General features: G+C 55.6%; 11 protein-coding genes and 1 long non-coding RNA gene across 23 annotated transcripts; 6 read left to right on the forward strand and 6 right to left on the reverse strand.

Moving 5' to 3' along the window:
- Nucleotides 1–1269: 1269 nt before the first annotated feature.
- TJAP1 (tight junction associated protein 1) lies at nt 1270–25931 on the forward strand. Of its 6 annotated transcripts, none has more exons than XM_029047474.2 (12): nt 1270–1406; nt 8782–8902; nt 18059–18173; nt 18432–18466; nt 18751–18918; nt 19731–19759; nt 21379–21540; nt 21649–21715; nt 22002–22031; nt 22767–22874; nt 23401–23484; nt 24064–25931. In XM_029047474.2, exons 5-12 carry the CDS (start codon nt 18796–18798, stop codon nt 25162–25164), a joined length of 1704 nt encoding a protein of 567 aa, XP_028903307.1. In that variant the 5' UTR covers nt 1270–1406; nt 8782–8902; nt 18059–18173; nt 18432–18466; nt 18751–18795; the 3' UTR covers nt 25165–25931. The 6 variants fall into 6 exon arrangements, with proteins under 6 accessions (XP_028903307.1, XP_028903312.1, XP_028903309.1 ...); XM_029047475.2 differs by lacking the exon at nt 1270–1406 and adding an exon at nt 8653–8693; XM_029047479.2 differs by lacking the exon at nt 22002–22031.
- On the reverse strand, nt 25898–30132 carry LRRC73 (leucine rich repeat containing 73). Of its 3 annotated transcripts, XM_029047486.1 has the most exons (6): nt 29722–30110; nt 29236–29396; nt 28723–28845; nt 27819–27919; nt 27054–27252; nt 26588–26753 (listed from the first exon to the last, which is right to left on the reverse strand). In XM_029047486.1, the coding sequence occupies exons 1-6, from the start codon at nt 29991–29993 to the stop codon at nt 26683–26685; spliced, it is 927 nt and encodes a 308-aa protein (XP_028903319.1). In that variant the 5' UTR covers nt 29994–30110; the 3' UTR covers nt 26588–26682. The 3 variants fall into 3 exon arrangements, with proteins under 3 accessions (XP_028903317.1, XP_028903319.1, XP_028903318.1); XM_029047484.1 differs by lacking the exon at nt 27819–27919 and having other exon boundaries at nt 25898–26753; nt 29722–30116; XM_029047485.2 differs by lacking the exons at nt 26588–26753; nt 27054–27252; nt 27819–27919 and adding an exon at nt 27996–28413 and having other exon boundaries at nt 29722–30132.
- A 1608-nt stretch (nt 30133–31740) lies between these two features.
- YIPF3 (Yip1 domain family member 3) lies at nt 31741–38016 on the reverse strand. Its single transcript, XM_029047487.2, has 9 exons — nt 37849–38016; nt 35878–36075; nt 35625–35731; nt 34945–34990; nt 34525–34617; nt 34204–34335; nt 33850–33963; nt 33421–33544; nt 31741–33027 (listed from the first exon to the last, which is right to left on the reverse strand). The coding sequence occupies exons 1-9, from the start codon at nt 37912–37914 to the stop codon at nt 32894–32896; spliced, it is 1014 nt and encodes a 337-aa protein (XP_028903320.1). The 5' UTR covers nt 37915–38016; the 3' UTR covers nt 31741–32893.
- Nucleotides 38017–38026: 10 nt separating this feature from the next.
- On the forward strand, nt 38027–44809 carry POLR1C (RNA polymerase I and III subunit C). Its single transcript, XM_029047481.1, has 9 exons — nt 38027–38128; nt 38204–38275; nt 40221–40328; nt 40956–41088; nt 42038–42157; nt 42494–42646; nt 42995–43144; nt 43599–43715; nt 44590–44809. Exons 1-9 carry the CDS (start codon nt 38060–38062, stop codon nt 44706–44708), a joined length of 1041 nt encoding a protein of 346 aa, XP_028903314.1. The 5' UTR covers nt 38027–38059; the 3' UTR covers nt 44709–44809.
- Nucleotides 44296–82014, reverse strand: XPO5 (exportin 5). The gene is made up of 32 exons (XM_029047459.1): nt 81765–82014; nt 79284–79405; nt 77938–78010; nt 76352–76489; nt 75578–75760; nt 73170–73196; nt 72561–72746; nt 72071–72147; nt 71027–71126; nt 68820–68903; nt 68401–68526; nt 67914–68004; nt 66948–67076; nt 65359–65474; nt 63757–63912; nt 62884–62925; nt 61807–61896; nt 60505–60704; nt 59641–59740; nt 57806–57987; nt 53101–53201; nt 52729–52825; nt 52017–52153; nt 50883–50980; nt 50270–50316; nt 49478–49575; nt 48358–48417; nt 47715–47797; nt 47149–47256; nt 46918–47055; nt 46402–46566; nt 44296–46180 (listed from the first exon to the last, which is right to left on the reverse strand). Exons 1-32 carry the CDS (start codon nt 81867–81869, stop codon nt 46043–46045), a joined length of 3597 nt encoding a protein of 1198 aa, XP_028903292.1. The 5' UTR covers nt 81870–82014; the 3' UTR covers nt 44296–46042.
- A 1527-nt stretch (nt 82015–83541) lies between these two features.
- Nucleotides 83542–110042, forward strand: POLH (DNA polymerase eta). Of its 3 annotated transcripts, none has more exons than XM_029047467.2 (11): nt 83542–83639; nt 88345–88485; nt 89558–89692; nt 91234–91451; nt 95107–95276; nt 96497–96600; nt 97454–97573; nt 98530–98653; nt 99621–99686; nt 102176–102345; nt 104636–106607. In XM_029047467.2, exons 2-11 carry the CDS (start codon nt 88349–88351, stop codon nt 105579–105581), a joined length of 2190 nt encoding a protein of 729 aa, XP_028903300.1. In that variant the 5' UTR covers nt 83542–83639; nt 88345–88348; the 3' UTR covers nt 105582–106607. The 3 variants fall into 3 exon arrangements, with proteins under 3 accessions (XP_028903300.1, XP_028903301.1, XP_028903302.1); XM_029047468.2 differs by lacking the exon at nt 104636–106607 and adding an exon at nt 109848–110042 and having other exon boundaries at nt 83543–83639; XM_029047469.2 differs by having other exon boundaries at nt 83543–83639; nt 106061–106607.
- GTPBP2 (GTP binding protein 2) lies at nt 109899–120739 on the reverse strand. 2 transcript variants are annotated; one of them, XM_029047472.2, is made up of 12 exons: nt 120484–120739; nt 114649–114675; nt 114267–114451; nt 113911–114019; nt 113483–113680; nt 113037–113211; nt 112712–112931; nt 112187–112322; nt 112006–112064; nt 111439–111610; nt 111157–111321; nt 109899–110927 (listed from the first exon to the last, which is right to left on the reverse strand). In XM_029047472.2, exons 1-12 carry the CDS (start codon nt 120526–120528, stop codon nt 110751–110753), a joined length of 1668 nt encoding a protein of 555 aa, XP_028903305.1. In that variant the 5' UTR covers nt 120529–120739; the 3' UTR covers nt 109899–110750. The 2 variants fall into 2 exon arrangements, with proteins under 2 accessions (XP_028903305.1, XP_028903304.1); XM_029047471.2 differs by lacking the exon at nt 120484–120739 and adding an exon at nt 117834–118118.
- A 2555-nt stretch (nt 120740–123294) lies between these two features.
- Nucleotides 123295–126707, forward strand: LOC100083827 (MAD2L1 binding protein). The gene is made up of 3 exons (XM_029047491.1): nt 123295–123317; nt 124607–124869; nt 125782–126707. The coding sequence occupies exons 1-3, from the start codon at nt 123299–123301 to the stop codon at nt 126292–126294; spliced, it is 795 nt and encodes a 264-aa protein (XP_028903324.1). The 5' UTR covers nt 123295–123298; the 3' UTR covers nt 126295–126707.
- Nucleotides 126708–131063: 4356 nt separating this feature from the next.
- LOC114805702 lies at nt 131064–133705 on the reverse strand. Its single transcript, XR_003753724.1, has 2 exons — nt 133534–133705; nt 131064–131367 (listed from the first exon to the last, which is right to left on the reverse strand). It is a non-coding gene; the product is annotated as an uncharacterized LOC114805702 (long non-coding RNA).
- A 45-nt stretch (nt 133706–133750) lies between these two features.
- Nucleotides 133751–141665, forward strand: RSPH9 (radial spoke head component 9). Its single transcript, XM_001506494.5, has 5 exons — nt 133751–134020; nt 135966–136131; nt 136925–137054; nt 137957–138103; nt 141428–141665. Exons 1-5 carry the CDS (start codon nt 133794–133796, stop codon nt 141586–141588), a joined length of 831 nt encoding a protein of 276 aa, XP_001506544.3. The 5' UTR covers nt 133751–133793; the 3' UTR covers nt 141589–141665.
- Nucleotides 141666–143027: 1362 nt separating this feature from the next.
- On the reverse strand, nt 143028–155814 carry MRPS18A (mitochondrial ribosomal protein S18A). 2 transcript variants are annotated; one of them, XM_029047498.1, is made up of 7 exons: nt 155697–155814; nt 153473–153644; nt 149125–149156; nt 148098–148205; nt 146383–146506; nt 146108–146177; nt 143028–143393 (listed from the first exon to the last, which is right to left on the reverse strand). In XM_029047498.1, coding segments are annotated over exons 2-7 (480 nt in total). In that variant the 5' UTR covers nt 153474–153644; nt 155697–155814; the 3' UTR covers nt 143028–143248. The 2 variants fall into 2 exon arrangements, with proteins under 2 accessions (XP_028903331.1, XP_028903330.1); XM_029047497.1 differs by lacking the exon at nt 153473–153644.
- Nucleotides 155815–223939: 68125 nt separating this feature from the next.
- On the forward strand, nt 223940–242013 carry VEGFA (vascular endothelial growth factor A; the record flags this gene model as incomplete). The annotated part of the gene is made up of 8 exons (XM_029047662.1): nt 223940–224326; nt 227897–227948; nt 232374–232570; nt 234117–234193; nt 234511–234543; nt 237702–237773; nt 239535–239666; nt 241553–242013. Coding segments are annotated over 8 exons (972 nt in total), but the record flags the coding sequence as incomplete, so codon positions are not given.
- Nucleotides 242014–276718: the final 34705 nt, after the last annotated feature.

Raw genomic sequence — 276718 nt, forward strand, 5'->3', positions numbered from 1 at the left:
TATTTTATTGGGAAGCATGAGAAGCAACGTGGCTTAGTGGAAAGAGCCCGGGCTTGAGAGTCAGAGGGCATGGGTTCGAATCCCGGCTCTGCCACTTGTCAGCTGTGGGACTGTAGGCAAGACACTTCACTTCTCTGGGCCTCAGTGACCTCATCTGTAAAATGGAGATTAACCCTGAGCCTCACGTGGAACAACCTGATGACCCTGTTTCTACCCCAGCGCTTAGAACAGAGCTCTGCACACGGTAAGTGCTTAACCAACTCCAACATTATTATTCTCTGTGCCTCAGTGACCTCCTCTGTAAAATGGGGATGAAAACCGTGAGCCCCACGTGGGACAACCTGCTTTGCACCTAGTAAGCGCTTAACAAACACCATCATTATTATTATCATTGTACTCTCCCAAGTGCTTAGTAATAATAATGTTGGTATTAAGTGCTTACTATGTGCAGAGCACTGTTCTAAGCGCTGGGGTAGATCCAGGGTCATCAGGTGGTCCCACGGGAGGCTCACAGTTAATCCCCATTTTCCAGATGAGGCCCAGTGAAGCGACTTGCCCACAGTCACCCAGCTGGGATCGAACCCATGCCCTCTGACTCCCAAGCCCGGGCTCTTTCCACTGAGCCACGCTGCTTCTCTAGTGCAGTATGAAGCAGCGTGGCTCAGTGAAAAGAGGCCGGGCTTGGGAGTCCGAGATCATGAGTTCGAATCCCAGCTCTGCCACTGGTCATCTGGGTGACTGTGGGCAAGTCACTTCCCTTCTCTGGGCCTCAGTTCCCTCATCTGGAAAATGGGGATAATAATAATGTTAATAATGTTGGTATTTGTTAAGCGCTTACTATGTGCCGAGCACTGTTCTAAGCGCTGGGGTAGACACAGGGGAATCAGGTTGTCCCACGTCTTAATCCCCATTTTACAGATGAGGGAACTGAGGCCCAGAGAAGTTAAGTGACTTGCCCACAGTCACACAGCTGACAAGTGGCAGAGCTGGGATTAACCGTGAGCCTCACGTGGGACGACCTGATGACCCTGGATCTCCCCCAGCGCTGGGGCTGTGCACATAGTAAGCGCTTAAGAAATACCACCAGTATTATTGGGCATAGAGTAGGCGCTTCATGAATGGGAATGAATGAATGAACTTTACCTCAGGGAGGCCCCCCGCCCCGCAGCGCCCCCTCCCGGAGGCGCCGCCTCCCCGCGGGGACGTGGCACGTCGCGTGCGTGGCGTGCGTGGCGTGCGTGGGGATTCCGGCGGCGGTGGCAGGATTACCCGACCCTCCCCGCGGCAAGATGGCGGCCTGACAGGACCGGCCCGGGACCCCAAAGTTTGTGTCGGGGGGGCGAGAAGAGTCGGAGCCGAGGACGGGGGCGGCCAGGGCAGGCGGGGAGCAGCGCCGGGGAGCCGGGGTAGGAGCGGGCTTCGGCGGGGGGAGGAGGCGGGGCGGCCCGGAAGGCCCCGAGGGGCCTGAGGCCGCAGAGCACATCCGGGGCCTTTGGCCGCCGGAGGACACACCCACGCCCAAAGTTTGGGGCAGCGGCCTGGACAAACTGGCCGCTTCCCAGCGTCTTACAGAGGTCGTACATAATGTTGGGACTTCTTCTTACCTCATTACCACCTTATCGTTACTAAGCGCTTGGGAGCGTACGATGGTAATGATGGTGGTGGTGGTGAAGCGCCTGCTAGGTGCGAAGCACAAGGTCGTCAGGTTGCCCCACGTGGGGCTCACGGTCTTCTGCCCCATTTTACAGAGGAGGTAATGATAATAAGTGGCCCCAAGACTTGTCAGTGGGGGCGAGTCACTTCTCTGGGCCTCAGTTTCCTCATCTGTAAATGTACAACTTGCCAGTTCTCCTCCCCCACTTCTCAGCTCTGCGACTTTGGGCCAAGTCCCTTCACTTCGAGAAGCAGCGGGGGCTCCCCCTGTATCCCCCCCCTCACAGCGCCTAGAACAGTGCTTTGCACCTAGTAAGCGTTTAACAAATGCCACCTTTATTATAAAGAGCAAGGGCTTAGGAGTCAGAGGTCACGGGTTCTAATCCCAGCGTAGACTTTGGGCAAGTCACTTCTCGGTGCCTCAGTGGCCTCAACTATAAAATGGGGATGAAGACTGTGAGCCCCACGTGGGACCACCTGATTCCCTTGTGTCTACCCCAGGGCTTAGAACAGTGCTCTGCACATAGTAAGCGCTTAACTAATACATTATTAGTATTAGTATTAGAGAAGCAGCGTGGCTCAGTGGAAAGAGCCCGGGCTTGGGAGTCCGAGGTCATGGGTTCTAATCCCGGCTCCACCACTTGTCAGCTGTGTAACTTTGGGTGAGTCACCTCTCTGGGCCTCAGTTCCCTCATCTGTGAAATGGAGATCAAGACTGTGAGCCCCACTTGGGACAGCCTGATTACCTTGTATCCCCCCAGCGCTTAGAACAGTGCTTTGCACTTAGTAAGCACTTCACAAATGCTATTATTATTCTCTGGGCCTCAGTTCCCTCTGTCAAATGGGGATAAAGACACTGAGCCCCACGGGGGACAACCCGATTACCCTGTATCTACCCCAGCGCTTAGAACAGTGCTTTGCACATAAGTAAGTGCTTAACAAATGCCATTATTATTATTATTCTCTGGGCCTCAGTTCCCTCCTCTGTCAAAAGGGGATGAAGACTTTGAGCCCCACGGGGGACACCCCGATTACCCTATATCTACCCCAGCGCTTAGAACAGTGCTTGGCACATAGTAAGCACTTAACAAGTACCAACATTATTATTATTATTATTATCAAGTTGGGGTGGAAAGCCTGGGGGGGAAAGGAAGACCCTCTAAAGAGTGTGTGTGTTTGAGGGGAAGACCCTGAACCACAGACTGTGTCAACCCCGAGGGGGGTCAGAGTTTTAAGAAAGTTCTAAGTGGAGTGCTCTGCACATAGTAAGCGTCCAATAAATACAACGGAATTAATGGAGTGAGGCCAGGAGGGATCCTTAAACAGGAGCTGGGTGGGGAGGAGCAAGGAATTAAAAGTGATGGGTAAAATGGAGAAGAAGAAGAAGAATGATGTTGGTGTTTGTTAAATGCTTACTACGTGCCGAGCACTGTCCCGAGAGCTGGAGTAGATAGAGGGTAATCAGGTTGTCCCATGTGGGGCTCGCACTTTTAATCCCCATTTTAATAATAAAAATGTTGGTATTTGTTAAGCGCTTACTATGTGCCAAACACTGTTCTAAGCTCTGGGGTAGATACAGTGTCATCAGGTTGGCCCATGTAGGGCTCACAGTCTTCATTCCCATTTTACAGATGAGGTAACTGCGGCACTGAGAATTGAAGTGACTTGCCCAAAGTCACCCAGCTGACAGGTGGCGGAGCTGGGCTTAGAACCCACGACCTCTGACTCCTAAGCCCGGGCTTTTCCCACTGAGCCACGCTGCTTCTCTGGTGGGGTATCTTGAAGCTGATGGGAAGGAGTTGTTGTCGGATGAAGGTTTTGCAGGAGAGGGGAAATGTGCCGAGGGGGATGTTTCAGAGAGATGATCTGGGCAGCGGTGTAGAAGGGAGAGGCTGGCGGCAGGGAGACCGGCAAGGAGGCCGGTACGCCCTGGAACTGGGATGTGAGGAGTGCCGGAATCACCTGGTGCCAGTTTGGGGTGGAGAGAAAGGGGTGGGTCTGTGAAACGTGTTGGGGGAGGAATTGGCTGGATTAAGCAGTGATTGGATGGAAGAGCTGAATGACAGTAAAGAGTTGTTGTTATTTTCTTAATGGTACTTGTTAAGTGCTTACTAAGGGCCAGGGATTATATTAAACACTGGGTAAAATGCAAGGTAATGAGTTTGGACACAGCCCATGTCCCCCATGGGGTTCACAGTCTTAATCCCCATTTTTCCAGATGAGATAACTGAGGCACAGTGCAGTGACTTGCTCGAGGTCACACAGAAGACAAGTGGGGGAGCTGCGATTAGAACCCAGGTCCTCTGACTCCAAAGCCCGTGCTTTTCCCACCAGGCCAAGCTTGCGGATGACAGTGAGGTGGCTGGCTTCGGTTACAGAGAGGAAGGTGGTGTCAGTCGGGGTGGGAAAGTGGGGAAAAGGAGAGGGTTTAGTAGGGAATCTGAGAAGTACAGTTTTGGGCATGTTGAGTTTGGGGTGCTGGGAGGGTGGGGAGGCAGACAAACCGAGATTCTCGAGTGGACTGTGGTGGAGAGGCCAGGGCTATAGATTTGGGAGGCTGCCACATAGACGGTAGCCGAAGCCACACCGAGCAAATGGTCTCTGTAATAGAATGAGAGAGAGGGTGGCGGTGACGGAGCAGCCGGTGGCCTGTTGGCATCTCTCTGCCCAGTCAGCCCCCTCACAAGCGGGGCTTCCTCCTGCCAGCACTCAATTGTCGTGGGCTCTGTGTTTCGCGGGCATTGAGGAGTTCCTGAATTGATTCATTGACTGATTGACCCCGTTGCAAGTCGCCAAAAAGCCTTTTGGACAATTCCCTCTGCTCAACTGGACCCTCGCCCGAGGGAGGCTGAGGGCCGGAATCCAGATCGGCTGGACTTAACGCCTCAGCGGGAGCAGGAGGCATTAGTGATAAGAAGGTCCCGGAGAGTTTGGGAGGGAGAGATGCTCAAACCCGACGATGCAAGTCAATTTGGGGTATTTGTGGGTTGAAATGATCCAGACCTTATCCTGGCCCTCTAAGGAACCGAAGATGCTGTGACTTTCCTGCTCATTCAGGCAGATGGAGGGTTTGACTGAAGGTTGTCTCCCGGGATCCTGCTGACAGAGCTAAGGGGACTTTGTGGGGTGGGCTTTTTTGGTTTTCTTTTACCCCCCTCTGGAATCGTGGGCTGATTAGACCAGATAAACTTTCTGACTGACCCTCTAGACTGTAAGCGCATCTCTAGGCCCTAAACTTGTGGGCAGGGAAAATGTCCGTTATATTTTTATATGGTATTCTGCACATAGTAAGTGCTCAATAAATACGAGGCCTCAGTCTCCCCAATGGGCCTGGTGGGTGGGGCTCTCAGGGGCACTGGTGCCAGCCTTAACCATTTACCTCCCCTGAGCCGGATCAGATGGGGGTCCTGAGGCCTGATCTGAATGGGCTCGGCCATAGGAAGCCAGAGAGGGACCTTCTCCTCCCCGGTCGCCGGCTGACCAGCGCAGCGTCCTTGTCCCAGCCCCTCGGCGGAACTCTCTGCCCGGGCACCGTCGGCAGCCTCGAGCTTCACCTCTGCGAAGCTTGGGACCGGAAGCATTTTGGCCCTGGATCCGGTCATCTAAGATGAAAGCCTGCCTCGTTGAAGTTTGAGGGGCGACGGGAATAATAATGTAATAATCATGGTACTCGTTAAGCTCTTAGTATGTGCCCAGCACTGTTCCGTGTGCTGGGGTAGGTGCAAGGTAATCACATTGGACTTAGTCTCTGTCCCGTATTGGGTTCACATGCTTAATCCCCGTTTTTACAGATGAGGTCACTGAGGCCCAGAGAAGTGAAGTGACTTGCCCAAGGTGGCACAGCAGACAAGTGGCAGAGCTGGGATTAGAACCCATGACCTGACTCCTGTCCCTTGCTCCCTCCATTAGGCCGTGCTGCTTCCCACAGCATGGGAAACGACTCCACGGGCCCGGTCAGCCCCTAAAGGTTTTATTTTGGGCGGCAGAGCGGGTATAACATCCTGGGATGGGGCGGAGTGGTTTGTCAGCGTGGTTCGCCGGTCCCGCTGTGGGGTGGTAACCAGCTTCCACAGAGCGCCTGAGACCGGCTTGGTCGCCCGGGGTTGGTGGCGGGGCCCTCGGGTGAATTTCTCCATCCTGCATCCCTGTGCCTTCCCTCCCGTGCACCCTCGGGGCTCTCGCCTGTGCTTGGGGCAAGGGAGAAGGTGTGCGGCACCACACCCAGAGGAGCGGCCGGGATTTGGTGCGCTGGCATTCCTCTAGCCCGGGTCTGGGGCGGGCCCGCCCCCACCCCCACCCCCTCCTTCTGAGTCATAGTCCAACTTTAACTCTCCCTCTGGTCCTCTCTGGGGCTCCCGTGAACACCGGCTCGCTGTGTGTCCCGGGCTTCGGGCCGGGAGGCCATTAGACCTCACCCGTGATCCAGGGACCCTTCCCTTTTCCTGTTATTGGGATGCCCTTCTCCCTCCCCCAGTGGCTCTCCGAGGCCTTATGTGGGAACCACGGGTGACCGGGGTGACGCCCAGGCACAGCGGGCGAACTGAGCTTCTCCCCACGTGGGGCTCTCAGAAATCACAGTGCAGCCCCCTCGCAAAGGTGCGCATTTGGTGGCCAGTGGCTCAACTCACCAGCCTTCTTCTGGGCTAGCGACTGGGGTCTCTTCCACCTCTAGACTGTAAGCGTGGGAATGTGTCAACTAATGCCGTTATATCGTACTCTCCCAAGCTCTTATTATGGTGCTCTGCAAATAGTAAGCACTCAATAAATCCTATTGATTGAGTGATTCCCCCAACATCCCTAGGTTCCTCTTCCTCTCCTCACCTCCCAGACATCCTTGGCCCCTTGACCGTTGTTGCCGTTCGCTCCCTCCCGCTCCCAGAACCTCCTTTCAGAGTTGGGGGCTTCTGCGGGAAGCGCGGCCGGCCCCGGCCGGAGCGTTAGGGGAAATGCGGCCTCGTCCCGAGAGACCTCTGTGTTTGTAACTGATTTCCAGGCCAGCGACAGGAGATGTTCACAATCGGGACATTGTCCTTGTGGCAAAGAGGACGGGGCTGGCAGTTCTGAGCCGTGGGATCCTTTGTTGGCCTTGATTAGCTTGTTCGGCAGCGGGGAGCAGCAGCTTAATAATAATAACCACAGCAGTAGTTGAGCGGTTGAGATATTTGTTAAGCACTTATGTGTCAGGTATTGTATTAAGCCCTGGATACAAGCAAATTGGGTTGGACACATTTGCCTGTCCCACCTGGGGCTCACAGACTTAGCCCCCCATTTTATAGATGACAGTCTCAGAGAAGTGAAATGACTTGCCTAGGGTCACCCAGCAGACAAGAGGTAGAACTGGGATTAGATCCCAGGTCCTTCTGACTCCCAGGCCTGCTCTCTATCCAGCAGGCCACTCTGCTTCTCCAAGATGGGCCTTCCCCAACCTTGTTAGAAGCCCAGGGCTTAAGGACTAAAAGTGAGGGCAGATGACCATCAGAATCTCCTCCTCCCCACCCTGTCTGACCAGTCCTTCTTCTCGACACCTTACCCGGGGAACAATTTAGAATGTTTCTGGCCTCCTGGGCGTGCCCCCGTAGGCCTGCGGTAGTCTAGCCCCTGACCCCCTCAATCCATCCTTCCATCCATTCAACCATCCACCCATCGGTGGTATTGATCGAGGACCTACTCCGTGCAGAGCACCGAACTCAGCTCTTGGGAGAGTGCAAGAGTTAGGAGGCCTCATCCCCTCCCTCAGGGAGCTTTCAGTCTAGCGGGAAAGCTGCCAGACAATCTCATGATTCCCGGTTCCTTTTCTGGCCAGGGCAGAGCGCCACAACCTGAAGAGTTTAGAGCGTTTTCCAGCAGGTGAGCACCCCTGCCCTTCTGGAGTTTCCCAAGTGCTCAACGCCAACCCTTCCCCCCAGTGCCCCCTGCTCCCTCCTTCCATCCTGAAACACTGCTAACCTCGGGCCAGTGGCGGCGTCCCCCACACTCTCCCCAGCTGGATCTATGCAGAATATGGTCGCAGAGAAGATCCCGGGCCGCTCATCTTGCGGCTCATGGGAAGATTTCCACTCTTGGGCCTGGTTCTGCCACTAGCCTCCTCTTCCCGCAGGGTGGGTCAACCTGAAATTAAGGGTTCGAAGCCCACCTCCTTTGTCTCCAGGCTCCCCGAAGGAGGCCTGGGGGGCAGAAGGGCCTGGGTTCTTGGCTCCGCCGCATGTCCGCTCTGTGTCCTTGGGCAAGTCACTTCACTTCTCTGGGCCTCACTTGCCTCATCTGTAAAATGGGGATTAAGACTCTGAGCTCCATGTGGGATATGGACTGTGGCCAACCTGATTATCTTATATCTACGCCTGGCACATAGAAGAGAAGCAGCCTAGTGTAGTGGTTAGAACACTGGCCTGGGAGTCAGAAGGTCATGGGTTCTATTCCTGGCTCTGCCACTTGTCTGTTGTGTGGCCTTGGGCAAGTCTGTGCCTCAGAGTCTGTGCTTTGATGTGCCTCAGTTCCCTCATCTGTAAAACGGGGATTGAGACTGTGACCCCCATGCGGGACAGGGGTTGTGTCCAACCCAATTTAGTTGTTTCCACCCCTGCACTTAGTACAGTGCCTGGCCCCCAGTAAGTACATAACAAATACTGCAATTATTATTACAGTTATTAGTAAGCGCTTAACAAATACCATAAAAAAGCCGACCAGCAGGCTGCACTCTGCTCAGATACCCGCCCATTGTACTGGTTTTCTGACGCCATTGCTCCAGCCTCAGAAAACACAGGCTGGAGCCGTCCCCGGCCTACTCTCGCAGCTGGCACACACGGAGATGCTGAGCATTTCGGTGTAGCGCCAAGCAGGCAGGAGAGAACAGCCCAACTGTCTGCAAGGGAGCAGGGTGTCATCCGGCTGCGCCCACCCTCCCACCCAACTCCCCACAGAGCCTGCTATCCGGATTCCTCTAGCAGAATTCTCTGTCCACCGTTTCGGGGATTGCCTCCTGGGCACCGCTGCTTTTCCTTTCATGCTTTTCCTGGGTGGCAGAGCGAGACCGGGTGGAAAGAGTACGTAGTAAGCCCTCCTTCTCGATCGTGGAGCCTGGGGAGAAAAGGCTGGGGCGGCCCTTAGCTTGGCATCCTTCTCTCTTTGCAGCTCCCGAGTTTGGCTGCTCGTAAATCCAGCTGTCTGTTTGTATGGAGAACCGGGAAGGTGTCTGCCATGAGCTTGCTGCTAACACCAAGAACTGGCTGGCTTGGGAGACGACACTAACCTCGTGAGTCTAGACCCCCACCCGCCCTCGCTCCCGATCCCGTAACACACATTCCCTCCGTCGCCCTCCCGAGAGCCCCCCCGCAGTCTGCTTGCCTCCCTCTGCCAGCCGCTGATCCAGGAGTCCCTCTGCTGCGTGGCGGTCCTCCCACACCCCCGGGTGAGACACGTGGCCCTGGTTGAAGACGGGGGCTGGCACCTGCTCTTTCATTCCTCCCCTTTCCCAGCCCCCTGGCAGCCTAGCCCTGGACACCCCCCCACAACCCTGGCTCCCCCACTCAGCCCCGCAGACCACCCCCACAAAGGATGAGCTGAGAAATTCCCTAAGCTCCTTCGTAGCCCTCAGATGCTCCTGATAATCTCCTGTCCATCCCGGTGCTTAGTACAGTGCTTGCCACACAGTAAAAACCCAACAAAAACAGCCATATTTTCTCCACCGTTTTCTAAGTGACCGCAGGGGATGATTTAAGTCTCCCAGGCTTAAGTCTCTGAGGAGCTAAACCTGAGCCCTCGTGGGTTCCTCTGTCCAGTAACTGTGGGCTTTGGGGTGGTTTCTGAAGGGGGAAACTCAACCTGAGCGGCACCTTCCCTCTGCCAAGGGGACTCCAGGAAGAGGGATGGAGTTTGATCCTTCCGCACCCAGGGGTTGTGGTGAACTTTACCCCCCGAGTGAGGCCAGAGCCAGTTTAGGAGCCTCAGCTGTCCCTGGGCCGAAAGAGGGGACGGGGTCTTCCAGCTGAGCCTGCTCAGATTCCCTGGCCGGTCGGCGGGCGGGCAGCCGGGCGGGCAGGAAGGCGGCCGGCTGGCGCTGGTAGGTAAGCGGAGCCCCAGCCTGGGCCCACCGGGGCCGTCTTCTCCACCCCTCCCTCTTCCCTGCCCCGATTTAGCCGGGCGAGGGGGCCCGAAGAGGGGGAGCAGGAGCTGAAGCTCTAGGGTCACCAGCTTTCTCCTCGGCGGGGGAGGACCAAGGAGGGGCTTTGTATCTCGTGGCGACTCTGAGCACCTCGGGAGGTCTGGGAGGACGGCCCGGGTGGACTCGGCTCGGTCTGGGGAGAAGCCGGCAGGCAGCCCGTCCCCATTAGCGGGGCCCCACGGCCTTGCGAGCCCGGGAAGCTGGGGGAGGGCCTGATAAGCCTGGGGCCCCAGGCCTGGCTCTCACATACGGGTCACGGGTTGGTGCTGGCATGTGTGTGTGTCCGAGAGAGGTTCTTGACCCCCAGTTTTTTTAGCGTGGGTATAAACTCTGGGATAAGTACAGGCTATTTCCACTCATAAGTGTCCCTACCCGACAAGGAGGCTCACAGTGGAGGAAGAGGGACCAAAATTGTTTGCCTGCAGAAATCCCTGAGACAAGCGGACCTAGCTGGACGTGTATGTGAGAAGGGGGGTCTTCAGTCAGCAGCCCTCGGTCATGGGCCGACACTGCCTCCCCAGGGTAGGCCTTGGGCCCGGGGTGACCCAGCAGAGTAGCCTGTGGCAGGCTCTGTGGACGTCAGAGCTCCCAGTTTCAGGGGAGTCCGTGGTGTCTGTTGAGCACCCACTGAATGTCAGGTGCCGTAAGAAGTGCTTGAGGGAGTGGGGCATCTGGCTACCCCACAGACTGCAGGGCTCCCGGTCGTGGAGAGGCCCTGGGCCTCGGGCCCTATGGGACTCTGCTGTGGGATACACGTTGGGTCTCAACATTGTCTGTTTAGGAGCCTGCCTGATTTAGCCTTAGCGTAATCTGTTTGGGCAGGATTACAGTCCCAGTTTAGACAATTCCCAGAAACCAGTTTGAGGAGGTGCGAGGAGGGTGGGGGTGGGCGTTGGTGACCCCACCACGAGCTGAGAGCCCGGATTCCTCCCCCGGCTCCAGAGGGACGTTCCCATTGGGGCAGGGAAGGGGATAATAATAATGTTGGTATTTGTTAAGCGCTTACTATGTGCAGAGCACTGTTCTAAGCGCTGGGGGAGACACGGGGGAATCAGGTTGTCCCACATGGGGCTCACAATCTTAATCCCCATTTTACAGATGAGGTAACTGAGGCCCAGAGAAGTTGTGACTTGCCCACAGTCACACAGCTGACAAGTGGCAGAGCTGGGATTCGAACTCATGACCTCTGACTCCAAAGCCCATGCTCTTTCCACTGAGCCACGCTGCTTCCGTTGGAGTTTAGGAGCCTCCAGCCTAGTGATGGCCCCCCTGGGGAGGGAACTTGGTTCTGCCGATGTGAGGATGATGATGACGATGATGATAGAAGTCGTTTCATCTGTTCTTGAAGATCGGCTTCTTCATGGTAATGGTAGAGAAACAGTGTGACTTAGTGGATAGAGCGCGGGCTTGGGAGTCAGAAGGATCTGGGATCTAATCCCGGCCTCACTACTTGTCTGCTATGTGACCTTGGGCAAGTCACTTCACTTCTCGGTGCCTCAGTCCCCATGTCCGTAAAATGGGGGTTAGGACTGTGAGCTCCATGTGGGACAGGGACTGTGTTCAACCTTACAACCTTGAATCTGCCCCAGTGCTCAGTACGGTGCCTGGCACGTAGTAAGCACTTAGCAAATACCAAAAAAAAAATTAAATAGCAGCAATTGATCCTGGCACAGAGTCCTTTCCAGCCCCAGCAGCCCACGCTAGTCCACCACACACACCCCGGTTTATTTTTCAGGCCTCTGGCCTCTGTTCTGTGACCCCTCCTGCTCCTTCCCTCGCTCCCCAGCCTCTGGCCAGCGACAGCGACCCTTCAGCCCTGCCCCGGTGCTCCTTGAAGGAGCGATGTCTCAGGGGCCTCAAGTTTGGAGCTTCTGGCCCAGAGCCTGAAGGGATTTTAGTTTTCTGGCCCTTGTCCTGCTTGAGTAAGAAGGGGAGGAGAGGCTGATCTCTGGCCATTGGGTGAGACCCTTTCAGCCTCCTGATCTGGGGCACCTGGTGCACCCAGGTGAGGGAGACTTGAGGGGAAGTTGGCGCTGGTGGCCAGGCCGGGGTCCATTAGGGTGGGACCATCTGTCTCGCCTCGCCGCCCCAGGGCCCGGCGGATGGCTCCGAACCCAAGGCTGAGCCTCGGGCCGGGCCCCGCCTCCCCCGCGTGCAGCCGGCCTCCCGCCTGCCACGCGCCCGGCATTGCTGAGGGCTTGCTCACGCGTCCCCAGGAACAGCTGCACGCCGAGACCGGCCCCTCACCGCCGCTGCCCCAAGGCCGGCGGGGGTGGAGGGGAAGGACGGACGGAAGGAAGGAGGGAAGGGAGGGAGGTTGGGAGGCACTCCAGAAGGGCTCAGGGCTCCAGGCCCCGATGAGATCTGATCGGGACCGCTGACCTCAGGGATTGGGGCCGAGGAAAGTGGCCAATTGCCAAATTAGGGGAAGAAGTTGCCCTTTGGCGAGGCCCTGGAAGGTGCACCACTCTCAGCCCCAAATAAACTTTTGCCTTTGCCCTTCCAGGATCTGTGTGCTGCTCTATCTGGCTGGGGGTGGGCTGGGCCGGGGAAGGGAGGGCTGCCTTCCCCTGATGAACGGACTCCATCGTGTTGCTAACTATTGTGGGGTGTGTTCATTCCTTGCTAAGTGTCCAGATAGATTGAGGATAGTCAGATCCAGCCACAGGCCCCAGGTCCAGGTTCACATTGAATGGGGAGAGAGACCCCGTTTTGCCCCTGTTTCCTGGTGAGGGGCAGGGTGGGCTGGTGAGCCCTTATTCTCAACTCTGCAGCCTGTGTGGTACGACGAGACCCTCTGGGCCCTTTCCCCATTAGGGGTATCCCAGAGGAGGAGTTGGGGCGGGGAGGGGTGAAAGGGGAGTCTCTGTGTGGCCTAGTAGATGGAGCACGGGCCTGGGAGTCAAAACGACCTGGGTTCTAGTCCCAGCTTCCCCCCTTGTCTGCTGTGTGACCCTGGGCAAGTCACCTCACTTCTCTGTACCTCAATTTCCTCATCTGTGAAATAGGAATTAAGACTGTGAGCCCCATGTGGGATATAAACTGATCAACTTGTTTCTACTGCAGGGCTTAGCACAGTGTCTGGCACATAGTAAGCACTTAACAAGTACCATTTAAAAGAAAAAAAAAGAGGAAAGAAGGGTCATCATCCTCCAGCTTCAGCAGGGTCAGGACGAGACTCCTCTGCTTCTCCGGTGGCTGTGCCGACAGTTTCCCTGGCCTTCTTGCCCAGGTGGATTGAGGCAGAAGTGTGGGAGAGGGGCTGGGATGCTGTAATAGTCTCCCCTGGAACCCCAGACCTTCCCCGGCCCCATCTGGGCTGCGGGTGATGGGCAGAGTTGCGGCTCGTCGGGGAAAGCCGTTTTGCTGCGAGGAACTTCAGGCTGTCTTGGGGATCTTGGGAGCAGCCAACTCTGAGAGTGATCCACATAATAGTAATGGGGGTGGTGTAAACACTGGTAGTTTATTGATTGAGCGCCTACTGGTTGCTAAGCACCGTACTAAGTGCTTGGGAAAGTACTGAAACACGAGCCTCATTCCCTGCCCACAAGGAGCTTACCTGCTACCAGGAAAGACAGGCCTAAAATGTTTGCAGAAAATATTTCACGAGCGGTGGAAACAGAACAAGAAATTCATGATAGATCTTCAAGTGCTAAATACACAGATATCACAGTCGGCACAAACACCAGACAAAAGAAAAGAAGAGCCACTGCTCTAAGGTCTCTAAGGCAAGGATTTCTTGCCTGCTGTGTAACCTCGGCCAAGTCATTTAACTTCTGTGCCTCCATTTTCTCAACCGTAAAGTGGGGATTAAATCCTGCCCCCCCTACTTAGACTATGAGCCCCAGTGAGCTTGGCACAGAGTGGGTGCTTAATAAATACTATTATCATTGTTATTATATAGCCCCCATCTGGAGACTGAAGCAGACCCCAGGGACTGGCCTACCCAGTCCAAAGCCTAGCGAGCCTCAGTGGATCTGATTGTGCCTCCAAGGGTGGCTCACAGAGAGAGGTGTTTCCCCCTCTGGCCAGAGGAGATGTGAAATAGGGGAGGGGGCCGCTCCACTCGTGACCCTTGTCGGCTGAGGATCTAGGTTCCTGACATCAAGTTCTTGCTAGCTAGCTGCCTGTCAGTCTCTTCTGTCGCTTTCTCAGGAATCAACCCCAGAGTCCCTTTTTGACTTCAGCCCCAAGCGATTGCGTGGGCCAGGACCACAGCGTAGTTGGTGGGCATGGACAATCCTTAAAGTCACTGTGTTCCTAAAATGATCTGGTATTCAGCTTGGGCAGTTAATTCCCAAAGAGGGTAGAGGCTCAGGAGCCCCGGGAATGGTGTGAGTCAGATTCCGCAGGGACATGGACAAGGTGGACCCCTCAGAACCCCTTCCAGCCCCAGGAGTTTGAGAAGTCTCTCACCTTCAGGAGGTAGGGGCCACCCCCACCGTGCTTGACGGGCGGGGAGCAAGCACGGGAGCCTCCGAGAATTGGGCTGGGGAGTCACTGGATCCTTCTCAGATTTAGGGAGCCAAAATGGGCCCTAATGGAGTAAGCGGAAGGGTGGGTTGAAGCGGTCTTCTGGGCGAGTCCGGGATCTGACCCTCCCGACCAGGGGGAGGGTTGGAAAGGGAGGAAGGTTGAGAATGTCTAGTAGCCGGAAGCTCATAGCAGCCCTCTCTGGTTTGCTTTCCTCATGGTCTCTGTCACTGGGCCCCGCCGCTTGGGACGGTGATCCCTTCCGACTCCCGGAGGAGCCCCCCCCCCCCCCCCCAGCCCCATCCCCATCAGTGAGGGGTCTGGGCTTTGTCGGGAAGAGTCGGATAGGAACGTGAGCCCGGCCGAGAGCTCAGGATAGTTCTGCGGGGCCGCAGAGCCACCATCCGGGGAATTACAGTCCTGCCGGGAGACTCCCGGCTCTCATCGGGACGAGCCAGGCCGGCACCTTGGCCCCAAGATCCTCCGCTTAAAGCCCTTCTGCCTTCTCTGTGGCTTTGGAGGGCAGTAGAAAGGCCTCCTCGGCTTTGAGAGTGGGCCCGCTGCCGAGAGGTCCGGGACTGGTGGCGGCTGGAGCGCGGCGGTCCCCGATTCTGGGAAGGGAGCCTGAATACTCCTGTTCCCACCCCCACCTTTCTTGGGAGGGTGGCGATTCCTTGTGGAGGGGTTGGAGAGGGGGCACACAGGCAGGTGGAAGTGAGTTTGGTGGGTTTTTTCTTCCTTTCCGTCTACCCCCAGTCTGTGCTCCCTGCCCGGGCGTTCGGCAGATTTGCAGTGCATGTCTGGTCCCATTTCTGCTGAAAGTCGACTTTGTTCTCCCAGCCCGCTAATCGTGCCCCATGGGGCTGTAATCAGAGAGAAGGTATTTAATAGAGGGCAGGCGCGAACAGGCGGCCTGTCCTCGCTGGCAGATTGCAACATGGCAATTAGCAAAGGCCCCTCTCCCTGCCACCCCCCGCCCCCAGCCACCACCTGGAAACTAGCAGACCCAGGGCCAAGGCCCCGCTCTGAACTGATGGTCCCGCAAAGGAAGAATGAATGCTATGTGGGTTGGGGCAAAGATGAGGGCAGAGCCAGGAACGTTAGGCTCCTCCTCCTCCCCATCCCTCTTCCTGAGCCTAGAAAGAGGCCTGGAAAGCGATTGCTGTAGGCTCTGCAGGTGGGGAGGGGCGAGGAGGGACTGCAGACCCCTGGCCTGAAGGGTGCCTGCCCACAGCGTCCCTTCCTGCTGTTTGCGGGACGCGGACCACCCCCCACAACCCCGGCACCTCTCTAGCTGACTGGACTGGACCCAGGTCTGGCCAGTCCGCTCTCCCCTAGTTCTTCTGGAACCCCTGCCCCCACAATCCCTGCGAGCAGCCCCGGGGCCACTCTGGACCCAAGTTGGCCACTGACCTCCTCGGCCTCCCCATCGCCCCTCCCCCTACCCGCTCAGGCTGGATCTGACCAAGACGACTTCCGGAAGACCCAGCCACGAAACCCTGTAGGAACAGGAGCCCGGCCCGAGCCAGCTCCTGAGGGAGGGGGAGCAGGGTTGGCAGATACCTGAGAACCCCGCCTGCTCCCTGCTGGGCGTCTCAGGCCGCCTTGGGTGCCCAGGCGGCGGGCGGGCCGGGGAGCAGAGGGCCCGGAGCCCAGGAGAGGAGGAGGGATGGGGCGAGGGGGGCGTGAAGAGGCCTGCTGGGAGGAAGTCATTCGGTCGCCCCCTGAGGAGGGGTTGGGGGAAGAGGCAGGGAGCTGTCGTATCCTGCCGGGAGGAGAGGAAGCAGAGGCGGGTTGGCTGAGCGCCTTCAGTCTCGGGAGACTCCTGATGAGTCTGGCTGCCCACCGGGGACACCCCCTTGACTCTCTGGCAGCGCTGGACGCGCCCGGCCTGACCGTGACCCGGCTTCTCGGCTAAGGGCTTGCGGGAAACCGGTCTCCTGGACCCCTTGGCCTCGGGTTGACCCCGCCCCTGGCAGCCTCCGCCCCGGAGCGGGGCCGGAGGGCGCTCGGGGGCAGATGTGGGGCAGAGGGAGGCCGGCGGGCGGTTGCTGTGAGAGCCAGCCGAGGCTGCTGGTTATTGTTTGCCATCCGCCCCCCCAGGAATGCACCGTGTCCTCCCCGGCCCCGGCCCTGGCTCCCACCCAGCATTCCTGCGCAACAAGTCAGCGCGGCGGGCGGCGGGCGGCCCGGGCCTCCGGGGGACACGTTCCCCGCCCCGCCGCCAAAGGGGGCCGACGAGCGGCGGCTCGGGCCTGCCCGGCCCCTCCTGCCATCCCTCTCTCCCCGCAACCTGCAGATAGGGCTGGGCCTGTGCCCGGCGGCCTGGGGACACAGTGCCGCTTCCCCGCCTGGCCGCACGACAGGCCCGGCCCCCGGCACGTTCCCTCACTTGGCTCGGCCCCCGGCACGCTCCCTTCTCCTGGCCCGGCCCCCGGCACGCTCCCTTCTCCTGGCCCGGCCCCTGGCACGCTCCCTCCCCGGGCCCAACCCTCGGCACGTTCCTTCCCCTGGCCCGGCCCCCCGGCCCTCTCCCTCCGAGGCCCGGCCCCCGGCCCGCTCCCTCCCCTGGCCCGGCCCCCGGCACGCGCCCCGCTCTCGGCCCGCTCCTTCCCCTGGCCCGGCCCCCGGCCCGCTCCCTCCCCGGGGCCCGGCTGGAACGGGTCGGGAACAGAGTCACGGCCGGGACACGTCCCGGCGGCGGTAGCCAGAAGGAGCCGGCGCCCAGCCCGCGCTGCTCTCTCAATCACTCCCCGGGGGGTGGGGTGGGGTGGGAGTGGGAGGAGGGCAGAAGGAGGGCACAAAGAGGGCAGAGGCATGGAGCTGCGGGAAGGGGGCAGGCCACCCGAGGTAAGCGCCGGCTGCCCTCGGGCGGCAGTGGTGCTCATTGCAACCGGCAGCGTACCCTTCTGACAGCCGAGGGAAGCCGAGCCGGGGCTTTCGGGCCCTCCCGCCCTCTCCACGTTGGGTGAGGGAGAGAGACAGGCAGAGAGAGCGAGATTGGGGTGAGACGTCTGACACGTGTGGCGGGGGGCCTGCCCCTGTCTCGGGAGGGCCCGGCTTCAGACTCGGCCTCCCCTTGGCACTCACGGTGCCCTCCCGGTTGCGTGCCCTCTGGGCCCCGCCTCCGCCCACTTCCCATCTCCGACTGCCCCTTGCTGGGCGGCCTTTCACACCAGCCCCCGCCGCGGAGCCCCAGGGGGTCGTGCGAGAAGGAAGGGCCACGCAGCGTCGGACTGGGAACCTTGGGTGTGATAGGGATGGGGGCTGCGTCCGGCCTGACACTTTCGTAGCCACCCCAGCGCTTAGTACGGAGATTGGTCCGTAATAAATGCTGAACAAACCTCCAGGGTTATTATTGCCATTCTCGGCCCAAACAGCGGAACGTATTGAGTTCCTGCCGTGCGCTGAGGATTGGACGGGGCACTTGGGAGCGTACCCGCTAACTAGAAGATGGAGTAGCCCTGAATCACCAGTTAGGGTCAGGTGGTGGACCCAGCTCTCCCTTGTGGGGCTAAGTAGGCCCAGCAGGTGGAATTCCTCAGCCCTTCTCCCTCTCTCTCTGCCCCGTGAGGCTGACTGCTTAATAATAATTGTGGTATCTGTTAAGCCCTTACCATGTGCCAAGCGCTGTTCTAAGCGCTAGGGTAGATACAAGGTAATCAGGTCGGACACAGTCTTACTTCCCGGTTCTTTCCGGCAGCCGAGGGCAGGGTCCGGCGGTGCCGACGGACAGGCCACTGATGCCCGGCTTCCCTTTCTTTTCCATCTCAGGTTTCGGGAGCCGTCGGCCAGGCGAGGTGGGGAGACCGCAGGATGCGGAGAAGCGAAGGCTGACTGCGGGTCGGTGGGGAAGGGGAGGCCACCGCCTTCGGACGACCCGGCCCGGGTATGGCTTGGTCCAGGCCCCGCTTTCAGGAAGACGGGAGCTGGGCGGGGGCGTAGATGAAGGTGGGGAGCAGAGCGGGCTCCCCTTGCGGGAGGAGGTGCCGCTCCTCCCGGGGGAGGGAGCAGGGAGGGCACGTAAACTCCGCTGACCTGAGCCTAGCCGAGAGCCGGTGACAGCCGGTCCCTCAGCTGGCGGAGGAAGCTGGGAAGGGACGGCCCCCTGGGGATGACTCCCGGCTCCTCTCATTCTTCCCCGCAGGATGCCCGACTGAGCCCCCTCGGGGAGTCCTGCAGGTGAGTGCACGGGCCCCCCGGACGGTCGACCCATTGTCTCCCAAGGCTGCTCCCTGCCCCTGCTCCATTCACAGCCTTCCAAACAGATGAGAGGGAGGGAAGGAGGGACAGAGGGAGGGGATGGCCCAGTGGGAAGGGGGTGACTGGGCCGGGGGGAAGGTCTGTCCCTGTCTCCCTGGCATAGGGTGGGGCCGGGTCTCATTCACGCTCCCGCTCTCACTACCAGCCTAGGAGCTGCCGACCAGGCCTCTGTTCCAGCCTGCTTCTCTCTCTGCCCCCGACAGGTGAAGCAGCTGCCCCCCGCCTCCTGCCATCACCCCTGCCCCAGGATGGCCAGCACAACCCCAGCCAAGAAGCCGTATCGCAAGGCCCCCCCACAGCACCGAGAGCTGAGGCCCGAGGTGCCGGGGCTGCGGGCCGAGCAGGACGGCGTCAGGGCTGAGCCGTGCCAGGTAACGGGGCCCACCTCAGTGAACCCCTCTCCGCCCGCCCACGGGGCATCGAGCAGACAGGACCACCCCCGACTCAAGCCTCTGCCACTCTCCGTTTCACCTTCTCCCCTCCTCTCTCGGTCTTGGGAATCGGGGTTAGAGCCAAGGCCCCCGGGGGAAGTCTGGCAGGACCCGCTGGCTCTGCCGCATCTGGAGTCACGGAGCCAACCTCCGGGGACCGAGGATGCCCACTTGCACCCCAGAAAGCCCCACGAGGCCTGGAACCCTTCCAGACAAATGCCCTGTGGCTGTTGACCCCGGCCGGGACTCCCCATGCTTGTCACCGCTCAAGGGCATCCAGCCCTGGCACCGTCGGGGCCTCCAGAGACCTGGCTGGCTGGTTAGCTGGGGAGGACCAGCCCTGACCAGGGGAGGAAGGGGAAGAGCCAAAGAGAAGCCCCAGGGCAGAGACCATTTGGTTTTCCTGGCCTCCCACGCTTCTCCGACCCACTCCGCCCGCAGTGTTCTGCTCTGTGCCCAGCTGGCACAGGGACCTCAGCTGTTGAGCTGCCTCAGTCTCTCCCAATCTGGGCCCTGCCTCGCTCCCCCCCGCAGTGGTCTGTGTGGCTCTCAGGTTGGGGTCACAAAGGAGCTTTTGGGCTGGTGGGGTTCGCTGGCTCTGGGATCTGGCGGAGAGGGTGTGTGACCTCTGGACTCCCCAGCCCACTTGGAGGGTTTTGTGGGTGAGGAGTCTCTGTCCAGCTGCTGGGCAGGTGGGGGACGCAGAAGAATCGTTCAGAGTGGACTCCTAAGGCCTCTCTCCTCTTTCCCAGGAGCCCCTGACGGATGCAGAGAGGATGAAGTGAGTGCCTATCTTCGTCACCCCCCTGCCCCCCTGCCACTTGTCGATGCTTCTTCACTGGCTTCTTGTTTGAGCGTTTTTGGATTTTTTTTCCTACTAATATAGAGTATGGTATTTGTTAAGCACTTACTATGTGCCAGGGACTGTACTAAGCTCTGGGTTGGGTTCAAGCAAATCGGGTTGGACACAGATCAACTAATAATAATAACAATTATGGTACTTAAGTGCTTTATGTGTGCCAAGTACTGTTCTAAGCGCTGGGGCAGATACAAGTTAATCAATCAGGTTGGACATTGTTCCTGTCCCTCATGAGGCTCCCACTCTTAATCCCCATTTTTTTTACAGATGAGGGAACTGACCCTCAGAGAAGTGAAGTGACTTGCCCAAAGTCACACAGCAGACAAGTGGAAGAGCCGGGATTAGAACTCAGGTCCTTCTGACTCGCAGGCCTGTCCATGCCTCCCTCCTCCCACCCCTCACTTGCCCAGCCCTCTGAACTCCATTTTCAAGAGATGAATAATGGACAAGGCTCTTCGTGGAGCCGAGAAACCAGAGCTCCAGGTCCCGGTTGCCAGGTAGCCGAGCTGGAAACTAGAGATGGGAGGACAGGGGATGGGGGGCCCGGCCTCCCAAGTAGGTCCCCGCTCTCTACCAGCAGCTCCCAACCCTCTGAATAAGGGAAGCTGTGGTATTTGTGAAGCACCTCCGAGCCCGGTAATAAACAGTGCGGTAGATAGAATGCAATCAGAAATAGTCCTCTAGACGGTATGCCCTTTGTGGGCAGGGAACGTGTCTGTAATGTTGTTCCGTTCTACTCTCCCAAGCGCTTAATACAGTGCTCGGCACAGAGTAAGTGCTCAATAAATACGATTGCCTGCCCGACTGCCTGCCTGGGGCTCAGTCTCTGCGAGGAGGAGACGTTTTTGCAGAGGAGACTGAAGCAAATAAAGCTAAATAGCTCGCCCAGGTTGTTCACGCCAGACAAGTGGCGGGGCGGGATTAGAACCCTGGTCTTCTGATTCCCAGTTCGGTGCTCTGACCACTGGACATCCTGCTCCGGCAGCGTGGATCTTCCGAACCCCTCAATGGTTGAGCGAACTCCTTGTGCTCCCCGGCCCGGAGCCGAGCTCTTACTTGCCGCTTCTGTATTATAATAATAATGTTGGTATTTGTTAAGCGCTTCCATACTGTCCCCTGCTCTGCCGGAGGCCTCTGACCGGCTGACCGGTCTAGCCCAGTTGTTCTCCCAGTCCATCTCTGGCTCTCTCTTCCCCAGAGGAAGCAGCGTGGCCTGGTGGAAATAGAACAGGTCTGGGAGTTAGAGGACCCGGGTTCTAATCCCAGCCCCACCCCTTGCCTGCTGCGTGACCTCAGGCGAGTCACTTAACTATTTTGTGCCTCAGTTCCCTCATCTGTAAAATGGAGATTATGACTGTTAACCCATGTGGGGAATGGACTGTGTCCAACCCGATTAGTTTGTACCTACCCCGGCGCTCAGTACAGTGCCTGGCAAATAGTAAGCGCTTAAAGAATAGCATTTAAAGAAAAAGAAAGGGAGAGACCACCACAGTGCCGTTCCTCCCTCCCCTCCTCTCCGACCTCTCCCCCTCCGGCCCCAGACTCCTACAGCTGGAGAACGAGGAGCTGCGGCGGAGGCTGGCCGCTGCCACCACCCGGATGGAAGCGCTGGAACAGGAGCTGGAGAGCGGCCAGGACTTCCTGGAGTCGGAGCTGGGCCAGAGCCGGGAGGAGCTGGACAATTTCAAGGACAAGTTCCGCCGGTGAGGCCGGACTGGGTGGGGCGGGGGGTGAAGCCGTCCGAGCTTGGGGACCTTCTGGGATGAGAAGGTAACATCCGGTCGTCCGTCTTCCCCCCCCGTCCCCCAAAGGCTACAGAACAGCTACTCGGCCTCCCAGAGGAGCAACGAGGAACTGGAAGAGAAGCTGCACACGCTGGTAAAGGGCCGGGAGAGAGTCGCGGCGGACACGCTGCCCGGAGCCGGGCGGGAGACCCGCTGGCCAGGGAGGGGCTCAGCGGGGTCGTGGCGGCGAAGAACCCCCCCGACCCGGCTCAGGGGACGGCAGGGAGGAAGGGAAGGCGGGCACTTGGCCGGGGTCGGACGGGGGGGCCCGGAGGGCGTGGTGTGTTGGCTGCTCTGGGCCTGCCTGTCTCATGGCTGTTTCTCTGTTTCCTCCTCGTTGCTCCCCTATGCTGTCGCTGCCAACGCTCTTCTTCTCTCAGGCCTCTCTCAGCCAGAGCTGGATTTTGGCAGTTGCGTCTGAGTTTGTGTGTTTTCTCCTCTGCCCCTCTTGCTTCTCTGCATCCCCCATTCTCGGGCCCTCCCTCCCGGCCACCTCCCAACCCCGCCAGTCGCTCCCCGCACGTGGCCCGGGCCCCGGGTTCTGACCCGAGAGGCTACCTCTGTGACCGAGGCGGTCCCGACCCGGTGACTCCACCGGAGGCTTTGTGTCGGAGGCCCCCGGGTGCCCCCGGGCTGATTCTGCTTTGTGCCATCCTGGGGCCGGGAAGGCCTGGACCTTTCCTTGTCGCGGGTCATGGTTCAGAATCGGCCCCAGGGACTCCCTCGAGCCGGTCTTCCCCGCGGAGCCCAACCCACCTCACCTACTCCCGGGCCCAGCCGAGTACGACGTGGCTCACTGTGGCCAAAGGATACGGTTGCCCCCTCCTCTGCCTGGCGGAATCTGAGCCGTTTCAAGTTGCAGCAGAGGGTGGGCTTCCCAGGGAAGCCTCTGCTCCGTGCTTGTCCGACCACCTCACGTCATGCCACGCCACACACTCTCCAGATTAAATCCGCGACTGTGTGTTGCCCGAGACGGGACCGGAGAGCAGGGAAGGCCTCGCCTGCGGCTCCCTGCTCCGTCCGCTTGCCCGCTTGCCCACCCATCTTGCCTGCCTTGGCGCCTGTGTTTTTCCGGGTGGGGCTTGGGGGCGCGGCGGGAGGGGACCCAGCCTTGGGCCTCGTTCACGCCGAGCCTTGTGCCTCAGATCAAGAAGGCCGAGACGGACCGCAAAACTCTGGACTGGGAGATCGTGGAGTTGACCAACAAGCTGCTGGATGCCAAGACCACCATCAACAAGCTGGAAGAACTCAATGTAAGGGCCTGGGCCAGACCCGCCCCAGCTTCTCCTCGAGCCTCACTCGGGGCGCGGGGCCTGGGGAGATGGGGTGGGGATCCAGGGTCAGACTAGGGGAACCGGAGAGCCTAGTCCCCTTCCCTCACAACCCTTCTTTTCCAGTTAAGGGCAGTGGCCCCCGAGCGGAAATCGGGGAGTGCCTGTCGTAACCCCCTAATCCCTCCTGTCGTCCATCCGCCAGTGTCTGGCTGATTCTCCTCAGGGCTGGTCAACGGAGAGGCGGCTGTTGGGCCCAGCGTGGTCGATCAAGCCAGGCCTCTGACTTCTCAGCCTGTGCTGGGCTCTCCCTCGGGGCCCACGGGGTCACCACGCTTCCCTCTCTCCCGATTGCCTGCCGGGGGCGGGGGGGAAGAGGGAGGGATGGCCATCGGTCCCCCAACGCTTAGAACAGTGCTCGGCACATAGTAAGCGCTTAACAAATACCAACATTATTATTATCGGTCACGGCGGGGAGCGAAGTGACGATCCCACGTTCTGCCCGCAGGAACGGTACCGGCAGGACTGCAACCTGGCTGTGCAGCTGCTCAAATGCAACAAGTCCCATTTCCGCAACCATAAGTTTGCCGACGTGAGTACCGCCTGCTGCCCCGCCCCCACTCACTCTCTTTCCGTGTCTGCCCATTCTCTCCCGGCTCCGCCCGCCTTGGCCGAGTCCCTCGGGCTCTTTCCACCCCGTCTCCGGTGGGCCGGTTCAGCCGCCTGGTGCCCACGGATCCCTTGGCGGGATCGTGCTGCCTCGCCGGCGTCCGGCGTGGGGGGGTTGCAGCCAGTCCAGGTCTGGAGAAGCTTTGCGCTGGCCACCGGGGTTGGGGGTGGGAACTGGGGCAGGAAGCCCCTGGCGGACTGTTTCCACCAATCATTGTCCTCCAGTGGCTTCTCAGGCCGGGTAGGGATCAGGGTTAGGGGCATCAGGGTCAAGTAGGGGCCAAGTTATCATCAAGGCCCAGTTCTCCCAGGTAGTGAGTTCCTTGGTGGTGGGGCTGAGAGCCACCCTCCTGCCTTTCTCCGGAAGGGCAGCAACTACCCTGGAGGTGAATTCGGAGAGGGTGGAGGGTCATGCTGGGGGGCCGGGAAGAGGGGAGGGTCCAGAGGGGTCTGTGTCTGTGCCCCAATTGGGAGAGACCATGACGCGGTTCCTCCCCGCCAGCTCCCTTCTGAGCTCCAGGACATGGTCAACAAGCACCTGCACGGCGGCCCGCAGGCCGACGGCCCCAGCTCGGGCCCGGGCCCCGGCGACGTGGTGCCCGCCGCCGTCATTGCCCGGGTCCTGGAGAAGCCCGAGTCCCTCCTGCTCAACTCGGCCCAGTCGGGCAGCCCCGGCCGGCCCGTGGCCGAGGACGTCTTCGTGCACGTGGACATGAGCGGGGCCCCGGGCGAGGCCCGGCCCCCGGCCCAACCCAATGGCCAGTGTCGCCCGCCGGGCGTCCCGGCGGCCTCCGCCGAGGAGCCCCCCCTCCCCTCGTTTGAGAAGCTGAGTCCCTACCCCACCCCGTCGCCCCCGCACCCCCTGTACCCCGGCCGCCGGGTGATCGAGTTCTCAGAAGACAAGGTGCGCGTCCCCAAGAACAGTCCCCTCCCCAACTGTACCTATGCCACCCGCCAAGCCATCTCCCTGAGCCTGGTGGTGGAGGAGGAGGCGGGGGCGGCGGCACCCTCCCGCTCAGGAGGCCCGGCCCCTGCCCCGGGCGGCCCGCCGCCCCCGCCCCCGGGGGCCCTCGCCGGCTCGACCACCTGTGAAGAGGACCCGCCGGCCGGCTGGCGCCAAGTGGTACCCGCGGAGCGGCCGGCCCCCGGTCCGCTGGCCCGCCCCGCCACCACGTTCAGATGCCGTTCGAGCGCCTCACCGCTGGGGCGGGGCCGGGGAGCCTCAGGCTCCTCCGACGGGGAGGACCCGGCCCCCCCAGGATGGGCCGCGGATCCCCAGAGCCCCGGCCCCCGGCCTCTCCCGCTCAGCCCCCCGGCCCGGGGCCGCTGGCCGGACCCCGACCCCGAGGACGAAGAGGAGTTGAACCTGCCCGTGACTGTGGCCGAAGAGCAGCAGCGCCTCCTCTCCGGGCACGGGAGCGAGGAAGAAGAGGAGGAGGAGGAAGAGGAAGAGGAAGAGGAGGACGACGGGCCGCCTTCCCCTACCAGGGCCGGACCGGGCTCCAGTCGTCCCCACCGCAGCCCTAAGCGAATGGGCGTTCATCACCTGCACCGCAAGGACAGCCTGACCCAGGCCCAGGAGCAAGGCAACCTGCTCAACTAGGGGCTCCTCCATGCCTTGGGGGACCCCCCCGCAGCGGGTCCCCGGCCTCCCCCTCCCCGGCCTCTGGCCTGCTCCGCATCCTGACTCACCCTCTGCCCCCAGCCGGGGCCAGGGACCAGCAGCGCCTTTCGTTTGGGGTTTGCCTGGCCTTGAGTCCTAAGGAGGAGGCCCCAGAGTTTGGGTCGGGGGCAGCTCGCTCCCAGCACCTCCCCCCGAGGGGCTCCCCGAGGGTTGATTTAGGCTTGGGTTGCCTCTTCCCTCCTCTGCCCACTCCTTCTCCCCTTCCAGCGCCCCTGGGTGCCCCAGGGGCCGGGCGGGAGCTGCCAATGCCAGAGACCAGTATCTGGGTCCCCGGGCCCACCTCCTCTCCCCTGGGCTGGTCTGCTCATGGGTGGGGGTCTTCTTCAGTGTTTGCCCCCCGGCACCCACTCCCCAATTTCAGGGGGCCAGGAGCATTTGGGGATTCGTTTTCAAGTTTAAACTGCGGGGGGAGAGGGGCAGGTCTCGGCGGCCCCTTGCCCTTCTTCCCCTCAGTACTGCATCTTGTGCAGGGGAGCCCTTGGAGGTCGTTCGGGCCCGGGCTCAATTGCTACTGCCTCCTTAGGGCCTGGGAGGAAGAGGGAAGGTGGGGAGGGGGTCTTCACCCACCCCTCACCCTTCCCGTTTTCCCCCATCACCCCTGGCACCAGACTGTTGCCCTCAGGTTTGGGACGCTTTCACATTGATGAGTCTATTTTAAAATAAGAAATAAACTATTTTATCGTTAACAGGTTTGCTCACTTCACGCCTTCTTCCTCAACCCGCTTCGACTCCCCCGGCTGCCCGCCCCACGCCCTCCGCTGCTCTGGCCCCCGAGTCCTCGTGTCCAGCGGGGCCACGAGGGCATCGCCCCTTCCCGCCGCCATTACCGCCTCCGTGCCGCCACGTTCGTCAGGGCGGGAACGCGGGCGGCCGGGCTGAGGCTCGGGCTGGGTCGTGACGGGCATCGCGGCCCTCGGGTAGGGACGGGACCGTAACGGGGTGACCCCGGGCCCACCCCAGCCCTGGATGCTGGGTCGCCCTACTCGGCCAGGGGGCGGGAGGGCGATTTGGAGGCACGGGGCAGCCGTAGGCCCGTTCGGGGCACTGGGAGCCAGCTGGGGTCACGGGCTCTCAGGTCCCCACTGCCCTCGTCCCCCAGTGACCAACAGCCGCCCGGCTGCTTGTGGACTTTTTAAATAGAACGAGTCAAAGAGCACAACTATGCTCCGGCTCCCCTCCCCTCCCCACCCCCCCCAGAATAAATACCACCTCACAACCCTCCTGGTCCACCCTTTCCCTCCCCCCCGAGCCAGGAGATCAGTGCTCCAAGTGGGACTCCTCCCCGCACGAAGGGCGACCCCCCACTCCCCCATCCCACGCAGGATGGGCCCGGTGGCGTGTGCAAGGGCAGCAGGGGGAGGAGGTAGACCCACGTACAGACATGCCCAGGTTGTGGGGGTCGGGGGGCTGGCGGAGAGGGGTCCAGGGATGAGAGAGTCACATCTCCGTCTCTGCCAGCAGGCTGTCCCCCAAGCCCGACGTCATCAGCACCATCTGGGAGCCGGGGGCTGCGGAGGAGAGAAGGTTGGGGCTCAGCTGACGTTTGGGGGTTCTGAGCGAGCGTCAGGACCCTCGTTACTGCATGATCGGCAGTTGAGGGGACGAGGGCAGTGGGGACCTTCAATTCCCCTTTCCGTTTTCCCATTCACGGTATCACAGAAACGTCCTCTCCCCCGGGCCCGCGCTCAGGAAATCCGTGCTGGGTGGGGTCTGGGGGGGGGGGAGCGGATGCTATCGGGGGAAGGGAGGGGGGCCCTGAGTCAGAGTGGGAGGGGCAGGGACTCCCGCCCAGCCCGGCCGGCCCTTACTGTTGGGGCCAATCCAGGGGCGGCCCCGCTGGTGGCCGGCGGTCTCCGGCTCTCGCTCGGGCCCCTCGGGCTCCTCCTCCTCCTCGCCCTCGGACAGCAGGTCGCAGATCTGCTGCTGCAGTTCGGGGCTGATGCTGTTCTCGGCCAGGACCAGACTCCGCAGGGCCGTGGGATAGTTCTCCACCATGTCCAGCAGCGTCTGAGTGACCGCGGGTGGCGGCCAGGCGGGAGGGGAGATCGAGGGGAGGGAAACGGAGATGGGAGGAGAGAGGCCATGGAGGAGAGACAGGAGAGAGGAGATGGAGGAGAATTGAGACAGAGGGGAGAGGAGAGGGAAGCGGCAGAATTGGGAGGGTAGGGAGGACAAGATGGGGGAATGAGGAGACATAAGCAGTCGAGTACAAGGGTCTCCTGGCCCAATTCCTTGTTTTCCCCCTTCCTCCTCCTTCCCCTATGGATCGCCCTGAGAGCTCTCTGCTCCGCACCCACTTTGTTCCCCCAATCTTCTTCCCCCATCCTCTCACTTCCTCCTCTTGCTCCCTTCCCCTCTGCGTTCTTTTCCAATGCTCCCAAACCCTAAAACCCCTACTATTGGACCTGGTCCCCGCCCTGGGTGGGGCACGTGTGTAGGGGCAGGTGGTAGGGAAGGAGGAGGAGCGGGGCAGGGCGGAGGGTGGAGAGGCAGCGCCAGCAGTAGCAGGAGCAGCACTGACCGCCAACCTCTGTGCGGGGCTTGCCCGGGGCCAGGATCCCCCAGCCTCTCACCTGGGCAGACTGGTTAGTGAGCCCCGTCCCCTCCAAGTCCAGGACCTCCAGGGTGCGGCTGGAGGCCACGGCCACGGCCAGCATCCCCGCCACGTGGTCACCTGGAGTGGGAGACCCGGGTCCAGACCACTGCCCACCCCAGAGCTCCGGGCCCAACGCCCCCACCGGCCTCCCCCAGCCGCCCCCGCCACCAGGCCACCCAACTCCCTATCCTATCCCGGATCCCCTTGAGCTGCGACTCGGAGGGCCGCTGCCGGAGGGCGGTTAGGACCGGTTGGTGACTGTACGAGGGCAGCCGGGATTGGCCGGTGGCTATAAGAGGGATCAGAGGGTGGCTGCAGGAGGGCAGCCGGGATCGGCGGGAGGTCGTGGGAGGGCAGCAGGAATCGGCGGGTGGTCGTGGGAGGGCAGCAGGAATCGGCAGGTGGCTGGAAGAGGGCAGCTGGGATGGGCAGGTGGTTGCAGCAGGGCAGTTGGGATTGGCGGGTGGTTGTAGGACGACAACCAGCATTGGCGGGCGGCCGGAGGAGGGCAGCTGGGATTGGCGGGCGGCTGGACGAAAACTGGGGCGGAGGGCGGCTTGTGCTCCCAGTAGCTGGAAGGAAAGCACGTGGCGGCACCCTCCAGCCCCCCGCCTCACCCATCTTGGGGATTTTCTTCCACTTCCTCTGGGTCCCCCTAAGGTCCAAGGCCACTCCTCCTCCAGGACGTTTGAGGCCGAAGGGCGAGAGTGGCCTTTCCTCAAACGGAAGAGGCCCCTCGGCCCCTCCCCGCCGCCCCCGTCCTCCGACCCCCTTCCGGGCGCCAAGGGAAGCCAGACTCTACCGCCTTGAGGGTGAGTGGCCGAGAGGCCTGAGCCGGGGGGTCGGGGCGGGGGGACGGGCCGTGACCTCGGAAGCCTCACCGAGGGGGTTGTAGTCCAGGTTGAGCACTCGGACCTGGGAGCTGTGGGCCACGGCGATGGCCAGACGCCCCCAGCCCTTAGGGGTGACGCCCGGGTTGGCGCTCAGAGTTAACTCCTTCAGGCCTGGATGGGCACACACAGAAAGAGGGATATCGCGGGTGAGGAACAGAGTTGGGGGCCGGGGGGCTCGTGGGGTGGGTTACGGCGGAGCCTCTGGTAGAAACAGAGACCTCACCAAAGTCCGGGAGAGGGGCTGAGGAAAATGGGATCCGGGGTGTGGAAGCCTCCCCCCCCCCCCCCCCCGCAAGATTCCCATTTGGGGGATGGAGCTGATGCTTGTTTCCTGAAAGCACGGTGGGTGGGGGGGTGTCTGCAGTGTTTCTCCCTCCCCCCCCGGGGCTCGTGGGGACCTCGTCTCCCGCCCCTGATGCCTTGGGGGAGGTGGCACGATTGGGGGCGAGGAGGGGCGTGGGCCACCCTCGGGGGGCGGGGGAGGGGGCTCCGTCGGCCTACCGGACTTGGCTCCGTCGGGGGGCAGGAGGCCGCAGATGAGGTTGATGCCCTCGTCGCCCAGCATGCAGTCCCCCAGGTCCAGGGCCACCAAGGACGGGTGCAGGGCCAGGGCCGGGTTCAGCAGGGCCAGGCCCGCGTCCGTGAGGGGGCTCCCGTGGAGGCTGCGGGGGCGAGGGGGCCGGGAGGTCAGCGGGAGCCGGGGAGGGGGGGCTTCTGCCTTCCGACCCTCCCTCGTTTCCCGCACGGGCGCTCGCTGTGTGTCCCCCCGAGGTCGAGCCGGTCCTTTCTGCACCTAGAGGCCCAGCTCCGAGCTCCTCGCACCAGGGAGCAGCCGGGTCAGGCCGGCGAGGGTCCGGGGGGGATGAGCAGATGAGCAGGGGGGAGGGCCCCTCGAGAGCAGGGGCTCCATCCCGAGGAGACGGGGGAGGGGGCTTCGGCTGGCCCGGGCGGGGAAGGGGGAGCCGGGGGTGGGTGCGCGGCACTCACAAGAGGGACTGGACGGAGCGGTTGGCCCCCAGGGCCTCGGCCAGCTGCTTGACGCGGGCCGGGCTGGACACGACGCCCAGGTTGAGGTTGAGCTGCGCCAGGGCGGTGGCTCCGGCCAGGGCCCGGCAGATGCGTCCGAAGTCGCGGTCGCAGAGGCGGCAGCCGCGGAGGGACAGCAGGCGCACCGCGTTGTCCCGCAGGCCCCGGCAGATGTCCCGCACCTCGGCGCCCGACAGCGGCTCCCCGGAGATCTGGATGGAGCCGGGCAGCATGGTGCCGGAGCTACAGGAGGGGGCGGGGGCTCATGGCCGTGCGGGACGCTGTGCGGGGCGCACGGCCCGGAGGGGCGCGGGCGGCCGCCGCAGCGCCGGCTCGGGCTCCGTGCGGCGCCGGTTCCTATGGCAACGTCCGCATCCCCGCCCCCCCGTGCGTGCTGTCGTCACCGAGAGCCCGCCCCCTCCCCCCCTTGGGTGGGGGGCGGTCCCTGAGGCGAGGCCATAACCCCCGTCGAGCGTTGAAGCGGATGGGCAGGGCAAGGACAGCGCATTAATAACGTTGGTATCTGTTAAGCGCTTACTATGTGCAGAGCCCTGTTCTAAGCGCTGGGGGTGGACACGGGGGAATCAGGTTGTGTCCCACGTGGGGCTCACAGTCTTCGTCCCCTTACAGATGAGGGAACTGAGGCCCAGAGAAGGGAAGTGACTCGCCCCCAGTCACCCAGCTGACAAGTGGCAGAGCTGGGATTCGAACTCATGACCTCGGACTCCAAAGCCCGTGCTCTTTCCACTGAGCCACGCTGCTTCTCTCACCACGGTGGTGCGGCCGGCCATCCTCCGGCCCGTTTGGCCCTCCTCACAGCACCCCCCTGCACAAACCCCCTGGCAGGCCTCCCCCCAAGAGGCTCCTTGCGGGCAGAGATCCTGCCTACCTCACCGTACACCCTCTCAGGCGCTCACTGTAACACTCTGTACACAGGAGTGCTGGAGAAATACCCCCAGTGGGTCGACTGAGTGACCTTTGTGGGGGAAGGAGATAGGGGACGGGAGCAATCCACTCTTGCCACCCTGCATCCCTAGTGACGGGCCAGTTTGGAGTGATGATGATGGTATTTGTTTAGTGTTTACTGTTCTAAGAGCCGGGGGGAATACAAGGCCATCAGGTTGTCCCACGTGGGGCTCACAGTCTTCATCCCCATTGTATGGACAACGGAAGCGAGGCACAGAGAAGTGACTCGCCCAAGTCACACAGCTGACAGAAGGCTGGGCCGGGATTAGAACCCACGACCTCCGGCTCCCCAGCCCGGGCCCTTTCCACTGAGCCACACTGCTTCTCGGAGGGGTGTTGGTCGACTGAGGTGGCCCGTTCGGGGGCCCGGGACCGCCGTTCAAGGACGAGGGCTCTCTTGTCTTCACTCCTGTTCAGAGCCAACTCTGCTCAGTGTGAATCCGCAGTAAATGATGTCGGTGACGGTGAGCCGGAGAAATCCCTTATTCAGGTCACCACAGAAACTCCCAGAAATGGCCCAGTTTGGCCCCTGCACAAGGGAATGGTGACTTCCTAATGTCCTCCCCACCCATTGCAGTCTTCAAGCTCCTTGAAGGGAGGGATCTGGTCCACTGACTCTCTTATATGCTCCAAAGTACACAGCTAGTGCTCAACAAGTCCTATCGATTGATTTCAGGTAGTTGGACGGGGCTGTCTAAAGCAGAACATTCTTAGGTAAGGGCCCTGGGGAGAACTGCGGTCCTAAAAATGTTTTCACCCCTGTGTGAGATGCAAGCCGTCCCCCTCTGGACCTCAGATGTGACAGGTATTGGAGGAGGGATAGGGCCTAAGGTATAGCACAGAGCAGCTCAGGTCAAGGATAAGGGTGGGCAGACATTTAACTCCAACTGGGGAGGCTCAGGGGCAGACAGGGAGCTGGGCCCGAGGCGACTGTGGAAGTGAAAGTGGGAGAAAGTGGTAGGGGCAGAATGAACACCAAAACCACCCCTATGAACTCAGGCGGTGACTTCCAGCTCTTGGCCATAATAATAATAATATTAATAATAATAATAATTGTGAACTTTGTTAAGCACTGTGGGCCAAGCCCTGGGACGGTTACAATCTAGTCAGATCGGACACAGTCCCTGTCCCCCATGGGGCTCACAGTCTAAGGGAGAGGGAGAACAGGTACCGAGTCCCCATGTTACAGACGAGGAAATTGAGGCACAGAGAAACGATGTGGCTCGCCCCGTGTCCCAGAGCAGGCAAATGGTGGAGCTGGGACTAGAGGTCGGGTGTCCTGAGTCCTAGAGCTGTGTTCTTTCCACTGGCCCCGCTGCTTCTCTGGCCAGGTAAGGGTGGGGAACCCAAGGCAGCAGGAAAAGCACAGAGGTCAGCCAGTCTGCGCCTGCTTCCCAGCTCTCAAACACTACTGCTCAGATTACAAAGCACCGGTAGCCCCCAGGGGTGTGTGGGTGTGTTTGTGTGTTGGGCACGGTGGGGTGTGTAGGGCAGAGGAGAGGGGAGTTTGTGAGTCCTTGCATCAAACTCAACTGGGTTCAGAGAAGGCCCTCGCAGGTTCGCCTTCCCCTCATAGGTGCAAGACCTAGAATGGGGCTGGACTTCCGGCTCTAATTCTTGGGTCCATGGGATGTGGAAAGATGGGGTTGGGGGCGGAAGGGGTAGAGAGGGAAGGGGCTCCAGCTGGGGCAGAAGAGACCGGGGAGCTTAACCCAAGACAGCTGTCTGGGGGATGAAGCCCTGCACAGCGTGCACGCTCTCCCTCTTTCCCTGCTCCACCCTGCCACTCTAAAGGAGTGCGGAGCTGGGTTAGGGGGACCAGGGAGCATCAGTGCTCGCTGGGTGGGAACCGTGGCCTTGCCCTGGATGTGCCTCCCGTGGGCACGTGTGGTTTGGGGCCTGACCCCGGGGGTCCCTGCCTTCTGTGGCAGAGGGAGGGGAAGCGGGTCCCAGGTTGAGACTGGGGCTGCAGGATCCAGGGGCGGGACAGGGCCGGGGGTGGGAGGAGGGAGGCAGGGGCAGGAGTCCCGGGAGTGGGGTGGAAGGAGGGTGGCATGCAGAAAGCCCGGCCTCTAGCGACCACGCCCAGGTGCCCAGCATGGTCCTTTAATCATTCCCTCGGGCGGACGGGGCAGCGTCCGGGAGGGCGGCCCAGAATGCCTGAGGGTCAGCGGGGTCGCAGGGTCAGCAGCAGGGCCTTCACGGTGTCGTTGAGCACGGCCACGGCGGGCCCGGCCGGGACGTCCCGGGCCACTCGCTGGAAGGGGGGCACGTTGGGGCCCTCCAGGGTGTCCAGGAGTCCTGCGGGGGGAGGGGACGGGCAGTCAGGAGTGGCCAGAGATGGGCACGGAGCTGTCTCGTGGGCAAGGAGGCCCGCGTGGGCCCTGGCAATGCGGAGAGCTGCGGCTTTTAAAGCCCAAAGCCTGCGGCTGCTGGGGCCTTAGCCAAAGTGGCTTCCGTTCCTTTGCTCCCCAGGGAACGAGTCGGGGTAGAAGTGGGGAGTGCAGGGGGAGGAGAAGGAGGAGGCAGCTGGGCCAGCTGGCGGCCGGGTGGACAATGCTGCTGCAGATTCCCCTCTGACCTGCTTTCCCGCCGGCCCAGCCCAGGACCTGGGCCTGGGGCCAACAGACAGAGCCCCACCCCCCAAACCAAGCCCCCCGGGCCGCCTCCCCCTGCCCCCCCCCGGCTGCTTACCTTCCACCACCTTGTGGTAGGCAAAGTGCAAGTAGAGCAGGAAGAGCATGTGGAGAGAGGCCAGGGTCCCGCACAGGAGCAGCCGCTGGGTAGGGCCCACCGTCCGCGATAGCAACACCGCCACCTGAGCTCACGCCGGGCCGTGGGGGGCGGGGACACGGACACGGGGGCACACGGACACAGCCACCAGGCGTTGGTGCATGCCCGTGCCCGAACTACGCCCCAGTAGGGAGACAGCCCCCGCCAGCGGCCCAACCTGGTTTGCCCCACCACAACCGCGGCTTTCTCTTCCCTCTGCCCCCACCCTCGAAATCCCCCTCCCCTCTGCTCCCCCCCAACCCTGGGCTTGCCCTCCCCTCTGACCACCCCCCACCCGTAGCTCGCACCCCCGCAGCTTCCACCCGGTCTCCCTGCCCCCACCCAGCTCACCATGCGTAAGGTGGACAGCCCGCCCAGCAGCAGCCAGAACAGGTAGAAGAGGGCGTGGAGGTGGACGTTGTAGGTGACAAATAAGACCACGCAGTGTCCGAACAGCCCGTAGCCCTGGAACAAGGTGGGAGAGGGGAGAAGGGAGGCGGTGTCCTCTAAAGCCTACGGGCCCGAGGCTGGTGCCGGGTTCCAGGGGCACGCGCTCTGAAAATCCCCCCTTCCCGCCCCACCCCGCCCGCCGAGCTCCGCTAGCTCTCCCGATCCGGGGCAGCCACGGCCGGGCTTGGCACTCCGCCCGAGTTGGGGAAGGGTCCGGAGGTCTCCCCAACCCCGGGGCCCGACACCCAGCCCCACCAGCAGGGCCAGCATCTGCAGCATGGTGATCTGGGCGTTGCACAGGTAGGCCAGGAAGTAGATGAAGGAGGAGACGCCCAGCCAGTAGCCGAAGCAGGTGCCGATGGCGGTGCCCATCAAGGTGCCCTCTCGCTGGGGGACAGAGGGCAGGGCTCGGTCAACCTTCGGCCTCCCCACCACACTCACCCTCGCTTGGGCCCGACAGCAAAACGGACGCAAATGTCCTCTTGCGGCCGGCCCGTCCCCCGGTCCTCGGCCCCGCCCCCGGTCCTGGCACCCACCCACCCCACTCCCCCGCCACATTCCCGTCCCGCTCCTTACAATGATGGTGTCAGACGTCTTCATGCCGTGCAGGAGGATGGCCACCAGAGTGAAGACCAGCATGAGGGGTCCGTACAGCTCACCTGCGATCTTCTGCAGACGGAATGTAGGAGGGCAGGGACGAGGTGCAAGGGGAGGGGGCCCCTGCTCTCCCAGCGGCACAGTGCCTCAGCGCCCTGCTGAACCCGCCGACACCCCTCAGCTGGGCTTAACCCCGTCTCCTGCCCCTGCAGGCTGACCGAGAGGGAGGAGGGAGCAGGGGGGACGGTGGCAGGGGGCTTCATCCCTCTCCCACGGTCATGAGCACCACACTGTGCACAGCCCTTCCTCTCCCAGGGGGTGGGATTGGCGGGAGTGTGCCTGGGGCTGATCTCTGACCAACATCCTCCTCAGCAGCTGGATCCCGCTGCCCGCTCTTACCTGGGGGAAATTGACCATTTTGACGGGGATCAAGGATTCCAGAAGCCTGGCAGGGGAGAGGACAGCAGGAGGGGAGAAAGGGGAATCAGAACAGGGCTTCCCTTTGTGGGCCTTCCCTCCCTCCCTGGGCAGGGGGAAGCTGCTCCTGGATGGGGCCCGGGGGAAGACCAACTCGGGGGGTTGCCGAGGAATCCTATGATCCCCGCCCCGCAACCACTGGTTGTTGCCCGGAAGAGATCAACGGGCTGGGGAGTTCTTGGGGAGGTTCCCACGGCAGGACCAATGGGGGGAAATTGCGCAGGGGGATGGCTGAGTTTGGGGGTGTAGAGGATTTACTGAAAGCACTTAATCAACATCATCATCACCACCTTCCTTGGTAGTAACAGAAGCAGCAGTATTTATTAAAGGCCCATTCAGTGCCCAGTCCCCGGGGCCAGCTGCCCAGTGTTCAGAAAAAAAAACCATTCCAAATCCAGGGGACGGGAGGGGACCAGAGACATTCCAGATGACCTCAGGGTACCCGAGGGGACGAGAAGCAGGGGCGGGAGCAGAGCCCCGCGTGCCCACAGTTCACCTGACCAAACTGGTGGGTGACCGCGGGATCTCGCCGTGTTTCTGGGGGAAGGAGGCAGGGCTTAGAGAGCTTAGGGGTGGGAGGAGGGAAGGACCCGACTCCTCACCTGCTGCGCACCTGGGCGGGCTCCACGTCAAAGTAGGGCCGGAGGATGTCGATGTTGGCGTACAGGCTGAAGGCCTTGGTGGCCTGCCTCTTTCCGGCCTGCCACATCTGGGAAGGGGCAGGAGGGGCCGACGGTGAGGAAGACCGCCTCCCTCGGCCTCCTTTTTCCCTCCCTGGGCTTCCGGGAGCCTGGACGGGCCTTCCTGATTCCCGGGGAGTGGTGGCCGTGGATGGGGGGGCGTTGCTCCACTCACCTGGTCGGCCACCTGGCGGCTCAACTGTCCCTTGAAGCCCTTCATCCCCAGGAACTCGCCATCTTCTTCGTCAGCGGCGGCGGCCTCGGCGTCCACCTCCTCCTCCCGGAGGCGCTGGTGCAGCTCCCCCATGTCCTCAAAGCTGGAGCCCGATGTGTCGTCCATGTTCTCCATGTCGATGACGGCCGAGCCCCCGCCCTGGGTTGGGCCGACACACCTCATCACCTGACCCGCCCGCCACTCTCAGCCTGGCGGGAGCTTGGGGGCCGGGGGGACACCTTGCCTTGTGCCTCTATGAACAGGTAGGGAGTTGTTAACTTATCTAAACCTTTCCTCATCCATAGAATGAGGTTGAAATACTTGTTCTCCCTCCCCCTTAAACTGTGAGCCCCACGTGGCTTGATTATCTGGTATGTACCTGAACGCTAACAAATACCTTACTATTAATTTATTATTATTACCTGAAGAAAATATATCCATAGAGTCATTATGAACCGGAAATGACTCGATGGCACTTGATAATATTATTACTACTATTGTAGATCTGCCTAGCTACAAGGAAAGCTGTAGAGCCCTTGAGAGGGTTTTGGGGGAAGTCCAAGGGAGATTTGGAAGGGTGAAACTGGGGATCAGGCACCCGCTGTTGTCCTTCTGCTGAAAACAGGTTGTGAGAAAATGGGCTGGGAGTAAAATTCATTCAATTCAATCGTATTTATGATAATGATAACAATAATTAGGCCATTTGTTAAGCGCTTACTTTGTGCCTGGCACTGTATTGTGTTGAGGTGGATACGAGCAAATCAGGTTGGACTGTGTCCCTGCCCCACTTGGAGCTCACACTCAATACGTAGCTCAGTGGAAAGAGCCCGGGCTTGGGAGTCAGAGGTCATGGGTTCTAATCCTGGCTCCGCTGCTTGTCAACTGTGTGGCTGTGGGCAAGTCACTTCACTTCTCTGTGCCTCAGTTCCCTCATCTGTCAAATGGGGACTAATACTGTGAGCCTCACGTGGGACAACCTGATGACCCTGTATCTCCCCCAGCGCTTAGCACATAGTAAGCGCTTAACAGATACCAACATTATTATTGTATCCCCCCCCACCACGCTTAGAACAGTGCTCTGCACATAGTAAGCGCTTACCAAATACCAACATTATGGTATCCCCCCACCGCGCTTAGAACAGTACTCTGTAAATACTAAGCGCTTAACAAATACTAACATTATTATTGTATCCCCCACCGCGCTTAGAACAGTGCTCTGCACATAGTAAGCGCTTAACAAATACCAACATTATTATTGCATCCCCCCCACCGCGCTTAGAACATTGCTTTGCACATAGTAAGTGCTGAACAAATACCAACATTATTATTGTACCCCCCCACCGCGCTTAGAACAGTGCTTTGCACATAGTAAGCGTTTAACAAATACCATCATCATCCTTTCCTGCAGGTCACTGAGGCACAGGGAGGTGAAACGACTTGCCCAAGGCCAAGCGGCGGGCAAGCGGCAGACATCGATTAGACTGTGCGCCCGTCAAAGGGCAGGGACTGTCTCTGTTGCCGACTTGTCCATTCCAAGCGCTTAGTACAGGGCTCTGCACGTCGTAAGCGCTCAGTAAATACTATTGAATGAATGAAGGCGGGACCTTCTCATCCCAGGCCCTATCCACTAGGCCGGGCTGCCTCCCTGCACTGAGCGCTTACTGTGTGCAGCACCCTGCACTGAGTGCTTACTGTGTGCAGCACCCTGCACTGAGCGCTGACTGTGTGCAGCACCCTGCACTAAGCGTTTGGGCGAGGTGGCAGGAAGGGAAGAGCTCCCTGGCAGCAAAGGATGCCAGGTGGGCCAAGAGGGATGGCCTCGGTCCTCCCTTCTCGCTCTGTTTCCGGAGAGCCCTCGCTGCCCGGAGGCCGGGGCATGGATAAGAAGACCTTTGGAGGATACCGCTCGGCCTCCCCGGACGGGGCTGTTACCTGGACATTTTCTTCGAAGGCCGCCCAGTCGGGGGCGGCTCCGCTGGGGGCGGCAGGACCGGCCATGCCCCCTCTCCAAGGGGGCGGTGGAGAAGGTGAAAAAGGACCCGGATGTTGGTCCCTCTGGAGCCCTGGGCCGGAGGGAGCGGCGAGATCTCGCGAGCGCGGGGGGGGGGGGCGGTGCCAACCCACCGCGCCTGCGCCAACCAAGATGGCGGCGGCGGAGGCGGTGAGGGAGATGAGGAGCCGCGTGGTGCTCGGGGAGTTCGGCGTCCGGAATGTGAGTTTCAGGGAGCCCCGGAGGGGACAGATGGGGGGCGTCACGGTCGTCGCTGCCGCCTCTCTTCCGCCGTAGGTTCACACCACCGACTTCCCGGGGAACTACGCCGGCTTCGACGACGCCTGGGACCAGAGCCGCTTCGAGCAGGTGAGGACCGGCCGGGCGCGTGGCAGCGGCGCCTAGTGGCCAGCTTCCGCATCACACCCGCCCCCCCCCCCCCACGTGACCTCCGACCCTGGCCTAGTCAGCGTGGCGAGAGCCCCGGACCTGGGAGGCGCAGGTCGTGGGTTCCAATCCCGCCGGCTTCGTCCCCCGCCCGTCGTCAGCGCCCAATTCGGACTATTGCATGAGCCACTTCGCCTCAGTGACCCCCTCGGGCAAACGGGGTGGTTAAGACCGACAGCCCCACGTGGGGACCACCTCATTAGAGAGGCAGCGGGGCTCGGTGGAAAGAGCCCCGGCTGGGGAGTCAGAGGTCATGGGTTCGAATCCCGGCTCTGCCGCTTCGCCGCTGTGTGACTGTGGGCAAGTCACTTCGCTTCTCTGTGCCTCAGTTCCCTCATCTGTAAAATGGGGGTGAAGACTGAGCCTCACGTGGGACAACCCGATGACCCTGTGTCTCCCCCAGCGCTTAGAACAGTGCTCTGCACATAATAAGCGCTTAACAAGTACCAACATTATTATTATTATTACCCCAGCACGTAGAACAGTGTTGTGGCACCTAGTAAGTACTTAACAAATACCAACAGTATTATTATTATTGCCTTGTATCTCCCCCAGCGCCTAGAACAGTGCTTGGCGCATAGCACTTAACAAATACCATCATCATTATTATTATTTATCTGGGCCTCAGCCACCTCATCTGTAAAATGGGGTTATTAAAACCGTGGGCCCCACGTGGAACAACTTGATGACCTTGTATCTCCCCCAGTGCTTAGAACAGTTCTTGGCACATACTGCTTAATGAAGACCATCATTATTATTATTATTACTTATTTGGGCCTCAACAACCTCATCTGTAAAATGGGGTTATTAAAACCGTGAGCCCTACGTGGAACACCTGGATGACCTTGTATCTCCCCCAGCGCTTAGAACAGTGCTTGGCACATAGTCAGCACTTAAAAAATACCATTATTATTACTTCTGTGGGCCTCAGTGCCCTCATCTGTAAAATGGTGTCATTAAGACTGTGAGCCCCATGTGGGACAACTTGATGATCTTGTATCTCCCCCAGCGTTTAGAACAGTACTTGGCACATAGTAAGCACTTAACAAATGCCATCATTAGTATTATTATTAGTAGTTCTCTTCTCTGGGCCTCAGTAACCTCCTCTTTAAAATGGGCATAAAGACTGAGCTCTCTGGGACAGGGACTGTGTCAGGGACTGTGTCCAACCTGGTTCGCTTGGATAATCATAATGATAATAACGGGTGTGTTTGTGCAGCCCTCACTACATGCCAACCACTGTTTTAAGCACTGGAGAAGGTAGAACATTATCAGGTTGTCCCCGGTGGGGCTCACCGTCTTAATCCCGATTTTATAGAGGAGGGAACTGAGGCTCAGAGAATAATAATAATAATAATGGTATTTATTAAGCTCTTACTGTGTAACAAGCACTGTTCTAAGCGCTAGGGAAGATACAAGGTCGTCAGATTCTCCCACGTGAGGCTCACAGTCTTAAGCCCCATTTTACAGAGGAGGGAACTGAGGCCTAGAGAAGTGAAGTGACTTGCCCAGAGTCACACAGCTGATAAGTGGCAGAGCCAGGATTAGAACCCGAGACCTCTGATTCCCAGGTCCGTGCTCTTTCCACTAAACCACGCTGCTTCTAGCTCAGCACTTAGAACAGTGCCTGATACATAGTAAGTGCTTAACAGGTACCATAATAAAAAGGGGGAAAGGGGTTGAAGGCTTCAGGAAACAAGGGCAGGGGAAACGAAGGCATCCGCAGATTGTGTGGTTCTTACAGTCCTCCAGACTGTAAACTCAATATGGGTAGGGGACGCGCCTGCTGATTCTGTTGTCTCGTTCTCACGTCTCCCTGCACTTAGTAAGCGCTCAATAAATAGCATTGCTTGGTCACGCTCGGCAGGGTTTCCGTGTGGACGTGGTGCAGATGGAGGAGGACTCCTTGGAGTTCGACATGGTGGGAATCGACGCGGCCATTGCCAACGCTTTCCGGCGTATCCTGCTGGCCGAGGTTTGGATCGCCTTTCTCGTCGTCGCCTGTGGGTCGGGTGCTAAATCCCCCCACCCCTCCCGACATACCCCGAGTGTGAGCTCTCACGTCCGAAGCATCCGGCGGAAAGAGTTCGGCCCTGGGGGCCGGAGGACCTTGGTTCTCATCCCGGCTCCGCCGCTTGTCTGTTGTGTGACCTTGGACGAGTCACTTCACTTCTCTGGGCTTCAGTTCCCTCATCAGCACCATGGGAACTCAGTGACTCAGTACCCGTTCTCCTTGTATTAAAACTGCCAGCCCCGGGTGGTACCTGCGTATCTTGTATCTGTCCCAGCACTTAATTCAGTGCTTATCACATAGTAAGAACTTAACAAATACGTCAGTTGCTATCTGCTTTTCTTCCATGGCAATGGGCTCCCTTCCTCCAAGCCCCCTCCCTTCTACACTTCTTGTGCTTGTGCTTTCTTCTCTCCCCGCTGTATACAGGCCCCACCTGGGTGGAGCGTGTCTATTATATTGTCATAGTGTACTCTCCCAAGCGCTTAGTACCGTGCTCTGCACGCAGTAAGCGCTCAATAAATATAGATTGATTGGAGTGGGGTCGGGGCAGGGCCTGGGGCCTTTCAGCGTCAGTGTCTCTCCACCCAGGTGCCCACCATGGCTGTAGAGAAGGTCTTTGTGTACAACAACACATCGATCATGCAGGATGAGGTCCTGGCCCATCGCTTGGGGCTCATCCCAATCACTGCTGACCCCCGCCTCTTCGAGTACCGCAATCAAGGTGAGTGGTTGCCGAGGGGGCAGGAAGGAAGCTCAGGGGCCCGGTGGGATTTACAGAGCTGGGTGCAGGACATTGTACTAACTGCTGGGGAAAGTACAGCCGAAGCATGAGCTCTGTCTGTGGCCCGGTGGAAAGAGCACCGGCCTGGGAACCCTCGGACTCCCTGGGCTCTGTCACTCACCGGCTGTATGACCTTAGACGAGTCACTTAACTCCTCTCTGCCTCAGCTCTCTCATCTGCAAAATGGGGGTCTCAGTACCTCATCCTTGGGTTGTGAGGCTGATTATCTTGCGTCTACTTCAGCATTACCATGTTCCAAATACTGTACTAAGCGCTTAACAGACGCCACAGTTATTATGTATTTCCTGCCCAGAAGGAGTGTACGCTCTAATGGTGATGAAAGTCAAAGGTTGAAAAGAGAGGAAAAGAGATTGAGACTCATGTAATCTGATGGAGCCATCCCGTTGTGGATGGTCTTACCCGCCCGAGGGTCTTGTGTGCTGCTGCACTTAAAATTGTCCTTGGACCCCTCAGTGACTGGCCCATCCAGTGACTCCCTGTAGCTGGTACAAGATTGGGACCTTCCCAACTCTCCCCTCGTGGTCCAGCTTGTCTCCCCGAAGCCCGAGTCCCCTGCCAAGTCTGCGATGCTGTTTCTTGCCTCCGCAACGGAACTGCCTCTCCGCTCCCGTTCCTGTCCATTTTATCCCTCCGCTCCGTCCGATCTCAGCCGGAGACACTTGCTCTGAGCACCCTGTGGCTCCCTCCTTTCTTTAAGACTCTCTTACCCCTCTCCGTAGGTTGTGGGATGGGCGGAAGAGGGGGTTGTACTTGTCTAGACCCTCCAGCAGGCTGGCGGTCTCTAATGGGGATCGCAGGGCCCTAGTACCCCGTGCCCATAACCAAGGCATTGGGATGATGACCCCGGATCACTCTGCTCTGTGCACAGGGGATGAGGAGGGCACAGAGATAGACACGCTACAGTTTCAGTTGAAGGTCAAGTGTACTTGGAATCCCAGTGCGGCCAAGGACTCCTCTGATCCCAACCAACTCTACCTTAATCACAAAGGTGAGTGGGGGTCAGGTGTCGGGGAGGGCTCTCCTTAGGGACCGGCATTTTAGATGGGCTTTGAGGCTGGGCGAAGGCATAGGCTGGTGGGCTTTCGGCGGACGGGGATGTAGGTTCCAGACCTGAGCGAAGGGCAGTTAGGAGGTGAGCTGGGGAGTATCGGGATAAGAGAGCCCTTTTGCAAAGGTGGTGATCCTCGAAGCCAAACCGAGGCATCTCTGCTCCATGAGGAGGGAGTTGGGGAGTCCTTGGAGGTGCTGGGGGATTGGGGCGCCGGGGGTGGGGCAGGGGTCAGTCTTTTGGGGCTCGACTCGATTCTTTCCACCTCCTCTGCAGTGTACACAAAGCACATGACCTGGGTGCCCCTGGGAAACCAGGCAGACCTCTTCCCCGAAGGCGCCATCCGCCCCGTGCACGACGACATCCTCATCACCCAGCTGCGCCCCGGCCAGGAGCTGGATCTGCTCATGCACTACGTCAAGGGCGTTGGTGAGGGCCCCGGCTCCCGGCAGAAGGTGGCAAGGGAGGAGGAGCGGGAACGAGAGCAGATGGAGTCGGGGTGGGAGAAGGGTGGTGGGACACCTCCCTGGCATTTGTAGAAGGACGTGGGCGTGTGCTTCGGGAGCCACCTGAGCTCCAGGCGTGCCGGTTGAGAACTTGGACCAGAGTTTGAAACCATCCGTGCACGCAAGAGAAACCACCGGGGGAAGAATGAAGAGGCCCACAGGGTGACTGGGGCCGAGGAGCCGGGAGGCAGAGACTCTGGGCTTGGGCCTGGGGCTGGACGAGGCCTGACCCGGTGCTCTGCGTGTCAGCGCCGCCCTTCTCCCCTCCCAGGCAAAGATCATGCTAAATTCTCCCCCGTGGACACCGTCAGCTACCGGCTACTTCCCGACATCACCTTGCTGCAGCCGGTGGAGGGGGAGATGGCTGAAAAGCTGAAGGACTGCTTTTCGCCTGGGGTCATCCAAATCCAGGAGATCAAAGGTAGGTGGTGTTGGGCCGCTCCCTCGTCCCCCAGAGCTGGGAGCCAGAGGTCCCGGGGCATTCGTTGAGTGCTATTTAGTGAGCGCTTCCTAGGTGCACGGCGCTGCCCTACTAAGTGCTTGGGAGAGTATAGGGTCACCTGACAGCAGCACAGGGCGGGACCACAAGCAAATGTGGGCCCGTCGGGGTCCTGCGGGACTGTCCCGTGAGGGTCCGGGGGGCAGGGTGCTGAGGCTGGGGTCCCATCAGTGGGCCACTGGAGATCTGCCGCAGCGACGGGCTGCCCGCCAAACCGTTGCCCCGCCTCGCCATCCCCTCTCAAAAGCCGAGCGGGGGGGAATGGGCGAGGGGAGCCCGTGGCCGTCAATTGGCCCCGGGTCAGGAGCCCCGAGGAGGCGGAACTGGCCCGGTGTGAACCACGGGGCCTGACCTTGTCAATTTTGCCTCCCGTCAGGGAAGAAGGTGGCGGTGGTGGCCAACCCCAGGCTGGAAACCTTTAGCCGGGAGGTCTTCAGGCACGACGAACTGAAGAAACTGGTGCGGCTGGCTCGAGTGAGAGACCACTACATCTGTGAGTGCCCCCGCCCCAGTCTGACCCGTCAGCTGTAGGCTTAGATCCTTCGGGAACCAGATACCAGGTTTCAGAGGCCAAGCGTGACCCCGCCGAGGAGAAGGGGCCCATACGGGCTGTTGGGGACAACAGCTGACCGCGACAGCGTTTTCCTTACCTTGAGGGCTTTCTTTGTGAGACAGCAACCCTCATCTCACACTAAGGTCTTTTAGTAATAATGTTGGTATTGGTTAAGCACTTACTATGTGCAGAGCGCTGTTCTAAGCACTGGGGTAGATACAGGGTCATCAGGTCGTCTCACGTATGGCTCACACTCTTAAACCCCATTTTACAGATGGGGTCACCGAGGCTCCGAGAAGTGGTGACTTGTCCAAAGCCCCAAAGTGACCCAAGTGGATTCAGTGTAGGAAGAAAGTTGGGTGGGCGGACAGGGAGGCAAGCCATGGGGTGATGCTTTGCTGCCCTGCAGCACTGTGTGTAACATGGGCAGAGAATTAGTGACAAGTTGCTTTTCAGGTGAATTTACCAGACTGAAAGGGGGAGAGCTCTGACCCATCCAACTCCTTGCTTGGAAAAGCGCTTGGTTACTATAATTTTATTTTTCTCATAACATGAGGTTCTTCAGAAAGTCATCTAACACAAAAGGACAGGCCGGATAGCCCCTTCTGAGAACCCGGGGCCGGGCCATGGCTTTAGGTTTCACGGAGGGGCGTGTAGGGGAAGGAGCAGGAGTTGAAGAGGCAGAGAACCCAGGTTCCGGTCTCAGTCCTGCCCCTGTCTCGCGTGACCCCGAGCCCCTTTCCTCATCTCTACCACGGAGACGCGCGGGAGACGAGAGCGTCCTAATGCCGACTTCCGTCTGCTTTGGCCTCAGTCTCCGTGGAGTCGACGGGAGTCCTGCCCCCTGACGTGCTGGTGAGCGAAGCCATTAAAATCCTGATGGGAAAGTGCCGACGCTTCTTGGATGAGTTGGATACGATTCAGATGGACTAGGAGGGCAGCTCCGGACTGGACCGTTGGAACAGCAGCAGGCCCCTGGCCGGCACCCCCCACATTGGGGGAAAAATAAACGAATCTCTTTCTGGACCCTCACATCCCAACTTGTCTCTCTCCCCTTCAGAAGGTGCCACGTGGACACTGGCGGTTGCTTTCCAGGCAGAGAAGGTTCTTGGGCTGAGGAAAACGGGCCCCGTCCCCACCTCTTCGGCCGTTGCCGAAATGTCCCGTTCTGCTTCCCAAGGCCGGGAGTGAGTGGATGGGGGGGTGGGGTCGAGGCAGCAGCAGTAAAGGGAAGCGCTGGGCCCTCTGTCTGAAAACTGAGTTTTTACTGACATGCAGAGGTGTACCATGGCCTTGGGGTTTACATTCCTACAAAAGAGGCTCTAAAAACAATAAAAAATTTCTAGTGTGAAGTCACAGGATATTAAAAAAATATCACAACACAATAAATACAACCATCCTCTCCAGCAGCCCGACCCATGGATTGGGAGTATAAAGTACAAGTTCCTTAGGCAGCAGTTAAAGGCGGCTGGGGCTAGACGCGCCCCGGTGCTGCTTTTGTGAAGGAGGGGCCCGGTCCCTGGGGAGAACCTGAGCCCATTTCCATCAATTCAGCTCAGCCCCTCGAATACCCACTCTTCCACCTGGAGCAGATGGGTTAGAGAAGAGATTGGCTGGATTAAGGTGAGTTGGGGTCCCTGTCCCGCCCTTGGACCCGACTCCCTCCTCAGAATGCATTTCCTCTCAGGGATGCACAGGACCTGAGGCTGGAGGGGAGGTTTTTTTCAGAGGGGGGCCGGGAAACGGTAGCTGGACTGAGTTACGTCGTCCTTGGCTGGTTGGGGAGGTGAGGTGATCGGGTGGGGGAAGAAAAGGAGATGTTTCCAGTACTCCTGAAGAAGCTCCCTGCTCCCGTCCTGCTTTTTGGGCAGCTGGGATGAGGCCCGGGCCGCCGGCTTAATGGCAACCGACGCTTGCTGCCCTTGACTGGCTTCTAAGGATCACAGCTACGGTGGACGCCCTACATCTCTCAACCCAGGGGCAGTTCTCCCCGCCCCGCGGGAAGGCCCTCTCCTGCCCCGGCACCTGACGGGGGGGGGGGGGGAGGGGGGGAGAGGAGCTGCCTTCTGCTGCTCCCTTTGGCCGCCAAGCAGAGGAAGAAGCTAGCGTCCTCTCAAGACCCTGCTGCGGGGCACTTCCTTCTACGGATGGGCCCCTGGGGCAGGGGAGTGAGGGTGGTGGAGAGGGCCCGAGGGGTTAGAGCTACAAGGGGACAGAGAGAAGAGATGACAATGGAGGCTTTGGAGGGAGGAGTCCGCACGTTTGGTTCAGGGTTCCAAGAGGGCGGTCAGGATCCCGTCCTCGCTCTCCAACACTTCCGTCTCCAGCATGGGCTTGGTCGTCTTGAAGAGGGACGGAAGGTTCTTGATGTGAACCTCTTTGCGGAATTTCTCGCCCAAAGGTTTCTGGAAGAAAGACGGTAACCGATGACACCAGCCGCCCCGAGAGTAAGCCTCGGCACCCCGCCTCCCCTCTCTCGTCCTCCCTCAGATCCTCTCTTCTGCCAGGACGATTACGAGCGGGAGGGGCCGCGGCCTCCGATCCCCACCTCCCCGGAGGATCGACCTTCCGTCGCTCTTCGGGCCCTCCCCGCCCCCACGGAGGGCCCGAGGGGGTCGTGCCCTACCCCGATGCAGCCGGCGATGAGGCGTTTGAAGTGGTCCTTCCTGCGTTTGTCGGCTACCTTCTGCAGCGTGGGGTTCAGCAGCTTGCTGTCGAACTGCTCCAGGGCCTCCTTCTGTATTTCTGGGATCTGCTCCATCACCGCCCTCACTTCCATGTACCGGGGACGCTGGGAGACGGGAAGACGGCCGTTCAGGAAGGGGGGCTTCTCCAGGCCCAGGACAACTTGCTTGGGACCCCGGCTTCCCCTTCCAGCCGCTTGGGAGGCCAGGACACCGGAGCAGAGCTCGGCGCCCAATTCGGCGAGACGAAGTCAAGCCTTGAGGGTAGGTGCTTTCCGTAAGGAGCCGAGGAGGTGTGTGGCCACGGGCGTGAGGCAGGCAGGACGCCACTGGTGAGTGCGGCTCTACCGCCGCCTCCTGTGGGACGGGCTGAGCCCGGGGGGATCGGGAAGGAGCCACAGAGGACGAAAGGGGGGTGGCTCGGGACACCCCACCCCCACCCCCGGCGCTGTCCTCACCAGGGCCTCGTAGATCTGGAAGGCCAGGTGGACGAGGACGGCCAGGCAGCCGTCGTGCTGTCCGTGTATCTGCAGCCCCTTCAGCACGCTCGTGAAGAACCACGTGACCGCATCGGGAAGCAGCGTGCCAGAGAGCACCTGGGGAGGGGACGACGGCAGTCAGAGCCGGGGGGCAACTCCCTGGGTCCCCCTCCTCCCTTCCCTCCGGGACCCGAGGGGGTGAGAGCCTACCTGTTTGAGCAGAGGCCAGCAGAGCTGGGAGGTGGTCCTCTGGCAGGTCAGGGTGTCCTTCCAGGATAGGGAGTTGAAGGCAGTGACCAGCATGGCTGTACACACGTCCTGAGGGGGGAAGAAAAGGAAAACAAAAACGGAGTGGCAGACGAATGAGAGATGAAGCCCCGTTCTGGTTCCAAAGGAATTCCCCGGGCTTGGGGAGTCGCCGGCTGGATGGGTGAGAAGGCGTAAAGGATCTGGTCGGTGGGAAAATGTTGAAATCATGAACTCACTATCCGACAGCTTGAGTGTCCAAGACCAGGTGGCACCTGAGGTGAGATGTCGGGACGGCACTTGTTGGCGGGATTGACCCGGGTAAGTCAAAAAGCTCGCCCGGGCAGGTGTGCTGCTGCCGTGGACCAACCGACAAGTTTCAAGAGTTCTAAATTCACCCCCGGGGGAAGAGGAGCCCACCCACTTTCTACCTTTTTCCGAGGCGACAGAAAAAGATTTCCTCAGTGCCCGTGTGGAGGTGGAGTCCTGGGTGGGGGAGCCCCAGGCCGCCCCTTAACTCGCTCACTCACCTCATGCTTCATCAGACATTTGCCGAGGTCGGTGAGCTCTGCCGAGGAGGGAGGGGTTACTTCTGTGGCCATCATTTCGTCGTCTACGAGCAGAGGAAAGAATCGTTAGCCCAACCCCCGTGCCGGGGACGCCCCGGCCTGGTGTGTCTCCGGGTGCCAGCCCACGGCCCTTGCTCTGCCCCTGGCGACTCGCCCCGAGGAGCCAAGGTTTCTCAGAGGGGCTGTCTCGGGGATCATTTGGGTGGAGGAGGCTCTGCAAGACAAAATGCTGCTTCGGAGGGAGTGGGGAGTGGAAGGGCCTAAGGAGCCTCTTCAAATCGCGACTGACCTTCGTCTCTCAAGGGTGAGACCCTGGTTCATGGCAATCTGTTTGACATGAGGTTCTTCCCTGGGGCCAAAGGGCCAGATCCAGGCCTTGCCCAAGATGACAGAGGAAAAGCTGGAAAGGCCAGGAGACCAGGACCAGGAGTCCTTCTAGACTGTGAGCTCACTGGGGGCGGAGAATGCGTCCGTTTGTTGTCGTACCGTACTCTCCCCGGCGCTCGATACAGTGCTCTGCACAGTGGGCGCTAGATAAATGTGATTCAGTGAACGAATGAAGGGCCAGGAGAAGGGGACAAGGGATGGTGGCTGTAACACTCACCATCTCCATCAGTGGTGGTACTGTTGTGTTCCACTCCTTTCTTGGACACACAGCAAGCAGCTGTAGAGAGAAAGCTGGGTCACTGTGGGAAGCAGGGGTTGAATAACCACAGCCCCAACATCGTGCGGGTGAGACCACCACCCTCAAACTCGACAGCTGAGGCCCGCACCTCTCACCCCCACACCACTACAGGCTGGCACTGGGATGTGATAGTGCGAGGCACAGCCTAGGCTGTAGACACCCGAGACACGGTGTATGGCACCTCGGGAAATACGACGGCTGGCTATACAAATTCCACGTAACACGAGGCAAATGGCTTTTTTTTTTTTTTAAGGGACCTGCTTAGTGTCCAATCACCTCATGTTTGTCCTTATATCTTTGTGAAGTAGGAAGGAGCTGAGATTACTCTCCCTATTTCACAGATGAGAAGACAGAAAGATTAAATGGTTAAAAAAAAAATTCGCAAGTGGTGTTGAGGCTAAAACCCAGGTCTCTAGCTTTTTTTCCACTGAGACCTGCCTCAATAAGTATACATTCATTTAAATGGATCTCCTTGTAGTTCTGGGTTTTATCTGCCCTTCTAAAAAGATTGGGACGGGGCATCATTCTGTTCCTTCCCATTGGGGGTCTAGGGGGGGCATGGTGTTTTGGGCCTTGGGCACTTACTTAGCTTTGAGGGGGAAACGGAGGGAAGAGCAAGCAACATTTTGGGGCTGGTGAATTTTTAAAAATCACCTACAAGGTTATCACCTTGTAACCTACACCCCATCGAGCCCCCCCATCTGTTGGGCACTTGGAGAATCACGGGATCTTTAGGCTGGAAGGGACCCTGGAAAGGTGTCTTCGCCAACCAGGCCTGAACCGTAGCCATGCGGGAAGGCAGTGGCCCTGTCTGCTGCAAACATTTTCAAAAAGATGCCAACTTCACCACCTTTCTTGGGAACAATTCCAATGCTTCAGGGTGCTTTTGCTCAAGAAATTCTTCCCGATTCTTAATCTTAATCACGCTTACTGTAATTTAATCCAGTTTCCTTTGTTCTAACTGGAGGGGGTCGGGGGGTATCGCCATCCAGGCGGGATCCCCTCGGACACTTTCCCCTCCCCACCAGGTCCCACTCACTGATCAGATCGATGACTTCCCGGGTCAGCAGCCTCACCAGCTGCTCCTCCAGCATTTCCTGAGATTCTGGATTTTCATCCGCTGTCTCTTCCTCACCACTGGAAAACAGCAGGTTGTTAGGCCTCCTCAGCGGTAGAGGAATCGTACCTCCAATATAGAACCCCTTGTTCTATAACCTCTAATTCTGTCCTGCATTTTTTGTCCTTCTTCCCCGCCAGTGGTACTTGTTAAACGCTTACGCTATATGCTGGGCACTATTTTAAGCACTGGGGTAGATACAAGCTAATCAGGCTGGCAGCTTGAACACAGTCCGTGTTCCACAAGGGGCTGAGAGTCTTAATCCCCATTTTATAGAGGGAAGTGAAGCGATCTGCCCAGGACCACCCAGCCGACAAGTAGCAGAGCTGGGATTAGAACCCAGGTCCTGACCCATGCCCGGGCTCTATCCACAAGGCCACGCTGCTTCTCATGATACTTTGGGGGTGGGTGGAACAGATTTTATTCCAGTTTCCCAGGTCTGAGGCTATGTGTTCCGCAAGGGAGAAGAGTCAAACCCCAAAGGATAAAGTGGTACTTGACAGTGAGTTAGAAGGTTGTCCCTGCAGAAGTCAAGAGGCCTGCAGTCAGGCCCACAGAGATGGGGTGCTCGATCACCCCACTTGCGAGGAGATGGTACTGGGAAAGGGAAAACGAGCCGAGAGGGCCGGAGGGGCTGACCCATCCATCGGCTGGCACCCCCGTTCGCAAGTCCCCCTTCAGAGAGTCAGAGAGTCAGGAAGGCTGGCTTCTTACCACAGCATACTCCTCTGATTGATGATCTGCCATTTCTGGTACAGCCTCTGGAAAACACGGAGGGAAGGAGAAAGGTTCCAAAACTTTCTCTCCCTTTAATCTTATCCAAGGCCCCCAGAAACCCTGGACAAATTCGCCCATCTGAGTAACTCTTCTCATTCTGCCCTCTCTTGGACTTAAATTATGTTCTGGAAGAGGGAATAACTGTTCACTCGTTAGAGCCTCAGCCTCCCATCGCCACCTTGGGATTTACCTCGGCCTGGGGTGACCTGAAGCTTTTTTTCTCTGGGCCATAGGGTTTCCCCTCCTTTTCCCTCTCCCGATCTTTTTTAACTTTCACAGACACAGAAACCAAAGGGGGGAAAAAACACAAATAAAATCAAACAATGGAATTGGAATTCTGATCTCCCAGTCCTTTGTTCAGATCCCCAAATCTCACTTTCTTTCACGGACCATCAGGAAATTCACTGAAACCAGGGCACCTCAAGTAACCCAATGCTTAGACAGAGGGGCGTCCGGCTCCTGTGGCAATTTGACTTAGTCCGTGGTCCCGGGGAACGTCGGGCTGTTCCTGAAGAAGCATACGAAGCTTCCTTTCCAGCTGGCTCCTTACCATGTGTAAGTAAGTGAAGAGAGGCCCCAGAATGGGGGACATGAGTGTTTCGTAGTGCTCCGGGGGACAGAACAGCACCAGAGGCTTGACGAAAACCCGTGCTCGGCTGGTTAAGGAACTGCAAGAACCCATACGTGGCACAGATAGCAAAAAGCCTGCACCTTCCTCTTGGCAGGCTGGAGATATCCCTGACGGCAGACCGGGGGATCCTTACGGAGGGCTCAAGGGGGCCACTGACAGGAGGGAAGGCAGACAGATCTGTTGCTTCCGGGCTGCTTCCACAGCCAAAAATGGGCAAGGCCATCCTTCCGCCTGCCCCTCTTCCCGTCTCTCTAACCTCACAGCTCTGGGGGACAGAGCAGAGTCAAGAGTCTGCACGACTCAAACTTGAAGTCGCTTGTCTCAAATGAGACACACGTGAGCATTTTTGCCCCAGTCACGGAATTAGCTAAAGGGTCCCACTGGAGCCCGTTTTCTTAGAGTTAGACGAAAACGGGTCCTAAATACATGAAGATCTGGGACTTTTGCATTGTCCTGTTATAAATCAGTTTCCTTTATATTAAAAAAAAAAGTAATATCAGCAGGGCTTTATTTTCTGTGGAAGATTCTGCCCGGGGCCCATGTCCCTCTCCCCATTCAAGATGTGTGTCCTTTCCTTTCCCTGGATTTCTATTAGCGGGGAGGCACCGAGCCCAATAGCTAACAGGAGAGCAAAGAGTAGCTTGAGTGGAGGAAGGACGGTTTCTTCAAAGCACTGCCTTGGCTCTAACTACCAAAACTCTCATTCTGATCTCCCCAACTTAGGTCACCTCAAACAACCCTTGTGAGGAATTTTACATCCACCCCACTGCTCAATTTTCAGAGTTGGGCTAGGTTCCAATGAAAGCATTCCTAGAAAATAAACCATAGCTCTTGTGCACCACGATGAATAAATCCACTCAACTCTCTGCCACCAGCTCCTTTACTACTCTTCACCTCTCCGCTTCTGATTTTTTTCCTCCCCTCTGACAGTGTCCATTTTCTCCCAGGTGTTGCTTCCTGCTTAGAATCCCTGCCCTACCCCGTGCCCGCCCGGGACCTGCCCCAGCCCAGGCTGGATTTACTCCACCAGCCGGAGGCCTGCCGGAAGGATATGGAGCAGGGTTCGGAGACGGTAGTCAGGAATGTTGTTCAGGTTGGTGAAGACGGAACCGAGGAGCTGGGTGGCGAGATCTTTAACTGTGTAGAAGTCCTGCTGCATGGATGGGCCTGCGTTTCCCAGGATGTGGAAACTGCAAGAGAAAGTTATTCCAAGACCATGAAGAAGGAGTACGGACTAGTGTGGGCCAAATCCTAGCCTGACAGTCTCCAGAGAGCTTGGAGCCTGGCCCATCGAATATGAGAGGCCCAAGAGCGTGGCATAACAGATTTCCTAAGGGGACTATGGCCCCGCAAAACAAGTGATAACGGGACAACGCCCACATGTCAGTATTGGGCACAGGCTAGTTTAGCAGCCAGAAGAGTAGACTGGGGGTTCGATGCCCGTACTGTGCTGGGAGGACTACGAAACCCGCTTCACGATGAGTCTGGGTCCACTGGCACTGAGGTTTTAGACCATTTTGAAAATAGGCAGAGTCAGTCTTCGGTGGGATTTAGGAAGATTGGAGAGCACTAGGGGGCATTCCCTAGCTTACCGGGAAGACCGCTTGCTCCGAAAGGAGCTTTGACGTGGAAGTGCGCCAGGATTACCAACCGCATCCTCAGCTTTCTTCCGCGGTACGTCGGCATAGGGATCAAGCGCTCGGCGCTGACACCGCGAGGGATGGGTTAAGGAAAGGAACCCAGAAGGAGAGGACCCCTCTCTTACCAGTTATCGTAAAGAGTACAGAAGAAGGTCTGCATCCTTTCTAAGACTGTTTTGTACACAGGGGAATCATAGAGCTCTAGAAGAGGCTGAGGCAAACCTGGAAAGAGAGGACCACTCGGTTACTTTGACGACAGCTTCTAAAGCCTGCTATTAACTGTCTGCCATGAATATTACCTCAGTGCTGAATACAATGCTTGGCCATATAGTAAGCACTTAATACCATTATTATTATTGTATTTCTCCCTGCCCAGAGCTAGATACAAGGTAATAATAGCACAGCCCATGGCAATATACAGAGACCGGACCCTCTGAGTCCTTGCAGTTGAGCAGGTCATCCCTGGCAAACAGTCACAATCTAGAAAGATCCATTACCTAAGAGGGCATTTTTCTCCATTTCAAGGATGTCCAGTGCTCTTGAGAAAGGTTCTCCTAGTTTAGCCACTATCTCTGGTGTGTACAAATTGTTATAAGTCCTGCGGGGGAAGAAAAGGAAAAAAATTAGGTGTACACAACTCAGGTGGTCTGTTTTGTTAAGGACTGTAGACTGTACACTCCTTGAGAGCTGGGATTGCCTCTACTAACTCTGTTGTACTGTACTTTCGGGTCCCCCAAGGAGCTTCCAGTCTAGAGGAGGAGCTCCCCACACACAAATACGCCTGACTTCAGCCTTCCCCAGCTCCTAAAATTCCACTGCCCCCGACCTCCACCGATGGCTTCCTCCAATTCATGATTCCAAAAGTTGTATAGACCCAACACTCATCCACATATATTCTCTTAAACATTCAGTTGCTTATTCTTATTTCCTCTATTTCATTCATTCAATAGTATTTGAGTGCTTACTATGTGCAGAGCACAGTACTAAGTGCTTGGAATGTACAATTTGGCAACAGATAGACAATCCCTGCCCATTGACGGGCTTACAGTCTAATCGGGGGAGACAGACAGACAGACAAAAACAATAGCAATAGAATCAAGGGGATGTACATCTCATTAACAAAATAAATACAGTAATAAAAATATATGCAAATGAGAACAGTGCTGAAGGAAGGGGAAGGGAGAGGGGGAGGAGCAGAGGGAAAAGGGGGAAAGGAGGCTTAGCTGAGGGGAGGTGAATGGGGGGCAGAGAGGGAGCAGAGGGAAAAGGGGAAGCTCAGTCTGGGAAGGCCTCTTGGAGGAGGTGAGCTCTCAGTAGGGCTTTGAAGAGGGGAAGAGAGTTAGTTTGGCGGAGGTGAGGGAGGGCATTCCAGGACTGCGGGAGGACGTGGCCCAGGGGTCGAAGGTGGGATAGGCGAGAATGGGGGACGGTGAGGAGGTGGGCGGCAGAGGAGCGGAGCCTACGGGGTGGGTGGTAGAAAGAGAGAAGGGAGGGGAGGTAGGAGGGGGCAAGGTGATGGAGAGCCTTGAATCCTAGAGTGAAGTTTTTGTTTTGTGCGGAGGTTGATAGGCAACCACTGGAGGTTTTTAAGAAGGGGAGTCACATGCCCAGAACGTTTCTGCAGGAAGATGAGCCGAGCAGCGGAATGAAGAATAGACTGGAGTGGGGAGAGACAGGAGGAAGGGAGATCAGAGAGAAGGCTGATACAGTAGTCTAGCCGGGATATTACGAGAGCCTGTATCAGTAAGATAGCCGTTTGGGTGGAGAGGAAAGGGCGGATCTTGGCGATATTGTAAAGGTGAGACCGGCAGGCCTTGGTGACGGATCGGATGTGTGGAGTGAGAGAGCCGAGTCAGGGATGACACCGAGGTTGCAGGCCTGAGAGACGGGAAGGATGGTCGTACCATCCACAGTGATAGGGAAGTCAGGAAGAGGACAGGGCTTGGGAGGGAAGATGAGGAGTTCAGTTTTGGACATGGTGAGTTTTAGGTGGCGGGCAGACATCCAGGTAGAGACGTCCTGGGGGCAGGAGGAGATTCGAGCCTGAAGGGAGGGGGAGAGAAGAGGGGAGGAGATGTAGATCTGTATGTCATCTGCATAGAGATGATAGTTGAGGCTGTGGGAGCAAATGAGTTCACCAAGGGAGTGAGTGTAGATGGAGAACAGGAGAGGGCCAAGAACCGACCCTTGAGGAACCCCTACAGTTAGAGGATGGGAGGGGGAGGAGGAGCCAGCGAAGGAGACCGAGAACGAACGGCCAGAAAGATAAGAGGAGAACCGGGAGAGGACGGAGTCCGCGAAGCCAAGGTGAGATAAGGTGTGGAGGAGAAGGGGATGGTCGACAGTGTCAAAGGCAGCTGAGGGGTCAAGGAGGATTAGGATAGAGTAGGAGCCATTGGATTTGGCAAGAAGGAGGTCACGGGTGACTTTCGAGAGAGCAGTCTCGGAAGAGTGGAGGGGACGGAAGCCAGATTGGAGGGGGTCCAGGAGAGAATGGGAGTTAAGGAATTCTAGGCAGCGAGTGTAGACGACTCCTTCTAGGAGCTTGGAAAGGAAGGGTAGTAGGGTGATAGGGCGATAACTGGAAGGGGAAGTGGGGTGGAGAGAGGGTTTTTTTAGGATTGGGGAGACATGGGCATGTTTGAAGGCAGAGGGGAAGAAGCCATTGGAGAGTGAGCGGTTAAAGATAGACGTTAAGGAGGGGAGGAGGGAAGGGGCGATGGATTTTATAAGGTGAGCGGGAATGGGGTCCGAGGCACTTGCGGGGAGGGAGGAGATCTCCTCTGAGGATACTGCAGGGAAGGATGGGAAATAGGGGAGAGGGTTGTGGGGGGGGAGGCAGAAGGGGGAGGGGTGACTGTGGGGGAGCTCAGACCTGATTGTGTTAATTTTTGTGATGAAGTAAGGTGGCCAGATAGTTGGGGGTGAGGGATGGGGGAGGGGGAGGAACAGGGGGCCTGAGGAGAGAATTAAAGGTCCGGAACAATGGGCGGGGGTGACGGGCATGGGCATCAATGAGGGAAGAAAAGCAGTTTTGTTTGTTTTCCTTAAACAGAGTTGAGGTTACTCTCTAGCACCTTCTGTAGCCCACAGAGTGGGAGGCAATGGGATTGAAACCTCAATCTTGCAGGAACCCCTAAATATACACAAATACTTAAGTTAAAAAAACAACAAATCCACAAATTACCCATATGGAAGATCTGCAATGATTCCGCCGGCATCTATCAATCAATGGCCCTTGTCCCCTAGACACCAATTCTTGCATTTAAGTGGATACAGGAACTAAGAGAGGGACTTAAGGTCCACACTGGCCTTGTCAGTGACAAATGGACACACGGACAGTAATTCATCAGTGGTGGCCTCTTCTAATTCAAACCCTCCTTTTCTCTCTCTCCCATATGACTAGGCTAAGAGAATACAAACAGCCTATCCAAATCTTCCTCACATCCAAATTCCTATTAGGCCAAACCAAATGGCATTAGGAGAGCCAGAATTTATTATTTTGCATTCGGTGGTCTAAGTGACCTGAGCCTGGTAAGATAAATAACTACTTGAAACTGAAGTGAAATTCAATCCCTGTCGAGAGCTGTCCGTACCAGAGCCACGAGGCCTTTGTGTCAGGCCAAGGAATTCTACAGAGACCTGAGTCTCCTCCACTTCTGTTTGTTCATCTGACCCTCAGTTCTGAAGGACCACTAAATCCACACAGTTCCAAGTTCTTGAAAGCGAGCTCAATTACAACCCCCACCCACTTCAGTCAAGACCTGAGGCCGGTTTCTCAGAAGCCATAGCAATTTAAATCAAAAAAGGCTTTGTGATTTCCAGATAGTGACTCACAGCATCACCTTCCTCATACTTTTATTAGGTCACAGGGAATCTGGAGAAGAGGAAAGGAAGGTTTGCTCCATCTCCATTAGACATCTGCGTGGGTGGAACTCTGTTCAGAGTGTCTTTGTGCTTTGAAAGCTGACACTCCTCAGTCATAAAACCCCGTTAGATGGCAATGACATTTCCTTTGCCTAAATACCATTACCCCAAAGGCCTGGGAGTCCCACTTTATTCTGTACTTCTCAATTCTGCCCTTCCTTTTAAAAAACAAAAAAAAAGTAGGAGTTGGTATTTACTTCCACTTCTGTTTGTTCATCTGACCCTGAATTCTGGAGGACTACTCAATCCACACAGTAAATCCACATCCATGATGGTGGATCAATCATGAATGAATCCACACAGTAGTCCTAACTCTAACGAGCCACCCCAGTCCTTAGGCTGGGGAGTCCCTGGTGACAAAAGAGCCAACATCACTCAAATCAAGTCCCTAATACCAGGTGGAGAGCACAGGGAGAAATCCAAATGCAGCTTTACTTTTCGGTGAGTTTTCCCCAGAAGCTAACATTGTACCTCTCCCCTCCCATTTGGTCTGGAAAAGGCCGATACTCCCTTGTTGAGGGTCCACCCACCAGATGCTTGACCCGGGTTGATTTAATGTGCTTTTCTACGGAATCAGCAAAACCGCAGGCCAAGAGGTGGCCACAGCGAGTATCCTGGATTCCAGATTCAGAGGGGCACGTTTCAATGCAGACTGCCTTAGAGGATCGATGGGACTGATATACATCAGATACACTTTAGTGGGAAGAAAGGAGAGATGAGAGTGGGAGGACGACAAAAGCAACCACCCTAGCAGAAGCTCCTCTGGGCTTCAATGGATTGTCAGGTGGAGGAAGAAAGAGTTCCTTCCTCCCTCCGGAATCCCTAAATGTCACTGCCCAGGCTTCTGTTTCAATTTTGACGGGAAGCCAAGTCCAGCACAGATACTGACGTGGGGACCAATTCCATGAGGGAGACGGGTAATTGCCCTCACGGGACTGACCCCAAGCCGGGGGAAACCTGGCTCCGTAGACAGGGTGGAAAGCTGGAGCAGTAAACTGCCCTAATCTCGGCAGAAACCTAAGTCTGGGGGTAAGAAGGGGCGTTGAGTGTGTCCCTTTGGCCCTGGGGACAGAGGATCAAGCCACACCCTAGAGGGCCTGAAAAATGGTAGTGCAGGAGGTTAAGAATCCTCTCCTTTCTTTTCCTTCCCAGCCTTTCCCCTCCCCTTACCCTCTGCCCCTTCAAAGCCTCGTCCCCTGACATTCATACAGACACAGACGCTCCACCTCAAGAGGATGATACAACTGGCATCACGTCACGCTAAACTCGACTCACCTTATGAGCGTGAGCAAGTTGTCGAGAAGCTTCAGAACCTGCTCCGTGCAGGGGTTCCGGAAGATTGGATTGCCGCTGGGGGTATAACCAATCACAAACCCCCCAGCCTTAGCCTCTTCCAGGTCTGTGGGCCAGCGGGCCCGCTTCACGATTCCCAGGATGGTGTGCACACAGAAGCTTAACTACGGCAAGGAAAAAAACGACAGAAAAACACAAACACCACACTGGGTTAGATGAAAACAGAGAGAGAGATCGGAAAAACTTCTTTTCTCTTTTTAAAAGCACAGGCTCGGTCAGGGCTTGGGCAAAAAAGCGGTTCGAGGCCGGCGAGAAGGTGAAGTCGCTTCCTCCACCCGCTCACCGGACCCCGCTCCCGTCATGCCGGCAAAAGCCCAAAGGGGAGTCCTCCAGCCGCCCCTCTTCGGGCCGACGGCAGCCTCTGGAAACCTGCCGTTTCTAAGCTTCCCCACCACGAGGATACCTTCCGGGGCCTGCCAACGACCCTTCCACGGGCGTTTACGACTGGAAGATGTCTCGGTGCCAGTCGGGCTGAGTCGAGTGTCCGCGGGACATATGCTCTAAAAGGAAGCGTTTAGGTCACCGCTATTTCGTCGCCCTGCAGCGCAGTGCTCCGAGGACTGACCGTGAGAGGACTGACCGGGAAAACCTCGCTCCTGGAAGAGGTCTGAAAGCGGATTAGCAACCGTGCGCTCTCCGGGATATCCCGGGTTGACACACACAAAACCATCACGAGAGGTTCGGTTCGGGTTCGTCTAAGGCCGGGACCCCAATGGCTTAACTCTTCTTTGCCGGCATTCCCTCTGCATAATCGTGCCACCAGACTGCTGGGAGTCGGCCCGAGGGTCAGAGGACCTGGGGGTTCGTTCTCATTCTGGATCTGCAACTCGCTTGCTGGGTGTGACCCCGGGCAGGTCACTTCACTTCTCTGTTCCCTCAACTATAAAATGGGGGTTAAATACCGATTCTCCCTCTTACTTAGATTGTAAGCCCAGATGGGACAGGGACCGTGTCTTATACGATTAACTTCTATCCCAGAGCTTGACCTGTTAAGGGCTTAACAAATACTATAACTCAAGCCCCCTGAACAGGCTGTTGTTTTACAACGGTCCAAAGGGACAAGACTGATGGAAATCAGTTCTAACATGGGCTAGGGGCTAACGGGAAATGTCTGTTCAACAGTCATATTTTACATAACACCAAGAGATTGCTTGGCGGGGGGAGGGGGGAAGGGAGAGAAGAGGGAGAAGAAAGAGGGAAAGATATCCTGTCCCAGCTCTCAATTACTTTCCAGATACCAGTGGCCCAGGAGAGCCATCTGCATTTCTTTAGAAGGGAAATAACGTGGAGTAGTGGAAAGTGCCCGGGGCCGGGAACCAGAGGGCTGGGGTTCTAATCCCGTTTTGGCAATTTGCCTGCCGTGTGAACTTGGGCAAGTGGCTTAACTTCCCTGAGTCCCCTCATCTGAAAATGTGGATTCAATGCCTGTTCTCCCCCCTTCTTGGACTGTGAGCTCTGCGAGGGATAGGGACTGGGTCCGACCTGATTTTCTGGAATCCACCTGAGCTCTTAGTCCAGTGTCTGCAACAGAGTAAGCGCATACAGGTGTCATTATTAGGTAAATTAGACACCCCTTATTTGCAAAGTGAAAATAGTTGAGCGACTCCCATGACCGCCCATGACCAAGGAAGCAAGGAATGATCAAGGCAACTTGCAGGTTCAACCCAGCTCGCAGAGCCGGAGGGAAGAAGAGCAGGCTGGGACCTGAGCCCCAGACACAGACCACCTCTAGCTCTTGCCAGAATAGGCTCACTTACTCGGGAACGATTCAGGCCGCTGGAATCCTCCAACATCGGGTCGCTGACTTTGGAATCAGCACCTACATAGCAGATGAACGCTTCGGCGTCCGAGAGCACTCTAGGGTCCAAGAGGGGTTGGGGGGTGGGCAGAGAGAAGACAGAAAACAAAACCAAAAATTACACAGTGCCTCCCCAATCTCGGCTCCTGGTGAAAAGAGAAGAAAAATTAAGAACTCCAGTCTCCACCTTGTCCCACAGGCTCAGAGGCTTGTCCCAGAAAATTAGTGCGGCATCGACAGGCAGTTTTGTTTTTCCTTCTTCTTGACAGTTAGGTGCTCCGATTTTGACTATGGCACAAATGTGTGTCACCCAGGGGTAAATACTGGTCAGACTGGACAGTCTACCCCACATGGGGCTCCTGGTTTAAATAGGAAGGATTAGGACTTAATCCCCATTTTACAGCTGGGGTAACTGAGACACAGAGAAGGTCACAGCGGCCATATGACTGAGCCGGGATGATAACTCAGGTCCTCTGACTCCCAGGACCGTGCTCTTTCCACTAGGCCACACTGCTTCTCTTTAAGTTTCTAAAGTGCTTCGGTAGAGAGCACACTTTTTTTCTCTACCCAGGGAGCTTTGTTTACCTGAGGCAAGCCTACGGGGTGAGTCTGAAGGCGTGTTTGGGATGGATCCGGTTTGCCCCACCCACGCTTCTCCAACATCCCTTGAAGAAATGCGTCCCCACCCATGGTTGATGGTTCCAATTTGTTAGCAACTACAGTCCGCGCCCTCTGATCAAGCTTGGCAAGAGAGGGCTGTTTCCTTGTGGTTTCCACCACCTAGGAAGGTGCCGGGGGAGAGAAGTTAAAGGCTCTGCCATACCTTTGCATCTCCTCAGAAAGCCAGAGGTTGGCAACAGGTGACACCAGCTCCTCCAGGAAAGCTTTCTGCCGCTCGTAATTCTTGAACTGGTTGCTGATGAGGACCAGGGCCTCCATCAGGGCGCACTTCTCCAACTGCGTCAGGAGCAGCTCGTTGGAGAGCAGCTGTTTCACGTGGTTGTACAGCATCTCAAAATTGGGCTGCGGAGCACACGGAGAGAAGAGCTTGAGGGCGGGGAGTGTGGCAGTGAGTGCTCCGGGGGAATGCCTCGGGAGAGCCGGCACGAGGGAGGTGAGCCCGGCTCTCGGGGACTGATTTCAAACAAAATCTAGTTTTGGAAAGAAATGCGACAAGAGCTCTACGAGGCCACCTCTCAACAGCCACGACGGCCGAAGACAAAAACCCACTGCTTCAGTTATCAGGGTGTTTTGGCAGCAGAAGAGGGGTTGTGAATAGAATCACCTGTTAGCCCCTTGCGGGACAGGGACTGGGTGTGTCTGACCTGAGTGTTTTGTGGTGGAAAGATGTGTAGCAGAATCAGGTCTGCATTGGGTGTTTTTTCTTGCCTCCATTTTGCTGGAAACTGTTCCAGATCGGGCTTTAAGTGAGCAGGTGAAGGGAGAAGAACCATTGCTGGGCCTTCAATCGGCCAATCAATGGTATTTACTGAGCCCTTACTGTGTGCACAGCACTGTACTAAGCACTTGGCAGAGGACGATACAACAGTTAGTGGACAGGTTCCCTGCCCGCAGAGAGGTTCCAGTCTAGAGGGGAGAAAGACATTACTATAAAGAACTGATCTGTGTAACGGCTGCGGGGCTGAAGCTGGGGTGAAAACCACGTGAACCTGGGTTCCACTCCCGCTCTGCCATTTGTCTGCTGTGAAATCTTGGGCAAGTCATTTCACCACTCTGTGCCTGGAATTAAAGCTGTGAGCCCCCTGTGAGGAAACTGATTTTGTGCAGCCCGATTATCTTGTATCTACACTTAGTGGAGTGCCCAGCATATAGGAAGCCCCTCTATACCATAAAGAACTCCCCCAAACAAAAAATGGAAATAAGATAGGCAAGGTCACGATGGGACTCTCAGAAGTAATAAAGAGGGCCACAACAATTCATTTGGAAAAACAGTTTTGAATTTTTAACTCTGTGGACGTTGAGGCAGGGGGAGAAGCACGATCTGCACACAACCTATGAGATCATCACTTAAATCAAAATCCGACGAGGTACTTCACTTTTTGGGCAGGCGTATAATGGGGACAGGCTTTTCTCACTGATTCGTTGGCCTCTTCCGGCTGCTTACCAGCACGAGCTGGGAATAGTCTCTGCACATCTTGATGATGGCTGAACACGCGTGCCTCCTCACATTTTTCACAGCCCGAGTTCTGGGGGCCTGAAGCAAAAAATTCCAACTCAAGACCACCTGTGCACAAACCCACACACCCATACGTGCAAACCACAATCGCCTCGGGGGCAAGCCGGCATTCACAGTTCCCTGGAGCCACACAACTGGCCCCTTCCAAGGGGGCACCGGAACCTTCCGTGACCCTCAGGTCCTGTAGGGTCCCCCGGAGAGAATTCTCCTTTCAGGGACTCTCCTGGGAATCCCAAGGTCCCAGCCCTGGGGATGACCTGCACAGAAAACTGAATCCAGCTCCTGGGAGCTGGACTAGGAATGGCAAAGGAGGGAAGGAGAGACCCAATTTTCTGCCTATAGGGGTTTCAATCCTGGGCAAGTCAGAGGGCCACTCTACTAGCCAACTGGCAGGATGCCTGGGGCCTGCACTCCCAGCTTAGGGATTTGGAGGTCCAGGGGGCTCTCGGGAAGGCATCGGGTCTTTGCTTCTCCTCCCCACCCCCCCACCCCGACCCCAATCCGAATCCAGTGGCTGGGGGAAATGGAATCTGGACAGGACAACCTCATGGCATTTGGGGAAGGCGGAAGTGTCCCAATGGGATTCAGTGGGGAACCGGCCCTGGCAAAAAAATAATGCTTTTGGGAGCTTCTGGAACTGGGGGATAATGAAATGTAAAATCTTTCTAGCTAGGAGCAGGACTGCTTGACCAAGAAGGGGGACCACAGAGAGATGGTTGTGATGTGAAGGTCATAACGAGCACGTAAGACTCTTGGTCTTGGTTGCCTGTCATTAAAACGGGAAAGACAAGGGGACAGGAAGCAAGCACAACATTAAAAAAGGACTCCTAATCAGGCAGGCACTGGACGTAATAAAGAGAATTAGATTTATTCCAACTCTTCCCTGCTAACTGGGATGAGAGAGGGAGAAATGGCACTATAGTGGAGATCTGAGGCACCAATACACTCAGCAACCACCCACCTGAGGAACTGGAATCGAAGAGTGAATCAAATCATTCACCTTACCTTACTTTCTTCAATGACTACAAAAGTGACAGCTGTAAACAGCTAAGAGGAGAGAAGAGAAAAATTTAGCATCAGTTAATGAAAAGTTCTCGGGTACCTTTACATCAGAAAAAGCCCAGTGAGTTCAAGGGAACTATAAAAATTCATGGCAGACTTTTAAGAAGTGGGCTCCGCTTGTGTTCTCCAACCACCTGAGGATTGGTTTGTACAAAGACCATTCAAGCACGCTTGAAATGGATAAACTCATTTCGAGATAGCCTCCAATCTGGTAACTCCATGAGGTGGATCTCTGGCAGCTTCCTGTCAGAAGCTATTCTGAAAGTTCTCATTTTATGAACAGCGGGGGGTCTCTATTTTGGTTTACCACCTCATCCTTTTGGGTTCTTGTCTTTCTCCTCCTTGTGAAGGGGAGCCAGTAGCTAAACTGTGAGCATGATTTTCTGCGTTTCCCTGCATATCTGGGTGTGTTCGTGCCCGTGCCGCGTTTCTCGGTTTCACTGCTGAATTGAGTCTCCCCTATCTGATCCTTCCGCCAGGCTCAGAGAAAGCCGCCCCATTTGAGTGGGCCCGGAGAGGGAGTGGCCGAGCTCTGCCAGGCTAGGAGGACCACAACGGTTGGGTGAGACCTTGGGGGCCTCTCCTGCCTCCCCATGCCAGCTCGGAGGGCTGAGGGCCTGATGATGGTCTTCAGAGTGGTTGGCACGTTCTCACTAGCCAGCAGTGAAGCTTTTTAATGCCAGGTCGTTTCAAGATGATGTGTAATCTATGCTTGTTGAGCACAGACTACAAAATGATCGGACCCCAAACTCGGCAATACTGGAGGAGAGGGGTGGTGGAGGGAGAGGAAAGAGAGAAGAGATTGGAACCGCTTACCTTGGAGAGGACCTGGGGCAGGTACTCTGGTCTATATGTGATAAACGGGAAGAGTGCCGAGATGTTGGTGAGGACACAAGACAGGATAAGGGGATCCTTAGTATTAAAGGTCAAAATATGCTGCAACACCTCTATGCCATCATTCACTGGGATTTCCTAAAATATTAAAATCTCCATGAGTGGGGGACGGCAATTTCTGAAGCTCCTCCCAAGTGAAGTTTCATGCTCAAACCAAAAAACGCTAGACATGCAAAGTGATCCTTCAGACAACCGTAATTAAGGAAAAGCCTCCAATTAGCAGTTCAGGCTATACCAGAAATTGTTAGGCACAATGACTCCTTGAGAGTCTGTCTTATCTTGCCCTTTGTGGTTGAGAGCCAAAAGTAGGGAGAAAGAGAGATTATACGAAGGGGAGTTCCGGTCCTGAGACAGGGGTACAAATACAGGGGATGACAAGCCCTTAGAACCTACACTCTTCATGATCAAATCACAGTTAAACCTTAGGGAACCTTTGGAGAACAGACCACTAGACTGTAGTCCTCTAGATTGTAAACTCACTGTGGGCAGGGAACATGTCCACCAGCTCTGTTTCACTGTACTCTCTCAAGTGCTAGGTACAGTGCTCGGCACACAGTAAGCTCTCAAAAAGTGTGACTGATTGATTTTGGGCTATTTTCCCACTTTAAGAAAAATGATGTCTTTTTCCCTGTCACTACCAGACCCAGAAGCCTGGGCTTGAATGGATCACCCATCAGATCTAGTAAAGCCTGTCATGTTTATGACTGAAGTACAGCTGGCCACCCACCAATAAACATTCCTATAGTTAGCAAATCTGTTGTCTCAGAGTAAATTCTTAGCTCCATGTAAATGGCTTTCTTGTCCTACCACAGTTATTCAGTGAGAAATTCCTGACCTCTAAAGCTTTTTTTTTTTTAAAGTTATAACTGGGTTTAATAAGTGCAAATGACATCATGACTTCTGTGCGCGCTTTATGTTGGTCAGGGGTTTTCTTTCTCTAGAAAGATTGAATATCCACCTAAAGAAAAATTTCTATAAGTAGCTGATTCCAAATAGGACATTAAAACACAGCTTGCCACAGGCAGAGAAGAGTAAGCAAGATGGAGGGACGACAATTCCAAGAAAGTACAGAATAATAGGGGCGGAGTTGTTCTGGAAGGGAGGTGAACCCAGGCAGGAAAACAGTCAGGTAAAATGACACTTGGGCCCTGCAACTTTGGAATAACAAGACAGGAGTTGGCTTCGGGGTTGAGTTTCCTGGAATCTCTCCAGATCTGTCCCAAAGCAAGCCAAATTTCTGAGAAATTTCCAGAACAACTTGGCCTCCCTGGTGTTTCCTGGAGGGGAGAGGACCCAGGTCTGGGCTAGCCCCGCCAAGATCTCTGGGACTGTTGGACCTCACTGTCCCCTCCCATGTCTCCACTGAGCTGGCCATTGGCTCACAGACGAAAGAGGAGTGTCTCAATCAACTAAAGCTTCTGCGTATTCACTGGAAATGATCTGTAAAGCTGAAAAACAGACCCCTCCCTCTACCTGAGAACCCCTGGAGAACAAAAACCATGCAAGAGGAAAAAAAATACGTACTTCTTTATCCAGAGTTCGAAACATCTGGCTAATTACACTCTCTGAAAAAACGGTCATGGCGTCCCACTGCACGAAGGAGGGAGAGAAGATGGAGCAGAGGCCTTCCCCCGTCTTAGCTGTGTGTGGAGAACAGGACATTGGAGCAGACACTTTGACACAAGCCAACTTCCCTCTACTTTCTCCTTCAATCTACTAGTCAGTGGATGAACAGATATTTTAGCCTTAAAAGGTCTTCTTGGCTCTAAGGTTGCCACTGCACTAAAATCCTCTAGGTCAGTAAGGATTTACTGAGCAACTACAGGGTGCAGAGCATTGCATTAAGCGCTGTGTCCTCTCGTGAAATTTAAATGAGCGGTGGACTGCTCAGCTGGCCAATTCGTTATAGATTACGAACGAGGGTGTAAAAAAAAACAAAAACAAAAAACCCCCCAAAAAAGCACATCAAGAAATGGCTCATCTACAATCTAGGAAGCACGCAACAGACCTAGGGAAGATATAAAGAGGCGCAACCAAAACCATCAGGGCATACAGCAGCATGCTCGGAAAAAGACTGAAACGGTTAGGACTCAAGTCCCAAAGACAGAAGGCTGAGACCCACGTTTACAAATCATGAAACAAATCAGCGGGCGGGACAATTGCTGTTGATCACATTCCATCTCAACAGGACTAGGCCGGGGATGCCCCGCCGAAGCCTGAAGATGGTAGGTTCCAAACTACAGATGCGCTCCCTTGCTCCAGTGGGCTGGAATTAGAAAATGGGCCGGAAAAAATATGGATGGCTTCAAGGTTAGATTTCTCCCTGACTAGAAGGAAGACATTAGATGGTGCATTCCCCACCTGAAGTCTGGATATCGGGGAGGGCTATCTTACTTTCCCCACCATTCCTCTTACTCCTGATGTAGTCAGAGAGGAAATAAAAGGCCGGATGGGCCATTGTTCTAAGACTCATTTTGCCCATGAAGAGCTATATGCCTCCTGCCGAGTGATATCTGAAAAGTTCTGCCATGCTACTGCCTGGTCAATTTAGCCAGAACGTCGCCGAGTGTGACAGTAACCCAGGGAAGAGTCGAACATCAACAACGAACGGGATGAAATGATTTTAAAACCGAGGAAAATTGAGATTGAGCCTTTTCATTTTGAAAAGATGAGATTCTCGTGGTAAGCCACCTGCGCTCCTCTTAGAGACGTGAGGGCAGAGTTGTAATGCCTAGGGTTGCCCAACAGCCAGCAATGGCTCGGGCTGGAGGAAAATCATCCACCCTGCAGAATTATAATGGCAAGGAGGCAAGTATAGAGTCAGATCTCTGAACTAACCGAGACTTGCCTGATAACCCAGGATTCGTGCTTGGCCCAGAGGTGTGCCAGGTTCTGTTCAGACATCTGAACTGTGGGCCTGCCTCCTTGGTTTCTCGTGGTCAAGGAGTTCACAAGCAAAAAACTCGTTCGCTCAGGTGGGAGGCCCCGATATGGTCGATATTTGTCAGGTTGCTTCATGCCTGTTGCGGGCAGCGGTCTGAAATCATTTAGGAAGCGGAATCTTCCGGTGGGACAGAGAAAGGAGCCTCAGTGAATAAATAAGCCAAACTTACAATTCGTGGGTCCGATTTCGACGGGGGCCGTGAGTTGGTATTTTAACCACTCCCCCGCCAACTGGAAACTCGTCTTCGGATCGAGGCGGCAGGCCAACCTTATAACCTCTCCCAGCTGGGCCCGGAATGCTGTTGAGACAGAGGAAATCTGTTCTGGATTCCTAGAAGATGGTACCCCGAGTTCTTTTGCTCGAGGGTCTCGACTCATCTTAAAATTATATTTATAGCGGCATTTGTAAAATGCCTATTATATGCCAAGCACTGTACTAAGGACTGGGGGAACAAAAAAACAGATCAGACATAGATCCTGATCCACATGGGGTTCAGAGTCAGATAAAACAGCGGTATTTATCGAGCGCTTACAGAGCACTGTATTAAGTGTTTGGAGGAGTATAATAAAGAATTAGCAAATGTATTCCCTACCCATAATGAGCTTACAGGCTAGAGGGGTGTGAACCCCCATTTTCCAGATGAAGAAACTGAGGCACAAAGACGTGACTTGCCTAAGGTCACACACAGCAGGCAAGTGGCAGAGCCAGGATGCAAACCCGTGCTCATTCCGCTAGATCACGCCGCTTACTAAAAGGCTCTCAATGAGGAGACAATATACTCCTGGAGCGCCATGTTCTTTAAGTACTTGATTGACACCAGTCTTCCAATTCTGTTCATGTTTCGGAGCTCACCCACTCGGAACTTCGAGCTTCTAACCCTAAGTAACCTCTTAGGTGGCTGATACAGGTGTTGGTGGGGGGGAAGGGGAGCTTTAGCATAAAAAAAAACCCACAAAAAATTGAGTCCTAACTTAAGAACAACCTTTAAACCCATAGGGGGCATATTTTTATGAGGATGCTGATTAGCCATCCATGTTTCTTGAGAACCAAGCAGGCTCAATGGAAGTGAAAGAGATTCTGGTAGGCTACTGGGGTGAATGCTCACAGAAGAAGTGTGTGCTGGGCAATCACTTACAGTTGAAGAAGGCATTGAAGTCCTCATCGCTGTCGAAATCAAAGCGAGAATACTCACAGCTGGGGCTGTCTGATTTGGAGGGAAAGCCAACCTAGAGAGAAAGAGAAAAGCCCCGACCCTCAGGATGAAAATGGCCAAAGAGCCAAAGAAGTTTCTATCTCTGCGGCTAGACTGTCAACAAAGGGGTAGGAGAAATGGCTAAGAATATAGGCTCTGCAAATGTAAATTTTTTTATGGTACTTGTTAAGTGCTTAGTACTGCCTCAAACAGTGTTCTGCACAAGTAAACCAGGTTGGAGGAGGTTCCTGTCCCCTTCACAATCTGTTAAATGACTGGCAACTGGTACTCAATGGATGAGGAACTGCTTAAGGAAGGACTTTGTGGACATGGGGGGGGGGGGACAGACTTTGACTGTGGCCGGTGACAGCTCGGCACTAGCACCTCTTTGCCCCCCAAGGTTCGTTTTACTTGGGGTGCCATCACGTACCTTCACCAGGTTAGTCATCGATGTTCGGAGATATTTGGGGATCATTCCTAACAGCAGGGGGTCCCGGGACAGGATTTCATGCCTGAAGAGGGCTCCCCAAGTGATCTGAGTGGATGAGCGTAGAAACTGAAAAACAAAACCAAACAAAGCAGCAAGGTTTACTGTGGAATAGGATATTTTAACAGGAATTTCAGCGGATTAAAAACCCATTATATTCTAGGCTTTCCCCCCAAATGGATCGCGACGGCCAGAGGCTTCTAGCCAAAGGTGGATCATGTCCGATCATATCTCGGAAAGAGAGATGGGAATGCCAAGGCTCCAGGGCCCCGACTTCAGGGCTACCCATCGAACCAAAAATGAAATGGTGGGTGCCAGAGTCCTCTGTCCTTAGCGGGTGAGGGACCTGACATTCTACTCACTTGGCTGGGATGAGTTGTAAAGGCAAGAAATGATTCAAGGAATTTCCCTAAGTTAGCAGGTGTTTCCACTTCAGAATCTGAGCCCTGTTGGAAAAAGTTTAGTGTTAATGGTAACCAAAAAAACCTATCACACTTTCTCTCTCACCTTGCCGCCCTTCCTGTCACTCAGCCTTTTTTTGCTCATTGACGGCTGGCTGTGTTGTCAATTGTTCAAGAAGGGAAGCCAACACTGCAAAGGCTGAAAACTGGCAGATGAACCGAAATTCTGTCTATTCCCGAGTGCTAGGGGGAAAATAAATATTTTCCCCAAATTCCAGTTTTCCATTAGGAATTCTCAGCTTCTAAAAGTTGGAGAAAAGGGAGTACCTTACCCCATCTTTAGGTCTTGCCCCTCCGTATGTAGAGTACTAGCGGAATTCAGCCTCACTGTTGGGTCAATGGAAGGAGCACGGCTTTGGGAATCAGGAGACTTAGGTCTGTTGAGACCTTGCTATCAGTGATGAAGGTCTGTGACATTCTGATATCCTAAAGCATTTGGTGCCCAAGCAGAAATCCTGAAAAATGGCTGGCCAATCTGAAGCACCAAGACCACAGTTGCTCCCAAGGCAGCTGTCCTCTGGGTCTCAGCATCAGCAATTTTTTGTAGTCACTTCAGCCAGAAATGGGCTAAGTATTACTAATACCTACTAATAATAATTAGTGGTATTTAAGCACTTACTTTGTGCCAGGCACTGAATCAAGTGCTGGGGTGGATACAAGCAAATCGATTTGCCCAACATGGGGCTCAGTCTCAATCCCCCTTTTACAGGTGAGGTACCTGAGGCCCAGAGAAGTGAAACGACTTGCCCAAGGTCACATAGCACACAAGAGGCAGAGCCGGGATTAGAACCCAAGATCTTCTGACTCCCAGGCCCATGATATATCCACTAAACCGTGCTGCTTCTCTGCTACTATACCCATCTCCTCCAAACCCCATCACTTTCTAGCCACGATGCTGGGTGCTGTTGGAAGAATGTTCCCTAATTCTCAAGTACCTCAAGAAGCAGTGTGGCCTAGTAGACAGAGCAGGAGCCTGGGAGTCAGAAAGGACCTGGGTTCTAATCCCTGCTCCGCCACTTGTCTGCTATGGGACCCTGGGCAAATCACTTCCTTCCCTGGGCCTCGGTTACCTCATATGTAAAATGGGGATTAAGAATGTGAGCTCCTTGTGGGTCAGGGACTGTGTCCTCCCTGGGGAGCTATATTTGCCCCAGGGCATGACACACAGTAAGCATTTAAATACCATAAAAAACATTTTTCTATCCAAAATGAAATAGCTGGGTGCACTTCCATATACTCCCCCACTGCTTGAGAAAATACCAAATTTGTCAGGGTGGGCAAGTGGAAAGAGTGCGGGGTCTGGGAGTCAGGGGACCTTATGTGTGACCTTGGCCAAGTCCCTTAACTTCTCTGCAACTCAGAAAATGGGGACTGAATAAATCTCTGTTTTCTCATTTACACAGACCGGGAGCACCATGTGAGCCAGGGATTGGATCTGACCTGATTACCTTGTATCCAACCCAGTCCTTAGTACAGTGCCTGGCACAGAGTAAGCACTGAACAGATATGATTACTATTAAAAGTTCCACTGGCTTAACAAAAACAACTCAAGAAAACAAAGAAAAATCCATCCTCCAAATCCTACTATGAACGAAAGTCTGGACTTTTGGGGTCCACACTTGCCGCTGTGTGATCACGAGCAAGTCGCTTAACTTCTCTGGGCCTCAGTTTCCTCATCTGTAGAAAAGGCATTAGATACCCGTTCTCCTTCCTAATTAGATTGAGCACCATAGGAGACAGAAGGTGAATGTGACTTATCTCCTACCAACCCTGGTGCATAGTAAGACAAGTACCATAATTACCTTACCGTTTAGTTCTATTGTATTCAGTAAACTCAAGAAACACTATCACTTTTCCCACAGCGGCTTATTTTGATGGTAAAGCCCACTTCAGGGGAAGGGTCTTCAACAGCAGCTTCCCCCTCTAGACCATAAACTTGTTGTGGACAGGGAATATATCTGCCAACCCTGTTGTACTGTACTTGGTTGGGAATGTGTCTGTTTATTGTTATACTGTTCCCCTCCAAGCACTTAGTAGAGTGCTCTGCACATAGTAAGCGCTTAACAAGTACCATAATGACAGTCGTTTAGTTCTCGGTGAGTACTTACCAGCAGTGCACACAGCTGGCTGCCTAGAGCGCATAAAACCTGGCAGAGTCTCTTCAAGAAAACGTAGTGTTTTTCTACCAGACCGCCTCCATCGGCGATCCTACAAGGAGAGGGAAATAATTCGAACCCTAGTTAGGTTGGGTCCCAGTGATGGAGTAAGAAAAAGGTCCCAACAGTAAATTAGATCCAAGAGATCATCTGACCACCCTTTGCTCTGAGATCTCTCGCCTCATCCTGCTGGAACTTCCTCTCCTTTCAAATCTGCCACAGTTCTCTCCACTTTCAGCCCTCCTGAAATCCCACCTCTTCTGGGAGACTTTCCCCGACAAATTTTCTTCTCCCGAGTCATATCCTCCTAACTCCTCCAGGGAAGCGGGGTGGCTTAGTGGATAAAGCATGCCTGTGGAAGCCAGAGGACCTGGGTTCTAATCTCAGCTCTGACACTTGTCAGCCAAGTGTCCTCCTGCTTAGAATGTGAGTCACAGGTGGGACAGGGATTGTATTCACCCTGATTAATCTGCATCTACCTCAGCACTTAGAACAGTGCTTGACACACAGTAAGTGCTTAAATGCTATTAAAAAACCCACAATTTTACCACTTAAGGAGTCCCAGCCATCCATACCACTTTTGAGCCTGTCAAATTATGTACTACACTATTTAACAAATAAATTTTTCTATTCTCTTTTTTTTCCAACCGGTATGTGTCCCTTGTCAGACTGTAAATCCCTTGAGGGTAGGGACTGTGTCTTTTCTATCTCTTGTTCTCTCCCAAGAGCTTAGCACACAATGAGTGGTCAATAAATGCCCAAGTTAACAGAAGAATGGTTGTTGATAAAATCTGAAACTGCAAGTATCTAGACTGTCTATAAACAAAGGACTCCCCATCACAAAACTACACACTTCACTCATTTTAGGTCCTGGTTACTTTGAGCCAAATGGAAAAGGCCCGGGGCTGGAAGGGGACAAGGTTAAAATAATCAATATGGTAACTGTAGATACGGTTAGGGTATTGTGCCATATTCAGAGAGTTAGAAGCGACTTACTGTGCAGCAGAGAGTACATAATGCATGGCGACATCTCCAAACAACATCATTAGGGGTTTCCGGTCTTCTAACTTGCCCTAAAAAAACAAACAAAAAAACAAAGGAAGGGTCACCACAGTCGACCTACGCTGCACCTTCCAATCCTTATTGCAAAAGTTCACGGATGGATACATTATCAAGCAGCTGCTCCTGTGCTTTGGGCTTCTGTTAGACTGGAAGCTCCCTCTATGTGATCAGCAGCTTATTCGTTACTCTGTATTACTATTATGCTATTACATAAGCCATTACTTCTAACATCCAATTCCCAAAAGGACCCTGGCATACACACGACTGACAACTCTTCGCCATCTCGGATGTGATGGCCCAGGTTGGCTTCGATGAGGAAAAGTACGAACCCGACTCACGAAGGCTGAAATCGGCTGTATAAACAGAGGCCAGGCTACCAGAGCGGACAGCCAGGGTGACCGACGAGTTGGAAGGGCTGACTCACTTTTCGGCTGACGGCGATGAGGAGACACTCGGCTGCTCCCACTTGGAGCTCGGGCTCGTTGAGGAGGAGGCACAGCATCTCCAGGAGTTTGCAGTTATCAGCTGTGATGTGGCTCAGGGCCACCCAGTCGATGTAACCCGCTAGCGTGTTGAGTGCTGCCATCCCTACTCGGCAATTGGCTTGGGCCTGGGAGAATACAGGAGTGGTCAAAATAACTCCCCCATTACCCCCGAAGAGACCGTTTTCCACCTCTAAGTCTGTAACAGCCTCAAAAGAGTGATGTTTCTTCCAAAGCTACAACCACGTTCCAATTGTTTTTTTGCCCCTCGAATTTTAGTCCAGTGACAGATATGGCCATTTTGTCTCCTCAAAAACTTAAATACTTTCCCTCAGACTGCAAATGATGGGGTGGGGATGATTGAAATGAAGTGAAATGAAGTGCATTTTACTTATTTGGCATATTGCGTGTTCCTCCACCTCAGTGCACAAGATTCTGAGGGCATCATGAAAACGGCCTGGGTCACCCTAAGCGCTCAGCAAGTGATGTAATACGGATACAGGACACTCTCTCAATCATGTACACTCCAGTCACCCCCCGTGTGTACTCACCTTTGTTTCCTGAGATGTGTCTGTTTTCTGAAAGAGAAAAAACAATAAGGACTCAATGTTGTCTTCGAGCCAGGACTTCGGGAACTTCTACCATCTTCCAAAGGCAACATTCCTCCTTAAGGGGCATTAGTTGCATTTTTTTTTTTTGCCTCAGTGAGGTTTGAAATATTATCCCTAGAACAACTTCAGTGTCCGATAACGTGACCAAAAGGGGCAGCAGAATATCCTCCAATACACATGATCCATCTATCCATCATTTCATCCTATTTTCTTCCAAGAAAATGCCTCGTGGATTACATAACTTCAAGGAGGGATTGGGGAAAGTAAACCATGTGGGTTTGAAATCCTTTGTAATACACATAGCACTCCATTCCCGGAAAGCAAAAAACCATATTTAAAGCACAGGAACCACATTGAGGGAAGGACCACCGAGGGGCGGTGGGGGGGTGGGGGTGTAGGGGTGTGTGTGTGTGTGTGTGTGTATTTTCCCCCAGGGATGGGGGAAGAGTGGAAGAGTCAGGGGACTGCCAACAAATCTCTTCCCTGTAGCCCTTATAAGAAGCAGTGTGCCCTGGGAGTCCGAGGACTTGAGTTCTAATCCCTACTCCGCTATCTGCCTATATGTGACCTTAGGCAAATTTTCTGTGCCTGAATTACCCCAACATGTATCATGTGTCCAACCTTATCAGCTTCTATCTAGCCCAGAGTTTAGCACTGTGCCTAGCACACAGCAAGCACTAACAAAATGCTAAGGATAAAATGCCGCCCTCGCTCTCTCCTGTCGCTCAACTTCTCTTCCCATTTGGAATTCAGGCAGGGATGGTAATGGCAGGGAAGTGAGGCTAAATCTGCTTCTACTCCCTGACTACTGCTTTACCTTTTCCTTCTGGGAGGTAGACACCTTGGAAATAGGAAAAAGGGGCGAGGTGGGTTCTTTCAGTTACTATTGCCTAGCATGCAAGAAATAACCTCGTTCAAGTGGCAGAATCAATCTTCGTATTTACTGAGCACTTACGGGGTGCAGAATACTAAAGTAAGCACTTGGGAAAGGTAGAATACAACACCATTGTATTCTCTGAACTGAAGCATAGGGATCTGACCAGTCCTATTACTATTTCTTGCCATTACCATCCATAACCCTCTCCCTAATATGCAAACATGGCACCACTTAGGGTACAAAGACAGCCTTGATCAGAGACGTGCACGGATACGAACTGCACAGGGGCCAGCCTCCCTCCTTCTTCCCCGCAACTCTGCTGTGGGCAGCTGCACGTCAGGCAGGGTAAATGGCTACCCTCTCCCCGCAGGTTAAAAAGGGCAGTCGCTCAGGCACTTTCCCCCCACGCCTTGTGCTGGTACACTGGCAGCTGTCTAGCCCACCCAGCCATCCTGCCTTTGGGGCAGAGTGAGAGGTGGGTAGAGGGCTGAAAAAGAAGAGAGGGGCAGGGCAGTCTCCCCCAGAGAAGGCTGCTCCTCTTTAAGTGTCCTTGCCTTGACCCACAAGAACCTAGTCAGTTTCCTGACACACGTGATCTGACCACTGTTTGAAGGCACCTGTGGATCCAGTTAAGTGTGGGCATGCAGGTCTCTATGCTAGATACCTAATTACGCCCCTAGAAATGTCCATTGTGTGCTAGAACCTGGGCTACACACTCTCAAAACTTCTACCAGCTACAAAATGGCCAACATCACTTCCCATCAAGGCTTTTCTTTGAAGACTCCGAGATGCCCGGAGTTAAAATGCTACTAGTTTTATGATATCTAAAGGGCCACTCTGATCGACCGAGTTCTTCCAAGAACATGCTTCTTCCCTGTGCCTTTAGCCTGGGATAGCAGGCTCCCAGGAATTCTCAGATCCCTCAGTCCATCTTATGCAGAAAGCTCAGAGGCTGCTAATCTGCAGAGCTGAAACAGCTCCATTTTCTTGTGGCACCCCAGCTTTCGGGAAGCAGTGTGGCCCAGTGAAAAGAGCACGGGCCTAGGAGGCAGGGGACCTAGGGGCTCCGCCACGTACTTGCCGTGTGACCTTTGGCAAGTCACTTCATATCTCCGCTCCTCAGTTCCCTCATCTGCAAAATGGGGATTCAAATGCTGCTCTCCCTCCTATTTAAATTGTGAGCCCGATGTGGCACAGAGACTGTGTCCGGCCTGCCTATCACAGTACAGTGCTTGGCACATAACAAGAGCTTAACAAATACTATTATTATGACTGTCAAACATCTAAATTCCAAACCTCCACAGAAGGAAAAATCTCCGACTGCTTCGCTTTCACCCCTCTGTCAGCCTCTAGCTGTCCTCTCGCCACCATCACAATAGCTTCCTTAAGGGTAATGCTGACCCTCACCGAAATGCCCATCCAAATCGAGCTCTTCTGCATGCTCTCACTAGAGAAGGGTCTCTACCCTTACCATTCGTCGATACTTGTTCACATTCTGCTGAAGCGTGTTGAGCAGAAAGCTGAAGATATTTTCCATGTTCTGAGTTAGTGTTTGTTGGATGTCCCTTCTCCTCTGAGTGGGCAGGTTCTGAAAGGTCACCACGTCCTCTGCCAGGCGTAAAAGGATGAACATCACTAGCTCAGTCTGAGTTTCCTAAAACCAACGGAAACCAAAACGAGTGAGGTGGAGTGACAAGCATTTTACACCCTTTGGGGGACCTAGAGGATAAAGCCAAGGCCCGGGAGTCAGAAGGACCCACGTACTAATCCCAGCTTTGCTGCTGTCTCTGTGAGATCCTGGGCAAGTCACTTCACTTCTCTGGGCCTCAGTTTCCTCATTTTAAAAATGGAGATTAAGACTGTGAATGCCTTGTGGAACAGGGTACCCTGACCTGTTTGTATCATTAGCTTGTATCATCTATCCCAGGGCTTAGTACAGTTCCTGTCACATAGTAAGCGCTTAAATAACAAAAAAACACAGCCTGATACCAAAAGACAACCTGTGCAAAAAAAAAAAACAAATAACAAAAAAGCGGTAGCCTGGAACTCAACTGCCCTGAAGTTCCAGGAAAATGCTTTATCTATATTGATGTCAGTCAAAGATTACAAGATGCATTGTACGATGACTCCTATCGCTGACTGATCCTTGCCACAGATTCAATGTCGATTGTTTCCTTAGACGGAAGAATGAAGCCTTTCAGATTCGAGAGAACTGCACGGACAAGGGCGTGATGTGTTTTCATACCCCTTGTTTGGAGAGTGCGTCCAGTTCCTTCAGCATGTCAGGCCAATGTTGAGGCCATTCCCGCTTGATCATTTCCACCATGATGCGGGATAAAACATCTTTAATGTGGTTCTCCTCTTCCAAGATATTCTGCGTACCCTGGAGGAGAAATAATCAAAAACACCCTGTAAGAGACAGGTGACATCCAAGCTAAGTCCATATTGACTGGCGTGGCTTTTAGCTGATAGAACGCCCAAATCTAACTTGATGGCTTGCCGAATTGATTTTCCTTGCCGCAGCCCTGCATCCGGGGTGTGCTTCAAGTTTTAATCGGGCAGAACAGTTAAATTCACTCAATCATTCATTCAGTCGTATTTACCGACTGCTTACCATGTGCAGAGCACTGTATTAAGTGCTTGGGAGAGTACAACACCAGAGTGAGAGAAACTGTCTCCTATTAGGAATGACCTTTGCCTTTAAGGGGTGGGAAATAGAAGTCAGGGCACTTATTACAGTGCCTGAGTGCTTAATACAGTGCTCTGAACCCAGTAAACGTTCAATAAATACCGCCAATTGATTGAGGGGATCAAGGAGGAATAGGTTTGGAGGCTTATGGGGTTTCGATCTGCAACCTGAACACAATCACTGACATTTTTTCATTTGCGGGCTTATTCTCTGAAACTTGACACATTAATACTGAAGGCAGATTTACATTAAACCAGTAATATTCCCACCTGCAAATAAAGGAACTTTCTGGCCACCCATCTTCACTAGAAGAGGGTATATATATGGGAGTTTCTACCTAAAACGATATTTGACAGGAGCAATCTAGGGATTGAAGAAGTCCCTGGAGCTCTTCAAAACTGAGTGTAGACCTAAATTCAGTTGGAAATCTTAATTCCTCCAGGTACGTTTTCACTGTCTGTCCTCCAGTTTAGATGCTGCAAGCCTCGGATCAGCCCTCAGCTAATTCCTCTAAAGCACAATGGGCGTTATTACTGATTGACTCCGTGGCTTAGTGGAAAGAGCCTGGGCTTGGGAGTCAGAGGACATGGGTTCAGATCCCGGCTCTGCCGCTTGTCTGCTGTATGAACTTGGGCAAGCTCCTTAACTTATCCATGCCTCAGTTACCGCGTCTGTAAAGTGGGGAGTAAGACTGTGAGCCCCACGTGGGCCAACCTGATGACCTCGTATCTACCCCAGTGCTTAGAAGAGTGCTTGGCACACAGTAAGCGCTTAACAAATACCATCGTTATTATTATTACCCCTAAATCCTTCTCAGATTGAAATCCCTACTAAAATCCCACTCACCCCACCCTCAGCTCCTCAGCACTTACATACAGATCCGTAATTTATTAAAATGCCCATTTCTCCCTCTAGACTGTAAGCTCCTTGTGGGAGGTAACTCTACCGTCTTGCACTCTCCGAAGAGCTTAGTACAGTGCTCTGCACATAGTAAGTGCTCAATAAATACCCTGATTGATTAAATACCATCACTCAAATTGCACGGACTCCTCCCATTGCTATAACCTCACATCATCTCTATAGTACTACAGCAATATTTACATTCCAGGTTTAAGTCACACCTTAAATCTTCAATTACTTACATTTGATATTAGTCCCATGACATTGTTCTTCAGATAAACCTTTTCTAAGCGAGGCATAGTGTTCCACTGAAACCTGGCCAAAAAAAAGCAAACATCCAACTGATTTAAATGGGAAAAAAATTTCTTGAGGTCTTCTCTCTTAATATGCATCCGTTCTTCCCAAGGTGGGTTCCCAGGGTGCTTACCGTTATCTTGTTTTTGATAATAGCTTCCTAGAAAGCCCATTTTTGTTACCCATTTCGGACCCATTACCCATTGTGACAGAAGAATGGGCAAGGGGTGGGGGAGGAGGGGTCCTTGTGACAATGGGCATCTGTCTAGAGAGATGGACAGGGCAGCTCGATGTTGGGAGAAATGATTGTGCCTAAGTTAGCAGCATCGGTCACTGCCCAAGGACCATAATGTAAGTTTTCCTTCATGCAAGGTTTACCAAGAACCAACACCCCTCGCCCCCCGAAACAAGAAAACCAAATGTAAGATTTTTTTCTGGAGAACACACTGAACGGGCTACTAAAATATATGCCAATAGCAGCACAATCCCGGGAACAGGTTTATCGCCTGCACAGCCAACAATGGGAGTCTACAATAGGGATTGTTATCCCCAAATCAGCTATTTGTTTTTCCACTACTTCACTATGGCTGGGTCAAAGTAATTGTGAATGTCTGGCAGAGTTACAACCAGGGATTGCTACTGCCCAGGGGTGCTGGCCAGCAGAACAAGGGGCTGACGGAATAAGATGACCGGCAACAGGCACTGAATGGATTCTTGTCCATTGCCTTGGTTTTGGCTACTGGGATGGAACTTTGGCCTATGAGACCTGAGCACAGGTTTCAGATGTTTAGGGAGGATTTTTTTTTCCTCATCCTTTAAGTGCTTACTTTGTGCCAAGCACTGTACTAAGTGCTGGGTATCTACCAGATAATCTAATCAGGTTGGACAAAATCCCTTTCCTACATGGGGCTCTCAGTTTAAGTAGGAGGGAGTAGCACTGAATCCCCATTTGACAGATGAGGCAATTAAGGCAAAAAGAAGTTAATTGACTTGCCCAAGTTCAAGGCGTACAGCCAGGATTAGAACCCAGGTCCTCTGACTCCCAGGCCTGGGCCACAGTGCTTCCATAAAAAGAAAAAAAGAAAGAAGGCCAATTTACAACTAAAAGCTCCTGAAATTTCCTAGAAAGATGAGTCAGGGTTGATGCTCCTTCACTTGTTAGAAAACGGTTTAAGGACAAGGGTGATCAAAAAAGTAAAGCTGGGAATTTGTAGTAATGGACCCGAGTCAAAAAATTACAACTTGTCTTAGGCGCCACTGATTTCAGACAGAGAAGAGAAGAGGACTCTCTTACTTGACAACATGTTCCAGGATCTGAAGACCAAAGTGTCTGACGATAGCAGTTTGGGTTTTCTCAGCCAACTTCAATCCACAAGGGACACAAATGGGACATTTCTCTTTAAACTCTTCACAAAACTGAGGGGAGAAAAAAAGGCAAGTTTTCTATAGAAAATTCAGGGTCCCCGAAATACTTCAGGGACTTGAGCTCTATCTTTAAAGGAGAACCTCCTGCTCCTATGCTTTGTGTTTTCAGGGGCAAAAGCCAAACCAGCTTTCATATAAATAGGGGCCCAATACTACTACTGAACACTGGCATTCTTCCCAAATAAAGCTGATTAAGTAGGGACCATCAGTTTGACATTTCTCAAACCTAAGATCTTGCTGGAGTCAGGCCTAAAAACAGAGCTCAAATACTTTTCATGTTAGGTCTTGGAGCCAGTCCATACTTTTTCCTGAAAATGCCCATTATTGGAGAGAAACCTCATTAGCAAGTACAGTAGTTTCTTTTAATCATTACTCACACTGCCTAGTTCCAGGTTTAGTGGGGAGTCCATACCTATTTTCCAGTTTGACAAACTGAGGTGGTCACTACATGACTAAATGGGTTGAGTCAGTAGAAGCAAAACACCAAACCCAGGATTCCTGACTCCTTTTAAAGTGTCCCTCTCTGTAAAAGTGCTAATAACAACAGAAGAATGGTTCCTAATTACTTAAAACAATGTACTGGGGGAGGATCCAAAAGGAGAGAGTGGGGTGGCGAATTACGTAGTCCAAAGGACCTTAAAAACCTCAGTTCCTGAAAAGGGAGGGGGAGAATGTTAAAGGATCACTAGCTCTGCAGAATCTGCACACAGTAATAGGTGCTCATTCATTCACTCGTATTTACTGAGTGCTTACTGTGTGCAGAGCGCTGTACTAACTGCTTGGAAGGTACAATTCAACAGTAAAGACAGACGATCCCTGCCCACGCCGGGTTTACAGTCTAGAAGGAGGGGAGAGAGACATCAAGTCAAGTATACAAACAGTTTAATACCTAATAAATACTGTTAATTGACTGATGTAAGGGAGGGACTGACAGAGATTGCAAAACCGTCTAGGTTTGGGGAGGACAGGTGGATGAAATGTGGCCCTGGGTCAGAGGTAGATGTCTACAAATGAGGAGTGAAAAGTCTTGGGTGGAGGGGGGGAAGATGAGAACGTGAGCTTGGGCAGGTTGGAGAAAAAAAGGAATGGAGGAGGGAGGTCTTAGAGGGAAATTGGGGTTGAAGAGGGGGGTTAAATTGGGGTTAAATAAAGAGGGGACTGTGAAGGGCAGAAAAAGGAGGAGGGTGGGGAGGGGGTATGGAAAGAAAAAGGGGAAGAAGAAGGGGGACAACGGGCAAGGAGGGGGGAGAGAAGGGGGGAAAAGAAGGGGATGATGACCGGGCGAGTTAGGGGGGAAAGAGGGAGAACCACCGGGCCTCTTGAGGGAAAGAGGAGGGACGACCGGGAGAGTTGGGGGGAAAGAGGGGGGCGAGCGGGCGACTTAGGGGGAAAAGAGAGGGGCGACTGGGCAAATTAGGGGGGGAAGAGGGGGGATGACCGGGAAAGTGAGGGGGGGCGACCGGGCAAGTTGGGGGGGAACGACCAGGCAAGTTGGGAAAAGAGAAGGGGGACGACCAGGAAAGTTAGGGAGGAAAGAGGGGGAACGACCAGGTGAGTTAGGGGGGAAAGAGGGGGGACAACTGGGCAAAATAGGGGGGAAAGAGGGGAGACGGCCGGGAGAGTTGGGGGAAAAGAGGGACAACTGGGACTGTTAGGGGGAAAAGAGGGGGGACGACCGGGAAAGTTGGGGGGGAAGGAGGGGAGACGACTGGGATAGTTGGGGGGGAAGGGGGGGGCGACCTGGATAGTTTTGGGGGAAGGAGGGGGGACGACCAGGCGAGTTAGGGGGAAAAGAGGGGGACGACCGGGAGTGTTAAGGGGAAAAGAGGGGGGACGGCTGCGAAAGTTGGGGGACGACCGGGAAAGTTAGGGGGAAAAGAGGGAGGACGACTGGGATAGTTGGGGGGGAAAGAGGGGGGATGACCGGAAAAGTTAGGAGGAAAAGAGGGAGGACGACCGAGATAGTTGGGGGAGGGGGGGAGAGGGGACGACTGGGAAAGTTTGGGTGGAAAGAGGGAGGACGACCGGGAGAGGAGGAGGAAAAGCAGCTGAGAAGCAGCTTTGCTCAGTGGACCCCGGGCTCAGGAGTCAGAGGTCGTGGGTTCAAATCCCGCCTCCACCACTTGTCAGCTGGGTGGCTTTGGGCCAGTCACTTCACTGGGCCTCAGTGACCCCATCTGTAAAACGGGGAGGAAGACTGTGAGCCCCTGTATCCTCCCCGGCGCGTGCTTGGCACACAGAAAGCGCTTAACGAACGGCATCCTTATGGTGATTAGAAGGGGGGAGGGAGATCAGGGAGGACCTGCAGGAGGAGGAGGGAAGGGAGGGGTGCGAAGGGAGCAGGCGCTACCTTGAGGGCCTCCAGCCGGTAGCGCTGGGTGGAGTTGGGGTCCATCATGACGGTCACCGCCTTCACCAGCTGCTCGCACAGGCCGTTCACCTGCTCCGTCGACATGGCGGGATCCGGGGACAACCGGGCTGCAACCGAGGCGGGCGACGAGGGCCGGAGGAGACGAGGAAGAGGAGCTGCGGGGGAGACACCGGCGAGGGACGGGGCAGAAAAGGGGCGATGGCCCCTGCGCACGCGCAAGACCCCGCCGCGGCGCACGCGTTCCAACGCGCCCCGGCGCACGCGCTCTAGGAGGGAGACGAAAGAGGGGCGGGGGAGGCGGGGAGCCTTTTAGTGCGCACGCGCCACACCTCCCTCCCCCACCCCCTCCCGTCGCGGCGCACGCGCTGTAGGAGGGAGACGAAAGAGGGGCGGGGGAGGCGGGGAGCCTTTTAGTGCGCACGCGCCAGATCTCCCCCCCTTACCCGTCGCGGCGCACGCGCTGTAGGAGAGAGACGAAAATGGGGAGGGGGAGGCGGGGAGGCTTTTAGTGCGCACGCGCCAGATCTCCCCCCGACCCGTCGCGGCGCACGCGCTGTAGGAGAGAGACGAAAATGGGAAGGGGGAGGCGGGGAGGCTTTTAGTGCGCACGCGCCAGATCCCCCCCCCCCCCCCCCGACCCGTCGCGGCGCACGCGCTGTAGGAGAGAGACGAAAATGGGGAGGGGGAGGCGGGGAGGCTTTAGTGCGCACGCAACGTAGACCCCCCCCCCCCCCCGGCTCCGCACGCCTTCCAACGCGCCTCCACGCATGCGCCCACGCTTTAATTCATTCAATAGTATTTATTGAGCGATTGCTATGTGCAGAGCACTGTACTAAGCGCTTGGAATATACAAATCGGTCACAGACAGAGGCAGTCCCTCCCCTTTGACGGGCTTACAGTCTAATCGGGGGAGACAGACAGAAACAATAGCATTTGGTAAGCGCTTACTATGTGCAGAGCACTGTACTAAGCGCTTGGAATGTACAAATCGGTCACAGAGACAGTCCCTCCCCTTTGACGGGTTTACAGTCTAATCGGGGGAGACAGACAGAAACAATAGTATTTGGTAAGCGCTAACTATGTGCAGAGCACTGTTCTAAGCGCTGGGGGCGATACAGGGTCATCAGGTTGTCCCACGAGAAGCTCACAGTCTTAATCCCCATTTTACAGATGAGGAAACTGAGGCACTGAGAAGTGACTTTCCCAAAGTCACACAACTGACTTTATTTATTGCCATTGTTCTCGTCTGTCTCCCCCGATTAGACCGTAAGCCCGTCAAACGGCAGGGACTGTCTCTATCTGTTGCCGACTTGTTCATTCCAAGCGCTCAGTACAGTGCTCTGCACATAGTAAGCGCTCAATAAATACTATTGAATCGAATTGAATGACTGGTGGGATTAGAACCCAAGACCTCTGACTCCTAAACCCTTGCTCTTTAGTGCGCACGCGCCAGATCCCCGCTCCCCCCCCCCACCTCCGGCTCCGCTCCCCTTCCCACGCGCCACTACGCATGCGCCCATTAGGAGGGAGACGGGGGAAAAGCCTCTAATGCGCATGCGCCGGACCCCCACCGCTTCGCCAGCCTGCCAACGCGCCACCACGCATGCGCCCTCGCTTTCGGAGCGAGCCGGCGGGGAGGCTGGAAGCCTTTAGTGCGCAGGCGCCAGACCCCACCGCTCGGCTCGCCGGCCCGCTGGCCACCGCGCATGCGCCCGCGCGCTAGGCGGGAGACGAAGGAGGGGCGAGGGAGGCGGGAAGGTTTAAGTGCGCATGCGCGGTAACGGTCGCGGGCAGTTGCCCGCCGACTTGTCCCCTGCGGAGCGGCTCGGCCGACGCCTTCCCCAGCAGCCGTTGGTGAGGCCCGGACCTTTCCCTTCTTTCCTCCCTCATCCCTTCCAGGAATCGCCATAGGACACAGCTTTGAGGAACAGGGGCTTCCCCCCATCCTATTCCCGGAATTCCGTAGTATTTACTGAGCGCTTGCTATAATAATGTTGGTATTTGTTAAGCGCTTACTAGGTGCAGAGCACTGGTCGAAGCGCTGGGGGAGATCCAGGGTCATCAGGGTGTCCCACGTGAGGCTCACAGTTAATCCCCTTTTTACAGATGAGGGAACTGAGGCCCAGAGAAGTTAAGTGACTTAATAATGTTGGTATTTGTTAAGCGCTTACTATGGGCCGAGCACTGTTCTAAGCGCTGGGGTAGACACAGGGGAATCAGGTTGGCCCACGTGGGGCTCACAGTCTTCATCCCCTTTCTCCAGATGAGGTAACTGAGGCACAGAGAAGTTAAGTGACTTGCCCACAGTCACACAGCTCACAACTGGCAGGGTCGGGATTCGAACCCATGACCTCGGACTCCAAAGCCCGGGGTCTCTCCACTAAGCCACGCTGCTTCTCTATGTGCAGTGCACTGTACTAAGCGCTTGGAATATACAATTTGGCAACAGAGACAGTCCTTGCCCATTGACGGGCGCACAGTCTAATCGGGGGAGACAGATAAAAACCAGACAACCTAATAGCAATAAATAGAATCAAGGGGATGTACAGGCACTGTCTCTATCTGTTGCTGATTTGTCCCTCCCAAGCGCTTAGTACAGTGCTCTGCACATAGTAAGCCCTCAATAAATACTGTTGGATGGATGAATGAACCTCATTAACAAGAGGTGGTGGCCCAGCCAAATCAGTATTTATTGAGCGCTTCCTCTGTGCTGAGCATCTAATAATAATAGGGATATGCTGGTAAGCGCCTACTACATACCAGGCACTGTTCTAGGAGCTGTGAGCCTGTTGGTGGGTAGGGGTTGTCCCTATCTGTTGCCGAATTGTACTCTCCAGGCGCTTAGTACAGTGCTCTGCACACTGTTAGCGCCCAGTAAATACGATTGAATAATAATGTTGGTATTTGTTAAGCGCTTACTATGTGCACAGCACTGTTCTAAGCGCTGGGGTAGATAGAAGGTAATCAGATTGTCCCACTTGAGGGTCACAGTCTTCATCCCCGCTTTACAGATGAGGGAACTGAGGCACAGGGAAGTGAAGTGACTTGCCCACAGTCACACAGCTGACAGGTGACAGAGCCGGGATTTGAACCGTGACCTCTGACTCCCAGGCCCGGGCTCTTTCCACTGAGCCATGCTGTTGAGTGAATGAATGGAAGCTAAGGGGGGGGCGGACCCAGTCCCTGTCCCACATAATCCTTCCTCCACGTTTTGCAGAAGAGAGAATTGAGGCCCAGGAAAGTGAAGCGACCTGCCCAAAGTCGTCCAGCAGACAAGTGGAGGGGCTGGGATTAGAACCCAGGTCCTTCTGGGTTCCAGGCTCTTTAGGGGAGAATTAATGGACATGGTCCATACCCATAATGAGCTTATAGTCTAGAGGGGGGACAGAAGTTCATTCATTCTGTTGTACTTAATTGAGCGCTTACTGTGTGCAGAGCACTCTACTAAGCGCTGGGAAAGGACAATTCAGCACTAGGGAGGCAATTCCTGCCCGCAACCGGAAGCTGAGGTGGGTTTGGGCAACAGGGTGGAGCAGCCTGGGCCCCGGGTCCAGTGGGGGCTTGAGGTCACTCCCCCTGTCCTGGATGGACAACCCAACCCAGACACCTCCCCCGCCTCCCCTCAGCCTGAAGGCTGCAAAGGAGAATGTTGCCAGGTGTGACATAGTTGAGGTATCAAGGGACTATGTGCCAAACTCTGTACTAAGCGATGGGGGCAAATACAGGATAATAATAATTACGGTATTTAAGTGCATACCATGTGCCAAGCACTGTTCTAAGCGCTGGGGTAGTTATAAGGTAATCAAGTACTCCCACGTGGGGCTCATAGTCTTAATCTCCATTTTACAGATGAGGTAACTGAGGCACAGATAAGTTAAGTGACTTGCCCAAGGTCACACAGCAGACAAGTGGCAAAATGGGGATTCGAGCCCACATCGTCCGACTCCCAAGCCCGTGCTCTTTCCACTAAGCCACGCTGCTTCTCCAGTAGTCGTGTTGGACACGGTCCCTGCCCCACATAGGGCTCACGGTCTTAATCTCCATTTTAAAGAGGGAATTGAGGGGTGGAAAAGTGAAGTGACTTGCCCAAGATCACCCAGCAGACAAGTGGCCCACCTGGGGTTAGAACCCAGCTCCTTCCGATCCCAGTCCTGGGCTTTATCCACTAGATGGAAATGAACGTTTTGCCAGTTGACATTTGACCGCTCCCTTCTCCTGGAAACGTCGTCCAGTCCCGGTTTGGTTCCGATTCTGCTGATTCCGCTTTTGCCGACTCTCATCTCCCAAGTGGGTACTTCCTGGGCCTCTGTCCTTGGTCCCAAACTCAATCAGCTCTCATAGTGACTCTTTGCACAGTGCTCTGCACGGAGTGGGGACTCAGTAAATATCGCTGATGGTTGCTCTCCTCAGGTACAGGGCACTGTATTTGTGCGCAGCACTCTACCAAGATCTTGGGAGGGTACAGTATAACAACTGGTAGGCATTTTCCCTGTCCACAGCAAGCATACAGTCTAGTCCTCAAGTCTGTCTTGGTAATCTATCTTTCACTTGCCCTCCTTTCTTGCATTTTTGCCTGCTTCAGGATGTCTTCAGTCGGGATGTCACCACTGGCATCCCTGGCTAAATGTGTCTAAAACTGGACTTCTCATCTTCGCTCCCAAATCCACTTCCTCCACCTAGCTTTTCCATCAAAAAAGTCAACTAAACCGCCTCCCTGTCCCAGAAGGTGGTACCTTTGTGTTGTCATGACGACTCACTCCGCAACTCTCTCACATTCCGCTTGGAATTCAAGGTTGTCAGTTTTTCCTCCACAACATTTCCCAGATCTGCCCTCCATCTCCATCCAAATGGAGGAGTAGTGATAGTATTAAGTGCGTACTCTCTGCAAAGTACTGCGCCAAATGCTGGGAAAGAATATGCAGGTGGCAATTAGACAAGATCATTTAAGTTTTATATGAAAAAGAAAATCTCCCTGCCAAATTTGGTTTTCCCTAGCAGAATGAATGAACCATCTCACTTCCCAATTGCCTGTGCACTGGTTCGTTTTCAGCAAAATCATAATTGCGTTTACTGAATTTCCCCTGGTTGTAATGTACTGCACAGAAGCATAAGATCTATTCCTTACCCACAGTGAGTTTACAGTCTAGTGGGGGAGAGAAACACAAAAGTTACCAATAGAGTAACCAGAATAAATATATTGCGCATATGTAGGGAAGCAGCGTGGACTAGGTGAGAGAATGTATGTCTGGGTTTCAAAGGACCTGGGTCCCAATTCCAGCTTTGCCACTTTGCTGCTATGTAACCTTGGGCAAGTTGCTTAGATGCCTCAGTTTCCTCATCTGCAAAATGGAGATGCTGTACCTGTTCTCCCTCCTTCAAAGGCTGTAATCCCCATGTGGGGCCTGATTATTTTCTATCTAACCCAACGCTTAGTACAGTGCCTGGCACAAAGTAAGTGCGGGACAGATACCCTGATTATTCCTATAATTATTACATTTATTTGCAGACTCTGTCGTGCCTCTTCTGAAAGGTTTGTGTGATCCAAAGACTTTTCGATGCCAAACAGACAAATAATCAGCTAGCTCGGCGGGGTCAGACCAACAAAGATATTCCCAATCCCCGGCCCTCTTTCAAAAACGGTCTTTATTCCTGGCCGAGGTTATCAAGAGCACATACCGTAGCCTTTCAGCTGATTTCAGTTGCCCCTGGGACTCATCATTATATTCAACAGCATTTCTTGAGAGCCTGTGGGGAAGTCAAAGGAGGTAAAAGCCGTGATCCCGGCCCTCGATTTACCAGCCTCAAGGGGGCAACAGATGAACTCAAATCGCTGAGTACTGAAATCATTTGGCAAAAGCGAGAGAGTTTATATAAATGATAAATATATGTTTGAGTGCTCAAGGGCAGATGGGATGGCGTGATGAGGAAGGTAGTCAGGGGGAATTGGTCTGGGAATGCTATATTTGTATACTATTTACTAATGATGTATATATATCTATAATTCTTTTTATTTTGTTGCTATTAATGCCTGTGTTTGTTTTATGCTCTGTCTCCTCCCATCTAGACTGTGAGTCTGTTGTTGGATAGGGATTCTATCTGTTGCTGAATTGTCCTTTCCAAGCGCTTAGTACAGTACTCTGCACATAGTAAGGGCTCAATAAATACAAGTGAATGAATGCTTTCTGAAGGAGGCGACTTTTGAGGAGGGCTTCGAAGGAAGGAGATAATATGATTGTGGGGTGAGCGTTTCGGGTGGGGAGGTTAGAGGGGAACAGTGGGTCAGGGAAGGGAAGGTTTTGAATGAGGTAGCTAGCGAGCGAACACCTAGAAAGAGGGGTGCTCCAAGGTGACTCGGGCCCAAATGTTTGAAAAGTTGGGTTGAGTAATACCTAGAATGAGGAAACTGTGTGTAAAATATGCTGTACTGCCAGTGTCTTCAGTGCAGTCTAGTCACGACGGAGTTCCCTCTCATGTTGCTCTTTAGCCCAAGCGTCGTTTCGGGTTCTCCTGACCCCCTCCCGTAAGCGATCTTCTGAGAACCCTGTGTTTCCTCTTGCAGAAGAATGACGAGTGGGCAGGAGCGCGTGGTCGCCCTTGTGGATATGGACTGCTTCTTTGTACAAGTGGAGCAGAGGCAGAACCCCGAGCTGAGGAACAAGCCCTGCGCAGTTGTGCAGTACAAATCGTGGAAGGGCGGCGGGTAAGGCGGGGCTTTCTCATCTCTGACGTCGTCATTTCACACTCTGGCAAACGTGCCTAGGATGCGTGGAACTGGACATCTTATGCTGGCACGGGTTTTGAGAAAAGGTTGCCTACGGCAGTGTTTCCTTGCACCACAGCCCATGGAGAGACCCCCTGACCTTCTGTGGTCGTCCCTTTTAAAGTTGTTGCTGTTGCTCTCGGAGAAAAGGAAGGGTCCTTCATTATGCCTAGATATTTTGGCTCAATTTGGAGTCCTTTCCCTCATCATGGATTCCCTACAAGGTGCTTCCAATGCTATTTTTAGAACAGGCCTTCTGCTACTCACTTGTCTTTTCCGAGTGGTCCTCAGATAGGAAAAAATGAGGCTTGCTGTTCTGAGACGTGTCCACGTAGAAGGTCCCCAAGTCTACAGAGTAGGATCATGTTCCGCACTTAAAATGAACTGCTTATTCGTCTTTTACAAGCTAAAAGCAGGGTCCTGGGAGTTTGCATGGTAGTCTAGATAAAAAGTTAGAGTTTGATTGAAAAGTCACTCAGACCGCGAACCCCATGCAGGATGGGGACTGTGTCCAACCTAATTAACTTATATTCCCAGTGCTTAGAAAAGTGTTTCACACAAAGTGAGTGCTTCACAGATGCCGTTTAAAAAAAAAAAAGGTAAAAAGGTGAGCCTCGGGTTTTCAGGTGTGTCACCCTTTGTGAGGACAATGTATAGAAAGTACTGTGAACTCTTGGACCAAAGATAGAGGGTCCTCCTTTTACTTCAGGGTTTTATACTAAGGAAAGGCAAACATTAGTGCGAAGTTTTTCATGGTGGAAGTTAGGCTTTAACTCCCCTACCCCGGGCCATTCTGGTCCATGTAAAAAGAACCAGTATAAAAATATAGGCTCTACTAAACCCTAATTCTTAGCTGCTTTAATTTGCCCCTACTTGGATTTCAATTGCGGCCACCTTGATGAGAACGCTAATTCATTCGCGAATCGCTAACCTGGTGAAATGTCCCCCGTTTTCAGTGGTGCCATAATTGCCTAGTTGTTTCTTTGTTGTTTTTTTTTGTTTCCCCCTCTAGAATAATCGCAGTTAGCTATGAAGCACGTGCCTTTGGAGTCACAAGAAGCATGTGGGCAGATGATGCCAAGAAGTTGTGCCCAGACCTTTTATTAGCTCAAGTTCGGGAAATCCGTGGAAAAGCTAATCTCACCAAGTAAGGAAAAGCACTGTAGGGAAAAGGGGCATGGGAATGGTGCTGCCAAGCCCAGAATCGCAGTTTGAAATGTGTCTCAAGTCACTAGGTGTCTGAAAAGAGTTCTTCCTTATTGCCCCCCCAAAATAAAAATAGGGGTGCTTCAGGCTTGGATTGTCTATTATTATTATTGCATTTATTATTGTTGCTCTACCTGGCTTCTTCACCTGTTACGGCTAAGAGGATTTTAAGAATCAAGATGAAGCTAGGGACTTCGAGCCAATTTATACTCCAATCTGAATGCTTAACAATCTGAAGACTCATATAGACCAGGGGTTGTAGGAAGGGATCTATTAGCCTAAGTCTAGGGAAGTATCATGGCCTAGTGGAAAGAGCATGGGCCTGGGAGTCAGAGGACTTGAGTTCTAATCCTGGCTCTGCCGACTTGTCTACTGTGTGACTTCGAGCGAGTCACTTTACTTCTCCGGGCCTCAGTTACCTCATCCGAAAAATGGGAATTAAAACTGTGAGCCCTATGGGACAAGGGACTGTATTCAACCCATTAGCTTGGATCTACCCCAGCGCTTACCGCAGTGCTGGGCACTTAGTAAGTGTTTAGTAGATACCATTAAAAAAGAAAAAAGTCTGAAAGTGGCAGCAGGAGAGCCTGAAGTGAGAGAAAAGAACATTCTAAGTGAAGTTATGGGCTTTCATTTCTTGGAGATCTTTAAAATCATCACAGACACAGTCATTTGGGATGATGAAAATAATAATAATAATGATGATGTGGGTATTTGTTAAGCACTTACTATGTGCAGAGCACTGTTGTAAGCGCTGGGGTAGATCCAGGTGATGGTGTGAGTATCTGAAGCCTGGAAGCAGCCATTCAGTCTAAAATTTTTATTTCTTAATTTTTGCCATAGAAGCTTCGCGTGTCTTGATTTCAACTAAACCATATACTGGAGATGGAGGATAAGTAGCATTAGAATCTCAGGCCTGGAGCAATTTCTAGGATGGCTGCAACCACTAAAACCCAAATTGTGTTATTGTGAAACAACCCGGTGTTTAGATTCCAAACATCAGTGGGCCATTTCTGCCTCCCTCCCCTGCTGTTCACCCTTCAAAGGCAAGATTTTATGTTTGCATCTGAGCAGCCTGTCTACAAAGCAAGTGAAAAAGAACTGCATTTTGAAGTATCCTTCCTGTGGCAGTTGGCTCCGCTTCCTCTCTTTTGGGGTTGACTCTCTTTCATCAAAAAGTATTTATTTATTTTTTTTACTTATCTCCTTTTATGTGGGACATTCACCAGCAGGCTTTGCAGCAACCAACACATTCATCTTTAGGTGAATCCTGGCAAGCTGGAGGGGATGTAAATACGCTCCTTTTTTCTTGCCAGCAAAACGGGCCCCTGGGGGACAGTTGACCTGCCCCCAGCCCCCCCCAGCAAGCGAGAGGCCGATCCCACCAAAAGGACCAGGAATATCGGTAGCGCTGAAGCCCAAGGGATGGGAGACGGAGAGGAAAAAAACGGGGAAGAGGCCACTGACCTGTCTACTCCTCAGGTACCGGGAGGCCAGCGTGAAAGTGATGGAGGTGATGTCCCGTTTCGCCGTGATCGAACGCGGCAGCATCGACGAGGCCTACGTCGATCTGACCCAAGTAGTACAGGAGAGGCTGCAGAAACTGCGGGGTCAGCCAGTCCCGGCCGATCTTCTGCCCACCACCTACGTCCAGGGGTTACCTCGTGGCTCTGGAGCGGCACAGGGAGCTCCTCAGAAAGGTACCCCCTCCGTGACCCTCCGCTGCTTCTGCTCCCTGCTTCAGGAGCCCGTTTCTCTCGGGCTGGACCGTCTTTCAGGTCGCCCGCCAGCTCAGGTCGACCGCTAGCTCAGACGGCTCTTACTGTAAAGGCACATTAACGTAGCGTTGATCTACAAGCACACGTTGCCGGACGGACAGCGGAAATCGGCTCCTCCTTCAGCTGTGGGGACCAGCGGACGGCGTGGGGCTACCAAGCCCATGTCGGTGTAGCAGGCCCGCTGCTGCAGATAAGGGGAAACTGCATCTCCGTTGATTTAACTCTTTTTCTGTCTAGTTCGTGTCATCCTGGTGCTCAGGAAGAAAAGATCTGGGATTAGAGTAGAACAAAAGGAGAAGAAGAAATGCTCCACTTGCATTTTCTTCCCGGATGTCCCATCGGGTGGAGTCGTGTTGGGATTGTGGAGAGATTGGCAGTTGGTGTAGGGAAATCTGGATGAAGACGAGGATCTTGGATTTTTCGTGGTCTGCTGTGATCTGAGACCCGAACTGGTCTTTCTATTTCAGATTCTCTTCTCTGAATATAAAAAGGCAGGTTTAAATGGTTAAACTGCCTAGGCTGCTTTGTACTTGGGCAAGATCGGAGACTAATATTGATTTCTTAGCTGCTGGGCAACTCCCTTTTCTTATACCCTGCTCACCCAGATGCACAAAACACGAAGGCCTTGATTCAGAGCGTCTGAAAAAAGCAGATATTGATAGGAGGTTTGTTGAAAGCGAAATGTATTTTCATTTACGAATCTGTTGATGACGGTGTAGTAATCTATGTGTCTCCTTCTAAATGTCTTGTTGTGTGTTTTAAATTGTAAGCTCCCAATGGGCAAGGACCTTGCTCATTTAATGCAGTGCTCAGAAGCAGCATGGGCTGGTAGAAAGAGCACAGACCTCAGAGTTAAAAAAACACAAAAACACTGAGTTTTAATCCCAGCCCCGCGCCTTCTTTTGTGGTGGTGGGGAGTGGGGTAAGGCAAATCAATTAATTTTTTTGTGTTTCTGTTTTCTCATCTGTAAAATGGATATTGGATACATGTTCTCCTCTTAGACTGTGAACCTCGAGTGGGACAGGGACTGTGTCCAACCTGTTCATTTAGTATCTACCTCAACTCTTAGACCTGGGCTTGTGTTTAAATACTAGTTATGATGAAGATGGTAGTAGGTCACTTTACTTATAGAGATCGAGGCTAAAGGGTGTTGAGGCTCCCTGGATCAACAGTAGCATGTGAAATTTGGTAGGCTTTTGTGTTTTTGGTAAACGGCTTGTGAAACGTTTTATACTCATCAGCCCGATGAGACTGGGGAAATTTTCAATTCGAGGGGACAGGGTCTCGTGGAACACGACCAGAAGTCTAGCCAGGGCAAAGAGGATCCTAGCAGTGCCTCGAGCGGTCAATCAGTAGTATTTATTGAGTGCTTACTGAGAGCAGAGCACAGTACTAGCTCTTTGGAGAGTACAACGTAACAGAATGGAACGAAAAGTTATCTGCCCACCACGAGCTTACAGTCTGGTGACTGGAAACTAATCGTCATCGTGATAAGTGTGATATTTGCCTCGCTAGTTCCCTACTGAAGACTTTGTGATGGTGGGGAAGTTGTGTGGCCTGTTTTTGTCACCTGAGGCTAAGCGGAGCAACCAGCACCTTCTGTTTATTGTTATAGCGTACTCTCCCAAGCACTTAATATGGGGCTGTGCGCACAGCTAGCGCTCAATAAATACAGTTGACTGACTTCATTGTGAGCATCACTTGGACACTACTGAGATCCACGGCAGCCCTTCCTTCGGGCCTCTCAGCAAGACTGCTGCCTCCAAGCAACCAAGGAACCTCCCTTTTAGAAAGCCCCTCTTCTGCTTCGGATGATCTAGTTGCTGTGTATCTACCCCAGCGCTTAGGGCAGTGACTGGCACATAGTATGCGCTGAACAAATATCATGATTAGTATTTATTAAAAGGGTGTTAGGAGCTGTGGCCGTCTCGGAAAGGCGAGATGAGTTATCTCCCCATTTCTTCCTCATCTCATTAGAAAATAGGGGGCTATAGGACCCCATTTTGGATCTCAGTCACATGACCACCCATGTCTGAGGAAAAATGGAATTCCTCAACTGTAAGCTCTTTATAGACAGAGAACGTGCCTGCTAATTCTGTCGTATTGCACTCTCTCCAAGCACTTAGTAGAGTATTCTGCACATAAACGCTTAATAAATACCGTTGATTTATTGGTGGAATCTTGTGAGAGTTTTTTTTCCCTTGTTTCAGGAGACCTAGTCATTTTTGACCTAGAGGGCATTTATTATCTTTATTTCTGTCCATCCTGGACATCACCGATTTCCAGCGAGGAAACTTTTGGTTTGATCGCTTCATTTTCAGACTCGCATCTACTCAGGTGTCACCAAGTGTCTGGTGATCTCCACAGCATAGCTCCGAAAGAGACTCCCTGGTTTTCCATGACTGGGTGAATGACTGATCAAAGGAGCCTCCATTTCGCCCCGGCCCCGCTTGAACCTCAAATTGAATTACCCGGAGTCTAAGCTGGTTCTGTTTCAACCTGTTCTCTCATGAAACCACCCTGGAACAGTGATGGTATCTCTCCTGGGGAGCAGGATCTAGACCATTTCTGACTCTATGTAGGAGGTTTAGGGATAGAGCTGAGTCCTGGCAAGAGCACACCTACATGGCCTGAGCCTCGTGGTAGCCACAATTGACAGCGTTCATTTGGTTTGCCTTCGGGTCTGTCCCTAACAGCTAGTCCTCAGACCAGAGGATTGCAGGGTACTTCATGGTACCAGTCTCAAGTTGTGGGTGCTTAAATGAATTGCGGGCGGGCGCTCACGAATTTCACTAGGTTTGGAAGGATATGAGAGGTGGTTTTTTTTTGTTTTGTTTCTTAGAGAACTTGATTCCCAGTAAGAAGGGCCAGAGATGAGAGTGGCACTTGAGGAAATGGGAAAGGAGTGGTTCTAATGAAGTTTAGAATGGTATTGTTTTTCTAGCCTCCTGGGGGGGTTTTTTGAGGGGAGGGAGTGTGTTTGTGTGTCTGTGTATGTTTGAGATAGGAGGCTTCACTATGAACCCTCAAAGTACAAAGAATCTCACTTCCTGATAGTCTCCCCTCCCTCCCTCCCCACCTTCTGTAGGATTCAGAAATCCACCCTGTCCATAAAGGTTTCTCTGAACAATTGGAAGAGAGGCAGTGATTCCTCCTGGCAGACAACTCCTTGGTTACTCACCACCCCCACCCCAGTTAATGCTTTCTCCCTCTGATGGAATTCTTGCATATTTAATTCCCATAATGTTTAATACTTGTTCTTTTGTCCGCATGTCCTTAATATCTGTGTCACTGTCCACCTTCGTTTATAAAGTCGTAGAGGACCCGGACTGTTCCTCTTCAACTCAGTCTGTACAACCCTAACGCACATTACCAAAGCTAATGGGAACTTTATAAAGGCTTTTGCTAGTGATGATAGATTTGGGGCACTACTCGATTGGGCCAGTAAACCTTTTGATCTTTTGAATTGTTGCTCAGTGCCGCTGCTCTAGAGCCTCGCTATTTTGATGGCTTTTTCTCCGAGGAAAAAGATTTCTGGTTGAAATCTACTCTGACACCTTCTTTTTCCCTTTCCAGAACAGGCCCGACAGGAAGGTCTGGGCCAGTGGCTTGATTCCCTCCCCTTCGGCGACTCCAGCTCTCCTGACCTTAGGCTCACCGTGGGTGCAGTGATTGTGGAGGAGATGAGAGCAGCCATAGAGAAGGATACTGGCTACCAATGCTCGGCTGGGATTTCACACAACAAGGTGACGGCTGGACGGGAGATCAGATGTAAAAATGCAACATGGACGTCTTAAGGACACCAAAAATGGGATGGAGACGGGTCGATTAAGTCCTTCAAAAAATTATGTTAAAATGGGTCCCTGTTTGGCTTCACTGACAGAGCCAGAATTCAGGTGTCTTGCAGAATGGGAATGAACAAGGCCCCAAATTCTCTTTCCAATTTTGAAGCATTTCCGCTGTTCTTGCTTGAACTACAAGGAAGTTTTGTAGCTGTTTTGTCCCCTTTATTTTGGTTTAATGATACCCCTCCGTCTTCAAAATTGACATGTCCCAGGTCCTCTGTGTCATATGTTTGAGGTCCCAGTTGAGTGAGTCTGGTGACTTATCCAGCAGACAAAAGGGTGCACCTGGGATTGGCACCTCTCGTGTTTATTTGACAATCCCTATGCGTCAAGGTCAGTGCTCAGTGCTAGGGAAGACACAGGATAATCAGATTGGCTTCAGTCCCTGTCACTAATCTTGGAGGAGGGAGCGAGTGCTTGCATCACATCCCCCCCTTTTTTACAGATGAGGAAACTGAGGTCCTGAAGGGTTCAGTTCCCGGCCCAAGGACAGCCTGCCAGCCTGGGGCAGTGCTGACATTAGAACCCAGGTCTCCTGATTCCCTTTCCCGGGCTCTTCACCTGGCCACACTGTCTCCAAGTGGTGGCCACTTAGTTAACTGGAGTACCAGAGAAAGTCATAAAGTCAGCAGGACTCAACAAAGGGGAACAACTAAGTTGGGAAGCCAGGAGGACCATATAATCGTAGTTTCTTTTAACACAACCGTAGGAGCCTTTGCCCCCAGTGGTAACAGGTCAGCATCTCTTCTGGCTGCCTCCCCTAGCCGTTCGGCTTGACGAACTTCCAAAAGCGTGAGCCGAGCAAGCGAAAGGGAACCGTTGGTGACAAGATGGAGGAGGGAAGGAGTCGAGGAGAAAACTACTGGTGGGAAAGATGTGAGAACAAAGATGCTAGCAGGATAAATTCTGTCATCAGTCTCTAACATTTTTTCCACTGAGGATGTTGAGGACCACCAAAGTTCAGAGACGTCTAGAGTTTCTGGTTTTATATTTGTTTTGAATCTGGAAACCATTAGCAACAACCCTTGAGTCCTGCCTGGGTTTCATGCTGGGCTGGCAAACCGTTAGTGCGTGGGTGGAGTTGGCAAGAATGCCGTCTCTCCATTCTTTCCATATTCCAGGTCCTGGCAAAACTGGCCTGTGGGTTGAACAAGCCCAACCGCCAGACCCTGCTGTCCCATGGATTTGTCCCTGAGCTCTTCGACCAAATGCCCATTGGTAAGATGTAAGTATCCAGTGAGCGGTTTGCACCACGGTGAAACTATCTGAGACTGCATCTGGCTTTCTCCGACTCACTTAAGTTCTGGGCCGGTATTTTCTTGATAGGCGGGGAGGGAGTGTGGATCCTTCTCCTGGTAAAAAGAGGCACCGGCAGTCTTGTTTTTGAAATTCGCAGTTAGCCGAGAAAGGGCTCGCAGGGAGCCAGGATCATTGAAAACTTCAGTTAATCAAAAATCTCAGTTTAGCAAGTGGCTTCACAGTTTTCTTTTTCTGGAATTGCTTCAGATTAGCAACATCGACCGTTGGAATTCATTTCCTTCTTCTCTCCCAAGCTCATGAATGGGGAAATGCAGAATCAGTAGGGACAAAAAGCAGCAGAGTATGCAGAGAAAAGTTTAGGCTCTGAATGAATGATTGGGTCAACTATACATACTTGGGTCTTGAAATCAAGCCTCCCCTCTTGAATTTGCTGCTGTCTGTCCCCTGGCCTGATGGATTCTCAGAAAAAGGTAATCTCCCTACCTCAGTCGGTCGTATTTATTGAGCACTTTGTGTGCAGAGCCCTTTACTAAGTGGTTGGGAGAGTACACTACAACGGAGTTGATAGACATGTTCCCTGCTCACAAGGAATTTAGAGTCTCTAGGGGGGGGAATACCATATTCTTATGACATATAATATGTCCTGTTCATCTAATATGACGTGAATATCGTAGTCATATGATACCTCAATATCTCCTTCCGAATTTTCTCTCCAGCTTCTCTGCTCTTCCAGGGGTTATTTTAGAGTGAATTCTAGGGTCTACTGGCTCCCGCGCACCTTGTTACTTCCACCTTTTGTGTCTCTTCTCTTTCATCAGCCGTAGTCTTGGAGGAAAGCTGGGCGCCTCCATCACCGACAACCTGGGAGTGGAATACATGGGTCAACTGACCCATTTTACTGAATCCCAGCTGCAGAGTCATTTTGGAGAGAAGACTGGGTAAGTTGGTGTTCATTCAGTCATTCAGTTGTATTCACTGAGTGCTTAGTGTGCGAAGCACTTTTCTAAGAGCTTGGGCGAGTACAATATAACAAGGAACAGACACATTCCCTGCCCACAATGAATTTATAAACAGGTTTCCTCCTAACAGGATTCTCCAGGCCATGAGTCCATTAGGGGATTATGGTAAATTAGAAAAAAAACTCATCTTTTTGGGCCCCGAAAGGAACTTGTTCGTTAGAGTCGGCAGCTTAATGGGCTGTCCGTTTTTCAGAGTGATCCCTAACCGTCTGTTTACTCGGGCGAGTTTTCTAGTGGAGTGCGGAACAGCACTATTGCAGCCAGATCTGGGCCTGCTGTTGAATCGAGTTGTTGGTGACTCCTCTTTCTAGACGTGGGCCCTAAGTGAACATTTAGCCAGAGGAATTACAACGGATTAGCCAGTACTCTACCTACTAGGCCACGTTGCTTGCTTCTCCCACCTGTGAGTTCTTTCCTAGTGCTTTTTACAGCGCTCTGGACCCAGTAAGTGCTTAATGATGATTATTAATAATAATAATAATGACTGCGGTATTTGTTAAGCGCTTACTACGTGCCAAGCAGCGTTCTAAGCACTGGGGTGGATACAAGATAATGAGGTTGTCGCACTTGGGGCTCACGGTCTTAATCCCCATTTTCCAGATGAGGGAACTGAGGCGCAGAGAAGTCCCAGCAGACAAGCGGCGGAGCTGGGATTAGAACCCACATCCTCTGACTCCCCAGGCTCTCGCCACTGGGCCACACTGGTGACTGCTGAGGTGGCTGTTGGTGGGTGGTTTGGCCTGAGCCAGCAGTGGCATTTTCGAAAGTGCCACCTCAGTCCGTCCTGGTTCGTTCTGGAGATGGGGGCTAGGGCCGTGGCCTTCCACGAGGCCGCCCCTCCCAGCAGACGCCCGGGTTGGATTTCTTCTTGTCAGGTCGTGGCTGTTTGCCATGTGCAGGGGAATCGAACACGATCCGGTGAAGCCCAGGCAGGTACCCAACACCGTTGGCTGTAGCAAGAACTTCCCAGGAAAAACCGCCCTGGCTACCGAGGAGCAGGTAAGCGGACCTCAATCGGTGGCACTTACTGAGTTCCTGCTGTGTGCAGAACACTGTACTCAGCGCTCGGGAAAGTACAAAACAACAGAATCGGCAGACACATTCCCTTCCCATAACGAGCTTAGAGTCTAGAGACATCAATCAGTGATACTTATTGAGCGCTTACTAAGTGCAGACCCCTGAACTAGTGCTTTGGGAGAGTATAATACTGCAGAATTTGCAGACACGTTCCCTGCCCTTAATGAGCTTACTGTTTAAAGGCGAAGCCCTTTAATACAGTACTCTTTAGGGTGGATTCCTTGAGACTCCAGGGTCCAAAGAATCAGAGGGCAATCTCTGGTGGGGGGCGGTAAACCACACGGGAAATAAGGACAGCAGTCGCCGGCCAAAACGGTCTCGTCTCAGCGCTTTTCCGCCGTCGTCCCATTGAGTTTTAACGCTGGGGTTCCACAGCATGCTCTTGCCCTTCACGGTGGCCTTCTGGTGTTGGGTGCATTGGGCTTTCCTGGGTTCGCCGAGTGGTACCGACACACTCGGTTCTTGCGTTTGACATAGAGGTTCTCTACCCCTCCAGTAGGTGCATGTAGGACATCACAGGTTCAAAGAAAACCACTCAGTCCTTGGTTTTACCAAGAGATTCTCTACCCCTCAGATAGATAGGTTATAGGACTTCATGAATGGAGAGAAAACCATCAATAATGCAGCATTGTGAGCCGTCCCTAGTGGGCTGCAACGGGCACAGAGCCCGGCAGGCAGCTCATTGAGCCGAGTCGGGGACCACAAGGCGCAGAGGGCGAACTGTACTCCCTCCCCATAGATTGGGAGTCCCGTGAGGGACGGGGACCGGGTTTGACTCCACTACCTTGTGCCCATCCCAGCTCTTTGTGCAGTGCTTAGCTCCGTACTGCGGAATAACTACTCGCGACTCGGCTGAACAGACACTGACGAAATGAACACCGTCTTCCAGGTGCAGTGGTGGCTCTTGCAGTTAGCTCTGGAGCTGGAGGAGAGGCTGAACAAGGACCGAGACGACGTAAGTAAGGGAGATGCTTTTCTTTCTCTTTGGGGTCGTCATGGCAATCTGGGAAAGTAGAGTCTGGGATCGACTGGGGTCGATGGGCTCCGCGCCCCTTTACTTCATGGGAACTAGGCATGGCGGTGCTTTTACTAACTGGAGGACAGTGCCATCAGTAGCCAGCAGAGAGCCCAGCTCCGATGCGGGCAGTGGAGGCTGTTGTCCCCTGGGGTTTCGCTTTGTGAGGCAAATCGTTTCCCTTCCCGCCTGTGGCTTTTGGGGCTCGACTGCCAGCCTTATTCATTCCAGGGCTCTGACAAAACCGGCGTGTTTCCGAGCGGTGCTGAAATCGGTCTTTTCGGCAAAACCTGCCTTCCCGGGCCCTTGGCCCACTTGCAACCTCTCCTTCAATCTCCTTCTTCGTCAGTCCCCACCTCAAGTGCAAAGTTGCCCCATTAGGTTCCGTCAGCTATGCCTGTGCGCTTCCTCCGACTTGGTTAAACCTTCGAGCTCTGAATTCCGCACCTACTTCTGCTTCAACTTGGGGTTTGAGGAGATGAACTGGTAGCGTAGCAACAACGGATCGGCGGGCTCACCTGAACTGGGAGGCTCCGACCCAGTCCCGAGCCCTTCTCATCCCAGCCGGACCCTCAAATCGCAGATGGGCCTGGGCTGAGTCAGGAGGGAGGGCGGGTCTACTGTCGATGGGACTGGACCCCACCCCTTGGGCTTGCCTTTGGTGATTTCATCCATGTGTGATTGCCCCAGAGGCTGCTGGACAGAGCAGCATGGCCTATGGGAAGAGCACGAGCCCGGGAGTCAGAGGACCTGGGTTCTAAGCCCTTCTCCGCTACTTCTCTGCCGGGTGAACCGGGACAAGTCACTTAACTGCTCTGTGCTTCGGTCACCTCATTTGTAAAATAGACATTAAATCTGACTCCCTCCTACTTAGACCATGAGTCCGCTGTGGGACAGGGACTGTGACCAGCCTGATGAACTTATATCCACCCCAGCGCTTGGTACAGTAACAGATGCCATAGTAAAAAAAGAGCAAAAAACCCCCCAAGACCCCAGTGCTCCAGCGATTGTACTCAGCCCCCGACCCAAAATGCTTGAAAAAGAAGAGGTGGAGCACTCCGAGGAGCCCTCTAGCCCAGTAGGGCCGGCTTTAGCTTCGTGTAGCCTATGAGCCCAGCCTCCACAAATTGGAGTCCGGACAGGTTTCTGTCGAGGAGCTTTTTGGCTATTTTAGTTCCTCAGCTCATCTCCCGTTTCTCTGGGCATTTGTGGCTTACCGTAGAGTAATGTACTGTAATTTTGTTTGCACGGTTCCTGCTTGTTTCGTGTGTGTCGAAACCGTATTTCTTTGAGGGTTATCGGAGGTTACCTGCTGTCTCTATTTAACCCTTTTGCGTGCCCTGGTTATTTTATCCTTTTTTCCTTTCGGTATTAAAACGTAGTTAAATGTGCCCCTGGATTATCTGGGTTTGCTTGGCCCTAAGTGACCAGGAATTGAGATTTTACTGTATTTGTAGACCTGATGGACTTGGAAATAGAGGTTTGTCGGGGGTTCTCTTTCCCATCCACTAGATGTCAGTCTTTTCTGACCATCTACGGAGCTCAGCCACCCTCAAGCCCGGACTCCGATTTTGCTGACGTTATTCCCGCAAAACGGAAATGTCGAGCATCCCCCTGGGGTAAATGCACATTTCCATGGAGGGAGTAAATCATTTGGGCAGAGCTTCCCCTATTTCGGTCATTCCCAAACTGCCGGAGATTCTGGCCAAATGGGACTGAATTTCACAGAGACTCGGGATTCGTATCCGCCTCATCATTCGCCACATCGAGGTGTCTCCAGGCCCCCGCTTCCTTTTCTCTAGTAGCAGTTCGTTCTCAGTTTTCTTTTTTTAAGAGGCATCTCCTCCAGTGTCCTGATCCTCTCTGCGAAGCAGCATGGCTAGTGGGTGGAGCCCGGGCCTGGGAATCGGGTCATGGGTTCAAATTCTGGCTCTGCCACTTGTCCGTGTGAGACCCTGGGCAAGTCACTTCACTTCTCTGGGCCTCAGTTCCCTCATCTGTAAAATGGGGATTGAGACTGTGAGCCCCACGGGGGACGGAGACTGTGTCCATCCTGATTTGTTCGTATCCACCCCGGCGCTTAGTGTGGTGCCTGACACATGGTAAGCGCTTAACAAATAGCATAGTTATTAATATTATTAATAGTAGTACAGCGCTCAGCACACTGTAAGCACTTAAGAAATAAGGCTGACTGACTCACTGGCTATTGTGTGATATTAAGGCCCCAGCCAGAGTCAGCAGCAGCTCCGTAACGCCAACCTCATTCGTTGCTTCTTGCCGTCGTGCTCTCATAGCCCCTCGGATAGTCCCTCGGGCTCTCAATCCCAAACCGCGTCGTCGCCCTGGCTTTATTCCTCTTCCTCTGAGCTAGTCCCGTCGGGCAACTGGAGCTCTGACTTCTCCTCCTCTTTCCTCTGGGCCTCCTCAAGAACGACCGGGTGGCCACCCACCTGTCTGTCAGTGCCCGCATACAAGGAGACAAGAGACTCAGCAGCCTACGGCGCGGCTGCCCCTTGACCCGCTACGACGCCCGGAAGATGAGCAGCGATGCGCTCGCTCTCATCAGGAGCTGCAACCTGGCTGAAACCCAAGCTGCCTGGTGAGTCCCTTTCCTTCCAGCCCTTCTCCCGCCCCAGGGGAAAAGAGATCATCTCTACCCCGGCCACGGTACTGCCGGCGGAGTCAGAGAACTTTCCACCGGCCCGGGCCAAGGATTAATGCAAGCGATCCGGGTCATTAAGTTGCATGCCATGAGCCTGGGGGGTATGTGTCGCTGTAACCCCAGAAGCTAAGCTGTCCAGCTGCAGCCTCTCCCCCGTAGCCATCTGGTTTGGTATGTTCCGCTTTCTGGAGCCGGGTAAGGAGTTAGCCAGAGAACCTCTAAGGCCTACGCTAGGCCAGGCCGGTAACCGGTCACTTGGGTTAGGTCTGCCCGGGGGATGTCAGCTAAAATGAGAGAGCCGAGGAATTTTCCTCCCAGTCGAATGAGCAAACCCTGAAATGCGTCCGACGCCCCGACTTCCAAACGAAAGCTTGGGTCGTGGCCATCACGGCGAAGGGGATCGGGACCGCTGATCCAGTCAGCCTTTCGGAGCACCGACGCAAACCGCTGCCGACTTTCCATTCTCAGCAATAAACAGTCAAATAGCCGCAAAGTCATTCAGGGACCAGATCCGGAGAGAAGTGCATCGGGATCACGGTGGCGTGTCCGTTGAAGTTCGCAGCCTGCATTTTTTGGTTTTAGGGGATGGGGTGTCAGTTTTGAACTTGGTGTGATTAAGGAGATTCACAGTAATTGGGATTATTAGAGGGAAAGAAAATTTCTTTTCAGACCTGGATGTGTAATTTCTGCGGCAGATGTTCAGGGTGTTCGACTAGAGGGAACTTTTCTAGAACTCTAAGGGTAACCTTAATATTGATTCATCAGAGGGAGATAAAAGACCATTAAAGTGGAATAAATGATGATACGACAGGTGTTAAAGAGAAACCAACTAGCTTCTGGCCGATACGGATATCGGCGGCTGTCGGGAGTAGTATTCAATAACGAGTAGCAAATTAGTAGCGTTATTAGCATAAATAATGTTGTGAATGAGTTTCCACGGAACTTGTAGAAATTCCTTGAGACTCTGTGTGCAAAAGGCACGGATTCCTGGAGTCCAGCATCAGCCATTGGTTACTTTCTGGGGCACGGAGGTTCAAAGGACGATATCAAATTAGAAACAGATCTCTTCTAGAAACAGTGATAGTTAAGGACTTGGCAAAATGAATGAATTCAGAGTAGCAAGTAATATTTTCCCTCACCGACTCGAAGCACAAGTCTGTGGCCAGAAAGCACGTTTAACCACCGCTCCCAGGAGTTGGTGCCTCTCTCCTCTCCAGCTCTGCTTCTTTCTGCTGCCTGGATTTTTTTTTCCCCCCTAAAACATCACTCTGCACTCGCCTCCACTCCTTAAAAACCTCCAAGAGTTCGCTTAGGAGAACCCGGCCAACTCCAAACCCCCGATTCACTCGGGTCCCCTGGCATTTCAGCCGGCCGAATCCAGTCCAGTCTCGACCCCAGACCCGACTCCCGGCCCACGACGGGTTGGATCGCTCGCGACATCGGCCGTGAGGAGAAGGACCTGTGTGGTGAACTGTGTGCCGGTTTGGTCCAGGCCGCTACTGTGAAAACTATGCCGGGAATTCGCCCTTTCTTTAGAACGAATCTTTTGTAGAAGTGTTTGTTCTAGGAACGTATGTGCTGAAAGGTTTGGGTTTTATTTACTAACCGATGTTAAAGGATTGTTCCCGGTAGACTTCCACTACACAGGGAAGGGGCCAAGGAGAGCCGGCTCTCTGAGCAAATTGGGTCGGAAGTACTCGAACCAGCTCGTCTCCGTCTTTCCCTAGGGAGGAAAGAGAGGAGCAGGCGGGATCAGGGTTAGACCTAAACAGAAACGTTCTGGTGGTGTGGCAGTGGTTCCCAACAGAGGTGGTGAACTTTCCCACCTCCGGAGTCGGGTTAAAAGCAGAATGGGTTCTCAGGCGGGGTTAGTGTTTGAGGCGGCCTGCCCGAAGGCAGAGGAATGAGTTTACAGGCCGCCCTCAGGCTCCATTCTCCTCTTAATTTTTGCTCTCAAGGCTGGGAATCTGACCCAAATCCCGGGACGGGTGAATTTAGTTCAGGGCGGGGGAAGGGAGTCCAGCTGCAGCTGGCCAAAGTCAGTCGCGTCGACCGTCAGACCTTAGTCAAGCACTGTTTGAGGCCAATTTTCAGCGAGAAATGTTGACCGTCTGCGGTCCGGTGGAGCGTCCCGGTCCGACGGGGTGATAATCCAGGTCTTGCCGCCCGAACGCCAAGGTCTCGAGTTTACGGCTCATCCGTGTTTCTTCGCTGCTTCTTCTGGCAGGTCTCCTCCCCTCACTATGCTTTTACTGTGCGCTCACAAGTTCTATGCTCCTGCCCCTCCCCCCGGCGCAAGCATCACCAGCTTCTTGAGCAGCGACGCGCCCTGTGTCCAGAAGGCAGGGGCTCCCAGTCCGGATGCGGGACCCCCGGGCAGCAGTCCCAAAGCGGCAGCCCCCAAGAAGGGAGCCAGTGCTCTCGAAGTGCTTTTCCAGAAGGCTGCGGAGAAGCAAAGAGCCCGAGAGGCTCTCCTCACGTCTCCCCCGGCCCCCGGGGCCCGCACGACCCCCGCGGCCAGCTCGCCGCTCGAGTCCTCTTCGCCGGTCCTGGGCCGCGGCGCGGCCGGGCGGGAACCTTTCTTCAAGAGCGGGAGTCCGGATGCCGTCAGACGGCAGGATTTTCCCAGCGGCCCACCTCCTGTCCTCCCTCCGCCAAACTCACGGATCTCCTCCGGCGAGAGGCAGCCCACGTCTGAAGACCCGCCCGGTAAACCCCTGCCCGCCGGAGAGCCCCCCGCCCGCTCTTCGGCCTCTCGGGTGGCTCCAGAAGCCGGGCCGCCGGCGACAGCTTCGGCCGAGTCGGCTGTGGGCCGGAGCGGGCCAGGCCAGCGGCCGGAGCTGCTCTCCTCCTTCCCCGAGTCCGCCCCGGGAGATGGTGGCGAGGCAGCCGCGGCCCCGGGCCCCCTGGACGCCGAGGACCAAGTGTGCTGTGAGAAATGCGGCTCCCTGGTTCTGGCGTGGGAGATGCCGGAGCACGCAGACTATCACTTCGCCGTGGAGCTGCAGAACTCCTTCCTGAAACCCCACCCCCTGAGCCTCCCCACCGCCACTGCCGCCTCCCCTTCCCCGACCAAAAGGAACCCCAAGAGTCCCTTGGCCTCCGCCGCCAAGCGGCCCAGGCCCAAAGGCACCCAGACATTGGAGTCTTTTTTTAAACGGTTAACACGCTAACCCTCAGTCGAGCTCGAACCGAAGGGCTCGGTGGCCCCCTCCCGTGACCGGAGCTGTGGAAAGCGGGGCCCATCTGGCCGAGGAGCCGACACTGAGCCTTTTTCTAAAAAAGTCCAGGGACCGGGAATTGATTTCCCACAGTCCAGGGTGACGAGAGAGGACCGAGCTCGGCTCCTGCCGAGTAGCTCCGATTTATGATATCTGAGCCTTCGGAGGCCACGGCGGCTAACCAGGCAACCAACGCCGGGTCCCGGTTCCAGCGGAGCACAGCGGTCGGCACTACGTTGCGGCCGCCTTGTCCGAGTGAGCGAGTCCCGCGTATGAGATACCTTCGCAGTTTGCTATGTGCTGCATCCCTGCCCGCCTACGGGCTCACTGCCCTCCGCGTCCCCAGCGGGAACGTGCCCGGTAGGGACCGGAGATACCCCCGCCTCGGCACCGGGTGAACCGCTAGCCTCAGAATCATTTCCTCTGCGCAGATTCGTCCATTGCCCCCGACGGGACGATCCATTTCTCTTGGAAACCACGTGAACCAGAGCAGGACTTAATACCGAGCTCGCCCGAAAGCGGGAGCGTGATAAGGGTGTACCGCCCGGGAGGACCGGCTAGGGCGTTGAGTCCGTGATGCCGATCCCTTCCGTTGGACCGCGGCTCCGGTCCGAGTCCGTGGACGGCCTGGAGATCCTACCCCTGCCCTTTTGGAATTGTTTGCGGATCCGGGTGGTCTAGGAGAGATGGTAGTCCCGCGAGCGCTAGGCCTCTCGTCCTCGGGGCAGAACCTGGAAGGCGCACCACCGAACCCAAAGCGGGAAGTCTGGACCCGACTTCCACCCGGCGCCGAGAGGTCGATGGTGGGATGAGCAGGATCCTTTAAGTCATTTGGTTTTTCTCCAACCCTCGGGTCTTTTTAGAGAATCTGCTGCAGGGCAGCGGGCTGTGCGTCGGTCACGTCCCTTCCGGCTAAAGTGAGAGCTTGATTCGGCATTTATTGAGTAGCTTCATTAAAATACTTTTGCCTGCCCCCTGCATTGAAGAATGTTTTGTCCTGCTCCAGAATTCCACACTGGTCTCACTACTAGAGGGTAGCACCGTGGCCTAGTGGAAAGAGCACGGGCCTGGGAGTCGAGACTTGAGTTTGAATCCTGGCCGCACCACCTCGGGTGTGACCTGGGGCAAGTCGGTTAATGTTTCCGTGCCTCAGTTACCTCATCTGCAAAGTGGGGGTTGAGACTGTGAGCCCTGTCGGGAGCCAACAGATCATTTTGTATCTACTTCAGCGCGTAGTACAGCACTTAACAGATAGTAAGCACTCAACGAATGCCATTAAAAAGGTGGGGGGAGGGGATACCAATGGAGGAAATAACTGGGAGGAAGAAAAAGGACAGTGGAAAGAGGCCGGGCTTGGGAGTCAGAGGTCATGGTTTCTAATTCTGGCTCCGCCGCTCGTCAGCTTGTGACCCTGGGCGAGTCACTTAACTTCTCTTTGCCTCAGTTCCCTCATCTGTAAAATGGGGATGAAGACTGTGAGCCCTACGTGGGACAACCTGATTGCCTTGTATCTACCCCAGCGCTTAGAACAGTGCTTGGTACATAGTAAGCGCTTAACAGCTACCAGTACAAAGCACTGTACTAAGTTGTTGGGAGAGTACAACGTAGCAGTAAACACATTCCTTACCCACAAGGAACTTAACAGTCCGGAGGATGGAGTGGGAGCGGCCCACACTGGACACCCTGGTGGCGTCTTGCACGATGGGATACGTAAGCTAGACCCCGGAGGTCCGTGTGACTGCAGAGCAGACCGAACTCAGCTCTCACCGAGAGGGTTTCTCAATCGATTACAAGCGGGACAGTCGGGCCTACTGTAGAGTGGCCAAAGTGGAGCCCTGGCCCTGTGCCAAAGCAGCGAGTGGCGAGGAGGGGCCTGGCGGCCTGTGGCCGGAGCAGGAAGTTATCAGCGCCAGGAGGCCCGGGGAGTCATCGGCGGTGTCACAATCCCTCCTGTGATCTCAGAGCAGCAAAGTGGCCAGACCCGGTCCCGAGCGGAAACTGCCCGACTTAGGCGGAAGGGGAAGGCACCTTCTCCACCTGCTCTCGGAGGAGGCATCCAGAACTGCATTTTATCAAACGTGCAGCTGCGCACGGGAGCAGGAACAGGGTGAGTTTGACTCAGAGCTATTAATTCGGGGAGATGCCGGCCTCTGGCAAGGACCGGAGGCCAGCCCTCCCTCCCCGCCGGCTCTTGCCGCCAACTCACCCACACGGAAGGAGCAGTCTCGTGCCACCTTAGAGCCCGACTCCCCCCTGCCGAGCCGGTAATGGTGCCTCTCCGCCGCGGGCGCTCTGGCTGGGCCAAGAGGGAAGTCCCCGACCGAGTTCGAGTCTGTGGGTGCGAGGCCCACGTCCTCCTCTGCAGCCGTTCACTTCCTGCCCAAACAGGCTCTTCCACTGTAGAGACGACAGCGGAAGTTTGGGGACTGACTGATGCCGCGGGAGCCACGTCGAACCACAAGTGTAGGTTTCAAGAACCGTCGCCCGAGAGGCGGGACGGGGGAAAGTAGAACAGCCCGGAGGCCAGAGAGCGCTATAATCCAGAGGATAGGACACGGCCCTGGGGTTTGGTTTTTGTTTTACGGCATTTGTGAAGCGCTTACTCTGTGCCCGGCCCCGTACTAAGCGCTGGGGGCGATACAGGCGAATGAGGTGGGACAAAGTCCCTGGCCCACACGGGGCTCAGAGTCCCATTTTACAGATGAGGTAACTGAGGCTCGGAGAAGCGAAGTGACCTGCCCACGGTCACACGGCAGACCCGTGGAGGAGCCTGGGGTCGGAACCCAGGTCCTTGCGACTCCCAGGGCCGTACTCTATTCGCCGGGCCGCTCTGCCTCCCGCTTTTATTAAATCTTTGTGAGCTGTTCTCCCCGGAGCCTTGGGTACTCGTTTGGACGCTGAGCGCGGGAGCCTGGGCCTCGATTTCTTCGTGGGTGAAATGGAAAGCGAGTGAAGGAGACAGCGGGAGTTGTGGGAGAGGAAACGGGACGTGGAAATCAGTTGAATTTATGGAGCGCTTAGTGGATGCAGAGTGCCGTACCGAGCCCTTGGGAGAGTACGGTATAGAGTTGGTTCCCTGCCCACGAGGAACTCACGGTCTTGAGGTGGAGGGAGACGTTAAAATTAATTACGGATACGTATGTAAATGCTGAGGGGCTGAGGGTGGGTGGATATTAAGTGCTTAAGGGTACAGAGCCCAATGCAAGAATGACACAGAAGGGAGAGGGAGTAGATGACATGAGGGCTCAAGGCGGGGAAGGCCGCCTCGAGGAGATGTGACTTTAACGAGGCTTTGAAGGGTGGGGAGCGTGGCGGGTGGTCGGAGAAGAAGAGGGAGGGAGTTCCAGGCCAAGAGGCAGGATACGGGCGAGAGGTCGGTGGCGAGAGAGGGGAGATCAAGGTACAGCGAGCAGGTCGGTGTTAGAGGAGCCAAGTGTGCGGGCTGGGTTGGAGGAGGAGATCGGTGAGGTGAGGTAGGAGGGGGAAGGGGCTGGAGCCTGTCGGTATAAAGCTCACTTACCTTGCCACAGCTCTTTGGGCTTATGCGCTAGAAGCCAGTGAGACGGGCAGCCGCGTGCTTGGCTCCCTGATCCTCCTCCCCACAGGCCAACTGGGTTCAGAGCCATTGATGGGGGCTCCTGTCTTCGTCCCAGGTCCAGGGGCAGGGCTGACCCGGGCTGGCCCTCAGGACGCAGACAAGGCACAGCCTAGAAAAGCCTGAGGAGACTCAGCCTTTGAGGACTTGCCCCAGGAAAATAGACGGTCAACCCCGGTTTTAGGCCCGGGCTGTCATTTCCACCTCCCTGACGCTGGCCTCCCTCCGCCCCTTTCCCCACCCTGGCATCTCTAGCTCGAGGCCGGAGGGCAGGAGAGGGTGGTCCCGGGACAGAGAGGCCTCCCCGAAGCCTCGGCCAGAGACCTACCTCTCACTGCCCAGGCAGCCTTCTATTTTACGGTGTCAGTTGCTTACTTTGTGACAGACTCCGTTCTGAGCACGGGGGTAGGTTGTCAGACACCGTCCCTGACTCCCACGGGGCTCACAGTCTTAAGTAGGAGGGAGAACAGGTGTCCCCGTTTTACAGCTGAAGAGACGGAGACACGTAGAAGTAGGGAGGTGCCCAGGGTCCCAGAGCAAGCAATCGGCAGAGCGGCTATTAGAACCCAGGTCCTTCTCCACTAGGCCTCACGGCTTCCGTGGCCATCTTCTCCTCTCCCTAGGCAGGGCAAGCCAGGCCCAAGCTGGCGGCGGAATCGAGCCCACAACTCACCTCGTTCAATAAAACAACTTTATTCTGTACACTATGTATATTTATATATATATATATATATATATATATATGTGCAGAGAAACCTCAACCAACAGTCGCTCAGTCCACAGGAACTCGGGATCTATTAACAAACAGTAAGGAGGGAGGCCAAGCCCAGGGCGGGGATCTCTCCGCTGCCCCTCTCCCTCCCAATCAGAGTCGCCCCTCGTCCCGGCCGGCCCGCAAGGGTCGCTAGAGAGAGGCAGGCGGAGGACGGCGGCGCACCCTTGGCTGCGATCCGGCCGTCCCTCTTGTGGGATCGCGGGAGGGGAAGGGGAAGGGGAAGAGAGGGGGAGGAGAGAAACTGACACGCAGCTTCCACCCCGGCACTCCGGGCCCGCGGCCCAGCGGCCCCAGGCCTGGGTCAGAGAAAGAAATAGCACCAGTGGGGCCTGGAGGAGCGAGGGTCAAAGGAGTCGGGGAGGGTGGAGGGGAAGGGAAGGGAGTTGTTCTTTCGACACAGGTCGGGGCAAGGTAGCCCTCCCGGGGTGAGCGTGACAGAGCCCCGGTGAGGCGGACGTGAGGCTGAGATCCCCCCTCCGGCCCTGCTTCCCCAGGAAGGGGGCGTCTAGGGGCGGGGGAGGGCGAGACCCTGGTGAGGGAAACGAGCCGGGGCTCCCCACGTCCCTGCTCCCCCGCCGGCACCCACCCCCCAGCCAGGCCTAGCCGGCACGACCCCCTCGCCTCCCCCGGCTAGGCACCCGGGCCGGGCGGGGAGAGGGCAATGACACAGAGCTGCGGCGGGGGCGGCCGCCAGCCGCGGCCGCTACTGTATTGCGGGGCCGGGGATGGAGACGGTCCTTCCCGGGGAGGGTCAGAAGCCCAGGCCGGCCGAGGCCTCGCCCGCCGCGATGGCCTGGAGATAGGTGACGTGGCCGATGCCCTTGGTGACGCCCTCGCGGAACAGCAGTTTGGCTCCCACCTTCAGGTACTCGGGGTGCTTCAGGAAGCGGAAGCGCACCACCCCCTTCTCGCCCGTCCGCAGTTTGTCCTGGGGCGGAGATGGGGTCGCCCGTCAGCCCCGGCCTAGCCCGCCCCGGCCGCCCCCTCCGCCCCGGCCGCCCCCTCCGCCCCAGGCGTGCCGGCTCCTCCCGACGCTGCGGGCCCGTCAGCTCCCTCTGGGTGCCCAAGACACATCTCCCTCACCGCTGGGGCAGAAGGAGGGCACCCGGTTGCCCTAGGAAGCCGCAGGGTGTCGGGGAAGGGCCGGGGCCGCTCACCTTGGCGTGGATGTTCTCCACCACGGCGGTCTGGCGCACGTTACCCACGTGCACGGTCACCTGGAATCCGTGCCGGAAGGTGGTGGCGTGAAACAGCAGCACGATCTCCGCCTCGAACACCGAGCAGATGGTGGGGTTCATCTCCGGGCTCACCATCACCATGCCCTGCCGAGCCCACCGAGCCAGGCCGGAGTCAGGGCCGGCGAGCCCCCGCCACGAGAAGTCGGCCCCCGACCCGGAACGCCCCCCGGCCCCTCCGGCCCGACGCCCCCGCCGGCTCACCTTGCGGAGCAGGGAACGGTCAAAATCGCCGAGGGCCAGGGTGGCGGCCTGGCCCGCCCGCAGGACCCGGCAGGCCGAGCGGTTGCGCTGTATGCTACACACTTTCAGCTCCAGGAAGCGCCCGTCGTCCGTGGGGCCCACCACCAGTGGATCTCCCTCTCGACAGATCCCGCTGAGGCCCGGGGGAAGACGGAGCCTCAGGCTGGGGTCTCGGCCTCCGCTTCCCGCCCGAGGTCCCCGGCCCCGAAACCCGGCCCATCGCTTGAAGGAGGGGCCGGGACCCCCATTTCCTGCTAACGGGACCCCAGGCTCCCCTCCCGGCGGTCCTCGGTCCGCCGGCCTCAGCCAGGAGGGGACCCGGTGGCCCCCTCGACTTGTAAGGGCGGGCCCAAGTCCTCCGATTTCCTACCCAGACAGGGCGTGGGCGGCCCTGGCCAGAGGCTGTCTGAGTTGAGGAGCCCGGCCTCCCGCTCCGGCTGATGCACGCCTCTCCCTCCCAGGTCAAAGGCCAAGGGGCGGACGGGGCGAGGGGATGAGTTCACGCTCTCCACCTCCCTCGTTGCTCACCTGGACAAGGTCCCTCCAACGACCGTCCCCACCTCAGGCACGGTGTAGATCTCGTCCACCTGAGCGAAACCAGGGGAAGGGTGTCAGCTGCACGTCGAACAGAGAGAGCCTTGCCCCGGTGCTATCTGGGCAGCAGGGGCCACGAGCTGCCGGAGCCCACCTCCCCCCGGCCGCCCACTACCTGGAACTCCGTCAGCTGCTGCATGAGTTCCTCCTGCTCTTTGCTGTTGGTGAGCGGCGGCAGGACGTTAAGAAAGACTTTGAGGAGGTCCAGGCTCTCGCCAGACACGCTGGACAGCGTGAAGATGGGGGTCACGCTGGGAGGGGAAAGATGCACGCCTGTCAGAGAGGGCAGCCCCCGGGGAACCGGAGGGGATGGGGCCGCGGGGGCCTCGTACGTCTTCTCCGGCGGCCCCCTCTCCTCAAACTCTCCAAGCCTCGGGCTCGCGCCGTCAGCTGTCATCTCCCGGGCGCTCCCTCCAGCGATCCCAACCCAGGGCCCGGAATCCCACCCCGGAGGAGCGGAGCCCGCCGCGAGTCGGCCCGCCGGGCCCGCCCGGAACCGGCCCCGTCGATCCTCAGTCAGCTACGGCCGCCTCCCGACCGGCCCGGCCCCCGGGAGCGGGGCCGAGGGACGGGCGCCGGGGCTGCCCCGGACCCTCCCGGGGGGGGGGGAGCCCGGCACGGGGTTGGAAGCGGCCCTTACTTGGGGGACTGGGCGAACTGCTGGGCGGCGGTGACCGCGTCGTCGTCCGAGGTGACCAGCAAGGGGAGCTTGTTGCAGCCGGGCTGCTTGAGGACCCGCTCCAGCTGGCGCACCGTTCGCTCCACCGTGGCCTTGGAGCACAGGTCCACCTTGCTGATGACGATGAAGAACGGAAGCTTCAGGGCCAGGGCCAGGCCCAGGTGCTCCCGCGTGGTGCCCGCTGCAACGGAAGGAGGGGGGGAGGCAAGGAGTGGCAGGAGCGCTCGTCTGGGCCCCGTGGCGGGGGCCGAGACGGGCGGCGGGGGGCCCGCGGGCGGGCACCTACCGATGCCGGTGTTGGCGCTCACCAGGAGCAGGGCACAGTCGGGGCAGTAGGAGGTCAGGCCGAAGATGGTGGTGCGCAAATACTTGTGGTGGCCCGCCAGGTCGATGAAGGTGATCATCTTGGAGCTGCTCTCGCAGATCTCCTCCGCCGTCCTCGAGTCGCTGTAGTTCACCACCTGAGGCGGGTCCCCGGCCCCTCTCAGCCACCCCGCCCACCCTACCTCTCCTCTCCTCGACCCCGGGCTGGTCCCGCCTGACCTCCTTCCGCCTCTCTCCCCCTCCCGGCCGCCCCCTCCGCCCTTTCCTCGCCGGCTCACATCCGCCCCTCGTGCCCCAGGAAGCTGGCCTCTTCCCTCTGCCCCTACGGCTCCCCTTGCCGCTTCCCGATTCTGGCCCCTGCGCACGCTCCGCTCTCCCCACCGCCGCCCCCCTTCGCCGTCCCCGCACCTCTCCTCTGCTGTTGAAGCCCAGGATCTCAAAGCTGATGCTCGAGGTGCGTCCGGACTGGATCTCGTGCAGGTGGCGGAAGAGGTTGAGCCGGGCCCGGCCCCTCCCGTTGTCCAACTCCCCCTGGGTCAGCACCCCCAGCAACGTTGACTTCCCCGAGTCCACGTTGCCCAGCACGGCTACCCGCAGGTCCAGGAACTGTGGGGGTGAGACCCACGGGGTGAGTCTTGCCCGTCGGGTCCGGGCCCGAGGCAGGAGACGGAGGGACCGCCTTCCCGGTTATTTCACAACCCTGGGAGGTATCCCGGGGGGAGGGGGCGGGGAAAGGCTGAGGGGAGGCGGACAGAAAGCCCGGACCCCGAGCGGGGAGACCCCACGGGGAACCGTGGCGGGGAGAGCGGCCAGGCGGCACGCGAGCGGGGTCTCACCTGCTGGTTGTCGGGGACCTTGCGCACCAGCACCTCCGTGATCTTCCGGGGAACGTCACTGTCGTAGTCGACCTCTCGCTCCCGCAGGACCGTGATGTCTGCTCCCACCCTGCGGACGCGGCATGGTCGAGCCGGGGCCCGGGCCACCCGGCTCGAAACCCCTAAACCCCCCCCGGGCTCAGAGCCGGAACCCCTCCTTCCCCGCCACCCCACTCTTCCCTAAACCTGGCCCCAGAGGGTCCTTCCACAGTCCCCTTTCAGCTCTTAGGCAGCCCTGGGAAGAGAGGACCGGGCGGGAACCGCGGCGGGGCAGGGGCGGCAGCCGAGGCAGGGGCGGGGACGTGCGGGTGGCGTACTTCTCTGCCATCCGGTGCAGGGTCTTGAGGGAGGCCCGCATCTCCTCCTCGGCCAGCCCCACCAGGAGCCCGTTATCTTCAACGCCGATCTGGTACACGGCCTCACCCCGACCTTCCTGCAGTCGCCATTTCATCTGCGTCACGAGGTGCTCGAAACGGTACTGGGATGGGTTCACCAGCTTCAGCTAAGAGCAACGCCGGGGTGGGAGGAGGAGATGAAGTCACCCCGGGGGAAACGTGCTTCCCCGCTATTCGGCAAGCTGTTACTCCCAAAGGGGCTCGCTCCATATCTGGCCTCGCTGCCTCCGGGGTCCCATCCTCCCCTTCACCCGGGAAGAAAAACCGACTCCCTCGCCAAGCGGATAACCCCACCGCCGCTCACCTTGTACTCGATGTTTCCATCTTCTGCCTATTTGGAGACACAGAATCGGGAGGTTATTGCAAATCGGCGGCCCCGCCCCCCGCTCCTCCTCCACCGCCACACATCGCCGCACCGCCACATCGCCACACGAGTCCTTGGCATCGCGTCCACCCGCTGCTGGCCGGGTCCCAACCAACGGCAACCTTCCAGGGTCCGTCTGGTCTTTTCCCGAGGGAATCCCCCGGAGCCATCCAAGACTTCTTCGAGGAATTCCTCGGAAGAGTCGGGGACAACTCCATACCCATCTGTCGCAGGCTCCCAGGGCCCATCTCCTGGAGCCCGGCCGGGGGCGGGGAAGGGGTCTCGAGTCCGCGGTGTCGGGGCCCCGGTCCCCGGACACCTGACCCTCATCTCGCGGATTAGTTCCTGTTTCCCTCAGACCTCGTGACCTTCCTCCCGGTCCATCCCTGCTGATGTCATGAGGAGTCAGAGGGCAGTGAGAGGCCCTCGAGCCACGCCTAAAAGATCAACTCAGCAACTGGCCAGGACAAGCACTGGTCCCAGTCTGCCCTCTCTCTCCCGGGCTGGGTCAACTGGGGGGAGGCTAGGACAGGTGACGCTTCTCCACGAGGTGACAAGGGGAGAAGGGGATGGAAAAGTCACAAGTTCCGAGACGAACCACCAGACAGGGCCTCACGCCCAGGGGCCGGCCTTGCTACCCCCTTCATTCTTCATTCTGAGCTCCGGGAAGTTGTCCTCCCTTCCGTACTGGGTTTCCCCAGGATAGGGGATTCTCCGCTCTAGGGCTGGGGACCCTGCAGGTCTCTCGTTACAGAAGGCCGAGGGGATTCCCATCACTTCAGGGATCAGTATGGACTACCCTCATCCCTCTTTTTTTTTTTTTGAAGGTATTAAGCAGTTTCTAGGTGCCGGACGCTGTACTAAGCGCTGGGGTAGACATAGGAAAATCAGGTTGGACACGGTCCGTGTCAGGGGGCTCAGAGTCTTCATCCCCATTTTACAGATGAGGGAACGGGGGCGCAGAGAAGTTAAGTGACCTGCCCCAAGTCACAAAGCAGACGCGGGGTGGAGACGGGATTAGAATCCAGGTCCTCTGGCTCTCAGGCCCGTGCTCTTTCCACTAGGCCACACTGCTTCTCCGTCCCATCTTTCAGTACCCTCAGCCCCGAAAGGTCAGGGAGGAGTCCTACTCCTTCAGCGTTCCCCCCGGCTGCTCCTCGTAATAACGCCAACTAGTCTGTGGCATCTGTTAGGTGCTCACTATGTGCCAAAGGCCAGTGTCCTCAGCACTGGGGCAGATACCCGGTAATCAGGTCGGACACGGTCCTTGGCCCGCATGGGGCTGAAAAAAGTAGGAGGGAGGGTGAATGGTGTTTCACTCCCCATTTTACAGATGAGCCAAATGAGGCACAGAGAGATTAAATGACCAGCCCAAAGTCACCCAGCAGGCAAGTGGCAAAAATGGGAATGGAATGTAGGTCTCTGGACTCTCCTGGTCTTTTCCCCCGGGGCTCAGGGAGAGGGAGGTGGTGTGGCGGGGTCGGGGGAGGCGGGATCAATCAATTGTATGTAATAATAATAATGTTGGTATTTGTTAAGCACTTACTATGTGCCAAGCACCGTTCTAAGCTCTGGGCACTGTTCTAAGCGCTGGACTGCGCTCTTACCGCTTAGAGAAGCAGCGTGGCTTGGCGGAAAGAGCCCGGGTTTGGGAGTCAGAGGTCGTGGGTTCTAATCTCGACTCTGCCACTTGTCAGCTGTGTGGCTTTGGGCAAGTCACTTCCCTTCCCTGGGCCTCAGTTCCCTCATCTGTAAAATGGGGATTCAGGCCGTGAGCCCCCACGTGGGACAACCTCATCGCCTTGTATCTGCCCCAGCGCTTCGAACAGTGCTTGGCCCATACTAAGCACTTAACAAATGTCATCATCATTAGTATTATTCATCATTAGTATTATTATAGAGAAGCAGCGTGGCTCAGTGGAAAGAGCACGGGCTGGGGAGTCAGAGATCGTGGGTTCAAATCCTGGCTCTGCCACTTGTCAGCTGTGTGACTTTGGGCAAGTCACTTTGCTTCTCTGGGCCTCAATGCCCTCCTCTGTAAAACGGGGATGAAGACTGTGAGCCCCACGTGGGACCACCTGATCGCCTTGTATCCTCCTCAGCGCTTAGAACAGTGCTCTGCACATAGTAAGCGCTTAACAAATACCATCATTATCACTACTGCACGCAGCCCACCGTGCTAAGCGATGGAGGGGGTATGACGTAAGGGAGTAGGTAGACACGTCCCCTGCCCAACTCAGAGTCCAGAGGGGATCGGTGGTGTTTATGAGGCAGTGTGGCTCCGTGGAAAGAGCCTGGGCTTGGGAGTCAGAGGTCATGGGTTCGAATTCCAGATCCGCCACTTGTCACCTGGGTGACTGTGGGCAAGTCCCTTCACTTCTCTGTGCCTCAGTTCCCTCCTCTGTAAAATGGGGACGAAGACCGTGAGCCTCAGGTGGGACAACCTGATGATGCTGGATCTCCCCCAGCACTTAGAACAGTGCTCTGTAAGCGCTTAACAAATCCCAACATGATTATTATTATTATGAGGCGCTTTCTGCGTGCGGCGTGTTGGACTAAGGATGCTCTGAGGGCCTTGGTAGCCCCTCTCCTTGGAGGGGGCGGAAGGTGGGCTTTGCCCCGCCTCCCCCTTGGCCCAAGGGAGGGTGAGAAGGATGGAGAGATGGTGAGAGGAGTGGTGGGATGGTGAGAAGGGTGGTGGGATGGTGAGAAGGCTGGTGGGATGGTGAGAAGGGTGGTGAGATGGTAAGAAGGGTGGTGAGAAGGCTGGTGAGGGTGGTGAGATGGGTGGAAGGAGGGTGAGGGTGGTGGGATGGTGAGAAGGATGGTGAGGGTGGTGGGATGGTGAGAAGGATGGTGAGGGTGGTGAGATGGGGAGAAGGCTGGTGAGGGTGGTGGGATGGTGAGGGTGGTGAGATGGGTGGAAGGAGGGTGAGGGTGGTGGGATGGTGAGAAGGCTTGGTGCGCAGCCACGCCCCGGCCCAGAGGCAGGGTGGAGGCCGTGGGTCCCCCCGGCTTGTGCAGTTCGGGGTGCGGGGGGGGGGGGTCTGCTCCCCCCGGGCCGGGGGATGCTCAGCACGTCCCCCGTCGGGCCCGGGCCCGGGGGTCGGCGGGGGGTGTCTCACCTCCGGCGGCAGGTAGGGCGGGTTGTTGGGCTTGGCCCCGCGGCTCCTCCCGCCCTTCTTCTTCCCCTTGGGGCCCCCTCCTCCTCCTCCTCCTGCTCCTGCTCCTGCTCCTGCGCCGCCGCCGCCGCTCCTGGCCTTCGGGCCGCCCCCGCAGGCCGCGCCGCCCCCGGCCGGGACCCCCGCAGACCGGCAGCAGCCCCCGAACAGCTCCGACACCCGCGACTCCATCCGCCCCCGGCCCCGGCCCCGGCGCAGGGCCCGAGGGAAGGGAGCTGGTCCCGGCCGCCTCCCCCGCGGGCCCCGCCCCCGCAGGCCCCGCCCCCCGGACGCGTCAGAAACAGCCGCGAGGCATCCCGGGAAATGGAGTCCCCGCCGCCTACAACTCCCGGCAGCCTCCGCGGCGGGCGCGGCGCCCCCTGGGAGTTGTAGTCCTGCCCCCCCCCCACCCCCGGGGCGGCTCCCTCTCGGTGCTGATAATGTTGCTATGTGCTGAGCGCTGCCTCTGTGCAGAGCGCCGTTCTAAGCGCTGGGGGGAGATACAAGATGCTCAGGTGGTCCCCACGTGGGGCTCCCGGTCTTCACCCCCATTTGACGGATGAGGTCACTGAGGCCCAGAGGAGTGAAGCGGACCGGCCCACGGTCACCCAGCTGACAATAATAATAATAATGTTGGTATCTGTTAAGCGCTTAGTATGTGCCGAGCACTGTTCTAAGCGCTGGGGTAGACATAGGGGAATCAGGTCGTCCCACGTGGGGCTCACGGTCTTAATCCCCGTTTGACAGATGAGGGAACTGAGGCACAGAGAAGTGAAGTGACTCGCCCACAGTCACACAGCCGACAAGTGGCAGAGCCGGGATTCGAACTCATGAGCCCTGACTCCAAAGCCCGTGCTCTTTCCACTGAGCCACGCTGCTTCTCCAAGTGGCGGAGCTTTCGTTCATTCATTCCGTAGTATTTATTGAGGGCTCACTATGTGCAGAGCACCGTACTGAGCGCTCGGAATGAACAAGTCGGCCACAGATAGCGACGGTCCCTGCCGTTTGACGGGCTGACGGTCTAATCGGGGGAGACGGACAGACGGGAACGATGGCGATAAACAGAGTCGAGGGGAAGAACATCTCGTAAAAACGATGGCAACTAAATAGAATCGAGGCGATGTACATTTCATTAACAAAATAAGCTGGAGCTGAAAGAAGCGCTCTCCGGCGGCGGCTCGGGCCAGCTCCGCGGGATGCCGAGCGCCGAGACGCGGCGTTTAATCATGATAATGGTATTTGTGAAGCGCCTACTGGGCGCCGTAGCACTGTTCTAAACGCCGGGGTGGACGCAGGGTGATCAGGTTGTCCCGTGGAGGGGTCGCAGTCTTCACCCCCGTTGTACAGATGAGATGACCGAGGCCCAGGGAAGGGAAGCGACTCCGTCCAAAGTCACACGGCCCACGGGTGGCGGAGCCGGGGATTAGAACCCCCGACCTCGGACTCCCAAGGCCGGGCTCTTTACTTCGCTGAGGCACAGAGAAGCAGCGTGACTCAGTGGAAAGAGCACGGCCTTGGGAGTCAGAGGTCATAAGTTCGAATCCCGGCTCTGCCACTTGTCAGCTCGGTGGCTGTGGGCAAGTCACTTCACTTCTCTGAGCCTCAGTGACCTCCTCTGTAAAATGGGGATTAACCGTGAGCCTCACGTGGGACAACCCGATGACCCTGTATCCACCCCAGCTCTTAGAACAGTGCTCTTAAGTAGTAAGTGCTCAACAAATACCAACATTATTATTATTATTGTTTACTTGAATGCCCACGGTGTCGGCTGTGTGACCTTGGGCAAGTCACTTCTCTGTGCCTCAGTTCCCTCATCTGTCAAATGGGGATTAAAACTGTGAGCCCCACGTGGGACAACCTGATCATCTTGTATCTCCCAGCGCTTAGAACAGTGCTTTGCACATAGTAAGCGCTTAACAGATACCACAATTTATTTTTTATTTATTTTATCCCGCTGCCCTAAACCCAACGAGGCCCTGGGAAACCAGGGTCCTGGGTTCGAATGGCCGGGCCCCGGGGGGGCCCCCCACCCGGGCCAGCCCCCGACCGTCGGCCACTCCTCCGGCCGGGACTGCGCCCACATTTTAGGGCACATGCCGCCGGAGTGAGTCAGGAGTCAGGAGTGCGGGCGAGGGCCTCCTCATTAGGCTAATTATGATCATTATTGTCCCGGGGAGGATGTCACGTTACAGCCCGTCTCGGCCGGGCACGGTCGGGATGTTTTTCAGCCGCCCGAGGCACGAGCGGCACGAGCCGCCGGGCCCATAAACCCCGCCCGGGCTACTCCGGGGCTAACGAAGACTACCGGACACGGTCGACGCAAGAGCTTTATTATTCCCCTTTATTTTACTTGGACTCCCTCTTGCAGGTTTGCATTCACCCTCAGGGCCTGCGCCGAAGGTAAACACACCGCTTTTGGGTGGCGGATCTAGTAGCGGGTGCGTCTATTTAAGAGTCGGGACGCCCGGGTTCTATTCCCAGCTCCGGCAGTTGACTCACTCTGGGCCCGAGACGGGACCAATCACTTTACCCCCCCCAAAACGGGCACCCCGTGCCTCTATCCGGCCACCGCGGCGCATCGACGTTCGCGTCGACGTCTGCGACGACAGCTTACCTCCGGCTTGCCTCTCTGGGGTTCCGCAGGAGCCCGGGAGGCCATGGCTGTGCCTCAGAAGTCGAGCCCCGGAGGAAAACCCCGGGCCGTTACATCGGTCAGCCTCTTTACCCCAACCCCGGGGGCCGGGAGGAGTAGTCGTCCAAGATTTGCCACGCCAAAAAAAGAAAAGGAACGGCCGACATGGAGGGTTTCAGGAGAAAGAGCTCGAGAAAGCTGTAGGCCTCAGGGCCCCAGTGGGAAGGGCTCTCGGGACCGTGGCGGGGGCGCTTCTTAAGGACGTCCCAACTAGGCCCTTGCTCCCCAAGGCCAGCCCACCCCCAAGCGTGCACTCGCCCGATAACGGCCTCACCGCTGCCCTGTCCTGATAACGTTACTCATTCCATCCTCCAACCTGGCAGACGGCTCTCCGACCTCCACCGCTCTTCCCTGCTCCCCGCGGGGATTATTGCCGAGTGGGAATACAGTCTCAAACTACTCCAACTGCCCCCAGAGACACCCATCGGGTGAGGCCGGGTTAGGTCCCTGCAGGGATGTCAGGACTCATTCAATCGTATTTATCGAGCGCTTACTGTGTGCACAGCACTGTACTAAGCGCTTGGGAGAGGACACTATAGCAACAGACACATTCCCTGCCCATAACGAGCTCACAGTATGAGGGTGGGCAGCACCAAGGGGTGAGGTGAGGTGCCAGGGGTGGAATCTGGGGAATAATAATACTAATAATGTTGGTATTTAAGTGCTTACTGTGTGCCAAGCACTCTTCTGAGCGCTGGGGTAGATACCAGGTGATCAGGTTGTCCCACGTGGGGCTCACTGTCTTCATCCCCATTTTACGATGAGGAAACCGAGGCACAGAGAAGGGAAGTGACTTGCCCAAGGTCACCCAGCCGACAAGCTGGGAGCCGGGATTAGAACCCACGCCCTCTGACTCCCAAGCCCGGGTTCTTTCCGCTGAGCCACGCTGCTTCTCAGGAAGGAAGGACAGTGAAGTTGAGAAGCGGTACGGCCTAGTGGATAAAGTACGGACCTGGGAGTCTTGTTGCTTCCCCTCCCCACAGCACTGTGCAGAATTGCATAGTTGTATATTTTATTACTCTATTTATTTTGTTAATGATGTGTGTATATCTATGATTCTATTTATCTTGATGATAATGACGCCAGACTCCTTGTTTTTGTTTTGTTCTGTTGTCTGTCTCCCCTGTTTAGTCTGTGAGCCCCTTGTCGGGCAAGGATGGTCTCTATCTGTTGCCTGATTGTACATTCCAAGCGCTTAGTCCAGTGCTCTGCACACAGTAAGTGCTCGGTAAATACGACAATGAATGTCTCTATCTGTGGCCAAATTGTCCTTTCCAAGCGTTTAGTCCAGTGCTCTGCACATAAGCGCTCAATAAACACGATCGAATGACTATCTGTGGCTGAATTGCCCTTTCCAAGCACTCAGTCCAGTGCTCCGCACACAGTAAGTGCTCAATAAATACGATTGAATGAATGACTGTATCTGTGGCTGAATTGTCCTTTCCAAGGGCTCAGTCCAGTGCTTCGCACACAGTTAGCGCACAATACGTTGAATGAACGAATAACTGTCTCTATTGCCGAATTGTCCTTTCGAAGCGCTCAGTCCAGTGCTCTGCACCTAATAAGCGCTCGAGAAATACGATCGAATGAATGACCGTCTCTCTCTGTGGCCCAATTGTCCTTTCGAAGGGCTCAGTCCAGTGTTCTGCCCCTAAGCGCTCAATAAATACTTAGAATGAACGAATGACTGTCTCTTTTGCCGAACTGTCCTTTCGAAGCGCTCAGTCCAGTGCCCTGCACGCAATAAGCGCTCGAGAAATACGACTGAATGAATGCCTGTCTCTATCTGTGGCCGAACTGTCCTTTCGAAGCGCTCAGTCCGGTGCCTTGCACCCAACAGGCGCTCGATAAATCCGATCGAAGGTATGACCGCCTCTATCTGCGGCCCAACTGTCCTTTCCAAGCGCTCAGCCTAGTGCTCTGCACACAGTGGGCGCTCAATAAATACGACTGGATGAATGACAGCATCTGTGGCCCAACTGTCCTTTCCAAGCGCTCAGCCTAGTGCTCTGCACACAGTGGGCGCTCAATAAATACGACTGGATGAATGACAGCATCTGTGGCCCAACTGTCCTTTCCAAGCGCTCAGCCTAGTGCTCTGCACACAGTGGGCGCTCAATAAATACGACTGGATGAATGACAGCATCTGTGGCCCAACTGTCCTTTCCAAGCGCTCAGCCTAGTGCTCTGCACACAGTGGGCGCTCAATAAATACGACTGGATGAATGACAGCATCTGTGGCCCAACTGTCCTTTCCAAGCGCTCAGCCTAGTGCTCTGCACACAGTGGGCGCTCAATAAATACGACTGGATGAATGACAGCATCTGCGGCCCAACTGTCCTTTCCAAGCGCTCGGCCCAGTGCTCCGCACCCCCAGTAAGTGCTCGATATGAAGGAATGACCGCCTCCATCTGTGGCTGAGCGGTCCTTTCGAAGCGCCTCAGTCCAGTGCTGTGCACCCAGCAAGTGCTCAATATTCATTCATTCGATCGTATTTCTCGTTTGAATCGCTATCGTCGGGCCTCGCTCCGCCGGCGCCCCTCCAGGCCGCCTCACGGGGTGTGGCGGGGCCGCCCCGCGCCAAAATGGCGGCCGGGCCTCCTGCCCGCTTCCCTCCCCGCCTTCTGCCCGGCCGGAAGCGGAAGTGCCGGTTTCCCATGCTCCCCCGCGGGGGCGCCCATTCAAACGAGGCGGAGGCGGAGGCGGCCGGGCCCGAGCGGGGGGCGGGGGGGCTGTCATGGCGGAGCCGGCCGACGGTGAGGACCGGCCGCCCCGCGCCCCCCAACCCGCCTCCCTCCCCTCTTTCCTCCCGTCTTCTTCCCCCTCCTCCCCTCGCCCTCTTCTGAGCGCTGACTCCCCCGGCCTCGCTTTTTTAGGGCGTCTCTCAAGGGCTCGGGGGCCAGGCGCCGTACTGAGCGCCAGGGCGCATGCGCAGCCCATCCGCTTGGCCCCGGTCCTCAGACCGATTCTCTGGTGGCCGAATCTGCCCATTTCAAGCGCTCAGCACAGTGCTCTGCCCGGGGTGAGCGCTCAGTAAATGCTAATGAGTGAACCCGGTCCTCATTTTAATAAAGACGTTGGTATTTGTTAAGCGCTACGTGCCGAGCACTGTGCTAAGCGCTGGGGGAGACGGTCATCAGGTTGTCCCACGTGGGGCTCGCAGTCTTGATCCCCATTTCCCACATGAGGTCACTGAGGCCCAGAGAAGTGACTTGCCCACAGTCACCCAGCTGACAAGTGGCACAGAGCCGGGATTCGAACCCGTGACCTCTGACTCCAAAGCTCTTTCCGCCGAGCCACGCTGCTTTTACAGGCAAGTGGCTTGCCCACGGTCACCCGGCAGGCGGGTGGCGGAGGTGGGATTAGAACCCAGGTCCTTCCGACCCCCCTGCTCTGTCCTCTCTATTGTTGCGTGCTTACTACCTGGCAAGTACTGTTCTAAGCGCCGAGCCGACCCCCTCCACCTACTCAGCTCTCCTTCCACACGCCTGATCGATACACCTTCCTCCGGCTCCTTCCACCCATCCCTGCCCTCCTTGCATTTGTTGAATGGTATTTACTAAGCGCTTACTGGGTGCCATGCGCCGTACCGAGCGCTCGGGTGGATATAAGCCATTCAGGTCGGAGCCGGTCCCGGATGGGGCTCACGATTCTGACCCCCATTTTACAGATGTGGTAACTGAGGCCCAGAGAAATAATGGAACTTGCCCAAGGTCCCATAGACAAGTAGCGGAGCCGGGATTGGAACCCAGGTCCTTGCGCTTCCCGGGCCCGGGCTCTATCCGCTGGGCCATGCTGCTGCTCTACAAATACCAAATGGCTTAATAAAGGGCGCGGCATTCATTCGATCGTATTTATCGAGCGCTTACCCTGTGCAGGGATCCGGGGAGGTCCGTGCGCCTCCCAGCTCTGTTCTGTTGAGCCCTCCCGAGCGCTCGGTACAGTGCTCCGCACCCAGCAGGCGCTCAATAAATACCACGGACGGGGGCGGAACGCTTCGGCGGCTAGCCGTGACGGTGAATGTGACTCTCCTTCCTTCCCTCAGCCCCCCCGCGCGAGGAGGAGGAGCGGCTCAGTTCTCCGCGGATGAAGCCTCCTCGGGCCCCCTCGGCCAAGGAGTCCGAGAGGACCGTCGATCACCCCGGCCCGGGGGATTCCGTGGTGCCGGTGGTGTTCCCGGGCCCCGTCGGCCGGGGAGGCTGCTGCCGCTTTGTCTGCGAGCTCCTGAAGCATATCATGTACCAGCGACAGCAACTGCCCCTGCCCTACGAGCAGCTCGCCCTCTTTTACCGCAAACCCTCTCCGCAGGTAAGCCGTCGCCCACGGCCCGCCTCCGGCCTGGCACGTCCTCCTTCACGGCCCGCAGACGATCACTCTCCCTGCCTTCAGAGCCTTAGTGAAGGCACATCTCCTCCAAGAACCCTTTCCGTCAGTTGTATTTCCCGAGTGCTGACTGTGTACAGAGTGTACAGAGTGCTGTGCTCTAGTGTGCGCTATAACGGGCCCTCATCTCCTCTTCTCCCGCTCCCTTTTGGGTGGCCCTGTTCCGTTCCCTTTATTCACCCCTCCCTCGGCCCCACAGCGCTTAGGTGCCCGTGCCTAATTTATGTACGTTAATGTCCGTCTCCCCGCTCCAGACTGTAAGCTCTAGGGAGGGTCTGCCAACTCGGTTGTATTTATACGGTCCTCTCCCAAGCTCTTAGTGCAGTGCTCCGCACACGGTAAGCGCTCACGCCAGCGGGGTCACCCGGCCGGGGTGGAACGAGAGAAGAGGAGCGGCGTGGCCTAGCGGATGAGACCACGGGCCTCGAAGTCAGAAGGACGCGGGTCCTCGTCCCGGCTCCCCACTCGTATGCCGTCTGATTAGCTTGTATCCACCCCAGCGCTTAGTAGAGGGCCTGTCACGGAGCAAGCGTTGAGCAAATACCTTCAAGATAAGAGGAGAGAGCCCGAGTTCAATATAGACCTCTACTAAGGGGCGCCCCTCCGGGATGACCGGCACGGGGGGGAGCGGATCGGCTAGACGGTCTCCGAGGGAGACCGTTCGGGCCGTGGGATCGATCCGACGGGGGGGAGGAAGCGGGGCCGGGAAGCCGTCGCAGGAAAGCGAGTGGGAGGCGTTCGGGCTGGGGTGAGGAATGATGGGGAAGGGGTGGATCTGTGAGGGGGCGGGGGGCAGAGTCGGGTCCTTCAGAGACAGGTCCGGCTGCTTCCCCGCAGGCAGAAGACGTGGCGAGGCGGAAAGCCCGGGCCGCCACCGAGCCGAGCAGCAGGAAGTGCCAGCAGGCCCTGGCCGAACTGGAGGGACTCACGAGCCGCTTGGAGAGGTTCTTCTCCCGGACGCCGGTGCCCCGGGTGCTCATCCTGCTGGGGGGCAGCGCCCTGAATCCCAAGGAGTTCTACGAGCTGGACCTGGCCCGGCTGAGCTGGGGCGCCGGGGAGGGCAGCCCGAGCATCCCCGCCTGCCTGCGCCGCCTCTTCCGGGCCCTCTTCCTGGCCGACGCCTTCAGCGAGCTGCAGGCCGCGCCCGCCATGGGCACCCTCGTCATGGCCCAGGGCCACCGAGAGTGCGGGGAGGACTGGCTGCGCCCCAAGCTCAACTACCGCGTGCCCACCCGGGGCCGCAAGCTGACTCTGACGCTGTCCTCCGAAGGGGGGGACGGGCCAGACTGGGCCTGGGACGACTACGTCTGGTTTCAGGCCCCCCTGACGCTGAGGGGCTTCCGGGAGTGAGGGGCTCCCGCCGGCGCGGGCCGGGCGAGGCTGGGGCTTGGTCCCCGGGCTCCTCCGGCTCTTCCTCGGAAATCTCAACCGCCGAGCCGCCTTCCCCTTCTCTCGGGGTCTCTCCTGACAACGAGAGCCACGTGGCTGAAGACCCGGCCGTTCTCGCGTCTCATTCGCGGCCTGGGTTTCTCCGGGCGGGGCACGGGGGCCGACCCGCCCGGCGGCCTGCCCGGATGAGGCCGGCCTCGCCCGCCTCTGCTAGGTGGGGACGGATCTCCGCTCCCACCTTGGCCGTCTGGGTCCCGGACGTTTGCTCCCTGCCAATGAAACGTGCGTCCGGACGCGGGTCGGACGGTGCGAGGGTGTTCGGCATAATAACGAAAATGAGTGTATTAAATTGCCCCGGAGATTGTTTCCTGGCATCTGCTGCTCTGGAAGGTTCCTGTCGGTCTCGAGGCTACAGAAGTCGGGAGGAGGGGAACTGCCGGGAGAGGGTAGTCTGGCAAAAGCTGGGACGGATCCAATTTGGGGCGATGGGCGTATTTTTCCTTCCCACGGAAATCCAAGATACACGGCTAGAGCCTTTCCGGTTCCAGGCCCGCCCCGGAGTACCGAGTGTGGACTCGGGTAGCCATCTCCAGGTCTGTGGTTTCGGAGTTGGTCTGGAAGCGGGACCTCTTTGTGGAGAAATTAAATCCCCGAGCCTTTGACATTTGGACCCTGGCTGTTCCTCTGTCAGTCCAGAGGGGGTTTTTATGGTATTTTTTAAATACTCTGTGCCCTAATCGCTGGAGTAAATACAAGCTAATCGGGTTGGACACGGTCCCTGTCCCCCATGGGGTGCACAATCTTAATCCCCGTTTTAGCGATGAGGGAACTGAGGCACAGAGGAATTACGTGACTTACCTAAGGTCACTCAGGTGGTGGGGCCAGGATTAGAACACAGGTCCTACTTACTGCCCTGGCCCGGGCTCTCTCCACTAGGCCAGGTCTTAGAGTTAGTTGTATTCACTGAGCTCATACTGTGTGCAGAGCACTGTCCCAGGTGCTTGGGAGAATACAACGTAACGCGATAAGAGACTCATTCCCTGCGCGCAGTGAGCTTAGAGTCTAGACCCACCCCCCAAGGAGATGCAGACTCGGGGCCCAGGGAGCGTTCGGATGGCCTGATTTCTGGGTGGGAGAGAGAGGGGAGAGCAAGGGGAGACGGGAGAATTTCAGTTGTATTTATTGGGTGCAGAGCACTCTACTAAGCACTCGGGAGAGTACAAAATAACAAGAGTTGGTAGGGTTCCAAGGCTGTTTACACTAGGGAGGGTGTGGCAAGATACCAGACATGAGTGGTTTGAGCCCCTGAGTCAGCTTCCTGGAGCCTTCTGGCAAACAGGGATATGGGCTGACTCTACTTACTGTGACTTGGTTTCCTCTCCTCTCTCATTCTCACAGCTGCAGAGAGAACAGTGTCTCCCACGTTGTCCCCCACCGCCTGGGAAAGGCAGCCTGGAGCGGGGAAAGACAGCAGGGGGGTTGGTTTCCCAGGGCTTGGTGACTGGGGTCAGCGAAGCACCCCCTCCCGCTTTTCTCCCCAACTCCCCGTCTCTGGTCCGTGAGCGGCAGCGTGGGCTAATGGAAAGAGCACGGGGCTGGGAGTCAGAGGACCTGGGTTCTAATCCCGGCTCCGCCACTTACCCGCTAGCGGGAGCCACTTAACCTTGTGCCCTGGTTTCCTCATCCGTGAAATGGGGGATTCAGATGCCCGTTCTCCCTCCTTAGACTGTGACCCTCACGAGGGACTTCTATCTACCCCAGGGCTTAGAACAGTGGTCGACGCACAGTGAGTGCTTAAATAAAATAATAATATTAATAGTAATAATTTGGGCAGGGGTACACTCCTCTTAGCTGTCAAGTGCTCCTCCCCGACTACAGCCCTGGCCCCGCGCAATTTTCATCTATCTGCCTCTGATTCAGAGCCACATCCCTCTATTTTATGCTCTCTCAAATCTCTCAAGTGTGTGGAGATTTTTCCCTTTCTAGTTGGGAGATTTCTAGAGCGGGCAGACCGGCTGGGCAGTAGGGCACTAATTGGAAGAGGTAACTCTCCTTCAGCCGAAGCTTCACGGAGATCAAGGCACCGAGAGGCGGTCTCGAAAACAGGTGTGGTATCAAGCACGGCGAGGAACCATCCTTACTTGCATGTAGTGGTGAATGGATCGTGCACTGACATTTTCAGATCTTATCCAGCAAGCGAGGTTGCGGTTTCCCCGTCGACCGGGTCGGCTTTGAAAATGAAAGCCTAAAAGCAGCGTGAGCCCGGGCCTGGGAGTCAGAAGGACCTGGGTTCTCCTCCCAGCTCCACCACCCGGCTGCCGCCGTGACCTTGGACAAGTCACTTCACTCCTCTGGGCCTCAGTTACCTCATCGGTAAAATGGGGATTGAGACTGTGAGCCCTGTGTGGGACAAGGAGCGTGTCCAACCCCATTAGCTTCACTCTGGGCCTCAGTTACCTCAGCAGTAAAATGGGGATTAATAATAATAATGTTGGTATTTAAGTGCCTGTGTGCCAAGCACTGTTCTAAGCCCTGGGGTAGATACAAGGTAATCAGATTGTCCCATGTGGGGCTCACTGTCTTCATCTCCATTTTGCAGATGAGGAAACCGAGGCACAGTGAAGTGACTTGCCCGAGGTCCCGCCGCTGACGAGTGCCGGAGCCGGGATTAGAACTCATGACCTCTGACTCCCAAGCCCGGGCTCTTTCCACTGAGCCACGCTGCTTCTCTAATTAAGACTGTGAGCCCCGTGTGGGACGGGGACTGCGCCTAGTCCAATTATCTCGGATTTACCCCAGCGCTTAGAATAGCGCTTGGCACATAGTTAAGCGCTTAGCAGAGGGCTTGTTTGGCCAGCTGGCTCCCCCCGCTGCCCATCCGAGGAAACGCCGGTGACCCCCTTCCCTGGGAGCCGGGGGAGAATCCGGGGGAAAATGTTGATGTGGCGCGTCTCTTTGCCCCGTCCGGGGGAAGTACGGGGGGCTGGGTCGGTGGTGGAATCTGCGCCACCCCCAACTGCCTGACTGGATTCTCCCCTCTGACTCTCCATCTCACCCTCCACCCTGGGGCCTGCGCCCTACGGAGGGGCGCGATGGACCAAGGCGCCCAGTTGGGGGGCCGAGGCAATCGTTCATCTGAAAAGGGCCGACCGTTAAGGCCCGGGTTCCGAAGCGAAAGCCGACAGAGAGCGAAATCGTCCAGCCGGAGCGGAAATCGGCACCGACCGTTGCCTCGATTCTTTATCTCGGCTGCGGAGCTTGAATGAATCAGGCTTAGACGGTCTCCGGCTAGGCCGTGTTCTCGCCCTCCCCTATCTACCCAGCCTCACGGGACAGGACCGGAAGCCCCCGGCGGAGAAGGTGGCCGTGAAAAACGGGTAGGTCGGAGGAAGAAGCTGAAAAGAGCGGCTTTAAAAAAACTGACCTACTAAAAATCTGGAGGCTGCCCCAGTAAAGCACGTTCTATAGAACAAAGGGCCAGATGACCAAACGGAAACTCTGCGGGAGTAACCGGAAGAGTTAAAGTTCACCGGAGGGGGGGAAGACGTTATTTAAAATGTCTTCTAGCAGGGAAGCCTAAAAAGAGAGGCGGGACGAGTACCGATGGGAAATTAAATAGGTCAAAAAGGAGTTTGAAGAGATGATTCAAGTGTTCCGAAAGCAGAAAGGGAGCTTGGCATTCTTGGCGTTGGCAGGCTTAAAGATGTACTCGATGCAATGAATTATTTAATGCAGCCTGTACTGAAGAAGGTATTAGATGGAGATTGCCATCTAATTGGGTTTTTTGTTTTGTTTTAGCAAACAGGCCCAAGAATTGGTTCTAATTGTGGAGACCACAGAACATGTCTCAGGTCAAATCGACAAACTAGATAGAGAATCCTTAGGCCCGGATGGCATCCCCTCCAAAGCTCTGAAGGAGGAGGACACAGAGGGGCCGGTTTTGAGCGTGCGGAACCCACTGTTTCCCCAACCTGGAACCAAGGCATGGGCAAACTGCCAGTGTAACTCATTTATAAGACGGGTGGCACGGGTTGATCTGGGGAATCTCAATTCGGGGCCAGGCAAATTGGTAGAATCTATAATTACCTTCGGGATCATTAAGCTCTTAGGGACACAGGGTCTGTTGGGAGAAAGGTAAGGCGGTTTCTGTAAGGGGATACACCTCACTGTTTTTCCGAACCCCGATAAAGGGGTAAATAAATGTGGATAGAGGGGAACCAGTAGGCAGCCCCAAAGTTTAGTTTTTCCTAAAAGTACTGTAGGGTTGGAACGGAAACTCAGGGATGGAAGATGGGCTCAAAGGAAAGAAAAGAGAGGAGCGAGCAGCCATTTCAGGGTGAAGGGTGGATAGGGGATCGGCTCGGAGAACTACGCTAGAATCACGTTATCTTTTAAGTGGTCTGAATGAGCAGTGAAATCTCTTTAGTCTTCAAAATGCACTGCTGATGGGGAGAATGAAAGAAGATCTGATCTTTTTCTTAGGATATCTGTGCTTACTATGTGCCAGACACTACTAACCGCGGTATTCAATCGTATTTATTGAGCGCGTACTACGTGCGGAGTACCCTACTAAGCACTCGGAAAATACACTTCTGCAGTAAAGAAGAGACGATCCCTGCCCACACCGGGTTTACTGTCTAGAAGGGGGAGACAGACAAAATAAGTAAACGGGCATCGATGTAAGTAAATAGAATTATAGCTATATACACATCAAAACAAGCAAGCAGGCATCAATATAAATAAATAGAATTACAGATGTATACTTAAGTCCTGTGGGGCGGGGAGCAGGGGGGCAGAACAAAGGGAGGGTAGAGACAAGCCTATCGGGTTGGATACAGTCTAAGTCCCACGTGGGGCTCACAGTCTTAAATCCCCATTTTACAGATGAGGTGACTGTGGCCCAGAGAAGTGAAATCACACAGGTGGCACAGCGGGTACGCGGCGGAGCCGGGATTAGAATACGGGTCCATTTAACTTCTGGGTTCAAGCTCTTTCCAGTAGGCCACACCGCTTCCCCGAACCGAGGGACTGCGCCTATGAAGAAGGAACGCGAGCGTATGCAAAATCATGGATTTTAGGGACCGATGATCCAAACTACATACGGATGAGCTCTGAGTCCTTCCTTACAATTCAGGGAAGGGACTTTAAAGTCACTGTTGATGAACCGATGAATGACGGCAGCCATAAAAGGCCACCCAAATTTGGGAAAGGGATAGGAAAACGAGGCCTCATCTCGCAACTCTGCATTACGGGTAAGTGCTCCAAACGCTGAAGAGTTTTAGTCGCCGTACCTTCGGAGGGACATAATGGCGCAGGGTAAAGTGCAGATTAGGTGAACGGGGGGTCTCCGGCTCAGAAAAACAAGGACTGAGAAGATAATAATAATAATAATAGTGGTATTTGTTTAGTAAAGTTGCCACATTTTAGACGGGACATATGGTGCAGGGTAAAGTGCAAATCAGCTGACCGGGGTCTCCAGAAAAACGAAGGCTAAGAGAAGATTATAATACAATTATATCATAATAATAGTATTTATTTAGTAAGCGCTTAACACTCTTATTATTCTCTTAGCCTTTGCATTCGTTATGTGCTTACTATGTGCCCCGGCCCTGGAGGATAGAAGCCAACCGGGTTGGACGCGGCCCCTGTCCCGCTGCCAGTCTCCATCCCCACTTTCCGGATGAGGGAATCGAGGCCCAGAGGGGTAAATTCCTTCATTCAATCATACGGAGCGCATACTGTGTGCTGAGCACCGTCCTAAGCGCTTGGAAAGGACGATTTGGCAACAGAAAGAGACAATCCCTACCCAACAACGGGCACAGCGTCTAGAAGAGGGGAGACGGACGGCAAGAGAAAACCAGTAGAGAGGCGTCGGTCACCCGGCAGCCCCGTGGCGGGGCGGGCATTAGAACTCAGGTCCTTCTGATTCCCAAGCCCGTGGGGGGCAGGGAGGGGGCGTGCTCTACTATCGTAGGGTGGCTCTTTGGAAAGAGCCCGGGTTTAGGAGTCAGGGGTCGTGGGTGCTAATCCCTGCTCCGCCACCTGACGGCTGTGTGACTTTGGGCAGGTCACTTCAGTACTCGGTGCCTCGGTTCCCTCATCTGTAAAATGGGGATTTAATACAACAATAACGTCGGTGTTCGTTAAGCGCTTACTATGGGCCGAGCACTCCTCTAAGCGCCGGGGTAATAATGTTGGTATTTGTTAAGCGCTTACTATGTGCTAAGCACTCTCCTAAGCGCCGGGGTAATAATGATAATGTTGGGATTTAAGTGCTTACTATGTGCCCAGCACTCTTCTAAGCGCCGGGGTGATAATAGTAATGTTGGTATTTGTTAAGGGCTTACTATGTGCCCAGCACTCCTCTAAGCGCCGGGGTGATAATAGTAATGGGGGTATTCGTTAAGCGCCTACTCTGTACCGGGCACTCTTCTAAGCGCCGGGATGATGACGATGGGATTTGTTAAGCGGTTACTATGTGCCCAGCACTCCTCTAAGCGCCGGGGTGATAATAGTAATGTGGGTATTCGTTAAGCGCCTACTCTGTACCGGGCACTCTTCCAAGCGCTGGGATGATAATGATAACGATGGGATTTGTTAAGCGCTTACTATGTGCCCAGCACTCTTCTGAGCCCTGGGGTGATAATAGTAATGGGGGTATTCGTTAAGCGCCTACTCTGTACCGGGCACTCTTCTAAGCGCCGGGATGATGACGATGGGATTTGTTAAGCGGTTACTATGTGCCCAGCACTCCTCTAAGCGCCGGGGTGATAATAGTAATGTGGGTATTCGTTAAGCGCCTACTCTGTACCGGGCACTCTTCCAAGCGCTGGGATGATCATGATAACGATGGGATTTGTTAAGCGCTTACTATGTGCCCAGCACTCTTCTGAGCCCTGGGGTGATAATAGTCATGGGGGTATTCGTTAAGCGCCTACTCTGTACCGGGCACTCTTCTAAGCGCCGGGATGATGACGATGGGATTTGTTAAGCGGTTACTATGTGCCCAGCACTCCTCTAAGCGCCGGGGTGATAATAGTCATGTGGGTATTCGTTAAGCGCCTACTCTGTACCGGGCACTCCTCCAAGCGCTGGGATGATCATGATAACGATGGGATTTGTTAAGCGCTTACTCCGTGCCCAGCACCCTTCTAAGCGCTGGGGTAATCACGACAACGTCGGGGTCCGTGAAGCGCTTACCACGCGCCCAGCGCTCTTCTGAGCGCGGGGGTAATCGTCCCCGACGACGGGATCGTGGCGAGCGCTTAACTCGGCGGCCAGCACCGTCGGCGGATAGAAGGTGCCCCGGCGGGGCTCCCGGTCCTCACCCCCCCCGTCTGCCGGCGGCGGGAGGCGCCGTTGGGGGCCGTCGGTTGGGGCGGTTGCCGGGGCGACCCGAGATGCCGGGCCGGGCCGCGTCGGTTGCCACGGCGACGGCGGGGCCGGACCGACGGGCGGCCATGGAGGCCGAGGCGCTGCTGCTGTCGCTGGAGCTGGCGGCGGGCAGCGGGCAGGGCCTGAGCCCCGACCGGAGGGCGGCCCTGCTCACCTCCCTGCTCCTCCTGCGCCGCGACTACCGCTACCGGCGCGTCCTCTTCTGGGGCCGCATCCTCGGCCTCACCGCCGACTACTACATCGCCCAGGGCCTCGGCCCGGACCAGCTCGGGGACCGCAAGACCCTCTACAGGTGCCGGCCCTTCCCCTCGCGGGCCCCGCCGCCCTCGACTCCGTTTATCGCCCTCGTTCTCGTCTGCCCGTCTCCCCCGATTAGACCGTCAAACGGCAGGGACCGTCTCTATCTGTTGCCGACTTGTTAATAATAATGATAATGATAATAATGTTGGTATCTGTTAAGCGCTTACTATGTGCCGAGCACTGTTCTGAGCGCTGGGGGAGACACAGGGCATTCAGGTCGTCCCACGTGGGGCTCACAGTCTTAATCCCCATTGTACAGATGAGGTCACTGAGGCCCCGAGAAGTGAAGTGACTTGCCCAAAGTCACCCAGCTGGGCCGAGCCGGGATTCGAACCCATGACCTCCGACTCCGAAGCCCGGGCTCCGTTCATTCCGAGCGCTCAGTACGGTGCTCCGCACATAGCGAGCGCTCAATAAGTACCGTCGGATGAACGGATGACGGCCGACTCTCTGCCAAGCGCCGGGTGACTTGGGGCGAGTCGCCCCGCTCCTCCGGACCGTCTGGGAGATGGGGATGGAGACCGGGAGCCCCCCGGGGGACAACCTCGGAGCACCCCCCGGCGCTCAGAACAGTCCCGGGCCCGTAGTCGGCCCTCGACAGATACCCCCGTTGTCATCGTCACGGGGCTTCGTCTCCCGACGAGGGAACGGAGGCCCAGAGAGGTCATCCGGCTCGCTGGAGGTCACACAGCGGACAGGTGGCGGAGCCGGGATCAGAAGCCGCCGACTCCCCGGCCCGCGCTTTCCTCCGAGCGCGTGGCTGGAGAGCGGGAGGGCCTGGGTCCTAATTCCGCCTCCGCCACCGTCCTCCCCGGGCCTCCGGTCGCGTCACTTCTCTGGGCCTCGGTGACCCCCACGCGGGGCGGGGACCGTGTCCGACTCGATTAGCCCGTATCCGCCCCCGACCTCGGTGAAGTGCCCGGCGGGTGGTAAGCGCTGATCGGATATCGTTTAAAATACGCGTCGAGTGCCGACCGTGTGCCCTACTCAGTTGTTAATGATAACAGCGGGCTCCGTTAAGCGCCTACTTATGTGCCGGGCACCGTACCAAGCTGCCGAGTGCTTGCTTGGGAGAGTAAGGGAGGGTTAGCCGGCCTCCAAAGAACCTTGCGATCCGGCTGGGGAGGGGGACCCTAAAATGCCTTTACGGGTGGGGGGAGGTAGAAGAATAGGTGCTTAAATGTCGACGGGGAGGGGACGAGGTGAGTATCTGAGCGCCGAGGGACGTGATTTTCAGCAGGGGCTTGCGGATGGGAGAGGTAGGGGAGCCGATTCAGGCAGCCAGACCCCGATTACATTCTCCCCTGCTAGACGGTAAGCTCAAACGCTCAGTACGGCGGTCCGCACGTAGTCGGCGCTCAATAAATACCACCGTTTTGATTGACGGAACGTACCTCCTCCCAGGCTCTCCCTAAGCCCTCATTTCCTCTTCTCCCGCTCCCTTTATTCACCCCCTCCCTCGGCCCCACAGCACTCACAATCACGACGATGGTATTTGTTAAGCGCCTACTCCGTACCGAGCGCCGGGGTAGATACGAGGTCGTCAGGTTGTCCCACGTGGGGCTCACGGTCCTCATCCCCGTTTTCCGGAGGAGGGGACCGAGGCACGGAGAAGTGAAGTTGACGGGCCCGACGTCACGCGGCTGATAAGTGGCGGAGCCGGGATTCGAGCCCACGACCTCTGACGCCCGAGCCCGGGCTCCTACCACTGAGCCACGTGGCCCAAGTCCATATCTGAATTTCGTTTATTCAGACCGCTGTCTTCCCCTCTGGACTGTAAACTCACTGGAGGCGGGGGAACGCGTCCACCGATTCTGTCAGATTGTTCTGTGGCACTCTCCTCAGCAGGGTGCTCTGCGCGCAGCGAGGGCCCAGTAAATACGCCCGGTCGGTATGACTCCTGCGTGTTTGTCTCTGTGCGTTTGTGTTGCCGCCAGTTTGAACTGCATGGAGTGGAGCCTCTTGCCGCCGGCCACGGAGAAGATAGTGACGCAGACGTCCGTGGTGAAAGGTCGTTTCGTGGGGGACCCCTCGCACGAGTACGACCACACCGAGGTGCAGAAGGTGGAAGAGGGGGACAAGACGTACGAGGAAGAGGTCGTGGTAGGTGACCCTCGGTTCAGCCGCGGGGCGGGACGCAGGGCAGAGCGAGCCCCTGCCCTCGAGGGGGACTCGACTATGTCCGCCCTGGACCCCCCATCGATCAGAGGTATTTACCGAGCGTCTACTGTGTGCAGAGCGCTGTCCCGGGCGCTCGGGAGAGGTCAACGGAGCGGGTAGAAACATCCCCCGCCTACCAGGAGTTTACGGACCGGAGGGCGAGCGGCAGAAGCAGCGTGGGGCGCAGGCCGGGGAGTCGAAGGACCCGGGTTCTCATCCCAGCTCCTCCCGCTGTCTGCTTGTGTGAACTCGGGCAAGTCGACCGAGTTCTCTGTGCCTCAGTTACCCCATCCGTAGAATGGAGATGCAGATCGTGAGCCCCGCGAGGGACGGGGACTAGGTCCGATTTGAATAACTTGTATCTACCCAGCGCTCAGTTCGAGGCCCAGCACACGGTTAGCCCCTAACGCCCTTAGAAAAAAGAAACGGAGGCTATCGGAGACCCAGCTAGAAAAACCGGAGGCCCGCAGAGCGGCTCGGGGGAGGGGGAGGGCGCGGCCCCGCCGGACCGGATTTTCTCGAAGCTCGTCGTGGGCAGGGAATCCGTCCGTTTACCGTTCTGTCGTCTTCTCCCAAGCTCTCCGGACAGTGCTCCGCACGCAGTAAATGCTCAAAAAATACGACGGGCCGACCGACTGACCGACGGGAGGTGGAGGGGGCCGTTTGCGGTCAGGTGGATTTGGAAAGGGCCGGGTGGTGGGGGATCCAGGCGGCGTTCCCTTACCCACCGCTGTAGATCCAGATCAAAGAGGAGGCTCGGTTGGTGGCCACCATCGACCAGATCGACAAGGCCGTAGCCATCATCCCGCGCGGGGCATTAGTCAAGACCCCCCTTGGGCCCGTTCACGTCAACAGAAGCTTTGAAGGTAGGTAGGTCTCTTCCCGGCCGCCGTCCAGACTCCCTTGCTCCTCCCTCTCCCATCCCCAACCGCTCCCCCCGACCCTCCTCTCCTTCCCCTCGTCACGCCTGGGCCAGGCTCAGCGGTCAGACCCTCCCTGGGATTCCGGGACGGGCGCGGATCTGCTCCCAAGCGCTCGGACGCGAGTCCCGTCGCTCGGGGGAGGCTTAGAAGCCTCAGGGATGCCAGTGACGGCAAGCCCTTTCTACCTGTCGAGTGCACAGACTCCAGCGACGTAGTTCCCAGCTTCTGACGTCAGCGTGAAAACTTTCGACCTCCCCCCTCGGCCGGTTTCCGCAGCCACCGCTGTCCTTTCCCCGGGAGGTGATCGCGGCTCCGGCCTCGGGGGCCCCGAAGGGAGACGGGTGACGACGGAGCGGAAGCGGGGTGGCCCAGCGGGCGGGGCACGGGCCTGGAAGTCAGGACCTGGGTTCTGGTCCCGGATCCGCCACCCGTTTGCCGTGTGAGCTCGGGCGGTCACCTCACGCCTCTGGGCCTCGGTGACCTCATCTGTAAAACGGCGATCGAATCCGTGAGCCCCGTGTGGGACGGGGGCGGCCTGGGTCCGACCCGATTAGTTTGTATCTTCCCCGGCGCTTAGAACGATGCTTGGCACACAGCAAGTGCCTAGGAAGGACTCTCCCAAGCGCTTCGTAGAGTGCTTTGCACACAGTAAGCGCTCAGCAAATTCGACTGAGTGAAGGAACGGATGGAATGAATAATGAATACGGTCGATGAAGGAAAACCCCAGGAGTGGGGGGTCTCGTTCCCCAGAAACAGCCCAGCAGCCCCATCCGTCCCGTGGGGGACAGGAGGTCCCGGTGCCGGGGCTGACGGTTTTTCCTCCCGTCCCCTCCCCACCCCGGCAGGACTGTCCATGTCAGAGGCCAAGAAGCTGAGCTCCTACTTCCACTTCAAGGAGCCCGTCAACCTGAAGACCAAGACTCTGCTAGAGAAGGCCGACCTGGACCCCGCCATCGACTTCCTGGATTCCCTGGAACACGACATTCCCAAAGGTGAGGGCCGAGAGCCGCCCTGGGGCGTCTGGGGCCAGACGGGATCCGGGCCGGAGCCCGAGAAACCCTCTCGTGCGGGGGGAGGTCTGGTTTCCCCCTTCGGCCTCGGCCTCGGCCAGGCCCTAGGCCTGGGGGAGAGCAGGCCAAAACTCCAAAAGAGAGCGAGGGGTGAGGGATGAGTTGTCGGTCTATCTCGAGATCTACGGGCCCTTCGGCCCCCTCCGGCACTAAGGGACCTGCGACGGTCCTCAGCCCTTGGGTGCGTGGTAGGGAATGTGCCCGTTTATTGTTTTATCGTATTGCTTATTACTTATCGCGCTGCACACGGTAAGCGCCCCGGCAATGCGACTGAATCGAACGCTCGTATTTGGTATTCATCCGTAGTCGACCTCTCTGGGGGTGTCTCCCTCGTGACTGTCCGCTCCCCGCAATCAAGCAGTGGTATTGACCGAGCGCTTACTACCGTGCGGTACACTGTACTAAGCGTTTGGAGAGAGTACAATAACGACGCGACGGAATAAGCGGACGTGGTCCCCTCCCATAACGAGTTCAGAGTCTAGGGAAGTGGGAATGTGGCCTGTGCCTTCCGCTGCGTCCCCTAAGCGCCTAGAACAGTTCACCGCATAAGCAGCATGGCTTAGCGGATAGCGCGCGGGGCCGGGAGTCGGAAGGACCTAGGTTCTCATCCCGGCTCCGCCGCTCGTCTGCTGTGTGACCTTGTGCAAGTCACTTCACCCCTCTGCGTCTGTCGCCTCATCGGTAAAATGGGGATTGAGCCCCGGGGAGCCCTGTGTGGGTCAGGGACTGGGTCCGGCTTGATTACTGTCTGTTTATCTCCGATGCTAGTGTACGGTGCCTGGCACGTAGCGAGTTCTCAACAGATTATTACTGTAACGGCTACTAATTAGTATTTATTAAGCACTTACTACACGCCCGACACCGCACCTCCCCGAGCACTGGGGTAGATCTGGCCGGACAGCGTCCCCGTCCCACACCGGAGGGAGGATTGTAGGCTAGAATAGACGCTACCTACCTCTACTGTTCCGGCTCGGTGCGGGGACCTCTCCGTGCCAAGACCGGGCTCTGGCCCACTATGGGAATGAGGCAGGAACAGCCCCAAGTGGAGGTGGGGGAAGCTCCTGGGTTTGGGGCGAGGGGCCTCTTGGAGAAGCCCCCGGGGCCTCGGTTGATTTTGGACCCCCTGCGGTCACTCAGGGCTCAACAGAGAGTCATTTGTCCCCCTTCCACCCGGGGCCATCCCCCCTTTCTCCCTGAATCTCTAGAGTGTCGATGGAGAACGGGGTGGGCCGGCAGTGGTGGACTTGACCTCGTTACGGGCAAGGAAGACAGGCCCGTTAATTCTGTTGCATTGTAGTCTCCCAGGCACGTAGTACAGTGTTCTTCGCATAGTGAGCGCTCGTTGAATACTGACTGACCGGCTGGACGGCCGAGGGGCTGCCATTCCTGGCTTGGGCAGCAGAGGTCAGCAAGGGGCCAGCTTAATAATAAATGATAATAAAGTTGGTATTTGTTAAGCGCTCACTATGTGCCGAGCACTGTTCTAAGCGCTGGGGTAGACAAAGGGGAATCAGGTCGTCCCGCGTGGGGCTCACGGTCTTAATCCCCATTTTACAGATGAGGTCACTGAGGCACCGAGAAGTGAAGTGACATGCCCACGGTCACACAGCTGAGTGGCAGAGCCGGGATCCGAACCCATGACCTCCGACCCCCGAGCCCGGGCTCTTTCCGTTGAGCTACGCTGGGGTCAGGCGGTGGCCCAGAGGCTCATAAGCGGCCCCCGGTCCGGGGCCGTGGACCCCGAAGTGAGGGCTCCCTCGTCCTCCCCGTGGAGCGGGGCGGGGGAGAGCGGGCGGACACCGGACGGGTGCTCAGCCCTCCCGGGTGTATCTTTAGCCCCGGAAGAACCCTCCTCCTGCCCTGCTCTAGAAGCCAGAGGCTACCAAAAATGGGGGGAAGTCGCCACGAGGGTGGAGTGGAGACGGCCGGCCTGGGGGCCAGGGAGAGGGCTACGGGAAGATGGAGCCAGCTTTCCGGTACAAGGGAGCGGAGCCCAGGTCCCCGTGTCTGAGCTTCTTCACACCACATCGGCCCTTAAGCAGCTGGGGGAGGGACACGGTCTCCGCGACACCTCCATCGCTTTTTGGAGGGGCCGGGGAGGGGGAAGCAGATGTGGCGGGGTGCGAGGGGGAGTGTTTCTTACTGACGCCCTGTGGCGGGAAGACGGGTTCCGCAGCTGTCCGGTCCCGGCTATCGGACGGGAGGCAGGCCGGTCCCCAGAGGCCCCCGGGCAGCGCCGACTAGGGCGGGGGGCGGCTGGAACCGGCCAGCCGGGCAGCGCTGGCGCTCGATGAAGGCAGTGTTTATTTCAGGGCCGGGCGGCCGGACGTTAGAAACCTTCAAAGCGGTGCGATTTTTTTTTTTGGCCGGGCCGTCCGGGGGCCGGGAGGGCGGCTGTGGGACGCTCGGGGACCGGGAAGCTCCAGATCTTCTTCCAGAGAAGATTTTCCCAGGCTCTTTCCTCCCACACACGGCGGCTCCCTTCACTCCCTTCACTCCTTCGCTTCTGGAGCCAGGAGAGGCCCCTCCTGCCGAGCCAACACGGCTCCGGGGCCTAACCCTCGCCCCGGCCCCGGGCTCCCTTGGCCGGGCGAGGAACCGAAAGCACCGCGGAGGGGACGGATGGGGTTCCCGGTGCGGCCCGCCCCGAGCCCGGCTTGTCTGCTTGGTTTGGAGCCGGCCTAGGGGAATCCCGGCGAGGAGTCGGGAGGGAGAAAGGGGGCCCTCGTTCCTTTCCCGAACTAGCCGAGGGTCTTCGGGAGGCCCGAGGGTCTGACCGGACGAGGTGCGTAACGCCGTCCGCGGCTGTCGCCGAGGAGGAGTGCCTGCCGGAGGCCCCGGGTCTGAGAGTGGCCCGGCTCCGGGAGGCAGCCTCCGGCGGGTCCTCGGCACCAAGACGGGGGGCGGGGGGGTCCGGGACAGGGGCGGCAGCGAGGGTGGGGAGGACTCCCCTCTGCTGCAGGGGCCGGGGCGAGCGGTGCCCGACAGAGGGGGAGCAGAGGACCCCGCCTCATTCCCATCAGCAGCTCACCCCCGCCGGCTGCTTTTCCCGGGCCTACCTCCGGCCGAGGCTGCAGCGGGCGGAGAGGGCCGAAAGCAGCTCAGGGAAGCAGAGGGCCCCGGGTAGCCGACGCCGGGCCTTCTCCGACGTCAGCCACCCCCCTGGGACCCGAGGGCTTTCGCCGGGCACCCAGTCGGGCGTCCGGGTCGAGTTCAAGCCACCCTGTTCTCCGTCCCTTTCCCCAGGCTCCTGGAGCATCCAGATGGAAAGAGGCAACTCGCTGCTGGTGCTGCGGAGCCTGCTCTGGCCAGGCCTGACCTTCTTCCACGTCCCCCAGACCAAGAACTACGGCTACTTCTACGTGGGCACGGGAGAGAAAAATATGGATCTGCCCTTCATGCTGTGAGCCGGCCTGGGGCCCAGCCCGCGGCGGACCCAAAGATGACCAAGATGTCGTCCTCTATAAACCCAGGTGAATTCTCAGTCTCGCGTCTCCGTGTTTTTGGCTCCCGACCTTGGCTGACCGGGCTCAGTTCCTCTAAGGACCGGGCTTCCGACAACAACCCCATTTAGGAAACGCTCACTCTCCTCGGCCTACGGCAGGTACACTAGCCCCGCTTTGGGGGCTCCCGGTCTAAACCGGGATAGTATTTATTAAGTGCTTACTAAGCGTGCAGCGCACGCCACTGAGCGCCGGGAGAGAGAGCGCAGGTGGGACCTGGATACGAACCCTGCCCCTTGAAGGGCTCACGACCTATGAGGGGGGGAGAGCAGGTCAATGCGCCTATTTTATTGTACGCTCCCCAACGTTTAGTATAGTGCTCTGCACCCAGTAAGTGCTCAATACAAGTGGCTGGCTTCGCCCCACTCTGGTCTCAGAGAAGGGAAGTGACTCGCCCTGGGCCTTCTGCCCGCCGGGTCATCCGTTCTTTCCAGCTGTCCTCCCAGGTAGCTTTATTTCTGGTGGCTAGGGAGGGGAAGATACCTTGCTTTTTCACGCCCTCCCACCCCTGCTGTCGTTTTGCTAAAGCCAGGCAGGGGCCCCACGGGAACTGGGCCGGCGTCGGGATGGGCAGGGGGGCTGTGGGCGGCCGCGGAGAGGGCCGGGGCCCGTCTTTATGGGGCCCCGGGGGTGCAAGTCAAAAGAAATCTCTCTCCCGTCCGTCCAGGCCCTTCTGCCCCTGAAGGAGAGGCAGGTGACGTCACACCCATTAGGGTGACCGCATCCCGGGCCGGACCGGATTGACCCGTGGGCAAAGAAAATGAGCGAGGGGGTGCAGGGGAGGGGCGGATCGGGGTCAGAAGTCCCCAGGAAGGGACCCCTCTACGTTTCCTTCCCCGCCCACGGACGGGACCGCAGGCCCGAGGCCCGGCCGTTCGGGTCACCCTGGGCTAGGGCTAGGCCGCTAGGACTCCGAGTCCACGGGGATCCCGGGCGCCTGGGGAAGAGGGGGGTCGAGGGCCAACCCAGCAGCGTGGGACAGCCGGTTCTCCGCCCCCGGCACCCCGGGGAGGATTAGGGACCAAGCAGATCCCCCGTTCCACCCACGGCCCCTGCCCTGCCCACCCCGGCGCAGCCGTGGCTTGAGAGGGGCTTGGGGCCTGTGCATCGTCTAGAGCAGAAATGTGTATGGGGGGAAGGCGTGGCAGCCGGACGCCACCCGCCCACTTCCCCCGTCGGCGCGGGTACCCGCCGCGTGGCTCTGCGGCCCTCCGCTCCTGCCCGGAACGGACAGAGGAGGAGAGAGGGGAGAGTTAAATCCCAAGCTTCTTCCCCGAGCTGGGGCTCCCGGGCCCGGCCAAAGGGGTCGAGATCGGACCCCGGGGGACAGAACACACACGGCGGAGGAGGGAGCGCAGGAGAGAGCTTTATGACGGTCCTCGGGTGAGACTTCCGTCCCCCAATCCCAGGACCGACCGACCGGAAGGGGCCAGGCGGCTCACCCTCCCCTCCGCCTCCCCGGCCGGCTGCCGGCCCCCGACCCGGGACACGCCGGTCACGTCACGGCCGCGCCGGGTGGGATCTTCCTCCTCCCCGGGGCCGCTGCAGGTGGGGTGGGGGGTCGTCACTGGTAGAAGACCAAGGGTTTGCGGGAGTAGTTGACGTTATCCTTGAGCAAGGGCGAACCTACGGCCATCTTCACTCGGTTCCAGCGCGGGCCCTTCTTGAAGATGGGCTTGACGGAGCGGGCGGACCAGCGGGTCAGGTACCTACGGGACGGGACGAAGGGCGGGAGTGTGACGGGAGACCTCCCGGCTCCAGCCTGCCCGGCAGCTGGGGCGATCCAGCCCGGGTGGGCCGCCCCCGCCGAAGGAGCGGGGCCAACGGGAGGGCGAGGTGGGACCCCACCGCCCTTCCGCTTTGATCTCCCTGAGCTGTCGGTACGCGCCCGGGCCGGGGAAAGGGGGAAGTGGCCGTCAGCGGGTTCGTCTCGGCCCGGGCGGCCGCGCCCGGAGAGGCCGATGAGGTAAGTGGCCGGGCAGGAGCCTTCCTCCCTTCCTCGCTTGGCTCAGGGCGCCAGGCCGGGCCCAGGGCGGCTCTCCCGGGCAGCTGCATGACCACGGTGGAGGTGGAACCCGCTCCCCCGGCTCCAGGGCGGAGGAATGACGAGAGCCGTCGGGGGGTGGGTTGGGGGGGAGAGGGGGAGCCGTTCCCGGGAGCAGAGGGGGTGGGGCCGAAGCTCCCGGCCCTCTGACCTCCTCTGGGGGTCCCCGCACGCTCTCCTTCTGGGAAGGGCCGGGGCCGGGCCCATCCAAAATGGAACTCGGCCCCACGCCCGGCCGGCCCGGTCATCCGTCCCCAAGGCCCTGCGGGGGCAAAGGCCGAGCCTCTCCCCACCCCTCCCCCGTGGCCGAGCCGCAGTCCAACCGCGCGATCCCCTCTCCCCGCCACCGAGCCTTCCTCGCTCTAGACCCTATTTCCACTTCGCTCCACGGGCCCTGGGGCCCATTCACAGGGCAAGAGGAGTCCCCCAAGTCGGGTCGGGCCCTGGGCCGGACAAGCCAAGGAGAGCCGGAGGCCCGACCCCGCCCACTCCATCTGCCGGTGCCCAGGATGCCCTCAGAGCGGGGGCGGCAGGGGCCGCCTCCCCCAAACTGGGGCCGCCCTCCCCGTAGGATCCCCACACGGCCCGGAAAAGCGGCCCCGGGGCCAGCCTGGGACTCAGCAGAAGAGCCGCTGGGCAACGGGCAGTCGGACGGAAGGAAGAGGGAGGTAGGCCCGCCCCGCTGAAGTCCCCTCTCGGCCAGCGGGGCCCACCGGAGGCGTCAGAGGGAGAGAGAGAATAATGACGACGATAACCGTGGTACTTCTTAAGCGCTCACCATGTGCCGAACGCCGTACTGACTGCCGGGGTAGATACGAGGTGAGCGAGTCGAACGCAGTCCCCGTCCCCCGTCTTCAGGCTCACGGTCTTACTCCTCGTTTTATAGATGAGGCAACTGAGGCCTAGAGAAGTGACTCGCCCCAGGTCACACAGCAGACAGGTGGTGGAGCTGGGATTAGAACCCAGGTCCTTCGGATTCCTAGGTCCCGCTCTACCCACTAGGCCGGGAGCTCAGAGGCTGACCCTAGCGACGTCCGGTCCCTTCTGGTCTCGCCGGGTCTGAGGACCGGTCCGTCCCCACCGCTACGCTGGTCTCGCCAGGGCGTTGGCATCGGCTCGACCCCCTCCCGTGGCCGGGCCCACTCCGGGCAACGCCTCCCTCTCCCGGGCCTCGAGGCGAGAGCAGGGAGGAGAGAGGGTCGACCCGCCCGCACCCTCCTCCTGTCCAAGGCTGGGGGCTCTGCGGGAGGCCCGGGGGCCCGGGCCTCGGCACAGACGCCAGAGGCGAGCTTTGGCAAGGGACCAACGGCGGAGCAGTCTGTACCCCCCGGGAGGGTCGGAGACAATGGCTCCCTCCCGCGTGCTCTCCCCACACCTCCACAAACTCCCGGGGGGCCGGGCGGCTGCGAGGAGGGAGCCGGGGGAATCCGCCGGGCCGGACCCCGGGGCCCGCGGCTCGGATGCCTTAAGGATCCTGCCGGGGCAGGCCCGACCGGGCAGCGGCCGACCCCAGCCTCCGCAGGGGACCGGGGCTCGGGCCCCGGCGGGGGCGGATGGCCGAGCCCAAGCTCCACGGGGGCACCTCGGGGAAGGCCGGGATCCCCCGGATCCGGGCGGGGGGAGGGATCCAGCCGGCTTCCAGAGCACCACGGGAGGCCGTGGCCCTTTCCCCCACTCCGCAGCTCCCTCCGATCCCCCGCTACCAATAGCTCGGCCTTTCTTTCCCAGGCACCGCTCTCTGCCCTCTGGTAACCTCCGGGCTGGGAGAGAGCAGGGACATTTATTAAAGGTTCATAAACTGCTTTGACATCCCCATAGCAACAAAGCGTGATGTCATAAACGGGATTAGCAGCTCCGGAGGCCCGATCCTACCCCGAGAGGTGACGGGTCTTCTTCGGCTCATCCCTCTGCCCCCTCACCTAACGGTGGGCCCTGCCTGCCCACCCCCGACTCCCCTCCTCCCCCCTCCCGCCTGACCCGAGGAAGGGGATCCACGGCACACGGGAGCGAACGGAGGGTGACCGACGTAAACCGCGGCCTTGTGGGGTTGGGGACGGGGAGCGGGAGGGGAGGAGAGACGCGGCGGGTGCCCGGCTGGGCTGGCACCGGCCACGTGACCCCTGCTTCGCGGGGCTCCCCGCCTCGGCTTTGGCAAACGCTTCCCGCTCGGGGCGGCGCGGCCCAGTGGATGGGGCCCGGGCGTCAGAAGGATCCGGGTTCTAATCCCTGCTCTGCCACGTCTGCCTTGTGACCCGGGCAAGTCATTTCGCTTCTCAGAACGGCACCTGGCACTCGGTAAGCACTTAAACACGACGACAGCTACCTCTGAGAACACCACGCGGTAACAAATCCGGCAGGAGGGCGTCGGAGCTCACTCACCGATTGAGTTGGGGTTTGCTCTTGGGCACGAACCCTTCGGGCAGCTCGGGCCTGTGATCTGGCAGCAGACCTGGAGGGCGGAGGGAAGGAGGAGTTGGTGGGGGAAGGCCCCTCCGCCCCGCCTCAAGACCATCTGGAGGGGATGGTCCCCCCCCCCCCGGCACCTCCCGACCCCTTACGGGGAACCTCCGGCCAGCTGAGCTGGGGCCTTCAGGGGCGGCGGCACCGGAGGACTGAGGGGATCTGGCCCGGCCCCCGAGGGCACCCCCGGCTACCTGCCCGGTGGGCCATCTTCACGCACTCCTCAATCTTGCGGTGCTCCTCCTGACAGAGGCCGGTCACCCTCCGAGGCAGCATCCCGCCGTGAGGGCGGATGAACTGACTCAGCAACAGGACGTCCTGTGGAGGGCGGGGACGGAGGGAAGGTGAGATCGGAGCCGACCCACGGTCTCCCCGGTGCCGGTCCTCGCCGCTCTTCCCCAGTCGCTGCGCCCACAGGGCCCTCGGTGAATGCTGCTGTCACTCCCGGGGCTACTCTGTGCTTATGTGGGTGAGCGTGGGTGAGCCGGGCACCCGACTAAGTGCTGGGGCAGAGAGATCATCAGGTCGCACAGCAGTCCCCGGACAAGAGGAGCGCCCGCCCTCGATGCCGACTCTGGCCTCGGGACGGAGCGATGCCCGAAAGCTTGGGTGGAGGCGGGACGCTCTGCGTCCCCCTCACGCTGCGCGGCCCCCTCCCCGCAGCCGGGTGGGCCGGAGAGAAGCCGCGGGCACCACCTCTGGAAAAACGAATCTCGGTGGTCGAAGTGCCACGTGCCCACAGCCCCGGGCACGACCGGCGGCCGGCGGGGAAGGAGACTGGCATCTCCGGGGCTCTCTGCCGTCAACCGCCCTTCACCAGGAACGGCCGGGCCGGGTTCCCGGGGCCGACTCGGGGGGGAGCGGGAGCCCGCCGAAGAGTTGGACTCTAAGCCCTCTGGACTGGAAGCTCGTCGTGGGCAGCGAATTTGTCTGTTTACTATTCTAGTGTAGTCTCTCAAGCGCTGAGCACAGTGCTCTGCACACAGTAAGTGCTCAATAAATACGACTGAATGAATGCAAGAGGAGTGAATACGGAAGCCCCCGACCTCCCCGCCGCGGGGGCTGGCTTGGCGGGCCCTCCGTTCGTGTCCCGTGGAATGAACTAGTTACGTACACGGGCGAGAGCCAGGCCGCGGAGCGGGACTGGCTTTAATCGCCGGCCGGTTCCCGGGAGACACCGGCCCGATTTCTGACCCCTCCCCACCCCGCCGTGATCTGCGGCTTTGGATGAAAACAACTTGGATTGAATTCATCTGGGGCTGAGAAGTCCCCGTCTCGACCTTCCCCTCCCCGCACCCGCCGAGCGAGCCGACGGCTCGGGGCGGCTCCGGCCCCTGCCGCTCGGAGCGGAAGGGGCGAGAGACGAAACGAGCTCGGCCTTCCCCTCGGGGGATTGGATTTCTCCCGCTGGATTAACAGACCCCGGGAACAGACTGTCCATTTCCTGGAAAAGAGGGGAGGCGGAAGGTCCGGGAGGGAGGGCTGTCGCTACCTACGGGGAGGTGCGAGACCCACCCGCAATTAATACCCAGCAGTGCTCGTCGACGTTTATCGAGCGCCGCGAGCAACGGACGGGGCGCTTCATCAGGCGCTCTGCCCAGCCCAATCTGCCTGCCTCCTCCCCAGCGCTCAGTACGGTGCCCGAAACTTAGTGAGCGCTTAACAAGCACCACCCGAAAGAACCCGGAAAAGGTAGCAGGTCCGATTCCTGCCCGTGAGGAGTCGACGAAACCGACTCCCAGGTCCGAGCTCTATCTACTAAGTCACGCTATTCTGGGGATCCGGATCCCCCGTCCGGTACTGGCTACAATTCCCACCTTTTGGAGGGGACTCGATGGACGCGGCAAGAGCGAGGAGGCGGGACCCAGAGGCCAACGGGCGGCAAGAGTCTCCCGGGCACGGCGCTCACCTCGTAACTGTACTTGTACTTCAGGTTCCAGCGGCAGATGGGGCACTGGCCGGAAGGGTTGGGGGGTTCCGGGAGGGGCTTGGCCTTCTCCGTGATTCGGCCTTCGATCTAGGAAGCGGCAAAGGAGAGCAGCGAGCGAGCCGTCTACTATGGTACCAGATCCTCCTCTACAGACGTTCGATACCCACCGGCTCGGGATGGAGACGACGCAAGGATGGGAGTACTCGGGGCGTCGCGGGCGGGAACTCCTCCCGGCTGATGGTGGCACGGCCCCCAACCACCCCAGACTCTAAGCTCACTGTGGGTAGGGAATGTGTCTGTTTATCGTTACACTCTACTCTCCCAAGCTCTCAGTACAGTGCCCTGCACACTATAAGCGCTCGGTAAATACGACCGACTGACCACAAGAGTGGGGACGTGCCCCTTTGGGTCCGGGAGCCCTAGCAGCTGGGACCTGGCGTAGCCGGGCCTATTTTTAGAACTGGGCTGTCATCTGAGGGAGGACCCGCACCCCCACCCTCCCCTAATCGGGTCCCCCATCCCCCTTCACAACCAGGGTCGTTGGTAAGGGCAGAGCCGAGCTGGAAGAGGGCAGTCGGCCACCCACCCCTGAAGGTCGGACCAATCCGGGGACTCCCGTTTTCGGTGGTGGTCTGGGGGTGCTGAGGGTAACGTCGGGACCCGGGGGCTCCCACGGCGGAGACGACCTGGCGGGCCCAGCTAGGCAAACGGGGACTCCGGGCTCCGGCCTAACGCGCTGCTTCGTTCGGTGCCTCGGCGTCCCCCACCTGTGAGGCGGTGTCGATGAGGACCTCCGTGACGCACGCCCCGATCAGGGGAGCTAGACGAACGCGGGCCGGTACTAATAACGTGTCCGGTCCCGGGGTAGCTTCGCCATTAACCCTGCCACGACACCTGTGGGGAAAATGGAGGCCCTGGGACTTCTCCGGGGGCCCGTGAGGGTTTCCTCCCCTGACGGAGAAATGGCTGTCGGGCAGGGCCCTGGAGTTATGTTAATGACACTTACTATAGTAGTCTTCCCTTCTTGAGACTCCACCACTGCAAAGACGGGGGGGAGAGAGAGAAGTCAACCACTCAATAGGGGTCGGGGAGAATTTTCCGACCCCCTCGGGTTCACCGCGTAGGGAGGGCCGAGCCCGGGGACCCGGGCCCTCAGAGGGCCCACCTTGTGAAACCTTAATAAAGCGCCCGCGGGTTGCCTGGCTTTGCCAAGTCTCCTGAGCGGGGCCCCGGGGAGCAGGGTGGCGCCGTCTTTTCCTCACAGGGGTTAAGGGGTCTCGGCGCATTCCTCCCTAAATAGATCCCTTTCCACAAGACCGCTGGAGGGCCCGCCAACCCTCCGCCACGTTCTCTGCTCTCCTCCGGTGGGGAATGTGAGAGCCCCCGGGGGGCCCGGCGGCCGAAGGAGGGGAAAGCGTCCAACCTGCTGGCCGGAGCTGGGCAGCCCCGTGGACGCGGGAGAGCCTGGGGCCGGGGCCCGGCACTCTCTCCCCTCTAGACTGTAAACTCGCTGTGGGCAGGGAATGCGTCTATTATATCATGTACTCTACTCTCCCGAGTGCTCGGTACAGCGCTCAAATGTTCACTAGATACGACCGACCGGCCGACGGACACGGCAGCCCTCCCCTCATCCCTCCCCCGCTACCGGCGATCCCCAGATCCCCGTGAGGAGAAGAGCCGGCCGAAGACCGCGGGCTTCGGACAAAGAGGACGTCTGGCCGCCGGAGCGCCCGGCCGGTCACCCCCGCGGCCAGACGACTGCGGGGGCCGGGGGACCCGCGCGGTCGCCCGTGCTGGGCCGTCCCCACCCTCGCCTAGGCTCCTCGGAGCGGAGGGGCTGCCCGGAGGCGGCCCCGAAGCTCTGGGGTCCCGGGACTCCGCCCCGGTCGATTCCGAGGCGGCGAGAGGCAGGGAGGCTTCCACGCAGCTGCTCCGACGGTCACCCGGGGCCGGCAGAGGTGCATTCGGCCCGGTGGGGGAGGGGGCGGAGGGTGGGGCTCGGCCCCAAGGAAGGCCGTGAAACTTTTGGGCGGGCCCGGGCCGGCTCGCTTCGCCGGCCAGGTGGAGGCGGGTTGTCCCTCGACTCCACAGCTGCTTCCCCTCCTTTGGAAGAGAACCGTTTCTGGCCCGTGTGAAAACTTGAGGGAACGCGATGGTCGGGCTGCAGGTGGGCCTGTTCGGGAGAGCTGGCCACCGGCCACTCCCTTCCCCCAGCGTCGGAGAGAGAGACCGGGCCTGACAGTGGGAAGGACCTGGGTTCTGATCCCGACTCTGCCACTTGTCTGCTGGGAGACCCCGGGCAAGTCACGTCACTTCTCTGGGCCTCGGTTCCCTCATCTGAAAATGGGGACTAAAGCCGTGAGCCCCGTGCGGGACAGGGACAGCCAACCTGATTAGCCTGTATCTACCCCAGTGCTTAGACACGTAGTAAGCGCTTAACGAATACCACGATTATCATTATTTCGGCAGAAGTGAGTTCCAGGCCGGTGCCTGGGTTGTGTTTCCTTCCCCTCCCGGTGCAGTGCGTGGAGCTAACGGTGTTCTCTCTAGTTCTCCCTCCTCACAGAGACCTCTGACCTCCAGACCCTCTGCATCACCCCCGGCTCCCTCCCCCACCCCCACGCCAGTCACTCCCGGCCGGAGGCCCCCCGTACGGTCTGCTCCCCGGGGTTCGGGCGGAAATCCAGCCCCCGGCTAAATTCTGCCACTCTCTTGCTCCCCATTTTCCTCCTTTGTCAACTCTCACGCCCACCGCTTCCACCGACCATTTCAGTGGGTCGTCCCCATCAGCGGTGTTTAACGAGCGCTCACCGCCGTGTGCAGAGCAACATACTAAGCGCTTGGGAGGGTACGACGCAAAAGAATCGGTAATCACGATCCCTCCTGGGGTGGACACAAGCAAGTCGGATCGGACACGGTCCCTGTCCCCGACGGGGCTCACGGTCGTCATCCCCATTTGACAGATGAGGTCACCGAGGCCCAGAAAAGTGAAGCGACGTGCCCGAAGTCGCACAGCAGACAAGCGGGGTAGCCGGGATCAGAACCTCGATGCCCCAGGCCACGCGGCTCCTCCGTAGAGTTGGCGGGAAAGGTGAGAGTTCACGCGCGGGGCGGATCCGCCACGGAAGCTTGCGAACGGAAGCCTTCCAGCTGCGACGGCCAGTAAGGAGGGGTCCGCCCCAGCCTCGCCTGGGACCGGGCCTCCCGCCCCTCCGCCCCGACCCACCCGTCCCGCGCAAGCTCTACACCTGCAGTCACGCAAACTTGGCGGGGGAAAGGCCCGGGGCCCCGTCGGCGGAGAGCAGCTGGGTTGGGAATCCTGGGAATTCGGTTTCTGAGAACTGGCGGCGGGAAACGGAAAGGAGGGGAGGTTCGCGTCTGGTCCCGCCCGGCCGGAGCCACGCAGGGGGAACCCAAAGAGAAGTTGGAAGAACACGGGCTCCCTCCCTCCTTGCCGACCCTCGGGCCCCGAACAAGGGCTAACGACCTCGACGGCCAAGTAAACGGCTCTAACAACCAACGCTACCGGCAAGGCCTCGGACCCAACCCTCGGATCACCCCGCTGCGGGAGAGGAGCCGCCCGGTGGTTAGAGCGCTAGCCCGGGAGTCAGAAGGACTGCCAGGTGACAGACGCTGTTCTTAATCCCTGCTGGCCGACCCTGGGCAAGTCACTTCACTTCCCTGGGCCTCAGTGACCTCCTCTGTAAAATGGGGACTCATCGATCAACGAGTGGCATTTACTGAGCGCTTACTGAGTGCACAGCACTGTTTCAAGCGTTCGGGAGAGTACAATAAAACACGGTTGGCCGACACGTTCTTGCAGTCTAGAAGGGGAAACGTTAATATACAAAACATATTAACAGGCGTGAATATAAATACGTTACGGGTAGGTAGTAAGTGCCGTGGGGTTGAGTGAGCAACTCCAAGTGACGGGGTGACACAGAAGGGAATGGGAGAGGAGGAAACACGGGCTTAGTCTGGAGAAGGCGCCATAGGGAACACGGACTGTGTCCGACCTGATTATCTCGCATCTACCCCAGTGCCTGACACCTACTAAGCACTTTACAATACTATTATTTAAAAAAAAAAATAAGAAAAAAGATATGTCTTCTGGCTGGGGAAGGAGAAAGAAGGGAAGTCACAGAGGAGGGGAAAACCCACGGGGAGATTCGGAAAACCGGGAGAAGCGGAGCGACGGGGCTCAGGTGGAAACTGCCTGAACCAAAAAAAACCCCCGCTTCTCTCCGGCTCCTGCTCTATTACAGTCCCCCCGCCACCGGACCCAGCTAGGGTTTGTTGGGCGCTTGAAGCGGGCAGTCGGTCAGTCAGTCGTACTTATTGAGCGCTTATTGGGTGCAGAGCCCTGAACTAAGCGCTCGGGAGACTACAATACAACAGTAAACAGACACCTTCCCTGCCCGCAACGAGCTTACAGTTGGGCCGGGGAGAAAGACACTAACATAAACGATTAAATGAAAGCTACAGACGTGAATGCCGTGGGGCTGGGAGGGGGCACGGATAAAGGGTGACGCAGAAGGAGGGGAGAGAAGAAAGCGGGGGCTCCCAGTGGGACTGGGTCACCTACTGGGCACAGAAGGTGTAATTAGCCCATGAGCCCTGGCATCTGGGCCCAAGGTGGGACAGGAGACCCGGGGGTGAGGCTTGGAGGGCAGTCCCCCCCGCCTAGGGAAAACAGCAGGAGCCTGGGAGTCAGAGGTCGCGGGTTCTAATCCCGGCTCCGCCACTCTGGGCCACTCTGGGCAAGTCTCTGTGCCTCAGTCCCCTCATCTGTAAAAGGGGGATGACGACTGTGAACCCCAAGGGGGTTATCTCGTCTCTACCCCGGCGTTTAGTATAGTGCCCGGCACCCAGTTAGCGCTCAACAAGTATCGCTATAAAAAACAAAAAACCCAAAAGTAAACCACTGGTGGTTTTTGAGGAGTGGGAGACGTCTACAGAACGTCTTGTGGGAGAAACGACCTAGGCATCAAAGCGAAATGAGGAGCTGAGGCAGTAGGCAGACCGGACCGGCACGATGAGCAACGGGATGGAGAGAAAGGGGCCGATCCCGGAGTCAGTCAGCCGGCCGTATTTACTGAGCGCTCACTGTGTGCAGAACACTGTACTGAACACTTGGGAGAGTACCATTTAACAATATAACAGTCACATTCCCTGCCCGCAAGAAGCTTACAGTCTAGAGGGGGAACAGACATTAATAAATTAGATATGTACGTAAGTGGCTGGAGGCACGATGAGGGAAAAACCGACAGGATTTGGCAACGGACCAAATGCAGGTGTTAAAAGAGAGGGAGGGGTCAAAGATAATCAATCAGTGGTATTTATCCAGTGCTTACTTTGTGCAGAACACTGTGCTAAGCACTTGGGAGAGTGCCACACGACGGATCTGGTAGACACGACCCCAAGGTGATGCCAGGATTTCGGGCTTCCGAGTCGGGGGATGATGATGGGCAGAGATGCTCTCTACCTGTTGCCGAACTGTCCATTCCAAGCGCTTAGTCCAGGGCTCTGCACATAGTAAGCGCTCAATAAATACTACTGAATGAATGAGGGTGGGTAAAATGGGCCGGGAAAGGCAGGCTGGGAGGAAAGAGGAGGAGGTTCCGTTTGAGACATATCCAATTTGAGATGCCGATGGACAGCGAGGGGCGGGGAGGACCCGGAGCCGGGGGAAATGCCAGATTAGAGAGGAGAGAGGGAGGGCAGGACTGGGGGGTAAAACTGGGAGCCATCCACACAGAGGCCAAGGAGACGCTCTCTCCCTCCCTCCCGGCTGCAGCCCCCGTCGGGAATGTCATCCTTGAACGAAGGACTGTCTCCGTCTCTCCTGACTTAGAAAACCTCACCTTCTGCCTGCAACAAATAACTCCGAAAGAAAAAGCAGGCCGGCAGAGAAAAATCTCGGGGGTAAGCAGGTGCCTGACATTTGAGAAGCGGCGTGGCCTACAGGGAAGAGTGAAGATGTGGGAGTCGGAGGACCTGGGTTCCAATCCGGGCTCTGTCACTTGACTAATGTGTGACCTTAACTTCTCCGTGCCCGTTTCCTTCTCTGGAAAACGGGGATTCACTGTCCATTCTGCCTTCCACTTAGATTGTGCGCCCTTCGTGGGACTGGGACGGCATCTGTCCCGATGATCTCCAGTGCTTACAACAGTGCTTGACGCACAGTCGGTGCCTAACAAATACCACTAGTATTTACTTTTTATAAATATTTTAGCTTCTTCAACAGAGTGAAATGAGGATTTCCATCTGCAGTCGTTCTGGTAGATACGAGGGCGGCGTGGCTCAGTGGCGAGAGCCCGGTCTTAGGAGTCAGGTCGTGGGTTCTAATCCCGGCTCCGCCACTTGTCTGCAGTGTGACTTTAGGCAAGTCACTTCACTGTGCCTCAGTTACCTCCTCTTTAAAATGGGGATGAAGAGTCCGTTGTTGGGCAGGGACTGTCTCTATCTGTTGCCGAGTTGCGCATTCCGAGCGCTTAAGACAGTGCTCTGCACCCATTAGGCGCTCAATCAATACGACTGAATACCTGAATGATTATTATTATGTGCCAAGCACTGTTCTAAACGCTGGACTAGGTAGAAGCTAGCGTGGCTCAGTGGAAAGAGCATGGGCTGGGGAGTCAGAAGTCACAGGTTCAAATCCCGGCTCCTCCCCTTGTCAGCTGGGTGACTTTGGACAAGTCCCTTCACTTCTCTGGGCCTCAGTCACCTCATCTGTAAAATGGGGATGAAAACTGTGAGCCCCACGTAAGACCACCTGATCACCTTGTATCCCCCCGGCGCTTGGAACAGTGCTTGGCCCATTGTAAGCGCCCAACAAATACCAACATTATTAACATTATTAATCCCGGCTCCACTTGTCTGCTGTGGGCAAGTCCCTTCACTTCTCTGGGCCTCAGTGACCTCAACTGTAAAATGGGGATGAAAACTGTGAGCCCCACGTGTATCCCCCCCAGCGCTTAGTACAGTGCTTGGCCCTTAATAAGCGCTTAACAAATACCAACATTGTTATGGTGATGATGAGGACCTTGCATCCCAGCGCTTAAAACAGTGCTTTGCACATAGTCAGCACTTAAATGCCATCATGACTATTTATCTTGATGTCTTTTTTTTTGTTGTTTCGATGGGCTCTTCCGTCCGTCTCCCCCCGTTAGAGTGTGAGCCCGTGGTGGGGCAGGGATGGTCTCTCTCTGTTGCCCAATTGAGAAGCAGCGTGGCTCAGTGGAAAGAGCACGGGCTTTGGAGTCAGAGGTCATGGGTTCTTGTCAGCTGTGTGACTTTGGGCAAGTCACTTCACTTCTCGGTGCCTCAGTTCCCTCATCTGTAAAATGGGGATTAAGACTGTGAGCCCCAAGTGGGACAACCTGATTCCCCTGTGTCTACCCCGGCGCTTAGAACTGTGCTCGGCACATAGTAAGCGCTTAACAAATACCAACATTATTATTGTCCAGTCGCGGCGCTTAGTCCAGTGCTCCGCACAGAGGAGGCGCTCCATAAGTAGCAATGAATGAATGAATGCCGCCGGGGTCGGACCCCTGGGTCCCGCGGGCGGACACTCACCCGTCCGGAGCCCTCGGGCCGGGGCCGAGGCCGGGAGGGAGCGGCGGAGCAGCCGGGCCCAGCTCGCCCACAGCTCCGCCATCGCCGCCATCTTGGAGCCCGACCTTCTCCCCCTCCCCCCCCGCGACCCGCCGATTCTACTTCCGGGTCACCCCGCGCGCAGGCGCCGGAGCGAGAGGCGGGAACCGCGCCGCCTGGGCGCCGCCATCTTGCTCGCTCTCCAGTCAGCCGGCCCATCATTCATTCATTCATTCATTCATTCATTCATTCATTCATTCATTCATTCATTCATTCATTCATTCATTCGTTCATTCGTTCGTTCGTTCGTTCGTTCATTAATTCATTCATTCATCCATCCATTCCTTCCTTCATTCATCCATTCCTCCCTTGGATCATCCATACCTTCCTTCATCCATTCCTCCCTTCCTTCATCCATTCCTTCCTTCATTCATCCATTCCTCCCTTCAATCATCCATTCCTCCCTTCCTTCATCCATTCCTTCATTCCTTCATTCATTCATCCATTCCTTCCTTCATTCCTCCCTTCCTCCCTCCCTTCCTTCCTTCCTTCCTTCCTTCCTTCCTTCCTTCCTTCCTTCCTTCCTTCCTTCCTTCCTTCCTTCCTTCCTTCCTTCCTTCCTTCCTTCCTTCCTTCCTTCCTTCCTTCCTTCCTTCCTTCCTTCCTCCCTCCCTCCCTCCCTCCCTCTCCCTCCATTCCTTCCTTCATTCATCCATTCCTTCAGTCGTATTTATTGAGCACGTACTGTGCACAGAGCACTGGATGAAGCGCTTGGACTATACAAATCATTCATTCATTCATTCATTCATTCATTCATTCATTCATTCATTCATTCATTTACTCCTTACTTCCTTCCTTCATCCATTTCTTCCTTCCTTCCTTCATCCATTCCTTCCTTCCTTCATTAATCTATTCCTTCCTTCCTTTCTTCATCCATTCCTTCAAGCATATTTATTGAGCGCTTACTGTGCACAGAGCACTGGACGAAGCACTTGGACCATACAACTCCTTCCTTCCTTCCTTCCTTCCTTCCTTCCTTCCTTCCTTCCTTCCTTCCTTCCTTCCTTCCTTCCTTCCTTCCTTCCTTCCTTCCTTCCTTCCTTCCTTCCTTCCTTCCTTCCTTCCTTCCTTCCTTCCTTCCTTCCTCCCTTCCTCCCTCCCTCCCTCCCTCCCTCCCTCCTCCCTTCCTCCCTTCCTCCCTTCCTCCCTTCCTCCCTCCCTTCCTCCCTTCCTCCCTTCCTCCCTTCCTCCCTTCCTCCCTCCCTCCCTCCCTCCCTCCCTCCCTCCCTCCCTCCCTCCCTTCCGTCGTATTTATTGAGCGCTTACTGCATGCAGAGCACTGGACGAAGCGCTTGGACTGTACAATTCGGCGCCAGAGACAATCCCTGCCCAACGATGGGCTCACAGTCTTAAAGGGGGAGGCAGAGAGCAATACAAGTAGTCTCTCCAAACCCGGCCTACCTTATAAAATAATAATAATAATCATTCATACCAAGGTCCCACAACAGACAAGAGGTGGAGCTGGGATTAGAACCCAGGTCCTCCTGATTCCTAGCCCTGTGGTCTATCCACTAGGCCATCCTGCTTTTGACACGCTGGTTGTCCCGGGGCATCTGGAATTTTCAGATATTGTCACTGACCAATCTAGACTTGAGTCAAGGTCGGGGAGGCTTAGCCCGGGTCTCTGAGGATGTTTCTCTCTCTGCATCAGTCTGTTTCCTGGCCCTTGCTGACATTTTATTGCCACTCCTGTCTTTTTCTCCCTCACGCCCAGCCTTGGCTCCACTGACTAGGGTGGCCGCTGCTGGCCCCAGAGACCGCTGGACGCTCCTTTGCTGACCCGGAAGCAACAGGATACATTACGTTGCATAGGTTACATAACCATGGCAGCATCACAAGGAAATGCGAAAAAAGTTTTTCGCAGAAATCTGCAGAACTTAAAGCATGTTGCCAAGGCAACCACTAACTCGCTCCAGAGCCATTATGTTCATCTTTTAGTTCCCTGCAAATGCTGGAAGTTTAAAATGACAATACCGGATGGCGACACAAAGGCGTTCTAGCGGTACAGCTTGCTATCTCAACGGTTTTCCTCTTGGTCCCCATTCAACCGTCAGTAGTATTTATTGAGCACCTCTTAGGTACTATAGACTAGACTAAGCTCTAGGGAGAGTATGATTTAGTAAGAGATACAATCCTGGCTATCAAAGCACTTACACTCTACTGAGGGACTCCAAGTCAGCCCACTGTCAAATAATCGGAGAGGTACCACAGAAGCTGTGAGAAGCAGCGTGGCGCAGTGGAAAGAGCACGGGCTTTGGAGTCAGGGCTCATGAGTTCGAATTCCAGCTCTGCCACTTGTCAGCTGTGTGACTGTGGGCAAGTCACTTAACTTCTCTGGGCCTCAGTTCCCTCATCTGTAAAATGGGGATTAAGACTGTGAGCCCCACGTGGGACAACCTGATTCCCCTGTGTTTACCCCAGCGCTTAGAACAGTGCTCTGCACATAGTAAGCGCTTAACAAATACCAACATTATTATTATTATTATTAACATTAGCAGAAGCTAAAGAAACTAAATAATAGATTTCCAGAAGTCAAAAGTGGGTTCTAAAATCCCAGCTTCGCTACTTGTCTGCTGCGTGACCTTGGACAAGTCACTTCACTTGGGTTCAAGGCTCTACCTCACCTTGCCCCTTCCTACCTCTCCTCCCTTCTCTCTTTCTACCACCCACCCCGCACGCTCCGCTCCTCCGCCGCCCACCTCCTCACCGTCCCTCGGTCTCGCCTATCCCGCCGTCGACACCCGGGCCACGTCCTCCCGTGGTCCCGGAACGCCCTCCCTCCTCACCTCCGCCAAACTGATTCTCTTTCCCTCTTCAAAACCTTACTTAAAACTCACTTCCTCCAAGAGGCCTTCCCAGACTGAGCTCCTCTTCTCCCTCTACTCCCTCTGCCACCCCCCCTTTACCTCTCCGCAGCTAAACCCTCATTTTCCCCTTTTCCCTCTGCTCCTCCACCTCTCCCTTCCCATCCCCACAGCACTGTACTCGTCTGCTCGACTGTATATATTTCCGTTACCCTACTTATTTTGTTAATGAATTGTACATCGCCTCGATTCTATTTAGTTGCCATTGTTTTTACGAGATGTTCTTCCCCTTGACTCTTTTTATTGCCATTGTTCTTGTCTGTCCGTCTCCCCCGATTAGACTGTAAGCCCGTCAAACGGCAGGGACCGTCTCTATCTGTTGCCGACTTGTTCATCCCAAGCGCTTAGTACAGTGCTCTGCACATAGTAAGCGCTCAATAAATACTATTGAATTGAATTCTCTGGGCCTCGGTGACCTCATCTGTAAAATGGGGATTAAGACGGTGGGCCCCATATGGGACTGGGTCTATCGTGATTAACTTGCATCTACCCCAGTGCTTATGGCGCGGTGTCTGGCACATAGTGAGCGCTTAACAAAGATCATAAAAAAAAAAAGGAGTGATGAAAGGGCCTCCGCCGGTGACGAAAACTTCCGGAAACTGGGGGAAGGAGTCGACTGTGGCGTTAGTGGTTTATGGAGAGAAACTCACACTCCCTTGACCCTGCCCCGTTGGGGCAAGGGGTGAAACAAACAAGGGGTTGCCGGGGCAGGCAAAGTGCAGGCAAGAACTATCGATAACAAACCCATTTAGCGCCAAAGAGGCCACAGGCTAATGTCCACTCTATGCCACGGCCACCACAGACCAGCAGGACGGCGACCCAGGAGTCGGAGACCGACTCCGGCTGCCCTCCTTCCCTGCGTATATTTAAATTACCTTGCTGAAGCGCTTGCCAGAAAATCAGGAAAAACTTGGTAACGTCAAGAATGTAACCCTCTACTTCCCATTGACTAAATGTTTCAGAAATCATTGTGTAATTTATGGTCTTTCCCCAAAATCCAGCCTTACTGCTCTGGCGGGGGCGTTCATCCTACGCTGCGGCTGAACTATAGTTTACTCAACTCGTTGTCTGTTGCAGCTTTTTCCCGTCTTTCCCCACCATTTCCTCTCTTCAGTCCCTCTCTCTACTCATCTCTCCTTTTCTCTCTTTTTCTCTCTCTCTGTCTCTTTCTCCTTGACGGTCGTTGGCAAAGCCTGTACAAGAAGCGCCGAAGGATTCCAAGAAGAACAAGATTTTTGGCAGTTCTTGAAGAGTTTACAGTCTAAATGGGCCGTGGGGAGGATGACATAAAATTTCAGTGCTGAGTAGATTGCAGACTGCAACCCTAGACCGTAAGCTCTTTGCGGGCCAGGAACGTGACTACCAACTCTGTTGTACTCTACTCGCCCAAACGCTCAGTAGAGTGCTCTGCACACAGCACTCAATAGATACCATCGATTCAATGATTGAGGAGTTACTGACCCACTCCCCAGAGCAACACCTTGGGGCACCACCTTTGGAGCCGAGGGTTCCGGGAAGCAAAGGAGAACTTAGAGGGGATCAAAGGCAGATGCGGTCATGGGAATAAGACACGGACTGCAGCCGGCTTTCCTGGTTGAGGCTCATTCATTGAATCTGCAACCTCAGGCCAGCACTTCGCTCTAGTTGGACCTCGATTTCCCATCCAGAAAAATAGGAGGCGTGTGTGGGTGGGTGGTGGGTGTGTGTGTGTGTGTGTGCAAAATGAAACCAGACCCTGAGGGGGAGACTGCACAGCATCATTAACGCCTGTTCAGCGCCTTCTTAGTTCCCGGACTGGGGAGGCCATTAGAAGTGTGACTAGTGAGGTCAGCCAGCTGGAAAACGGCAGGGGGTGAGTCGGGGGAAGTGGCGTTAACAACAGGAAAGCAAATATTCCGGGGTAGTTGGATTTGCCAAGACTTCCAGGGCCCTACCACAGGCCCCCTCTTGCCCCACCTCACCCTTCACTGACCTCCCTCCTTCCCTGAACTGTGACCCTCTGCCTCGCCTTGGGCCTGGCTCTTCCAGGACCCTCCCCTCTGTGTAGCCCTTGACAGTAATGCCGAGCCTCAGCTTCCTGAGGGAGGCCGACGGGAATGGGGGTACAGCTGGAAGCCCGAGTTGCCCGCCTATCTCATCGGCCGGGCGTGATCACCATCTAGCCTCAGTTCCTCGCGGCTGCTTCCGTTCTTGGCTGCTTGGTCCGCGGAGCATCAAGAGCCGCCAGGAGACCCGGGCTCGTTTGAAGCTTCGGGGGGAAAAGAGTCTTCCTGGGTTTACCTCTTCTTCAAAACGTGCTTGGGAACTGCGTGGGAAAAACCTCCAGCTGGGTGGACTGGAGTTGGGAGATGGGTGAGGCTCCGGGAAAGGGGGTGGATAGAAAAAAACCAGTCTCCTTGGGGAAGGGAGTGAACAAAGGTTGGGAGTGGAGGGGCGAGGGGGATATAAAAGAACTCCTCTGCTCCTCCATCATCACCTCCAGGCATAATAATAATAATGATGGTACTTGTTAAGTGTTTACTATGTGCCAAGCACTGTTATAAGCACTGGAGCAGATAAATGTTAATCAGGTTGTGTCAGCCAAGTGCTAAGCATCCAGCAGACCCAGATAATACCTCTGTACTGCGATGATGATGGTGGTGCTATTTCTTAAGCATTCATTCATTCATTCAATAGTATTTATTGAGCACTTACTATGTGCAGAGCACTGTACTAAGCACTTGGAATGTACAATTCGGCAACAGACAGAGCACTTACTATGGCTCGAGCACTATTCTAAGTGCTGGGATAGATACGAGTAATCAGGTTGGGCACAGTCCCTGTCCCACATGGGGCTCAGGGTCTTAATCCCCATTTTGCAGACGAGGTCACTGAGGCACAGAGGAGTCACCCAGCAGACAAGAGGCAGAGCCGGGATTAAAACGTGCCAGGCACTACACTAAACACAAGCGTATCAGGTTGGACACAGTCCCCGTCCCATGCGGGATTCACAATCTTAATTCCCACTTTACAAATGAGGGAACTGAGGCACGGAGAAGTTGCCCAAGATCACGCAGCAAATGGCAGAGCTGGGATTAGAATCCAGGTCCTTCTGACTCCCAGGCTCGTTGCTCTATCCTCTAGACCACACTACCCCGATATTCACTTGATCCCACCCTGCTGAATTGAAAGAAGAGCTCCTCACTAGGCTGGGGAATGTGTGGGCCCCAGAAACCAACAAGCTGAGCGTTTTCCCGACATTTCTCTCCTCCAGGAGGCTCAGATGTTGCTTGCCGCAGTTCCTTGGTAAAGCCCCGTTCTGACCGGCTAAAATGATTGATTTCCAAGGATATTAATACTGAAGAATGCAACATGCTGCGAGTGCCAGGTTGGGGTGTGTGCGCTTGCTCTGGGATCTCTCTGAATTTGGAAACGCAGAGCCCATCTGTCTTTTCCTCTCAGTTTACTTTGACCCCCCCAGCGGAGCTGCGCAAATCAGTTTATTCCTCAGGGTACCCTTGATCCCAGAAGCGGAGATAAAGTTGGCTATCGTTTTAACGGAGGGGAGGAAGGGAGGTGAATTTCTCCCTGCTAACTCCTCATAGAGTCACCGGTAGGAAACGTAAGCGGGGAAAAAGGGCAGATTTCTTTTCCTTTCTTAGCTAAAGGTCATTGAAAACAGGATAGTCTCCCATCTCTTTTGGATATGCTAAGAGGTCCTGCCTGGAAACAGGGGGATGGATGAGTGGACTGGGGCAGGTGGAGCATCAGAAGGAATTTTCCTGTTGAGTGTCAAGCCTTTCTCTGGAAAAGGTGGAAGGAATTTCCCAGCATTCTGTTATGCTGTCACTGGGATAATCAATAAATCAATCGTATTTATTAAGCGCTTACTCTGTGCAGAGCACTGGGTCATTATCATCATCAGTGGTCTGTATTGAATGCTTACTGTGTGCAGAACACTGAACTAAGCAATTGGGAGAGGGTAATACAGTAGAGTTGGTGGACACGTTTCCTGCCCACAGTCTAGAAGTAACTTACAGTCTAGCGCTCACTGTACTAAACAACTGGAAAAGTACAGCTCGTTGTGGGCAGGGAATGTTTCTGTTTATCGTTGTATTGTACTCTCCCAAACGCTTAGTATAGTGCTCTGCACACCGTAAGTGCTCAATAAATATGACTGAATGAATATGTTCCCTAGATAATGAATATGTTCCCAAGGGCAGAAGGGGGTTGGCGGAGATCTGGTAAGGGAGAAAGGGATCAGCGTGGCTAGGTGGAAAGAGCCCAGGCTTGGGAGACAGAGGTTGTGGGTTCTAATCCCGACTCCGCCACTTGTCTGCCGTGTGACCCTTCAGCAAGTCACTTCACTTCTCTGTGCCTCAGTTACCTCATCTGTAAAATGGGGATTAAAACCGTGAGCCCCATGTGGGACGGGGACTGCATCTAACCTGACTTGTTTGTGTCTAGCCCAGCAGTTAGTAAAGTGCCTGGCTCACAGTAAATGCGTAACAAATATCATGAAAATAACAAACGTATCTTTAACATATCAGCTTTTCATTAACCCAAAGTGGAAGAAGAAAGAGCTGAAGGCGGGAGCCGGGAGGAGGGAGAGCGGCAGCGTGAGGGAAGAAAGAATCATCAGGAGGCCAAGATCGGGGAAGAGAAGGGAAGGGAAAGGATTCCAGGACAGAGGGATCTGGAGATTGGGACAAACAAACAACTTTGTTTGAAAACAACTTGTATCCTTTCCCTGCATTCCCTGCCTTTCCCAGTGGATGCAGTTCTTTTGGTGCTATAATAACTGGGTCATTATCCAAGAGGATTGTTTTTCAGCGATTTAGGATAAACAAGTAACCCCGTAGAAAGTAGAGGTCTCACTTACCTCATCCGTAAAATGGGGATTAGGACTGTGAGCCCTCTGTGGGACAGGGACTGTGTCCAACCTGATTAGGTTGCATCTACCCCAGGGCTTAGAACAAGGCTTGATACATAGTAGCTGCTTAACGAATACCATGATTATTATTATTATTAGTAGTAGTAAAGTCAAAGCCAAAGCCAGCCTTCATCTGTAGTGATCCTTGGAGGTCTTGGTCTTGGTCGAGAAGAAGGAGAGTGGCTCAGTGGAAAGAGCATGGGCTGGGGAGTCAGAGGTCGTGGGTTCCTCCTTCCTCCTTCGCCAAAGCCAGGTGAGAAGATCAAGAGGCTGGGCTTTGTGTGAGTCCGTTAGCTGACATGGGCCAGGGTGGCCTGACGGTGGGGGGTTGGAGCCCTTCTCCCCACGGCTGAAGAACCCTCACTTCACCCCCTCCGACCCCTACCAGCAGAGAGGCCTCGCACACAAGGTATTTGTGTAGGGCAGGCTGGGGGCCGGAGGCTGGCCGAGGAAGAAGAGGCAAGAAGCAGAAACAAGTGGTTCTTAGAGCCTCTGGACCTCTGGAGTAGGGGCTGGAAGGGGAATGGGGGTCGAAGCCGCTGGAGAAGTGGAGAGTCTTCCCCTCGCTCCGCCCTGCAGGGGTTGAACAGCAAGAAGTGGGTGAAGGCTCTGAGGGGTAGCGGTCCTGACAGCTACAGATGGAGGGTGGGAACTGCGTTGGGTGGGCTTGGCCCAGGGGTCTGGGGCAGAGAATGCCCCCTTCTGACTGGCCAGCTTCAGAGGATCAAAGCCGGGAAGGGCTCCGGGGGGCGGGGGGCGCACGGAGAGATGTCCTCTTCGTCTCGGCTTTACTCCTTGCCGGAAGCAGCCTTGGCCTGCCTCCGCCTCATCCCCTGCTCTCTTTCCTCCCTCCTTTTCTCCCAGAAGTCCCAGGGGAGGGGTGGCCCTCATCTCTTCTTTCTGGAGATAATTCAACCTGGGATGCGAGGGGGCGGAGGGGGGAATGGGTGTTGACTCGAGCAAAAAGCCGAGGAATGTAGATATGGAGGCCGCCAAAGAATGCTCAAGGGGGCCTCGGTCATACCCAACCTCTGAGGAACACCCTTATTTGCTGCTCTGGAGGTCCTGCTAGGAGGCTCCTCAAACGACCTCTTCTGGCAGAGCCCGGTGGAAGGGGCCCTAGCAACCTGGTTCTAATATCATCTCGGCTGATGACTCGCCGGGTGCCCCGGGTCAATCGATCTAACCTCTCTGAGAAGCAGCTTGACCTCGTGAAGTCAGAGGCCTGAGGTTTTAATCTCCCGGTCCTTACCTGCTGTGTGACCTTGGCAAGTCGCTTAACGCCTCTGTACCTCTGTTTCCTCATCTGCACTGCAAAATGGGGGTTAGATGCCTGGACTTCCTCCTACTTAGAATGTGAGAACCATGTGGGACAGGGACCGTATTCAACTGGATTAGTCTTGTATCTGTCTCGGGGCTTAGTACGGTGCTTGGAACATGGTAAACGCTTAAAATGCCACAATTATTATGATTATTAGACCTCGGTTTCCCCCTCTATATGATGGACAGGATGCTTTTGCCTGAGTTCAGGGATGCTACGGAGACAAAGGGAATAATAAGTCATGTCCCACCCTGAGACTGGGTGACAACCGGTCACGGCCAAGGGACCAAGTGGCTTGGGATCCTGCCAGTTAAGGGAGGAGGGGAAAAGTCCTGAACTTAGAACAGTAGGTGAGAGAGAGAGGGAGAGAGTGAGAGAGAGAATGAAATATATAGAGAGAAATATCATATGGAGGAAAAAAGAAAGAGATAAGTATAGTATATATAAATACATATGGAGAGAGCTAAAGAAAGAAAAAGAAAGAAATATAACGGGTATAATAATGTTGGTATTTGTTAAGCGCTTACTATGTGCCAAGCACTGTTCTCAGCTCTGGGGTAGATACAAGGTAATCAGGTTGTCCCCAGGTGGGGCTCACAGTCTTCATCCCCATTTTACAGATGAGGTAACTGAGTCCCAGAGAAGTGAAGTGACTTGCCCAAGGCCACACAGCTGACAAGCGGAGGAGGTGGGATAAGAACCTATGACCTCTGACTCCCAAGCCCCAGCTCTTTCCACTAAGCCACGCTGCTTCTCTAACATAGAGATATATAGAGAAATATTACATATGGAGAAATAAGGAGAGAAAGAGAAATATAATATACATGTAGAGAAATATAAATGGAGAGAAAGAGAGAGAGAGAAAGAGAGGTTCCTTGGTAAATTGGGCATGCCTCAGTGAGGACAGTCAGGTCCGTTGGAAAGCCCATTTGTAGTGTTGTAGGAGTTTGGCCATCTGCTGTGGAAAAGCAGCATGGCCTAGTGAAAAGATCATGAGCCGGGGAGTCAGAGGACCAGGGTTCTAATCCTAGCTCCTCCACCTGTCTGCTGTGTGAAACCTTGGGCAACTCACTTAACTTGGCGGTGCCTCGGTTTCCTCATCTGTAAAATGGAGATTAAAGGTAGGAGCTCCATGTGGGACAGGGACCGTGTCCAACCTGATTAACTTGTATCTGTTCCAGCTCTCGGAACAGTGCCTGGCACATAGTAAGCACTTAACAAATACCATTAACAGAACACAACCTCCCCCCCACAACCAAAACAAAACAAGACCTCTGGGGCGCTCGGTCTGCTCACCTAGAAGATGGAGAGAATATATCTGCTTGTTCTACCTCTGCGACTATAAACCACATGTGGGAAAGGGATTGTGTCTCATCTGATCGTTTTGTATCTGCCCCATTACTTTGCACAGGGCCTGGTACGTAGTGAGCACTTTATACATTCCACAACTAACTTCCCCAACCCTATCAGCTAGAAGAATGTTCTAGGGGAAAGAATGGAGAGGCTGAGTGTTGGGAAAGGGAGGGAAAGGGGAAAGATTCCGGGTTGGATGAAGCCTCTGAGAAAGGAAAGAGGAACACCGGCCAACTCAGGGGCAGGAGAAGGGGCAAAGATCGTTCTAAACACAGATTACACAAGAGAGGTTAGACTATCTGGGCTCCAATCAATCAGTGATATTTACTGAATGCTTCTCGTGGGCAGAACACTATATTTAACACTTGGGAGAGTACAGTAGCACGATCCCTGCCCTTTGGATCGGAGAGGGGAGAGGTTGGAGGCGGCGAGGTCAGTGAGGAGGTCGATTAAGCAGGGCAGAGGGCGGAGGCAGTGACGGGCCCCAGGTAACCAGCAAGGGAGTAGTGGTCAGTGGAGCAGGGAGAGAGGGAGAGAGACTCTCGGCGGAGAAAGCCAGAGGAAGTGGGGTTCACCCCCAGAGAGAATCCCCATCAATCGATGGTACTTACCGAGCGATTTCTCTGTACAGGGCACTGTACTGAGTGCTTGGGAGAGTACAGTACAATAGACGAATTCCCTGCCCTTAAGGAGAGGGGGAGACCGACATTGATAAGAATAAATAAGTAATGTATAATATGTAATTTAAAGGAATGTACATAAGTGCTGGGGGGTTGGGAGAAGGGGCGATGGGTTTGTTTCTGAGGGCGAGGGGCCGGTCGTGGCCCTGAGAGTACGAGCAGGGCTCACCGAGACGCTGGGAATGTGGCATCTGGGAATGTCGCAGCTCCCACAGGGAGGGAAGGAGCTGGTCAGGAAGCCAGTCCCGGGCAGATCCAGCAGGGGACAGTGCAGGGCTACCAAAGGTCCCCGTGGCCGGCTCGGGGCCAGCCCCGCTCAGCCCAGAGAATGGGCTACCCAGTCCGGGACCCGTGGCCTCCTAGCCAGATCCCGGGTGGGGAGACGGCGGGATGAGACGGGTGCCTGCAAGGGGACTGCAGGATAATGGGAGATCAGGTGGTCCTGGCTGGGCTCTGTAGCTTGGGAACCGCTGAGGACCTGGGAGGATGGCAGGAGGTGTCCAGCCCACCCCCCTCCGGTGCCACGGCTGAACAACCCGCCCTCGGACCCCACAACAACCTCAAAATCCCAAGGATCTTAGCACTCAGAGAAGACCCACGGAGGAATTGGAACGGGGAAAAAGGAACCAGGGCCGTCCAGTCCGGAGTGAAGTCTGATGGGGAAACCGAGGAATAGCCTGGTCCTAGATCTGCTAGGATTCCTAGGAATAACCTAGGACCTAGGTCCTAGTTCCGAGGAGGGGCCTTGGCTAGAGGCCTGAGGAAAAAGACTTCTGGGGGCTAGAGGAGAGGGGAGAAAAGGGAAAGTCCGACAGCTGAAGTTGCTGAAAGATGAGCACTTAGCACAGTGCTCTGCACAGAATAACCGCTCAATAAATACCATCGATTGAGTAGGGCAGAAGGAGTAGCTTAGCCAGAGTGTCCAAGGCCTAAGAGCACCTGAGGAGTAGGATGGGTGGGGAGACAGGGCTTGGAGATACTAGACCGTGGACTGTAAGCTCATTGTGAGCGGGGTTCTAGCTATATTGTACTCTCCTGAGTGCTTAGTAAAATGCCCAGACACAGTAAACACTCACTAAATCCGACGGAATGAACGAATGAGAAGGAGCGGGAGGCTTGGAAAACCGGAGGGAACAGATCCCAGCTACCATCATTTAGACTGTGAGCTCAGCATGGGCAGGGAATGTGACCGTTTATTCTTGCATTTGTATTCTCCCAAGTGCTTACTCTGCATACAGTAAGCATTCAATAAATATGATGGGAGGAATGAATGAATCATCAACGGTACTTATCGAGCACTTAGGGTGTCGTACAATACAACAGAGTTGGTAGACGTTATTCCCTGCCCACAGTGAAGTTCCGGTCTAGACGGGGAGACAGACATTTGGTACCGAGGAAGGGTGGAGTATCAGGAAACAGTGAAGATGACGCTAAATCTCAGCCCCCAACCTCATCATTAAAACATCATCAAACTCCCTTATCAAACAAAGAATCCTGGTCTGATGGTTGTGGTATTTGTTAGCGCTGAACTGAATTCTGGGGTAGATACAATCTAAGCACGTCAGACACGGTCCCTTTCCCAGATAGGGCTGCCAGTCTAAGGGGGAGGGAGAACTGGGAGTGACCTTTCATTTTACAGATGACAAAAAAGAGAAGTTAAGTGACTTACCCCAGGCCCCACAGCAGACAAGTGGTGGAAAGGGGATTGGAATCCAGGTCCCCTGACTCCCAGGCCCAGGCTCTTTCCACTATGCCGCACTGCTTCTCGAAGTTTCTAACTCTCGCTGCCTTCTTTCATAGAAGTCAGTGTGACTTAGGGGTATAGCACGGGCCTGGGAGTCAGAAGGACCTGGATTCTTCTCCACTTGTCTGCTGTGTGAATTTGGGCAAGTCACTTCACTTCTCTATGTTACGGCATCTGTAAAATGGTGCTCAAGACTGTGAGCCCCATATAGGACATGGGCAATCCAAGCTGGTTAGCTTGTATCTACCCCAGCGCTCAGTACAGATCCTGGCATATAGCAAGGTTATCGCCATTTATTGTTATACTGTACTTTTCCAAGCGCTTAGAACAGAGCTCTGCACACAGTAAGTGCTCAATAAATGCAATCGAATGAGTGAATGAATGAAAGTGCATAACAAATACCATATTCCCGGGGGGTAAAGCAGACCTAGCTGCCAGAGCTGGGGTCCAGAGTCTCCTCAGCCTGGCTGGGGCCCCCAGAGGTCACTCCCGCCACCCTCCTGTTTCCGGGCTTGCCTTTCAATGTCCAGAGTGTAGAAGAGCTTTGCCGCTCATTACCAAGAGCCCGGAAGCAGGAGGGAATGTTCTTCCTCTTAACTGCCCTCCCTGCCCTACCTCCCTGCCACAATAGATCAATCAATCAGTGGTATTTATCGTGCACTCACTGTGATCAGAACAACGTACTACGCGCTTGGGAGAGTACGATCCAACCAGAGCTGGTAGGCCCGTCCCCCTGCCCACAGCAAGCTGACAGTCTAGAACTTAATGTTGGTATTTGTTAAGCGCTTACTATGTGCCGAGCACTGTTCTAAGCGCTGGGGTAGATACAGAGTAATCAGGTTGTCCCACGTGAGGCTCACAGTCTTAATCCCCATTTTACAGATGAGGAAACTGAGGCACAGAGAAGTTAAGTGACTTGCCCACAGTCACACAGCTGACAAGTGGCAGATCCGGGATTTGAACCCATGACCTCTGACTCCCAAACCCGGGATCTTTCCACTAAGCCAAATAACCACATCTGCCTTGGGCTTGGGGGGGTACCTCTCTCGTCCCTTGCCACTGGGCTAAGTTAGAGAAAGAGTTGGGTTCTCTGGTCCACTTTGTCTGCCAGGAGGAAACTCCAGCCAATCTGGGGACCCCTGTCCTCTCTCCCCACCACACATACCTCCACCTGCCCCTAGGAGCCTGGAAGGGAAGAAGGAAGGGAAATGTCTAAATTGAAATGTCTAAATGTTTAAAGCCCAGATTGATTCAGAATCACTAAATCGCCAGGCTGGAGAGGTGATCTCATTCATCCCCCTGCCTTGGGGCAGCTCCTGTAGATTGCCTTAGAAAGAGCCTATGTTTCACAGCCAGCAGCGGCTTCTCTCACGCCTTCAAAACCAGGCCAGGCCTCTGTCTCCCTGGGCTGGTTTGAGGGGGTGGTCTCCTCTCACGGAGACAGGGGGATTGACTAGATGACCTCTGGAGGAGGTGGGAGTGTCTGCCTGAAGTCTACCGCTTGAGAGAGATGGAGGGAGGCAAACAGCACAAAAGGTCACTTTGTCACCAAACAAAATGTCCTAGCCTCCCTGAGTGGAAAGAGACCCGAAGGGGTCATTCTCTGCATCCCCCTGCCTCTAGAGCAGTGCTTTGCGTCCTGTATTTTGAGAGGAATGCTCTGCTTCCACCCGATTCCCTCTGAGGCGTCTTGGGGGGAAACTGCTGATGAGTCAGAATGGAGCACTAAAGCAAAACTTACAAGAACAAGCAAACTTTACCGGTAAACAACCTCTTTGCATTAGAGAGCCAACAGATATCTTAAGCAAATAAGCAGAGGAGAAGCAGCTTGGCCTAGTGGATAGATGACAGGCCTGGGAGTCAGAAGCACCTGGGTTCTAATCCCTGCTCTGCCACTTGTCTGCTGGGTGACCTTGGGCAAGTCACTTCCCTTCTCTGTGCCTCAGTTTCCTCAGCTATGAAATGGGGATTAAGACAGTGAGCTCCATCTGGGACAGGGACTGTGTCCAACTTGATTAGTTTGTAAGCACAGTGTCTGGCACAGCGTAAGTACTTTACAAATACCATAACCCCCCCCCCACAAAAGGATCCACTATCACAATTATTAGTAGTAGTACCACAGTGGGAGCGGTTCCATATCACTGAAAGCACACAAAACTTTAGGTGAAAAGTTTTACCTTCTACTCATTCCCTTAGAGATCTCATAGTTTATTATTATTATTATTACTATTACTACTAATAATAGTGGAATTTAAGTGCTTATTATGTGCCAGGCACTGTTGTAAGTGCTGGGGTAGATACAAGATAATCAGGTTGGACCCAGTCTCTGTTCCCCACGAGGCTCACAGTCTTAACCCCCATTTTACAGATGAGGGAACTGAGGCCTAGAGAAGTGAAGTGACTTGCCCAGGGTCCCACAGCAGACAAGTGGCAGAGTCAGGATTAGAACCCGGGGTCCTTCTGACTCCCAGGCCCACGCTCTATCCACCCGTTCACTCTCCAGTGATTGTCAGCGCGGATCTTCGTCTCCCTCCGTCACCCTTCTTCCATCCTCCGATCTTGTATTTCCTCCTGCCCCGCCCCCGCCCCCTTGCCACTAATGCTTATTAATGCAAGAATTAATGCGGTCGTGGCCCTGAGATGGGCAGCTTCATCCCCTGCCTGGCACCGCCACCCGGAGCGTGGCAGGGCGCTGGCGTTGCGTCAGGCTGCCCGGACCGGATGGAGTGTTGGGCGTTGCGTAAGGAGAGGCGGGCGGTGTGTGCTTGTGTAGGGGTGTGTGTTTGCACGCGTGTCTGTGTGTGCGTGCGTGTCTCTGTGTGTGCATGTGTCAGTGGGAGTGTGATGCAACTGAACTTTATAAAATCTGATGCAACAGGGGAGCCGCCGTTCCATGAGAGGAGGGTGAAGGTGTCGGGCCGGAAGGGCTCTTATCCTCGGCCCGGTACTCACGGAGCACGTGCCAGGGGCGGGGGCATTTGGTGAAAGGAAGGAAGGCGGTCGTGACCGCGGTGCTTCTCCGGGGGGCAGCGGAAGAGTCCGAGGGCAAGGGTTCCCCCTTTTATCCCCGGCCCGGTGCACCCGGAACGGGAGCCGGGACCCTGGACGGCGGGAGGGAAGACGAGCTGAGGGTGTGGTGGGCATGACATATGGCATAGGTGCCTGTCCTCTGAAGAGGGCGTTTGCGGAGAAGGAGCCTAGTGGAAAGGGCACAGTCCGAGGAGTCTCCTGGGAGCCCGTAAACCCCGCCTCCGCCGCTTGCCTGCTGTGTGATCCTGGGCAAGTCACTTCACTTCTCTGTGCGTTGCCAGTAAAATGGGGATCAAACCCCCGTCTTTCCCCCCCTTTATATTTGAGCTCTGTGTAGATGTAAGAAAGACGGTCACTCAGCCAGGGATTCCACCTCCTGATCACAGCTCCCGGGATACCGGAAGAAACCCAGTCAGTGGTTTTATTTCGTTTTTAGTGGTATTTGTTAAGCGCTTACTATGTGCCAGGCGCTGAACTGAGTGCTGCGGTACATACTAGATAGATCGGACGCAGTCCCTGTCCCACGTGGGGCTCACGGTCTTAACCCCCATTTTTCAGGTGAGGTAACTGAGGGGCAGTAAAGTGAAGTGACTCGCCCAAGGTCTCACAGCAGGCTACTGGCAGAGCCCAGATTAGTACAAGGTCCTTCTGATTTCCAGGCCCAAGGTCTTTCCACTAGGCCAGGCTGCGGCTCATGAGGGGTAGGGATCGAACTCTCAACCCCTCAACCACAGGATAACGGGGACGTCCGTTGAACTCTGAAGGGAGTATAAAACGGACAAAAGGCAGGGCAGGTTTTAGAGGGGACGGGGAGCGAGGGAACATGTGGAATTTGTAACCACAGGAAATTGTGCGGGCGGAAAATATCAGCAGGTTCAAGAGGGGTTTGGATAAATTGGTGTTTAGAACGGTCAGTCTCCAAGGGGCCAGCGGAGGGAAAGTTGGACTTGTGGATGGCGAAGCTAGAGCCGCTTCCTCTCCCTGCAGTCTCTTTTAGCATCTCTCTCCTCCGCTAGACTGCAAGTTCCTGGAGGGCAGGGATTGAGTCTACTGTATTGTGGCGTACTCTCCCAAGTGCTTAGCTCAGTGCTCTGTATGCAGTTAAGCCCTCAATAAATTCCTTGGATTGATCGATTAATTGACGATTGACAGATGGGGTTGCCAGATGGTTCCTTCCTGAACTTTCGGCTCGTGGGAAGGAGGGGTCCATTGGTCACCATCAGAGGCGGAATTCAGGGCACGCACGCACATGTACGCACGCATCCCCCCTCCACACCCACACACAGAGTCACTGCTCAAGAAAGGTGTGAATAGGGGACGATCTCGTTTTTTTAAATGTGGTATTTGTTAAGCGCTTACTATGTGTCAGACACCTTACTAAGTGCTGGGGTAGTTCATTGGGTTGGCCACAGTCCCTGTCCCACAAAGGGCTCACAGTCTTAAACCCATTTTACAGATGAGGTAACTGAGGCCCAGAGAAGTTTTAACGACTGGCCCGAGGTCACCCAGCAGACAAGTGGCCGAGCTGGAATCAGGAACCAGGTCCTCTGACCCCCAGGCCTGTGGTTCTTTCCACTACGCCAAGTTGCTTCTTAGTGTGTTTGGATTGGCTTTCCTGGGCTAAGTGGGCTAAGTGGTTCTTCCATGGGTCTGTGTGTGCCGGACTGATTGGTGGCCCTGGGAATGAGGATTAGCCCCTGAAAACCCTGGAGGGGTTTCTAAGGCAACCCTTTCTACTTCGCCCTCCTCCTTCCCCGGATTCAGTGCTCAAAAACCTCAGTCCAGTGCTCTTTCTTTCCAGGAAGGCAGAAATACTGTGCAGGGACTGAGGGCGGAGGGGCGACCGGAGGGAATCGGGGAGCCGTGGGGAGAGGGGAGGGAGCTGAACCGCGGGGGAGGGGAGAGTAGAAAGGGAGAAAGAAGAGAAACAAAGTCAGGAAGTTGGAAGTTAGAGGGAGCAGCCGTGTTGGGCAGAGCCCCAGTGGGAGAGTGATGACTGAAGCTGCTGTATTTTGCGGAGTTCAAACTAGGACAGGGGCAGGGACTCTGGAGATGAACCGTATTCGCCATCACACACTCTCAGGCGCACACGTGCCCAGCTCACATCTGCACACACATGCATGTACACAGTTACCCGAACAGATGCCCGCACACGTATGTACACACATACACACGACACACGCCCTACCCCCTCACCCCCCGGCAGATACAGGTGCATACACACACACAATGGCCTCACCGCATTTGCATCATCTTTCGGACAGCTGTGCTCTCGGGGTTATCGTGCTCTTTCTGTATCTTTTTTTTTGGTATTTGTTAAGCACTTCTTAGGTGCTAAGCAGTCTACTGAACGCTGGGGTAGATAGACGCTAGTCAGGTTGGATGCAGTCCCCGTCCCACGTGGGGCTCACAGTCTCAATCCCCATTTTGCAGATGAGGGAACTGAGGCCCAGAGAAGTGAAGGGACTGGCCCCAAGTCACCCAGCAGACAAGTGGCGGAGAGAGGATTAGAACCCAGGTCCTTCTGACTCCCAGGCCCGTCCTCTATCCAGTAGGCCACACTGCTTCTCCAGCAGTGTGGGTGTCTTGGGTGTCTGTGCACCTTGAATCTCGCCAGTGTGTTCTAAATTTAACCTTTGCACCGAAAGCCGTGACACCTACGGGCCCAGTGCCTGCCTAGGGGTACTTAGGATGTGGTCCCCGCCTGGCTGTCGGGGAGGGGATTGGGGAGCGCCCAAGGGTGGGGGATAGTTGGGGGAGGGGGCTGAGTCACCCGGGGTGGCTCCAACGGCCGGGGACGCTTTAATCCGCCGGAAAGGGTCGCGCCCCCATCTGGCCCCGACATGTCCGGGCTGTGCTAGGGGCCGCAGGTGGGGGTGGGAGCCTTTCCAAGCCTCCCCCATCCCCCCCGCCCTCCCCATCCTCTCCCAGCCTGGCCCCCTTCGCTCTCGGCTTCTCCCTTGCCCTCACTTCTTGCTCGAGCTCCCCCTTCCCGGGAAGCGGGGACCGCATCCCCAGCGCAAGCTCCGACAGGCCGGGACACACGGCCCTCCGGCCCCCCTCCCCAGTCTCTTTTGGGTCTCTCCCCAACACCCCCCACCGGCTCGTCCCTGCCCTCTCCCCCACTGGGAGGATTCCCAAAGGGGCTTTGGCCTCCCTGAGGCCCTTGCTGGGCTCTCAGATCTTGGGGTGCCCAAGCACACCCTGGGTTGGCGGGGAAGAAATGGCCCGGGCAGCCCTCCGTCCCCCTCCCTCAAAGCCTCATGACTCTTTGGCCCTCTCTCTCCCTGCCTGTGGCTGCTCTGGGGCCTCTGTTGAGGGGTCACAGGAGCTAGCTGTTGGTGGAAGGACACAGCGGTGTTAGGGACTGGGAGGAGGAGGCTTTCGAGACTCGGGGTCCCGGGGGGAGGCACTGACCCGCCCCCGTAGAGGACACGGGAAAGGCGACCAGGCCTCTGGGGACATCCGCTTTCCCTCAACTTGATCACGTAGCCGGCGGGGTCAAGGAACCCTGCCCTGCACTGAGCAGAGCACCAGGACGGGCCTTCAGTGACTGCTGCTCTGTACTGCTTCTGTTTCTTGCACAAACACTCACTCGCGCACTTATACCTCATACACACACTTGGACACGCACACAGGTACACAAACATGGACACCACCCACGGGTCCACACACATACTCCCCTTCACACTGTCATATACCCAACACCGAAGGCATATTAAAAGGTTTTCCGTCTGTTTCGGAATCAGGGTACGTTCTTCCGCCAACGAGAAGCCCGTTTAGAGGGGACGGGCCGTGTCATCGAAGACATCGTGTGCATGTCTGCTAGCCGGTGGGCCCGTGCGTGTCGCGTCATATCACGTCGGGCGAGAACAATAGCGGGAGTTTTCCTTAACACGCTGCTTTGCCATACAGCGACCCTCACGTTACAAGAGAATTGGGCATAATCCCCCCCTTCTAGACTGTGAACCCTTCGTGGGCGGGGACTGTCTCTATCTGTCGCTGAATTGTACTTCCCAAGCGCTTAGTAAGTGCTCTGCACATAGTAAGGGCTCAATAAATACGATTGATTGAATGAATGAATGAATGACTAGACACATACATATACACACGAGTAGAAACACACACTTAGAATGCATACACACGTGCACAAGTAACCTGACACCAGGAGGAGTGTAAACCTGACACTGCACACAGTGAGCGCTCAATAAATACGACTGATTTACTGACCGACACCAGCCTGGCTTGAGGCGGGCACCGGCCGAGGGCAAGGGGATCCTTGAGATGGTCCGGAGAGAGAGTCCTCTTTGGCCCGGCCTACTGGAAAGAGCACGGGCCTGGGCGTCAGAGGACGTGGGCTCTAATCCCGGCTCTGCCACATGACGGTGGCATGACCTTGGGTAAATCGCTTCACTTCTCTGGGCTTCAGTTACCTCATCTTGATGATTAAGACTGTAAGCCCCATGAGGGACGGGGACCGAATCCCACCCGATTATCTTGTATCTACCCCAGTGCTTAGAGAAGTGCTTGGCACATAGTAAGTGCTTAATAAATACCACAGTAATTATTACTGTTATCCCTAGGAGGCCCAGAGCCAGTCTGTGTTACTGTGCCCCAGGGCCCGGGCAGAGCCCCACTTCCCGTCTCCTTGGAGGCTCCAAGCTCGGCCTGACTATTAAGGACGGAGGGCTCTGGCTTGGGCTTGGGCCCTCCCCATTGGATCTGGGTGGGGCATCGCCCTCTCTCCCTTCCCCCCTCCCACCCTTTTCAGGAGAAGAGGTGGCGGGGCAGGAGACAGGGCAGGAGACAGGGCAGGGCCTGAGTCCTAGATCAAACAGCCAGCTAGGGTGGGGCTGAGCTCACAAGCCGGGCGTCCAGACTCCCAGTCTCCTGGGCAGCCGGGAGCACCGCACCCGTTTCTTGACACCTCTCTCTCTCTCTAATGGTTGAAACCACCATGACCCTGTCCTCCTTGCCCATGGTGACCAGAGGTCCTGAATTAGGCGGGCCACTCACCACAATTTTCTCACCGACCAAAGAGCCGGTGATGGACCCTACTGAAGTCACATTTTTTTGATGAGGAGATGGAAGGGACCACGAAACTGTGGTGGACGATGCAGCAGGATGGCAGCCGGGTGGATGTCTTCTTGGTCCTCCTCTTTTTCCTCCTTCTCCTCCTCTCCTCCCTCTCTTCCTTTTCCTCCTCCTCCTCCCTCAGTGGCAGCAACACCCTTCCACGACACTCTGCCCTGTCTGGACCGGCCGCCCGGTGACATTCGTGATGGGAAGTTTCGGCCCTGCCGGAACGACGCGTTTCCGGCCGTGCCGGAAGCTTCCATTCACGTCCGGCCTTGATGGTCCGTCCAGCTGAGGCGATTTAGCAGCTGCCACTTAAGTAATAATCACTGTGGTATTTATTAAGCGCTTACTATGCGTTAGGCGCTATACTAAGCACTGGAATGGGTACGAGCAAATCGGGTTGGACGCGGTCCCGGTCCCAGGTGGGGCTCAGGGTCCCGGGGGGCGGCGGCGGCCTGACTCTTGGAGGGCCGGCTTCATTTGAGCCACCACCAGCCCTTCCCCAGCCCTCACGCCACTTAAGGAGAAGGGCAGAGCACCAGAGGCCCCTGCTTCAGCTTGCCAAGGTGTCTGGGAAGCCGCTTTGAAAGTGGCAGCGGTGGAGGGTGAGCTTTTACCCTCCTCCCTTTCCTCTTCTCCTTTCTTCTTCCTTCTTTCCCCTCTCTTTACTCCTCTTCTTCACCTTCTTTCTCTCTTTTCTCCTCTCCCTTTCATCTTCTAGACTGTGAGCCCGTTGTCGGATAGGGATCGACTGTTGCCGAATTGTACTTTCCAAGCGCTTAGTACAGGGCTCTGCACACTGTAAGTGCTCAATAAATACGATTGAATGAATGAATCTTCTCCCCTCTCCTTTCCTGCTTCGTCTTCTCTTTACTTCTCTCCTTTGCCTTTCCTTGTCTCCCCTCTCCTTTTCCCAATTCCCTCTCTTTATTCCCCTTCTTTCTCCCTTTCCCCTCACATTACTCCTCTTCCTTTCTTCTTCTCCCTTCTCCCCTCTCCCCCTCTTTACTCCCCTACTTTCTCCCTCTCCCCCCTTTTTCTCCTTTCGCTTTCTTCTTCTCCCTTTTCCTTTTCCCCCTCTTTACTTCCCAATCCTTTCTCCCTCTCCCCTCTTTTTCTCCTCTCTCTTTTTCCCTCTCCGTCTCCTCCTCTCTCCTCTCTTGCCTTGACTTTCTCCCCTGCCCTCTATCTCTCTCCCCCATTCTTTATTTCAGCTTTTCTAAAATGGTCACCTTATCCCTGCCCTTTCAGTCCAAACTCCACGGGTGGGGTTTCTCATGAAGGAAGAGCAAAATTCTGAGCAAAAATACTTGAGGCCTACCTGTCCCCGCTCTGGCCGTCACTGTTTATCTCAGGGTTAGAAATGGGGTGGGGGTCTGCTCCACTCTAGGGAGAGGCAGGAATCCCCAGGGGGAGAAAGGGGAGAACAAGCTACCACACTTGCCCCAAGAAGTCTTCCCTCTCAGGTGACTGACTTGAGGTATATAGAAGAGGAAAAGGGAAGAGGCAGGGTGGTTAAGTGGTTAAAGTTCTGTTGGGAGCAGAAGACTTAGTGGCAGAGCTGGCCCCAGGCCCGGGACTTATCCCGGCTCAACCGCAGGGCCTCGGGGTCCCCCCGTTGCCTGATTCTGAGCTTCCGGTCTTTGCCAGCTCCTAATCCCCCATCTGGTCGGGAGGATCAGCGGATGGAAGCGGTGTTTGCTCAGTGGTCTTTGCCAGGAATTTCTAGGGCCTTGGTTATGGGCGATGGAGGGGCCGGGGCCGGGGGAGGGGTTGGGGCAGGCCCAGGGAGAGAGCAGCCTAGGGCCAAAGTGGTGGGTGTGGGCACCCCAGTGTGCCCCAGGTCCAAGGAACAGAGTCAGGACCACCCCTGAGGAAGAGGAGGGGACGTAGGGTCTTCGGCTTCGATCCACCACCACTCTCCCCACCTTCAAAGCATTACTAAGGTCACATCTCTTTCAAGAGGCCTTCCCCGATTAAGTCCTCTTCTCTGATAATAATTGTGGTGTTTGTTTAGCGCTTACTATGCCCCAACACTGCCATTTACCTAGCGAGTGACCTTGGGCAAGTCGTTGAACTTCTCTGCGTTTGAGTTTCCTCATCTGTAAAATGGGGATTCAATACCTGTTCTCCCTAACTCCTGGACTGAGAGCCCCATTTAGGTCAAGGATTATGTCTGATAAGGTCGATGTAGGCGGGGAGTGTTTCTGTTTATTGTTGTATTGTATTCTCCTAAGCGCTTAGTACAGTACTCTGGGCACAGGAAGTGCTCAATAAATACAATTGAATGAATGAATCTATGGACCTGAATTAAAAGCATAAGCACACAAGTGTAACCAGAGGTCGTATGAGCTAGAAGTGACTTTTGAGTTGCTACCTTTTGGGGTGTGGGTGATCAGTTGGGGAAAGTGGTGGGATTTTTGGCGGGGGAGACCAGGGCTGAGGTCTGGCTGATTTGGAAGGGGGAAGGAGTTCCAGGCTAGGGGCAAAATATGAACAAGGGGTCAGCGGCAAGTGAGGGGAGAAGAGGGTAGAGTTAGGAGGGCGGCTGATGGAAAGTGAAAAGAACACTCATCCTAAATCTGTTGAGTGAAGTTGGGCAAATCATGATCTGGACATCAGTTTACTCAATTGTGAAACTGGAATAACAGTGCTTAGAACAGTGCTTGGCACAAAATAAGCACTTAACAAATACCGTCGTCATTATAGATTGGTCTTTTCCCCTTGAAGATGAGACCTCTGACTCCAAATGTCCCTGAGAAAACCAATGAGTAGGTGACCGGTGAGTGACAGATGGATGAGAAGCAGCATCACCTCGTGGATAGAGCACAGATCTGAGAGTCGGAAGACCTGGGTTCTAATCTCGACTCTGCGGTTTGTCAGCTGTGAGACTTTGGGCAAGTCGCTTAACTTCTCTGGGCTTCAGTTATCTCATCTGTAAAATGGGAGTTAAAGCTGTGTGTCTCATCTGGGGACATGGATTGCGTCCAAACTGATTATCTTGCGTCTCTCCCAGCACTTAGTACAGTACCTGGAACATAGAAAACCCTCAACAAATATCACGAAAAACCCACCAAAAAAACGGATGGCCAAAAGGCGATCGGTGGTCCCTTGTCCTCGGAAGCGAGTAGGAACGGTCCCGGTGCCGGCCTCTCCTTCCGACTCTGCCTTTCGAACTCGCGGCTGTCCCAAAGCCCGTGCTCACCGTGAGCCCCTGGAGGGCCAGGGACTCTGTCTACTTCTCATCCATTTAGTTTTTTCCCAGTGCTTTACATAACGCTCTGCACATAGGAGGTGCTTAATGAATACTATTATTACAACTCCCCTCTCAGGGTCACACCTGGAGAGTTTCCAGTCCTCTACCTGTCTCGGCTATAGGAGGGAGAATCAAGCGGAGGCCTGCCCAGTCCATTTCTGGTTTGGCCAGTGGCTAGCGGGTGGAAGGCCACCTGCTGCAAGTCAGAACTCAGCAGTGGCACGGGAGAGAAGTCGAGGGTGGAGACTCAAATTTACTGCGCGGAAAGAGGCATCGGTAAACCACTTCTGGATTTTTACCAAGAAAACTCTCCGAATGCACTACCGGAACGATTGAGGATGGAGACCGGGCACTTCTGGGAGAGATGTGTCCATGGTGTCGCTCTGGGTCGGAAACCACTCGCCGGCATAAGATGAAACAAGGCCGGACTGCTACTATTTCTATTATTACTATCGCTACTGCTATTATTTCTACTAATAATAACCTTAATGATGGCGTTTGTTCAGCGCTTACTATGTGCCAAACACCGTCCTAAGCGCCGGGGGAGACACGAGGTAATCAGGTCGCCCCCCGTGGGGCTCACAGTCTTCATCCCCATTTGACAGACGAGGTCACCGAGGCCCGGAGAAGTGGACTTGCCCGAAGTTACCCGGCTGACAAGCGGAGGAGGCGGGATTAGAACCCACGACCTCTGACTCCCAAGCCCGGGCTCTTTCCACCGAGCCACCCTGATATGGCGGCTATTACTATTATTACTACTCCTCAGGATGAATTGAGTTTTGTGAGGCTGCCGCACCCCAGGTCCTCCTATCAGCACTATTTCCTCACAAGTGTCCTCCTCCTTTGACTCCTTGTTTGGGTTGTTCTTTAGGGAGCTTTTAAAGCACTTCTGCCATCCACCCCTTTTCCTCTTCACCTCTCACCGATGCGAGAATGAATGAGATCACGGATGCTAAAGCACACAGGGAAATGAAAAAGCGTGGGTGAAAATCAAGGGATTATTGCGCTTTCCTCCCGGGGCTAGACGGAAAACTTTTAGGGCTGATGAATGTTTGGCCCTTATCCGCAAGGATGGATTGGCTGCATTAAGCTCGGCGGGGGCAGGGAACGTGTCTACCAACTCTGTTACTCTGTACTCTCCCAAGCGCTTAGTACAGTGCCCTGCACAGAGTGAGCGCTTGATAAATACGACTGATATTGCATAGCACCGGGTTTCTAGGTCCTACTGGAGGCTAGAAACAGGTGACTGTGTCTTCCCGTTGCCATTTCCCTCCCGTCGCTCCCCAGCATCCTGACTAGGCCCGGAGGCCTCCTACTTTCCCAGCCCCGGGCATCTGTGGGCGACTCCCTTCCCTTAGCCAGAAGAGGAAGGGCCAAGACGTGGCGGGGTGGTGGGGTGGCTCAGAAGCCGGGATCAGAGTCAGCAGCCGCCCCGCGCTCGGAGGAAACAAGGAGACAAACTTTTCCACTTCACCAGCCGCCGGCCACCACGCCCGCCCCCTGACTAAACCCGCTCACCTGACCCATTCTCAGCTTCCGCACTGACGCCTGGAAATTCCAGCTCTTAAATCTCTTCAGGAATTTTCTCCTGAACGTCCGCACGGTGCCGAGCGGTGGGAATGGGAACCTCGGGGCTCCGAGCCACCCCTCTCCCCTCCGATGACCCCTTGGTCCCACTAGCTCTTGTCGGCCCTGTGGGGTAGAGCGCTCTTATCGACAAAGCGTTTAGTAGAGTGCTCTACACCCAGCAAACAATAAATAAACACCGATGGATCGTCTTTCCTGAATCAAAGGTGACCGGGATTTTGGTCTGCTCTCCAATATGGATCCCGTGGCTAGTACTGGAGAGGACTCCCTGTGGAAATTACTGATTTTGACCTGCAATTCGGTCTAGATTGGTCTAGATTGGGAGCCAGACATTCATAGAAACGAATAATTTATAACACCTAATTTGCGCTGTGGGGTCGAGGGTGGGGTGAATATCAAACGCCCAAAGGTCCAAGGGGATAGACGACCCAGAAGGGAGAGGGAAAGAGGGTTTAATCCGGGAAAGGGGGAACAGGTTATTCTATCCCAGGCGGCTCCGGGAGGCATCTTGGCTGTCCACTTTCCCCTTTGCCCAGGGGCCCGGGGTCTCCCCGTCTCCCTCTTAGTGGTGGAATACGGGGCTGAGGGAGTTAGCACTAAAAAGAGGAAACCTCGAGCCGGGGCAAGATTAACAGGTTCATCTGAAAACCGATTCTGCTGCCTTAATTCAGGCGTGGTGGGTGCATGCAAATCGCATGCAAATCATACGCAAATAGGCCATCTCTTCCTCTCTCCCCGATCTGTGTTTCTCGTTATCTCCAAGACAACTCCACCTGGATGTCTTCTGTCACGTAAACCTAAATATGTCAAAAGCAGCAGCCATTCTTTTTCCACCCACTCTATCTCTCCATCTTCCCTGTTCCCAGTGCTCACAACTTGAAGCCATCTGTGACTCCTCTCTCTCTCTGCTCCCCCCATATCCAGACTGTCACCTCGCCCATTTTTTAAAATACGGTACTTGTTAGGCCCTAACTATGTGCCAGGCACTCTTCGAAACGCTCGGGTAGATAGAAGCTAATGAGATTGGACGCGGTCCACGTCCCTTATGGGGCTCACAGCCTTTATCCCCTTTTCACAGATGAGGGAAGAGAGGCACAGAGAAGTCAAGTGACTTTCCCAAGGTCACACAGCAGACAAGTGGCAGAGCTGGGATTAGAACACGGGTCCTTCTGACTCCCAGGCCCGTGCTCTATCCGCTGGGCCACGCTGCTTCCATGAGTTAAGTGGTTTGCCCAGTGACCATGCAGATAAAAGCACGGACAGGGGTCCGGAGGAGGCAGACAATACCCTGCGCCACACGTTGTACGAACTGGATCTCCCAGAAGCCTGGAAAGGGAAATTCTCTCCCAAGGACAAATCTCCCTGGTCTTACGGACTGCTTAACTCCTTCGGTTCCTTCAATGAGGACTCCAGCTCAGTACCCCTCTAAACTCTTAAGTACCTTTAGAGGTTATTAGAGTCCCTAATTCCTCTTTTCAGGAGATAAAAGGTGGGCTAAGCGCCTGACCCTAATTGACCAGTTGGGCTGTTTTTGATTTTTCCTTGAAGGATAACGGGGGATGAGGCCTGGTGGGGGGTGGTGGGGGAAGGGGGCCGGGGGTACAGAGGATGGAGAAGGGGCAGCGGCGGCGGGCGCTGGTGGGGAAGAATGGACCCGAGGCAGCGGGAGGAGCGGGGTTACTTCTGAGGATTATTTTTGTCCTTTTAAATTTGTTACGTTCCTCTGTTAACTTTTCCCCGTAAAGTTATCAGTACGTTCCTCTGAGCATGCTTTTCCCAAATGTCATCTTTCTTAAATTCGACTTTGTAGCCTGAGGTCAACTTCCTTGGGCCTTCTCACGTCTCCTGAGAACTCTCATCAACATTTACCCTACCTTCCCCTGGAAGTTATTCAATTTTTAAATTAACCCAAGCACCAAACATATGTGCAATTCCAAAATTGCCACACGATTCCTCTTAAAAATAAAGTTCCTCCTTATCTTTAAATAGTACTGGTGCCCATGCTTGGAATAAAGCCCCTTGTAATTGGTTTTGAGGCTCTCCACCAACTCCCCCCACCTTACACATCTGCTCTCCCAGTCCTCTACTTCCCAACTCGCGCTCTCCGCTCCTCCCAAGCCAGCCTTCGACCTGACCTCTCTCTTCGTGCTCCCGTTTCTGTCCCTTCGTTCCCGCCGGTCCCCTGGCTTGAAACTCCTTCCTCCCCCAAATCCGACGGACACCCCAGCTCTCCCCGTATTCGAATCGTTCCTGAAATTTCACCTCCTTCAGTGAACTTCCCCTGATTAATTCCCAGCACCCCAAGCTTCATAAAACCACCAGCATTCTCTAGCTCTGAGTGCTGATTTCCATCCTTAGCACTTACGTATATATGGTTACGTACGTATGGTGTATATATATATATATATGTAAATATTTTCATGTCTGTCTCTGGATCTGTACCCTTTGGCAATCACCCTGCCCCCAGCCCCACAGCACTTATCTGTGATTTATTTATTCATATTAACGTCTGTCTCCCCCTCTAGACTGGAAGTGTAGGTAGGAAAAGTGTCTACCGACTCTGTTGCGTGGTACCCTCTCATGCGCTTAGCTCAGTGCTCTGCACACAGTAAGCACTCAACGGATGTCATTGATTTATTATCTCTCCCATTAAAGTATAAGTTCCTAGAGGTCTAGGTTGGTAGTTTTGTTTAGCATTCCCAGTGGAGAGGATTGTACTCAATGATGCTCAATAAATGTTATCACTACTGCTCTTATCACCGGGTACAAACTGAGGTTTACCTCTCAACTTAATAATAGTTGGTTTAGATTCGAAACTATAAATCTGTTGTGATATTATGACACAACTTGTGACTGAGCAAAAATTCTACTCTATTTATTCTTTGCCTCATTTTCCGATCTGGTCTGTTTCCATTCAATTTCTGTGACTTACCCAAGGTCACAGTTATGTTCTTTCTTGTTCACTGTAAACTGCTCAAGTGCGTGACTGCCATTTTTCATTGCTCGTACCTATAAATACCGTTGATGCCGAGGATGACGACGATGGGTCTCTTAGGACGAGAAATCCCATCTGCCTCTAGATTGATAGTAATGATTGTGGAATTTGTTGAGCGCTTACTATGTGATCAGCACTGGGCTAAGAGCTAGGGTAGATGGATGCAAGACAATCAGATCAGATCAGTCTCTCTCCCATGTGGAGCTCACAGGGTGGGGGGAAGTGAGAACAGGTATTTAATCCTCATTTTCCAGATGAGGAAACTGAGATACTGAGAAGTTGAGTGGCTTTTCCAAGGTCACACAGCAGATAAATGGCAGACCTGGGGTGAGAAACAGTCTCTTGACTTCCAATCCTCTATTCTTTCCACTAGGCACTCCTTTTCTCAACTGTTTCTGCTATGGAAGATTAGGCGTCTCTAAGTACTATTTTCTAGCAGGCGGCTTTTATCCCTATGAATGCTTCCAAGCCCCTTGTAGGAGAGAGACTGTGTCCAACCTGACTAAGTTGCATCTACTCCAGTGTTTAAGACGGTGCTTGACACATAGTAACTGCTCCACAAATTCAATTCAGGGGACCGGCGGGAACGAAGGGACAGAAACGGGAGCACGAAGAGAGAGGTCAGGTCCCTCCTCCCTCCAGCTTAGACTATGAACCTAGTGGGAGACAGGGACTGTGACCAAAATGACTGTCGTATCTACTTCAGCGTTTAGAACAGTGCTTGACACAGAGTAAGCCCTTAAAAATACCATTAAAATAATAATAATAATAAATGACAGGACTGGTTTGATGAGAATGGCTCCAAGACCGGGGAACTAGCTGGAGCAAAATAAGCACCAGCCCCTTGCAGATCTTGGACCAGCCAGCCTGGCTCCGTGACATCTTCTGAGGAGCGATGGAAAAAACCTCCAGAAAGCAGATAGAGGCCAACGCTTGAAGATACTGGAGAGAAGTTGGTCGAGATGGCGGGAAGAGGGAGGAGGGAACTTAGATCCTGAAAGAGGAAGAAGAGGAGGAGGATGGATTTCTGGGCAGAAGGAGAAAGTCCCTGGAATTAGAAATTTCCCTCAAGGCCTGGAGCTCAGCCATCTTTCCAGGGAGAAGAGTGGAGCAGAAAGCACTCTGCTGGGAAGGAAGGGCACGGGGCCAGGGTCTCTGAGGGGAGAGGGCAGGGGCGGGCAAACGGGGGACTGAGCTCACTCTTGACGGGGAAACCGAGGAAGTCCAGGCTCTCTCTAAAAGTGCCCGGGGCTGTTGCCTCTCCTAGCTGGCCCTCATTTGCCTAAGATTTCCATATTCATCATCATCAAACACCATGGGCGGATCACTGACCGGGTCACGGCTGTCGTTTGCACAATCGTGAAATGCACAGAAATCCCCCAGCCCCTGTTCATTTTTCCCAGTGTCCCTCCACTGAGGAATGATGACCCAATAGCACGCTCTAAGTGTCGGGGCCCAGCTGTTTTCTGTCGCCGAGACAAGAGGAATGGATCGAAACTGCAGCAAGAGTGAGGGAGGTTAAGCGATGGCCTGAGCTTCCTGAGGGCCAGGGGCGGGTGAGATATTGGGAGTCTGGAGTACTTTCTAGGACAGGAAAGAACAGGAAAGACCCTTGATGGTCAGTCGGAGTTAGCGACTGTTCTGCCAAGAGGCAGGGGACTGGACTCGGTGACCTCCGGCCAGTCCCCGGGGACGATGTTCCTTAGCACTTTATGGCTTGGCCCATAGTAAGCGCTTAACAAGTACCATCGTCATTATTATTACTTAGGCACACATGCGAACACCATTGCACATTAAACTGTTAAGGGAAAGAGCGTGTCTAGTGGAAGGACCATGGGTCTGGGAGTCGGAGGACCTGGGTTCTCATCCCGGTTCAGTCGCTTGCCTGCTGTGTGACCTTGGGAGATTCTCTTGGCATCAGTTTCTCAACTGTAAAATGGGTGTTCAATACCTGTTCTCCCTCCTATTTGGAATGGGAGTACCATGGGGGACAGGAACTGTGTCTGACCTAATTAACTTCTATCCACCCCAGCGCTTAGAACGATGCTTGACGCACAGTAAGTGCTTAACAAATATCATTTAAAAAATTACTGCTTGCTTATATGCTTGCAGGATTGTCTCTTCTAACCTTATTCTAACCTTACTGGAGAAGCAGCGTCGTTTAGTGGAAAGAGCAGGGGCTTGGGAATCAGGAGTCGAGGATTCTAATTCCGGCTCCGCCACCTGTCAGCTGTTTGACTTTGGGCAAGTCCCTCTACTTCTCTGTGCCTCGGTTACCTCATCTGTAAAATGGGGTTATTAAGATCGTCAGCCCCACTTGGGACAACCTGATGACTTTGTATCTACCCCAGCGCTTAGAACAGTGCTTGGCACACAGCAAGCACTTAGCAAGTACCATCGTTATCATTAGTATTATTCTCTCTCTGGTTTAACTGGTTAATCAAAAGTGTTGATTGAGCACCTACGGTCCGCAGCATGCCATTCTAAATGCTTGGGAGAGTACAGTAGAATTCAGAGCCCCATATAAGTCCTGTGGGGGTAGACTAATAGCCTCAGTCCCTCGGTTTCCTGATCTGTAAAATGGGGATTCAGTACCTGTTCTCCCTCTCTCTTAGACTGTGAGTCCCTTGTGGTCCAGGGACTGTGTCCCACTGGATTATCTTTTATCTACCCTAGGGCTCGACACTTTACAAACCCTATCATTATTCTTATCATCATAATTATTTTCACGGTATTTGTTAAGTGCTTACTATGTGCCAGGTACTGCTCTAAGGTCTGGCGTAGATACAGATCAGTCAGATTGGACACAGTCCCTGTCCCATCAGGGGCTCACAGTCTAAGTAGGAGGAAGAAGAGGCACTGAATCCCCATCCTGCAGTTGAGAAAACTGAGTCCCAGAGAAGTTACATTTAACAGGTTGGACACAGTCCCTGTCCCACATGAGGCTCACAGCCTAAGGTGGAGGGAGAATGATTTAATCTCCATTTTACAGATGAGGCAACTGAGACCCAGAGGAGTTAAATGACTTGCCCAAGGACACATAGGAAGCAACTAGCAGAGTCGGGATTAGAATCCAGGTCCTCTGATTCCCAGGTCCTAGCTCTTTCCATTAAGTCACGCTGCTTCTCAGTGTATTGTTATTATTATTAGTTGTGATCGGGAGCAAGATACAGAGGAAAAGAACATAAGTAACCTTGCACAGAGCCCCTCGCCTGTCCCCAGGGCCCATCCCCAGAGTTGGCGATAGTGTAGGGTGGAGAGAACTGACAACGTACTCTCCTACTAGAACCCAGCCCGCACTCTTTGCTTCTCTAGCGCCAACCTTCTCACCGTACCTTGATCTCGTCTATCTCGACACATCCTGCCTCTGCCCTGGAATATCCTTCCTCCTCATACCCTACAGACAATTACGCTCCCCACTTTCAAAGCCTTATTGAAGGCACATCTCCTCCGAGAGGCCTTCCCTAAGCTCTCCGTTCCGCTTCTCCCCCTCCCTTCTGCGTCTCCCTGATTTGCTCCCTTTATTCATCCCCCCTCCCAGCCCCACGACACTTAAGTCCATATCTGTCATTTATTTTTCTCAATGTCCGTCTCTCCCTCTAGACTGTAAGCCCGTTGTGGGCAGGGAATGGGCCCATTTATTGTTACACTGTACTCACACTGTAGTCTCCCGAGCGCTCGGTACCGTGCTCTGTACACAGTAAGTGGTCGATAAATACGAACGACTGACTGACTAGCGACATTTAGATATGCCTTGGTCAGGAGCGAGCGGCTGGAACTCATCTACGGGATTGGTGGCGGGCGAGAGAGAGCCCTGGAAGGGATGGGGGACGGCAAAGAAGAACTGCAAGCCGAGGATTGGTGGGGGTGGAGGGTTGGGGGGGGGAAGACCACATGCCTCTGGAACTGGCTCCAGGCCCCAGCTGACCCCGGACGGACGTCACGAGAAGGCTGGGGGAGCTTGGCTCAGCAGGGTCCCGGCCACGGACGCAGGAATGAGCGTCCCCCCGCACCGTATATCTGATGACACTGCCCTGCTCAGGAGCCCCCGGTCACACCCCTGTTTAGCCCTTCCCGACGGTACCTTCTCCTGGCTCTCCTCCTCCTCCTTAATAATGATAATAATAATGATGGTATTTGTTAAGCACTTACTATGTGTCCAGCACTGTTCTAAGCGTACATGCTAATCAGATTGGACACTGATTAATTCATTTAGGCCACGCTGCTCCTTTCCAGCCTCCCTCAGCCAGAGACCCTCAGCTCCACCCAGGAGGTTGGCTTCCACCTGACCCCCAGGGCCCCGGGCCACACCTACTGGACCATGGTGGCCTGTGCAGGGGCTAATACTGTGGGCAGAGCCTCGGGGTGGGTGGTTGAAAGGCTGGAAGAGTGTCAGTAGCTGGTGGGGGGCAGTGGGCACTGTGTCCTCCTTCCGTTGACCCTCTTCTCACTCCCCAGCATATTGACAGCCATCCCCTAACTCTCCCCTCTCCCAGGGTCCACAGGCTGGGCAGCCCCACCATCTTCCCTCCTTCCTCCACCCCTTTCCTACCCCTCATTCCTGCTCCCAACTTCGGTCAGAGACATCCAAGGGTCCTGGTGGGAAACAACCCACCCAAGAGGGATTTGTGCTGAGGAAATACTACTACTAATAATTCTGGTATTTGATAAGTGTTTACTGTGTACCAAGCACTGGACTAAGATCCGAGATAATCAGACCAGATACAATCTAAGTGGGAGTGAGAACAAGTGAGGAATCCCCATTTTGCGGATGAGGAAGCTGAGAGGCAGAGAGGTGAGGTGAGTTGTCCAAGGTCACCCAGCAGGATTCCCATGGTCGGAATCTAGACCAGAGCAGTGCCTGCAATCCACGGCTCTTTGGGGAGGTCGAGTCAGATGGCCGAAACTCCCCGGTAGCCTCATTCCCTCCTCCGTCCCCAACCCCTCTCCCACCCAGTGGAGCCTCGTTCCCCAACTGACCTGGGAGTCCGAATGCCCTGTGGTCAGTTCCGGGTTTGGACCCAGGCCAGGAGCTGGCGGTGGGGGGAGGTGGGCAGGGGAGAGGAGCGGGAGCTGTCCTGGAGCGGAGAAGGGGCAGGCCTGGAGGAGAGACGGGGAGGCCCGTTTCCTGCCGGACTCCAACGGTCATATGTGTGGGTGGGAGGCCAGCGGGTTTCCAAAAGAGTAAGTGATCCGGGGGCTCCTCCCGGCACGTGGCGAGAGGTTAGAGGGCAGAAGGGAGGCCACCTGAAGAATATTCCGACTCAGCACACTGCCCTCCCCGGCCCCCGCCCCCGCCCCGCTCTCTCCCTGATGTTCCTGGGACAGGGAGTTCAGGCAGGACTGGCAGCTGAGACCGAACAGATGGGGCTCAGTCCCTCTGGGCCTGTCCCCGGGGCCCGGGGCCTACTGGCGGGGAGGCTGAAGAAGGAGGAAGAGGAAGAGGAGGCCTGGGCTAGGGGCTGAGGCTGGGCCGGTAGCCCGAGGCAACGCCCAACCCGCCGTTCCCAGGCTGGACCAGTCCACTGGGCAGTAGCGGGAGCTGGGAGGGAATGAGAAGCAGCAGGGCCTAGTGGATAGAGCCTGGGCCTGGGAGTCAGAAGGACCTAGCTTCTAATCCCGGCTCTGCCACTTACCATCTGCATGAACTTGGGCAAGTCACGTCACTTCTCTGCACCTGGGACCTCATCTGTAAAATGGGGATTAAGACCGTGAGCCCCAGGAGGGACAGGGACTGTGCCCAACCTAATTTGCTTGTATCTACCCCTCGTAGTACAGTGCCTGGCACATAGTAAGTGCTTAACAAATACCATAAAAAAAGGATGAGGGGATAGGGGCAGCAGGGATTTGGGGAGGAGGATGAGGGCTGGAGGCACGGGGCTTGCTGGGCATTTTGAGATAAAATCCTCAGCCTCCCAACATCATGTACAAACCACCTGGACTGTTGGGCTACGTCTTCGGACACTCCCAGAGCTGTCATTATAAGCTCAGTGTGGGCAGGGAATATGTCCGTTGTATTGTTCTATTGTACTCTTCCAAGCACTTAAGTACAGTCCTCTGCACCGTAAATACCGTAAGCACCGTAAATACAATCGACTGACTGACTGGACAGTCATATCGCTTCACGATTATCACCCAAGAAAGGACCACCTACCTGCAGAAGCCCCGGCTGTACTCAGCCTGGCCAGGCTCTCCCTGAGCACAGTCCTGTTCCCGGCTGATGGCGGTCAGGATCTAACAGGGGAGGGAGAACACCTCCACCTCCATCAATCAATCAATCAATCAATCAATCTCCTAATCAATTGATTATTGAGCACTTACTGTGTGCAGAGCACTGTACTCAGTGTAATGCACAGCTGGCAGGCATGATCCCTTCCCATGAGACACTAACAGTCTAGCAGAGGAGCACAACACCTTAGACTTGGATCCCAGCAAGTGACTTCGGGCAAGCAACTTCACTTCTCCGGGTCTCGGTTTCCTCAACTGTAAAATGGGGATTAAGACAGTAAACTCACCGTGGGCAGGGAATGTCTGTTTATTGTTATACTGTGCTCTCCCAAGAGCTCAGTAGAGAGCCTGGCACATAGTTAATGTAATAAAATTTACATTTACATGAGGTAAATGTAATAACAATTACCGTTATTACAGATGCTTAACAAATACTACTACTGTTATTATTATTATTAAACCCACAAGTGAGCAGAATGCCCAGAGAGCCATGGGCTGTCTTCTCCGCCCAAATTCAGTGGCCTTTCACCCTCTGAAATCTGCTGTGAGAATGAGGCAGCAAGGAGGGCGTGAGGAGAAAGGGAGGGGAAATGGGAGGCAGACACTGTGGGCCTCCCCCTCCCCTCTTCTCCACCCTGGCCCCCTGGGTCTTTTGGGGTGGCAGGATGGCAGGAGGAGAACTTGTTGCCTTGTTTGTTTTCCATTAGGGATTTCGGGCGGTTTCTTTGGGGACAAAGCAAGGAGGGGGCCATGTGGTGACCCACTAAGCTAAGCTACGGAGCAGGTTGAATGGCACATTGTACGTGGCGAGAAGAAAGGCGAGTGATTAGGTCTTAATCTCAGCTTTGTGAGGAGCTGGTCCCAAGGAGGAACTGGGGCCACGAGGGAGGGAAGGGGACCTTTGGGAGATTTCTTTGGCCTGAACGCTGCCCCTTCCCTCTCCCTTTCCGACCCCCTCCCCCCCGTACCACCGAGGGTTTCAGGATGGTGGCCTTAGGGCCTGCATCCCAGCTCACTGCCCTGGCTGAAGGTGAAAGGACCGTCAGAGCCCAAGTGGGGAGTCTGGGAAGGGCAGAGGTCCAGGGCCTCAACCCTTCACTCATCCATTCAATTATATTTATTGAGCGCTTACTGTGTGCAGAGCACTGTTCCGAGCGCTCGAGAGAGTATATTATTATTACGGTATTTGTTAAGCACTGACTATGTGCCAGGCACTGTACTAAGCGCAGGGGTGGATACAAGCTATTAAAGTTGGACACAGTCCCTGTCCTATATGGGACTCACGGACTCAATCACTATTGAGAGGTCACTGAGGCACACAGCGGACAAGTGGAGGAGCCGGGATTAGAACCCAGGTCCTTCTGACTCCCAGGCCCGCGCTCTATCCATTGCGCCATGCTGTTTCTATAACAATAAGCGGACATTCCCTGCTCACGATGAGCTTACAGTCTAGAGGGGCTCCTTTCCCCGTCCCTGCCTTTGGATACTTTTCCATCTCTTTCCCAGTTCTCCCTCCTTCAAGCTCTCCTACTCTCCTCCAGGAGCTGGCTTCTTTCTGGAAATCCCAGGGTCCAGAGCCTGTCTGTCCCTCCAAGAGCTGGAGCCTTCTTTGGGGTCACTTCAGCCACCCCCATCCCTTCTTCCCTCTGGGCCTGGCTGCATCTCACCCTGTCCTGAAAATACCACCGTTAGTATCTCTAGTCGAGAAGCAGCGTAGTGCACTGGTTAGAACCCGGTCCTAGGAATCAGAAGGTCATGGGTTTTAATCCCGGCTCCGCCACTTGTTGGCTGTTTAACCTTGGGAAAGTCACTTCACTTCTCTGTGCCTCGGTTACCTCAGCTGTAAAATGGGGATTGAGACTGTGAGCCCCACTTGGGACTGTGTCCAACCCGATTTGTTTGTATCCACCCCAGTGCTTGTACAGAGCCTCATTCATTCAATCATATTTACTGAGTGCTGTGTGCAGAGCACTGTACTAAACACCTGATAATTTTTTTAATCGATATACTTACTGAATGCTTATTATGTGCAGAGCCCTGTACTGATCCTTTGGGAGAGTACAATACAACAGAATTAGCAGACACCATCCCTCTCCGAAATATCCTTACAATATAGAGGGGGAGACAGCTTTTCTTGTAAAGGGTGAGTGTGTGCCTAGGTGTCTGGGTGTTATTGTCTCACTGTGTGTCTCTGGGTGTGTGTGTGTGTATCTATAGCCGTGTGTATGTACAAGTGTTTGCTCAGAATCTCACATAGTAAGCGCTTAACAAATACCATAATTATTATTATGAATTATTGTTGCTCCCCTCTCAGTTCCTCTGAGAAGGAGACACAGCACAACCGGCTGGGAGCACTTTCCAGAATTCCAGTTGGATCTCTCGTGCTGAAATGCCAGCCCCTTTCCTTTGGCCCTGTCCCGCCACGGGAATGACTTGGACCGGGTGTGGAAAACCGTTCACCAGGTTCAAACCCCACCCCTCCAGGATAGGGGTTAAGTCTTTGCCTCTCCTCACCCATATATCCACCTCCTTAAGCTTCCAGGCCCGGAACCGGGGGCCGTGCCGGGCAGCTCTGGACGGGGCCGACCGGGCCAAGCCCTGGCCCATCTGCCTTCCGCACTAGGCAGGGCCCCGTTCGAGGTGGGACCGGATCTGCCCCGAGGATGGGACAGCCGCAGAGAGGAAGCCCACCCCTGCTATCCCCCGTCGCCCTCTGCCTTCGGCCCCGGCCTAGGCCCTGGGAGAGGAGAGCGACTTGATGAGAGAGCAAGGCCCGGAGGGTAGGAGCTGGGCGGGGCTGGGGGTTGCCTGGCCCGGACAAGGGTCACGTTGCTTTTTTAATTTTTTGTTGGGAATGACAGCTGGAGAACTCAGGCAATTAACAGGGCCGGAGACTCCCCCGGAATGCCAGCGGGATTTACGAGCCAGCTCTAACCCCCCACCCTCCAGCTCCCCCCAGTTCTAGGGGCAGCTGACACCAATTATGAGAAGCGGGGAGGGCTGGCAGCCACTGGGAGGAAGGGTGTGAGGGGCAGGAAGGGGAGGAGGCCGAGGAGGAGGAGGAAGGGGAGGAGGAAAAGGGAGAGGGATACAGCCTCTGGCTGGGAGGGTGTGAGGAGGAGGATGGCAGGCTGGTGAAGGGTGCCCGGGGAAGCTAGGGGAGGGTGAAGCGGAAGGGTCGTGAAGGCAGACAGCCCCTCTTGCCGAGGGGGGATGGGGAGGGGATGGGAGGAACCTTTGGTTTTAGTCCAGAGCTGAGGCTGATGTGGAGGCTACCGGTCCCCAGGGCGTCAGGCTCGGCATCCCGTCCCCACCCACAAATGTCCCTGAGCGGGCCCAGAGGGGTGGGTGGAATGGGCCGCCGATCTCTCCCCTGACCCATCTAGGCCTCGCGTTCAGGCAGCTCGGCTGCCTCGGGGAACTCTTCTGGGGCCTAACCTTTGTCACGGCCCCCGGCTAAATTGAGAACTGGGAGCCCAACACCCTCCTGTGAGTCAGGGGCGAGGGGAGGGTGCCCAGCAGCAGGATGGTGCCGGGTGGAGGGCCCAGGGAGTGGAGGGACATTCAGTCCTGGGGAAGGAGAAGGAAGGACTGGGCCGGGACAGGCTTCGGACAGGGTGTCGCCGAGGTCATCGTGGCTTAGTGAACAGAGCATGGGCCTAGGGGTGAGAAGGACCTGGGTTCTAATCCTGCCTCCGCCACCTGCCTGCTGGGTGACCTTGGGCAGACCACTTCACTTCTCTGGGCCTTAGTTACCTCATCTGTAAAATGGGGGATAAGAGTGTGAGCCCCATGTGGGACAGGGACTGTGTCCAAGCCGATTAATTTGTATCTACCCCAGCTCTTAGAAGAGTGTTTGGTACACAGTAAGTGCTTAACAAGTACCAGAATTATCGTGGGCTTGGCCACTGGGAATGTAGAAGGGTCCAAAGGGTCACAAGATATGGGCTCATCTTCCCCTCCCGAAAATCCTCCCCATTTGCCTCCCACCCCAGTCCGTCTGCCCTGTTCGCCTTCATTTCAGAATCACGTTCCTCACCTTTTCCCCAACTTTCATCCCCACTCCCTAGTCCTCCTTTCTGGTCCAGCACACATTTGCTAATTAACTGTGGCATCCATTACCACTGACCCAGAACTACACTAAGCACCGGGGTAGATACAACACAATCAGGTCAGACCCAATCCCTGTCCCACACGGTGCTCACAATCCAAGGGGGCGGGAGAACAGTTATTTCAACCCCATTTTACAGAGGAGGAAACTGAGACCCACGGAAGTGAAGCGACTTGCCCCAGGCTGTGCCAGCAGCGGACTGGTTATCACGTGGCGGAGGGGACCAGCTGTTTTTTAGACTCTGCTGAACACGGGACAGGAGGAAACAGATTTCTGCTGCGGTAGAAGGGACTTAGGTTAGATCCAGGAACAACTTCCAAACAGAGACGAAACCCTCTTTGCTTTAAGGTTAGCTGGGGATGGCGAGATGGGTGAGGTGATTTATTAAGTCCCTTCCGGCCCGTGATTGTGAGCCTCGGGGTCCTCCCGGCCTTTCCGGGGTCCACAGGGCTGGGTCCTCTTTGGCAAACGTTCTGCCTTGGTGGCGGGGGACTTTGGAGGGGAAGAGTCGGGGAGGCTTCCGACCCGCGGCTGGCCAGGTCCGAGCCACGGTGGGTGGGGTTGGAGGGCCACGAGAGAGGGAGACCTCTCTTCGGTGTCTGGCCAGCTTCAGGCCATTGAGGTGGGGGGCTGTGGAGAGGGGCTTTCGGGGGACGCTTTCATTCAGTGGCTGGTCAGAACCAGGCCCAAAGTCGCCCAGTGGAGCGACAAAGCCAATTAGCTCCTGGGAATGCAGACTTCTCACCCCTGCAAGATCTGAGGGGGCTCCTCTCCCACTTGCTGCGGGGAAGCTCCCCTCAGGGAGAGGGTAGGGGGAGTCACCGGGGGGGGTGGGGCTCTGACCCCATACCCTTCTCTTGCTGGAGCGGGAGGGAAGCCCACTCACCGTACCCCAGACCTCAGTGTGACAATGAAAGCGACAGACCCGTAGTCCCGGCCAGTGTCGACAGGCAAAATAAATTCCGAAGGGAATGCAGCTGTGGCTGCCGTGGCTGCCCGGCTGCCAGAGCCGCAGCTTGTGTTCGCTGTGACTGCTGCTTCAGGGGGATGGCGACTGGGAGTGGGTGGGTGGCTAAGGCGCTGGTGGTGGGTGGTGGGTGTGATGGGTGGGGAGGGAGGTGGGGTGGGTGCACGACCCCCTCACACACATACACAAACATACTCACGCACTCCAAAAACACACAGTTCCAGGCTCTCCGGGCCCCGGGCCCGGCAGGTAGCTGGGAGCAGCCCTGACACCCTCGGGAGCAGGGGCTGAGACCCTCTGAGGCCTGGTGCGTGGGAGGGGGAGGGATCCGAGACCAGAGAAAGGCAGCGGGCGGTGAGGGAGGAACAAGGCCCGCCAGCCCCTCCGTCTCTCCCGGCCCCATCTCTGCGCTGGCCCCAGCCCCAAGCACGTGCTATCCAGCTGGCGGGCGGGACCGGGAACCACCCAGGCCAGGCCTGCCCCAGGCCCTTTGGCCTGGTGTTTCTCATTTAGCCCTTGGCAGCGGTGGCCGGGCCGGACTGGGGCCGGGGGCCGGGAGGGGGGGCCGGGCGGGGGGCTGACCGGAGGACCGGCCAGAGGCCGACCGGACCCAGCTCGCGGCCCGGGATGCGGCCCGGCCGCCGAGGGCGACCGAACAGTGTGGAGAGGCAGGCCTGGATCTGAAAGCCTAGGACAGGGGATGGGCTGTTCCTCTCCTCTTACAGATAGAACCATTCACTCCTTCGCCACCCCCTGTGCCAGCTCCCCCTCTCCCCTAAAAATAATAATATTTATAATAATTATGGTATTTGTTAAGCGCTTACTATGTGTCAGGTGCTGTCCTAAGCGCTGGGATGGATATAAGTAAATTAGATTGGACACAGTCCCTGTCCCACAAGGGGCTCACAGTCTAAATCCCCAATTAGACTGTAAGCCCGTCAATGGGCGGGGACTGTCTCTATCTGTCGTCGATTTGTACATTCCAAGCGCTCAGTACGGTGCTCTGCGCACAGTGAGCGCTCAATAGATACTATTGAATGAATAAATCCAAGAGCACAGGCTTGGGAGTCAGAGGACGTGGGTTCTAATCCTGTCTCGGCCACTCGTCTGCTGTGTGACCTCGGGCCCTCCACTCAACTTCTCTGTGTCTCAGTTACCGCATCTGTCAAATGGGGATTAAGACCGTGAGCCCCACGTGGGGCAACCTGCTTACCTCGCATCTACCCCAGCACTTGGAACAGCGCTTGGCACGGAGTAAGCGCTTGGCAAATACCATCATCATTATTATCATTTTACAGATGAGGTAATTGAGTCACAGAGAAATGAAGTGACTTCCCTAAGGTCACACAGCAGACGAGTGGAGGAGCTGGGATTAGAATCCAGGGCCTTCAGACTCCCAGGCCCAGGTTCTATCAACTAGGCCTTCGGGGGGCCCCTTCCCCGGCCACCCCTTCCCGCTTTCGGCTCCACTGGCCTTGGTCCTGCCCCGTCCTTTGAGCCAGTGTTCCAGCCCCACCCTTTCCCCTCCGGCACCTCTCCCTTCTACCCCTCTCTCCCCCTCCCGAGGTCCCCCAGGGTAGATTTGTCCACAGAAGAACATTTGGACATTTATTTAGTGACCTGCCGAGTGACCACTTTGCGGAAGGGGGTCAGAGGGGAGCACTTGGTTGGAAACCACCTCCGCCTCTCTTCCCCCACCCCCGACAGTGACATCACAGAAGACGGCGCCAATCTCTGGGAGCCCCAACCCCAAGTCTCCCTCTGGGGCAGCCCCACCTTGCCTCATGGAGGTTTGCCCAGCCCTCTGAGTGGAGGTCATCTGAACCAGTCCCAGCTCACTGAGTGGAGGTCATCTGAACCAGTCCCAGCCCTCTGAGCGGAGGTCATCTGAACCAGTCCCCATCCAGAGAAGGTCGAGAGTGAGTCCGCATGTCCTTAGTTCGCTCCCAGCCTCTGGAGCAAACAGCCCTGCTCCAACCCCACGGAAGTTCACAGTTCCATCCATAAACCCTTCCGAAGTGAAAGAAGTGGGTGCGGGTAGTTGGGTCAGTATTGTGAGCACGGGCGTCCACTCCTCGCGGCCGGCGGAGATGGCCCCCACGGCCGTCTGGGCCGGACTCCGGGCCTCGCTCATCCCAGCTCCCTGACGAGACCTGAGCGTTTCCTGTCGAGATGGCGGCTCTCTGGCCTTCCGGCCCCTGGACATCTGAACCCTCCCCGTCCCAGCTCTCGGATCCCCCAAATAGATGTCGTGGCTTAAGACGGGCTTGGATGGACGTCTGCACAACGTGGCGTATGCCGTCGCCGTAATGTTTCGTGCCCGGCACAACACACGTAGAGTCACATGAGTTTTGGGGTCGGGGATCGGGGCGGGGAGCGGGCTGGCGGCCGCCAACCCTACGCACGCCTCACCCAGACCTGGCCCAGCGGCCTCCTAGAGTAGGCGTTCCTTTAGGTTACCCAACTGGGAGAGAAGTGGCCGGAACCAGATAGTAGGGTCCGGCAGCTAGACCTGGGGCATTGGGAGGAGGAGGAGGAGGAGGAGGAGGAGAAAGAGGAAAAGGAGGAGGAGGAAGAGGAGGAGAAGGGTTTTGGGGTTCCCCCAAGAGGTCCAGGTGGCCTGGGAGCCAAACGCTGCTTTCCAGCACCCTCTAGGGGTTATCGGCTGAGGTTTGGTGGAGGGAGACTGGCCCTGGCTTGCACTCATGGCCCTCCAAGGGGCCGGGGCCTTTCCTTCCCCGCTTCCTGACTCTCTTTTCTCCTCATTTCAAGGCAGGCTGGCCACGGGGGCAACCCTCTAGATTTCTAAAGATCAAGCTCCCCAAGGTGGGGTGGGGGGGGGAGGATTTCCCGACTGGGCCCCCACCTGAGGTCATTTCATCCACCTCCCTGGCTGGAGACAGTAAAACACCTCTAACAGCTGGGGTAGCAGCTGCTCTTGCTCTTCCTCCTCCGGGGACGATGATGTCACAGCCCCTCCTAGCAGGGTGTTCCCGGGCTTCCCGCTTCCCAGCTCCGACCCCCGGGAAGTTCTTCCCACCGTCGAACCCCAGTTCCTCCTTTGCCACGGACGTCTGTACCCTTTCGTCCCATCCCGTCTTCCCAGCGGGAAGAGAACAGTTTCCGATCGGCGCTGGGCTGGTCTCTTCTGAGTAGGGCCGTCTCAGTTCTCTCACTGCAGCGGGAATGTAAGACTCTCCCGGTAGAGATGCAGATCCCCAGAGACCCAGAGACTCTGAGTCACCGAGATACAGAGACCCAGAGACCCTCAGCCTCTGGGACCCAGAGACTCAGAGACACAGACAAGGCCCGCCATAAAGTCAGAGACTCAGAGATTCAGAGACACTGAGCTAAAGATACAGAGACTCAGAGAGTCAGAGACTTAGAGACCCGGAGACACAGAGTCAAACACACAGAGAATCAGAGACCAGAGGACACAGAGACAAAGACACAGAGACTCAGAGACCAAAGGACACAGAGTCAAAGACACAGAGACTCAGAGACAAAGTCAGAGTTTCACAGACCCCGAGACGGACACAGAGAGTTAGAGTCACGGTGATTCAGAGACTCAAAGATGACACAGAGACACAGAATCAGAGACAGTCTCTGAGACGGGGGAAGGTTCGGAGGAGCTCTGGGTTGGCTCCTCTCTGGCTTCCTTCAGCCAATAAAATCAAAGGGAAAGAGTCAATGGGAGGGGCGGGCGGGACAGGAGGACGACGCTCAATAAATACCACTGATTGATTAGTTGGTTGATGGATTGAGGAAGAAGGAGCCAGGGAAAAGGAAGGTCAGAGCCCTGGAACAGCTCTGAACTCTCTCATCTTCGCTCTTGGCTTGAGTGGAGGGAGAGTAGATGAAGCGACTCCACCCAGAATGAAAGTGTGATGGCTGCCAAGGAGAGAGAAGCCCCATGGGAAAGCGCCTTTCCTGGGTCCCTGAGGCAGAATCAGTCAGACCTGCCCCAGACCCTGGGAGAAATTTTCTGGGCCAAGCGAGCCGGGCCAGTCCACCCCTAGTCTGTCCTGAGAGCTGAACTGGGAGAGAGAGAGAGACAAAGCTGAACTGTCCAGTCTAACGCTAGATCAATGACACCCCCCAGCCAGAGGCCATAGCTTGAAATGGCAGCGAGAGGGATTTCAGTACACCCGATCAATCAATCAATGATTATTAATCGAGCGCTCACTCTGTACGGAGCGCTATACCCATTTGGGACAGAACAATAGAGTCGACAGAGATCTCTGTCCTCGAGGAGCTTCAGTCTAGAGGGAGTTACAGGTAGGGGAAGGATCAGAGTATAAAGAAATGTTCAGAAGTGCTGTGGGGAGAGGGGGGTGGGGTGAGTGAGCACCCAAGATCTTAGAGGGTGAAGACACAAAGGTTGGAGTGATACAGTAGAGGGGGGACATAGGTGGGGAGAAGAGAATTCAGTCAGGGAAGTCTTCCCGGGGGTGAAGATGTGAGTTCAGTAAGACTCTGAAGACCCAAGGAACAACTTGAGGTGAAGACCGCTTTGGGTGACTTCTCTTGGTGGGGGCTTTCCATGCTGGGAGGGTCCACCGGCCCAGGAGGAGACCTTGTCCGCCGGCTTGAGGAATCTGTATTTCCACCCGCCACGCCCCTCCGTACCCGTCTCGGAGGGTTGGGGGAAGGCAGCCATTATCAGATCTGAGGCAGGAAGACAAACTTCAGAAAAGAAGGTGGAGGGGAGCGCAGGAAAGGGCATCCTTCTTAGAAGTAGCATGGTCCAGTCGATAGAACACGGGCCTGGGAGTCAGATGGACCCGGCTTCTAATCCCGGCCCTGCCACTGGACTGCTGTGTGACTTCGAGCGAGTCACTTCACTTCTACGTGCCTCGGTCACCTCAATTGTAAAATGGGGATGAAGACTGTGAGCCCCACGTGGGGCGTGGACTGTCTTACCCGATTAGCTTGCATCTACCCCAGGGTTTAGTACATTGGCACATAATAAGCAGTATGTACCTACATGGCACTGAAAGTCTGCTTCATCCAGGAAGGCTTCCCTAATGAATCCCACCTGACTCTAGTGGCTCCTGGCCCTCCAGCTCCCAATCAGTCTATCTCTGCATAATTGTGTGTGTCCGTGTGAGTGTTTCCTTTGGTCGTATGAGTTTGTGCCTGTCACGCTCTCTCACCTCTGTCCCCGACACTTTAGGTCCGCTTGTCTGTGGGGGCTTGGGGGTGTCTGTTCTGTCTCTATCGTCAGATTGTCAGCCGCTCGGAGTCAAGGACCAGGCCTTCTCCTTCCTTCCTGCATTCCCTCCTTCCAGCCCGCGGCGGAGCCAAGACAGGCCGACTCGGAGCCGGCTTGAGGGGGCGGGAAGGGGCCGGGAATCCTTCTGGAGAGGTGGCAAACCCCTCACCCACGGTCCAGGGGACCAATTTCAATGGCTAAAAAGCACTTCTCTTCTCCCCCTTCCCCCGTCGACCCAGCATCTCCTGAACCGGCGAAAGCCTCCAGTGTGCGTGGGAGGGGGTGGCTGCGGCAGGAGTTAGGGGGAGGGGGGCGGTAAGGCGGTTCTCCCCCTTCTCCCCCAACCCCCACCCCCACCAGCCCTCGGTCCCCAGGTCCTGGACCACGTGAGCACTGTCAGCAGCTTTGAGGGGATTAAGGCGGAGAGAAAAAAGCTTTCTGGGTGAAAAGGAGAGGCTGAACTGTCCACTCCCACAGGGGGCCAGGAGAGGGACGATTGGCAATTAATCAAATTAATGGTCATTTGCCAGGGCCCGGGCTCTCCAATGGGTCTTTAATGAGAAGCACAAAGTCCAGGGGCCGGAGCTCTTAGGCTGTGGATAAAGGGGAATGGAGAGAACTCAGAGGCCGGCCTGGTGTCTTAAGGTCATTAGCTAATGAAGGAATGTAGACCAGCTCATTGGAGTGAGGCTTAGGTGTGTGGGGGGAGGGTGTTCCGGGGGAGGGGAGGAGGGCAGGAGTTGACTAGCTCCCCAAGCCCTTGGACTGATTCTGTGGGAATGGACTACTAGTCTTGGCTGAGAGTTCTTGAGATGGGGGTGGGGGTGGGGCTCCCTTGGCCTCTGAATTATCCGCGGAAGACCCCCATTTTCTGGTGACAGAGGCCGGTGTCGGAAGGCTTCGGTCGGAGGTCCCCAGGGCCTATGGGACTGCAACTAGGCCCTTCCTCCTCCCAGCCCTGGGGAACACGTTGGTGGGGGGGCGGCTGAAAAAGATTCTGGGAGCCTTTTTTTTTCCATAGTATCTGTTAAGCACTTACTATGTGCCAGGCTCTGTACTAACCACTGGGGTAGATACAAGCAAATCAGGTTCGACACAGTTCACGTCCCACATGGAGCTCACGGCTTTAATCCCTATTTTCCAGATGAGGTGATTGAGGGTGGGGGTGGGCGTGTTGGGAACCCCATCGGGACCGAGGATCCCTTGGGATCAGTCAGATCATGCCCCCTGTGGGATCCCAGAGGGCCCCAGTCTCCTTCCTCAAAGAAACCCGAGTCCACGTTGGTGTGACCAGAACTCTGGCCCTTCTGGAGGAGGCAACCCAAACCCACTGGGCTTGTGGGAAAAGTGAAGCTAATGGCTATTACCCTGTCTACTTCCTAGTCCATCAGTTCTGCCTTCTCGGGGTTGTGATGTTCCCGAAGAACTTCGCGTGATGGAAAAATGGCTGTAGAGTCACCCTTGATTCAAGGGGAATCCGTGGGTGAGTTAGGGAATTAATGGTTTGTCACATAATAATAATAATGATATTTGTTAAGCGCTTACTATGTGCCAAGCACTGCTCTAAGCACTGGGGTAGATTCAAGGTAATGAGGTTGTCCCACCTGGGGCTCACAGTCTTGATCCCCATTTTACAGATAAGGTAACAGGCACAGAGACGTTAAATGACTTGCCCCAAGTCACACAGCTGACAAATGGCAGAGTCGGGATTAGAACCCACGACCTCTGACTCCCAAGCCCGTGCTCTTTCCACTAAGCCAAGCTGCTTCTCTAAATAATAATAATAATGACGGCGTTTGTTAAATGCTTACTATATGCCAAGCACTGTTCTAAACTGTGGGGTAGCTACAATGTAATCACATTGTCCAATGTGGGGCTCACAGTCCCAATCTCCATTTTACAGATGAGGTAACTGAAGCACAGAGAAGTTAAGTGACTGGGCCAAAGTCACACAGCTGAGAAGTGGCGGAGCCAGGATTAGAACCCGCGACCTCTGACTCCCAAGCCCAGGCTCTTTCCACTAAGCCACGCTGCATCTTACTATGGTACCACACCGTAACTGACATATTTTTTAAACCAAATTCCTCTATTAGTGTTCCGTCCTTCGCTAGCAGAATGTGCTACACTCTGGCTACTCATTCTTATCTTACTGAATTAAATGCAATAAAGCTGCAAATTCACAAGTGAACTCAAAGTCCGGGACGGTGCCATTCGGCAAAATACACAAACACGCAGAGTCCTGGATGGCGCCGTAAGGAAAAACATGCAAATACACAAAGACCTGGACAGTGCCGGATGGCGAAACACACAGACACACAGAATCCTGGATAGAGTGGTATGGCAAAACCCACAAACCCACAAAATCCTGGTCGATGCAGTTGCCAAGGTTGAGGCAGATGCTGGGAAGCTCAGGGGTAGCGAGCTTTGTTCGGCGATGGCGTGGGTTCAGATCCGTTTCTTCTTCTGCTGAATCTATTTGCACCACCTTGTGGGTTGGATTACACCCAGACAGACTCCTCTGTACCCCTTTCGTTCGTTCATTCATTCATTCACTCATATTTATTGAGCGCTTATTGTGGGCGAAGCGCTTGGAAACGTACAATACAACAATAAACGGACACCATCTCTGCCCGAGAGTTTACAGACTAGATGGGGAGATGGATATTAACATAAATAAATAAATTACAGATATGCAAATGAGTGCCGTGGGGCTGGGGAGGGGATGGATAAAGGGAGCAAGTTGGGGTGACGCAGAAGGGAGTGGGAGAAGAGGAAAGGAGGGCTTAGTCAGGGAAAGCCTCTTGGAGGAGATGGACCTTCAATAAAGCTTTGAATCGGTGGGGGGGAAGTCACTGTCCGTCGGGTTTGAGAAGAGAGGACGTTCCAGGCCAGAGGCACGACGTGGGTGAGGAAAAGTGAGTGACTGATACGCAAGGTGGCACGAGGAATAGTGGGAAACTGCATCAAGAAGGGAAAAGGAGAGTGCCAGGGAAACTGAGTCAGCCCCAAGGAGAAGAACTAGCCAGGAATAAACAGGGAAACCCGTGATGGTTATAGCGAAGACGCAGATGCCAGAAGGCAGGGAGAGTAAAAAACCAGCAAGGAAACAGGTCGCATGAGTCACAGAAGCATGAAAATATACCTAAGATATCCAAGAATGCAACATCATCAATGGTATTTATAGAGCGCTTACTATGTGCAGAGCACTATAAGCAAGTGACAGAACTACAAAGACAGTATTGTCTAGGGACCCTCCTCAAATGTAGTTTAAGTACTGGGTTGGTGGGAGGGGTGATGGTGGGGGTTGCAGGACAGATATGATCATCTGCACAGCGTAGGCACTCGATAAAAACAATCGATGCTGCCGCTTTCTTTTCAGTTCTGCCCAAATTCCATCGAAAACCTCTACCTAAATTCCTTTCAGGCCGCTGACTGATCGCTTCAGCCTCCGCTTTGGGCTAATCTGTGGTACTGCCCATCCCAGGGCTTGCTCTTTGGCGGCTTCTGCCTCAGACCCTGTCTCGCCTCCTACTTCGCGGGGGCTTAGCCCCAGTTGTCTCCCCCTCCCACAGAGGGGAAAGGGCAGTCCAGGGGGCTTCTCTGGCCATCTGTATCTTTATGGTTTTATAGGCCGTAGGGTTGTGTTTGCGAAGAGTAAAAGAGCCGGTCGCTCTCCTGGAGGTTATCAGTTGGAGGCCCGGAGAGCTGGATGTCAAAGGAATGAAAGTTTCCGCACTCTCTCCCTCACCCACAGCCTTGGATTCCTTCCTGGGAACCTTAGACCATCAGCTAATGCTCCAGCCTGGCGTTCCCCTGGTGATAACCCAGCGGCTGCGGGTTTTGCATTAAAAAAGAAGATTAAGGATGGTGTTTCCTTCTTTTTTTAATGGTATTTGTTAAGCGCTTACTGCGTGCCAGTCACTGTACTAAGCACTGGGGGAGAAAAACGCTAATCATGTTGGACACAGTCCATCTCCCCCATTGGGCTCGCAATCTTAATCCCTGTTTTTACAGATGAAGTAGCTGAGGCCCAGAGAAGTGACTTGCCTGAGGTCACACTGTAGACAAGTGGCTGAGTGGGGATTCGAACCCAGGTCCTTCTGACTCCCAGGTCTATCCACTGGGCCATGCTCTTGTCCCTTTCTGTTCTTTAGGTCGGGAGTGGCTGGGGCCAGAGGGAGGAGCAGAATATTGCCACTCGTGAACCTCAAGTCAGACTTAAAAGGGGACCGGGGTAGGGGGACGGGATGGACTTCCTAACTGGATGGGCTGTGATAGGAACAGGCCCTTATCTGTCGCAGTTTTAAAGGCAGGGGGCTGGTCAAAATGACCTCCAGGAGCCCCAACTGGCTTCCTGGAACCTCTTGGCTTGTTTCCCTGCATCTGGGCAGAGTGAGAGAGTTGTGCTCAGGGAAGAAGCCTCTCTTTCCCTCTTTGGTTCAGTTTCACAGGGGAGTCACAAGGGCCAATGGATTAGCTGATTTCCCATATCAAACAGACTGAGTTCAAAGCCCTTCTGGGACAGCAGCCCAAAGAATGTGGTTAAATTTCCCTGGAGGAGCTGAGAGGCCCTTCTGCTGGGGATGGGAGGGTGGTGGGAAAAGATGGGAACCTCTGGGGGAGGGGAAGACTGAACTCAGTTTTCCCAGCCCTCAGCCCCTGCACCTCTGGACTCAGCCATTCATCGCCAGGGTACCTCTGAAAGTCAAATCGACATTTTAGATTTGCAATTGCCTTGGAAGTTGTCGCCAGCTAACAATCTTTGGGTACCCTACCCGCAGGCGCGTTTCCCATAATCTGGCTGGGACCCGCATTCCCTGCCCACAACGAGCTTACAGTCTAGAGGGCCCCAGCGCTGACCCAGACCTTTGAGCTGGGTTGACCGGAATGTGACCGGATCTCCACTGATGTTCTACAGCTGTTCCAGATGCCCGAGGGGCTGAAAAGGGGGCATCTGGGTTGGAGGGTCCGAACCCCTCCAGAGATTGCGGGTGTCTGTCTGCAGCAGGACATTATCCGACCACATCTACTTCTGGCTTCTTGCTCCCCAAGCGGACTGTTGCTTTCAGGGCATCTCCCAGGCCCAGACAACCGGGAAAGGGGTGGGGGACAGGAGGAGTTTGGAGGTTGGAAGTTGCCAGGAGACTACTCTCCCACTCTAATCTGCCTCCAGTTACCAGCGTCGAGCCCTGCCAAGGCAACGCAACTTGGCGGGACCCAGCTACGAGTGATGCAAAAGTGATTCTGGGAGAGGGAGGGTGGGTGGAAGGACAGGAAAGCTCAATCAATCAGGAGTGGGAGCAAGAGGAAGAACAAGGACGAATACATCAGGGTGAAATAGTTGAATGAACAACTGAACATTTGAGCAAATATACAAATGAACGCAAGTACCGAGGGTAGGAATAAAATGCGTAAGTGTTAAGGGTGGGCGTTGGGTTGATGTAACTGGGGTGGAGGAAATTAAGCAGCGTGGCTCGGTGGAAAGAGCCTGGGCTTCGCAGTCAGAGGTCGTGGGTTCGACTCCCGGCTCTGCCACTTGTCAGCTGTGTGACTGTGGGCAAGTCACTTAACTTCTCTGTGCTTCAGTTACCTCATCTGTAAAATGGGGATTAACTGTGAGCCTCACGTGGGACAACCTGATTACCCTGTATCTACTCCAGCGCTTAGAACAGTGCTCTGCACATAGTAAGTGCTTAACAAATACTAACATTATTAACTGGGGAGGCTCGGTGAATAAAGGGAAAGCTGCGGTCTGGTGGATTTTGGGGTGGGCAATTCCAGATCTGGGGAGCAGCGTGAGTGAGGGGTTGAAGGTAGGAGAATCGGAAGCCAGGTCCAGTTGGGGCTTGGGAGAAACAAAGAGTGTGAGCTGGAAAGTGGGGGCTGTACCTCGATCTTGCCCACGTCCTCACTCTGTCCTGGAACTCCCTTCCCCTTCATGTCTGACACACCATTACTCTCCCCACCTTCAATGTCTTACTGAAATCACATCTCCTCTAAGAGGCTTTCCCTGATTCAGTCCTCATTTCCTCTTTAATAATAACAGTATCTGTTAAGCACTTACTATGTGCCAAGCACTATTCTAAGCGCTGGGGTAGAGACAAGGTAATCAGGTCGTTCCACGTGGGGCTCACAGTCTTCATCCCCAAATTACAGATGAGGTAACAGAGGCACAGAGAAATGAAATGACTTGCCCAAAGTCACACAGCTGACGAATGGTGGAGACGGGATTAGAACCCACCACCTCTGACTCCCAAGCCCGTGCTCTTTCCACTAAGCCTCACTGCTTCTCTTTTACTCCCTCTCCTTTCTGCATCGCCCTGGCACTCGGACTTGAGCCGTTTATCCGCCCCACCCTCAGCCTCTCAGCAGTTATATTCACATCTAAAGCTTTATTTTAATGTCTGCCTCCCCGTCTAGACCATAAGCTCTGTGTAGGCAGGGAACTTGTCTACCAAGTCTTCCGTTGCACTCTCCCAAGCACTTAGTCTGCACACAATAAGTGCTCAGTAAATACAACTCATTGATTGATCATTACTCACGGCAACTGAGACTTTCACCCAAGAAACAGCACTGGGCAAGCCGGGTGAGGTCACCGGTGGCCAGGGGTGAAAAGGCTGGAAGAGGGACCAGCGGGAAGCTGGGGACCAACAGCCCCCCACCCCAGGTGAGTTCCTTACCACTGCCTGGGGGGGTAGAGGGCATTAGGTCCCGAAGAAGGATTCGGCCCTGGGCTCCTAACACCTGTCTGCCCAACCCCCTCCACCGGGAGATTGCCGGGGAGGGTGGACCGGAAACCTACTTCATGGGTGGCCAACGCTATTTCCCAAACAATGCCTCCTGGCTCCCACTGGACACAGCCGATAAAACCAACCCTGGCGCCACAGTCTGAGAATTCTGGGGCTCGTTCCTCCGTGGAGCAGGCCGGGGATGCTTGGGTCACCCTGCCCCGAGCCCAGCAGGTGGCCTGATTTTCCAGCCCCTCCTTCCTCCCCGTCTCCTTCCCCCCCACCCTGTCCCATTCCCTTCTCAGGGAATGTCTTTCTTCATGTTCCTCAAACACTTGCTGAGCACTCGACGGCTTTCTCGTTCCTTTCGGCTCCCACCGCCTTCGCTCCTCCTGCCCTGCCCTCCGAACCAACACACCAAATTCTTTCCCTCTCTTCAGAGCCAGGCTCCCGACACTCTCCCACCCGCGTTCTCGGAGGTGAGCTGGGGCCATCACATAGGAATAGTCATCCATTCCCTGGAAGCCATCAAATCCATCCCTCTGCCTCCAGGCAGGATTGCCGTGAAACCCTTCCCTGACAGGTGGGGCTGCCTGCGGTTCCCTCCCCAAAGAGGAGGCTCCCTTAGTTTCAGTCCAAAAGTGCTCTCCAGTGTCTAATCTAATTCCTTTCTGTTACAGTTTCAGCCCAACTGGACTCCGGAAATGGATGAAAGTGAGCCAGCTGGGTACGGCTCTAATCCAGACCTGGAGCCTTCGAATTTGGTATCTCCCGCTTCAGCCATTCTTTTCCCTAACATGAGGTCCCAGCGCCCTCATTTTTAAGAAGGGGAAACTGAGGAAGCAGAGGAAGAGAAAGAGAAAGGGGTTGGGGTAGGGGAAGGGGCTGCCCGGGGTGGGTATTTCAAGGTACATTCCCCCCAGCTACGGGCAGGGATCACAGATACTCTCAGCACTAAACACCCTGCTCTCAGGTCTCTGGGACCCATTCTGGAGCCTGGAATGATTGGATTTTCCAGGGATGATAATAGAAGTATTTGTTAAATGCTTACTATGTGCCAAGCACTGAGCTAATTGCTGGGGTAGATGAGATCTTTGCCTCTGAGGGGTCTCCTTTGAGGGGACCGAGGCCACCATCTTGGCCAGGGTGCCCTCTGGGTGCCCATCTAAAGATCGTGGGCACGGCTGGGCTGCTCTGGAAACGACAGACGTAAGAGGCGCTTGGTGCGCTGACATTGCACAGAACGCTTTGCTGTTATCCGCAAAACCCGGAGCACTTCTCTGGCGGGATGGGGGACCCCCTGACCACCTCACCTTACTCCAGAGTTGTGGTATTCCTCTTCTGGGCTCCTATAATCAAAGGTGCCACTTTTGAGCTGGGCGTCAGAAGGACCTGGGTTCTAATCCCAGCTCCACCACTTGTCTGCTTTTTGGCCTTAACTTCTCTGTGCCTCAGTTCCCTCATCTGTGAAATGGGGATTAAGCCCGTGACCCCCATTTGGGACATGGGCTTGTGTCCTGTCTGATTAACTCACATCTACCCCAGTGCTTAGTACAGTGACTGGAACGTAGTAAGCACTTAACAAATACTATTTAAAAAAAAATTAGTGCCGAATCAACACCAGGAGGAGATAGACCATCTGAAATCCTGCCAGACAAGGATAAAAACTGGACAAAGAACCATATATTAATCAATGACAATTAGCGTATTATTAAATTCTTCTATGCGCTAAACATTGCCGTAGGAGCTGGGGGAGAGAGACTATAAACAGAGAAGACCCCGGCCCCAACAAGACTTACACTGTTCCTCGGACTCCTCGGAAATGGGGAGCTGGAACAAAGAGGGGTCCGGAAGAGCTGGGCTTGCTCCTTGGCTATGAGACAAAGGGGAAAAGATAATGTCTGTTTTCTCTGTTAGACTTCAAACTCTTTGAGGAAAAGGACGGTGCCAACTGACTGTATTGTACCGTGCTCTCCCAACCACTTAGTACAGTGTTTGGCACACACGGCGAGCACTCAGTAAATACCAATCACTCTGACACCCATGCCCTCACACAATGATCCGTCCAACTTCCCCTCGCCGGCTCCGATCTGCTGGGGTCAGGGAGGAGGTGACGCCCCGGCCAGAATAAGCCGAAGGTAGGACGACGGGGTGTGGGGAAGGAAGGGCCGAGCGCACTAACCTCCAACCTTCTCCCGCCCCTCGCCCCACTTGCCCTTCGCAGTCCCTTTTTCCTGGGCCCAAGGTCTGGGCACAGAAACAAGGCATGGCCCCTCCCCATCCCCTCTTCCCCAGCCGCAAGGTTCTTGAACCTGGTTCTCCTCCCAGCAGACCTCCAAAGGCTCAGAACCGGGGGAGACGGAGAACAAGCGCGAAGCTCCTGGCTGGGTCGGTGGGGATGTCCAAGAATTTGGGTGACTGAAAACAAGCTGTCCAAGCCTAACTCCATAAGTGACGGGCTCGCGCACATGCACAATCCCACACGGATACACACACACACACACACACAGACACAAAGACACACACTTATCCTGTCATAGGAATTTCAAGTCCAGGGCCATGCACATGGGGGCGCTCAATAAGTAGGATTGACCTAAAGAGGCTGTGTAGCTCTGCCTGGGAAGAGCCAGGAAGGTCTCAGTCAAATATTCCAGGGGCAGACTTGGCGGGGGAAGGAAGTCTTGGGAGGCAGCAGGGGCAGGGGTCATATAGAGGAGAGGCAGGAGGTCAAGGAAAGGGGATAGGAGGAGACAGACAGGAGAGCATCAGCTAGGGACAAGAGCCAGAAAGACGGAAAGACCCAGAGAGAACCGGGGTGGAAGATGAGTTGAGAGCAGGGAGGGGTGGGAAGAGGGCAAAAGGGAGAGGAGAGAGGGCAGAGGTCGAGGCAGGGCTGACTTCCGGCTTCTGGCCACCCTGGCGGGAAAAAAAATCATGGCCTCCCCGCGGAACCTTCCCTCTCGGTGGGCCGGACACTGGAACCCCCAGACCTTAGAGCGCTTCTCCCTCGCTCCTGAACCCCTGTTTCCCCTCCCAGGTTCAAACCGCGGCCCACTTGGGAGGAGGGAATCCGGGAGCTTTCAAATTTCTCCCAGCTGGCTGCTTCCAGCCCCTCCCTGGGCCCCCCGCCCCACCCCAAGTCCCCTCACGGACCCTCGGCTCCTTTATCATCTGAAGCTGGCCTTGGATAGAGGGAGGAGGAGAGTGTGTTGTTATTTCCCTGGGGGCATAAGAAGTCAAAATAATAATAATAATAATTGTTATTGTTGTATTTGTTAGGCACTTACTCTGTGCCAAGCGCAGGGAAGTATATGATATAATCAGGTCGAACACAGTCCTGGTTCCACATGGGCCTCCCAGTCTAAGAGGGATAAGGAAACCGAGGAAACAGAAGGGGAAACTGAGGCCCAGAGAAGGTAACCGTCTCATCCAAGGCCACAGCAGGGAGGTGGTGGAGGTGGGATTAGAAACCAGGTTTCCTGACCCCCCAGTCCTGCACTCTCTCCACTAGGCCAGCCTGCTTTTCTCAGCCTCCTGGCCCACAGGGCCCTAGAGTTAGGTGACAGAATTTGGCGGGGGGCTATCATGGGTGGGGGGGAGGGCGGGTGGGTAGGGTTGAAAAGTTGCGGGGTGGAAAGCAAATGAGGGAGCAGAGAGAGAAAGCAGGGAAGTGGAGAGGGGGACTCAGCTGCCCCTTTCTCTGCTTATCCAGGCCAGGGTGGCCTTAGCTGCCTCCGGGCCGTTTCCTGGAGGTTTCGGGCACAGCCAGAAAGGCCCACACTGGCCGCCTCAGAAACCATCAGAAAAGGGCTCCAGAAAGGCCGCCTAACCACGGCAGAGTGGGCGGCATTGACGGCAGCAGATGGAGAAGGGGTGGTACGCGTCCATACATTATTTATTTACAATAATGTCTGTCTCCCCTTTTTTATTTTTATGGTATTTTAAGCGCAATGGGATTCAATCCTACTCTCTCCTACTTAGACCGTAAGCCCCATGTGGGGCAGGGACTGTGTCCGACCTGATTAACTTGCATCTAACCCAGTGCTTAGAACAGTGCCTGGCACATAGTAAGTACTTAACCACTATTATTACTATCAGTAGTAGTATTACGTGTCATACACTGTTCTAAGCGCCGGGGTAGGTACAAGTCAATTTGTTTGGACACAGTCCCTGTCCCACTTGGGGCTCACAGTCTAAGTAGGAGGGAGAACGGGTATTGCCATTTTACAGTTGAAGAAACTGAGGCCCAGAGAAGTTAAGGGACTTGCCCAAGGTCACCCGGCATACAATTGGCAGAACCGGGTTTGGAACCCAGGTCCTTCTGACTCCCAGGCCCAGTGCTCTCACTGCCGCTTCTCACTGTAGGACCATAAACTTGTTGTGGGCAGGGAACGTGTCTACCAACTCTGTTGTACTGTACGCTCCTAAGCACTTAGTACAGTGTTCTACACACAGTAAGTGCTCAATAAATACCACCGATGGATTGGATGATCGGGAGATTGCCTTGGAGGATGATGAGCAAAGAACTGGGCAACTCCTCCACCCTGCGGCTGAGGCTACCACAGCCCCTGCCGGCTCTCCCCCCATCCCAGCTGGAGTGGGACCCCAGTGAGGGGGAGCGGTGGGGATGGAACACCAAATAATAATAATAATAATTTTGGTACTTGTTAAGCGCTTACTGTGTGCCAAGCACTGTTCTAAGCACTGGGGTAGGCACAAGATAATCGGGCTGGACACAGTCTCTGTCCCACACAGAGCTCACACTTTTAATCCCCAATCTACAGAAGAGGGAACTGAGGCTCAGAGAAGTGAAGTGACTTGCCCAAGGTCACACAGCAGACACGTGGCGGAACCGGGATTAGAACCTATGACCTTCTGACTCCCAGGCCCGTGCTCTATCCACAAGCCACGCTGCTTCTTAATTGGCCCCACCTAATAATGGGGTCCCGTGAGAGGGCAAAGTCACGTCCCTAGGGAAGCATCAGCCAATTACAGTTAAATGATGGTGATGATGGGGCTCTGAGAGATCAGCCCCGACCCGAGGATCGGCAGGACCCAAGAAAGGGGGGAGTAAATTTGTGGCCCAGCACCCGGTCCATAAGCAGTTGCTAAAGAGAAAATCTGGGAAGCGGAGGGGCCAGTTAGAGGGGTTAGGTGGTCCGTTTGTCACTATGGCGAAGGCTGGGGAGGGCGTTCCCCCCCCCCCCCCCCAGTATGTTTCTTCCAAGCATCCTGTTGCCACTCTCAGAGATGGAAGGCAGCGTTGGGTGGGCCACTGGGCCACTGAGTCGGTCATTCCTTCTGTTCTCACTCCTGGACCCGGGCAGTTCCGGGGTCCTGGGCCTCTGGCGGGGTTGTGGGTCCAGAGAGGCTGGTGGGCCTGGATAAAGGGACAGAATCCACGGGTGGTCGGAGAATAATCTCCGGGCATCCAGATCACCTCAAGGAGGGCCATGAGATTATGTGGTGGTGCCATACTGGACCGGAACCAGAACCAGCCTCCATCCAACCTCCCGGGTGTTCTGTTTCCGGCCATGATCTCCAAGGTGCTTCCTTGAAATCCATCCTCCCAGTGAGGATTTGGAGGGGGCGAGGGGCTCTAGAATTGAGACAGTGTGGCCTAGTGGAAAGAGCCCGGGTCTGGAAGTCAGGGGACCTGGGTTCTAATCCCAGCTCCATCACTCACCCTCGGTGTAACCTTAGGCAAGTTACTTATCTTCCCCCGAGTTACTTATCTTCTCTAGGCTCAGTTTCCTCATCTGGTTAAATGGTTTTTGATACCCACTTCTCCCTCCGCCTTAGGACTTTGGACCAGAGGTGACATCTGAGAGCCAGCTGAAGTGTGTCCCTGAACACCTGCGAAGGCAACTCGGACCAGCGTGGAAGAAAAGGAAGAAGCAGGGGCTTCTAGGTGTAAACTAGAAAGACCGGAGCTTGGCGGGTGTTGGGAAGCAAGGAGGAGAGGGCGGGTTTGTTGGGGAACAAAGAGTCTCACTGAAGCAGGGAGGATGTGGGGCGGAGGCAGAGAGGCAGCATGGTTTAGTGGAAGAAGCATGGGCCTGGAAGTCAGAGGAACTGGGTTCTAATCCCAGTTGCCTGCTGTGTGGCCTTGGGCAAGACGCTTAACTTATCTGTGCCTCAATTTCCTCATCTGTAAAATGGGGATTCAATGTCTGTTCTCCTTCCTACTTAGACTGTGAGCCCCGTGTGGGACAGGGACTGTGTCTGACCTGACTATCTTGTATCTACCCCAGTGCTTAGATGCTTAACAAATACCATAAATAATAATAATAATGTTGCGATTTGTTAAGCGCTTACTATGTGCCGAGCACTGTTCTAAGCGCTGGGGTAGACACAGGGGAATCAGATTGTCCCACGTGGGGCTCACAGTCTTAATCCCCATTTTACAGATGAGGTAACTGAGGCACCGAGAAGTGAAGTGACTTGCCCAAAGTCACACAGCTGACAAGTGGCGGAGCTGGGATTCGAACCCATGACCCATAACAATAATGATAGTGTTAGGGGTAATAATAATAATAATAATAATTGTATTTGTCTAGTGCTTAACTTTGTGCCAAATGGTCTACTAAGTTCTGGGGTAGATGTGGGTAAAGACTGTCTCTCTTTGTTGCTGAATTGTGCTTTCCAAGAGCTTAGGACAGTGCTCTGCACGCAGTAAGTGCTCAGTAAATACGATCGAATGATGACTGAATGAATTAAAAAGTTCAGTGTAGGTAGAGAGGGGGTGGAGAAAGAGAGGCAGAGTTGCTGGGGCGAGGAGGGGTCAAATAGGGCAGCGAGATGCCTGCCAGGTTGGGAAGAAGGCAGGGGAGGGAAGAGCTTAGCTAATTCCTTCTCTCGGCTCCCCGCTCGGCAAGTTTTCCTGGGACTGGCAACTAGAAAATCCTGGGCACCCCTTTGCCAACCCCTTGATGTAACTCGCGGGGGTTCATGAGGGCACAGAAAGGACACATGCATACCATTCGGTGGAAATTCTAGAACCTAGGGGCTCCCCCCAACTCCCCTCCGTGTCACTGGGGGCTCCCCTGACCCCGCTCCATCGCTTCATCTCCTCACAGCCTCCCAGAGACACCAGGAGTCGAGGGGTAGAAAAAAATCAAACTAGCGACACCAAGACATCCGGCGCCACGGCGGGAACTGCCAGAAGATGGGCCAGATGAAAACTGGACTCTCCAGTTCCAGACCGGACAAATGGCCGCTCTCCCTGCATCTCCCGGTGGATTCTGATGAACAAACTGCTACTCGACCAGAATGAACTCTAAAGAAGAGCTGGGGAGGTCAGCGGCGTGGTCACCGAAGGTGTGGCCGATGCCCAGTTCTTCGTTCAAACGTATTTACTGAGCACTTACTGCATGCAGAGCACTGTACTGAGCGTCTGGGAGAGGATGACCTAACTGTAGCAGACACACTCCCAGCCCACGAGGAGCTAACGGTTCTTCCGGCGGGTGGCTGTCCGTGGGCTACGGCTGGGCCGCGAGCCTGCCTTAAGGGTAAACCAAGGCTCAGGCCCAATCCCTCTCTCCCTCCTGCTGGGTCCTTCTTCCCGACACAGTGTCCAGGTCCCAGTCTTTCTCCAGGTCAGGATTCCAGGAGGCCCCCACCAAAACCCAAGTGAGAGAGGGGAATCGGAAACACAGGGCTGTTTCCCAACTCGGGGCGGCGGAGGGTGGGAGTTTACAGCGTGCCACCCTCCTCCACCCCCAGAGACTTACCAAACCCTTGCTTTCCGGGCCAGGGAGGTGAGTGAGACAGCCTCTCTGGGGGGGGCCAATCATTAACCGGTCTTATCTCCTGGAGCCCAGGGCTTCGCTGACCTTTCCTGGTGGATCTGGGTCTCTCCAGGCCGGACTTTTCCCTCTCCCTCCCACAGACCCCTCCGTTCTCCTCTGAGGAGCTGGGAGGGCGGCGGCCGGATCCCCCCAGGCCGAGACCTTCCGGCCTGGGTGGGGCAACCCGCCCACAGGCAGGGGAATAAACACGATGACCCCCAGGAGTGGGGGGGCCTAGGAACTCGTTGGAGGAGGCCGGGGGCTCGGGCCTATGAATTTGTTGAATTATTTTGGTTTGAGGGAGTTGAGCGTTTCGACATGTTCTGGGCCCATAAAAACGGTATGTTACCTTCTGCTCTGAAACAGAGAGACCCCGCGAGGGGCAGGGAGAGCTCGCTCCGCCCCGGGAACAGAGCGCTGCTTCCCTCGGGGAGCCCCGGGGTTTGTACGGGTGAAATTCGGTCACCGTTCCCACCCAGCCCTCTCGGGCCGCCGCTGCCCTCTGCCCTCCCCTGCTAACTCTCCCCGTCCCACTCTCCCCTTCCACCCTCAGGGCCGCACACCCCAAAGCAAACAGCTCTGGGAGTCCCAGAGGCTCAGCCAACCCTTTGCTTGTTTGTTTTAATTCTCCAGGAGAGACACCGTGTCGCCCGGGGAGTGGGTGGGAGGCCGGCCGGGAGGAGGGGGTCGGCCCGTGCCGATGGCCCGGGTCCAGTCCAGAGTCGGCTGGAGCCAGGGGGCCGGAAAAGGCCTACGAGGGGGCCGAATTAAGCACCAGCCTTTCCCAGCATTCCGAGTGATTGACTTCTCCTCTCTCCCTCCCCTTACTGGGCTTGTCTGTCGTTCCTCCAGAGAGCAGTAGGTTTCCTCCTCTCCAGTGCCCTCGAGGAGCGAGGACTGAGTCTCCCTTTGCTCTTCTTTGGCTCTCAGCGCTGTCTGTCCTCCATCAGTTTCCTCTGTTCACCCTAAACGCCTCCCTCCACCAGGCACCTCAGCCTTCCATCACTGGCTATGGCTTCATCTCTTCCTCCCAGGATTCTGCCTTGGGCCCTGCCTCTCTGTGGCTTGTCCCTGCGATCTCTCCGGATCAAACTCTCTGATTAGGGTTGCTCTCTCCCACTCCTGTCTTTGGGAAAAAAAACCCCACCCTTTCCCCCATCTCTGACTCACTGTAGCTGCCACCGCTCAGATTGGTCCAAAATCCATCCCGTCCTGGCGTCTAGTTAGCTGTTAATCGATAGGTGGCATCGACTGAGCACTTACTGTGTGTAACGGCGTCGAACTAAGCGCTTGGGAGAGGACAGTACAACAGAGTTGGTCGACATCTTCCCTGCCTACAATGACCTTATAATCTTTCCCCACTACGGCCACCCCCACGGTCCCCTCACCTGGAACACCTTAATTACCGGAGTCCTGAGGCTGGAAGAGACCATGAGAGGTCATTTCTTCCACCACCCACCCTGGGCAAACCAGGCAAGATGACACCTAATTGATCCTGTTTCTAGAGTCATAAAATAACAGAACGCCTAGTCCAGTCTGTCTTGCTCAAAATCTTCAGGAAAGGCCTTCTCCATCTCCCTTGGTAACCCTCTCTGTTGGGAAGTACCTCCTCGTAACTATCCCAAGCCCCTCTCGCTGTAGTGTCAGTCCACTTTTTGTCAGACGCTCAGCGGAGAAAGCCTAGAGCGGACGCCCTCCGTTTAACAGTCCATCGAGCGCTGAACACTTTTGATTATGCATCTCCCCCGACCCTTCTCTTCCCCAAGCTGGACGCTCCTAGCTCTTATAGCTTTTTCTCAGGGCCCTTTTCCCTCTTTCGCCTCCTTCCCCCATTTCCCTCTTTTGCTTGTCAGTCAATCTGGGATCCCCCTCCTTTTGTCTCCCCATCTCCGCTCTGCCCTTCTCTCGGGTCAGCGTCCAGCTCTGCTTCTCCTCGTGCGTCCTCCTCTCCTCCTCGGCGCCTCCCAGCCACCGGTGTCCTTTGGGGGAGAAAGGAATGGCGAGCGTGAGGGTTTAGAATTAACACCCTTGAGTCGTGTTGAGCCCCTTCAGTGAGAAGTGGTGACGAGGACGTCAGTACAAAGTACGATTATTATGCTTCTGGCATGATCACTGCCTTCTTTGTCTTCTCTCCCCCTCCTGGCTCCACGCCTCCTTTCATGCTGCTCTCCCCCCACACCCCCATCATCACCTGGAACAACCTTCCTTTTGACATGAGCCAAAGAACCTCTTTTTCCTCTTCGGATTTCTTCTCTGAACCTTTTCCTTCCCCGTCCTTCCCCAGGGGAGTGGTCAAGACGGCCCGGGCCACCCATTTGCCCACTGGCCCCTTCCCCTTGGGAGGGCAGGGGAGGAGGAGGAGGCTGCCAGGAGCCAGTCGAGACTCTCTACCTGTTAGTGAAGATATTCGGATCGTGGTTCTAGATCCGGCGCCGTCAGCGACAGAACCCAAGGTGATCTTTTCAAACTCCCGGGGACTCGGCTTCCCCGCTGAAGAAGGATAATCCCAGTCCCTTCCAACCTCTGTGGAAGGGCAGATGGGATGATCTTTCTGAAGGGAGACTGAGCTGTCTGGAGGAAAAGGGGTTTAGTGTCCATTAGTAGTCATCGGGTCTCCTCTGCCGTGGTTGAGGAAGGGAGGCCTTCTAGAGCCAAGTCTGCCGTTCTGCGGGCTCCGTGCCCTCTGCTTTCGCTCCCAAGAAGAAACTTGGAGGTGCATTTGAGAAGGCAGGTGGGTGGATGGGTTGGTGGGGGTGGACTTCCTGGGAGTTGAGAGTCTCTGGGAAACCCAGGAGCGAAAGGTGCCAGGGCTTGGGTTCCCATCCATCAGGTTGGCCCGGGCCAATGGGAAGGAGGCCCGAGATGAGGTTCAGAACCGGCATGAGTGGAGGATCCTGAAAAAATTCACATGAAACTCCTGAAGGGTTATAGCATCGGCCTTGATATGAGGTGGGGTGGAACAGAAATTCCACCCCTTCCCACCAACTCACTCCCCACCGACCCCCCACAAGCCATTCCCCAGCTTGTAATAAAAATCTACGGGTGTGTGTATCGGCTCTTCAGCCCTTACTCTTCCATCCCCCCATCTCCACCCTCCCCCCGGCCCTGGTCCTGATCCTTCTGGCAGGGCACTGGGCTCCTTTTCCCCATTAGTCACTTATTTAGATGCAGGGAAAGCTCCCTGTAATGAACTCCTTCCTAAAAAAAAAAAGAAACCCAAAAAACTTCCCCTCAACAGAGTTTCCCACTGAATCATTTCTTATGCTTGAAAACACCTCTATTCCAAAATGCAGCTATAACAGAGTCCACCCAAATAGGTCCCTTCCAGTTCATTGTGAAGGGATTTTACCACAGTCAGTTCATGCTCCTGCCTACCCAATGGACTGTTTGATCTCTGTGTGTCTCTGGGTTTCAGTGTGTTCTATATTAGAAACTAACGCTCAAAGGTCGCATGGCCTGGGCTTGGGCACGCAGTTACTCTGGGCTGAAGATGATGATGAAGTGGATGATGGAGATGATGATGATCTCTAGACCGCAAGCTCCCCGTGGGCAGGGAATGTGTCTACCCAGTCTGTTACACTGTACTTTTCTCAGCACTTAGTACAGTGCTCTGCACACGGTAAGCACTCAATAAATACCACTGAATGATGGATGATGATTACGATAGGCAGAGCCCTCTCCATTGGTTTCACGGTGGCCCAAGACAAGGTCTATCACCAAAGGGGGGTTCTATGTTAGAAGTCCAATTCCCAGAATTCTTTGGGGCCATGATCCTAAAATCTTACTCAGAGCTTAGAACAGTGCTTGGCACTTGTTAAGCGTTTAACAATACCATTTTTATTATTACTATTATTACAGTTGCCTTCCCCCCACCACCCCCCTACAACCCAGGAACCGGTCTAGACCAGCAGGTCTGGAGGGTCGGGGGCATGTTGAGGGGGAATCCGTTCTGATCTGGACGATGGCCTCGACCCCAGGACACCCCCAGACTAGAGATGAGGGAACCAGGGAGAGAAAGATACCCTCACTCACACCCTAAGCTACTCCAGACAGGAACCTCAGACCCACCTGTGTCCCCAGAGATAGGTCGGAACTGGACTGGCCTCTGTGGGGTAGGAGAGAGTGGCGTATTGTCATAATGGATTTCCTGTGGAATCACCTTCCCCCTCCCTGTTCATGGGATCTGCTGAACTCTCCTCCTCCTCTGCACACTGCCCCTTGGGGGCAGAGCCCGATGCTTGAGCCTGCAAAGGTAACCCAAAGGGTGAGGGCGGGTCGGAGGTCAGTGCGCCTTCTTCCTCCGGCCGGGAAGGGGATGGGGGAGCCAGCCCTGGGCACCATCATCTCCCGGGAGGACTACCAGGGCCCAATTACCATGCACTGGAGCCTCCTGAGACGTGCATGTACCCAGGTCTCGGGCTTGGGAGAGCTAGGCCCGATCTAGGCCAGACCCAGCCTGGCAGGAAATCCTGGACTGTGGCCCTGCCAGTGGACTTGGCGAGGGTGACTTCAGAGCCATGGGCTCCAAGAAGAACTTGTTCCCAAGCAGCCTGCTGCCTGTCAGTGCCCTGAGAGCTGCCAGCCGGAGTTGTCCCTTTCCTCCATAGAGATTCTCTGAACGCCACCCCCCCCCCACGGCCCCCACCCCTCAGCACCACCACCGCAAGAGACCCGGGATCAAAGGAGGAGGAGGGAAGGGAGGGGCACGAGAGAGAGAGGGCAGAGTGTCCAGGCCCAGTTTGGGTAGTGCAAGGAAAGACTACAGGGGCAGGGGGCTGGTCTACATGACCTCTTATGGTTTTTTCCAGCCCAACTATGAAGTTGCAGCTCTATTTTAAAATCATGCCATAGCCTGTTGGAGAGGGAGTCAGGAAGTCATTTCCCGCCCGAAACAGCCCCTGGGGGAAATGAACGGGGTTGGGGGGGCGTAATGATACCAAAAAGGGTAATAACCATAGTAATAACAATAACAACAACAAAAATAATTGGGGTATCCGTTAAGCACTTACAGTGTGCCAAGCACTGGACTAAGTCCTCTGGTTGAAACAATCTAAGCAGATCAGATCAAGCCTTGTCCCAAGGGAGGGATCACAGTCCAAAAGAGAGGGCGAACAGGGGTCTCAGCCCCATTTTCACCAAAGTCAAGTGACATGCCCCAATTCACACAGCAGGCACGTGGCAGAGCCGGGACGAAAACCCAGGCGTCCCGCTTCGGAGGCCCGTGGTCTTTCCGCCAGACCGCACTGCTGTGCCGACCGGATCGTTGGGATGAAGGGAAGGAGGCGGGGGCCAGGAGCGCTGGTGGGGGGTAAGGCAGGAATCGGAGGGCCCCGAAGGAGAGAGGCAAGGAGCGGAAAGAGAGGCAGAGGATGGAGGGGGGTGGGCTGAGCACAGAGAAGCAAGGACTGAGGGAACTCAAGGGAGAGAAGCAGAGGGGCGGCGGCTAGGGGCACCGGGGAAAGAAGAACGGAGGCCGGAGGCGTTGGAAAGAGAGGAGCAGGGTGGAATGGAACGAGTCTTGGCCGTCTCGAGAAGGAACACGAAGGCTAGAGGTCGGTCCCAGGGACTCCAAGGTGGGCATCCTAAAAACCTAGGGCCTCGTGAAACGTCATCCCCCCCCCCCCCCCACCCCCCGACCCGGGAGGGGTGGTTGACCGGCTTCTGCAGCTGGGGGTGAGAGCACCATAAAGAGTGGAGGAAAGGCCCAGGGAGAATTCCGGGACATTCGGATGTTAAATGAACAACGGCTAAACGACACAAGGAATAACGCGCAAGTCGGCCGCTATGACGTCTGAGGCAGGAGCTGAGGCACTTCGCGGGATAGGACTCCAGTGCTGGGTGGGAGAGCTAGAGAGCAGCTGCTGGAAGGGCAGGGTTTTAATGTGCTTTTGCGCTGGCATGTTGTTTTTAATCATAAAGCCGGACTCGGCTCCCTCCGGTTCCCCCGTGGCCGCTGCCAGCTCCTTCGGAACGCCGGCCGGTCACAGGGGACTCTGTCGGCCGGACCGCTTCTCGGGGCAGAGCCAGGACCTGTCGGGGGGAGAGAGGCCGCGAGGGCCCAGTTCCCGGGAGCGTGGCCCACCGATGTGTGGGGCAGACGCCTTCTGTGGGGAAAGCGGGGATGGTGTGGAAAGAGAAATCCTAGGAGTGACGAGAGAGGCGGGGGAGGCAACGAGAGGCCGAGAGGACTGACTTTCCCGAATCCAACCTCGTTGCCCCCCCCGGGACCCATTTTCTCACAGTGGGCAGAACTCTGGGGGGCCACCCACCGGACGGGGCCCGCTGGGGCGAGGGGGACGAGAGGGCCGCCGGAGTGGGAGCGGACCACGGAAAATGGGCCGAAAAACGGTGCCTTGGCTATTTAGAGGAACTCCCTGGTCCCGAATGCCCTCTTCTTCCTGCCAAGTGAAGACGGGCAACCGAACGCCGCATCCCTCCGAATGGCCTAACGGAGACACCACGGGATTGCCCGAGGACCCCTAGCCCCGCGGCTGGGAGTGGTCCCTGGGGACAATCCATCGATCTCTCGGTGGTATTTATCGAGTCCTCGCTACCGGTCGATCTCTCAGTGGTATTGATCGAATCCTCACTCCGTGCAGAGCGCTGTGCTGAGTGCTTGGGAGAGTCCAACGGGCGGTATTAGCGGACTCGTCCCCTTCCCAAAAAGAGCTTACGGCCCAGAGAGGGAGGCAGACCTTGACGGGAATAAATAAGTGATTGATACTGTATAATTTCAAGGCAGGTCCCGGAGTGCCGTGGGTTTGGGGCCCACTCGGTGGCAGGGGGGAACCCCAAACCTAAAAATGCCCAAGGGTCAAGCAGCCTCTTGGAAGGAAGGACAAAGCGAAGAGGCCCGGTCGGGAGGCCGGAGCGGAGGAAACGAGAAGGAATAAATGTTTCTGTTCCTCGCTACCAGCAGGTGCCTCTGTAGAGTCGCCGAAGAGTCCAGCACTGGCTTTTTACCTGCTGTTGGAGGGGGCTTGGGTTTAAGGAGCCGAGGAGAGGTTTAGGGAAAAGGGGGCTGCGTTGCCGACAGCGGGATGGGGGTGAAGGGGGCGGGAGAGGAGAGCCACCGAGGTGCGCTGCGCAAGACGTTTGGGGAGGATTTTCTGGTGGGGGGCGAAGTGAGGGCCACCCTGGCCCCGGTCGGGACTCCCAGTGGATTCTGAGAAGGGAGAAGGAGCCGTGTCCGCCCCACGTCCCTTTAATCTCCATCGGGTCCCCTCCAGTTTCCCCCCCAAAAGGAGTATTAAGATGGCTAGCCAGCCCTGAGATGGGGAGAGAACGTGGGGGTTGGAAGAGGGAGCAGAAGCTGTTCAACCTAGAGGCGGGTCGGCCTCAGTCTCCCCACTGGAAGGGCCCCCCCCCCCCCGAGGTAGGGCAAGAAAATCGGACGTCCCAAGGCCGCCCCCCAACCTCCATCTATAGGGGGGACCCCCCACCCCCAGCCCAGGGCGGAGGCCCGGGAGGTCTCTAGTTCTGGAGCTCGATAATAACGATAACGACGGTATCTATTAATAATGACGATGATGACGGTGGTGTTTGCAGAGCGCTCACTAGCACTGCGCTAAGCGCCGGAGGGCTCACTGGGTGCCAAGCACTGTTCTAAGCGCTCGGGGCGCAGACGGCGTAGGTGGGGAAGGGGCTGGAGGGGGGGAGTGGGTGGGCTTCGAGGGGGAGAAGGGGGGAGCCCCCATCTCCTTCTCTGGTTGGTCAGAGGGCCCCTGGAGGGGAGGGGAGAGGGCTGAGCGGGGCGGGGCCTGCGGGCTAGTCTTAGCTAGCCTTCGGCTGGGGCTGCAGCGGACAGAGAGGCGGGAGGCGGCGGCCCGAGGACCGGCGGGCGAGCGGGCGGGCGAGCGGGCGAGCGGGCGGGCGAGCGGGCGAGCCGGACCGGCCTGGAGGCGTCGTCTTGGTGGGCGGCCGGGCCGGACCCAGAGGCGTCGGGAGGCCGGCCAGGAGCGCGCCAACCACCATATTTTCCCTCCACTTTGGGATTTGCTATTCTTCGCCGATTGCCTTCTTTTTCATTTCTTTTCGATTATTTGCTTTTCTTTTTTTTTTTTTTTGCCGCGTTCCCTCCCCCTCCACCCGGGCCCCGCACCGGGCCTGCGGGGCCTCCCCCCATCTCCAGGCCTTGCTTGGATTTGGCTTTTTTTGGGGGGGGAGAGGTGGGAAAAAACGAAGGCAGGGAGAGGGAATCGTCCCGCCCCCGAGAACCCCCTCCCCAAGCCGCACGACCCCCTTCCCCTCCGGGGGGCCGGGCCCAGGACCGGTCCTTTCCCGTGCGGGGCTGACGATGCATTGAAACTTTGGGGGCAACTTCGGGGGGTGTTCCCGCGCCCGAGGGCCTCTGAGAAGCGCTCGCTCCGGCCCCCGGGGGGAGGAGGAGGAGGAGCCCGAGGAAGAAGAAGAGGAGAGGAGGAGGAGGACGAGGCCCGGCGCCAGGTGGCCGGGCTCATGGACGGGTGAAACCCTGGGGATCCGAGTGCCCACCCAAGGCGCCAGCCCGGCCCAGGCCGGACAGGACAAGGCCGGTGCCAGGCGGCCGGAGATTCGGGGCACGGGGAGGAGGAGGAGGAGGAGAGGCAGCGAGGAAGGCGCTGCCCCCTGTCCGGCCTCCGAAACCATGAACTTTCTGCTCACTTGGGTCCACTGGGGCTTGGCACTGCTGCTGTACCTCCATCATGCCAAGGTAAGAGGGATCCCAACCTGGGATCAAGGTTGGGTGGGCGGGGGGGGCGCGATCGACCACCCCACGCGTGTTCGCGACCCCTCTCACGGTCGGGTTTTCCTGGCGTGGGGAGGGCGAGGGGGGAGAGGGGGGTCTGCCCGGCCACGCGTGCCCTGCCCGCCCGCATCACCCAACGCACGGTTGGCGCCGGCGAGTTGCAGAAAAGTTGGGGGGGGGACGGGCGGACGGGACGTGGGGTGCGAGAGGGTCAATCCTGGAGTAGCGAGGGGTGGCAGCGACCCCGCTTGGTCCGGTGTCCGGTGGTTCCCGGTGTCCGGGCCGGTCCTCATCTCGGCGTGGGCGGCCCCGCGGGGCCTATTACATCAGCCCGGGCCTCGTGGGTCCCCGGGGGCTGGGAGTCGAGGGGCCTGGGTCCACCCCGAGAGCCCGGGGGGAGGGGGGCGGCTGCCGGTCCGGAGGGCTTCCTGGAGGAGGGGGGACAACGACCACCCGGGGAGGGGGGCAATAATCCGGGGCCGCCCCCGGCCCACTCTTTAGGGACGGCCCCTCTCGCTCCTCTGGGCCTCGGCGGACCCAAGCGTCCCCAGCTCGGGTCCGGGGGGGAGGAGGGGGGGGCTTCGGGGCCTTCTTGGAAGCCCCCTCCCCCATGCCCCTCCCGGGGGTCGCCCTGTCGCGACGGTCCTTCCTGTCTCGGCTGGTGACAGCGGAGGAGGGAGTCGACCTGGGGGCTAAGGGAAGGACTGTACAGCGCCTTTTGGAGCGGGGGGAGAAAGGGGGAGAGGGAAGGAGACCCCCCCCCCCCCGCCCCCGACCCTTGCCCCTGGCCTTTGGGTTTGGAAATCTTTCCAAAGCGTTTTGTGGTGACGTCGGCGGCGTGGGGACAACCCGGGCCGCGAACGACTGTTACCCGCACTCTTTGTGGCCTGGGCCGCACTGGCCGGGCCCCTTCCCCGCCTCCACCCCCCACCCCCGGACCCCCCAGACCCTCCCCGATCCCGTCGAAGCACAGAGAGAGGGGTGGGGGGTGAAGCGACTCACCTCCGCCGTATGGGGGGACACGCGGCCCTTTCCCGGGCCCCGGCCACCGCACATTGTTGTGGGGAGGGTCGCAGCCTCTTAGGAGGAGGTGGGAATGCTTGAGCTCCCTCCTTATACCGAGCCCAGCGTCGGATGTCAGGAGCCAGGTGGTCAGGGAGGTTGGAATCCGCCTTGACCCCCTGGGGCCGAGACACCCCCCCCGCCCATGCTGAGGAGGGAGGCAGGTGTCGCCCCTCGAAGCCCCTCTATATGGTATACAACCCCCCTACCCCGCACCGCTGACCCACGTCCCCATTGTCCTGCTGGGAAGGTCCCCCCACCCCAACTCCAGCCCCAGAGCTTCGTCCCCTTTCCCCCTACCCCCGGGCTGGCAGAGTATCCCTCCAGCCACAAGCCTGGTCTCCCCTTGCCCTCTCCCCACCTCAGACCCCTACCCCGTTGCTCCTGAAAGGGAGCAACAAAGGCTGGGGGGAGGGGAGGAGGGTCCGCGCTGTAGCTCCTGGCTCCGGCCTGGTCAGTTAGGGAAGGGAGTCAGCATCTGCAAATACCCCCTCCTCCCATTTCCTCCTCGAGCCTTGGGGTGTGCGGGCTACTATGCCCGAAGTTGCCCTCCCGCCACCAAAATAAACCCTCCCCTCCAAAAAAACCCAAAACAAAAAAAATTGGGGGCCCGGAGCAACCAGGCCCCCGCAGGGAGGAAAGGGGGAGGGGAAGCAGGCAGAGCCCGGCGGGCCGGTGTGACCTTCAGCAGCCCCCAGAGAAGGACACCGGGCCCCTCCCCGCCCCGCCTCTTAGGCCCGCTCTGGGCCACCCAGATTCTCCCCTTGCCCCCCACCTCCAAGACCGCTACTGCTCTTTCTGCTTCTGCACCTCTGTTTTCGGGAAGGCGGGCAGCCGAGGTCCCCGCACAGTGGGGACAAGGGCACGGGGGCCGTGGGTGGAGCCGGCAGGGGGTTGGCGATGAGGAGGGGAGCTCCAGCCCAGGGGCAGCGGGCCAATAAAGACCTAGGGAACACGGGGTTGGGGGGGTGGGGGTGGCCGGGCAGTGGGGAGACTTGGGCGGGAGGTCGCCGGGGGGTATGAGGGCTGGGGGTGACTTTTAGGGGATAGTATTTGTCTTTGCCTCCTTGGGCCTGGCAGTGAGTGGCGGGGCTCGGCCTGTGGCAGCAGGGAGTTGTCAGGTCGGGGAGGGGCCTGAAGGCTTTGGGGGAGAGAAGATGGTGTGTGGAGAAGTTCGTGGGTGCCGGCACCCTGGCAGAATGGGTCCCCGGGTCTCGGACCTTTCCCCAGGCGGTCTCCCAACTCGGGTAATTTGGCTTGTGTCGTCGTTCTTGCGATGACCTTCACTGCCCGGGGAGGGGACGGACCTGCCTCGGGCCCAGGGTTGACCACGTCCAGGGTAGGGGAGGTGCCGAGGGGTTGGTTTGAGAACGGGTGCCCGCCCTCCTCGACGCCCCCGTCGGTCACGATGGCCCCGGGGTTAAGGAGCGTGTAGTCCTTGGGGGGGGGTGTGTGACAGCCCAGCTGGCAAGTGGGGGGAGTCTCTGTGGGGAGGAGGAGGGGGCGTACTCCGGGCCCGGGGTGGATCTGAGGAGAGAGAAACCCGAGGGAGCCTGCAGAGCCCCCGTCTGGAAGACAGCGGGGCAGGGAGTAGGGGCCGAGGTGGGGACGTAGGAGTGGGGACGAGACGGGGCACCTCGAGTGCGGGGCAGATACCCCGGCACGAGAGGGTTCACGGGGGGCTGGAAGTTTGGCATTCAGGAACGCTAACCCCTTGGCCTAATCCCGTTGTCAGAGCTCCAACTCTCAGCCCCCGTTTCCTCCAAGTGGCCCTTGACCTCCTCCGCTGAGGGGGGGAGGGGCGGGGCAGCTCTCCTTCGGGGGCTGGCTCCCAACCACCTTCCGGGGAGTTTGCCGTGTTAGCGGGAGAAGGTCGTATCCATTGCTTCCCGCCCACCCTTTCCCTCACTCCCCCTTCCTTTCCCTTCTCCTGCTCCAAACTGACTTCACTACTACTCAGTGCTTCTGAACGCCAAGTTCATTTCCATTTCCTTTCAAGAAGCAGAGGTGCCAGAGATCCTCCCTTCTTTAAAAGTGGCTGGAGGAGTTAGATCTCTCTGGCCGACTGACCCCTTTTCCTCTGTCCTTTAGCCCCGGGTCCGTGGTTGGCTTTTCGTCTTCAGCTGAGAAGGGGGTTGGGTTGGAGAGGGTGGGGGTTATAGATGGAGAAGCCCACTCTTCAAAATAACTCCTGCCACATCGGGGCAGTGGGGGGCTCCATCTGGGAGGATCGAACCAGGCATGGCGGGAGAAAGAGGGAGGAGAATTAGGTGGACAGATAGCAGGGAATCTGAGGAGAGGGGTCTTGGAACCGCACCTGGGGCTCGCCCTTTTCTCTGGGGGCCCCGGAAGAGAGGCCCGGAGAGACCAAGCCATCTTGCACCCTGCCCGCGACCCGGCCTCACCCCAGACCCTCATCCCGGCTCCTGCAGGGAGGGCTCGGAAATAATTCCTCTCCTGCTCTCTTTACAGTGGTCCCAAGCTGCTCCCACTGCAGGGGAAGGAGAACGGAAACCCAACGAAGGTAAGTCTGACCCCCTAGGCCTCGTCCTTGACCACGGTGGGAGGTGGCAGCGAGGAAACAGAACATCCTGGGAGGGTGAGGTCCGGGGGGGGGTCCGGGGGGTGGGGGGTGTGGGGAGAGCGGCTTTTCCCCAGCCGGAGGCCCTGGAAAAGGGGGTCAGAGGGAGGGAAAGGGCGATTTAACCCTTTCATTCCCCGGCTGCCAATTCAATCCACTTCCCTCATCTTCCCTTCTGGATCTGCCCATCAAGGACAGACGGACCTTGGCGGGGGACCACCTGCCTCCCCCGCCCCCCTTCCCGTTTAATTTCTGAAGAGAATAGTCACGGAGGTTGGGTGAAGCACCCTGGGTGAGGGGAGGCCCTGTCCTGAAGACCGTCAGGGGTCAGAATGGGTAAGTGGTCTTGACCTTGCCCCCCCCCCCCCCCCCCCCATCGGAGAAGGGCTGTGGGCTCCAGTGTCTCCGGGGAGGTGAGGCGGAACAGAAGAAAGCCATATTGGGTCATATCAATGGTCTATTCAGCCCCGTCTTCTGTCTTCCTCAGCCCTTTGTTACCCCCCTTGAAGGGAGGCTAGGAGTGCCCCTCCTCCCGGGCAGCCCAAATGGCTTATAGATATGGGGGTGGGGCAGGGGCTGACGAGGCCTGCTGCCAGTCTCAGAGGGCTGTGTGGTCACTCGGGGGGCGGGGGGGGGGGGATCATCCTGCCCGCCCGCCCGCCCGCCCTCTGCCCTTCCCGGCCAGAGGGGGCGGGGGCACCTCCAGCTGGTGCTGGCCAGTTGCCGGCCTCGCCTCCTCTCTCCGGCCGCTGGTGATGCCACGCACAACGTAGGAAGATTAGGCCCATTTCTTCACGGGCCCGGTGGTAGTCAGGCTAAGGGCTCAGTTCCCCGGTACGTTTCTCTCTAAAGCCAGCAGAGGGCTGCAAGTCTGCAGCCAGGCTGCCCTCCCCTCCTCCCTTCCCTCCTCCCTTCCCTCTTCCCTTCCCTCCTCCTCCTCCTCCCTCCCCTCCCCCCGCCCGCCTCTCCCTCCCCTCCGCGCCTGCTTTGCCTTTTGTTCTGGAGAGCCAGGAGTGAGGGGGTGCCCGGGGTCAGACGAGCCTCCGGGTTTCAGGGGTAGCCTCTTCTCCCCCCACATCTCTTCCACCCAACGTCCCCTCCGTCTTTCTCTCCGAATTCCGCTTTGGCTCTAGCGGGGTAGGGGTTCCCCCCCTTGGCGTCTGGGCCTCCGTGGTCCCCGATGCAAGCTGGCCGGGAGGGTGGGGGTCCCCGTCCCGAGCGCCGCCTGGTCTGCGGGACTCGCGGGCGGGGCCCGGAGGGGCGCCGGATGGCGGGAGCGCGTGGCTCTCCGTGCGCCGTCGGGACCCGGCGGGGTCCGCCGTAGGGGCGAAGGCTAGATTTTCTGCTTTGGGTCAGGCCCTCCCTCTCTCCGGGCGGGAGGACCGCCGTCCCCCCGACCTCTCCCGGACCGCGGCCCCCCGGGACCACCGCCGGAGCCCGCCTCGCTCTCCACGGGCGCCCTGCTGCCCGGTTTCAGGGGTCTGGGACGCCACAGGGAAGCGAGACAAATGGGCTTTGTTTGTTCGAGAAGAGGTCGTCTGGGATAAATAAGGAAAACCACGGATGCTTGTGGCCGGGCTTTGTAAAAAGGAGGTTTTTATTTAGAGCGATTGGTCGCTGTCTCCCGGGGATGGGGACCGAGGGGAGCCGGCTCTACAGGAACTACTTCCTCCTCTGGCCCCATTTCTAGGAGATCCTGGAACGGACCCCACGCCTGAGACCACGTATTGTCCCTCCCCTTCCTCGTTGGCGCCGAAGATCCCCGCCCCCCCGCCCGCCCGACCCATGAGAGCAAAATCTTTCTGACCCTCCCTTGGAGGCGTCCTAGCGGACTGCCCCGGGGAGCCAGCCAGCTGGCCGGCGTGGGAAAGCAACCCAAAGGCCTGTCAACCTGTGGGGGTTGGCCGGGACCTGCCTCTCAGGCCCCCCAGCCCCCACCCCCTCCCGACGGGCTCCGTCCCCACTCACTGTCCCGAGGATGAGTGATGACACCGGCGACGCGAGTGGGTGGAAGCCTTGGCCTTTCTCCCACGCCCGTCCCCAGGGCACCGGGAGCAGGGTCAGGAGCGAGGAAGACGCAGTCTTCCAAGAGCAGAGAGGGGCCCCTTCCCCGGGGCCAAGGCCGAACGGTCTTTAGGAACCCCGTTCCGGTCAGTTGATCGTACTTCCTGAGCCCTTCCCGTGGGCAGAGCACTGTACCGAGCGCTTGGGAGGGCACAATACAACAACAGACGCGTTCCCCGCCCGGGACGAGCTTAGGGTCTAGCGACCCGTTCCACGTCCCGGGGGGTGGGCGGGCAGGGAAAATGTCCGCCGACTCCGTTTCACTGGAATAACGATAACGGCAGTGGTATTTGCTAAGTGCTTCTGTGTGACGAGCACTGTTCTCAGAGCTGGGGTGGGTACAAGGAAATCAGGTCGTCCCACACGGGGCTCACGGTCTTAAATCCCCATTTTACAGGTGAGGGAACCGAGGGCCGGAGAAGCCAAGTGGCCTCCCCAAAGTCACCCAGCAGCCAAGTAGCGGAGCCGGGATTAGAACCCACGCCCTCTGACTCCCCAGAGCACGGGCCACGCCGTGCTCTCCCAAGCACCTCGTGCGGTGCCCCGCACATAGTAAGCGCTCCATAAGTACCAGTGATTGATTGCCTCCTCTCCCGAGTGTATCGCCAGCTTCTTGCCCCCCACCCCCGGCCAGCTCAAACTTCCTCTCCTCCCCGTCTCTGGGTCTCCGTGCCCCTTGCCCACTGTCCCCCCTGCCCGCCCCCGGGGCTCCCCCGGCCCCGCCGCCGGCACCGACATGGCCGTCCCCGGCCCGACCAACCTTCTGAGGCCTGTTTGTCCCCGGCTGAGAGGTTTAGCCGGCCGGAGAGCGCTTTTTCCATGATGCAAGCACTTTGGCCCTTATCAGGCGGGGTTATCAGCCTCCCCTTGCTCAGGTAGGGCTTGCTCAGGTAGGGCTTGGCCTACCTGACGTCGCCCGCACGCTCCCCTGCTGCCAGGAGAAGGCCGGGCCGTGCCCCCTGACGTCACACCCCTACCTACAAGCCCCACCCCCGTCTCAGTCTCTTCCTCCCTCTCAGCCCCTTCCCCTCCCCCTAAGCCCCACCCCCTCCTGCCAATCAGATCCTCAGCCCTGCCCCCTCCATCCATTCATCCATCCATCCGTTTATTCAATCGATCCTACTTATTCATTAATAATAATAATAATAATAATGTTGGTATTTGTTAAGCGCTCACTACATGCCGAGCACCGTTCTAAGCGCTGGGGTAGAAACAGGGTCATCAGGTTGTCCCGCATGAGGCTCACAGTCTTCATCCCCATTTGACAGATGAGGGAACTGAGGCACAGAGAAGCGAAGTGACTTGTCCACAGTCACACAGCTGCCAAGTGGTAAATCCGGGATTCGAACCCATGACCTCTGACCCCCAAGCCTGTGCTCTTTTCCACTGAGTCACGGAGCGCTCACTACGTGCCGATCACTGTACTCGGCGCTTGGAATGGACAATTCGGCGACACATAGAGACCATGCCTGCCCAATGACGGGCTCACAGTCTAAGCGGGCGAGACGGACGGCGGAGCCAAACAGCGCGAAACAGAAACAAGACTACATAATGCTTACTGAGCGCTCGCTGCGTGCCAAACACTGTAGTAAGCGCTTGGGAGAGTACACTAGAGCAACAAACAGACACATTCCCTGTCCACAACGAGCTCACAGTCTGGAGGGGAAGGCTGGCATTAATATCAATAGATGGATAAATAAATAAATAAATACATACATACATACACATATAAATAACACCTCTCATTCATTCATTCATTAGTATTTATTGAGCGCTTACTATGTGCAGAACGCCGTACTCAGTGCTTGGAAGGTACAGTTCGGCAACAGACAGAGACAATCCCTGCACAATGACCGGCTCACAGTCCCTTAACCCCCATCAATTACTCGTCCCAGTGCTAGTTTAGGGGCCTGGTTCGCCCCGCTCCGACTCTCCAGTCCCCATGGGGACTCCGTGTCTCATTTGCTCCTGAAGAAGGGGATATCTGGTGGGACAGAGCCCCATCTCCCCCGCCCCCCATCCCCTCATCAAGCTCCTAATCCCATTGTCCCCTCCTTTAGGCCTTTTTATTCATCACTGACCCCCGCAGGAGTGGATTCCAGATCAGAATCTTGGGGGGGAACAAGCCGGGAAAACGCTTGCCAGGGGGTCCTGGCTCCTGAGAGGTTTTGCCTTCTGTGGTGAATTCGATGGGGATGCACCTCGACGGTGGTGGTCACGAACTGGGAGAAAATTGGGAAGTTAGCCGGCATGACTTTGGACTCAGTATCTTCTTCTCTCCTCTGCTCCCCGGACCCCTCACAGTCATAAAGTTCCTGGAAGTATACGAGCGCAGCTTCTGCCGGACGATCGAGACGCTGGTGGACATTTTCCAGGAGTATCCCGACGAAGTCGAGTACATCTTCAAGCCGTCCTGCGTGCCTTTGATGCGGTGTGCCGGCTGCTGTAATGACGAGGGGTTGGAATGCGTGCCGTCAGAGGTGCACAACGTCACCATGCAGGTAGGCAGGCCCTTGGGGCTCCTGGAATTCGGCAAGCACTGACTATGTGTCAGACGCTGGGATAGATACAGGATCATCAGGTCCCACATAGGGCTCGCAGTCTAAGTAGGAGGGAGAACAGGTATTGAATCCCCATTTTCCAGATGAGGAAACTGAGGCATAGAGAAGTTAAGTGACTTCTCCGAGGTCAAATAGTAGTTATGAGGCAGAGCCAGGATTATAACTCTGGTCCCCTGAGTCTCGGGCCCATATTTTTCCCACTAGGCCTCGCCGTTTCCCTTAGACTCCCTAGGTTTCCCAGAAAGCTGAAGTAACTCTCCAGGAAAGCCTCTGTGGGTCCCCTCCCCTGCCCAAACATAGCCTATCTCTTGAGCGTCGATTTATTATATTATTCTCCTTGTTATTGTTATGTTTACTATGTTTACTCTTACTGTGTATCAAGCACTGTTTTAAACACTGGGGTAATTATAAGTTAAGCAGGTTGGGCAAAGTCCCTGTACCACATGGGGTTCACAATCTAAGTAGGAGGGACAACAGGCATCGAATTCCTATCTTACAGTTGAAGTAAGTGAGGTACAGATAAAGTAAGGGACCTGCCCCAGGTCCAAGAGCAGGCAAGTAGCAGGACCGGGATTAGATCCCAGGTCCTCCGACTCCCAGGCCCGTGTTCTTTCCGCGAGGCCATGATTTCTCCGGTTTCTCTAGTCAGAATCAAGTAGGCCAACCCTCCCCTCCTTTCTTCTTGCCCTCTACCTGATTTCTTTTCTTCGTTTCCTACCCCCAATAAATCAACAGTATATATCGAGCAGTTGCCGAGGGTCTGTTACTAATGGTGGGACAGACAAAAGGCCCCCGACCCTCTCCTTTGGCCGGCCTCCCGTGCCGGCTCCCAAGGGCGCCCACGTTGGCGACGGCAGTGACGTCGGTAACTCCTTTTAACGTCTGTCTCTCCCGCTAGACTGTGAGCTATCTGAGGGCGGGGACGTGTCTCCCAACTCTATTGTAGTCTACTTTCCCAAGCGCTTAGTAACCTGCCCACAGTAAGTGCTCTATAAATACGACTGATTGATCGATTGATCGACTGACTGATGGGGCTTTGGAGGGCACAGAGAGTGGGCTTCTGTCTGCGCCTGTTCGGCATCCCTCCCCGAACTCTACCTTCCAGCGGGCAGGCCGCTTGGTGAGAGGGACCAGCCGGGGTGATGAGTGGACTCTGTCCAGGGCTCATGAGCGGAAGGATGGCCTCAAGGAGGACCCAGATTCCTCAAGCCCAACCCGCCTCAGAGATGACAGGTGGTCCAGGGCTACTCTGGGGGACGTGGGCCCGAGGCGGGCCGACCGGGGCGGACTCCGAAGCTAGTTTCGGGAGTTGGGCTCCGCTGCAGAAGCATCTTCCAGATGAGGAAGGGGCGGTGTCTCCCACCAATCAACCGGCCCCCTCCATGGGTCAAACCTCCAAGCCTTCGGTGGTCGGGGCATCATCCAGGGCATAGGCTTGGCCTCCCGGTTCACTCCCTAACCGCACCCCTCTCTCCTTCGCTTCCAGATCATGAGAATCAAGCCTCACCACAGTCAGCAAATCAACGAGATGAGCTTCCAACAGCACAGTAAATGTGAATGCAGGTGAGGAGGGACCCAGGCGTCGGGGCCGCAGGGTGGACATGTGGGTGGGGGAGGAGCGGGGCGTTCTGCCCTCTCAGGACGGGCAGAGGCTGGGGCTGGAGCTGGAGATTGTAAAGCTCCTGAGGCAGAGAAAGAGGGCTGATGACAGAGGGACAGAGACAGGAGAGAGAGAAGGCCGGTGAGAGGGAGAGACAGGAGAGACAGGAGGGTTGAGGGGCGACCCTCAGCCAGAGGGATGGGAACGAGGGAGGAGGGGTTATTCTGGTTACTCTATCTAACCTCCCCTTCTGTTTCTCTTCCCCCTCCGCTTCCAACAGACCAAAGAAAGATGTAAAAGCAAAACAAGAAAAGTAAGTGACACAAATTTCCTCCTCGCTTCACCAGTCGTTTTGGTGGTTTTGCCCCTCGGCACCTTCCCCTCGGCTTCCCCGGCAGCAGCGGCGGCTGGGGTGCCGGATCTGGATGGATTTTGGTTCCCGTGGTGGGGCGGCAGGGGCAGGTTCTTAAATCCCTTCCCTAAGGGCACTCGAACCCCCTTTGGGGTCTAGAAGACTTGGCCTTGAATTGCAAGTCCCGGGAAATCCGCGCCCGGAGCGTCGGACCATATCGGAAGGGATTGTGTATTCCGACCAGTGTGGTCTGAAGACTTTGACCCCCGCCCCTTCCACTGCTGGCCGAGAGGGAGCTTTCAGACTTCCCCGGCACTGACCCCGACCACCTCCGCGGACACTTCCTCCAGCCGGGGGCCGACGTCGGCGTCCAGCACGGGGCCGGGACCCTCTGGCCAGCTGCGGGGAGGGAGGTTCCGGAGCGGGGCTCGGCCTTCCTCCTGGGAGGAACGTGGTGGCTGGCAGATGTGACGGGGAGGAACGGGGGACAGAGTCGGTCTCTTGCCAAAGAGCAGGAGGGTTTTGTCCTGGAAGCGGCCTCGAGGTTGGGGCCGTGTATAGAGGTGAAGCATCGTTGGCTTGAATGGGGGCTGGTGGGTTTGCTTTGGCTTGGCCTCTTGAGGAGGAGGAGGAGGAGGAGGAGGAGGAGGAGGAGGAGGAGGAGGAGGAGGAAGTGGCTTCTGGGTCCCGAGGAAGTGCGTTGGGCTTTATGTCTCTGGCTCAGGGGCGGGGACCTCGGGGACGCAGCGCATGAGAAGGAGGCAGAAAGGTTTAGTCTGTCCCACGGTCGGGGGAAGGGACCTAGGAAACAGGCCGGGGGAGAAGCCTCTGACTCATGGAGAAACTAAGGAAGGGGTCACCACTAGATTGCCAGTAGAGAGGCGGGATGTAGAGAGCTAGAGAGAGAAGTGAGAAACACAGAGAGAGAGAGACATTTCCCTCCCCAGCTTTGCCCCAGCCCCCCACGCTCCCAGGCCTGGATAGAGATCTGGCTTTCTCGCCCTCTTCCCCTTGGCATCAGAGGGTGGCCTGAGGCGGCTCTGGAGCTCCAGTCTCCCCCTCGGGTGCGTCTGCTGATTGGTGCCCGTGGATTTGAGGTGTCGGAGTGAGGGGCGGGATGAAGAGGGGACGGAAGGGAGAGTCCTGGGGCTCCAGCTTCGGGGTGGCTGCCCCGCTCCCCCCTTCCACCTTCCCTTCTGCCCCAGTACCCCACCCCTTCCCCACTCTGCTCCCCGTGCGTTTTCCACACGTGAATATTTCCTCCACCCTGACCCGTGGCCGGGGTCCCTGCCGCGGCACCAGTGACCGACGGCGGCGTCCTCTGCGCCCCCCGGCTGGATTTCTGGGATGGGTCACGCCTCTCTGTGGCGGGGCGGGGGGCAGGCCTAGGCCCGCCCCTTCATCCCCCACCCCCGCCGCCTGCAGCGAGGAGGGAGGTTGAGAAGGAAATTCAGTTCAGGCCCTAGTGCCAGAAAACAGGCTTGAACAGGGCCCTGGAGAAATCCCTGCCAAGTTCCTCTCGGGCTCCCTTCCCCCTCATCCCCATACCTCCTCCCTACCTCCCGTTCTACTCGAGGAGTACCAAGACTGTGAGGGGATTCCCTGAACCCGGGTCCTTCCCCCAGCTCCCACCGGCTCTCCCCGACCTTGGAGAGCCTACCCTCCCCGGGTGGTCAATCCCCATAACCTGAAAGTCGGGGGAAATGAGTCGGGCTTTTTGCTACACCTCCGCTCCTCTCCTCTCCTCTCCTCTCCACGGAGAGGGTTTCGATGGACCGACCTTCCAACTTCCACTACCCGCCGTCCCCCGGCCCCCGTGCTCATCACCCCCAACCCCCGCCCAGGCGAGCGAGGTCCGGTCTGCCCCGGGGACCCCGCCAGCAGCCCCCGACTCTGCCCTCGCTTCCTCCCTGGGAGTGGGAGATCAAACAGGGACCCCGGGAATAGGGGAGGCAAGTGAGCTTAAATGCCGTCATCTCTCTTCCTCACTCCGAACCCCCGGGAGCCAAGTCTCCTCGGAGGTGGCCGTCCTGACCCACCCAGGCTGGTAACGCCACCATCTTGGCCCGGTGCGTGTCGGGCACCAGCCTTCTGAGCCCTTGAGGAAAGAGGGAGTCACGCTGTGGCTCTCCCGCCTCCCTCCGCCCCGGGCCCACCTACCGGCTAGTTGGGCCAAGCTGCTTCCTCTCAAACGCTTCCCTTCTTCTCTCTGCCCGCCAGAGAGGTGGCAGCACCAGCCTGGAGGGGCGACAGAAGTGGGTTTGCCCATGCCCTTCTTCTTCCCCCTTTTTTCTCCCCCGCACTCTCCCGGGCTGAGGTTGAATGTGCTTCCCACCTACCGCTGACCTGCAGTTGGCTGAGAACCCTGTGAGGAGGCTGGGGTGGGACTGGTGGTAGGGGGGCCCGCAGTGGGATCCTGGCATGAGAGGGCAGAGTGAGGGAGCAGAAGAAGAAGACGACGGTGACGATGGCGAAGGCCCGCGTCAGGGTGGGAACGTCTCTCTGGAGTTGTGCTCTAGTATGGGTGTGAGCAAGCGTGCGTGTGGTATGTATTTTTGGGCGTACGCGTCGGTAGGCACACGTCTGCGTGTGCACCAACGCGCCTGCGCGAGGATGGTCTAATGGAAAGAGCCCGGGGCGGGGAGTCGGGAGTGCTGGGTTCTAGTCGCGGGCCCGCCCGCCCTTGGCCTGCTGGGTGACCTAGAGCCAGCCCCTTCTCCTCTCTGCGCCTCAGTTTCCTCACCTCTAAAATGGGGACAATAACGCCTGCATCTCCCTACCTCACAGGGATGTGGTGAGGATAAAGTGAGATCATTGGTGTGAAACGCTTTGGGAAAAAAAAAAACCGAGGCGTGCTCTTCAAAAAGTGAAGTATTATGCTCTCCCGTGAACGTGGAAAGATGGGTCTGTGGAGGTGAGTGAGAGTGTGTGTGTGTGTGTCTGCGTGTCTGTGTGCACACGTATGGACGCGCAGATCCCATGGAAGACCCTGACCCTTTCTCCCCTTCGCACCTTCCTCTCCCCAAGTCAGAGGGGTGGCTGTTGGTATTCTCCCTCTCCTTTCCGTGTTCTTCCGTTCTCTCTCCCTCTCTCTCTCTCTGTGTTTTTTTATTTTCCAGAAAATCAAAGCGAGGAAAGGGGAAGGGTCAAAAGAGAAAGCGCAAGAAAGCCCGGTACAAATCTCGCAGCTTGTACGTTGGTGTCCTGTGCTCTTTGACCCTCTCCCCCTCCCCCCGCCTCCCCACGCCACCTCCCGCCTCCCAGGCTTGCGGATACACTCGATGCCCGCCTCCCTTTTCCCCTCCTCCCCCTTTCCCTCTTTTTTCTCCCACCCAGAGGGGCAGCAGATTTGGTGGCGGTGGTTCACCCGACCCCGGGGGTCTGGTCCTCTGCGTGGGGACTCCTGGCTTCACTGGGTGCGGGTCTTTCCCCCCCTAGTCCCCGCAGGTGGTCGGTCCGGACCCTCAGCGCCCCCGCGGCCTGCTCCCAGCCCACCTGGGGCTACGGCTGCTGTTCCCGGCTTCTGCACCTGGTCGTTGCCCCCTGAAGTGGGATGCTGGGGGCTGTGGAGAGGCATGTTTCAGACGTGTGTTTGAATGCGTGCTTGCGTGTGCGCGCGTGTGTGTGTGGGTGACGTTGTGGCCTGGCGAAAGGCTTAGGGGTCCAGGAGTTGGGGAGGAGCGGATGTTGTCTTCTGGTGCTGGTGTCAGGGGCTTTGATTCCTATCCTCCCTTCTCCTCCTCCTCCTCCTCCTCCTCCTCCTCCTCCTCCTCCTCCTCCTCCTCCTCTTCACCTCCCCCCCCGCCCCCCCAACCAGCCACTTTGGGGCCAGGATGGAGCAAAGGGACTCTTTGGAGTAGCCAATAGGGCAGAAGGGGCCTGGGAGTCAGAGGGACCTGAGTTCTAGTCCCGCCTCCACCACTCTGCTGCGTGTGACCTTGGGCAAGTCACTTTTTCTTCTCTGGCCTCAGAAACCTCATCTGTGAAATGGGGGTTAAGAATGTGAGCCCCATGAGAGCCAGGGACCGTGTCCAACCTGATGATCTTTTATCTACCCCGGCGCTTAGTAGAGCGCCCGGCACGTAGTAAGCGCTTAACAGATACCATAGAAGACGAGGGTGTGGAGCTCAGCTTCCTAACGTAGGACCAGGTCTCGATCCTCGATCGTGGTTCGGCCGCGGCCACCTCGGTTCCTCCCCGCGAGGCGTGGACCGTTCCGGAGGATGTGTGTGTGTGGCGGGGGGGGGTGGCGGTCTTTCTCCGTCTTTGGCGAGGAGAAGCCAGGAGTCCACGTGCGGTGGGCCAGAGGTCATTTCTTCCATCCCCTGCCTCCAGGGATGGGGCTCGTCTGTGTTCCCGTGGGTCAGGGCCATTCCTCCGGGGTCGGCTCGCTCTTCGAAATGGCGGACGGAAATTCGGAACCCGGGTCGGAGGCGGATTCCCGTCTCAAACGAGGAGCCGCGGGCTTAATACAGGGATCTTCCACCTGGGGCCTCCCCGCCCACCGCTTTAAATGATTGACCGTCGTGGCAGACCTCCAGGACGGACCCTCTAAGGAAGGCCAAGCCTGATTTTTGGTTCCGGTGGGGACGGGGGATGAGGGGACATTGCTCTCCCTAAGCCGCCTGCCGCCTCCTGCCTCCCCTCCATCCCGATGGGGACAGCCCCCTGTCGGCTCGCTCCAGGGAAGCTGCCTGTGTTTCCTCTCTCTCTCTCTCTCTCTCTCTCTCTCTCTCTCTTTCCGCTGTTGCATTCGGACGTGATTCCTAAGGGGGCCTGCCGGGGATGCCGCTGCTGGGCGTTTCTGGGGGCTGCCGGACGGGGGAGCGGAGAAGGGGCAGGAGGGGGCGGGGCCGGGGCCGGCTCGCATCGGTTAGGTGGGGGGTGCATGAGTTGTTTTCTTTCTGCTGGAGCGCTCTAGCTTAGACTTCTTTCCTTTTCCCTTTTTGCAGTCCCTGTGAGCCTTGCTCAGAGCGGAGAAAGCACTTGTTTGTACAAGATCTGCAGACCTGTAAATGCTCCTGCAAAAACACAGACTCACGTTGCAAGTCGAGGCAGCTTGAGTTAAACGAACGCACTTGCAGGTTTGTTTCCCAAAGGATGAGAGAGACAGTCAGAAAGCGAGAGAGTGAGCGAGAGAGAGAGAGAGAGAGAGAGAGAGAGAGAGAGAGCTTGCTTCCCCTATTGCCTTCTGGCTCCCCTTTGCTTGTGACTGCTCCTTCCTTCTGCTCAGAGACGGGGTCGCACCAGGGGTCGGGGTAGGCGCTGAGGAGGGGCATTAACGGGGGCTTGGGCTCCCGGCCGGTGGCGTCTGTGACTCTCGGCGGTCTTTGGTTGCGGTGACTCGTTTCGGTGCCGTGCTGTTGCCTCCGAAAGAGGGCACCTCGTCTGTCCCGGTGCCCGTGAACTCTGTCTGATCGGGGAGGCGGGGGGCGAAGACGTCCAGCTGCGGCGCCGAGGAGCGGCTCCTTGTCCCATTCCGGGAGCTAGAACCCACTCCGCTCTGCCCCCGTGTCAAATCTTCTCCCAATCCCCCCGCCGTCCGAGGTCATTTGAAATGGGTAGCCATCCGTGCCATCTTCTCTTCACTCCCCCACCCCGGCGCCATCTTGCTTATGATTCTTGCCTTCAAACGTCGTCTCGGGTGAGAGCCCCGGGCTCACCCCGGGCCCCGGCGGGTGTCCCCGTCTGTCCTCTCGGCGGGCCGGGGTTGGGGCACGGAGGGCCTGGACCTCACCGGGCTCCCCGGCGCATGCCGGGGGTGGGCTCGCACTGCCTAAAGAGCCCCAGTGCCCGTCTCCCCCCCAACCCCCCGGGGCTGTCTTCAGGCTGCCACAATGGTGGGGGTCCCTTCAAGGGGGCTCATCTGTGCCCGGTGGAGTGAGCCATGGAGCCGACCAATCGGGGAAGACCGTGACTGCCTCTCGGGAGCTCTTGGTCTGTAGCTTGGCATGGAGCGGAAGAGTGTGTGTTTGTGTGTGTGCGCGCGTGTGTGTGCACGTAAGGTACCGGAGTCGCCGAAGATGTGGACAAACCCGAAAGAGGCCAAAGCCATCAACCTGACCCTAGCCCCACGGATGCCAGAGTTGAGTCCCTGGGAGACGGTCCAAGGGACAGCTGCCGCTGGGTGGGGGCAGTTGAGGGCCCGAGGCGGACCCTGGCCCCCATGAATCCCAGTTGGGCTCCATTTCTGAGACTCGAGCTGGAGCAAAGGAAACCTGCAGCCAGCGGGCTAGAGACCCCCATCCCTCCTCTGCCTCAAGCTGTAGAGATTCAGCGGAGGCTCAGCTCCGGATTCCGATTTTGACCTTTCGCCTCCCGAAGCCCATCGGCCAAGGGCTCTCCTGTCCGAGCCCGGGATGGTGCCCTAGGTCCGGTCGTCGTCCTCCGACTGGGGGGATTTTGGCGCGGCCCTATCCCGGGGCCTGGGGGGACCGGATAAATTGACCCGTCGAGGTCCCTGCTTACCCGAGGATCTTTCGGGGGGAGATGAGAGACTTCGCACTTTGGCTCTTCTAGTGACGAGCCCGGAGCCCTCAAGGACGGGTGGGTCGAGCAAGGAGTCCCGGTCCCTCCTGGCCCGGTTGTCCGGGTGATTTGGCACGAAGGCCGGGAGCCGGGCGTGGAGGGGCTGGATGGGCACCGCGCGTGGTTCCCCTCCCTTCCTAATCGCAGAGATCTCAGTCAGCGGAACAGACTTTGCCCGGGACCAATGCACCTTCCGTCTGTCGCCAGCCTTCCGGGGCCCCGACGGTTAGCTCACGCTGCCCCGGAGTGACCCCGGGCCCGGCCGGGGCGGAGAGGATGCCGGGGCCGAGCAGAAGGATACTGGCCTGGACTGCGGTGGGGGGTCGGGGGCTCTTCTCGGTCCTCCGCTCCCACCAGGATGAGGCGGAGGGGCCTCCGCGGAGTCCAGCCGAGACCGAGTCGAGAGCGCCCCCCTGACCTCTCCCCTCTTCTCCTCCCGCAGATGTGACAAGCCAAGGCGATGAGCGGTGCTGAAAAAGAGACCGGCGATATCTCCAGAGCCGGACCTCTCACCTGGAAAGAAAAATAACACTAATCCAAATGGAACGCCAATGAAGGATGATCAGTAGCGCATAGCACTTTGAGTACGGAAAATCTCCGGAATAAGCATTCCCTGGACTGAAGCACCTGAGCAGAATTCCCTTGGAGTTGGATTGTATTTTTTTTTTTTCATGCTGCTGCTAATAAGAGCCAGGAAGACTATAGGGTTGTATTTTCTGGGATTCCTATAGATATATATATATATATAAAAATAAAAATATATATATATATTTTATACATGTATATAAATATATATATATATTCTGTTTTTTTTTTTATTAACATTGCTAACGTTATTGGTGTCTTCACTGGATATATATCTGACTGCTGAGGACCCAGGCGAGCTGCTTGGGGAAAAAAAAATAAGAATCCAGCTAGGAACGGACTGAGCAGAGACGCTGGGTGAGATGGATCTTCTAATTTGGGTGCATCCATGCTGCCTCCCCGCCCCCCTCGCCTCCCTCTCTCCCCTCCCCACGGCCCGACGGCCTCCACCCCCTCTCCGGGCAGCCGGTTAGCGATGTCCCCCCACCCCGGTCAGGAGAGGAGGGGCTGGGGAGAGGCCCCCCCGCCCCTCGGGGAGAGCGCGGGGCCCGAGACGACCCCGGGGGTGTTGCCGCTGATGCGATGGGGATGACGGGTCTCGGACGGCTTGGTGCGGCAGGCGAACCGGGCGATGATGAAGATTTCTTCCCTCCCCGTGGTCCCCTCTCTCCATCACCTCCTCCCACCCTCCCTTCCCTCCTCCCTCTCCCGCTGGGCCAGGGCCCCACAGCTGACCGTGTACGGACTTGAAAGCAAAGAGCTGGGCGACGCGGTGCGGGGTTCCGCGGCCCGGTGCTCGGGACCGGGGGGAGCCGGCTGTAACGCGGACCGTCTGTCTACAGAGAGCCGGCGCGGCGGGAGGGTGGGGGGCTCCGCTCTCCTCCTCTGCCCCTCTCCTGCCCCCCACCCCCCTCGCCCCCTTTCCTGCCCGTCTCCCCCCCCCACCACCCCCATTCCCTTCCGGCTGCTCAGAGATCCAAACCGCAGCATTTGCTGAAAGGAGGCACCCGGCAATCTGTCCTGTGCCCCTGGAGCTGCCCCCCCACCCCGGCCCCCAAATGGCATCCAAGATGCGCATGGAACATTTCCGGAAAGGGATATTACTGAAGAGTATATAGAGATACAGTAGGGTGACTGGGTGCGTGGAGAATGGTGTGGGTCGTGGGTGTGTCCGGGCTTGTGTGCGTGACGGCGTCTGTCCAGTGGCGTGGGCGTGCGGGTGCGTGTCCGTATCCCTTGAACCCTCTCCCGGGGGGGTCTCTACCAGGAAGACGGGACACTGGCCAGGTGCCGCGGAAACGGGGTGCCCCCTCCGCCCCCGTCCGATCCCCTGCAGACCGAGGGTCTTGGCTCTTACCCCCCCAACCCTCCCCTGGGACTCTACTAACCACTAGGAACCCTCGTCCGCTCACCCGCCCGAGAGGTGGTTGGCAGCGGGCAGGCCGGCTCGTGTGTGTGTTTGCGTGTGTATTCGTGTGCGTCTACGTGCGTGCGTCTGTGTGTGAAGGACCCCTACGTGCTCCTGCACCCTTTCCACACCGCGGAGAGATGGGGAGAAACCCGCTGGACTGAAAGGTAGAGGACGGCATCCGAGAAAAGAGAAAGTGTTTTATATACTTATTTAATATCCCTTTTTAATTAGAAATTAAACAGTTAATTTAATTAAAGAGTAGGGTTTTTTTTCAGTATTCTCGGTTAATATTTAATTTCAACTATTTATAAGGCGTACCTCTTTTTTTTTTTTATTTGTACTGGTTTTGTGTATAAAGTTCATATTTCCATTGTCCTTCTCTCACCGATTGTTGACGGTCAGTAGCATATGCCTCGGACGGATATTTAATTTCTCTAACACCCGCCCCCTCCCCGACCTTCCTTCCCCCTTCACATTCCTATTGAAATAATGTTTCAATATACATCTACATACTATATATATATTTGGCTACTTGTGTGTATATATATATATATATGTTTATGTATATATGTGATTCGGATGAACTAGACACTGCGATTTTGGTTTTTTATATGTAAAAACAAAACAAGAAAAAAAATAGAAAATTCTACATACTAAATCTCTCTCCTTTTTTAATTTTAATATTTGTTATCATTTATTTATTGGTGCTACTGTTTGTCCGTAATAATTGTGGGAAAAAAGTTATTAACACCACATATTTGTCTCTAGTGCAGTTTTTCGAGATATTCCGTAGTACATATTTATTTTTAAACAAAAAAATACAGATATATCTTAAAAAAAGCATTTTGTATTAAAGAATTTAATTCTGATCTCAAGTTCCTCTAGTTTCTCCTTCTGGTCTCCTTTTCATTTCCCCTCACCTTCCCCTCCCCAAAAGGCAGGGAACGGTATCATCTTTTTTCCCTCCGGGAGCTCGGGATCTGAGGACCCAAAAGAGCCAGGTCCGTTACCACGGGCCTGGAAGAGGAAGGAATTCCAGAGGGACTTGGAGAGGTCATCCGGTTCGTCCCCCTGCCTCCAGGCAGGACGGTATGAACCGAGGCCGGACAGGGAGACGGGACCCAGGAGACGGAACTCGGCCTGGGCTCTCCGGTCGGATCCCAGTGGGCCGTTCCCGGTCCGAGCGGAGGCGCGGAAAGATCAGGGAAAGAGGGCGTGGGTATCAGACCCCTTCCCCACCCTGGCCCGGAGCCTCTCTCCCGGCCCGCGAGTCTCTTAGGGCCACCGGGAAGTAACCGACAGTCCGGGTTGCCCGGAGTGTGCCGGCTCTGCCAGGCGGGGCCGGGGCTGGTCCTCCCCGGTCCCATCTGGCTAGGTGTGAAATGGACACTGGAGAGTGGCAGGCCGACCTGCTCCAAGCGCACGCGGCCGAAAACAGATCACATTTCCGGCCCCCGCAATTGGCCTCTGGTTCCGTGGTCTCCTCCCACGCCCGTGGCGGTCCTCTCGGGGGGGCCCCCCTCGCCTGGAGGCAGCAGCCGGGACGAGCTGCCTCTGACCGTGGTACGTGATAAATGCTTACTACATGCCAGGCACTGTGCTAAGCCCTGGGGTGGATACAAGCGAATCGGGTGGGACGCAGTCCCTGTCCCAAATGGGGCTCACACTCTTCATCCTCGTTTTACAGAGGAGGTAACCGAGGCACAGAAAAGTAAACTGGCTTGCCCGGGATCTCGCAGCAGATGAGTGGCGGAGCCGGGATTAGAACTCGGGTCCTCCCGACTTTGCCGGGCCTCAACTTCGCCCGGCGTGGTCTCGACCCCCGTCTGGCGGTCAGGAAGCTCTTTCGAAAATCCAGCTCAAGTTCCTCAATCAACTGATCCGTGGAATTTATCGTCATTCAGGCAGTCGATCGTATTTATTGAACACTGTACTGAGCGCTTGGGAGAGGACGATATAACAATATAACATACACATTCCCCGCCTACAAAGAGTTTGCAATCTAGAGGGGGCTTACAGCCTGGAGGGGTATTGAGTGCTTACTAGACGCAGGGCACTGTGCTAAGCGATTGGGAGTCCTTGTGGCAGGTTCCCCGATTCCTCCTGTCCCTGTGCTTGGGGGAGATGGAAAACAGCCCGGCTCCATCCTAAATACTCGCAGACTGATCTGGCTCCCCCTCAGCTTTCTCTTCCAGTCAGTTAATCCATGGTCTTTTTTGAGGGCTTCCTGTGGGCACAACACTGTACTAAGCGCTTGAGAGAGTTGGTAGACACCTTTCCTGCCCACAAGGAGTTTACGGTCCAGAGGGGGAAGCAGACATTAAAATAAAATTAAAGTATATCAAGGGCTGAGGGTGGGGTGCAGATCGAGGGTCTAAAGGGTTCAGATAATAATAATTACGGTACTTGTTAAGCGCCGACTATGTGCCAAGCGCTGTTCTAAATGCCGGGATAGATACTAGTTAACCAGGTTGGACACAGTCCCCCTCCCACATTGGACTCACACTCTTAATCCCCATTTTGCACAGATGATGTAACTGAGGCAAAGAGAAGCTGAGCGCCTTGCCCAAGGTCACACAGCGGACTAGTGGTTGTGCCGGGATTAGAACCCATGACCTTCTGACTTCCAACCCCGTGCTCTACCCACTAGACCAGGCTGCTTCTCTAGATCCAGGTGCAGAAGGAAGAGAGAGTAGGGGAAATGAGGGCTTAGTCCCCGTGACTTTGATTTTCTGGTTCTTGGGTCGCCTTGACTCCTTATCTCACGTTCTCCATGCATTTTTGAAACCAGAAGCTTCCACGTGGGGCCTCTCCTCACTGATGCTTTCAAGGAATGCTGAGGCCACGAACCCCCAAAGCTCACTGGTGCCTGTGGCTTGCTGGGGGACTGGATCCGGGCCGAGGGACTGGTGGACCCGGGATCAGACCCTGAACTGGCCATGTGCCCAGTAGAGCCTAGCCACATCTAATGGTAAATTAATAATAACTGCGGTATTTGTTAGGCGCTTACTATGTGCCAGGCACTGTACTAAGCTCTGGGATGGATATGGGTAAATCCGGTTGGATGCGGTGCCTGTCCCACATGGGGCTCACAGTCTTCATCCCCATTTTACAGCTGAGGCACAGAGAAGTGAAGTGACTTGCCCAAGGCCACACAGCAGACATGTGGCAGAGCTGGGATTAGAACCCAGGTCCTTCTGACTCCCAGGCCTATGCTCTATCCACTAGGCCTTGCTACTTCTCTTCTTGTAAGCTCCCAAGTGCCCAGTACCGTGCTCTGGATGCACTAAGAACTCAATAAATATGATTTATTGATGGATTGGCTGCAGTATTTATTGGAGAGACTGGAGTGGAGGGAGAGGCCAGAGGCAGGGAGGCCAGTAAGGAGACCTCTGCCGCAGTGGTCAGGAGAGACCAGAAATGGGGGAGGCTAGAGGCAGGGAGGACTCGGGTGCATCGGACAGATTTGGTGAGAGATGGGATGAGGCGGGCAAAGCAGGCTTTGGCTTGCAAGATGAGGGAGTGACAGGGTGCGACAGCGATGAGTTCCTTAGAGGGAGTGAGGGCTTGGCGGGAAGACAGTGAGCTCGATTCCAACACGTTGAGTTTCCGGAGGAGACAACCCAGGGATAAAGTAAACAAAAGGAAACCCTTCTTTACACAGTGGGTGGAAACAAACGAAATTCATTACCCCAGTGAACAGGCCGAGAATATCAGTAGATTCCAGAGCGGCTTGGATAAATTCTTAGACGAGGTCCGAATGGGTCGCTAGGTGGAAAGTGGCAAGCGTCGTGCCTGGGGCCTGGGACTCAGGAGATCTGGGTTCTAAACCTGCCTCCGTCACCGGCCTGCTGAGTGACCCAGGCCAAGTTGCTTCACTTCCCTGGGCCTCGATCTCCTCATCTGTAAAATGGGGATTAAATACCTGTTGTCTCTCCAGCTTAGACTGTGAGCCTCAGGTGGGACAGGGACTGTATCCAATCTGACTGTATTTATTGAGAGTTTATTACGCGCAGAGCACTATGTAAGTGATTGGAAGAGTACAGAATAACAGAATTAGCAGGCACCTTCCCTGCCCATAGCGATCTTAGTCCAGAGGTAGCTATTCTAGAATAGATGTCAAGAAGGACCATCATGATCCTGTTTCTCTAAGCATCTCTTGGACACTTTCGGAGGCAGAGCACTACGTTACCAAGAGCCACTGGCAATCCTTTGGGACTGTGCCTGGTCTGATCGTCTGCATCTGCTTCGGCATTCAGTACGGTGCTTGACATAGAGTAAGTGCTTAATCAGTACTAGCCCCATCATTAGGGTTCTCAGGCTTTACCTCTGAGCTTAGCAGGAAGTCAGATCTGGGAATTAACAACCTAGCTGTCTGAGCAAGTCGACAAGCCACTAGAGAGAATGAAATGAGATGACTCTCAATTATTCTCTCCCTCTTCAAAGCCTCATCGAAGGCACATCTCCTCCTCCAAGAGGCGTTCCCTGACTGAGCCCTCCTTTCCTCTTCTCCCTCTCCCTTCTATGTCATCCTGACTCGCTCCCTTCACTCATCCCCCGTCCAAGCCCCACAGCAATTATGTGCATATCTGCAATTTATTTATTTTTATCAATCCCTGACTCCCCCTCTAGACTGTCAGCTTGCTGTGGGCAGGGAATGTGTTCATTTATTTTTACCTCGTACCCTCCCAAGTCCTTATTATAGTGCTCTGCAAACAGTAAGCTTTCGGTAAATCCCACTGAATGAATGATGAAAAGTGAGATGAAGATCAAACGCACAGTACAGGGCTCTGCATTCAGTAGTCACCCAATAAATACCACGGATTGATGGATTGGTGAGAGAAAGAACAGTGGGAGCTTGGAAGGTCACTTCCAAGAGAAGGGGAAGGAGGGTTTGTGCTCCGTGGTCACTGAATCCCGCTGATATTAATTCTGATCCCGAGAGGGAGAGAAGGGGCGAGTAAGTAACTTTGTCCTTGAGGTCAAGGCACTTTTGGTGTGGGAGAAGAGGTCAATGGACTTGGAGGAAGGGGGTTGGTGATAATTGGTGGTTTTTATAAGGCGTCGCTGTCTGCAGAGGGCTGTTCTCGGGGCTTGGGAGAGTACAGTATAACAGAGTTGGTCATCTTAGTGGGGGCAATTGCGAGAAAGAGATGAGGCATGAGACTTGACGGAAGGAAGCCACTTAGACAAAATGGAAGGAGGAATTTTCCAATCCTTCCACTTCCATATCGGTGCCCAAAGTGTTGTGGAATCTTCCCCAGAGGTGGTTTTTAAGGTCAGGAGAGATTCCCGACTGGTTATGAAGAGGTAGGAGCTGGAGGCAGGTGGATGGATGAGATGGCCTCTGTTTTTTTTTTAAATTTTTTATGGTATTTAAGCGCTAATATGTCAAACACTGTTCTAAACACTGAGGTACAAATCAATTAAGTAGGACACAGTCCATCTCGCACACGGGGCTCACAGTCTAAGTAGGAGGAAGAACAGAAAGAAAGAGGCAGCAGATGATCTGACCCGAACACAGCACGGGCTTTGGAGTCGGAGGACCTGGATTCTAATGCTGGCTCAGCTGCTTGCCTGCTGGGTGACCTAGGGCAGGCCGTTTCACTTCTCTGAGCCTGAGTTACCTCAAGTGTAAAATGGAGATTGGATACAAGGTCTCCCTCCTCCTTGGACTGCGAGTCCAATGTGGGATAATGACTGTGACAGACCTGATTACCTCAAATCTACCCCAGATCTTAGAGTAGTGCTTGACATATGGTAAGTGCTTAAGAATTATTATTATCGTTATTATTTTTGTAGTCTGGCAGGAGTCCAAGAGGACAGGGGCCATAGCTCTCCCTTCCCTTCTAGACTGTAAACTCGTCGTAGGCAAGGGATGTGTCTATTTAGTGTTACATTGTACTCTCCCTAGCTCTTAGTACAGTGCTTTGCACACAGTAAGCACTCAATAAATATGAGTGAATTAGAATGAATTCCTTTCTCACCTTGGCAGACTAGGGTCCCCAAATCTCTCTTAACCTTTGAGGACCTGGCAAATCAATCAATCCATTGTATTTATTGTGTGCTTACTCTTTGTAAAGGACCGTAAATAATAACGATAATAGTAACTACTCTAGTAATAATAATGGTTTTGGCATTTGTCATGTTTTTACTGTGTGCCAAGTACTGTTCCGAGCACTGGGATCAATACAAGGTTATCAGGTTGGCCAAAGTCCCTGTCCCACTTGGGGCTCACAGTCTAGGTCGGAGGATTTAATTGTCATTTTCCAGAAGAGGAACCTGAGGCCCAGAGAAGTGAAGTCACTTGCCCAAGGTCACACGGCCGAAAGTGGCGGGCCTGGGATTAGAACCCAGGTCCTCCGTCTCCCGGGCCCATGCTCTTTCTACTAGGCCGTGCTTAAGAAGGAAATTAGGGTTTGGCTTTTACTCCCCATTCCCTGGACGACCCCTCCGCCACCTCCCCTAGCCTAAGTCTGTCCCTGCTGCGCTCCCACCCGTTTGATTCACTTCAATCATATTTATTGAGAGCTTACAATGCAAAACTCTATGCTAATCACTTGGGAGAGTACCATATAACTATGAACAGGCACATACCCTGCCCACAGTGAGCTAACAGTATAGAGACCTGGTGGTCACCAAAGACTCATTGACCAAATGGCTGGCCACTGGGTGCCGGGGTGGAGGTGAGGGTGGAGAACAGAGGGACAGAAGAAGGGACTGACAGATCAACCCAGGGGAAGAGACGCAATGCACAAGTGCCGTTAATATATGTACGGAAGAACACAAAGGATCAAAATAGCTGCATTAATCATTCGCGACTTGTGTCCGTGATGCACGTTACACGTGCTGCCGCTGACCTCTCCGTGTGTGGAGGCGGGGGCTGGGAAGCAACAGCTGAAGTGGCCAGGGAGAGGCAGAGGCAGAGGCAGAGACGGGTCCGAGGGGGAGAGAGAGACGTAGAAAGGGGAGAGGGAACGACGGAATCAGCGGGGACCGGGGGAGAGAGACAGCTAAGCAAAACCTTGAGTGTGTTCTTCCTATCTGCTTGGATAAACACACTGGTAGGGGATGGTCATGGGTGGAGAGCGGCCCTGTCTTGGCTCCAGGCTCTTCAGAGTCAACATCCAGTGGGCAAAATGCCAGGGGCTTGATCTATATCAAAAAGAAGAGGCTGAAAACCTCTGGTCTGGGAGCAGTGAGGCTGGGCTGAGGGGTGAGGGGCAGCACCCCGCAGAGAAGCAGCCCGGCCTGCTGGGAAAGAACCTGGTCCTGGGCATCTGGGTTCGAATTCCGACTCTGCCACTCGTCTGCTGGTCGACCTTGGGCAAATCACTTCTCTGTGCCTCGGTCCCCTCATCCGTAAAATAGCCATTCAGTACCTGTCCTCCCTCCTACTTAGAATGCAGTCCCCCTGTGGGACATGGACTGTGTCCAACCTCATTAGTTTGTACCCACCCCAACGCTTAGTACAAACGTGCCTGGTACATAATAAGCGCTTAAATACTATTATTATTGTTATTGATGTGTCTGACGCGATTAACTGAAGACAAACAGCTGAAAAACACCGGTCATCGGCATCGTAGTAATTGAGGTTGTCACAGCAGTCACAGCGAAATAGCTGTAGTAATCTTAATACTAGTAGAGGTCTTATTGCAGTAGTAGCTTACTAGCAGTACTAGCAGGAATGAAGGAGAACGGTCCTGGGAGCCAGAGGCTCTGAGTTCTAATCCAGCCTCCTCCACTTGTCCGCTATGTAACCTAGAGCGAGTCTCTTACCTTCTCTGTCCCTCAGTTACCTCACCTGTAAAATGGGCATTAAGACAGAGAGCCCCATGTGGACAGGGTCTGCGTCCAACCTGATTAACTTGTATCTACCCCACTGCTTAGTACAGTGCCTGGCACATGGTAAGCACTTAAATACCACTAGAAAAAAAAAAGACTACAAAGTGGAATGGTTACTGGATTCCAGTTTAGTCCTTAACCTGTTTCCCTGTCAGTTCCGTGACGGCAGGGACTGTGTTTTGTGTTTCTTTTGTAATTTGTCATTATTGTTCTTTTTCACTCTCTGCCCCTACTTCGAATATGGATCCTGCTTTGGATGGAGGCAGTGTGTGATCTAATTATTCTGTACCTACCCCAGGGTTCAGCACATTGTAAGTGCTTGATAACTACCCCTAACCAGCTGACCCAGTGGAGCTAGTGTGGCATACTGGGGTCCCCTCAGCGAAGTGAACCCCAAAGCCGCATCCTTCAGACTGCTGTCAGCACTCCACGATTCTCAGCTCCTAAGGAGCAAGGGAAGCAGCGAAGCCTGGTGGAAAGAGCACCGGTCGAGGAGTCAGGGGACCTGGGTTCTAATCCCTCCTCTGACCCTTAACTGCCGTGTGACCTTGGACAAGTCACTTTACTTCTCTATGTCTTGTTTTCATCTGTAAAATGAGGAGCCAATACTTGTTCTCCCTCTCCGTAGTCGGTGACCCCACTTGATTCAAGGACTGCGTCTGATCTGATTATCTTGTAACTACACCAGGGCTTAGTTCAGTGCGGGGCACATAGTAAACCCTTAGCAAATACCATAATCGTTATTATTATTATTATTATGATCATTTGGATTCCAGCCAGCCATCTTCCCTGCCGAGACTGGCTGCAGGAAGCTCACATGGGGATCTTACGTCCTTCCTCCTCTCTCAGCTTCTCTCAACATCCCTCTGGCAAGCAGGAGTGTTAGAGCTCCGACTTTTATTAGACAAATAGATGGAGTCCTAATGACTAAATCAGGTTTCAAAGATAAAAGCAAGTCTGTTTCAAATCACCAGTCCCTTTTCTCTAACACTTCCTCTTCGAAGATTAGGCTGATGACTCTCTCCCATCTACTTTTCTAGTTAAGCTCTTCCTTCTACTTTTCTGCCGGTGCCCCAGGGCTTGTTCTTCTGGTCTCTTCCCCTCAGTCTCTCTCTGGGGACCCCGGGTTCCTTCCCTCAGGATTTCCGGCTGTCCAGAGTGCCATGGCTTCCCATCTTCAGGATCTGGGGCCGGAGCCTTGCTCCTCAGGGATCCTAGTTACTTGTCCCCTTCACGGAGTCTTCTTTCCTATAGTTGTTCAGCACCAGCTCTAACTTAAGTGTAGCTGAGGGGTTCTTCTCCCCAGTTAACCAGTCCAGACCCCTTGTCAGGGTCCTTCCCTGAGTTGGGCTGTATTCTGGGTGGAGCCACCTAAGAGGTTCCTTATCTCTGTGCAGATTAACTTTCCCTGTGGGAGGGAGACCCGTTCTAGTGATTTTGGAGGTCCTATCTCACTCCCCTATGGATTTAATCATCACAGCTAATAGAGTGAAACTCTCAAACTAAACGACTAGCTGACTGAATATCCTCCTACCCTCTCCTTGGCTTTCAGGACTTTGACCTTCCTCGTTTTTTAATTTTTGTTTTCTTAGTGGTATTTGTTAAGTTCTTACCGCTTACCAGGCACTATTCTAAGCACTGGGATAGATACAGGGTAATCAGGTTGGACTCAGTTCAGGTCACCCATGGGGCTCTCGGTCTCAATCCCCATTTTACAGATTTTACTTGCTCTTCCTCTGGAGGGTCTCAAGTGATCAGTCAATCAGCCAGTGGTATTTACTGGCCACCCGATGAGTGCTGAGCACTATGCTTAGCTCTTAGGAGAGTATCAGTAGTATTTATCAAGTGCTTACTGTGTGTAGAGCACTGTAGCAGACACTTGGGAGAGTGCAATACAACAGAGTCAGTATGCCCACAGTGGACTTAGTCTAGAGGGGAGGATGGATGTTAATGTAAATAAATTATTTATAATATATAATTTAGAGATATGCACATAAGTGCTGTGGGACTGAGAAGGGGATGAATATCAAATGCCCAGAGATCACAGATCCAAGTGCGTAGATAATCCAAATGTAGATCTAAGTGAATTGAGTAAAACTGAAGATATAATCCCTTCCCACAAGGACCTCCAAAATTTGACCCTGCAGTTCTTACAGTGACTTCCCATCCTCTAGGTTGATGATGCCTGGCCCTGGACCTTTTTCCTCTCTCCAAGTGTTTCATGTTGGAGAGGAGGGGTGGGAGAGGAGGGGTGGGAGAAGTGGGAGAAGGGAGAGGAGGAGGCGGAAGCGTGAGATGGTATTCGCTCCCTGCTCTGCTTGGGGATGAAGCCGGAAATAAAGGCCGCTCAGGGTGCCCTCTGGAGTTACCATGGAAATGCCATTGAGCTAATCTGAGTCTAATACCCTGCCTCGATCAGGCCCTGAATGGAATCCCCTGGCCTGCTCTGACCTCCACAGCTACAAGGGACGATGGGAAGACCTGAGAGGCGTCAAAGAGGCCCCAGAGCTGGAAAAGAACGCGCTGGAGAATGAGACCTGCTAGAAAAGTGCAAAGGAAAGGGGGCCTTTCAGCCTGGAGAAGAGAAGGCTGAAGGTCAGTTTTGGGATAATCAGCAGGGATGGGTTATCATCCGGGGAGGGGGCCGTTCTCTGAGAAAATAGCACACGGGGAGATGGGGATAGGGTGATAGGATAGGATAGGGAGAGAGAGATAGAGACAGGGAAAATTTTGGATGAAGAACCAAGCTTCTGGAGAGAGTTTGGAATCTCTTCTGGAGATCTTTTAAGATTTGAATGGATCCTTTAGCTTTTAGGTGGAATCCTGGCCGGAGTCAGAGACTGGCTAGGGGTCCCTGAGAAGGCTAAAAAGCAACGTGGCTTAGTGGATAGAGCATGGGCCTGGGAATCAGAAGGACTTGGATTGTCATCGTGGCTCCATCACTTGCCTGCTGTGTGATCCTGGGCAAGTCACTTCTCAGGCCCTCTGAGGACTGAGTGGTCCTCAGTTACCTCATCTGTAAAATGGGGATTAAGACTTTGAGCCTCATGTGGGACAGGGATTGTGTCCAACCTGATTAGCTTGGATCTATCCCAGCTCTTGGTACAGCACGTGGAGCATATTAAGTGCTAACCAAATAAAAAACAAATAGGCTCTCGCAGGCTTAGACGGTTTTTGGCTGTTTTCTGCAGCTCAGAATGGGCTAAGGAAAGTGGGGTAAGGAGCGAAGCCTCTAGGGGACAGGGGAGGAAAAGTTAAAAAGGAAAAGCAACATAGAAAGGCAACGAAGAAAAGAGCTGGCAGAGGACACGGGGCTTTTTTTTTCTTAAGTGGTATTTGTTGAGGGCTTACTATGTCCTAGGCACTCTATTATGCCCTGAGCTAGGTTATTCAATCCATCGAAGGTATTTATAAAGTGCTTACTATGTGCAGGTCACTGTTCTAAGCGCTTGGGAGAGTACAATACAAGAGAATTAGCAGACATGTTCCCTGCCCATAATGAGCTTACAGTCTAGAGGAGAATACAGCCAGTAATATGAATAAATAATTTATAATAAATCATTTAAAGACATGTACATAAGTGCTGTGGGGTGATACAAAATAATCATGTTTGTTGGACACAGTCTCCGTCCCAAATAAGGCTCACAGACTTATTCCCTATTTTACAGATGAGGGAACTGAGCTGCAAAGAAGTTAATAGTAATAATAATGATATTTGTTAAACACTTACTATGTGCTAGATACTGTACTAAGCGCTAGGGTGGATACAAGCAAATCGGGTTGGACATAGTCCGTGTCTCATATGGGGCTCACAGTCTCAATCCCTATTTTCCAGATGAGATAACTGAGGCGCAGGGAAGTGAAGTGACTAGCCCAAGGTCACAGAGCAGACAAGTGGCAGACCAGTATTAGAACTCGGGTCCTCTGATCCCAAGCCTGGGCCCTTTCCACTAGGCCACCCTACTTCTCAGGGACTGGGGCGGTGCCCTGTCAAGGACCCTGCTGGCCTGGGGCCGGGATCGGGGTGAGAGTGAACAGAATCGACCTTCACCTTGGAAACTCCATCCCGATGCTATGCCATTGTGGGCGATGCCCAAGGAGGGGGATGAGGGGAAGAGATGGGGTGTGAAATCGATTGTCATGTGCAACTCATTTCCACTCCGTGTGCCCTCTCCCACCTTCCCCAAGTAGCAGTCTCTCTCTGCTGTCCCATCCATGAGGAGGTTGAGGGGACGGACCCCCCCTCCCCTAAGATTGAGGAACCCAGGACGGTTAGCCCGATTGCCACCACCATAGGATAGCTTGACAGAGACAGAAAGAGAGACAGAAGGGGAAGAAAAAGACTGTAAGGGAGACAGAAAAGCAGAGGAGGAGAGTAAGAGATAGAGCTAGGCCTGTCAATCAATCAATCAATCAGTCATTATCGAGTGCCTTTTGTGTGTAGAACATCATACTAGGCTCTTAGGAGAGTACAGTAAAACAATATAACAGACACGTTCCCTGCTCACAGTTGACTTACAGGCCAGAAGGGGAGACAGACATTAATATAAATCAATCAATCACGTATTTGTAAATACACACTGTTGGGGCTGAGGTGGGGGCGAATAAAGGGTGCAAATCCGGGTGACGTAGAAGGGAGTGGGAGAAAAGGAAATGAGGGCTTAGTCAGGGAAGGCCTCCCGGAGGACATGTGCCTTCAATAAGGCTCTGAACGGGGGGGAGTCATTTTCTGTCGGATATGAAGCCGGGGGGGCTTTCCAGGCTGGAGGAAAGATGCAAGCGAGTAACAGATCCACTTTGTCACACTGACACGCACATTAGTGCTGACCGGCAAACAGGCCCCTTCTCAAAGTTTCTCCTCCCCTCGGGATGATGGGCTGGGAGCTGCCGCAGGATCTGGGACAGCAGGGAAAGCCGAGGCTGATGGGATGTAGATCCCTCATCCTCCACTCGGCGTCAGGCCGACCGCGGCCTGGGGGGCGACTGTACCCTCCCAAGAGCTTAGCGCAGTGTTCTGTCCGAAGAAAGCCCTCGGTAAATGCCACCGGCTGATGGATTCTGCCACAGCTGCCGGTCTGCCGGGGAAGTGTCTGCCCGAGGCCCTGATTCTTCATGGCCGGGGGGATGTCACCGATCGCCAGAAGCAGTGGGTGAGGAGGTCTCTCTCCACTGGCCACCACCCGTCTGTCTGGCTCTGACCCTGCAGCCGCTCGTTGCCTCGCATCGGACTCCCCGCTCGGCTATCATCACCGTCAACCCAGTTGCCGCCGCCGGAAGCGGGTCCTGAGGAGGACCGGCCTACCGATCCCCAGGTGACCGGCAGCAGGCCAGCCCATTGCGGGACTTCCGGCCATCTTACCCCCCTACACGCTTGGGCCTGGTTGGTTTCGGTCGAAAGCGGCTCGGTTAGCCGGAGACGAGCCTGATCCTGGAGGCGAAAGTGTTCATTTAGAGGGATTTGGATAACGTGAGAGTGGAGAGGAAGCCTAAATCATTTCCTTGCTGGAGTTTCTCCGAGTTGCTCCCAGTGTTTACCCTACCTGATTCAAGTCTCTCTCCAGGCCCCCCTCTGATCTTCCTTCCAACACGTCCCCGACCAAGAATTCCCCTTGCCTCATCGAAGCCAAGACGGGTGCCAAAAACTCATGCAACTTCCCCTGGCTTCCCAGTTTACCCTTCCTCTGACCCCCTCTTCCCTGGTGGTCTGGGCCCCTCTGTCTCACACGCGGACCCTGCTTTCTGGCAGCTCCCGGCTCGGCCGCCTCCTGACGTTCATTCATCACTTCTCGGCCTTTTGCTGCTGCCACTAAGGCTCTCCATCTTGCTCCAGCACCACCCCCTTCCCCCGTCCTCCCTCTCCCCATTCCTCTTTCCTCTCCTTTCGCATCCCAGTTTCCCCCTCATTCCCACCCCGTTTCCTTCCTATTCTCATTCTTGTTTTGTCTCTGATCCTCTTCCAGCTTCCCCTCTCTTCCCACCCTAGTTCTCTCATTCCCATCCCTGTTTTCTCTCGGATCCCACCGTGGTTTCCTTCCCTTTCTCATTTCTGTTTTATCTCTTTTCCCTCTCTGATTTCTTCTCCGTTCCCACCCCAGTTCCCTCTCCATTTCCATTCTAGTTTCCCTCTACTCTCATCCGACTTTCTTCTCTGTTCCTACCCCAGTTTCCTCCCCATTCCCATCCCTGTTTTCTCTATGTCCCCACCCCAATTTCCTTCCCAATCCCAACTCAGTTTCCTCTCCATTCCGATTTTTTGTATGCTCCCACCGTGCTTTCCTCTGTGTTTCCACTACAGTTTTTTTGCTGTTATTGTTAAGTGCTTACTGTGCGTCAAACACTATTGACAAGTTAATTAGGTTGGACACAGTCCCGGTCCCTCGTGGGGCTCAGGGTCTAAGTCTACGGTCCACCTCAGTTTTCTTCCAGTTCTCATCTTGTCTCCAGGTGCCGAGCATCCGGATGCTCAAGGGAGAGATTGTGGAGGTGACTGGGGATTGGTGGCATGGATAGTCAGTGGGTTCCCCAAAGGGCTTGATTTCTGTACAGAGACACCCCCTTCTGGTCCCCACCGTTGTCAAACCCAGCCGTACCCCCTGTTTAGAAGACCACAGTCAGGTCTCCAGCTGGGCTACGGAAATCTTAAGGAGGAGAGGGCAGAAGTGGACTCCTGATCATTTCCTTCTTCGTCAGCAGCACCAAATAGCCTGGTCTCAACACCCACACTGAGACCAGATCCAGGATGGGGTATGGGGGTGGGGGCCAGGAGAGAAGACAGAAAATAATAATGTTGGTATTTGTTAAGCAGAGCACTGTTCTAAGCGCTGGGGTAGATACAGGGTAATCAGGTTGTCCCACGTGAGGTTCACAGTTAATCCCCATTTTACTAATGAGGCAACTGAGGCACAAAGAAGCTAAGCGACTTGCCCACAGTCATACAGCTGACAAGTAGCAGAGCCAGGATTCGAACGCATGACCTCTGACTCCCAAGCCCGGGCTCTTTCCACTGAGCCACACTGCTTCTCTGAGGCCAGCCCTGGCCTGTAGGACCTGAGATTCTGCAGCTGGACACCCGCCAGACACAAAGATCCTAAGCTGAAAGGCCTGGGAGGTGGCAGGGGGCGAGATGGGGTGAAGAAAGGTAGTGACTGTAACGGAAACAGGGGCTGGGGGGCCGGGGGGAAGTGGTGCAACCTCTAGGAGCACTGGATGGTGGGGATGGTGGAGCAGCTGGGGTGGAGTAGCCCAGAGAATCCGGGCCAGCCCTCACAATAATGATAATATTAATAATTATGGTATCTGTTAAGCACTTACTATGTGCCAAGCATCTTTCTAAAAGCTGGGGTAGGTACAAGGTAATCAGGTTGTCCCACGTGGGGCTCACAGTCTTAATCCCCACTTTACAGATAAGGTAACTGAGATCGAGAGAAGTTAAGTGGCTTGCCTGAGGTCACACAGCAGACAAGCGGCGGAGTCGGGATTAGAACCCACGTCCTCCGACTCCCAAGCCCGTGTTCTTTCCACTAAGTCACGCTGCTTCTTGTAGCCTGGCACCCCGAATGTTTGCCCGGCCTCCTCGGGTGCAGTGTCCGGCTCGGGGGGCAGAGACCAGCGGCCCTGACCTCTCCCCGCTGGACTCTGAGCCCTTATCTTAGACAATGCCTGGCTTGGAATTCCTCCCTGGGCCCGGTTCAGGGCTTTGTACTGAAGAGACTGTAAACAATATTGTTCCTGGTGACGGTGATGTAATCAACGATAGTGATGATGATGATGATGATGATTCTGACGAAGACTAAATTGATCACAGGAGAGAGAAAAAAGAAGGGGCAGGGCCTTTGGGGACTACAGGGATGGGGTGAGGTGCCCAGAGAAGGGGGTTCAGAACTGGGGCGGTTCCCTCGAGACTGTCAGCTCAATCGTATTTATTGAGCGTTTACTGTGTGCAGAGCACTGTACTCAGGCCTTGAGAGAGTACAATATAACGGAGTTGGTAGACACCTTCCCTTGTCCTCAACGAGTTTACGGACCTTAAGGGCAGGGAACGTGTCTACCGACGGTTAGACTGTACTCTCCCAAGCGCTCGGTATAGTGTTCTGCACACTCTAAGCGCTCAGTAAATAGCACTGACTGATTGAGAGAAGGAAAGAAACAGAAGTTGAGGGCACTGTGGGAGAGAGGAGGGCTACAGGGGAGGTTTCTGAGCTTTTTGATATTCACAAGCAAATCATCTGCAAAATCAACTGTGAGTCAGAAATTTCAGGACTGGCCCTGCAGAGCCGCCAAGCTCGGCGTCCCAATCAACCAGTCAATCGATCAACACCTGAGTCGGGCCACTCACTTTACTTCTCCGTGCCGGCGCTTCCTCGTTTCAAAAATGGAGATTCGACACCTGATCCTTTTCCCACTTGGCTCGTTGTGGGAAGGGAATATGCCTACCAACTCTGTCGTACTCTCCCAAATGCTTAGCCCAGTGCTCTGCACACGGTAAGCCCTCGATAAAGGCCACTGATTAGACCATGAGCCTCTCGGGGGAAAGGGACTTTGTATAACCTGATTATTGCGTATTTACGCCAGTGCTTAGTACAGCCCTTGGTGCATACTAAGCCCTTAACTAGTACCACGGTTCTTATTTTAACTAGTCCCGTTATTATTATTACTACACACTATAATAAGGGCTCGAGAGAGTACAACAGTAGCAAGACATAAATTCCCCCATCTTCGGGGGGCTTACAGTCTAATGGGGGAGACAGAAAGAAGTAACTTACGGAGAGTGGAACTCGGAAGAAGAGCAAAGGTGAATCTGGGCCTGGTGCTGGGGAGGAGGATCAGCTTCTCATTGGGTTGTTGAACCCAGGTGATTCGCTTGCATGCACCGCAGCCATTTCTGTTTGGCCCAGAATCCTCTGCTTCGGTGAGGCGGCCAACAGGAGAAGGCCAGGTGTGGACCGGACTGGGGCAGGCAGAGCCAGGCCCAGATTTCTCACCACAAGAGGAGGCTCCCCCTCTCCCCTCACCCCAATTCCTGCTGCGTGGGAAGCAGGGCTCAGAGCCGCCCCGATTTGCCCCCTCCCCCAGGGTCGGGCCAGCGTTGAACATCTCGCACAGTCAGAACGGTCTTCCTTAAATGCAATCCGAGCCCCCCTCAGGCAACCGAAGACCTTTTCCTCTTACTCTGCCCTTGGTGGAGACGGAGACCAGCTGGGACACTCTCGTCCGTTGTACCGCCCTTTGGGGCCTTGAAGACATTTAGAGTCCTATTCAGTGGCCCTCCCACCGCCTCACCCTTCTCTTCCGCAGGCTATAAGGAGAGCACGCAACTTGTGCGGCGGACAAATGAGCGTGGGTCGGAGGACGATGGCCACTGACAGAACTGCGGGGGGAAGGGAGCGGGCGAAGTGGGCGGCGGCTCACGGCAGACAAGGTGGAGGGGTGTGAGGAGACAAACGGCATCTCCGTTGAACAATCAATCGTTTTTTGAACGCTTCCTGTGTGCAGAGCTCTGTACTAAGTGCTTGGGAGAGTGTAATATAACCGAGTTGGGAGGCACGTTCCCTGCCCATAAGGGGTGTAGATCTGAAATACGGAGGGGAGATTTCAAGCCCTTCCACCCCTGACTCTCCAGCCTGGCCCATTCAATCGGTGGTCCGACCCGATTCAGTAACGATAATCATGGTATTTGTTAACTCTTTGACAAGCACTGCACTAAACACTGGGGTATAATCAGTTCTGACACGGTCCCTGTCCCACATGAGGCTTGCAGTTTAAGGGGGAGGGAAACCAGGTGTCCTTTTACAGCTAAGGAAACGGGCACAGAGAAGGTAAGTGACCGGCCCGAGGCTGTCCCGCAGGCAAGTGGTGGAGCCGGGTTCAGGACCCGCATCTCATGACACTCAATCCTGTGCTCTTTCCACTAGGTCATGCTGCTTCCCTAGTTAGTCCTTGGCATTGAATTGAGCCCACGCAGGGATTAACCGGGTACTGTTTCTCCCTATCGTCCAGACACCACCCCCTGCCTCCCCCTGCCCCATCCCCCAGCCCCCCTCCTCTCCATCTCTCCTGCTAACCCCCCCTCAGTCCTCCTAGTGCCCTCAGCCTTCCTCCCAGTATCTTCTGCCTCCACTGGTGAAGGAACCGGTTCCCAAATCCATCAGGACTGGTCCACCCTCAACTCTGCCAGGCCCTTGTCTGCCTCACTGATCACACACTCTCCATAAACTCTCCCTCCATCTCAAATGCCGAAGGCCACGGGTCACCCTACCAAGAGTCAAAGTGGTCAGGAGGGAGCGAGGAGGGAGTCGGCCGTTGGCCCAACGGCCTAGCCGACCAGTGGCAGTTTCTCTTGCTGGGCGGCGGCTCGCCAGAGCTGCCCGGGGGACCCCCGGAGCCTGTTGGTCAGCAGGCGCTGGCGAGAGAGCGGGGAGAGGCCAGGGAGACGGGACACCTCGCTCATCCCAGCTAGCTGCACTTCCGACCTTGGCGTGTTCTGTGAAGCCAATCACCCCTGGAGCTGCTGACTGTTGTTAGCAATAAACACCTCTCGTGCTATTAATAAAGCTCTATCTGTCAGCATTGGTATTTATAATACTGGGGCAGAGTGCTGTGAGGCCCGGCCTCTCTCTCTCTCTCTCTTTCTCTCTCAGCTGCCTTCGTACCCCAGGGCTGCACCCCAAACTTAAGGATCTGCTCCGGTACAAGGCCCCGGCAGCCTGAAGATAAGAGACAGGGCTTCTGTGCTTTTCAAAGCAATAGCAACAGTAATAATAATAAAGTAATAATGATAATAATAACAATAATATTAGTTAAGCATTTGCCAACTGCCAAGTCCTGGGGTAGGTACAATTCATTCAGATCAGACCCAGCCCCTGTCCCACATAGGGCTCCCAGGCTTAGAGGGAGGGAGAGTGGAGATCTTATTCCCATTTTATGGAAGAGGGAATTGAGGACCAGAGAGGTCAAGGGACTGGTCCCAGGTAACACAGGGGTTCAGTGACAGAGCCGGGAATAGAACCCATCCCAGTTCCACTGGGCCTTGCTTCTTTGTAGACTGAATCCAAAGAAACATTGATCCATCCATCAGTGGTATTTACTGAGAGCTCCCAGTCCCACATGAGGCTCACATTCTTATCCCCTTTTTATAGCTGAGGCAACTGAGCCCCAGAGAAGTGAAGTGACTTGCCCTAGATCACACAGCAGACGCTGGCAGAGCCGGGATTACAACCCAGACCCAACTGACTCCCAGACCCAGGCTTTATCCACTAGACCACACTGTTTCTCTCGGTATCCTAATCTTTGGGCCACCTTGCTTTGAGGAGAGTCGCCCCTCTCCTTTTTTCGGTCTAGCTCTGCTTTCGTTTATTTATATAATTTATTTACGTGTCAATCTTCACATTCGGTTATGTCTTCCACCACTTGATCCTGAAGTGTTGGTAGCGTTTCCTGCTTTATTCTCGTTCTTCCTCCAGCTGGAACTTTGGGGAAATAATTTAGGTCCGTCTCCACCTTTGAACGTAAATTCTTGAAGGTGAGAAGCACGGGTCACGCTCCGGTGGTACTCTCCCAAGCACTTAGTACAGCGCTTAGCACTTAGGAGGTGCTCAATGAAGCTTTGGATAATTGGGTGATGGGTTGATTAATGGCTGTCTTTCAAGCTGGTCTGTGTGCTGCTGCCATCTCTCAGCCATCCATTGCGGCATCACCCAGCGCTTAGAACAGTGCTTGGCACATAGTAAGTGCTTTACAGATACCATCAGTATTATTATTAATAAGCACTTCCTATGTATCAAGCGCTGTTCTAAGCCCTGGGGTAGATACGGAATGGTCCCTGTTCTACGTGGATCCCACAGTCCTAATTCCCATTTTATAGATGAGGGAACTGTGGCACAGAGAAGTTAAAGTGACTTGCCCAAGGTCACACAGCAGTCAAATGGCGGAAGCAGGATTAGAACCCAGGTCCTCTGATTCCCAGGTCCATGGTCTATCCACGAGGCCACACTGCCTCATCCCCACCTTTATCCCCATCTTCCCTTTTAGGTTTCATCTTAACTGCGTAAGCGGGGCTGTTGTGGCTAGGAAACACTGCAGGAGGGGCGGAGGGAGGCCTCTGAATCCAGCCACAGTTGAGACTGAGGAAATGCTTGGCTGCGGCTTGCCGGGCAGCCCGGCGGGGAGCGTGGTGGGTAGCCTGCTGGAATTCCGCTGTACTGTACTCTCCCAAGCGCTCAGGAAAGTGCCCTGCACATAGTAAGCGCTCAATAAATGCCGATAATTGATAGATTGGTGGGCAGCCCGGGCCTAGAGCAGGCAGGCTGCTTCCCCGAGGGTGAGGTTAGCTAAAAAATGTGCCAAGTTACCACGTTTCCTCCGCGGGAAGGCAGTCTGAGGGACGGTCTGGAGGAAGGGAAGGAGATGGGGGACGGGGGTGAGGGGTGGGAGGGGAAGGCGGGGGGGCAGGCGGAGCTGCCGGGAAGGGGGCTCCACCCAGTACCTCCAGTGGAGGTTGCAGGACAACGGCCGTGGTTGGCCGCGACCGCCAGGGGCCGGTTATCGAGAGCTCCCAGCAGGGTAACAGCCGGTGGGGCCGTTGGGGGTTTGCTCAAGAGGAAGTTGTTGCAGGGAGATTTGGCCCCAGTGTCCTGTGGGGCTCCTGGGTCCATCTGACTGGAAGGGGACGAGGCCCGCCACACCCCACCAGCCCACCCCAGCCCCGGTCTCCAACATCCCTGGCTGGCCCTTCCTCCCCAACCCCTCTGGTCCCTCCGACATCCCAGAGCCCCTAGAGCAATGGGCTTGACTCATGCTGCTGGGAAGCCATTTTGAGAACAGAGGGGCCGTAGTGTCCCCCTCCCCCTTCAGATGACTTCTCCCTACTTAGGTGGCGATGCCCTGGCTCTGCTTAGTGAAGAAACAAAGCCAGTTTGAAATCTCTAGCCAGGTGTAAAACTTCCTGCTTCTCCCCGAGGCAAAGAACTCCAACGCTGTCCTTGATAATTCCTCTGCCTCCGCATCCAGCGGGGGGCTCAAGCTGCTAACTCTTTTCTCCCCAAGGAGGAGGGCATGAGGAGAAGAAACCAGAGGATCCAGAAGCAGAGTTGCTTAGTGGATAGAGCATGGACCTGGGGGTCAGAAGATAATCCCAGCTCTGCCACTTGTCCGCTGTGGGACTTTGGACAAGCCACTTCATTCCTCTGGGCCTCAGTTACCTCACCTATAAAATGGGACTTAGTCTGTGAACTCCAGATGGGACACGGGCGTGTCCAACTTGATTAGCTTGCATCTACTCCAGCGCTCAGTACAGTGCCTGGCACACAGTAAGCGCTAAAGAAATACCAGGAGAAAAAAGCTCTCCAAAGAGTGCTGGGACTCCAAGCATCCCTTGAGGAGAACGACCCTGTAGGCATGAAGACACTTCACGCGTGAGGCAGCTCTCTCTGGAACTGTGCCCGGACCCTTCTGGTCTTGACCAGGTCCAGGTTAAACTCATACCAGTCAGGGCCGGAATTGGGGTCAGGTTGACTTGGAACAGACTAAGAAAATCCTGCCTAGGCTCCCTCCCTCCTCCTCTGTCTCTCCTCCTCTCTCTTCCTTTTCTCTCTCCCTCATCCTTTTCTCTTTCTCTCTTTCTCCTCCTCTTCCCTCTCTCCTCCATCTATCCTCCTCCTCTTTCTCCTCTTCTCTTTCTCTTTCTCCTCTTCTCTCTCTCTCTTTCTTCTGTTGGTCCCACACCAGGGGTGGGACATTTGGACTGGTAACTCTATAGGGGTGTGGAGTCTTTCATTTATCTTCCTAGACAGCGAACCTCCCCAGGTCCCCAGACTGGAGAACTCTTCTCTGACATCTGCCCTTATGTGGGTGGCTGCCTTTCACATGTTCTAACCAGTGAAAGGGAGAGGGCCCCTTGGGGAACAGATGCTGACTCCACCTCTGCCAGACCCTGGCTAAGGTCTTGGACATCCCCCCATTTTCAGAGGGATGGCTGGGTCACTTTCCAGAGAGTCAGAACTGGGAAGAGAGGAGAGAGGAGTAGGGACTCTTTCCAAATGGAAAAGGGAAGGCTGAGGTGGGGGCTGAAGCCCTCTCCCAACCACTCAGTGAAGTGCTGTCCACACAGTAAGCACTCAATAAATACTGACTGATTGATTGATCGTGTGATAGGAGGGCTATTGTCCAGAGAAAGGAGACTGACTGGTCTCCATCTGGGGGTTGGTTGAACCTGCAAAAGGTGGGATTGGGGTTAGTTTTGAAAGTCATTTACTTCAGGTGATCTGCATGAGTGGCTTAGGAACCAGTCGTATCACGACTGAAGTGAAACTGCATCTCGTGCTTTGGGGTACACATCTGAGATTTGTTGGAAAGAAAGCACTGTCATCTTTCGGGAGACATTTGAAGAAGCTGGCTGGGGGAAAAAAACCAATTTTCACAGACATCAATATGTGGAATAGATAAATCACCTGTTTACCTGAATAGGTTAATGTTAAGATCACATTTTTCATCTGGAAAAGCTGATAGGCATTTTTCAGAAGTGAAATTTCCTTTTCTGGAGACTAAACTTCCCTCCCCCCGCTTCTCTCCTCCTTTCCTTTCTCCCTCTCTTCTTCCTTCCCTCCATCCTTTCCTTCCATTCTTTCCCCTTTCCCCCTCTCTTTTTCTCTGCCTGCCACTGTCTCTTTGTCTGTCCCTTCCTCTCTGTCCTGGGAGGCAGATCTCTGAAGTATGGTGTGCGTGTTTGCTTAGAGACTCTGGTGACAGTCAAGTTACATAGACTCTGGGGAGAGGTGGAGATGTTCTCGGAATGAGCCCCCAAACTCATTCCCCCTCAGTCGATGAGGATTTGGTTTCCTTCTCTATTTCCTCCTTTTCCCAGTGAGGGAGCAAGATAGAGAAAGGAGAGAGAGAGAAAAAGAGTACAGTGCTTTGCACCCAGTAAATGCTCAATAAATACGATTGAATAAATGAATGAATGAGAAAATAGAGAAGAGAAAGAAGAGAAAGAGAAAAAAGAGTGAGAAAGGAGAGGGAAAGAGAAAAAGAGAAAGGAGAAAGAGGAGAGAAAGATAAGGAAAGAAAAAGAGAGAAAGAGTTAGAAAGAGAAAGTGGAGGGAGAAGAGAAAGAAAAGTGAGGAGAGAGAGGGAGAGAGGAAAAAAAACCTCCTCACAAGCAGGAGAGGAGCTGGAGCCTCTCCAGGAATCCTCAGTTCCAGTTGGGTTTTGATTTCTCTTCTGCTCATGACAAATCATCCCTGCAGTGTGGAGGAGAGGAACTGACCCTTGAAACCAGAGCGCCGAGCTGGCCCGGGCCCCACATCTGTGTGTGAGGGAAGAGCCGGGCATCTGGAGCCTGTCCTGAGCCTCACATTTTTGGCAACAGTTGGAGGTGACAGAAGAAAGAGAAAGGAGACGAAAAAGAGAGAAAGTTTGTTCTCCGGACTCAGCGGGACCCGGTGAGAACTGAAGTCTTTCTCTCTATGGCCCCTTTGGGCTCCTGCCTTAGACAAGACTCCCTTGTCTGTTGTCGTCATGCTGACCTTCTGCTTCTGAATCTCTAAGCACTAGGGGTCTGGGGGGCGGTGGTGGGGAGGGGGAAATTTAGCCTGGGGGAGGGAAGGGGGCAGGGAGTGGCAGGAGGAGTCGGGTAATCAAGCGATTTCCAGGCTCTGAAGGGAGGTGATGTGAAAGAGTTTGTCCAGCTGTTGCCCATCTCCATCGGTCCCGGAGAAAGAGGAAGTTTCCGGAAGTGTTCGGATGAGTTCAGGAAGGACTTCCCGACTGTTAGGTTGGCTGGGCCGGTAAGCGCTGTGCTGGCTTCCCCGCTTTCTGAGGTGGGTGGGACGAGTAAGGGCCTGGATGGCAAGGAAGGTGAGCAACTAGGTGACCTCTCCAGAGACTGCCCAGCTGGTATTCCTCCCTTCTTGCTGCCTTTCGGGCTCACATCTACTTTTGACGCTTCCATCCCGCTCGCCACCATCCCATTTCTCTTTTCCGTCCCTCTCAGCTCCCCCTACTTCCACCCTCATGCCACCTCATTCATGGTTCCTTTCCTCTGGAGCCTGCATCTCACTGCCTTCATTTCTCACCGACCACACACGAGGGACCGAGTTCAATCAATCGATCGATCGATCGGTGGTATAGATTGAACGCTTGCTGTGTGCAGCATATTTTAACTAAGCTCCTGGGAGAGTATAATGCAACAGAGTTGGTAGACACGGTTTAGGAACACAAGGAACTTACAGTCAGAGATGCCATCTTGTATCTGGAAGACTCTGGATCTCCTGCCCCTCTGCCAGAGTCCCATTGTCCATCCTGTGCCCCGTGGGCTGGGCCATTGTCCGTGACTTGCGACCCCAGACGAGATGGGCCACTGTCCTGCACCCTGGACCCCCGGGGGGGCTTCTACGCTTGGATGTTCAGTTGCAGGGGTCCCTGGCCTAGTCTGCCCATAGGAATGATTCTGCATCGTGGATTCCTCCTGAACTATAAACCCGTTGTGGGCAGGGATCCACCACCATCACCATGCCTTCCCCTTCAATAATTTCTCCCAAACTCTGCCTGTTGGTCTCCCCGATGGGTACCTTCCATATAATGCTCCGATTCCCCGTCTAGCGGTGCATCATCAAGGAGTGGGCCGCCAAGGTAGCAGCAGGGAACAGGGGTGATTTTTCTTCATGGAAAGGAGGATTTGGGCTGGCAGAGAGATTGGCCGGGCCAGGCCGAGACACGCTCACCTTCAAGCCGGTCGTGAATCCTCAGGGCTGGGCTGACTCAGCAGAGCAATCCCTAATCTGTGGCCTGCTCTCTGGGCGTGCTCTTTTGGGCCCAGTCACTGGCGTTCCGCAATTCACGAACAACGCCTCTAGGACTCTTGGAAGGCTGGCAGCCTTCTCTGGCCCGAGAGCTTCCCAGAGGATTGGAAGTGCTTTATCCTCAAAGCTCCCAGGATCCCTTGCTGCACGATCGACTCCAACTGTGGGAAAATGTGGGCTGGATCAAGCCGGGCTTGTGAGCTAGAGCTGCCGGGGTGGGAGGGTCCCGGGGCAGACTTCTAGCCGAGCGCCCTGCTTTCGGGAGGAGGGGGAGAGACGCTAGCCCTAGCCAGGAGTTGCGAAGCTTCAACTGGAGCGAGAGGCTGCCCCATCTCGGGGGGAGATGGGACGTGTAGATGAGGGTGGGCAGTAACTTGGACTCAAGGGCTCCTGCCTTATCACTGAGGGTGTCATAGATCACACCCAAGAGAGTGGAGGGTGAAAAAATGCCTGAGTGCAACAGCCTCCTTCTCTCTGTTTTTATTTTCCTCCTCCTGTTTCTCTTCCTCCTCCTCGTTCTCCTCCGCCTCCTCCTCTTCATCCTCGTCCTCGTCCTCCCTTCTGCCGTCTTTCCACATCCATGTCTTGAAAGCCTCCGAGGAAGCTAACGAGGCTCTGGGGCCAGTCAAATTGGTCCCGGTTCCTGACCCCTCAGAAAAAGGCTTGCCAGCTCTAGGGGGAGACTAACTGAAACCCCGCTTTTCTGGTAAATCTCCCTGGGATGGGATCGGGCCCTGCCCCTTTCCGGATGGATGGATCGCATCCGCCTGTCTGCGATCCAGGGTCCGGTCCTCTGTGTCTGGCTCAAAGAGGGAAACGGAGAGAACTCGGGTCAATTATTACTGTGGTCTCCCCCCAGATCTATCCCTGAGCTGTCCTGCCACCGCACGAGCCTCTACCCACCTGAGTGGGCAGCAAGTCGGGGCAGGGGTCGGGGTACTCTGCTTCGCTCCCTCCCTTGGAGTAGGATGGCCCTGTCAGGCCCATGAGCAGCGGGGAGATGGGGTTCAGGGTGGCTGCTCGCCCTGAAAGCAGGGTGGGCTGCCAAGGTTTCTTTACCGACTGCTGCTTTGTCCTGGCCCTCAGCATCACTCCTCTCCCTCTGCCCCCGGGACCCTGAGGTGGCAGATCCCACATGGTCACCAGGATCCGCCATCTTCTGGGTAGGGGGCTCCAGGCTGGGGCCAAGTTAGGACCCTCAAAGTGCAGGCAACTGCCCCTTCCTTGAGAAGCGGTATGGAAAGAGCACAGGACTGGGAGTCAGAAAACCAGGGTTCTAATCCCCGCTTGCCTGCTGTGTGACCTTGAGCAAATCACTTAACTTGCCTGGGCTTCAGTCTCCTCATCGGTTAAATCGGTATAAAATACCTGTTCTCCCCCCGCCCTTAGCCTGTGAGCCCCACGAGGGACAGGGACGGCGTCTGATCCCACCATCCTGCACCTACCCCAGCGCTCAGCACAGTGCTTGGTACCCAGCTAGCGCTAAACAAAAACCACTGTTACTTGACAACTACTCCTTCCCTCTGGCTCTGCCATTTCTGTCGGACATTTATTCGCCCCGCAGGTTCCGGGTCGGGGCAGAGGCCGCATCTGGTCCTCCCTCCTCCGTCGTCCCCAGAGCGTCCGGCTGAGGCTCCGCGGTCTGGGCATTGACCACCGGTCAGCCGCCGACCCCGGCGTCACCGGGGCCCGGCCGCAGTCACCTTGCAAGGCCCTGGCCGGGGGCGGGGAGGCCGGCCCAGTGACTCAGCGGGAAAGCCAACCCAGAGAGCGGGGCAAGGAGCACGTTGGTCCAAACGGCCAGAGCTCGCCAGCGAGAGCCGGCTTCCAGCTGGTGGAGTTTGGACATGACCCCAATCCACTTCCACATCGCGAGTCGGTCTTTTCGATCCTTTATCTGCACCTGACTTCCTGGTAATCCTTAACTGGACTGGTTTGGGCCTCCTGAAGGCCCTGAAGCGGACTGGCTCCGCTAGCCGCTGACAGCTCTGTGGCTCCGTGTGTGATCTTGGCATCCCGGGGAATGCCCCCGTGACCCCCAGGAGGCTGTGGAAGGACAAAAGAATGAGCCATCTCCCTTAAACGCAACCTCTTTCCCACTTCTCTGTGCCCAAACCGCACCGTTACAGCCCTCAGAAAAACCCTCCTCCTCCAGGAGGCATCCCTGCATTGACCTCTCTCGACCTCCCTTCGAGTTGTTGGCCTAGTGGACAGAAGACAGGCCGGAAGTCAGCAGGGCCTGGGTTCTAATCCCACTTCCGCCATTTGTCTGCTGGGTGACCTTGGGCAAGTCACTTTACTTCTCTAAGTTTTCTCATCTGTAAAATGGCAATTAATAATAATAATGTTGGTACTTGTTAAGCGCTTACTATATGCAGAGCACTGTTCTAAGCACTGAGGTAGATACAGAGTAATCAGGTTGTGCCACGTGGGGCTCACAGTTAATCCCCATTTTACAGATGAGGTAGCTGAGGCACAGAGAAGTTAAGTGACTTGCCCACAGTCACACAGCTGACAAGTGGCAGAGCCGGGATTCAAACCCATGACCTCTGACTCCCAAGCCCGGGCTTTTTCCACTGAGCCACATAGATTAAGACTATAACTCCCTTTGGAACATGGACCGTGTCCAAATTGGTTAGCTTGTATGTACCCCAGCAGTCAGTACAATGCCTGATACATAAAAACGATCTCTGTGCATACCTACTTGGACCGGCACCCGTTAAAGTATTTCTATCCTTTGGGTTTGTCTGCATTAGGAGGTTTTCCCACCCAGGGCTGTGAGCCAGGAAATCCAGATTCTAATCCCTGCTTGTCTGCTGGATGACCTTGGCAAGTCACTTCACTTCTCTGAGCTTCAGTTTTCTCATCTGCAAAATGGGGATGAAATACCTGGTCTCCCTCCAACTTAAATTGTGAGGTCCGTGTGGGGCAGGGACTATACCGAGCTGAATGACTCGTATCTACCTCGGGTGCCTGGTACATAGTAAGCCCTTAATACCGTGATGATTATTTTCTTTATTATTATACATTCCTTTTTTAGGCCACAAGCTCCCTGAGGACAGGAACGAATTCTTCTGTCACTCCCTGCAGACGGATTGACTGGCCGCCTTAATTGTCTTTGGTTTCTCTGGGCCTGGCTTTGGTCCAGAACCTCTTCACCTCATAGCAGTTGGACACTGGGACGTGGTCAAAGGAGCAGACAGGAGCTGTCAGAGTCTGTCTTGGTCCTCTCTGGTGATACCTTTTCTCTCTCTGAATCGGTCAGTCAGCTCTGCAGCCACTCGGTCAATTAATCAATAATATTTAACAAGTAACTGCAGTTTACAGAACACTGAACCTAAGCTCTTGGGAGACTACATTAGAGGTACCAAGGTCTCAAGGAGTTTATAATCTAACAGGAGGGAATAGACATAAAATTATTTAGAGGTAGGAGGAATAAGAGAATTCAAAGATGGAGAGGTGAATAAATCTGCCCTTATATAGTAGAGTGAGTAAATCAGTGTGTACAAACAGGGCGCAGTGAGTGTCTAAGTGCCGAGGAGCTGGTTGGGAAGAAATAATCCGGAGAGAAGAAAATGTAATAGGGGAAAGTCTCCTGAAAGAGAAGGGATTTCAGGAGGGCGTTGAAGATGGGAAGGGCTGTGGTTTGGAGGATTTGAAGGAGGAGACAGTTATAGGGAACCGCAGAGAAGCACCGTGGCCTAGTGGATAGAGCACGAGCCTGGGAGTCAGAAGGACATGGGTCGTAATTCCGGCTCCACCACTTGTCTGCTGTGTGACCTTGGACAAATCTTTTAGCTTCTTTGTGCCTCAGTTACCTTATCTGTAAAATGGGGATTAAGACTGTGAGCCTCATGGGAGACATGGACTGTGTCCAACTTGATGAACCTGTATCTACCCCAGTGCTTAGTTTCAGTGCCTGATATATAGTAAATGTTTAATACTAGATATTATGTGTGTGTGTATACACATATACCCATATACATGATGGGCAGGGATATGAATGGAAGGAACATGTCTGCAGAACGCAGGTTGGGGGTATACTGGGACACGTGAGTGGATAGGCTGGAGAGAGATTGTTGGTGGAGTGTGCCTTCAAGCCCATGGCCAGGAGCTTCTTCTTAATGCAGAGAGATTTGGGTGAACTTTGGAGGTTGCTGAAGAACAGGGAGATGTGTGCAGAACATCACACTAGAAGGCTGGTGTTGAGGGCCGTAGTAAGAAGGAGAGAGATGTCTCTACATTTGGGGGTCTGAACTGGGGGTCCCTGTCCTCAGGGCATTTGCAATCTAACAGGGGAGAGAGGATGAGCTCTGACTGACAACCTATTGTATTTTTTGAGGGCTTACTGTGTGCAGAGCACCATCCTAAGCCCATGGGAGAGTAAAATATAACCATAATCAGACATTCCCTGCCCCTAGCGAGCTTACGGCCTAGATGGCGAGACAGACACTAATATAAATAAATAAATGAGGGGGCGGGGTGAGGGATGAGCAGAGGTCTTGATCTGGGGTAGGAAGAAAGACCAGTACAGGGGGTAGGGACAAGAAAGAGGACAGGTGTGGACCGAGACTCTGGCGGAGGGGAGGCAAGAAGGCAAAGTCTTACCTGACCCTTGCAGAGGAAATTAAAGAGGGTCCTGCCAGCCAGCGGGGGGATGCGGAAAAGACACAATGGGGATGGATGACTAAAGCAGGGTGGCTTCCGGCTCCTCCATCTGTCCCCGTGACCCTAGCCTTCCTAATAATCAATCATATTGAGCGCTTACCGTGTGCAGATCACTATACTAGGTGCTTGGGAGAGTTCAGTAAAACAACGTAACGGGCGCATTCCCTGCCCACGACGAGCTTACAGTCTAGAAGGGGAGACAGACATTAATATAAATAAATTACGGATGTGTACATAAGTGACGCGGGGCTGAGGGGTGAATAAAGGGAGCGAGTCAGGGTGACGCAGAAGGGAGTGGGAGAAAAGGAAGTGAAAGCTCGGTCAGGGAAGGCCTCTCGGAGGAGATGTGCCTTCAGTGAGGGTTTGAACCGGGGGGAGAGTCGTCGTCTGTCGGATATTAGAGAAGGCATTCCGGGCCAGAGACTGGACGTGGGCGAGAGGTCAGCGGCAAGATAGATGAGATAGACGTACAGTGAGAAGGTTGGCATTAGAGGAGTGAAGTGTGAGGGCTGGGTTGTAGTAGGAGAATAACGAGGGGAGGCGGGAGAGGGCAAGGTGATAGAGCGCTGACCAGCTGGACCACACACCACCCTTGTGGCCCGGGGAGAACGACTCAAATTCAGAAGCCCGTTTCTATGGGTGATGCAGACATCTCTTCCAAGGGGACGAGGCCGATGGTGATGTCACAAAGCGAGAGAACGGAAGAGGCAGAGCGGAGGGTGCGGGAACAAAGGGACCTTGCAAACTCGCTATGCCGGAATAACCCTTCCAGTGACCTTTCCTTGGGACCTTCCTTCTGTTTACAGTACACAGAGCACCTGCAGGCCACGGGAAGGGACAGGACTCGGTTTCTGCCGGGTGGTGGGGAGGGCGGGCCATAGTGCGGAGGGGCCAGCGGAAGCGGAATAATAATCAGAGCTGTGGTATTTGGTGAGCGCTTACTCTGTGCCAACCGTAGGTCAGACCCAGTCCTTGTCCCCCACGAGGCTCATTCATTCAGTCGTATCTACTGAATGCTTACTCCGTGCAAAGCAGTGTACTAAGCGCTTAAGCACCGTACGCAGCGCTGGCAGTCTAAGGGGAGGGACAACGGGTATTTCACCTCCATTTTACAGGTGAGGAAATGGAGGCCCAGAGACCCAAAGTGAGTAGCCCAAAATCACACGGCAGGCAAGTGGCGGAGATCTCGACCCCCAACCTCCGCTCTTTCCTCAGTTGAAGAGGGGAAACTGAGGACAAGCAGCCCCCATCCGAGAGGCTCCCAGGAGAGGGGCCCCCAGAGGTTTGGCTTAGGGTGGGGTCTTGGGCCAGGGGTGTGATTTTTTTCAACTAGAGATGCTGGCCAAATGGAGTCCCTCCCACCCATGGCTGACCCTGTGGCCCTCCCCCGCCCAGTGAGGAGACACAATCATTCAGTGGTATTTACTGAGTGCTTACTAGGTGCAGGGCACTGTACTAAGCTCTTGGGAGAGTACAACACAACTGAATTAGCAAGCGTGTTCTCTGCCCGGTTTTGGGGGTGTAAACAGCTCCTCCCTTCCCTGCATAGGCCTCTCTGTCCAGATGGGCAGCAATGCCCAGAGATGTGGGGGCTGGGAGTGAGTCCACCATGCCACCAGAGCAGTAGGGGCAGCCTATTTCTCATGAGCTGGACCATCATCAGACTCAAAGGGTGGGACCCCTTTCCTCTTATCTCCCCTTTTGATTTCCCCCCTCTACTCCCACCCCAGCACTAAGTCACCTCAGCCCTTGAGTCCTCACCCCCTTTGCTCTCCGAGAAGCAGCTTGACATAGTGGAGAGAGCCCGGGCCTGGAAGTCAGATGATCATGGATTCTAATCCCTGCTCTGCCACTTGTCTGCTGTGTGTCCTTGGACAAATCACTTCACTTCTCTGGGCCTTTGTTACCTCATCTGTAGAATGGGGATTGAGACTGTGAGCCCACACGGGACAGGGACTGTGCTCAACCCGATCTGCTTATATCCATCCCAGCGCTTAGTACAGTGTCTGGCACATAGCGCTTAAATACCATCATAATTATTAATTATTATTAGGTGTCCATCCCCACTCCACTACTTCCCTCATATCTTTAAACTCTGCTTGTTTCTCCTATCTGTAATGTAATTTGTGTCTAGTTCCCCTGCTAAATTATAAGCTTCCTGAAGGCAGGGATCATGTCTACCAACTGTACTGAAATTTCCTAAGTGCTTAATACAGTTAGTTGTATTCATTGAGCATTTACTGTAGCAGAACACTGTACTAAGAAGTTGGGAGAGTATACTACAATGATAAACAGAGAAGCAGCGTGGCTCAGTGGAAAGAGCCCGGGCTTGGGAGTCAGAGGTCATGGGTTCGAATCCCGGGTCTGCCACTTGTCAGCTGTATGACTGTGGGCAAGTCACTAATCTTCTCGGTGCCTCAGTTACCTCATCTGTAAAATGGGGATTAAGACCGTGAGCCTCATGTGGGACAACCTGATGACCCTGTATCTACCCCAGCGCTTAGAACAGTGCTCTGCACATAGTAAGCGCTTAACAAATACCAACGTTATTATTATAAACAGACACATTCCCTGTCCACAACTAGCTTACAGCCTACAGTGTTCTGCACAGAGTCGACTGTAAACCCCCTGAAGGCAGCGATCATACCTACCAACTCTATTGGACTCTCAGTACTCAGTACAGTGTTTTGCGCAGAATAGACTAAGCTCCCTGAGTAGAGACATTGCAACTGCCAAATAACTGTACTGGACTCTCCCAGACCTTAGTATAGCGCTCTGCAAAGAGTAGAATGTAAGCTCCCCGAGGGCAGGCATTATGTCTACCAAATGACCGCACTGGGCTCTCCAAAGCCTTAGCGCAGTGTTCTGCACAGAGTAGAATGTAAGCTCCCTAAGTACAGGCATCACGTCTACCCAGTAACTGTATTGGATTCTCCCAAGCCTTACAGTGCTCTGCGCAGAGTTTTCGTTCATTCGTTCAGTCGTATTTATCGAGCACTACAATGCTCAACTGATTGATTGATTTACCTGGATGTGGAGAGACCTCCAGCACGGGGGCCATTTTGGAGCCTGCCAGGTGGGAAAGGACTTCCGATGTCCAGAGTGGCCAGGAGGGTGCTGGATGTCTAGCACGGCTACCCCCGAGTGGTCACATCCTTCTGGGAAAGCCCCCGCCGTTCCTTGGGAAGAGCCGGCAGGCTCCCCTGAGGGAGGGGGTGGACCACCGGGGGACTGGTAGGGGAGGTGCATGGGTGGGGAAGAGGGGAAGCCCGAGCTCTGACCCCAGAGAACAGCAGTGAGCTCTTCCCATGCCCACTTGCCCATGCCAAGGGCTAGGGGTCCATCCCTGGGGGCAAGGCTGTACCCAGGATTCCTGGGACACCAAAGATGGAGCTCATGCCCAGAAGTAAAGTGCCTGTCAAATAGAAGCCCGAGCAGGAGTGGAGCATGATAATAATAATAATAATACCACCACCAAACAATCGTGGTAATTGTTAAAGGGTGACTAGGTGCCAAGCACTGTACTAAGCAATGGGTAGATACAAGATAACCAAGTTAGACATAATCCCTGTCCTACGTGGGCCTCAGTCTAAGGAAAATACAGGCCTTAGAGTTAGAAGGATATGAGTTCTTATTTTGGCTCTGTCACTTGTCTTCTGGGTGACCTCAGGAAAGTCATGCAACTTCTCTAGGCCTCAGTTACCTGTAAAATGGGACTCACAGTTTTAATCCCTATGTGGGACATGGAATGTGCCCAACCTGATTAGCTTGTACCAACCCCAGGACTAAGTACAGTGCCTAGCACCGAGTAAGTGCTTAAAAAATACCATTAAAAAATGGTCTGCAGAGAGACAGAACTCCAGGGCACTGGGCCCCTTCCAGCAGGGTGATCTTTTGTCCAACTTTGGGCCAATCTGTCCGGTACTGTGGCACTGGATGCCATTATTGCTGGGGCTTTCACCTCCAGCGGACAGCTTCCCTCTCCCTCAGCTCTGGACGCTGCATTCCATGATTCAGAAGCGGCGACCGTGAGCACGCAGAAGGGTGGGGTTTGGGTGATCTCAGCACGCTTCCACAGCCCGGCTCCTACAACGTCTTTATGGTAGGTCGTGAGTCCGCGAGGGTTGTCCGTGGTCACCCGACCTGCAGAACCCGGACGGAGCCTCCACCCGAATGCCCCCTCGGAGCCCTCTGCTTAGCCAAAGCGGTCTCAGGGCCACCCTGGGATCGCCGGGTCGGTCCACCTCAGTGGGCACGGTCTGAGGACGACGGGGCTGACCGGGAAGGAAGCTTCATGTCCATCCCA

The sequence above is a fragment of the Ornithorhynchus anatinus genome, chromosome 19 (assembly GCF_004115215.2).
Source record: "Ornithorhynchus anatinus isolate Pmale09 chromosome 19, mOrnAna1.pri.v4, whole genome shotgun sequence".
Classification (NCBI taxonomy): Eukaryota; Metazoa; Chordata; class Mammalia; order Monotremata; family Ornithorhynchidae; genus Ornithorhynchus; species Ornithorhynchus anatinus.

Coding starts and splice junctions, on each gene's coding strand:
- TJAP1 (XM_029047474.2), top strand. CDS start 18,796: ATGGCCAGCACAACCCCAGCCAAGAAGCCGTATCGCAAGGCCCCCCCA. Junction 19,760..21,378: donor ACGGATGCAGAGAGGATGAA/GTGAGTGCCTAT, acceptor CTCCGGCCCCAG/ACTCCTACAGCTGGAGAACG. Junction 21,541..21,648: donor TTCAAGGACAAGTTCCGCCG/GTGAGGCCGGAC, acceptor CGTCCCCCAAAG/GCTACAGAACAGCTACTCGG.
- LRRC73 (XM_029047484.1), bottom strand. CDS start 29,993: ATGCTGCCCGGCTCCATCCAGATCTCCGGGGAGCCGCTGTCGGGCGCC. Junction 28,846..29,235: donor CCCCGACGGAGCCAAGTCCG/GTAGGCCGACGG, acceptor GTGCCCATCCAG/GCCTGAAGGAGTTAACTCTG. Junction 27,253..28,722: donor CCTGGACTACAACCCCCTCG/GTGAGGCTTCCG, acceptor GCGGTCACTCAG/ACGCTGCTGGACATGGTGGA.
- YIPF3 (XM_029047487.2), bottom strand. CDS start 37,914: ATGGCCGGTCCTGCCGCCCCCAGCGGAGCCGCCCCCGACTGGGCGGCC. Junction 35,732..35,877: donor GCCGCCAGGTGGCCGACCAG/GTGAGTGGAGCA, acceptor GCCCCTTCCCAG/ATGTGGCAGGCCGGAAAGAG. Junction 34,618..34,944: donor AAATGGTCAATTTCCCCCAG/GTAAGAGCGGGC, acceptor TTCCGTCTGCAG/AAGATCGCAGGTGAGCTGTA.
- POLR1C (XM_029047481.1), top strand. CDS start 38,060: ATGGCGGCGGCGGAGGCGGTGAGGGAGATGAGGAGCCGCGTGGTGCTC. Junction 40,329..40,955: donor GGCGTATCCTGCTGGCCGAG/GTTTGGATCGCC, acceptor CTCTCCACCCAG/GTGCCCACCATGGCTGTAGA. Junction 42,647..42,994: donor GCACTACGTCAAGGGCGTTG/GTGAGGGCCCCG, acceptor CTCCCCTCCCAG/GCAAAGATCATGCTAAATTC.
- XPO5 (XM_029047459.1), bottom strand. CDS start 81,869: ATGTCGACGGAGCAGGTGAACGGCCTGTGCGAGCAGCTGGTGAAGGCG. Junction 79,406..81,764: donor ACCGGCTGGAGGCCCTCAAG/GTAGCGCCTGCT, acceptor TTCTCCCCTCAG/TTTTGTGAAGAGTTTAAAGA. Junction 71,127..72,070: donor TATGTACTCTCTGCTGCACA/GTAAGTCGCTTC, acceptor CTCTCCTTGTAG/GATCGCCGATGGAGGCGGTC.
- POLH (XM_029047467.2), top strand. CDS start 88,349: ATGACGAGTGGGCAGGAGCGCGTGGTCGCCCTTGTGGATATGGACTGC. Junction 88,486..89,557: donor AAATCGTGGAAGGGCGGCGG/GTAAGGCGGGGC, acceptor TTCCCCCTCTAG/AATAATCGCAGTTAGCTATG. Junction 97,574..98,529: donor CATTTTGGAGAGAAGACTGG/GTAAGTTGGTGT, acceptor TCTTCTTGTCAG/GTCGTGGCTGTTTGCCATGT.
- GTPBP2 (XM_029047471.2), bottom strand. CDS start 118,061: ATGGAGTCGCGGGTGTCGGAGCTGTTCGGGGGCTGCTGCCGGTCTGCG. Junction 114,452..114,648: donor ATGGAAACATCGAGTACAAG/GTGAGCGGCGGT, acceptor CGTTGCTCTTAG/CTGAAGCTGGTGAACCCATC. Junction 112,323..112,711: donor CAGTTCGCCCAGTCCCCCAA/GTAAGGGCCGCT, acceptor TTCCCCTCCCAG/CGTGACCCCCATCTTCACGC.
- LOC100083827 (XM_029047491.1), top strand. Junction 124,870..125,781: donor ACCGCAAACCCTCTCCGCAG/GTAAGCCGTCGC, acceptor GCTTCCCCGCAG/GCAGAAGACGTGGCGAGGCG.
- RSPH9 (XM_001506494.5), top strand. CDS start 133,794: ATGGAGGCCGAGGCGCTGCTGCTGTCGCTGGAGCTGGCGGCGGGCAGC. Junction 136,132..136,924: donor CGTACGAGGAAGAGGTCGTG/GTAGGTGACCCT, acceptor CCACCGCTGTAG/ATCCAGATCAAAGAGGAGGC. Junction 137,055..137,956: donor CGTCAACAGAAGCTTTGAAG/GTAGGTAGGTCT, acceptor CCACCCCGGCAG/GACTGTCCATGTCAGAGGCC.
- MRPS18A (XM_029047497.1), bottom strand. CDS start 155,787: ATGGCGGCGATGGCGGAGCTGTGGGCGAGCTGGGCCCGGCTGCTCCGC. Junction 146,507..148,097: donor AGTACAAGTACAGTTACGAG/GTGAGCGCCGTG, acceptor CGCCCTCCACAG/GACGTCCTGTTGCTGAGTCA. Junction 146,178..146,382: donor GAAGATGGCCCACCGGGCAG/GTAGCCGGGGGT, acceptor TCCGCCCTCCAG/GTCTGCTGCCAGATCACAGG.